The sequence below is a fragment of the Alligator mississippiensis genome, chromosome 1 (assembly GCF_030867095.1).
Source record: "Alligator mississippiensis isolate rAllMis1 chromosome 1, rAllMis1, whole genome shotgun sequence".
In the NCBI taxonomy this organism is placed as follows: domain Eukaryota; kingdom Metazoa; phylum Chordata; order Crocodylia; family Alligatoridae; genus Alligator; species Alligator mississippiensis.
This window is the reverse complement of record NC_081824.1, coordinates 188,188,667-188,477,024: the sequence shown is the minus strand read 5'-3', so window position 1 is coordinate 188,477,024 and position 288,358 is coordinate 188,188,667. Positions and strand designations below refer to the sequence as shown.

Here is a 288,358-nt window from a genome sequence, read left to right as displayed (position 1 = left end):
GGGCAGTGGGGGTACCAGCCCCAAGGGCTGAGTTGCGGGAAGGGGAAAACATAAAGATAGCAGCCACTGCACTGATGACCTGCCACTGTTGCCGCCACTAGCACTGCAGCCCCTGGCACTGCCCCACATGCTTCTATCACCCAGGGCACCTCTACATAGCAGAACCATAATATTGTGGCAATCCCACCTCGTGCCACTCTGGTGAGGTGGTGCCAGTGCCTACCCAACGTCCTCCCCAGAAGAAGAGGCTTAATTATAGAACTGAGCAGAAAAAAGAAAGCGCAACGCACTGGAGCATTTTTACCTTCCAGAAGGGTTGTTTTAAGCCATCTGTCAGTGCAGGGAGATGTCACTGCATCACTCAGCTCACGTTTTCATCTCTTCTCTTCAATAGAGAGGGCTAAATATACATTTAAATAGATAAATAAATATAAAAAAAATAAAAGCTGAAATTCTGACATCATCACATGACTCCAAGAGCTACCCCTCAACATATGCATGGCTACTAGATCTGGAACTGAATGGTAACCTATCACCAAAAGACAGACTCTATACCAGAAGACCATATGGTAGCCTATGCAACATTAATCTTCAAAAAAGATTTGAGAGGAGAATCCAGGGAATTACAAACTGATGAGCCTAAGTTCTTTTGCTGGAAAATTGGTTGAAAACATAATAAAAAAAATAGGGTGTCCATTATATGGATGAACAGGACTCACTGAGGAAGAATCACCAAGACTTTCTGTAAAGGGAGGTCACAAACACCTCACACATTTCCTAGAGTTCTTAGAAGGCATCAATAAGCATATGGACCAGGGTGATCTGGTCGATATAGTGTATCTGGATTTTTTTAACAGATTTTGACAAAGGCTCACACCAAAGGCTCTTAATTAAATTAAGCTGTCATGGCATTAGGGGCATGGACTAAAGTAACTGGTTAAAGAACAGTAAAAAACAGCAGGTGTAAATGATGAGTTCCCACAATGGAAGGAGGTAAGCTGTGGGGTCTTTCAAAGGTCTACACTATTTAACATAGTCATACATGATTTGGAACGGGGGGGGGGAATAGTAAGCTGACCAAGTTTGTGGATGACACCAAATTATTCGAAGTGGTAAAAAACAGACCTGACAGTGAAGAGCTGCAGAAGGATCTTGTAAAATTGAGTGTATGGGGAAAAAATGGCAGATAAAGTTCAGTGTTGATATAGGCAAAGTGATGCACAGGAGAAAAAAATAACTTGAGATAAAGAAACACAATGATGGGCTCTACATTAGCTGTTACTACTCAAGAAAGAAATCTTGGAATTATTGTGGATAGTTTCATAAAACATCAATTCAGAGTTAAGCAGCATTCAACCCCTTCCCCGCCCCCCAAAAAAGCAACCCTAAACAAACAGAATGTTAAGAATCATTAAGAAAGGAATTGAAAACAAAACAGAGTATGCCATTATGCCACTGCATAAGTTCATGGTTCACCCACACCAGCAATACTTTGAGATCCTCTCAAATGTGCTGCAGAGTGTTAGCACTTTTAGGGATGCAAATATGATTCACAAAATAAATGCAGAGATTTAAAATAGGAATCCATAGTATGAAATACATTCTGGACAGTTGTGGTCTTTCTGAGTTCTTTGCAATGGAGAAATTGCTCTACTATTTTTTCACGTAGTCCAAAAGCTGGCATTTTCCAAGGGGTACCTTGAGTTTAACAAAGGGATGCCTTCAATCTAAAGGTTGAAAACCACCGGTCACCCTAAATACTGCAGTTCTGGTCCTCCTATTTCAAGAGGGGTACATGAGAACTAGAAAAGGTACAGAAAGGGCCACAAAGGTGATCTGGAACACAGGGAGGCTTTTTTGCATGAGGCAAAAATAAATGGGCTAAAACTTTTCAGCTTAGAGAAAAGACAACCAAGTGGGGCTATGATACAGGCCTATATATAATTAAAGGTTTGGACAAAGTAAATGTATTTATTTAGCAAATGTAAATCCATGAAGTCCAGCAATAGCAAGTAAATAGGGAAGACATTACTTTCACAAAACTAAAACTAGAAACAAAACAGGGACCTACAATGAAATTATTAGGAAGCAGGTTTAAAAGAAACAAGAGGGAGTTCTTTCTTACACCACATGTAATGAACATGTGGAACTCAGGCGATGAACAGACATCGCATTGTCACAGAAGAAACCATTTTCTCCCAGGACAAAGTGCAGCTGTCCCGATATCCATATCCATTGTCCCAGAACACACACTAAAAAAATTTGCAGGATAAGAAGTGTACACAGTTTGTCCTGGAACACTGCAAAGTGCATCTGAACAGCTATTCTGGGATTGTATTATTGGATCAATGGCAGAAAAGTGGCAGTGCATTCAGCCACTCAGTAAACCTTGATTGAAAGGGCACCACCAATCTCACGTCTTTTCCTTTCCAGACAAACACAGCCACAACTTGTCTAGGGACAAATGCATCGTCTGTTCCTAGCCTCATTGCTACAAGATGTTGTAAAGACTAACAATTTAATCAGGTTCAAAAGGACATTAGACAAAGTCATGCAGGATAGGTAGGTATTTAACATGATAGTGAGGTTGTCATGTTAAATACCTCCAAATTAGGTAATAATAATACCTCCAATAAATCTTGGAAACTGCAAGGGAAGAGAGGTAGGTGACAGGTCAATCTGTAGAGGACATGCATAAATACTCTTGCCATTTGCATCCCATCTCTTCCAGTGTAAGATACAGGTCTGTTTGTTAAGTAGGCCAAGACCCACCAGGACACTACAAGCCCCTCTCAGTGGTCAGAAGGAGGTTTCTAACTGCAAAACAGCTTGGGACAAGTTATGAGAAAAACAGGAACAGGGACTAGGGTTCCCAGGGGGAACACCAGCTAGAGAACATTGACTAGCACCCACCGCCCCTCAAACATATCTAAAGAGCCCAAGATGCTGCCCAGTGAAACCCTGTCTGTAGATGTGCATGGATGAGTGAAAGGAGTAGGAGATACAGGATACTAGACTTGTGGTTTGACCCAGGAAATGGCATTTCTTATATTCTTATGAACTTAATCTCCCAAATAAATCTTGGCAGCAGGTCAGGAATATATCATTCTTTAGTCTGCAGCTTTTCTATTTAAGATGGCTGCTCTCACCCCTTAATTTTTAAGGTTGTCCGCTGAGATATGTTACACCTTTAATACCAAATGACAAGAAGAGCACTCTCTGCAAAAGCTTGCAGTCCTTGAGCCCCTCCACTGGACATACACTTATAACCTCTCTCTACCAGGCTGGCGTACAGTCTAGCTTTCATCCTTTCCAAAAAAATAAAGCTTTCTTCAGCCACAGTTCAAAACAGAAAATTAAGGGATGGCTTAGCCAGAATCAAAAAAAAAAAGAAGAAAGCACAGAGACAGCTCTTTGCAGCTTGCAGCCCTGATATTATAACCTCCTCAGCCTCTGGGGGATCAGGTAACAATGGGGTTTGATCATACTGCAGGAGTTTATTTGAGGGATGTTGACAAGCCTAATTGCTTGGCTGCTAGTGGCAGCTGTAGAGCCTCTGGCTGGCTTGGGACAAAGGTTTTATTAACTCTTCGTTTGCCAGGCATAGCATACAGTTTACTTGCCTCATCAAAATTTAAAAAAATACTACTGAAATAATCTAAGGCATACCGTGAGCTGTGAAAACTCTCTAAAGTGTCCAAATATCTATATGGGAAGACAATAAGGAAAGTACTGTAAAACTGTAGTGATTTTAGATGAATGAGCACCAAACCAAAATTGTTGATGTGACTAAAAGTTGGATTTCCAGGTATTTGATGCATGGTAAAAGTAACATATATATCACTGCCAGCTCATGCTAACAGAGAGCTTTTTACACGTTATTCAAATGGCTAGTCACTTGAAGCAAATGACCAACCCAGACAAAAAACCTACCATGACATATTATTTCTCTAACAAAGACAATGAGTCAATGTCTTTCTGCAGTCTCTCGCCCATTATTTTCTAAGAATCCTTCTCTAAGGATTTTGCTGAATTTCTAACGCAAGCCACTTCAAAGAATAAGCTTAATAAATAGAATAGAGACTACATATCAACAGACAAGTGTTTCTTATCACAATATAAGGCACCAAATATGTTAGCCAGCATTACTTCCACTTACTGTACTAACCAATTAGAAGCAGGTAATTTTGTAAACTTAAGAGCAAATACCTATGCCTATACATTACCTGATTATTAGAGTGTGATTGAAATATTGGCTTTGATTTTTTTTCTATATAATGTATAATAGTGTATGTAGAAAACCACATCTACAAAACTATGTTACAATTTTTGGTTAAGTGGAGACCACCTGATCCAGAATTCACCTAATAATGCCTCAAGAGTTGAAATATTTTTCAACCTCAAGACCTGTTATTCACCAGGGCTGAAGTCCCATCATTTTACTTGCAATCGGGGGCTTATCACCTCTGTAAATCAGGCTCATACTGATTTTTGGTATTAGCCACAATACCTTGCTTTTCTTATCTTAATATCAATGGGAATACATATAATGTTTTACAGTAGACTGTTTTAATCTGTGTATATGTGTGTGCTCTCCCATTTATCAGAGCATTTCAGACAGGTCCTGCAAACTGTTCACTTGAACATGAATTTCAGAATTAGCTCCTCTGTGAGTTTTCTATGGGAAAAGGTGCTTTTTCAGGTCCTTTTCCTGGTGCTATTTCTTAGTGTATTCTTTCTGGGAATGGGACAGTCCACATGATTCAGATGTGCATACCTATGAGATGACTGCCTGAGTTCTGAGAATACTGAAAGCTTCCTTTGAACAACTCATGATTTCTTTGTGCTTATCATTTGGCTTGAATCAGTGAATCACATACAGTGCATCATTTCTGATAGGAATGGCCAGAAGTGCTTGTATATCAATCCACACTGTCTGCTTATTCACAATATATTTCAGCCATGACTCCCACTGGCAAAGACCTTATGATTTTATGTTTTTTCTCCCCAAGGTGATATAATATGTTGACTTCCCTTTTCTTGGTGATGTATAAATTCTTGATATGACAGATTCCTTGTTAGATACTAGCTAGTTGGTAAACTCAAATATCAGTTCTCTCAGTGTGATGACATGGGAAGCTAATTCTACGTTTTGTATTGAAAGAAGCACAAAATACCTTCCTGGTTAAAATAGTCTCCTCTTTCATCAGTCTTATCAGAGAGGAGTAGTTTGTCTGTTTACCAGGTGTCTTGTTGTCTTTTTAAGGTGCAGAGAAGATTGAAATACAAAGCTGATCAGCTCCTGCATGTAGAGAGACAATGTGATTATTGCCTGCATATTCATGAAAATCAGTGTGATTATTTTATTTTCTTCTAGCTCAGTCAAAAAATGTACAATGAAGTAAAAAGGACTTCTTTCACCTCATTCATATCTTCCCATAAACTGGGTTGTCTTTTTTTAATTTGTTTAAATGCAGCTTTCATTTTCAGACTATCCTACAACATGGCTATTACAGAGTGACATTTCTGGTGAGACAGAGACTCTGCTAGTGGTATGGAGGTGATATACAATCATACAATCAACAGGAAACCATACAGTTTCAGCATAGTCCACAGAGAGATTAAGCAAACATCAGATTTGAAATAATAGAAGCTTAATTCCTCCATTGCCACCCCACAGCTGTAAATAAAGGTCCTAAAAGATGAGTTAAGAATATGTATGTTACCTTAAATATATTCAAATAAATTACTTGAATTAGAAATAAGGTGACAGCCATACTCCTGGCCCAAGTGTCTGGCACAAGCTTAGGACATGGGGACTCCAAGGTAATAATCCTGACCCTGACACTAGCTCCATCCTGGACATTCATTTAAACTTTGTGTCAGTTGTCCCATCTGTAAAACACACCTTTGCCTGCCAGGGCATCTCAGAGCACTAATTTGCAAACATTTTTAAGGTGCTATTGAAAGACCTATGGCTGGAGCAGGGCTTCGCTTCTGCTCCCAATAATGCCACTGGCTCACTGTGCAAGGCTGAGCAAGTTACTTGCTTTCTTTGAGCTCTCCATGAAATCCCCATTTGCAGGTATCACCAAGGTGCTAAGCATTATTACTGTGGGAGATACTGGCCATGGGTGCCACATGCCTTCACAGGGAGGAGTCCCCTTTACAACAGCATGTGGTTGGGGGAGAGTTGGTCAAGTGGGAAAGGTAGAGCCAGATGATCTGCAGCTTTGGCCCAAAGCAGATTCTACAGAGAAGCCTGCAGCTTCTGCACAGCTTGTTCCTTCAACAGGCAGGGGTGGATTAATGCATGGGCCCACACGGCCTGGGCCCGGGTGCCCCTGCCAATCAGCAGCCCCCTGGGGCACTCGGGGTAGCATAGGCCAGGTAGGCATCCTGGCCACGGACACCTGGAGTGGGCAGCGTATGCCTCCTCCCCTCCAGCTGGGCCAGGACCTGGGGCAGGCACGCGGCTCTCTGTGGGCCGTGGCAGTTTCCAAGGGCTATCTGATCCCATGGGTGGCCCCACTCCTGCTCCCTGCCATCTGCAGGTGGCTGCCAGCACCAGTGCCACTGGAACAGGACAGGATGGGACAGCCCTACTCTGCTGGGGCAGCAGAGGGGCAGGTGGGCAGTAGGGAGCAGCATGGAGCCCATGCCCACCCCCCAGGCAAGCCCTGGCCCTGACCAGTTCCACGGCACTGGGGGACCACAGCTCCAGCTGCGCGACACCCACCAGGCAGAGGGACCAGGCTGAGCTGGGTCCAGGGCTGGGGCCACCTTCATCTCCGCAGTGTGTGTGCCCCTGGCTCACCCCAGATCATGAATGACACGTGCCTTCAGTGGCTGAGGGGCCACAGCGGTGGTGGGAGTGCAGGGGCAGTAAGCTGGGAGGTCCTGCAGACACCGCTGGCACTGTCGACAGCGAGGGGAGAGGGGGGTGGCGGGTGCCAGCCAGCGGTCCGTGACTACCCACAGACGCCACCAGCAGCGGCAGTGGTGGCCAGCAGCGATAGCTGACTGCCTGCAGACATCACCAGCAGTGTCAGCAGAGCATGAGGCAAGCAGTGACTGCCTGCAAGCACTGCTGACAGTGGTGGCAGTGCCTTTTTGTAGGGGGTGCACCGCCACACTCAGGGGGTGCATGTGCACCCGCATGTACCCCTTACACGTCGCCAGTGCCCCAGATGCATGGAGGAGGTGGGGCAGGCCCAACTGCAGCCCCCTGGTAGGTGCAGAGGGAACCTGCCCTCACCTGGTAGGGGCCTCCAATTTTCTGTTTGCCTAGGGCTCCAATAAATCTTAATCTGCCACCGTCACCACCCACATGTGTCTTCAGCAACCAGCTGGAGTAAACAAGCAAGGGAGTAGATGTGCCCCTGAATTAAGGAGCTTTCCATGGAAACGAAGAACAGCAAGAAAGACTGAAGACAGGTCTGATTTCTGTGCCCCAACCCCCACAATCATTTTTACATTCCCATGCAATGTACTGTCCCACAGAGCTTCATCCCTGAACACGAGACCCTGTGAGAGACAGAGCATTGCTGGGCCTCAGTACATCGGTGCTTCAGTGATCCCCTCACTCTTGATACCAATCTGCTCCCTCGGACTAACTGTGCAGAGACTTGTCTAATTCAGAGACTCTGAACGCTCAGCTGGAGCCCTGCACGTTGCTCTCTCTTTCAGTCTCAGGCCCCACTTAAAGTCTCCACTCAATAAAGCCTTCAGAAATAATTCATGCTATAGCCAGCAGATGTCAGTAAGTGATAATAAAACAGGCTGCACCAGCTGCAAGAGATCCTTGTTACTTGCAGTTGGCCTTGCACCCTCACTTGTGTCAAGGCTGTAATGTCCTCTGTTACGCATTAAAGAAATACCACTAAATCAGGGGTTTATTTCTCTATGAAGTACATCCTAATTTTGCATGTGAAATACATCAAAGCACAGCATTGCTCTTCTCAGTGACTGACAGTGCCTAAACAAGATGTCAAATGCCAGAGGTGCAAAGCATTTCCTCTGTGTGCTGTAGTGCAATGACCAGGTTGTGTCTGCTACCTAGTGCTTCTGTAGCCCTATGTCAGCAGAGCCCTCACTGAAGAAAAAAGGCCTGCTTTTTTTTCTGGTTGTGTGGCTACACCTTCTTCCTGAACAACACAAGTGAAACCAACAGAAGCTATTTTCTGTCAGTGGCAGTGGGGTTTACTGTTAAAGGGTCCCATGGAAGGGCTCATTTTAGGCCAATCATTCAAAAATATAACGGTTATGAACCAGAAGCCCATACCAGCTCAGGTCCTTGTCCTGCCCTGATGCCATGCCTTTCTGTTGACATAGCTGTATCCACACAAGGGGATGATGCATAGTGGTAAATGATTCCCCCTTCCCCTCAATCTTGCCCCAAGGCAGTGCAACTATGCTAGAAAAGTTTTGTAGTATAGACCAATCCTCAGGTTCTGAAGAGAATAGAAAGTGTACAGCTGCTTGGAACCAAATTAAGGATTTGAGACCTATAGCATACTGTATGATAATAAGAGCATGCAAAGGAAAGAAGTGACGTCCTGCCCAGCAGTAGTGTTTGAAGAGGCCGGGAATAAGCAGCATGCCTCCAGGTACACTGAAAAAGTGCACAAAGGCTTGATCTACACTACACAGTTTGGCCAACATAGCTTTGCTGGGTAAAGGTCTAAAAAAATCATACCCTCCCTAATCAACCTCGTTGTGCCAGGGAGCCCCTACTGCCACGCTACCAAGACTGTAGCAATACCAACAGAAGACAGCTTCTAATAGCAGAACATCTATCATTTGGAAAGCTGGTGTCATGAAGCTACTAGAAAAACCCTTCTGCTGCCATCTACTCTCTCTGCTGCCTGAGCTCTGCCAGCAATTTGTGCCCTCCAAGCATGGTTCAGTCTACTGAAGGAAAGAGTGATGTTCATGCCCTACCTCCTCCTATGGGTGCTCAGTAGTGCTAGCAATAATTGCCAGACCTGAGGTCTGATGAGCCTTCTTGATCCTTAGAGCTGTGGCCCCAGTGGTGTCAATGTGATTCTGCTACCTGTTCCTGAAAGGCAGGCAGAGAAACCATCAGCTGGGTGTGACACAGTTAATGAGAGAATATGTGTCTAACCTGCACCTTACCTTCTCCTTCCCTATCGTTCCTTCCTTCACTTCTGTTTCATTACAAATCTACAGAGAGCCTTCTGTGGCATCCAGGCAAGGAGCAGGACAATTAGTTTTTTGTGGGGATGCTCTCCCTGAAAGTAGCCCAGAAATATGATTAGGACTAGTGTTATTAGGAGTCAAAGATGAAATAATAGGGCTTGACCCTGAAGCTCAAACTGAAGCAAAACTTCAACAGTAATCTCTGTGCCTGAGAATACGATTGGTGTTACAAGAATAGCCTCACAAGTCTCTGCATATTTAGGGCATGTCTGCACTGCAATAATGCTGTAACTGCTTTGTTTTGAAGATTTAGGTTAGCTCAGGTATTCATAACAGACTAATTGCAGCAGCGTACAACTCAGTACATGCTAACTCCCCAAGTATTTACCCTACCTCCCAGGCAGGCTTTGGCACCCAAACTGAGCTCTCTGTTGGACTACCAGAACAAAGTTATTAATAGAGAGAAATAGGTAGTTTAAAGTTAGGCAGAAGGCAAAGTAGAAATGCACCGTATGTATTTTATCCAATATGAGCCCTTGTTCATAAAAACACGTGCATATCTGATTCAGTCAGTATATAAAGTGCACCTCTACCCTGCCCTCTGCCTAAAGGTACTAGTAAGCTGTTTAAAGGCAACTTAGGGCCATGTCACATGTTATACTTAGGGCATATTATTGCAATTAAAACATGAGCATTCATGTGTCCAAGCAGTAAAATATGCTTGAAGTGTGATCATATCACAGCAGTTACAACTTGTCACAGGAGGAGTATGTCCAGATCATATTAAGTATGTGTTAAGCTATTGTGGGCCTGCTCCACAGAGTTAATAAGAGTTCAAGACTCCCACATGGTGCTGAGACTGGGACCAACAAGCATCTGATTGTCAGTCCCAGCCCCAAGCACTGCACCAGTGCCAGTTCAAAACTGCCATCTGCAGAGAACCAACTTACCCTGTGAATTCAACCACAGGTAAGGATCCAGTGGCAGGGGCAGCTTGGGTCCTCGTGTCTCCTCTGCCTACCACTAGTGGTAGAGACCCAGCTTGCCTGAACCTGCTGGGCTGCTCCTGGGCTAAGAAGTCCTTGGCATGTGGTGGGGAGGGCATGGGCTCTGGGTATAGGGGTTGCACATCCTCACAGGCAGACATACAAGCTGTGGCTCCTGGTGCCAGGGTCTATGTCAGAGAGAGGAGTAACAGCCAGATCCAGACCTGTCCAGAGCGGGCTGAGATCATAGTAAGCATTACCATGTGACTACTCAGAACATATTCTAACTTTTAATACAGCATAATCAGCTTACTACAATCTAAATAAACCACATATCCTGTGTAACAAAGCCCTTTGGTATCTCTACACTGTACTATAATCCCATCTACATTTCCATGTGCTATATTGCAGCAGTGACTGAAGTGTTGACAGGTTTAGGATTACTTCTAAAACTAGAACTCTGCTGTGTTCAGTATTATTTGTTTCTCTTTGCCAATTATGATCTACAGAGATTATATTTACTAAGAACTGATCTACACTTTCCTTGCACTGCTATGACTTTATCGGTTAGCGAGAGATACTTAGCTGCAGAAGTTAGTCTAAAGTTAGGCAGAAGGCAGGGCACCTGACAAAATAGGTGGTAGCGTGTGTAAACTCATGCTTTTGTGAATAAGTTAGTATATAAAGTGCCCTGCCTTCTGCCTGTATTGGTTTAGAAATCAAGATAGTTAAAATGGTATATTCCCCTCTAGCGTGGATGCAGTTATGCCATTACAGAGCTGCTGAAATCAGGATAGCTAATTTCTGTACATTTCTAAATTGATAAAGTTATACCAAAAACAGCATACAGACCAGTCCTTAGTGTAACTTAGCTACCCCTCTTAGAGCTGGTAAATATGAGTGAAAACTCAGGCAAATGTCCTTCTAATTTTTTTCTGCCTGTCGATTCTTTTTCCAATGTCACTAATAGGGCTGAAGTGAGGCAGGAAAATTTAGTTCCATGTTTCCCCTCCTTGACCACCTCTCCCCCTCCCTGAGGAAACTGAGCCCATGTGAATGTTGACAGGCACATGGAAAATGACTATGCTCTTGCTAGGAATTTTGAATGAAAGCTTCACAACTAAGCTTTGAACTGCCTCGGTGTATGCAGCTCTGCGAGCCTTCAGCAAGGCAGAACAAATTCCAGCGGCCTGAAGCCTGCAGCTGAACTTTAAAGTGAACCTCTGTGTGGAGGCATCCTGGAGGCAAGCAGGTCAACACACACAAAAGATCCAGTGTTTTATTTATTTGATTTAGTCTCCTTTGTAGTCCATTGGAAAAAAAAGTCTACTTATCTCACTAGGGGCCACAGGTAATGTGGTTATTATGATTTATTTTGTTTCCACCCCTTAGTGAAGGATAGCACCTGACTAAAAAGCAATTAAGGATTTTTTTTTTAATGGAAAAAGAGACATTAACATAAACCAACCCTAAAAATCAACTGGACTTGCCAAGCCAATCAGTTATGCTGTCCTCACCCCAGCAGTAGAGACCTACTTTTCTACTCTTTTTAGAACAGTGTAATTAATATCCCTAATTTTAATAAAGCTATTCTGAAATAAAAATAGTGTTAGGTGATGGTGAATCAGCTCCTAAGTCTAACATGGCACTCTTAAAAAAAATCTTATTTTAAAGCACAAAGTCAAGGTTTTCTGTACTTTAGTTCTAACATAGGTTATTAAAATGTAAGTACACTCTAAGTGTTATATAATAGCTAACTGTGTGTGGCGAGGCCCCAGCTAGTCCACAGAAAAAAGAAAGCTTGCTAGTACTACTGCTATTAGAGTTAATCATTTAATTTATGTTGTAGAAGCATGTACTTGTGATACTAGAGCTCCTTGGTTCTATCTGTGCTGATAAACTCTGGGTGTCCTGCAAGCACAATATCTCCCCAAACTCCTCAGTATATAAGTGTGTGCTTTTTGGTAGCAAAGGGCCCTGAGACTTTGACAACACCAAGAAGAGAAAGTAGATATAAACAGTGTGCTTATAGCTGATCCCAGTCCAGAGGCTGTGGAAAGATTATTTTTCATGGCTACTCTCCTACTTACCCTAGGCCCCACCACAGGCTAGCTCTGTTAAAAAGTATGAAAAAGGACCTTGGAATTTGGTCCTAAATATATAAAACTTTAAAACCTAATTTCTTTAAGCTGGGCTTGATTTTTAAGTCTCAGATATCTTCAGAGGTCAAGTCTATTGTCTTTCACATATAGTTACTTCAATGAATTTTGTAAGGAAGCTGGACAGTATTTGGTCCCATGTTTGCAGCTTTTGGCTTCAATCATTTCAAGTTATTCCAGCCTGAAAGTTTTGGTTGGAATACATGCAGAAAATATTTTTCACAATCAAATATGTCAAAAACAGCATTGCTAATGTTATTTAAAATGTTCAAATCAATTCACCTCTAGGTTGACACCAAGAATGGAAAATTTTCCAGCTCAAAAAGGCATCTTTTGTAAGATTTATTAACTACTAAACAGTGAGATGAGACAAAAGTCTTCTATCCAACTTTTATTAGGAGATGGTCAACACTGCATGCTTAGCCCATGAGTTAATGGATTAAGAAAGCCAAAGATGGATGATAGCAAGGATGTTGAAATTCAGCAGTGCAAATTTTAACAAAACTCAGGAAGTTCTGGGAGAAATTAAATAATGTAAAACAATGGATGGAAAGAACAAAGGGAAAAATGGAAACCTGGCCAAAGGTTACAGGTATCATTTACAAATGTCTGAAGTACTAAAAGTGAAAGAAGGTTAATTCAGATGTTCAAATAGTCCAAACAGTAGTTAAGGTTAAGAGGGGTTAGTGTGGTATAAAAGCTTTGGAGTAAAGTATTGGAAAATTACTGAATAAGTTAGGAAATCAGTAAGGAGATTACAAATGAGGTTTTTAAAAAAATGCTTATGTATTTTCTCAAAACCATTTTCACACAGATACCAGAAACACCCTTTGCCCCAAAATCAACTCTCCAAAATGGGGGTGAATGTCTTAAGTAGGGAAGCTGATTTTTCTCAACTGGAATAGAAGCCTGCAAATGCTGTACTCAAATGGCTATCAAGATGGCTGCTGTTTCTCTGTTGCCCAGCCAGCAGAAAGCACAGAGTTCACTCTGATAATTACTAAGGAATTTTGCAGTAGCTATTGGCTGAGCACTGTCCTTCGTGCCTGAAGCAACAACTGAGCTGGCTTAGGGCAAGTGATCTGCTGCATGCAGTCTATGGTATCTTGATGAGGCTAGTGGTAAGGAAGCAGCACTTATTATTTACAGGTGCTTATGTGAAGAACTATTTATAGTAAAGAAGTAACAGTCTTGCTACTCCTGTTGCAAGGATCTGGGACCTAACTCTGTGCTGTCCTGCCACCTCAGGAAGTTCCTGCTGCCTCATCCAGGCTGTCTCCTGGGATGTGACATTTCCTGAGCCCTGTATGTTTCTAGGAGGACTTACCCTGTGTCTCAGTCAGCCAGAAAAATCCTTGTTTCTACATTCTGCCTTCCAAAAACAAGGTGTGTGTCTTCTTTGGGGGCCATGTGAGAAAATGTAACATTAATTAAAGACATCATTAGACTTTGAGTGCCTGTAGGTCTAGTGTGCTGACAAAAAAAGGAGACAAATATGACAAATAAAGCAATCATCCCCAATAGAACCAGGAAGAAAACAATGGTGCAGCTTACCATTCTGATAATTAAATAATTAAATAATGAATTAATCGTTTGTAAATATTTTTACTTTACTGCATGCAATAACTCCTTAAAAGTTTGAAAAAGGATGCATGCATACAAAATCATTGGTTATTGTACAGCTACTGAGGAGTGCTACAATCAGTGGCAATGCATAGGGGTGTATGGGGGTATACATGCACCCCCTGACAGCGCTGGTGCACCCCCTGACAGGCCACGCTTCCCGCTTAGGCGACAGGCAGGGAGGCAGGTGGGAGTGCCAGTGCCCCCCTGCTAGCACCGGCTGGGGAGTGGGAGCACTGGATGAAGCACTGCAGTCACTTCCAGGAGTGGTTGCAGGGGGGGGCACATGCCCCACCCTGACTAAAGCGGCACCAGTCACCCATGGCTACAATGTTGACATATTTATTAGAGTAGTTGCTGGTAGGCTCTGTACTGTTTTTAGTGGCAGATCTGAAGCTTTTTGGAGTCAATGTGAATCTTCCCATTGGTTTCCACGGGCTTCGAATCAGGCTTGTATGGTGCGTCTATGCGGCACAATGCTAGCTTTCATTGAGCTAGCCTAGGTTCCATTAGCCGTGTATAGCTGCATTAGGACAGTGCCCTGCTCAAGCTATCTCTGCTAAAATAGCTATACTCTTTACTGTTTAGAGTTAGCTTGAGTATCTTGTTAATTAGAACAGTGAAAATCTTTACTCACAGACCATCTATATTCAGCCTAAATTTAGGCATCTATTTATAGGACCTAAGTCTGTGTCTGAATCCTCTGCTGAAAAGAGATGGGCTTAAATGAGTGCTTAAATGCTTTGTTGATTTGGGGCCTGGAACACATGACACTCCTCTCAGTGCACTGTAACTATCCACAGTTGAAATGAAAAACTTGTGAATAAGGTAAATTTAGTAACTTGCCCTCTCTAGTTAAAAGGAAATTTAAAAAGCAACCCGAAAGCTTTCCTCTTGATCTCTGTTCTTACCAACAGCATCCTCCATTTCCAGTTTTAATATCATTTCCAGGATCTGTCTCAATAACAATCTCTCTCAATGGATCACCACATCCCCGTGTCACATACAATGTTCCGACAAAGCTGGAAATAACCTCTGCGGCTCAGCAGTTTGGATGGTCCTGCTCCTCTTTCTGCATGGAAGACCTAATGCAGTTAGAACTCTGTTCAAGCGAAAATGTTTCTTAGTTCACTGCTGCTTTTCCTGCAATGCATAGAAATGAGTTTACCTCATATGACACAACTCTGAGTGCAGTTATGTCTTAGTATCATATTGCAGCACATCCATTATTCTCCCTTTGTATTTAATTCTCACTAGCCTCCCTCACTTCAGCTTAATTATCAGGTTTTTTCCCCTAAATCCAAGTAAGACTAAAACATAACCCCAAACCATCAGTTATTTTCTCCTGCTCCAGATGTATCAGATTTCTACTTTTCTTGTTGGTGTGATGTTTGCTGACAAGTGACAGGAAGAACTGTGGCACTGTTCTCTATAGGCAAAACCTATGCATTTTACAGCTATTTAATTCTGCCTTATTATTGTCTGTTCACACAATTTAGATCTTTGACTGCAGCTTTCTTTGTGTTGTCACCTTTCTCTTTTGATGCCTAAATTAATGTTAATGGAAAGTTCTATCAGTTGTTCTCTGAGTCTCATTTTGCCACCGAAAATGTTACAGATCTAGTACGATATATCTCAACTTTTCACACCCATTACCCGAGCAAATACCACAGAACATTTATTTCACCTGGGGAAAACTTTTCTTTCACCTGGACTCTTGTGTGATCCCTACTTCATTTTAGACCCAGCCATTACCTTCAGTCTTTGTATCACAATGAACCTCGGCTCATCCATCTGATAAAGGATGGAGACGATCTCACCTGGAGTCAAAGTGTTATTTTGAATGCTGATCAGCACTTCAATTCAATATGAAGCTTGAAATATTTGATTATTGAAAGGAAAAGGGCCTCATTGCTGGGGCTACCTCCAGAAATGTAAATGCCAATGGGCTTTTCAAGGTGCAGTCTTACATTGCCATATAATATTAAAATTCAACACTTCTTATGCATGCAGGAAAAATAAAGAGTGATGATGAAGGGATATAAAGAGCTTTCCATTAGATTTCCTAGTCATATCTTGTTACTGTGTAATGACCTTTTAGATCTTGCCCTCTAGATCTTGCTTGTTCTCAGATACCATCTTAGCCAACGGTTAGCAACCTTTTCAGATTGTCAGCTGGAATGACCCAGCTCAGGTCAGAGCATGTGCTAGGACCCTTCCAGTGCCACTTCTCCGCTACAAGGCAGCGATCGTAGCCCCTGCTCTTCTCCGCCCCTACCAGCACAGAGAGAATGACTGCTGTTGAAATGTCCTGCTGCCAAATGCTGCTGAAACCCTACATCCCAATGTGGACCATAGAGATGAACTATTTAAAAGAATCTATAGTTCCAAATTACAAAAAGACCTGCTTTTAATGTGGGAGACACTAGTTAGCCAGATAGGTACCCAGAATCTAGTTCTACTACATGGTTGGCTGAAATCTATGGGTTACCTAAAACAATATTATTTTCTTGATTGGGAAATTAAAATTTCACTAAAAAGCTGTCTGATACAAGTTCAGTTATTCAAAAACTGATGGTAATCAAGGCACAAATTAACAGGATATCACTGTTTGTTTGTTTTGCTTTGTTTTTCTCCCCAATACTGACCATACAGTTTATAGAGTGGTCCTTCCAATCATGCCTGTTTTTGCAGATGAAGGGCAACAGCAAGCAAAACCAAGGCTGTCGTGAAAGCTTCTTCTGATTAAAAAGAAGTGGTTAAATCTTTTTGGTGAATCTTAATTAATCTTTCATTGCAACACTAGCCATATAAAAGAACCATACACATTTTTAGAACTTCTTATCTGATTAGCAAGCATGTTTACAATATCTATTTTTATAAAGGACTATATGATTATAATAATTATTGACTATATAACTCTATATATGGGCCCAAATCTGGATACCCTTACTCATTTGTTAGCTGTCATCAGCAATCCCTTGATTTGAGGATGATCTCTACCATGCCTTATTGATGGACCTTGAGGTGACTTAAGAGCCCAGTCTTTGAGCCACAAACCCACCCACAGAAGCTACAGGTCTTTCTGAAGAGGAGGGTAGACTGTAAGCCAGGATTTATCTCCTTTTCCTTCCTCCACTCTCTCCTCTCTGCTCCAAGGGTGAGATGCTTTACCTCAAAATGGACAGCTACATGGTTGAGGTTGCAGTGCCATTGCATTCAGTCAGCAGCCAGCTCTTCCCCAGTCTTGATGTTGACATCCATTTTTTTGAGGTATACCTTCAATGTGTCTTTGTGGCATTTCCTCTTGCCATTGTAAGATCTCAGGCCATTTGTAAACTGGGAATAGAGTGCTTTTGTGAGCTGAAAGTCAGACATCCACGTCCAACAAAGTTGATATTTGAGGATCACTGACTCAATGCTGGAAGCATTGGCTTCAGCAACGATGCTGGCATTTGTGTGGTGATCTTCCCATTTGATGTGGAGAGTTTTCTGGAGGTATTGTTGCTGATACTTTTCCAGGCTCTTAGATCACCCTCATTTCAAATCTGTATAGAACAGTAGGGATAATGACTGCATTGTAGGCCTGGATCTCGGTGTCTTTCTAGTGACTGCAATGAATAAAGATACAAAAAAAAAAAAATTCCCAAAGGAGGCACTTGTACACCAGATCCTGGGCTGGATTGCCTTATCAGTGTTCACTCTCTGGGCTATCAAGGTAGTAAAAGTGCTTGACAACCTCCAGAGTCTTGCCCTTTATGGTAATTTGGGGAGAGGGATCACATTCATGGCCCAGGGCAGACTGATATAATACTTTAGTCTTCTCGATATTGAGAGAGAGGCCCAAACTTTGGTAGGCTTCTCTGAAAAGATCCAGCACAGTCTGGAGGTTTTTTTCCATGTGTACAAGGATGGTGCACACACTTTTATGTTCTTTGGTCTTTGACAGAAAATGTCCCAGATTAAGGAGCCCTCCATCTGTTTGGTATTGAGTGTCAATTCCAGAAGGAAGGTGGTCCTTAATGCGAACCAAGATGACTGTCAAAAAATGGAGAAATTAGTTGGGGTGATAAGACTTCCTTGCTTGACCCCAGTTTGGATGACAAACAGATCTGTCCCTGATCCAGTACAGTCTCCACAATTCATTAGTTATACTCCTGCTGGAAGAAAGGTGTTCTTGTGGTTATGACACAAGATTAAAACACAGGAAGTATGTAACTCATTCTCAGCTTTGCCACAGACTTTCTGTATGATGTTGGGCCTGCCATTTAATTTCTCTGTCCATTATCAATAAATAAGTCCTTTCTATCCTCTCTAGCTAGATAGAATGTATCTGGAGGCAAAATGTCCTTTCCTTTGTGTTTGTACAGCACCTAGCAGGCTGGGGCTCTGATCTCAGTTACAACCTCTGGGTCCTGATATTATACTGGATTTTTGGTAAACAAACATTTTAATAACATTTTATAAGGAAATTTAAAAAATAAAAAGTTATGCTCTGTATGAAAAATGGAAATTTTCACTTTTGCAGTTTCTCTATCAATTTGACAATTTAAAAAAAACAACACCCAGCTCTAACATTATGTAAGTCTGTATAAGGTGCAAATAAGTGCATGGGAGAGACGATCAGGCCCATGGTACTGATACATATCCACATAACACACGATTATCTAAAGAATGTGACTTGAGTAAAATAGAATAAATATAGATTATGGAGCTGTATTTGTGGAGACCACTCTTAGCTCCTAGAGGCTTGGTTAAGGGTCAGATTCCAATATTCTTACCCATTTGAGATGGCATTTTAATATTTGAATAATCCTACTGATTTCAATGAGATAATACAAAACTGAGGTACTCTTCCAATTGAGAAAGACTAATCACAGTCTAACCTTACAAGAAAAGTGCACTACATACCTTGTAGGAACAGACTTCTTGAGAAAAAAATAACTTGTATTTTGATATTAATAAAATTCATTTTTCCCAATAAATGATATTTTCTGTCGTCTGAGAAACAGTATAATTTAAATGCCAAGTACCCTCGGGGGAGGGAAGGAGAATAAGTTCCAGTTTCAGTGCCTAAGTGTCTTTTCCATTAGCTAGGCAAATGAAAAATGCATGAATCAATCAGCAACAAGGACCTTGATCTCAGAATGAGACAATGCTGAGTATTGAGATTTATGGTCTTGCTTCCAGAATTCCATTATTTGGAGGAACAACAACAATAACAATGGGAGATGACATCAGAATAGTGAGTGTTCTTCTTTTTCTTTTCTTTTCCTGTTGATCACAAGATGCTGATTTCTGTGTCACTCACCCGTGTCAAGTGAGTAAATGTTTAGTGCTTTACAACATTACCGCATGTTGGCTCAGTTGGGTCAGGCTGATACTGCCCTCCAGTATTTTGATTCTTTTATACACAAGGCAGTTACCTATTGTTTATTAGCCTTCTGCATTTGGTTCATGTGCAATACTCTCAATAATATCAAATCATTAGAAAAGGTATTGTAGGGAACCACCCTGCATTGGCAGGGAGTAGACTAAAGGTTCATTCTAGCAATTTTTTATTCCCATTTTTCATTTCCATGGACAACTGCAAAACATATAATAGACCTGTGCTCTGCAGATATGAGATTCATTTGGTGTTGTACTTCCTAATCTTAGCCCATATCCTGCAAAATGCTTGTTTTTTTTAATTTTTCCCCCTGCTTCTTATATACACACACATTAATGTATGTGTTTATTTATGTGTGCATGCATGTATATCTGTATACCTATACACATGCACACATGTCCTATCTTGAATTATATCCCTGCTGCAATTGATGTTTCTCAAACAGGGGAGGCAGGAAAGAAAGGTAAAGTACACTTTAAACCACCTTTATGACCTTCTTCTTGATCCAGTGCAGCATGATGAATAATATAGCAATCCTGTGTTTCCCTGCCTCGGGTTTCACCACAGGCGACTCAGCCATAGTCTTTTCCCTCCCAACCTGCTCCCTGCTTCAAAGATCATTGGGTATGGCATAGAGTAAAAACTAGGCATTCCCCCAGTCTGAGAAAATGTTCCGACTGGCTATACTTTTTTATGTTATAGTAGTTTTGCCCCTCTGGAGTGGCTTACAACATGCATCCCATAGCAATGAGAAAAAAATCCTATATTTCACTGTAAAAGTGGAGTCACTATCCAAAAAGGACATTATGCAGGATTTTGCACAAAGGTCCTTAAATAAATCTATACTGGGTGCATCTACACATGATGCAATAAACTCCAAAGCAGTTTGTGCTGGAGTATACTGCTCCCAGATGCAGAGTCTGCAAAGGTGCCCAAGGGACAGCAACACTTTGAGCCGGGGCAGAGCAATCCCAGACTGGCAGCAGGCTCAGGGGGTCAGCCCCTGGCTCTGGGTTGTGGTGTCAGACAACCAAAGGGTCTGGCTGGGGTGCGACAGTGTCAAAACTGCAGAGCCCTGTGGCAAAGCAGTAGGCAGGAGTCCGCCCCCTGCTTCCTGGGCTGACTGGGCACAATTTATGCCCACAGTCACTGGCTACATGTGCATTTAACTGCACTTAATCACTGCATCATAAAATAGTACTGTCCCCGACAGTACTATCCTACAGTGGAGTTAGTTTATTGTGCCTTAGTACTGGTGCATGTATAGACTATGAAGCTGTACTCCAAAGCAAATTAGTCTACTCTGCAGTAAAGCACACATATAGATGCACCTGCTGAGTGTAATAAATTTGATTAGTTACTGTATTTACCTGTATCCAAGATAACTTCAAATTTAAGATGACCCACAATAATTAGACTCTGCATATGAAAAATTTACAATTGTCTTATAATTTTCCATGCATAGAATCTAATTATTGGAGGGCTGTCTTAAATTTGCTCTTCCCTCCCCCTGCCCCACTGCTGCATCAGGGAAAGCAGTGGCAGAAGGACAGGCAGTGGGGAGCAAGTGGTAGGGGGGCAAGCAGCCAGACCTGGGCCCTCTATCTTCCCACCAACTGTCCCACCTACCACCTGCCCCATAGTGTCTACCCCCCCTACTGCCTGTACCCCCTGCTGCCTCCCCCATGTGCCTGTACCCTCTACCACCTGCCTCCCCCCACAGCCTCTGCCTCCCCCCCAGCATCCTCTGTCCCCCTTCCTTCCCCCTGCTGCTTACCATCAATCACAGCTCCAGCCTGGTACATGGAGCACTGGATAGCTGCAGCCCCAGCCCATCCACACAGCAGCGATTGCAGGGTTGGTAGCTCCAGCCCAGGATGCTGGATCTGCTCCACCACCACCAATGCTGACTGGCTGAGCCAGGGTACCATGAGCTACCATGTCCTCTATGCCCCTGTCTGGAATGGAGGCAGATCCATGACTGATGGTAAATAGGATTATGGGTTCAGAGGCAGCAGGAACAAGTGGGGGATCAGGGGCTGCAGGGCAAGCACCAAGTGGCAGACATTGTGGGGAGCAGATTGGGGGGCAGAGGTGGGGGGGGCAGGTAGAGAGGGTGGCAGTTGGATGCTTGAGACTCCAACCCCAACCCTGTGTTGGGGCAGGAACAGAGCAACAGCCACCTGACCCTCCTCCCACCTCCACCTTGTACTCAAATCCAAGAAGAGGAGCCTTTTCCCCTTGTTGAATGGGGGTGGGAGGTACCTCATTTTGGATCTGAGTAAATACAATAGTACAGGAAAAATACATAAAATGAAATGTGTGTGTGTATATGTATATGTATACACACACACACGTATGTACGTGTGTGTGTGTGTACCTAACAGGAAAAAAAATCTCAGAGAGAATGTTTGGTGCTACATTCACTAAAACTATAATTGAAAAATAAAATAGACCCTGACATCTATATTGAAAGAACTGTAATTGTACTTTTATTTTAATAGTTTCAACATTACTCTTTAACCTGTTAATTTCAGCCTAAGAAATTAAAATGAATATTTAATTGTATACATTATTGCATTATTACTTATATAGTCCATGCACAGTGCACAGTACAGTACCTCACTGAGAGAATGCCATTCAGTTCTTAAGTTCTTAGTAAGAATGCCGTATCTCCTGGTAGGCATCTCACTTAACACAGGCCGAATTTCTCCAGAGGATTACATGACCATTTTAGTTTAATAGCCTTTCTACCCTGTGAATATATACAATCTTACATTCTTAGAATTACATTTGAATCTTGGTTCCTAGACATAATTTTATTACATTGGGTTACATTTTTGCAGAACGTATTGCAGAAGACCCACATACAGAATTAAGTGATGCTCTTTACTACTGAGGACCTGATCTGTGAGATGCTCTTTACTGCCTATTAGAATCAGTGAGAGTCTTTCCAATTGATTTCAGGGGTCTTTGGATCAGGTCTCTTAAAGAGCAGCTGTTGCCTCTTGGAAAATTCTGAAAAACATGAACACTAATAACCCATCTTGCCTGAATTGTGTGCAACATATTTTCTGTTTTGTTTCCTTTGTACTAATTATTATTATTTATTGTTATTACTGGGGACACTTGCTTGACAAGAAATCCTTCATGTTTTAAGAGTTCACCTGCTCCTGCTGTTTATAGGGGCAGTTTGCTGAGACCAGCAATACTCTGGCTTTTCAGGTCAGATATTTCAGACAATCCAACCTTCCCCCATCTGGCTACGGCTGCTGTCTTGAATGATGTTGTTTTCAGTAGGGCTTGGCCTGACAGAAGACACTTCAGGGTAAGAGGTCACAGCATTGACTGGTATTTTTTATTTAGTGATTCAAAGTCATTCTTCAGAATCATAGCTTTTAGAACTTTTATAGTTTTTAGAACGTCTTACAATGACAGCCAGACTGAACTACCACATTTGCCATAGTTTGAATATTTTCCATATTTTTAATTTTGATTTTTTTTCCCCTCTTTCTGAAACCAAATGGAAATGAAAAAGTTTTGAAGTTTCCCATGGACCAAAATTACAAACAAGCAATATTTATTTCAGGTCAGTCAAAATGTTTTGCTGAACTAAACTATTTTGTTTTTTTAGTCTTGAAATTTAAAAAATATATATTTTTGAATAATTATTTTAATTAAAAAGTCATTTTCAAATGCAAACTAAAGAAATTCTATTCTAAATATTTTAAATATATATTGTGAGCATGCCAGAAAATGTTTTTCTCCTGCCAAAATAAAATGTCATATTTTTTGAACTGGCGTTTTCCAGTGGAATATCTGTCCGTTCAAAAATTTCCAGCCACCTCTAGGAAACAGCTGAGACTAATAGTCAGAGAATGTCTAAAATATACCCCATTTCCAGGTTGTAACTTCCCCTTCTCTTGCAACAAGCTTTCATCAGGGGTTTCTAATCTGGTCGCAAACCCCATGAAACAAATTCTTAATGTGGCCTACTACTACTAGCCAAACAAAAGTTTAAAAATGTTAGTCATCCATTAAAAATATTAATCACCCAATTTTATTTCTTGAACTGATATCAGTCTTACCAAAGCACAAAACATTTTTCCAGTCAGATGATGATTTGGAGAATGCTATGATAAGGACCTGTTAGTGTCTTTTTTTATATCTGCCAATAGAGATTGTTGATACTTTCTCATAGAGTGCAACAATGGCAGTACTACTTCAGCCACCATGACAGAGATAGGTTTGGAGATTTGAAATTAGACCTCCAAGCTTAGCAATACATAAAACTTTCTTATGTTTTCTTTTAGCTAAGAAGGACATTCCAGGATCATCCGCTTCCCCAGCAAACTTACTGCTGGAGGAAAAGACTGGCAGCTAACATAGTAATGAGCCTGTTTCTATTGAGAGTCACTCATTACTATTAATTTTCTCACTGCATCTGACTGATTCAGGAACTACTTATTGAAATTCTTCTTCTTCTGTCTTTCTGGAATCCAACACTGTTACTGTCAAACCTGCCAACAGGCGCAGCAATGCTACTGTGATAAAATAAGTCCAATTCTATCCCAATCTTGCTTTCCGACGGAAGAGCAGAACTCATTAAATAATTATCAACTGTGACAAGAAAGTAGCTGGCCAAACACTTGCTGCTAATCTAGGCATGACAGCAGGACTATACCTTTCAAAGCAGTAATTAGCTAGATGAACAACAACATAAGTACCAGACAATGACATGGAAAGGACTGTCCCTAAAGGACAGATTCATTATACATAGTTTTAGTGTTTGCGTGACTTATGAATGCTATTTTGCATTATACAATCATGCTCCTCTTTTTCTCCCTCTCTCTTTTTGTTCTCTCTGCACATTGTATGGAAGTGGGTTGAGAGAGTGAGCAACACAAGAATAAGTGACAGCAAATACCATAATACCTTTGTTATTTTCAGGAGCTAAGGACAACTGCTCAGGTCACATAATGGGGCAGTGCCATCATTGATTGTTCCTAATTCATGGGAATATGAACACACTGCTACATACTCAACTATCATGATTATCAATATTGGTGTCTGTAGAGTATATAAATTATGCATATGTAATTTCCTTTATAGAAATGAAAGCGCAGATCCTCAGCTGGTGTAAAATGGCATTGCTCCATTGAAATAAAAGGACCTATGCAGAGTTATGCAAGAGACAATTAAACTAAATTAGTGATCAAGCTCAATATGGAACAGTTGTTATATCAACTGAAAGAAATCACGGTATGGAGAAGTTCACCCCTCATACTAAGTGAAAAAGGGAATATAATGAACTCACCTGGACTCATTTCGGGAGATACGTGCATCCAAACTTGACTTTAATTGAACTGCTTGTACGCTTAAAAGTTAAGCATGTACCTAAGTGTTTGCAGGGTTAAAGCCTTGCTTTATAATGCTAGAATTAATCCAAGTGTTGCAGATTAGTTGGCAGGGAGCAAGTGAGGTGGTCAAAGGTGTGTTTGGTTTATCATATGGAATGGTAATGTATTGCATGATTTGGTGTACCACATATTTGGTGTGGGGATATAGATATACATACACACACATGTACACAGAGCCAAACTTTTTTGGCACGTGGGGGACAGTCATTTCCAACTGAGATTCTGGTCTGCGTTTGTTCCAGGACTGTTGTCTGTTGCCAACGCACTGAAGCGCCTCAGGCTTCAGACTCATTCTTTGTTTGCTTGCCCATTAAAGTTCTTATCCCACACTCCCTTTTGGCAGAAAATTTTGTTATTTCTGCTTTATGCTGGCCTAGGCCCTTCTCCTGCCTCTATTCGTATTAACCTATGGCAGTGACAGCCGGGAGCAAACTGAAGCAGCTGGTTGTAGACTTTACTATCAGACTGTGAAACAGCTTTTGTGCAAAAGGGCCATGCTGAAGAACATCTATTACAGTGAGACTGGGCCATATTTTGGCCACTCCAGATAGGGCATTGGGGAAGAGGGAGGGAGCTTTCATTTGCAGACGTTTAATTGCTGAAAAATGTAGGGGTGTTTGCTGCATCTTTACTGGATGTCAGAAGCAGTGCCTTCCAGGTATTTTTTTGGCACTTGGAGTCATTATCTATCTCTGCGCCAGCATCCAATGGCCCCATGTTGCAAATCAGTCTGAATCTGGTTTCCAAAATTTCTGTTTAAATTAATATTTACCAGTTGGTTATTTTTGGCAGGCTTTTATTGATACCATTAATTTCAGACAAGTGGCCAGATTCTGTCCTCAGTTACAGTTGCATGACATCTGGAGTAGCTCCATTTACATAGGTGTAACCAAGAGCAGATTTATGGCCCTTGTGCCTTTTGTATAATACACCACACATCTGTATTTGTATCCACATGCATGCTACTAACTGAAACTTCAGGAAAATTTACATTACCCTTCTGTGATGCATATAATAGTTCCAGGGTCTTCACTTTCAGCAAATTGGTCACTTTAGAAACCAATATATCTTAAATGTGCAAAACCGGCACTGATAAAAGCAGTCAGAATTAGTCTTCGGTAGCATCAGCCAAAAATTTTACTTTAAGTACTTTGAAATTATTCATTATATAAGGCTTGATTAATCACTTCAGAATCCTTTAGCTATTTCCAAATAAAAAATAATAACATCCTCAACAAGGAAATGGGAATAATATTTTTAAATGAATGGAGAGTGAGGTACTCCTAGCAACTGTGCAGCATATTCTGCTTGGTCTATTGTGTGATATGGGCATGTCATTCAATAGTTGCAAACAGAATCTATGTTGCCTAACTGAAGGCAGCCACTAAATACTTGCTCAAATTATTATTTCAATTATGTCTTTACAAAAGCTACAGAAGTGTAAGATAGTGCCTAGACAGTTGGCACAGCTTAGATTTGTTGCACTTAGCTTATAGTAAGAGTCATATTTTAAGCCGCATTCCTGTTTGTCATCTCAAGGGTGGGAAAGCGCTAACTGAACAAAGTCAGTCACCAAGGCCACCAAGCTAAGTTTACTGTGACATTGATAAATATTCAAGCCAATGTCTTTCAAATGTTATTGTGAATCACCTTTCCCTCCTTCCTTCCCCTGCTTCAGTCATCTTGCTGGCTCAGAATTTTCACCTTTGTCTCAGACCTCAGCTGCCTTCACTTTATTGCATATGATTGCTATTGTCTTTGTCTCTTTTATCCGCTTCGCTGTGTCTCATTTTCCTAAAGTACCTGGCACCCAGTTTTCCATAACATTGTTCCTTTGTTTCAGGAAAACATAATTTCAGGAGGCAGCAGAAATACAGTTCCAGAGGCCACAAGGTGACATCCTCTCTCACCTGATCTTTATTCATATCTGGTTTTAATTGCATTTTTTTCCATTTCTCAAGCACCCTGTAACTCCCTTCCTCCCTGACAGGAAGGCGCATTTTATTTCTCATAAAATTGCTTTCCTACAGATATTCTGTTCTTCAGAAGTTTCAGAGGCCCTTCTGTTACCTGTTGGCTTTCTCATGTGGATTGACCTGTTGGCCTTGCTGTAGTTTATTACTGTTTTGACATTTTTTCTCTTTCCTAAGTTCGGCAGCACTTACACCCTGCTGTCATATCTAATCTTTGCTGTCATTGTCTTCAGCATGAGTCTTCCCAGTGTATGTTTTTAACTGTGTGTGCAGAGTGACTGATCGGTTTCAATGTCTGAGTTGCTACAGTTTTATCAAAATACATTGTTTACAATCTACTGTTAAATCTTTGCTCTTGTTTCACACGTCTTCTTACCTGTTTAATTTAAATAGATGGCACTAACTAAAAATGGAGCCATGCTCATTTCCACCAGGTCAGGAAAGGACATTATCATACAGTTATTGGGAGACACTTTCTTATTTCCCTGATGCATTGAAAATGCTCAGTTCATTAAAATAATACAAAATCTGAGTTACTCATGAAAGTGGCATGTGATTATCTGTGGATGTTTTGTTTCAGAAGGCACAGCACCTATCCTATGTTCCATTTACAAATCAGATGCAATGGCTCATGCAGCTGCATAGTGACATGCCAGTTTGATGTAGGGTGGCATAAACTTCCATGGGAATTTGAAGATTAACAAGACAAATATTTTTTCTTTCTTTTTTTATACACAAAAGACAACTTTCATTTTCTGTAGTCCAAAACCAAAGATCAATTAACCACAAAATTAAAATACCCAAAATAGTATACCTCAGAAAAGGGCAGGCCTTCTGGAATCCTACTACTGAATTTAATACAACGGTAAACTATTTAATTTAATTTAATACATAGTAAACTCTTTCTACAGGCTTTTGACCTATTCTCTAAAACACTTACCTCTGCTATAGAATCATATGCAGTGGTTCAAAAAGGAGGGAAAACTAACTACAGTATATCATTCTGCAGAAGTGCTTAGAGTATATTTTTAGGACGCTTTTCATTTCATTTCAATTATGTAATATAGAACTTTTTTCAGAGATCTATTTTCTGACATTCTTCTCCCACATTCCATTTGTTAAGGAAATATGTGTGGAAACTGAGAATTTGTTCATGCAGACATTAGCTACAAGGTGTATTTCTTGCTACACAGGCTATGTCAGCTGGACTGCTTGATTGTAGTAAGAAATATGCCCAGCAATAAATTATTTTAGGATCGGTCCTTTTATTAGTACACTAATAAGAAAGCAAATGTTAGAAAATGCCCAAGAGAGACCTTAAGCTGGTGTGAATCAGGAACAATTTCACTGAGGCCATCAAAGCTACACTGACATAAAACTGGAGTGAAGGAAAAAGAAAAAATAGCTTTTTGCCTCCTTAAAATAATCTGAAATCTATGAATACTTATGTCAATCTAGAAGTGCAATTCTTTCAGAAAATAATTTTGAAAGCTGTGGGCATAGGTATGCATACCATGCTGCCTTTAAACATTATTCTTTCTAATTGAACATATCAGGCCACATTCCTCCTTGGAATATCTAAAGTCAATAACATTACAAATTTAACTTTATTTTCTCCACTAAATAGGGAAGTCTCTATTAAATATCCTAGGGGGCACAGATGTGTATTATTTTTTGCCTGCCTTTTATAAGTACAGGAAAACTTGTCAACAGTGACCATTGCAAATTGGTTGTTTAATGTTCTAATAAAGGTGAAGAACTGTATTCAGTACATTTGTGGATACATGAGGGTTGACTCCTAAGCAGGGCTCTGGGTTTTCCGTTTGCTGTGGAAAAATGTATATTTTCTCCTTTAATAGAGAAAAACATGGGAAACTTTTTCAGCCTGCATGGGGCTGCTTGGGGCTGTGGGGAGCAGGATGCAGGGACACCACATACATGTGTGTGTGCACCCATGCACTTGGCAGCCAGGCAGGGTGGTGGAAAGCAGCCCCTGCAGCTCCCTCCAGGTAAGTGTATGAGGCTGGAGAGGGGGGCAGCACAGGTGACACATTGGAGGGCAGGTGAGCACAGGTGACACAGCAGGGTGTCATGCCAAGATGACATGGCAGAAGGGCACATGTCCTCCCCTGAGATTTCTGTGCCCACAACAGGGCTCGGAGCTGCAGCTAGCCTGAACCAGTTGCAGGTAGCAGCTACCTCCCAGCTGGCAGGACCTGGTGCAAGAGGGACTGCCATCCCTCCATGGCCACCACGGTGAGGCACCCCCTGCCCACCCAGGGTTAATGGGGGCACAACTCTGTCCTGCTGCTGTGCCTCAACTTGGCGGCCATGGAGGTGCGGTGCCATAGGCAGTGGAAGGCTGTGGCTAACAGGGCTCAGCCCCACCAAATGTAAGGCAGTGGGTAGGACCACGGGGCAGCCTGGCATTAGCAGGATCACTAGCAGCATGGCAGGAAAGTACCAGTCTACTCTAAAGGGGGTGGAGCTTGGGGGGGCAGATTGAGGCCCCCATATTGAGGGAGGAAGTGAGGCTCAGGCAGGGGCAGGGGCTGGGGAGAGTGGGGCCCCAGCCAGGCTGGGTGGTGGGACAATCAGAGCCTGGGTGGCTCGTTCAAGGGTGTGAGTGGGCTCCCGCCACCGTGCGCAACCTGGAAGAGGCCTGGGTGGCATGTGCCCCCCTGGTCCGTGGGACAGAGGTGGTTGCCTCTGTGCACTGCACTTTGTGCACTTCTGAAGCTGCCCTAGGAGCAGCATGATGCTACATACCTGCTAATGCTGGGGTGCGCCGTGCCCCTGCCTGCCTGCTGGCAGGTTGTACATGGCACCACACTGCTGTGGAGGGCAGCAGCAGCCACCTCCATTCCATGCACAGATTGGGAGGACATGTTCCCCCAGGCCTCTGTCAGGGTGCGTGCAGCAGCAGGAACCTGCCCGCCCCCCCTGCACCCCTGATGAGCCTCCCGGGCACCAATGCTCTCACCATCCAACTCGGCTAGGGCCCCCGCCCCAGCCCCTGCCCCTGCCTGTGCCCTGCTCCCTCCCTCACTGTGGGGGCCTCAATCTGCACCCCCACAGCCCTTTCCCCTTCCCCCCAGCCCTTCCCCTACAGACTTACCTGCTGGGTGAGGGGGAGAGGGCAGACCACGCACACATATGCACACGCACTCAGCTCCCCCCACAAATAATTTCTTCTCCCTCTTCCTACGTATGGTGCTCTCTCCTGCACTGGGTCCCATTCTCTGGGCTGTGGAAAAAGCCGCTGACCAGAACTGCTCTGGGCCAGCTGCAGCCTTGCACTCTGTAGCAGGCACAGAAATCTTGGGGGTCACATGCTCCCCCCGCCCCGCATTGCTTGTACCCTCCCCGCCCCCCCACCATGTGTCATCTGTGCACACATACCCATTTCTTTTCTCACACACTGAGGTGTGGGGAGGCTGTGGGTCAGGAGTAAGGGTTATCAGCAGGACCAGAAGCCTGTGTGTTGGGAATGAGGGGCAATGGCATGGGCATGGGCAGGGTCCCAGCATATCAGGGATGCTCAGCATCACAAAGCAGCAGCAATGGGGGAAATGGACAGCTGCAGCTGGACCTGTGTCCTGGTGAGCAAAGGGGGCAGGGGGATCTCTGATTTTCTATGATAAAAAAACCAAAAGCAAAAGCCAAAATATATAGGTATTTAGAATTTTTTATTATAACGATTGAAGCACTGGTAGGCTTCCAATTTGCTTTAAAATTGTAAATATATCAACAAAATACTGTGTTGAGCTGATACCAAAATATATAGTGGTGTTTCATTTTAATTGTGGAAAAACATGGATTTGAGGATTTTTATCAGAGAATTTGGGATTGTTAAACAGAGAAAGCCAGGATCTCTACTCATAAGAAAGAAGATTGCTTAATAAAGTCACACTGTATTTTTTATGTCTCTTATTTCCATTGGGTGTTTGTGACATGCTTTCAAAATGTCAGATTCTCATTTTATTAGTAAATCAGTTGTCCAGTATTAAGCATCTACATATTATTAAATAAAGTGACCTTTATTTCATGTGCTGAATGTGAGTCAGGGTTGAACAAGTTACCACAAGATGAAAGTGGGCAAGAATTGTGTTACCTGTCAGTTGCTTCACATTCACTGTCATCATGCACACTCTTACCCTGTGGCAAGTGAAAGCTAAACCATGGTAGCTTAGCCTTCAGTAAAAGAGGGCAGACAGGGACTAAGCTACACCAGCTTAGCTTTTATTACACAATAAATCCATACCCTCTTAGTCTGTATGGCCATACTCTTCAGTTTCACTATGTTTTAAGGTTTTCCTCCAAAATTGCCTACATGGAATGTAGACCTGCTGCTAAGGAAATAGCTGGATTAGAGTAGGAGTAGTAAAGGGATGACAGGTTTACCATCCAGCCTGTCTCCAGTAGAGACAAGAACTAAGGGCCATCCAGCAGCTGTCTGTGGCTATCTGCCCTCAAAGGGCATGTCCCAGTGAGTGTGCAGGTGCTGGGGTGCATGTTTCCTGCAGGACAAAAAGTGGCACAAATATGTCCCCAGGCATAAATATGTCCCACTATTTGTTCCCGGTCATGCCTCATGTGTACTCCAATACGTGGCAAAGCGACCCAGATGGGGTAGAGGAGGTTTGTGCCAGCACCTATGCTGGCCCCAGCAACCTTACCTGGTGTTCTGGGGGCCTCCCAGGGCAGCAGTGGTGCCAAGCCAGCTCTTCAGTTCCTGGCCAGCAGCCAGCATGCCTCTGGCCAGCCAGGTTCCCTTTCTGGTGGTGCACAATACTGCCACATGCATCACACCGCTTTTTTTAGTGGCATTTTTTTTTTTTGACACTAAGATCTCCCAATGTCAAAAACCCCCACCTCACTGCTAATAAGCTGCAGAGCAAAGGGGTGCATGTGTACGGTGTGCTGTTTGCGTGCCTCAAACTGCTTTGAGGTGCCACAAAATGCATGTGCGTGCTCGTGGAAATGCGCCCAAAGTGCCCAGACTCGTTAACATGAATAAATAAATACATTGTAATGGAACAGGTAGTGAACGTCAGTAAAGGCTCATGTGTAGCGGAATTTCATTCTACAACACTATGGTGAAGTTTGAGTTACCTGCAATGGAAGTGCCTGTATTACTATATTTTCCCTTGCTTTTCATTGGCAGATGGACAGGAGTTCTCTTCTGCTTATCTGACTCCTTTAAATCTACTTTGAACCATGTCAGTTCACAAAGTTTTCTAAGCAGAGTGCCAAAAAGCATAAGCTCTCTTATACTGTACAAGTGGCCCGTCTGATTCATGGGTGTGATGCACATTGGTGAAACCTTATGTAGGAAATTTACCTTACTGATGGCTATGTTGCACCTTACTGTTTAAGGGAAAAAGAGTTAGGTAGTGTGACGGGCTAGTTGTCAGTGACTTAACCCAGGGGTTTTGAAGAGGACTTGGGATTCCCTTTCCTCACCAGTCAGGCCCCAGAGACTCACCCTCCATGTCCCCTGATTGGCCCCTTGGGTCACCTGGAGTGGGACAAAAGGGGCAGCGCAGCTGACTCAGGGGAGACCAGCGAGGGACCATGAGGAAGGAGTTTCAAAGAGCTGGCAAGAGCTGAGCTAGTGGGGTGGGAGCAGTTGCCCCAGAAGAGCCTGAAGGAGTGGGACCTGCAGGCAGCACTGGGGTCCTCAGCAGTGTGGCGTGCGGCTGGCAGGAGAGGCTCCCCACTGGGCTCCAGGATCACCTACGAGAGGCTCCCCTGCTCCAGCAAGGATCTGAGGAGCGACCTGAGAGGTTCCCAGCTCTGCTTCCAGCTCCTCCAATAACAGGCTGGGCAGCTTAATGTGCGGCAGGGGCTCCTGGAAGGTCAAGACCCCTAGCAGCTTGGCACAGTACCAGTACTGGTGGCTGTGGTAGAGTTTCTGCCCACCCTGTGGGAGCTCTAAGTTCAAGTCCCAGCTGGGGTGAGTGAAGTAAAAGGGAGAAATCCTGGTTGCAGTGGAAAGGGGTCATTGTGTTTTCCCTCTTTCTCCCCCTCCAGGTACCTAGGGTCTATATTCCTTGTTATTTGACATTTTGTATTTTATGCCTTTTATATTAAACAACCAGTATTGTTTGTTTTGCTGTTTTTGTTTTATATTTTGTTAACCCTGTGTTTTGTCAACTGGATGAATATGTCTATGATTATAAGCGTCTAACCTTTGTTGAATCCTGCCCCTTCGGGGTGTTGTAGTGTCCCCTATACCCCCTGGTTTATACTGGTTATGTTCCCAGTACTGTTCTCTCATTAAAAGGTATATGGTTACGTCCCCATTGGTGGTCTGGCTCCACCCTATAGGGGGAGGAGAGTCCCTACACCTCCCAAAGCACTTGTGCACCTGCTTTGATCCCTTCAATTGGAGAGGGAGTACCTCTTAAAGTACCTCCTGGGTTACAGTAGCAAAAGCAATATGTTCATTCAATGAAGCTGCAGAGATACCAGGTTTTCTGTAGTTCTGTGTTTAATATCTTATGCTAATTAGTTTCTGTATAACCTTAAAGCTGAGATTAAGGTTAACACACCCTACCCCAAGCTGCAGTCTTGGTAGCTGAAGCAGGAGGGTGGCTAAGACACCAAAGGGTGTCTGAGAAGATATGGGTATTGTGAAATAAAAGGAGGCTGGCAGGGGGCATTCACTGGATCAAGCAGATCTTGTTGAGATGTCCAGCTAACTTGTGAAAGAGAAGCTGGGGAAAGCTGGTGTTGTGGGAATGCCTGTGGGAGACATTGAGGGTATCTGCGGAGGAACTTTTTGAGGGGCAGGAGAAGATAATGGATGACAGGTTGAGGAATTTGAGTATATGAGAAAGGATTGGCCAGGGTAAAGAGCCTAGTACTGGGTTCCCTCAGATTTTTGTTCAAAATCCTGTACTTGCTGCTGTGTCTGTTACTACTACTGACCTGTCTGTCCTCCAGTCTGTTCTTTGCCCTCAGATCCAGGAGAGTGGACAGCAAGACATAGGCTGCTTGGCAGCCTGCTCAGCAGGAGCTACAGGCCACTGCTAGACTAAATAGAATATTTTCTTCTAATGGTTGCTAATAAACTATGTATAGCACCACCAGATTTCCTACCCCACTGTTTGTCATACTTAAGGTGATAAACAGGAAAATGTCCTGAATGGCTCTGAATGTAAACTAAATGCCGCACATTCATAAGGGGATTCCACTGCAATGCACAACTGAAGAAATACTGCAGTATGTGAAAATGTTCAGTTACTCAGACATCTTCATTCTCAGAGGTAGTAACTGACGTAAGCAACTTGATGTCTATATAGTAAAAGCATTAGCTATGATGAGAAAGATATAGATACCAATAAAAGCTAAAGGTAGAATTTCAGTGAAGGCCCTATGATCTATTGTCTTTTTCCTCGTTTATGACCTTGACAGAGGAGAAACTGTATTATCTGAGAACAGGTGGAGGACAGAAGGATCAGATTTCTGTTGTGAGTTACTGGATGTGGCAAGTAGCAGGATTTGTCATATCACCTAAAGACAAATCTTGTTAACTACTGAATATTTACAAGGAGAGTTTCCAGCTGTTGTGGGCTGGAAGGATGTGTCATACACCCTCAGAGAAGTTTGCTGAAACCAAAATATCTTGAAAATGATTTTGTTCAGAGATGAACAAAACATGAGCAGCAAATTATAGCAATCTTCTTTGAGAAGACTGACTCAGTAGTGTTGAATAGCATTTTTCTGGTGGGTTTGAAGCACCAACTGCTTATATTACTAACAAACGTATTTTTGTTAAAGACAAGGGAGAATCCTGAATGACATATTAACCATGACTTACTCATCACAATTTTATGAAAGTGGTCCTAGACAACCATCTTATCAGGTTCCATTTTATCATGTCCCATATCATTAAGCATATAAGACTTTTCATCACTAAATCATAGTCCCCATCTATTCTAGTTCACAAAATTAGTACCATCAGCTAATAGTTGGTGGCCCATGAGGAATGGACTGGATGATACAAATTCTTTTCCCAGTGGACAGGTATCAGTAGTTGGCATAATTTGGCAGCTTTTTTGACAAACAGCCAAGGACTGAGTGGATGGAAGCAGCAGCATCTTCATCATTGTTATTGTTGTTACTTCCTTCTGCCATGCAGGTGTTGGGGAAAATACAATCTCCAAGGAAAATTTAGCTTAGAATCCAGTCTGGTTCAGAATGTTATCATTTTCCTCAGTATTTTAGAGATTTCCATCTATGTAGTTCTACAAAGGTTCCCTGGTTTTTATTCAGTACTCTTTAGATAGCCCTATCATGAGATCACAATGCAACACAAATAATCCACCTATCCCTCATGCTTGTCTTATAGCTTTCCTAATATGTTTGCTTTAATGTAACTTGTGCTAATAGCCTAGTCTTGTTAAGCCATGATTAAACTCTCATTTTCTCTTTTCAGTTACAACGTGCCACATTCTTTTGGTCAGTTTTACTTTAAAAAATTCCATGTATAGGCGACCCTTGCCATTCATGGGGGATACATTCTTGTATCCCCTGTGAATGGAAAAATCTGCGAATAAGGCACTGCATTCATGAATGCAGTGCCCCCAGTGCCTGGGGGTGGGGATGGGGCGTGACTCTAGTGGCGATGGTGGGAGTGTGGTGGCAGCAAGTGTGGAGCTCCCGAGGACCTCCTGTAAGCATATAAAGTGTATTTAAAATGCGGGTTCGGCATTTGCAAATATTTGAAATTGCAAATGCCAAACCTGCGAATAGTGAGGGTTTCCTGTAGTTCCTTTTCCATCCATTTCTTCCCATGTATGTTTTTGTTCTTGTCTGCTTTTTTAATTACTTTCAAATTACTTGATAAAGGTTGTAGCTGTGTTGGTCTAAAACCAAAAGCAGTCAGTGTAGCAGAGGCAATATCTTTTATTAGACCAATTAGATAGTTGCAAAAAAATGTCTTTATTTGCAAGCTTTTGGACTCACGCCCTACTGCAGGCAAAGGAGAATGCAAAGATTGTAAAATTTCTTCAAGGTAGGGTGGTGTAAGTTCTCCTGGCTGGAAAAGCTCGTTTTATGCAAAATAGGCATAGATAAAAGTTGGAGCAGTCTATTTACCTCAAAGGTGTCTGATGGCAAGCAGGATGTTGAATTTCACTTTTTTCTTGTTAAGATGTTTCATATTTCACAGGAGGACTGGTGATGGAAAGGTTCTCTAGGGCAAGGAAGTTCTGTTGTGTTGAAGCTGCTCTGCAAGTCTGGCTCCAAAGGGCTGGAGCAGGGGTGTTGGCTTCCAAGTCTTAGGGTGTCTAATTTTGCTTCCTTCTTGTAAAATTATGAAGGTTTCATTTTAAAATGGTTAATTATGATATCTTCCATGATTCAGGGATAAAGGTTGTAGCATAAGAAGCATAATTCAACATCCTGCCTTGCCATCAGATACCTGCGAGGTAAATAGACTGCTCCAACTTTTATCCAAGCCTAATTTGCATAAAATGAACTTTTCCAGCCAGGAGATTTTCTACCACCCTCCAGCTCTCCTGTGCAATATGAAGTTTCATTTCTACCTGGAGAAATGTTATGATCTTTGCATTCTTCTTTGCCTGAGGAAGGGTGCAATGAGCCTGAAAGCTTGCAAATAAAGACTTTTTTTTGCAACTACCTAGTCCTAGTTGGTCTAATAAAAGATATTGCCTCTACCACACTGACTACTTTTACTTAATAAATATAGTCCTCATTTAGATTTGGCACTGGATTTAAAATCCAGTTTTTTCTGTCTCTCATATGCTTTGTTTATCATTACTGTTCCTGTTCTATGATATCCTCAACTGCTCTCAGTCCTTTCCTTCATCCTTCCTGTCAGAATAAAGTCTGTCCACATATGAGCTCACATTCATTACTTCATACAGCACTGACTTCCTTTAGTCCTCATACTTGCTTGTAGCAGGGCATGAATCTTTGTCTAGCTTACTACTGGAATTGTATGTAGGTTAGTTGCCTTAAATGCAACTTACTCATTGAGTTTTGTTTCAAGACTTTTACTCATCCCCCAAAATACTCTTCAATATTTATTTCACGTCTTTGACACAAATCTTTTCCTTCTGAAGAACAACAAAATACTTACTCAATGTTACTGATGCCTTCTGTTATTCATGACTCAATTCTATCCCCAAATATTATCATAACTATCTAAGCTGATGGCATGTGGCAGTGCAGGTGCAGAATGTGCAGAGCTGTAAATGCTTGAGCTATGCCTTTGCATTCAGAGGTAACCTCACAGGAACATAACTTTCTGAATGAATAGGATGGTTTCCAAAAATATTTTTCTGTTTTTAAAGCACATATTGGGAGTAGCAACATTTAAAAAGATATTGAATCAAACAAAAATAAATGTAAAATACTAATGACTAAATGACTGGTAATTCCTACATGTTCCTAAAATATGCACATTTTTATATCCATTCAAAGCAAGTGTCTTTATTCTTTGCTTCTGTCATTCTTCCTTTGCTGTAAAGTACAAAGTATAGTCAGGCTTTCTATGACTGAATTCTAACACTAAATATCCTGCATATTGGACTAAATCATGTTTCAATATACATGCCTAAATGGCACATACCAAGCTCCATAATTGAAGCTTTTGGCACTAACACACAGTTTGCAATTCAGTTATGGGTGCATAAGTATGCACATAATGATTGGAAAAGCTCAGTAGGACTATACTCTTGCTGTGCAGGTACACAACAACATGTACCAATAAGCTGGGGTAAGTCCCAAAATTTTAACTGGGCAAAAGCACTTGACTAACAGAAGTTAGATCTGAAGCCCTCCCCACACTTTCTGCTCAAGAACCTAGTAGTTAGAACATTCACACAGGAAGTAAGAGACCCTCAGAGAACCTTTATCTCCTACTTCTATAGCAAAGTAATCCAACCACTGGGCCACAGGTTAAGCATGTCTTAAAACCTTCTCTAGCCTTCTTCTTGAAGCTGGCTCCTCAGGCAACCGAGAGAGGAAGATATGTTGAGCTAGGAGGAAATAAGTAAGCAAGTAGGTCTATAGCTGAGTGAGGTGGATGCCATCCTATATTGGAAGAGGCCTTGGCCTTTTATCCCCTGCAGCCAATAAATACTAAATGCAATGGTTAGTGGGTCCACTTCAAGAGTTTCATCCTCTTTTTCCATTTTATTTCCAAAAGGAATGTGCATGACACCTGTAACTGTGTGTAAGTGCCAAAACCTGTAGTCATGCAGCTGCTACTTAAGGTTATAAAACAAAATAGGTTTTAGCCCATTATTTTCATGTTAAGAGATCAGTAATTTTTAATAGCAATTTTTGCAATTTCATAAGTGGAAGGAACTGGTGTTATCAGTTACTGCATAATTTAATAAAATCAGCTTAATAGATCAGTATGTCAGAAGACATTTGGAAAAAACCTGGAAAGCTATCAGATTTCATGGATCATTACAACAAGGCTAGTACATTGAGAATTCTCCATAAATAACTTCTCCTAGTCCAGAGCAGTCTGCATGTCCAACTCTCACCAGCAGAGGTTGATGACATCTGAAAGTGGGCTGGAAAAATGTACACATAAAGGTGTCCTCTGAGCTAACTTAAATCAGGACACATAGAACAGACTACGACAAACTGAAAGAAACCATTCTTGCCCTTCTAACCCTGAAATACCTCCACTGCCTCTCACTCCTACTTCTCAGTATGCTTTTAAAAATATACTTACTATATTTTGTTTTGAGTTATTTTTTAATTTTGTCTTATTTAGTAGCTACTTTAAAAATTCAGTACATTCATTCTGACTAATGTCACAACCCAAGGGTGTGATTTTTTTTTTTTTGTGTGTGTGCTTTGGCACTGCTGAATTATTTTCACGCCGTTTGTAGCTTTCTTTGCAGGGTGCATTTCTTTGTTGCAACACAGAAATGCACGTTGCAAGGAGTTCCCTCCATTTGTATTTAAATTCGTGCCTCACTATTGGTCAGTTCTAAATTGTTCCTATGTGGCGGCTAGCGATTGGCTTGCTAGCCATATAAGAGGCTTGAGTGGTTTCCGCCCAAGTCGGAGAACTTTGAGCACGCTGCAGAGTGCCTCTAAGGAGATTTGACTTGTGGCTAAGCTGATCGATAGACTGATCACCTATCAATTGTTCTCCCCATTGCCGAACGATCCCTCGACGTACCCTTCCCTGCGCGCAAAGTTCCACGGAGCCTCGAAAACTTCATGTGAGTGAATCAGAGTTCTTTCCGAGTCCTTAAACTAGGATTTAAGCGAAGTATTCCTGGAAACGTTCCAGCCTACACCGCGACCATCTTCGGTGTAAGTAAACAATCTTAAACAACCACTAGGCGTCCGTGCCTAATTCTAGCGCGCCACCTGCCTTCCCCGACCCAGCGTGTCCAGGCTGCTGGCCACAGCCCGCGGCGCAAAAAAAGGGCCTCGGATCGTTCCTGGCCCGCACATGGCAACGAGGATGGGATCAGGAGAAGGCATGCTGGAGCTAGAATTAGTTAAGAACTGCCCTTGGCGCAGTGGAAAACGCCAAGTAGAAAATTTCATGGAACTGGAGGCGCATATCGCTTACCACCAGGCGGGCGGAACGGGTGAGAGATTTATCAGCGGACGTCTTTTGGTGAAGGGAAAAGAGGGAGCTTCCAAAGACGGAGCCCAGGGAGAGAGGGAAGTGTATCTACACCCCGCGGCATTCGGGTGTATAATGGGTGATGAGTGGGTCCTGTTCAGGCCCCTCGACACTGTGTCCCACGCCAGAGTCAACCTGGCGGACGAAGTGAACCCGACCCTCACCCGGGAGTGTGCCCGTTGCCTAAGATGTGCTCGGTAGAGTGAAGAACCGGTGCCGATCGACCGGTTCTCCCCCTTCATGGTGGCATCTAGATTAAGGGGTTGCGAGCTTCCATCCGAGCTCCGCGAAGATCTGGAGACGGAGGAACGCGCCGCAGATGAGAGGGTGGCCCCACAATATGACAAGGGGGGAGTGTTAACTGCAACTTTCCGTACTGTAACTGATCTAATGCATAAGAATTTAAGTTTGAAAGCCCAGCTGCGTATGGCCGTTCGAGCGGTCAAAGAAGCGGCTGAGAAAAAGAATCCTGAAACACCAGTCCAAGTTGGCGCCGAGCAAGAGGGAGACCACATGGAAGAACTGGAAGAGAAGGGTGGAGCTTCGGAGGAACCCACGAGAGTTCGGTCAGCAACTCCGCCCATCAACGCAGCATCGTTTCCAGCGACCCCGCCCATTGACGCAGCTCCGTTTCTGACGACCACGCCTTCCTGCCGACGACAGGGAGAATCAAGTGGAGGAGTGCATTCGCCCCTCCTGCCTGAAGCGATAACAGCAGTAACTACCACAGCAGCAGTGACTCCTGCAGCAGCAGTTCAGCCTACAACCACAACTAACCGAGTTGCCACTGCCTACTATGCTCGTACCAGAACTGAACTACAGGATTTATGCAGAGAATCAAGAATCCAACCTGAAGAAACTCTAGCTGTATGGTTGGGACATTTGGTCGTGGAACTTGGATTCGACCTGCTGAACCAGGAAGAAGCAAGCTTCTTAGTCAGACAAGCTTCGTGGAGTAGAGGACATGCCACTGACATCGACACAGTAGCGGTTAACGTTCACTGGCCTATTCCACTGCCAGCGCTTGTTGCAGGACTGATCGGTCAGAAAGCCCACGTATGGCATGACGGACGGCCAGAACATACCGGCACAGAACATCTCATGCTAGCAATCATCGGAGTCTCGTACTGTGCCTGGAACCCCAGAGTATGTGCGCTGGGACTAACGTCACTCCAGCGAATAAGACCATGGCCTCACCGTCATCTACGAGATCCTGGAACCGTTCCAGTAACCGTTCACAGCATAGATAGTTGTCTTGAGGTTTATGGGCAAAAGAACATCGTCATCCTTCGGATTCTGCTCAACCCAATGGTGAACCAACCCGTGAGTAACCTCCTTCGTCGGTTGTCCTGACTGCGTATCCTCATGGAGCCAAGATTATCCGGTGATCAGGAACGTCGACACCCGACCGAAATTCAAGGCACAAAACACCGCGAATCCGATCTTCCATCATTGCCACAGAGAACACCAGAGGAGCGATACATGTTTGGATTTCTCCTACAGCGTTCTGGACTCAATAAGCAGCAGCTTCGGATTTTAGGGGACGCAGGCCAATGGCAACTGGCCTATGAGTTAGGTTTCCATTACCTAGAAGAATTAGACGACGGCTCCTCAATGATTTCATCTAGTTGAGTGTGCAAGAGAGGGTAGTTTAGAGTAGCGAACACTTATATTATATAGAAATGATAGTATAGTTTCATGGAAATTTTGTAAATATGTTGAGATGCGTTAACTTATTTTTTTTTGAGAGTTTTGTTTACAGATCCAGAATTCAGAGTGTGTGGTGAAGAGAAGCCCCAAGAAGGATAACATCATAGAAAGAAGTGAGGGCCTGACGTGCGACTTCGCCATGACGCCCACTGAAGCCCTGATCGTGCAATTTTTTTTTTGTTATTAATCTGATTATGTGTATATGTATTTGTGTTGGTTATTATTTGATTTGATCCCTGGAGGATGAACTTCTTATGTTAGCAAATTTTGTGTTTATTCGTTCTGTTCGACAATTCATGATAAGAACTCTTAATTACTCGAATAACGAGCGTGCAGCATAATTCAGCTATGCCTTCATCAAGGGGGAATGTTACAACCCAAGGGTGTGATTTTTTTTTTTTGTGTGCGCTTTGGCACTGCTGAATTATTTTCCCGCCGTTTGTAGCTTTCTTTGCAGGGTGCATTTCTTCGTTGCAACACGGAAATGCACGTTGCAAGGAGTTCCCGCCATTTGTATTTAAATTCGTGCCTCACTATTGGTCAGTTCTAAATTATTCCTATGTGGCGGCTAGCAATTGGCTTGCTAGCCGTATAAGAGGCTTGAGTGGTTTCCGCCCAAGTCGGAGAACTTTGAGCACGCTGCAGAGTGCCTCTAAGGAGATTTGACTTGTGGCTAAGCTGATCGATAGACTGATCACCTATCAATTGTTCTCCCTGTCGCCGAACGATCCCTCGATGTACCCTTCCCTGCGCGCAAAGTTCCACGGAGCCTCGAAAACTTCGTGTGAGTGAATCAGAGTTCTTTCCGAGTCCTTAAACTAGGATTTAAGCGAAGTATTCCTGGAAACGTTCCAGCCTACACCGCGACCATCTTCAGTGTAAGTAAACAATCTTAAAAAACCATTAAGCGTCCGTGCCTAATTCTAACGCGCCGCCTGCCTTCCCCAACCCAGCGTGTCCAGGCTGCTGGCCACAGCCCGCGGCACAAAAAAAGGTCCTCGGATCGTTCCCGGCCCACACAACTAAAACAAAAGATAAAACAGTATAAGGAACAGAAGGAAATATCTTCCCTAGAACAACACAATGTTAAGAATTTGGTTAAAGCTTGCAGAATGAAGTAAATATAAAGTCACTGCTGGTTTGATCAATAATGAGATCCTTGAAGTATAAATGGGGAATAGTAGGAATAGGGGTGTGATTTTATCATTGTGTGCAGCACTGGTGAATTTCATACTGGAATATTTCACACAGTTCTTGTCCCTATATTATAAAATGGATGTGAAAAATTTGAGGGGGTATGAAAAAGAACCACAACATTATTTGTGAGCTGGCTGGAGTTTTTGCCTTACTGTGGCAAATTTAATAAAATTTAAATTTAATAAAAATTGAGAGGTGCAGTATATAAATACCTTCATGGGCAGAAAATGCCAAATAGTAAAATGCTCTTCAACCAAGTGGAGAGAGAGACACAAGAAGAACCCATGTCTGAATGAGGATATGAGACAAAGTAGAAATTAGGCAGGAACTTTAAACAGTGAGGTTAATAAACCATTGAGAGAAATTACTAAGTGTACTGGTGGATTTTTCATTTAATTATGTCTTCAAACAAGGACTGATGTTTTTCTTGAAGACATGCTTTAAAGATTATTGGGCTCAATTATGGGATATAGTAGAATCCAGATTTTTTCATAGGGCTAAGTTCCTTAGCCTCTTACAAAAATGAGTCATAGAGTCATAGTAATAGAGAAGTAGGCCTGGAAGGGACCTCCAGATGTCATCTAGTCGAACCCCCTGCCTGAGGCAGGATCATCCCTATCCAAACCATCCCATTCAATCCATAATTTAGAATATAAGACTATCCTCAGGCCTGACACAACATAGACCTAACACACTAACCTGCCAAAGGTAAAGCAGGGGAACCACAGCAGCCAATGAATGTCCTGCTTCTATAGAATGCTGTCAAATTATGCTCAAGAGGTCCAGTTAGAGGGCCATGCTTCTTGCAACAGAGAAAAGCAATCCCCGCATGGTCCATACCAATCCAAACATGGGATAAAATTCCTTCCTGACCCCAAATATGGTGATCAGTCCAACTCTTAGCAGAGGGGCAAGACATGCTAGCTAGGAACCTCCAGCTTTGCTCCTAGGATTGATGAATTAGCTGGGGCACAGGGAGCTGTAGCAAAGAGCTGCACAAAATTGGTGATGTTCTCCAGCTGGTTGCTGAAGTTTTTATTTTAAAGGGTACTGCTTCTCTGATTAGCTATGCAGGATTGCCTGTTGAGAAAAGCAAAAAAGAACTCTCCTCATGACGGAAGGGAGAACCCAAGGCCTCATTCTTTTGTGTACCTTTTCATTGCAAAATTGGAGCCTGTGAAGGCTACCGTTTCTTCCCACTGCAAGTGAATAGGCTGTGACTAGGAACAAATACAGCCTTGCTTAGTCTTGGGGTCTGGTCATCTAGGAGTATACAATTTACTTACAAGTAGAAGAATAGATCCTGCATGGGGCAGAAGCCCAGGAGCCTTGGAGTATATCAGTAAACATAAGCACATCTACTACAGAGTGTCTCTGAGAACTGCCAGACACTTCCCCTGTTCATAATCCCTCTGCAAATAACAGGGCAGATATGATGATCCTAGATATCTCATTTGCTATCCTGGTGAATTATCTTGGCATGAGGAACTGCTCATAAGATTTAACATCTTACTCAGATCCACAACCGAGTAAAAGTTGCAGCTAGGCAGGAGAAAATGCAAGGGAAAGCGTGTGACAACTTAATGAGGTTGTGGGTTGGATCAGATCCTCAGCTAGTACATATAGTTGTAACTCCTTTGAAATCAGTGCAGATATACTGAATAACACCAGTTGAGGGTCTGACACATTGTGTTTTTTGTTTGCTTGCATCCTGCAGTGGCTCTATAAGCAAAGGTTAATGCAGATCTGGCAGGGGCAAGCCGGAGTTAACAGAGTGGCAGTTGTGAGGTTGCTGATTCTGATAAAAGCAAATTGTGAACTGCAAGCATCTGAATGCCAAGTGTCACTTTCACACTTAACAGCTGTCCTTGCCTGTTCCTCATAGTCATCTAGTCCTGTCACCAAGACATGTTCCTGAAATTGCACTTTTTGTCTTTGGAAATTTGCGTATAGGCTTTCTATACTAAGATGTGGAAAATACTTGCAAACTTCATTTAGTGGATTCTAATACCTTTATCCACCAGCCAATTAAATCCATACAACAGGAAATACATCTCTATAGCTGTTAGGGGCTCACAGTCCTCTATGCAGTAATAACCTTCAATAGGAAACAAACTTTTAGAGCTGAAATCTATGGAGTGCTTCTATGTGAGTTCTCCTGTGAGTCACTAGGGAGAGGGAAGTACCTTTCAGGGAAGAACTTGAAGATCCTTGGTATGCACAAAATGGGTTTCTTGAGGGCAAGAGACATCCATAAGGAGATTCCTTGCCCCTGCATGGCCAGCAGACCTCTGGCTTTGAACATTCATTAGTACTCTCACAGGAGCCAAGATATCAGGAGTTTCAGCTGCCTCTGGATCCCTTTGGTCCCTAGAAACTGAAATCTATTTTAGTCCTTGTATCTGGGAGGAGAATTTGATATATTTTGGCTGCTCCCCCAGTGTATCTTGCACTATTAAAATCTCTGGAGCTTGCTGAATAAAAAGGTGTATCGGTATATGTAGCATTTTCTCCCCCCTGACTACCTCACCTGTGAATCACAGCTTTGGAATATGTCTATTCTGCAGTGACTGAAGCTCATAAAGACATACCTGGGATAGCCTGAACTAAGTTAGCTTCTACACACACCCATAGCAGTCTAGCCACAGCTGCACAGAGCAGTACATAAGCTAGTTAATTTAAAGACTGCTCCTGTTTGTATACGTAAGCTTGAACTGTGGCAGTGTAGATATAACCCAGAAACTTTAGGTGCACAAGGAAGTTATTGAGAGCATTGTGGCCTTAATTATTTGTACTTTAAAAGCTTTGATCACTTTGAAAGCTGATTAACAATGGTCAGCCACTATTTTTTCTTGTTGTCATGATACGGCCACCCCTGGCATGGCCATGATAGGGCACCATGACCGTGCTGGCTCCACCCTATGGAGGCCTACTAATCTTGCCTGCCACATCTTGCTGATATAAATGATGAATTGGGAGGCTGCCCTTGAGTTGCTGCTCAGTCACAGTCCTGACAGACTCCTATAAATCCTGCGGGTTGCTAGACCCCTTTATTGGGTCCCACACTCAGGAGGTGCCTTCTGATATCCCCAAGCCTTATGGGCTAGATGCAAGACTCCAAAACCACCCCTTTATTATGCCCCATGCCTCACAGATGTTATGTAGATGTTGTCTTCATGCATTGAGGCCTTAGCTTAGTCTGGCCTCAGTAACTGCACCCTCTGGTGCTGGGGTCTGCATACTGTAGTGTGCCCCAATGAGGCCTCCTCCTCCTCCAGTAGCCTCAGTCCGGTCCACTGGTTTAAATAACAACAGAAAGCACAAGCCTCTGGGCTACAACACAACCATAACAGAGGGTCCAGACTCTAGCCCCTTTTAAAAGGCAAACTTCTATCTCAATTTACTGGGCCTCTTCCCCAGTACCTATGAGCTCCTACAGCCCCTTAATCCTACCAGAAGCAGAACAGGCAGTCAAGCAAGTTAGCTTCCTGTACAAGAGCTCCTCCCCTCTTGGCTGCTGCCAGAGAACTAACTCTCTGGTCCCTGCCCTTGGGTTTATGTGTGCCCAGGGCTCTGCCTTCTACCGGTCAGCTGACTGGGTGCAGGTGGGGGCTAATTCCCTCATTTCTGCTGCCACAGTAACCTGCACCTGTGGGGTTTCTGCGCTGCTAGGGCCCTCTGTTTAGGCATTCTGCCCTTAAAGGAGCAGGCACCTTAGTGCCCTGCGACGCTTGTTCTCTGGCTCTTTTTGAGACAGGGAGCCGAGTTCCCTAACCAATTTGACTAAAGGTCAGAGAGATTTTGAAGGGGTTAATAAAATGTGAGCAGGGGGGTCTCAGCATTCATAATTTCTCCCTTTAAGATGCAGTAGCTAAAACGCTAACAATATCTAAATTTGTTGATAATGATGCTTTTTAAAAAGTGACAAGGTTACCAAAGTAGACCTTCGGTAATAAATTCACCTACTATAGAAGGTATATTTAGTTGCCTTTTGTCCTTTCTGTCCTCATAGAATGAAATCCTAGGATCATTTCTTAGACACACGCATCACAGATTTCCTGTTTAGTCTTTTTTTGTGCCTAGGGGTTTGCACAAGGCTTTAGGGCTTAGTAACTGACTCCCTGTTAATTCCAAATGCAGATCCTTAATAATAAGATTCCTTCATATCATATTACATAACAAGCCAGCTTTCAGTGCAGGCTGCTCCAGAGTTCCTAGGGAACTTAGTCTATGCTTCTTACTGTATTTATTCTGAATTCACGAATTAAACTTAACTAAACTAAAAATCTTAATATTATCCTGTAGCTCAGAGTTTTCCAAAGAGCAGTCCCAAGGTTGTGAGTGAAGGTGAACAGCTTTGGTTCTAACTTCTTAATTTTAAGAAATTCAAAGAGTAGTCATAACACTTTGTTCTTTGACTGTCTTAAGCCTATATCATACTTCAGAACCTTTCATGAGCTTTTGCCTTTCATTTCTAAAACACACATAAACTGTAGTTAAATAAAAGAGAGAGAGAACTAGAAGTCTCCAGGGGCATAATCTATCATTTAATGATTTATCACTTTTATCACTCACTCAGGCCTGCAAGGTGTCGAGCACACCACTCAAATGTACTGTGTTTTCTCAACTTCTGTTGTAGGCAATAGCAAATGAGATAACTGCTTTTCTCGTAGGTGGCCAGGACCTCGCAAGACTTGCTATATACGGAGCAATTGCATTAATACTTTTATGGTTAATATATGGCGACTCAACTAAACTGATTAACATGTCTGTGTTTTACAACACACACACAATACATGGAAGCTAGCATTGTCTAGTTTAGTGGTTTTCAACCTTTTTAGACTCCAGGCAGTCCCTGTTCAGCTTGAAAAACAACTTGTTGGACTTAAGGCACCCCTTAGAAAATGCCAACTCTTATTTTAATTCATTTTTTGACTACAAGAAAAATAATAGAGGAATTCTGCAGGTGCAAAGAACTTAGACCACAAGAGGTCAGAATGTTTTTAACAGTATGAATTTCTATCTGAACTCCAACTTTTTCTTTTGAATCATGTCTGCACACCTAGAAGGACGAACATTGCATGGCACCTCACAGCAACCTTGAAAGGATCTCAGGGCACCCCAGGGTTGAGAATCACTGATCTACATCATCCCTGACATGTAACTAATTAATCTGTCATACAGGTTGATTCTCAAAAAAAGTCAGCTTTTAGGCATTCACTAGCCATAAGAATGAGTAAGGCACGAAAATCAATAAATTAAATTGCTGTGAAAAGAATATGTTTTTAGTTTAATGTGTTTAAAGCATGTTATAATATAGGAGAAAGGAAAGTATAAATTTACAGACAAGGATTTACTATGTGGTTCTCATTAATAAATGATAAAGCTAACTTTATTTTCTGAAAACATCCACAGTAAGTTAATAGCTGGGTGAATTTCTCCTTATGATTTTAAATAGGTCTGCAGGCCCATGGTGCATATTATCTTTCTGAATAAATTCATACATTAACTCTTGGCTATTTTATACTATAAACTAGGTTATCCAGAGTGGATGAAAGCCTATTAAGTAAATTATTTTAAATATAAATGTTTATTAGGAAGAAGGGCTAGTGAAATTCAAATTCTGCTTCTTTACCCGCAGCATAAGCAAATTAATATACTTCTTTCATATTGTATTTTTAATGTGTTCAGCGGCTCAGTTCTGCAAAACGCTGAGTGTTGTGATCTTAATTCATTCAAACACTTAAGTGTGTGAGTAGTCCCATTACAAATAGGTACCTGGAATGCTGTGACAATCCCTTTGCAGTAAAGCAGATGTTTGCTATTGATTTCAATGCGGCCCAAGTTTCACCCAGGCTTTGTACAGCCAGGGTCAGAGAACTCAGAACCTTGCAAGACTGAACCTTAAACCAGTCCCAAATGGGAATATGAGACTAATCCTCAAATGCAACATTAGTTCGCTTTTGCCAGAAAGGAAATGCAGTACAGACTAACTGCTGTGCATGGAAGAGTCATCAGGAAGTTGCAGAAAGAGAAGTACTGGATCACACATATTATTGATTTTGATCTTATAGATATTTTAAGGATTGTTTACTAATATGGATGCTTGTGATAACGTGTATTGTGATAACGTGCTTGTGATAACGTGTATCCATCTTTTTGTTTAGGGATTGGATTATTGCAGACAAATGAGGGGAAATCTTGGCCCCACTGAAATCAATGGGAATTTTGCCATTAACTTCAATGAGACTATGATGTCATCTTTGGACTATAAAAAGCTACGTTATGAGTTTTATGAACCAAGTAGTGAACCATTTTTCATGTTACCAAAGTTTATAATTACTTTGGACCATGGAGAATAAATAAAGGGGATTTTAAAAAATGGTATTAGAGGGCTATTCATTTTGGCTGATGTGACCTTGACTTTATAAAGGCTTTTGATATGGTCTCCCACAACATTCTCATAGGCAAGCTAAGGAAGTATGGGTTGGATGAATGGACTGTAAGGTGGACAGAAAACAGATTGTCAGGCTCAGAGAGTAGTAATCAATGGCTCGAAGTCTAGTTGGCAGCTGGTATCAAGTGGAATGACCTGGGGGTTGGTTCTGGGGCAATTTTGTATACACATATATATGAATGTATATGCAAGTGTATGTGTGTATGTACATATGTACACACGTGCTGATGTGTGCATACGTCTTACATTTGAATGCCTATCCTTATACTGACTATATATGGTTGGTCCAATGAGAGAGATCGTCCTGGGCCTTGCCATAGGGTCAAAGGAAAATTGGACAGAAACTAGCTGTGAAATTGTTGCACTGTTTTCACTAGGAGGATAGTAAAGCTCTGGAACAAGATTCCCAGAGAGGATGTGGAGTTTTTTAAGACCTGGGTAGACAAATCCTTAGAGATGATCTAGTTGGGGATGGTGCTGATCTGAGCAGGGGGTTGGACTAGATGAACTCCTAAAGTCCCTTTCAACCCTCATTTTCTATGATTCTATAGCCTCTGTTACATGTTACCATATATTATGAAATTAAGATCAGCCACAAATGCAAAAGAATTATCACACAACTAATTGGTGAATTGCACAATAAATTTAGACTGCCCCAACTGCCAAGTAATTCTCACACCATAAAAATGACTATCCAGCTATCAAAAGAGCTAGCCTGCTATGACGTTAGGGTGTGAAAATGTGTAACAGTCCTAGAGCTGGTGTCTAGCCACCTTTTACTGGAACTGTATAGCAGGTCCCCAACATCTAACTTGGGGGGGGGGGGGGTTAGGGTGTGATTGTTACTCTGCATGCCTGACCACTCTTGATGTATTGCACCACAGACCCACCAGCAGTGACTTGCACCATACATGGGGTGTGTGTGTGTGTGTGGCCACTGACCCACCAATGTTTGTGGAGGGGTCAAGCATGTGTGCGAGGAGCATCTGTGGGTGGCCACTGACCCACCAGTGAGTGCGCGTGTGTGGGTTGTGCATATATATGAGGAGCTCATGTGGGTGGCCACTGACTACCAGTGACTGGCGCCATAAATGTAAGGCAGTGTGTGTGTCTGGTGCCACTGACCCACCTGTGTGTGTGGGTTGTGCATGTATACGTGGAGCCTGCGTGGGTGGCCACTGACCCACCAGTGACTGGTGCCATAAATGCAAGGCTGTGTGGACCCACCAGTGTGTGTGTGGGGGGGGAGTCGTGCATGTGTGTGAGGAGCACGTGTGTGTGGCCACTGCCCCACCAGTGCGTGTACGGGGAGGAGAGTGGTGCATGCGCGGGGCCAGGACCCCGCCCGCACGCCAGCCTGGCCTATCGCCGATCTACCCCGGCGCCCTGGCAGCGGCTGCCTGCCCCGGGGGCGCGGGCTACGTGAGGGCGGTAGCCGAGGGCCGGGGCGGGGCGGGGCGCGGGCGAGCGCTAGGACCCGGCGGCCGTCCCCAGGACCCGCTGCCTGCGCGCGGCGGCGGCGGCGCTGGCGAGTCTCCGGCGGGGCGCGGGGCCGCGGGATGCGCTCGGAGGGCGGCGGCGGCGGCAGCGGCCTGGAGCGCTTCGCCAGCCCGGGCCGGGGCCGGGGGCTGCGGGCGCGGCGGCGCTTCGCGACAGGGGAGCTGCTCTTCGGCTGCCCGGCCTATGCCGCCGTGCTGGCCGTGCAGGAGCGCGGCAACCACTGCGACTGCTGCTTCGCCAGGTAGGAGGCGGCCCGACCCGGCCCGGCCCCGCCGCCAGCCCAGGGGCCGGCCCGGGCGCCCCCGGCGGCAGCACGTGGGCGCGGGAGGGCGGCGCGCCTGGCCCCGCGTCCTCCTCCGGGGTGAGGGGGCAGGTGCCTGCTGGGCGGGAGCACGGCCCGCGGGGGATGAGCCGGCCTCCCGCAGCGGGTGGGCCAGACCCACAAGTGGGTCGCAGGAGCACAGGGCCGGCCAGGGCGGCAAACAGCGTTGGAAAATGGATTCTCCTTCAAAGGAGGGAAATGTGGGAAACCACGGGTGTCCCTTTGCACCCCCCATGTCCTCACACACCCTCCTGCCGTATATACACCCCCTGCCCCACACATCCCGCTTCCCACACACATCCACCCCTGCCCCCCACCCTCACACACTCGGGGGCTGTGGTGGGAGTGAGGGGCACTGGGTTGGGACTGACCATTGATATTTACATACAGGTCCTGGTACATAAAAGGTTGGGGACCTTTGGAGGTCCCTTGCAGCCCCACTGCTCCATGACAGAAGGGAGTGAAGTGCCCCACAGACCTACGGTTCTCAGTGGTGCATGAGGAGCTCCTAGAGAAGCGGTTCATAGAGAGAAGCAGGGCTGGAAGGGACCTCAAGAGATCATCTAGTCCAGCAGGGGATTGACCCACAAGTTGGCTCTCAGGTCCCCAGCTGCTGTTCCATCCCCTCACACAGATGTGCTGCCCAAGTTGCAGGTGTGACTGCAAGCTAGCGCTAAGCCATTAATGTTTGTGCAGCTCAGTAATGTGGAAGGGAGCCCGCAGTCTTGGCCTAAACACTGACTTTTTTTCCCCGAGGATTGCTCTGCCCAGCAGCTGCATTTGTTACCAAACTAGGAGAGCCTGCTTCTGTGCTTCTCAGTCCTGCCATGCCTCTGGATCCTCCCAAGTAGGAGGGAGGAGCCCACATACAGCTTACACCCTGAGATGCATGGACTTGAGTGAGGAGGTTGATTTTTTTTTTTTTTTTTTTCCCCCCCTCTCCCTACCAAGATTTTGGATTGGAATCTATGGTGTCAGAAGCATCCTGACCTGTCACAGGGATTTTGAGTGTGTTGTACTGCAAAGGTTGTTCTGGTGCAGCAATGTTCAGCCTGTGGCCTGGTGCTGCCCATGGATATGTCATGTCTGGCCCACAGGGCTACCCAGGGCCCAGAAATTTGGCAGCAGGGGAGCAGCAGCCATTAATGCACCGCCCTCCTCCCTGCCAAATTCTTAAACCCCAAGCCCCCATGCAGCCATTTGAGGCCAAACCACATCTCCGTCCCCTCCATGGAGCTGAGTTAGGTGCCTTTCCCCAGTGGGGCCATGTTGGGGCTGGCCTGTCTCCCACCCTCTCTGTGTGGCTGGATGGTGCTCACTTGGCTTGTCCCAGGCACTGGATCTGGCCTGCAGACAGACTGGAGAGCACCCATCTGGCCCACTGGGGAAAAAGTTTGAGCACCACTGCTCTGGGGTTTGTTTGTTTGTTTTTTTTCCACTGTAGTAAAAAAAACAAGGGTAAACGAAGAGCTGGCATTTTGCAAGAGCTGCCTCTAGCCTGATGAAGGGGTCTCAAATCTGAAAAGGCTGGGAAACCACTGTTTTAGATTTGAGTGCATCAGAGGTGCATAAGCTTCAGACTCTTAACTATCTCTCTCTCCCTGTTATGTAAGCAACCTGCAGTTTAGGGCTGTGTCTTAAAGGAGTCCTTGAAATGAGTTTTGTGTAGGATGTGGATACCCCTTCCACTCCACTTCCCCTTCATGGTGCCTGGCCACATCCCACTGAGATGCTGAGAATGGTACCAGAAACTGGAGAGTTGTGCTCGCGTGCCTCAGTGCCAGTGCTAATTTGCTGTGCCTCTCAGACCAGCTTAATTCACTGACCCCCTCTTTCCTGCTGAGTTTGGCCAGGTTAGACTTCCCATTCCGGTTAGACTGCTTCCCATGTCAGAGGTCTGTAGTCTGTCCTAGCTCTGTGAGACACCTGGTGTTGTCCTCTGGATTTTGGCACCCAGAAACTGGTCATCTCATGCATTCAGAAGCAAGGCCCCCATATGCTGTGGTAATGAGTGTATATAGAAATAGTTGCCTAGCTAACTTGGCAAATAGTTCAGTTTTGCTCCAGGCATAATTTTAGGGTAGGGCTGGAAGGGACCTCACAAGGCCATCTAGTTCAGTTTTTTGTTTTCTTTCTTCACGTGTCCCAGGAAAAAAAAAACAGCCCTCTCTTCCTCCAGTGAGCTTTTATATTCTCTGGCTCTAGTTCTGCAAGTGCTTAAGTCATACATGTATTTACCTATGTGCTGAATGCATTGGGGCTACTCGTGTGGGTAAAGTTACACACACATAAGCGTCAAATCAAATCCCATGGAGTACATCCATACAAATGTCACTGATGGAGCACTACAAAAAAAATTCAGAATCAGGGCCTCCAAATTCCTTTAGTTTCCCTATATCTTTTCTTTCCAATATGCACTCATCTGAATGTCCTGTGACATTCCCATGAGTTTGTCTTTATTACATTTAAATGAGATCTTCATGTTCTGATTTTTTTGTTTTCCTTCTTTTCCTTTTGCATTTTTATTTAAATGCACAGAGAGATGACGATCCCAACAGAAGCATTGATAAAATAATCCAGTAGATGTAATACAAATGCCTTTGAAGTTGTGAACCTTCTTTACATATCTTTCCTCTTTACACTGTTTTGGAGTTTTTTCCCCCCTTTGTTTTGCTTTATTTGGTTGTGTAGTTTTAGCACTGTTACTAAACTTAAAACTGGTTTTCTTTTTAGTTCTGTATTTTATTAAGTGTCCCAGGAGAAAAACAGACCCTATCCTTTCTTGGAAGTTCTTATACTCTGTGGCCCTGATTCTGCAAGTGCTCAAGTTGTACATAAATTTACCTGTGTGAGTAGTTGCACAGAATTTGTTGGGACTACTCATGTGAATAAAGTTACGCACATGTTAGTGTTAGATTAAGTCCCATGGAGCATATCCAAAACAAGTGTCAATGCTTGATTGATGCCCAGGCAAATGTGTACTAAATGCCAAAATTCAGTCAGTGAACTATATATAAACTTCTACTACTCATAGGTTTTCCCTTGTGATTTACAGTCTTAGTTCCTGTTAAATTTGCAAATGAATTGAGCTAAAAATTATTGTTTTCACCAACATGAGTTAATCCCTGAATTTCACTGTGTCTTTAATGTAACCAGGAGATCCTGGTTATTTTAAAATGTTTCTTTCCCTTGTTGCTACATCAAATATCCATCCAAAAGGAGTTATACATTGGAAATAGTGAAACTAGTATACAAAATGAGGTCAAGTATACAATGCATATACGTTGAAATACATGGAGATATTTAAATAATTTTTATACGTGGAAGAAATTAGTAGCCTTAAGTGTTCCTTAATAGTAGGCATAACATTTTCAGGTGAAAACTTTACATTGTTGGTGTTGATCTTCAAACCCCAATCACTTTAGCATAGATTGATATGGTTGTTGCCAGTGCAACAGGAGGCAGTAAACTTTATGCATTTGGGCTCCTAAATCAGCTGTTGTCTGCTGTCTGGAAAAGAATTACAGGAGACTACTTTATAACCTCATTTATGTGTGCCATCATGTAAGATTCAATGCAGTCTGATCTGTACATGAAGTACAGGACTACAGCAGCTGACCTCAGCATTGACAGAGGTGTATGGTTAAACTCGCATAGCATCAACTTGAGACGTTTTCTATTCCAGTCTGACTCTGCATATGGTAATGTCTGTGGGAATTTTCCCATTACCCTCAGTGGGAGAAGGATTTGGCTTTTGGCCAGTGAGCACTTAGGATCAAATTCTATCACCTTTCCCTAGTTGACTAGAGACTTTGTTCTCTTGGGTTGCACCAGCGAAAACAATAGGAGTACTTGTAGAATAAGGTACTACAATGGGTGCACCTGCATGAGATGTTTACTGCAAAGTAGACTGATCCCAAATTATGGGGTAAAGTTAACATGCTAGAGGGTAGGGAACGAATCCAGGCAGATCTGGACAGGTTGGAAAAGTGGGCAGGTCAGAATAGGATGCAGTTCAACAAAGACAAGTGCAAAGGGAGAAGGAATCACCAGCACACTTACAGGCTGGGGGAGGACCTCAGCAGCACAGCAGTGGAAAGGGATCTTGGAGTCATAGTTGACTCCAAGATGAACATGAGTCATCAGTGTGACAAAGTAATCAGTAAAGCTAACCACATGTCATCATGCATCAGCAGGTGCATGAAGAGCTGGTCCAGGGAGGTGATACTTCCCCTCTATGAGGCATTGGTCAGGCTGCAGTTAGAGTACTGCATCCAGTTTTGGGCCTCATATTTCAAGAGGACAACCTCAAGAGGGTTCAGAGGAGGGCCACTCACAGTCAGGGGCCTGCAGGCAAAGCCCTATGAGAGAGTGAGGGACCTGGATCTCTTCAGCCCGCAAGAGAAGACTGAGAGGTGATCTTGTGGCTGTCTACAGATTCATCGCAGGGAGAGGGGCAGCAAGGAGTAGGACATGCTTTGTTTACCAGGGCACCCCTTGGAGTAACTAGGAACAACAGCCATAAGCTGACAGAGAGCAGATTTAAGTTGGACATCGGGAAGAACTTCTTTATAGTAAGGGTTTCCAGAATCTGGAATGGGCTTCCAAGTGAGATGGTGCTCTTCCCCTACCCTGGGGGTCTTTAAGAGGAGGCTAGACATGCACCTGGCTGGGGTCATCTGACCCCAGTGCTCTTCCCTGCCCAGGGCAGGGCTCGGACTCGATGATCTACTGAGGTCCCTTCTGACCCAAACATCTATGAATCTATAATTAGCTGTGCAGTAAAAGCTGCACGTCTACACTTGCGCCCCATTAGGTTGAAGTAAACTAATTTACTCCAGCAGCTCGCGTGTAGATGCTGCCTTAGCTGGCTGGGGCATGATGGTGCTTCAGTGTGGGGGGCTGCTTGGCCCAGCCAGCCCCCTCTGCAGCATGTTGTTGCAGGGGGAACATCCTTGGGCTGACAGGCTAATCCTGGGGGCCCCCATAGGTACATATACATGTGCAATTAGCACGACAATAAACTCTGGCACAGTTTGCATCAGAGGAAACTGCTCCTGGGCACAGGGTCTGCCTGTGTGCCTGGGACAGCAGCACTTTGAGCTGGGGCAGAGCAGCTCTAGACTGGCAGGGGACAGACACGGAAGTGCTCAGCCCCAGGTTCTGGGTGGCAGTGTCGGGTGGTGGAGGGGCTGGTTGAGGAGTGCTACAGCGCTGTACAGTGCAGTACAGTTGAGGAGTGCTACAGGGTGCTACAGTGCAGGGATAGGTGGCAGGCAGCCCCCACACTTTAGCACCCTCATGCCTCAGCCAGCTCCTGTCATGTGTCTATACATGTGTGGTGGTGCACTTAATAACTCCACCATAAAATAGTACTGTCTGTCCCTGACAGTATTATCTTAGGCAGAGTTAACTTTCTGCGCCCTTATACTAGCATGCATGTAGACAGTGACGCTTAATTGCAGAGCTAATTAGTTAACTCCACAGTAAAGTGTACGTATAGATGTGCTCAGTGTGACTGAGGGTGGCTGCATCTGCTCAAAAGTTCAGGGGAAAAGTACTTGTGACACGTAAAAATATCCCTAAAGGGAAAGAAAAACCAGCCTGAGTGGCAGGGAGGCTAATATTGACTGTGTCTATAGTGGTCAGGCATTTGGATGAAGAATAGAGCTTTTACTGATTTATGGATGAATGGGCTGAGATTGGATGATATGATTATTTCATTTTTGTAAGTCTTATTATCTTCTTGTCTATTATTTCTACCCGTTTTTCTCTTTGTGAATTGCCTATTGCCTCCTCCTCTGTGTTGACTTTTTTTTCCAGTTCTTCCTGCCATGTTTGGATTTTACCCTCTGTTCCCATATGGCCCAATCTGACTGCCCTCAAAGTTAATGGAAAGATTCCTGTTGGTTGCAATATGTTCTAAATCAGACACTATGTAAACTTTCTTTTCTCCTTCAAATACATGATTTTACTTAGACCTTCAGTTTTGTTCTTACTCTTGTGCGTGATCTTTAGTTATGTTCAATTGTATTTGGCTAATTCAGCTTTTCAGGTTTGGAGAGTCTGTCTTCTAACATGGATGTAGGGGTACCAATGTTATATATACCATGGTGTTACTTTAACCTTAGGTAATATCATAATGACAAAGAATTATTCTTCTATTGACAGTTGGTCTACGGGTCAATTATAATGGTATTTTATTCAATTTTCTTTTGCATTTTCTATTCTAACTTCCATTATGATCCAAGATCCTTAGTAGGGAAGCGGGAGGGGGCCTCAGCATGGTTGGATGGGTCATGCTAATAGCAAAGACAACCTAGCAGTGTGATTCAGTTTGGCTGAGGTCAAAATGTCTCTGCTCCCCATAGTTCACCATGACCATACATCAGGAAAATAAGGGGATGAATCTGGAATGAAATTTCTTACATGAAGGGATAAAAAAAGATTCATGGTCAATATTACCTTGGGGCAGAGAAACTTTGTGGAACTTCTGTCATGCAGTCAACAGAATGAAAGTAGGCTGACGTATTTTATAATTATATAATATAAAACCACTCCTGATTTGTTTACTGGCCATTAAACAGAATCTTCACATTAGCTCAGCCCATAGATTCACAGAAGTTTAGGGCTGGAAGGGACCTCATGAGATCATCAGGTCCAGCCCCCCTTGCTCTGGGCAGGAAAGACTGCTGGGGTCAAATAACCCCAGCAAGGTGGGCATCTAGTCTCCTTTTGAAGATCTCCAGGGTAGGTGCCTGCTGGGAGTCCATTTCAGAGTCTGGTCACACAAACCATGAAGAAGTTTTTCTTTTTAAGCACATATATATTCTTAAAAGCCAACAAAACTGTTTCAAGAAATACAAGGCTTTCGGGCCCTAATTTTTAAAGTTACACAAGACCTATGAGGTGTTGTACATATTCATATCCTAGTAAGGACACTTGGCATTATTTTATCCCTTTAAATTTTTTTTAAATCCCATGTAAACTTAAACATAATGTAGTGATCTTCCCTGAAATGAGGTGAAGAATTTTCTAAACGTGTTACAGAATGTATGATAGAGAACATGGGGAAATTCCTGTGCAGTGTGCTGTATCACAGACATTATTTTAGGGCTGATCTGCAATGCAGTGTACTTTGCAGCAGAGTGAGAACTTTCTTACAACACACACTGCTCAGAGTATCTACAGATACAAAAAGGAAAGGAAGGGTTGAGGAAAACTTTCATAATACATTAATCACAGAGCAGATGCTGGACACATGGTAATGGGATTAAGATGCATGGTAACAGGATACTAAGCAAGGTATTTAAATACAAAACCTTTTTAGACAGTAGAGGTTGGGACTAGATGTAGGAGCAGTGGACTTAAAAGAACAGAGAAGCAAAAAAGTAACATAAGTGATCAAATAAATCAGGCAACAGATATTTTTAAAACCAAGAAAAGCAGAGGTCTGGCAGCATAGAATAATGTTTCTAAAAAAGATGCTTTTATGGACTCTTTTCCCCTCACTTAGTAACAGCTGTTAGGGAAATTTGCATTTGAAACTCTAAACAAATAAAAATCTCCTCATTCTGAAGAGGAGGTTCAAGCTGTAGTCACAGTGTTCTGAAGTAAATGCCATTTGATTATGAAAACATGGTGCGTCATGCAGTACTCTTCTAAAATAAGTGCATCATTGCCAGATAGGGCATGTGTGCTATATAGTCTCTGTTTTAGAGCAGTAGTGAATGCTATAATGTCTCTGTTGCATTCACTATTAGAGGGTAGATATAACTTCTGTTTTGTTTTTAAGGAAAGAAGGATTGTCCAAGTGTGGAAGATGTAAACAGGCGTTTTACTGCAATGTGGAATGTCAGGTATGTGTTCTGATACCTCGTGAGGATGGTGGGGATGCAGTTCACTAAAGCAGTAAACTGCACTTATCATTAGTACTTACAGGCTATAATTAGCACAACTGCAGTTGGGAACAGCAGACAGGTCACTTTGATCACCCACAGATGTTGAAAGTAAAGTTGTGCCTTGGACAACTACAGGATTTAATCATAATAAATTGTTAAAAATTAATTGTGCTGAGCCATGTTTCTGTTTGATTAGGGCCACCTTTCAGTCCACTTTCTACCTTAGTAACAGTAACTTCTGCCTTCTTTAAGAGTGTGCAGGTGGTTTAACATTAGTCCAGTGAGGAAGCATACGTCTAGCTGAAAAAATAAATATGGTTTTTGGAATTTATTTGCAAATGTGTTGTGGCTGTTGATAGTAGTCCCTGACTGTTTACAAGCCTACTGTACTCCCCCTCTTAATCATATATTTCCACTAAAGAGCTAGTTAACCACAGTAGGTATGCTCTGATGTTAAAAGCTGCAAAACAAAAATATATGAACATGCTCTAAGGTAGCATATCATGAAAAAAACAGATCATCTAAAACACTGCAGTGCAATTATCCTTCTATTTTTATTTTGTTTTGAAAAGAGAGCTTGTTCTTGCTTAATGAATCTAGCCAAATCCAGTATCTAGCCTTTGCATGCTGTCAACTTGACCTAAAGGAACCGTGCTGATTACACATTGGAAAAATAAACTCCATCCAAGTGCTATCTAAATAACGAAGCAGATGTTCTAACTGTGTGGAGTCCTATAGGGCTAGAGCCATGGTGCTGAACGTTGTTCTTGAAGGACTTTGGTGACCAAACTCTTGGCGCACAAACAAAATTTAAAAGCTAGCAAATCATTCTAGCCCTCCCTTAGGTAGTGATGTGCTGATTATCAGTTTATAGTTTGCCTGAAAATATTCCATGTTCCTGCTAGGTAGGTGGATGCATTGTAATTGTGTCTAGGAACAGGACAGCGGATTTAGAATGGTTGCTGCTTCAGAAAGAGCTTTATGTTAAGGAGCTATATCCTCTTCTAAATGATAATATTGCATTAATGTATTATCATATGTATTATCACTTCAGTATTTTTGCCTCTCTCTTACCTAGATCCAAGCTTCTAGCTTTCCTACTGGTTGTTTGTAATTCTGACCCTCTTGTAAATGAAAGCAAACCAAAACAAAACAAAAAACCCACTAAACGTGAGACCCGATTCCACTGCTGTTAGTGCTTTATTCCATAATTAATACATTGCAGATCACCTACTGTTTTACTGCTCATGTTTTACTTTCTCCAAATTTATTTTCTTTTTGCTGTAATAAAATGTCCTTCCAGAAGGCAAGCTTGACATCTACTTAGGATTTCTGAATATCCCCAAAGTTGCAAGGGACAAGAGTCAGCAGAAGTGTTAGCTGTCTGATTAGCTTTATGTAACACTAATGTGTTTTAGTTATCGAGTTCTTCAGTAATGTTCTCGTGTCTTGACTGTAGTTTGAGCACTGGCATTAGCATGTTCGCTGTTACTGTAGGTGAAATGCACAGGTTTTTTTAGCTCTCTAGCTGGCATAAATTTATCTTCAGGGTTTGGGGCCTTCTCGAATCACAAAGGTGAAATTTACAGACATAGCTGGGATTTAATTCTTCTGGCATTCTTTCAAAGTTACCTTCAAGCATAATGTACTTTAGAAACCAGTCTCAACTGACTGTACGTGCTGCACAGACAATCTACATTGCATCTTCATCCTTGTCTTGTTCAAAGGCACTTTTCAGCAGTACAGAAAATCTTTGTCGAAGCTGAGAAGGACATCTGTGCCTTGATATTGAACTTGTAACACTGGAATATACAGTAAATGTTTCCCTTTCAGCCCCCATGGATGTGAGACTCAGTGCTTTGGTCTTCTTCACACCAAACTGATAACATTCTGGGGCTGTACTTAAGAGTTCTTGTGGCAATGTTTATTTGTCCCCCCCCACCCCTTTTTCTGTTAACTCTATGAATCCATAGTCCTCTGCCCAATTTAATTAAAAACTGCATTTAGAATAATCACCTGGTATGGTTAACTCATTATTTCAGTAACTTTGAATATGCGTCAGTGTGCTGGCTGTTCATCATGTTAAATGTATTCTGTGGGATACACAGTCCATTTCACTTTAACTCATACTTCTTTTTCTAAAAACTGCAGTACCTCAGCTGATTTGAAATTTATTCTCCAAGTGTAAGTTGGAAAAAAAGTGGAAAAAGTTGCAAACAAAATCATTTGTATAAGTTTTTCATAATTATGAATTCAGTGTCTCCTAGAATTGCACTCTGTAATCAAGACTCTGCATCTGGCGATCTATATTCTGTCTTCATATACACCCCTGCAACTCCAGTGTCTTCAGAAATTAAAGGGCATGAGCGTACTTGAAGGCAGTATTTGGAGATATGTAGTAGCCTTGATTGACGGCTCTTAAAGTAGCTTCCAAGCCTTAATAAATTAAGACTTGCAACATGTCTGGCCTGGCAGTTTGTATACGTGCATACTTTGCGATTGGCTTAGGAGATGTGTCCCAGGTTCCCTGAATTAATGCTCACTGGTGTCAAGAAAGTTTTAGTCTATTAGGCAGCTGGCAGCCAGTATAATTTAGAGAAACTAGAAGGCTCGACTGTCTTAAGTTGGGAAATTCTGAGAGACAGGGAGTCAGCCTAGGACTAGGGGATTAGTGAAGTAACCATTTATTATTATTATTATTATTATACCCAAACCCTTTCTGACCTTCCCTGTGCACACAGTGGCTGCAGCTGAGCCTGTAGTCCAAGGTCACCATTTCTTCCTTGGCTCTTTCTTGCAATCCAGACCTTCTTCTGATACAGTTTGTGATCCATACAACTCTGGTTTTACAGCTGATTCATACCACTCTGGTTTATACTTCTGGTTTCACAAAGCACTGGTCTGTTATTACATTAATGAAATTCAGACCATGTGTAGCTGACTTTTAAAATTACCATAATTTTAGTAAAATGTTGTGGGCCCTATGCCTTTTTCCCCCTCAGAAATTAGCTGCTGGACAGCTTTAAAAGAAAATGTTTTATGAGGGTTTCAAGAAGGTTAAAGTGTGGAGATGGTGTACTATAAGCCAGTTAGTAGCATTCCTTTTTCAGCTATTAAACACAGCTATTGTTTATCCTTTAGGGAGAGATATGTTCAGCCAATCATAGTGCAGAGTGCTAGGAACTTCTCCCTCCCTTCAGCATGTGAAATGTGCTCTGGAAATAGAGGACTTGGAGATTCTGTGTGTGTGTGTTCATCTGTTTTATAATGTCTATTTCCACAGCAAGGGAAATTCATGTATTTGGCATCAACCAGTAGGTCTCAAAATCTAACTGTAAACAGGAAATGCTCTTCAAGAAGCTGTGTTTTTTAGTGAGGTCTCCCAGGAATCTGGTGTTGGCAGTGTACCATCTAACACTTTTGCCTATGACTTGGAAGAAAACAAAAGGAATGCTATGAAGGATCCAAGCCAGGGGGGATCCAAACCAAAACTAGTGAGACAAGCTCCTATTAGTAAGGTCTCTTGGAAGGAGCAGTCTGAAAAACAGTTGCCTCTGGAGTGCAATTCAGAGCTCCCATTATTAAAATCTTAAAAAAATAAATATCTGGGTCTAGTCAGGCTAGTTTTTTGGGCACTGAGAAGACTGCATCTCACCATAGTCTACACTGTTTGTAGTCCCTTTCTCTTTGTTTGGCTTTCTCTGCCTGTTTATATAGCCCAGCCCCTAAAGGAATAATAAGCTCTATCAGAAGTGCTTATGAAGGTTACAGATGATGTAAATATTGCAGAGGTGGTAAGTAATGAAGAAGACGGAATGATCTTGATTGTTTGGGAAACTGGGTATAAGCAAACTTTTTGCATTTTAATGTGACCAAATGTGAAGTCATGTGTCCCAGGACAAAGAGTGCGGGCTATACTTATGGGATGGGATTCTGTTGTAGGAAGCAGGAATTCTGAGAGGACTGAGGATCGTGATGAATACTTGGCTAAATCTGAACTTCTGCAACTATGCTGAGGCCAAAAGGGGTAATGTGACCCTTACTTATATAAGTGGGAAGAGCAATGACAAGGTTATGTTACTATCACAATTAAGGGAAGATTTTGATAAATCGGAGCAGGTGAGAAGATAAAACTCATAATAAAATTTGGAAATATGCCATAAAGTGTAAGACTTAAATTGGTTTCTTTAGCGTAACAAAGTAAAGGGTGATCTAAATTATAGTGTACAGATACGTACACGGGAAATGGGCATTTGACAGATAGAAAGCTCTTCAGCCTAGCTAGCACGACAGGTTCAGCAGTTAGAAGTATGACATGTTTGGACTAGAAATAATGTGAAAAATTTTAACAGTGAGGATTGTTAACCATTGGAGCAATTTCCCCAGGACTGTAGAAGATACTTCCATCTCTGGAAATTTTAAAATCAAGATGACATCTTTTAGAATAATTACCTGCCATATAAATAAAAGATTATGGGTAATTCTGAGAACTCGTATGCCCTATGTTAAACAGGAAGTACAACTAGAAATTCAGAGTAGTTTTGCATGGTTTTATACTCTATAAAGCCATTGATGTCAACATTTCTGTTGACTCCAGGGAGGAAATACTTTAGTCCCTGATGTACGGTTTTAGGCAATGCAATTGAACAGCTCAGAAGGAGAAAAATGAACTTTTAAACCATCTTTGTCTCCCCCCTTTATAACTCACCCTCCATATAAGGACTGGGCTTGTCATTCAGTGCAACCTGGAACAACCTCAGGCTGCTCGGAGTGGCACCCAAGTTGTTTGAAAACTGTATCATTAAGAGGTAATCTTGTGGATATGGGTTAAGACAGTTTTCCAGGTGCTCTTAGACCTTTTTCCTATGCACCTAATTTATAGTTTCATGAATAACTTTGTAGTTGCAAAAACTCTGCACATTTGCGTAAAGATGTATTTAACATGAATATAACCTGGTATATTTACATCAAAATTGATTAAATTGAATCATGCTGGGAAAAAAGCATGAGACTTGCAATCCTTGAGTTATTCAGAATTACTATAGTAATAGAACTTACCAGAACCTGTATTTTAGCCTTGCCTTCCATGTAAGAACATGAGGAGGCTGGGGGAGGCTTTAAGGGTAGTAGATTTAGAACAAATAAGAGGAAATGCTTCAGCAGTGTATATGGTCCGTAAAGTCCAGTGGTAAAATTCACTGCTTAAAGCATCCACTTTGACAAGTCCCGTGGCTGTATTTTTAAAAGGGTTAGATAACTGTTCTTAATGGGACAATACCTGGAGTCTTGAGTGGAGAAAAGTTTGCTTTGATTTCATTGGACTTTGAAGTAAAGTAAAAACTACAGGATTTTACCCATGATAATGCTTGACCAAGTGGTCCCTTCAGCTTCTGCAAGTGAAGCAAACTGAAAAGCAGTGGCGAACAGGAGGTGAATGATAGAACGGTAGGGAGCAGGATTTTATTGGAGCATCTGTGCAGTCAGGGCTGTACATGGAAGCAAAAGACACCCAAGAGGTCAGCCTGTGCACTTCTGGAGAGTCTCCTAAATTCTGACAATTCTGGAGGGTAAGCTCCCCCCGACCCAGTGAAAAATCCTGTATTGCATGATCTGCCTGAAACTCTGAATCTGCTTATGAGGTTTCCTTTCCCTTACATGGGAACAGTGTAGAACCAATACTGATTTATTCCCAAGTTATTAAAGACAGCACTTTGTAGGACAGGTATGCCAACTAAGGCTGTGTTAAGGTTTACTAAACTTCATTCCTTCCAGGGAAAAGTTGTCTTAAAAGTATTAGTGTATGGAGATGCTTGTTTCTCTGTCTTTTCTGCCATCAGTTGAATATTCATTCATTGAAGCTGTGCGTAGCTCCAGCAGTATCTCGATCTCATTTCTGCTAACTTGACACCTATTTCCTTTTGCCCTAACTGCCTCAGCCCCTATTTCACTTCTCACTCTTACTAATCTTCATGTCTCATTCCCTGCTACTCTCTATGCCTGGAGTGATCTCCCTTCCCCAGTCTTTCCCTAGTCAAATCCTTAAAAGCCTGCTTTGTCTGTGAACTGTTCAAACATTCATCCGTGTCAGTCAGAAATATCATCCAGTCTGACAGTATGTATACAGAGAAGAGAGTGGCAGAAAACACAAGGGTGTGGCCTTCTAAATGATGCAGTTCTTTGAGTGAGTTATATTGCAGTACCTTTACTCACATTGAATAATAGATTCACTTGTGGGGCTGTTGGAGTATTTGGAACTATTTAACGTGAGTATAGGACCTAATCATTCTCAGTATCAGACTTTATTAGGTCCTCCATTTGCTTTCTCAAACATTGTGTTATGTGTATATCTGTCTTCTGAACTGGATTTCCACTGGGTGAAACCTGTCCTTATATGAATCTTTTACTGTGCTAACAAGGTACATCATTGACTCTTAACTAACAAGAGTAATGTTTACATGCCAATGAATATTTAAGGTCATGTAGAATACCCAAATAATCATCTTTTTGGACTTGTATTACCTATTAATTCCTGAGTACTAGAGTTTTTTGATGATATGCTTCACTGGAGTGCAGTCTTCTGGCAAATAATCAGGTAGTCCCAACAGATGGAGTCACTTTGAAGAACTTGGTTGAGGAGATTATATTTCCACTCTTTGATGTAGAAAACATAAGCCTTAGCAAACTTCCTTTCCAAAAGTGTTGTCACTCAGCCTTAACTGAAGGGAAAAGTACTGTAGGTGTAATGAAAATAGGAAGAAAATATCATTAATGTAGCACTAGGGATTCAGCCAGAACAGTGCTACCTGCTATAATTTAAACCACTTAGAGAAAACGTGGAAAAGAATGCTAAATGCAGTCCTGCTGTGATCGCAGAGAAGGCTTCTGTCAGAATGTTTCCATGCCACGTATTATTCAGTCATCACTACTCTCTGTTCCTGCAATGTTTGGGGCTTTTATCTCATTTTGCACAATTCAGCCATATCTTGTTCCTTTAACCTCCCTACTAGTTCTCATAACTCAGTATGATTCTGCCTGAGGAAAGATTTTAATTAACAATGCTTAAAGAATAAAGGCAGCAAATGCATTTTAAAAAACATTAAGACAGTATCTTGGTTTTGTTTTATTCAGGTACTCTTTTAAGGCAATGCGTGTGAACAGGAGCAGGTATAAAAACTTTGTGGACTGATCCTATGTTCACCGCATATGTAAAACTCTTCCACTGAAGTCAGTGGGAGTTTGGAGTTTTTCAATGATTGAAGGATTGGGTCTGTTCAGTTCTGTATTTCTTCTTGGTTAAGAACACACAAAATAAAGACAGGGTCTGTGAATAGGAAATGGGTATCTTCTTAGGACAAAGTTTGCAGGTAACTATTGCATCTTACTTTAATTCCCATTCAACCTACTCCTCTATATTGTTGTCCTTTTAGAACTTCACATCCTAGCTTGTTTCATGTAGCTTGTCTGTAAAGTTGTTTGTTTTCAAAATGTAAAATTGGACTCTTGACGGCATTGGACTTGATTTTGCAAGTTACTGAATATCTGCACATTTTTAAACCTCCCCACCTTCTCCTTAAGAATGGTGTGAGTTGAAGGTTTTTGTTCCCTCAGAAGGTGAGCCCATGTATGGGGTAATAAAAATGGCCATTTTTTTATTGAGGATTCCTGAAATGTTAAGATGAAGCTATGTCTCTGACCTTTTAATTTTGGTATAGATGTCTTGAATGATAGTGGGCCAGTCTCTCTCCAGGGCACTTGAGTTGCTCTTAATCCTTGTGTGATACTTGACGGTGGTCAGGTTAGGCCTGTGCTATAATTTCATTCAGTGTGGTGTACTGAGCCTACTTTAAAGGCTTGTGACCTTGACTTTTGTATGAGAACGTCAAGCCAGTATTTTTCTTAGAGCTGCCAAAAATTTCTATATTTCCATTTCATTTGCTTTTGTAGTAAGCCTATGGGATTTTTCAATGGTTTTCTTTTTCCCTCACCAACCTTCCTCTAGCTAAGGTGTCTTGCTTGATGGTAGAGCTGATTTGCTCCTTAATCATTAAGAGGATGGTGCATAAATGTAACCTATTGTGTGCATGTATATGGAGGGAGTTAGACATTGTACTTTGATTTATGTTCTGAATATGCAGATAAGGTAGAATTTGCTCTGGTTGGAGAAAGGACCGCACCACTATTAACATGCATCACTTTGTGGAGGCCTTCATTGCTTGGATAGATTCCATTCATAAGGTGATCAAAAAAAGTCACAGATGCCTTAGAACAGCTGTTCATGACTTTGAGGGAAGCACAAAATTGCTGACAATCACATTAAACATTTTACTGTGTGTAAATGAAATATGTAACACAGATTTTTAAAGTTAAAGGATGCCTTTTTTTTCCTCTTTTTTCTGATCGCTAATCGTTCAGTTACTTTATCGGTTAGCTCCACTATTATTTGGTCGTGTATTGGTCTGCTAACTAATAAAATAAAGCTGATAAATTGGGTCAGCAGGGCTGGTCCTGATCTTGCATAACTGTCTTTGTAGTAATGTAAATTCATTGATTTTTAGGAGACTTATGCCTGAGTGTGCCAGTCATATCTGAATTAGGCCCAGTATATGCATTGGAAGGAAATGAACCCGCATATTCATCAAGCAGGGACCTGTTTTCCTCTGAACACTGAGAACCGATGACATTTCTTCAAAGTGTATATTTTTATTTCCACCAAATAAATGAAGATCACCTGACCAAAGCTCATCTCTTGTGAACACATTAAAAACAAATGCAGGATGGCTACACATCCCTTAATAATGACTCAAGCTTTGTTCCAGTTTAGTGAGTGTCATCTTATTTTTTTAAAGGAAACACATTTCACTTGACCTCCAGGTTCTGGCAGGACTTGCTGCGTCCTCTTTTTCAGCCCTTTATCTACAAGTGTTTTTTGTTTTTTTGTTTTTAACCTTTCAGAAAGAAGATTGGCCGATGCACAAGCTGGAATGCTCTGCCATGTGCATTTTTGGGCAGAAGTGGAATCCCTCTGAGACTGTGAGGCTAACGGCAAGGATTCTCGCCAAACAGGTGAGCGGAATGCAAGACTTGGGAGTATTTTTATTTTTTTTTCCCCCAGAGGGAGGAGGCATGGGGAAGGCAGCCAGGAAAATGAAAATTTGACCTATAGTAACTGTCCCTGCAGAGGATGTTTCCTACCATTGTCCTGTGTATAGACAGGTCGCAGTACTGCATGTGAGCAGCTTCAGAAAGGATGACCAAAGCTGCTACAGCAGTGTGAGGGACCATTATGCCTTTTTTCATGAGCTCTGAAGTAGTCTGTTTAGAATCGAGCCATTGCTGAATACAGACAAGAGACTGACCAGGTTTACTAGCAGCTCTCCAAGGATGAGAGGTTTGATTCTCCATTCATTTATGCCAGTGCAAATTGGAGCCCTTAATGGGCACATCCCACAGGCGTGCACGTGCAGTTTCCAGTGCCTCAAAGACATTTGAGGCACTACAAACAGCATGCGGCAATGCCGTTTGAGGCACTGTAAACAGCACCCGCACGTGCACCGGAGATCCCAGTATCAAAATGCCGCTAAAAAAAAAAATAGTGTGGTGTATGTGACAGCAGCTTGTGCTCCTAGAAGCTGGAGCCTGGCTGGCCAGAGCCACGCTCTGGCTGCTAGCCAGGCTCCAAGTGGCCGGCTTGGCATTGCTGCTGGCCCAGGAGGCCCCCAGGACCCCGTGTAAGGCTGCTGGGGCCAGCAGAGGTGCTGGTCCCAGCCTCCCCTACCCGGGTCCCATTCCTGCATGCCAGAGCGCACTACCAGGAGCAGTGGTACAAATATGTGCTGCTGCTATTTGTCCCATGGGAAACGTGTGCTGCTGCATGTGTGTGCTTGTGGGGATGCACCCAATGAAGCCATTGGAATTGTTAGGGCAGAATTAGCATAAGTGATAAAATTAGGCCCAGTGGTTTGTTTGTTAAATTATCAGGCATGCTACTTTTGTTAGCTGTTGGTAAGCACTGACTTCTTCATTGGTAGCCACTTGTATTAGACTAGCACACTTTTTTTACATAAGTTATGCTTCCTCCAGAACTAACTACATAACACCATTTACTGTACAGTATCATATTGATGCAGCATCATCCATTCTATAAGCTCCATATATATTTTGCGGTTCTGATTTTCTTTTCAGTTACAGCTGCCAGATTAATGGAGTTACCCTGTGGTGTAAAATTGAAGTCTGAAAGAGGGTACCCAAGTCAGTGATCTGTAAGGAGAGGAAAAAAAAATTGTAGGAAAATTTCACATGAGCGTAGTTGCTCTAATCTGGCAGACAAGGTTCTTTGGGTGAATCTGATATCTTTTATTAGACCAACTTGAATAATCACAAAAAAAAAAAAAAATTAAGCAAGCTTTCGGGTTCAAAAACCCTTCGTCAGGCTGAGGAAGTTTCAGCAGTTGGTGTGCGCTCTTTCTGGATGGAATGAAAAGCTCTAATCTTGTATTGTTAATTGCATCTGGGATATTCCGTGAAATACAGAATTTGGTGATGGTAAGAAGGGCACAGAAGTGTTTACAGGGAGCAGATGGGGCCTGTACATTTCAAGGTTATTACAGTGTATATCTTTGGAAAAGCTCTAAATTTTATCTGTAAAAATAAATGCTCTTTGAAGCATATTTGTATGATTGAGGTTTGCTTATGTGACAAGGGCAACCTGGATAGTGTATGCAGAGAGAGAGGCTTTTGATGGCCTGTTGGGAAGATAGCCTGCATACTCTCTTTGTGTGTGTGTGTGTGTGTGTGTGTGTGTGTGTGTGTGTGTGTGTGTGTGTGTGTGTGTGTGTGTGCGCAAGTGCACATGCACACGCACAAGTGCATGCATGTGGTAATTAAAGCACAGTTGAGTGGTGATCCACAAACAAAATTAGATGCTTAATGATAAAAAAAAAAGTCATTGGAATAAATTTGTGCTTTTATAGCTTACGGGTGCTGAGGGAGAACCCTCCATGTCATATAAAAGCTAAATATGCAAACCATAGTCCCTGAACCTCAGCTGCTGGGCCACCTGCAAAGCCATATTTAATGGCCAAGATTACAAAGAAGTGGCCTTAGGCCAACAATGGAGCACTGCTTTTGAACTCTGTCAACAGTGAGTTTATTCACTTTCCTCAAAGCGAAGCCTGTCTCCTGCCTGCTTGCTATTGTTAGCAGCTTTCTGGGTGTCTGGAACAAAGCAAATGACATATTTAAAATACTGTTCTGTTTATGTATGTAAATTTGATAGGAGTTCATTTTTTTAACTGCTTAATTTGGCGCACAGAGGATATTTCTTTTTCTTTTTTTAAGGTTAGTCAATTTAATTGGATCATTTTCTTTTAACCGTTGTAAGGCCCATACACTAGGAGTTTTTTGTTTTGGTTTGCAGGCAAAAACTCAGTGTAGGAGTCAGCTGATAAAATCATTGCCAGATTTTAAAAAAGGATTTTCTTGGTTTTTTGGGGGGTTTTTTGTTTGTTTTTTTCTTTGCAATATTTTTTCTATTTTTAGAAAATCCACTCCGAAAGAACACAATCGGAAAAACTCCTCGGTGTCAAAGAGTTTGAATCACGTGAGTAGAGAAGCTTTTCAAGTAGCATGGCCAGGCCTTCATAGAGCATTCAGGAACTGCTGCATTATCCTTCATCAAAACCTTCTTGGAGTAATTCAGTTTTTGGAGGAGGGGATGAAAGAGAACCATATTTCCTAGAGTTTTGATAGCTCTTTGCTTTATTTGTCTCCTGGTAGCTTAGGAAGTAGGGAAGTGAGGTTGAAACTTAAGACAGACTAATTACATAGTGTCCATCCATCTGATGGACACTGGTGACTCCTGTGAATTGTAATGTTGCAGAACTAAAATAGCTGGTCTTGTTACCAGCGGGCATAAAATCAGACAGTACAGTTGCTTGATGGTGACAATGACTAAGGGGCTAATTGCAGAACCCTCTGGACTGCAGTTCAGTATTTGTCACTGCCAGTCAAATCTGACATGTTATCTTTGATTGTGTTGAAATTCCATGTCCTGAATGCTCCACAGTGATCTGAGGAAGGAGAGAAGCCAATAGCTGGCTTTTATCTTGAAGGTTATTGCTTTTCTCCCTTGAGGCAGAGTTAGAAATTGAGCAACTGTTGAGGAAACTAACCAGCCTGGAATAGTCTTCACAGCTCTCTACGGTTGCTCTCTTTCTTGGTACTGGCACTAATGAGAAGAAGCTGACATGCACATGTCAGTCAATGAAGGTGGTCAGGGTATTGTGTGTCTACGGTCCTTTCATCCAGAAAATTTCCCCAATAGTCCATCACTGGGGAGAGAGGTGGCAGTTGTTTAACCAAACCCAGCAGGACTAATAAATAGTTTTAGCAGAGCAGATGAATGAGATGACCACCTCAGTTGGGGAAATGAGGTAGACTGCTGACAACATTTTTTCCTAAGCCATGGTGGCCCATACTTGAAAACATTTCTAAATGCAACTTGTAGGTATTTTAGTTGGGGGGGACAGTTGAGGAGAGTGGGTGGTGGCTGAAGGGTTTCCTCTGTAACAGCCCTTAGGATTAATAAGCTAATGTGCAGCAGTAATGTCCTTGTCCACTACTGGTGTTTAGTCTCTCTCTTTAAAATGGTGTTAGATGTTACTTTCTAATCTGGCAGTTTCCCAGTTTATACATGGCCTTGACAGAAGTGCTTCTCACTGAAATGCAAATGCTTGCAATATTTCCAGCTGTCTGTTCTGTGTGTGACAGGGTGGGGGGAGCAGGAGGTAAGTGTTTCCCATACAAGTACTGACCTGTTCTAACCTGGATTTGGCTGTAGTTAACAAGGAGCCTGTTTCTTGTATTGCAGTAAGTTGTCTTCTTTTTCCACAGACCTTGATAAACTAGACAATGAAAAGAGAGAGCTGATTCAGAATGACATTGCTGCTCTTCATCACTTTTATTCAAAGCACATCGAATACCCTGACAATGCTGCCCTTGTAGTTCTATTTGCACAAGTAAGTTGGCTAGAATAAAATCAGTTTAGGTAGGTGGTACTGTACAAGGACTTAGTTTGTTTCTTTCATGATGACTATCAACAGCAATGGAGACTGTTGCCTTCTTTTTATCCACAGCTTTAGATGACAGTGGCTAAAACTTCCTATGTTACTCTGTTAATCTCTGCCAACGCACAGCTTCTAAATGTGTTAAGTTGGTTATTACCTTCCTTCTGCCAAGGTAGTGAAGAGACAAAACTTCATTTTGCATAACATTTAGAAATCCTAAAATGCTTAATTGCCCCTTCTTTTTCTTACCTGAATTTAACCCATCCAAATTCTCTAAAACTTAGTGTATTTCGTAAACCCAAGAACGATGCCCCTCCACCCCATTTTTTCCCCTCTCTCCTCTACCTCGAAAAATGTGAAAGCTCATGTTAATACAGAATGATGAAATATCGCCCCAGCCTTCAGTAGTTTAAGATGCCAACTCTGGTGCCGATTCCTTTCGTACCTGTACATGCTCTTTACTGGTTCCGAGTTATCACCCTCCTGGGAATAAAGGTCTCTTAAAAGTCAAAAAAAAAAAAAAAAAAAAAAAAAAAAAAGTCTTTCTTTCTTTCTTTCTTTCTTTCTTTCTTTCTTTCTTTCTTTCTTTCTTTCTTTCTTTCTTTCTTTCTTTCTTTCTTTCTTTCTTTCAAGATGGCCGCCGACAGCTGAAGCCCTTCTAAGCTCCTCCAGCTCAGGTGCTTTCAGCTCGTTGCCTCGCACTCCCTGCCCCCCTTTTCCTGTCCCTGGGGACCCCCTCCCTGCCCCTTCCCCCCACTTTCTGAGCCTTTTTCCCCTGGGCTCTGGCAGCCTCGTTTGTCTCTGCCCCTCCCCCACCCGCGCCTGAGTTCTCCCTTTGATTTCTGCTGCCTCCCTCCCCCAGGGCCCCTTCCCTTGGTCCCTGCCATTTGCCCCTGCCTTGGGGCTTGCCCTGAGCCCCTGCGGGGTTGGTCTGCCCCCCCTCAGGCGTTTTCAGCCCCCTCCCAGTCCCCCGTGTCAGTCTGAGGCTTTTTTTTTTTTTGTTGCAGCGCTTCGCAGTTTAACCCTGTCCTGGCGAGAAATGGTGGCTCCTACGCCTGGCAGCTGGCATGAGGATGTCTCTTGGGACCTCCCACTGACTCATGGCCTGAGGGTTCATACCCCTCTCCATGTGGGGCTCGAGGCTTGCATGGAGGCTCTGGCCGCCCTCCTGGGATGGCGTACCATCCGCTACGCGGGGCGCGTGAACACGGTTCCGATGATCTATTTGAGCAAGCCCGCCTTGGTTGACAGGGTGTGTGCGGGGGGCCTGGACATAGCAGGCATCCACTACCCTGTCACGCCCCTAGAGACTCAGGCAGTGAGGGTGGTGATTTCCAACGTCCCACCGCACGTTTCCGATCGGGAGCTGGCCAGGGGACTCGAGGCCTACGGGGTTCCTGCGAGTCCTTTTCGCCGCCTGCCGATGGGAAACAAGAACCCTCAGGGGAAACATGTCCTGTCCTTTCGGAGGCAGGTCTTCATGCTCCTCAAGGAGGGCCCCCAGTCGCTGCCTCGCTCCCTGAGCCTCATGCTCGAGGGGCAGCGGTTTATTATCTATTTATCTGTGGGAGAGACCACGTGCTTCAAGTGCGGGGGCTCCTCCCACCTGGCTGCGCAGTGCCCTCAGGGCAAGGCGGCCGGACCATCGCCACCTGCGGCAGCGCCGAGAGACGGCGCGTCGACCTCTGGGGCACACGGCAGGCCCAGGGAGGCTGGGAGCTCTTCCTCCCGACCTCCTTCCACCCCCATTCCATCTCAGGGGACCGGGGTCTCCAGTGGGAAGCCATCGTCCAGCCGAGGGGCTGGTGCTACTACCATGGCCCCACTGCCCCCTCCCCCGTCTGTGGCGCCCCCTGCCCTCGGTGCGGCAGCCCCACCGGGTGGAGGGGCGGATGCTTCCCCTTGCCCCCTGCCTGCCCCGGCCGAAGTGGCTGGGGTGGCCAGGGACTGCGGCGCTGGAGCCTCATCGGATGATGGGGCTCGGGCATCCTCCCAACCACCCGACAAAGAGAGGGAGATGAGGGGGGCTTCTCAGGACACCCCATCCCTGACAGACCCCTTCTCGGCCAGTGCCGAGGGCCCCCCCACTACAGAGCTGGACCCCGCTCCGGCTGCCACACCACCTGCCCCGTCGGATGTAGCCACCGACGGGGCAGACTTAGCGGGTGGGGGGGGGGCCTTCAGGGGTCCCCCTCCCCTTGCCTGTCCCCCAGCCTCCGGAGTCGGGCGGCAGCAGGGATAGTGGCGAATGTCTCTCTTCCGGTGGCCTGGCCCCGGGGGTGGCGGGAGAGCCTGCTGCCCCTTTGGTCGCGCCCCAGCCTACCGGAGCAGATGGGGAAGTTAGCGAGATGGAGATCCAGCTCTCGGAGTCTCGCAAGAGACGTCGTGAGCGGGATGGCCCCTCCCCCCCAAGAAGACAGAGAATGTCCTCGCGGAGCCGGTCCTTGACTCGGACGACAAGAGGCGGCTGATGTGCCTGGACATCGAGGGGGTCGACGCTGCAGTTGCGGGCGAGCTCCCGCCGGGGGTGCGGCCTCGCCGCTCTTCCGTAGGCAACATCCACCCCAAGCTGGCGGAGCCCCCCTGGGTCCCTCCTGACTATGGGGGACTCCTGTCCTTGCTGAAGCTAACTAAGGGGCAGAAAAATGTAGCGGGGCACATCACCCAGTGGTGTGCGGACCCCAAAGTGTTTGTCAAGGCTGCCAGGGCGGCAGTCAAGCTCATGCAGCAGGATTGGGGCACACGTCAGATGGCCTACCGTCTGGACAAGCTTGCCCAGAGGGTCAGAGTGGAGTGGGGCCTGGGCGGGTCCCTCGACTAGAGTAGGGCATGGTAGGCCTTCCCTGACCTGTCTGTATTGCCTTGCTCTGCTCTTGGGTGCTTGCTCTTCCACCCGCACTCTGCTTTGCTCCTCCTCTCCCACACCCACACCCATGGCAGCCACAACCATTGGCACCTTCAACGTCAACGGCTGTCGAGACGCGGTGAAGCGTGAGGCCGTCCTGGAGCTCCTGCGACAGAAGAGGCTGGCTGTCGCCTTCCTACAAGAGACCCACTCTGACAGGTTCAACCAGGTGGCCTGGCGGGCTGCCTGGCGAGGACAGGTATTCCTGAGCCACGGCACCAACCTCCGCGCGGGGGTCGCGACACTTTTATGGCCGCAGCTGCAGCTTGACGCGGCGGTGCCGCGGGAGGTCGTCCCCGGACGCCTGCTGACCGTCCGCGTCACCCTCGCGCAACACCGTCTGCTGCTCATCAACATCTACGCGCCCTCCGATGGCCAGGAGAGGGTCGCTTTCTTTGAGACCTTGGCTGCCCTCCTGCGCGACGCTAGCGAGGATGATGATCTGCTCCTCCTCGGGGGAGATTTCAATTGCACCACTGCCCCGCGCCTTGACCGCACAGGGCCTGAGCCCCACCTGCCCTCCGCTTGCAAGCTGCCCTGGAGGGGGCAGACCTCGTGGACGTCTGGCGAGCCCTGCATCCCGATGTGCGCCAGTACACCTGGGCCAAGATGAGTGCCGGCGGTCTCACCATGGCTCGCCTCGACCGCCTTTATATCACCAGGCACCACCTGCCACTCCTGCGCAGCAGCCGCATTGCTCCCTCGGGTCTATCAGATCATGGCCTGGCCTTCAGTGAACTGAGCCTGCCGGGGAGAGCCTGTGCACGGGCACCGTATTGGTGTTTGAACGTTAGTCTGCTTCAGGACTCGTATTTCCGGGACTGCTTTGCCCACTTTTGGCGGAGGTGGGAGGCTGCGAGACCGAGCCACTCCTCCTGGAAGCTGTGGTGGGACGTGGGCAAGGTCCAGACCCGAGCCTTCTGCCAGCCGTACACCCAGCTGGCCGCAAACGAGACGCGCCGCCGTATCCGGGAGTTGGAGGAGGACGTGGCGGAGCTCGAGGCTGCTCTGCTGGCCGCTGGCAGTGACGCAGCACTGAGCGAGAGCCTCCGGCTCCGCAGGAAATGCCTGCGCGACTTGGCGGAGAGCGCGGCCCGCGGCGCGAGGATCCGCGCCCGCTGCCAGGAGCTGGTGGAAACTGACACCCCAACCCGCTTCTTTTTCGACCTGGAGCGGCGGAGGGCAGCGAGCAAAGTCTTGGACCATCTCAAGACTCCTGAGGGCCGGGTCATTACAGAGCCGGGCGAAGTCCGCGACCTGTTCGCGGCCGAGCCGTCGTGCCCCGAGGCCACGCGGGAACTCCACGAGGGCCTACCGCGTCTCGATGCCCTGGAGGCCGGCGAGCTGGAGCGGGACTTGTCCCTGGAAGAGCTGGCGGCCGCCACGGCCGGCCTCGCCTCCGGCAAAGCCCCGGGCCTCGACGGGCTGCCTGCCGAGTTCTACAAGATCTTCTGGCCTCCTCGGCCCCAGCCTCCTGCGCGTTTTCCAGGAGAGCCTCGCCGACAAGGTTTTGCCTATCAGCTGCTGCCGAGCGGTGCTGACCCTGCTGCCCAAGAACGGAGACCTGGGCTACATGAAGAACTGGCGGCCGGTCTCCCTGCTGTGCGCGGACTATAAGATTCTGGCCAAAGCGCTGGCCACCCGCCTCTGTGCGGTCATGGCCTCTCTCACCGGGCCCGAGCAGAGCTACTGCGTGCCGGGCAGGACCATACAAGACAACCTGTTCCTGCTGCGGGACCTGCTCACGGCTAGCGAGCTCTTTGGCCTCGACGTCCGCCTCCTCTCTCTCGACCAGGAGAAGGCCTTTGACCGCGTGGGCCACGCTTACCTCTTCCGCACACTGGAGGCCTTTGGCTTTAGGCCCCTCTTCACCGGGGCCCTCCGGGTCTTGTACCGAGACATTTCCAGCCTGCTCAAGGTGAACGGGGTGCTTTGCGCTCCGTTCCCTGCGCGCAGGGGCATTCGCCAGGGCTGTCCGCTGTCGGGCATGCTCTACGCCCTGGCCATCGAGCCGCTGTTACACACGCTGCGCTGCCTCCTGAGTGGGGTGGCTCTGCCATCGGCCACGGGCCCATCCGCTGGCCCTCGTCTCCGGCTGTCGGCCTATGCGGACGACGTCACCGTCTTCCTCGCCACCCAAGAAGACGTGCGGGTTCTGGCAGATTGCCAGCGGGCCTACGAGCGCGCCTCCTCCGCCCGCATCAACTGGGGCAAGAGTGACACTCTGCTGCTTGGCGCATGGACTGGCAGGCCTCCGCCGGACTTGCCGGGGGGCCTCGCCTGGCGCCGCGAGGGCTTCAAGGTCTTGGGCGTTTTCCTGGGGCCGGCGACCTTCATGGCGCGCAACTGGGACAGCCTCGAGGAGGGAGTGGAGGCCCGCCTGCAGCGGTGGCGCTGGCGCCTGCCTGGCCTTTCCTACCGGGGGCGCGTCCTCGTCATCAATAACCTGGCGGCGGCGACCCTGTGGCACCGCTGCGCGGTACTGGACCCTCTGCCGGAGCTACTGGAGAGACTGCAGCGGCTCCTGGTCGATTTCCTGTGGGACGGACGCCACTGGCTCCCACGAGCTGCCCTCTACCTGCCCCCCGGCGAGGGGGGCCAGGGCCTGATCGATCTGGCCAGCAGGGTGGCCGCCTATCGGCTGCAGGCCCTCCAGCGGCTCCTGTACACCGAAGGCCACCTCCTGTGGCGACAGCTGGTGTGCCGATTCCTGTGGCGAGTGGGGGGCCTCGGCTTTGACCGGGAGCTGTTTCAACTGGACCTCACCTTCCTGAACGGGGCGGTCCTTCCCCCGTTCTACCGCAGCATGGTGCGGGTCTGGCGGGCGGCCTTCCATCTCTGTCCCCAGGCCAGGCACCTGCGGTTCCCGCAACTCCTTCGAGAGCCCCTGGTCCACAACCCGGCCCTGCACCGGGTCGTGCTGAGCCTGGCCTCCGCCAGCCTCACGGCAGCTCTCGTCGAGGCGCGCTCCACCCGCCTGGAGCACCTCCTGGACCCCGCTCGGTCGGACTGGCTGTCACCCGAGGCCCTGGCTGCCCGGCTGGCGATGCGCTCCGTCCGCACCGCGGGGCGGCTTCTGCGTGCCGTTAGGGCCGCCCTCCCGACGGAGGCAGCGACCGCCCTGGAAGTCCATCTCCAGACTCGCCGGCCGCTCCCCACTGCGGACGCCGCAGAAGACACCTTCCCACCACTACCTGTCATCCCAGCGGTACCCGGCGAGCTGGCCGAGCGGCCCAACACGCTGCTCAGACTCCCGGTGCCCCCCAGCAGCAATACGGGCTGCCCTTTTGGCACCCTGCCCCGCAAGGGCCTCTACATGTGGGTGGTGCGCATCCGGCACGCCCAGGTGCTGGCCGGCCGGCCGCCCTGACACGGTGTGGCAGCGGCGCCTGGCGCGGCCCGGGACCCCGGCGTGGCGCACGCTGTATAAGGTGCCCATCGCCAAGAAGACCGGCGACCTGCAGTGGCAGCTCGTGCACGGCATCCTGGCCACCGGCACCTTTGTGCGTCACCTGGACCCAGTGGCCTCGGCGGCCTGCCCCTTCTGCCCGGGGGTGCTGGACGAGGACATTTTCCACACGGTCCTCGACTGACCCCGGCTGCAGCCTCTGTTTGCCACCCTGGGCGCACTGGTTCGGGTGCTGGGCCGGGACTTCTCCGAAGACGCCTACGTCCACTCCTTTCCGTACCGGGCGGCCGAGCGGGCCACGGTCAGCCTGGCCAACTTCCTGCTGGGCCAGACCAAGATGGCCCAACACGCTGCTCAGGCTCCCGGTGCCCCCCAGCAGCAATACGGGCTGCCCTTTTGGCACCCTGCCCCGCAAGGGCCTCTACATGTGGGTGGTGCGCACCCGGCACGCCCAGGTGCTCGCCGGCTGCCCTGACACCGTGTGGCGGCGGCGCCTGGTGCGGCCCGGGACCCCGGCGTGGCGCACTCTGTATAAGGCGCCCATCGCCAAGAAGACCGGCGACCTGCAGTGGCGGCTCGTGCACGGCATCCTGGCCACCGGCACCTTTGTGCATCACTTGGACCCAGCAGCCTCGGCGGCCTGCCCCTTCTGCCCGGGGGTGCTGGACGAGGACATTTTCCACGCGTTCCTCGACTGCCCCCGGCTGCAGCCTCTCTTTGCCGCCCTGGGCGCACTGCTTCGGGTACTGGGCCGAGACTTCTCCGAAGACGCCTACGTCCACTCCTTTCCATACCGGGCGGCCGAGCGGGCCACGGTCAGCCTGGCCAACTTCCTGCTGGGCCAGGCCAAGATGGCCACCCTGAAGAGCCGGCGAAACCAGCTCACCGGCACCGGGATGGTCGACGCCCTGCAGCTCTTCCGCCTGCTGGTGCGGGCCCGCCTCTCGCTCGAGTTTGAGCACGCTGTCCTCCGGCGGACGGTGCCCGCCTTTGAGGAGCGCTGGGCCCTCAAGGGGGTGCTGTGCCGAGTCGAGGCGGGACGCCTGATCCTCGTACTGTGATGCCACCGGCTGCTCAAGCCGCAGAGACGCGTCAAGCGGGCCGAGGCCCTGGACTTTTGCTCGTGCGGGTCGACCCCGGAGGCCTCCATGGGTGTCCCCGCTGGCAAAACTGTAAATACTGTAAATAGTCCTAATGCTTGTTGTGTTGTTTTTTTTTTTTGTCTAGAGTGTACGGGCAGGCCTTGCAGGCCATGAGCCCAGGCCTTGTCCATGAGGCCCAGAGCTTCGGGCGTCCTTGTACATGCTCTTTACTGGCTCCGAGTCATCACCCTCCCGGGAATAAAGGTCTCTTAAAAGTCAAAGTCTTTCTTTCTTTCTTTCTTTCTTTTAAGATCTCAATTATTAGTTTATGACTGTGCATTCCCTTCAGGTAGATCACGATCTACTAGCACGAAGGGATGGTCAATGATAGTCTAATTAGAGATTAAACTGCTGTTTTAGAGGTGAATAATAGTCGCCTTCAAAATTTACTATACTGAACATTTCTGTACTGAACACTTCCAGTTGCATCCACTGAGCCATCTACATTCCCATGATATTTATACACCTTTTTCTGTAATGAAAAACAAAATAAAAATCTTGTGTTTTGGAGTTTTTATTTCAGTGAGTGATGTGAAATAGAGAAGCATCCAAACTGAAACTGTTCAGATTCTCGCTTTGCTTCTGAATATTTTTACTAGAGAGTAATCAAAACAGTCAAGGGATATTACTATACTTTGACAGTATTCTACATAAATATAATTATAAGAAATTTAGATTTTTTACTAAAACAGTAGTTTTTCCTTCTCCATCTTATGATCGATCATTCCACATGGTGTTGCTTCTACTGACTGCCAAATATATTGCTTCACCCAGTTTCACAGCGGAGTTTTTCTCCCTGACATTGCCTCTTGGGGTCATTGCTCTCAGCTTAAGGTGAACTTTTAAAAGTGCGTTTCCACTAGAACTTTTAGCTTGAGTTAACTGATTGACATTTAACATGCTTGTCAATAGCCATTATGGGCAGCTACCAAAAGTTTATGGTCTGGAACAAACTCTTTTTCGTTTTAGCTGTAGGGTAAAGTTGTTTTTTTTTTCTAGAAAAAATGTGCAGTGGGGTGACAGGGAGAGTCCAGCCTTGTACTTTCCAAAAGCATGCTAGGTAGTAATTGGTTAAGTCAAATGAACAGCAGTAGTGTAGATGTGATATGTTTCTCCCCAAAGTTTTCCTCGCTAACTTATTCTCTGTTACTGGTGGTAACATCACCTATCCCTACCCCTGTCGTCAAGGCCAGCAACGTGGGATTTGGTCAACTTTGTGTCTCACCCCAATGTGTGTGAGCCTTGGTATTGGATGCAGCGTCCGCAGCACCTCTGAGATACAATTGTTTATATTCTGCAAAGCAGAAATTCTTTTCCTAGCCCTCTTTATCTCCCATTCTCTATTACTACAAACTCCTTTTCTCTAGCAACCCTGTAGTTTTCCTGCCTTTTGTCCACATAGAATTCAGCTATTGAGGTCAGTGCCCTAGCCTATTAACCTGACCACATCACACTCTCATGAAATTCCCCAATTTACTTCTCTGGACTCCTCAGTGTCCATCCTATCACACTCCAATATCTTGTCCTCTCCAGGTGCATTAAGATGAGATGCTTTACTGTGCAGCAGACAAATTTTCTGCTCAGTAAAGTGTCACTGTCTACATAAGCATGGCAATCGGGGCACAGTAGACTAATTTACGGCACTGCTGGATAGTCCCGTCAGATACAGGTGGTATCTAGCAGTGCTGTAAATTACTGCACTCAAACGCACATGTAGATGGCGATGTCAGGATTAGTTTACTCTTGTTCAAAGCCAGAGTATGTTCAGTCGTATTAATTGCACATGTAGACATGCCCTCCTTTGAGAGCCCATATAACTTCTTTCCTTCTCTTCTTACACGCTCTCATCTTTTTATCTTCTGCTCTACCACCCATGTCAGCCTTGAGCTCCACTTCTCATGTACATCTGTGTGCTTTCTTCACACTGACCTCTGCTTATGGAACATCCTCAATCCATGGATAAATTGCTGATCTCTCATCTTTCAAATTTCTCCTTATGATCCAATTTCTTGCAGGCATGATATCAGAAATGGGCAACTGCTCATGGCTGAGTTGAGGGGAGTTTTAAGGAACTGACTAGATACTTATTTACTAATAAAATACTTTGAGATCCATCAGGTTGTTCTCCTAGCCAGCCATTATATTCCCATGCTTTGATTGTCGGTAACCTCATCCCCCTTCCCCTCATGTGTTGTTTTACACTTGTTGCACCTTATTTTTAGATCTGATTAGAAGCTCTTTAGGGAAGAATATGTTTATACAGCACACAACACTGTGCAGCCACCAGCCTGACTCGAGATCCTTTGAAGCTACAATACTATAAATAGTCAGTACTTTTTACAAGCTATTTTACTGTCCTAAAGGTAGTGATTTATGTGTGTTTGGGAGGGGAAAGGTTTTTGTTACTGCAGACTCCTTTAGCATCCCTGCAATTCACATTGTATTTGTAGTACTTAATAAAATCATAGCTCTTAATTCAGTGTTTTGTTTTGTTTTGTTTTTTAATTTGAGGGAAACTTGTGCTTCTTCTAGCATACAGAAACTACATGTAGGCTGGTCAGCAGAGTATAAAACTATGTTTTTAGTACTTCCCACTTTTTTTTTAAACTAGAGTACAGGGAGGAAAAAGAGGAATTCTTTCAAAGAGTTTTGTTTTTAGGAGAAAATCTTCATTATATTTACATGATTGGCTGTGCCTAAATCCATTGTGACACTTGCTTCTGAGATGGTCATTTTTGTTTCATTCCAATATTTCTATAAGAAAGGGAGATTTTGATTTATGACAAGGAGGTGCAGGGTGGTGGGATAACTTTTCATTGACTTTAGTGTGGCTGGCAGCAACAATGCAACTGACCTATTCAATAGGACTGAGATGCATTTTTAGTTGCTGTGAATATATATGAGAAGCACAGTTTGTTTGTTTTTGTTTTTAATTGATAGTATATTTATTGTCACTGAGACGCTCTCGACCTCAGTGCTGAAATTCTCATTTAGCCTAAAATCCAATTGATTTCTATGAATAAAATGAGAATTGGGATTTTGGGAATTTTTTTTTAAAGATTCAATAATGTTTTAACATGTAGTTTGTCTTACTTTTTGACCTATGTCTAGGTATTTTCGTGTTGAAGTGTGAAACCCTTCTTTAACCCCATCCTTTGTCACTTTCCCCCTTTTAATTTCCTCAGTAGCTTCTGCCTCCTTTGCCTGTGAGAAGTTCAAGGTCCTTGTTCACTACTATCATATCTTTATTTGTATTGTGGTTTCAATTAAAAAACACAACCAGTTGCATCCCTGTTAGGCCCTGTCCTCTATACCATATATTCATTCAAGGCTCTGCACAACCATGATCTGGCCCTTGTTCATCTCTGCATTTTCCCTCATGCAGGTAGTGTTGTCTAGTTCCTCTATTTTCAGCATTCCTTTTGCACCAAACTTTGGTCCCATTGGAAATGATAGCAAAATTCCTTGTTAAAACAAAATTCAGTCCCTCCTTTCTTCTGCTGCTTCTCAGGGTCGTGCCTGGCTTCACATTGTATCCTCTCCTTGGAACAGACCTTACCCACTTTCTTCCATGCTCTTAAGCTTCATGTCTTGTGCCTGGCCTTCCAAAGCTGATGTCCTCCATGTTGTGGACTAGAGTAGGACTCTACACAGTTGTACTTGAATGCCAGATTATTGGTCTTTTGTGTAGATTCTACTAAATGAGATTGCAAACTCGTCAGTGTGAGGACTTGGTCCTTTCTGTTTCTCTGAAGTGTCTTTTGACAACAGTGCCTCTGTACATGTGCTGACTATGAAGATAAGAAATTGTAACTATATTATTCAGGTTTGCTCTTCAGTATAGTCATAGGCAGATCCAGGATTTTGTAAAGGGAAGAGCTCCAGAGATGCTCTTGTCCTACTCCAGCCAGGCAAGGGGAGACGGTTTCATCAGCAGCAATGGTGGTAGCGGGAGGATTCACCTGTTCCTCCCTCTGCTTTTGGGCTGGTGGTGAACATCTGGGGGGACTGGGCAGAGAGGGGGAACCTACTTGCTGCTGCTGGTGTCAGCTAAGCCTAGCAGGCCTCGTGCAGCCCAACTGGCATGGGGCAAAAGTGGCTTCTGGCATTCCCTCCTACCCCTGGTCAGGTAGGGACAGTGGTAGTGGTGGGCAGGGGAGAGAGAGAGGGAGATAATGGAAGGGGAGGGGGCATACTTGCTGAGCATGGAGTTGAAGGGGGAATTTTTATCTGCTTCAGGGGCTTAAGTCCCTGTGTGCTGCTTGTGCAGTGAGATCTAAAAGAGGGATGCAGCTGTGATATTGCACCCCTTCTGGATCTGCCCCTGAGTATAGTTACCTCTCCAGGGAGATCTTTTATGTTAATGTGGAGTGTCAAATTAAAGTGGATTGGGCTGGCCAGGGAGCTTTGTTGCTAATGTCTCTCTATTCTTTTAGGTTAACTGTAATGGCTTTACAATCGAAGATGAAGAACTGTCTCACCTGGGGTCAGCAGTATTTCCTGAGTAAGCTGGATTTTACTTTTTATGGAATATGCATATTTATTTTTAAAAATTTCTAGTGCATATTAGGGGATGTTGTACTCAAATTGAATTAAAATGTAAATTAAGATATGTCTTTCTATTAGTATTTTTTCTAATAAAATCCTTAATTTATCTTGCATTTCACTTATCGTGGAGTGTCCTACAACCCACTTTAATAAAACACTCAAGGATATATGTCATGTTTACTTGACTGTAAGGTGAAGATTTTTTTTCTCCCAGTCAGTATGAGGAGGAAAAGCCTCTTGTCTTGTATTTGCATACAAGGAAATCTCATTGAATACCTTGGCTATCATTAAACTGCTGCCAGAAGCTGCATGTGCTCAGAAATGGAAGCCAATTATGAAATTAATTAATTACAGCCAACACTGAACATGCTTGTGAAACACATGGCCCACATTGGGCAAACATACTGATGGGAACCTTTCTTTGTATGTGGCCCTTAAAAAAAATGGGTAGGCGTTCCCTCCCTAGGGAACTGGCACCAGGCCTGGAGGTACTGCAATACCAGGCCAGCACTAGGAGTGCCAGAGTCAGCCCTGACACCCCATCAAATGCTACTACATCAAATGCTACTACATTTGATTTTAGCCAAAAAGACAGATGCTGATGGAAACCTACCACAAAGATAGGTTAGTGCAGCCCATTTGAATAACGTATAGTATCCATTGTGCTCAGTCCTCCTCAGTGCTGACTCTTTTTTTCAACTCATGGTAAACCATTACATTTCAACTTCCGCTTCATGCATACAGCTGAGCAGTGCCTTTCTTTCCCATTTCCATTGACTCCTGTTTCTTCACCAGCCTTAAATGCCTAGCAAATATCATTTAACCTCCATGTAGGTAAGATGCTCTGTTACCCCCTCTCTTGGCCTGTTCTTTGTGCTTAATGTGACTCCTTCCATGAGTTAGAGCTGGACCAGGTGATCCCACACCTCATCTGCATGTAAATTTTTGGAGGATCCCAGGACTCGTGACAACAACATCTGGTTCCAGTTATGAGTTGAGGGGCTAATTGGCACATAGATCCTTTGTGGGGGTATCTGGAGTACATGCATATACTGAGCAGTGCTGGGCTATGGGGTCACCAAGGCTTGAAAGGCTGTTGATTCTGCTGAGGCCCAGCTCACTAAACTGTATGATAAATCATGAGACTTTTGGCTTTCGACTAATATCATGAATAGTTTGTACTATGTATAAGTAGGTACACAAGTGCTGCTTAAAAGTGTGTTTATGGAGTACCTGTGCTAAAACTTGTGGCAGTTTGCAAAAAGGTAAAATGCATCAATTCTGGACGGACTTAGTCTGTGGGTACCTGTAGTAATTTGCCTTTATGCAAATTACTGCAGGTATGCTTATTTAGTGTTTTCAGGCTTGGCCCTCATTTCCATGTGCTCAGGGACAGCAGGATCTGACAGTAAGGGGGGGAAGGGGCTTTAGGGAGAAGTTGGGGGGGCAGAGGGCAAGGAGGCTACTTGTTCCTCTCCCCCCCCCCTTTTGTTTTTATTTCCCCTGCTTTAGCAGTGGGAGCAGGACAAATTCAAAGCAAATCTCTAATAATTAAATTCTGTACTTGGAGAATTATAACAACTGTATACATTTTTAATACATAGAATCTAATTATTGGGGGATTGACTTATGTTCAAGGTCCTCTTATATTCGAGCAAATATGGTAGTTTATGATTTCATAGTGTTGATTTAAAACCTAATGGGTTCATCTGAGTTGCACTATGAGTTTGTTTTGAAGTCATAAAACTCAAGTTGTGAACTAAAATCCAAGATTCATATGAACTAGTAGTTTGCTAACCAGTGGTCTTTGCAGATGACTGATGTAATGGTGCCTACTCTGAGCACCTACAATGGAACAGCTGATGGTATCCCATCTAGATGCAGGTGTAATATTCCCTGGTGTTTAATGTGCGTCTGTGTTCAGGTCCAAAGCTGACGAAAGCCCTCCCCTGTCGGAATAGCTGCATCCACACCAAGGGTGGAGCAAAGTAGGTTTAGAGTGGATATCAGGAAAAAGTTCTTCACTGTTAGAACAAACAGGTCCAGGGAGGTGATTCTCCCTCTGTACATGGCACTGGTCAGGCCACAGCTGGAGTACTGTGTCCAGTTCTGGATGCCATAGTTCAAGTGGGATGCGGACAACCTGGAGAGGGTCCAAAGAAGAGCCACTCATCTGATTGGAGGCCTGCAGGGAAGGCCCTACGAGGAAAGGCTAAGGGACCGTAACCTCTTCAGCCTCTCCAAGAGAAGGCTGAGAAGGGGACCTTGTGGGGGCGTATAAATTCATAAGGGGAGAGCAACACGAAGTAGGTGATGATCTGTTTACCGGGGCACCCCCTGGAACAACAAAGAACAGTGGCCGTAAGCTACTGGAGAGTAGGTTTAGATGGGACATTAGAAAAAAGTTCTTCAAGGTCAGGGTTGCCAGAATCTGGAATGGGCTTCCAAGGGAGGTGGTGCTCTTGAGGGTCTTCAAGAGGAGACTGGACAGGCACCTGGCTGGGATCACATGATCCCAGGTTTGGTGACCCTTTTCTTGCCTGCCAGGGGCAGGGGGTCGGACTAGATGGCCCACTGAGGTCCCTTCTGACCCTAGAATCTATGAAAGAGTGAGGCAGTGGAGTAGACTGCCTAAGGAAGTTGTGGACTTTCCACCACTGGAGATGTTCAGCAAGGTTGGACAGCTACTGGTCAGGGATGACACAGGCATAGCAGAACTGAAGCATAGCTATGGGTATTTCATGCTTCTGGGCTTTGTTGGTTGCCACATGGGGCTGGGAGGAAATCTTGTGCCCTTGACCCCCAACCTTTCTGCTACGTGTCAAGGCTGTGCTTTTATTTTTTTATCTTTTAAACCTTCCGCAAAGGCATTAGGTGTTGGCTGCATAAAAAGTGCAGAGGGTTCCAGAGGTGACATTTTCCCCCCCATGCGTGTTCTCACCTCGCATTCATCCCTGTTCTTCAATCTGTGTGTCCTCACCTGTTGCTCTCTGAACAAGTGATGAGTTCTTGCTCAGCGTTATGCCCCTCAGGTTTTTTTTATAAATCTCTCTACCCTCTCAGATGTTTTAACATGATATATTTTGTTGCTATGCCAGTAGAAAAAATGCACAAACTCTGTCAGCTCTGCAAATAAACTAGAGCTAGTAGTGTTGCTCATGGAAGAGAGCAGACAGCTCTCTAGTGCTGAAGAGGAAAAAAGGTGCCATGAAGCTTCGGGGCCCGATCACCAGTGGTCCTGGTGAATATGGCCCTTGGCAGCAAGCAAGGGCTTTGCAGATTCCACTTGGGTCACTCTCATCCTGTAGCAAAGAAAACTGCTGAGAGCATCTGTTCATTATAAGTCCTATACTGAAGGCAGTGCTGAGCCCTGCTCCCATTACTCCATTGAGGAGCAGAGAAAAAGACCTCCTGAGTATTGTTTCACTATCCTCACCTTCAACACCATCACTTCTGTGTTTAGCTGCTCAGCAAGTCTGTGAATTGTGAATTTTTCTTTGCTCTGACCAGAAGCAATTCTATATTTGCTTTGTGGATAAAGAAAGTATGTTAGATAATGTATGTAATAAAACACACACACTTTGTCATAGCCCAGCGTTAAGGAGGAGGTACTTTTTTCCCAGCAGGTAAGATTTTTCCTTCTTCCACAAGAAGAAACAACTAATTCTTCAGTTTTAAACTTATGGTAAATTTGTAGCGTGCTTTTGTGCTCATTAAAGTTAGTTGGAATATTACCACAGATCTCGCTAGTACAAGCAACTAACTCTTGTTTCCCAAGTTTATCTATGTGGCCTTACAGTAATACTTAAAAATTATACTTACAGGCTTTCCTTCCAAAAAGATCCCCAGACACTTGCCAAACTTAGTATGCTTTACTTCCCACTGGTTGATTTGCCACTTTCTTTAATGCGAACAGGAGCAGTCCTTGTATGCATGTCACTGGATGTGTCTACACGTAACGCTACTTTGCCATAGCAACACAACCTACCGTCAGCGGGCAAACCTCATGATGCCACAGCTATGTTGCTGTAGTGATGCACTCCACCATTTTAGCTTGTTGCTAGGGCAACATAGTGCCTAAAAATAACCGTGTGCAGTACCAGCTGTTACTATACCATCTTTTAGTACTTCCAAAAGTAACAATGGCGCCATAGCAGCATGTTTAGATGTGCCCACTCAATTACAGTTCTGTCTGCATAGCAGGAACTAGCTGAGAATCAGCACGCTGTATAATAAGAGTTGGGAGGTCAGAGGACCAGTTTGTCTGATCCTATTGGTATTGCTCTTGTGTAAATATTAAAATAGCAATTCTGTAGCCTTTGCTGATTTGTTACATTCATATTAAACCCTGGAGTAAAAACATCTGAGATAAGGTGACTTGAACTTTGAAGCTTGTTTGTCTGCTGAAGTGTTGCTTAACTTTTGGTCTGTTTCTTTGAGAAGAAGTAAGTCTGGCTTTTTTTTGTTGTTGTTGCTTTTTACAGTGTTGCACTGATGAATCACAGTTGTTGTCCAAATGTAATTGTAACATATAAAGGGACCTTGGCTGAAGTCAGGGCTGTCCAAGAGATTGAACCTGGGGATGAGGTAAATCCATTTTATATGAGTATTTTATTGCAGTATTGTGCATGTGCCTCTGCATGGCAGGGAATCCAGCTTTTCGTGTTCATTCCATTTAAAGGTGAGTGAAGGTTCTGAAAATGCTCACTTAAATGTTCAGGGTGGGATTGGGTGAGATGTGATCCTGCAAGGCAGCATAATTTTGGGAGAAGAGCAGTGGAATGGAAATGGGGAAACCAGAATTCAATTTCTGATAACAGTTCATCACTTTGATATGGTTCCTTTGTGCCTCAGTTTGCCAGTTTGTAACCTGGGCAGAATAACAACCCCTCAAAGTTGTTTTGAGGCTTAATTTGTTGATTATTTGCCTGTTGCATTGAAGTCTCCAACTGAATTGAATCTGAATATATGCAAGCTATTATTATTTCTATAACTTCCATTATAACAGTACTACAGTAATGTTGTAGAAGTATGCAGAAGGATGCAACATAAAATGGGGGACCAATTTCTGTCTAGAAAGATGATCCACATAATATAGAATACATCCCTGCCAGTTTGGATAAAATACAGCCTTGCATGACCCCAGATCGTTATGACCCCTTTGACTGTAGGTGGGGCCAGACTTCCAGTAAAGGGCTGGATGTATCTTCCTTAACCAGAATAAGGCCTGTTGGGTTACATCCAGGCTGTCTGAGTCTCAGTCAGTGATCTTCACTAGTATGTCTCGACCAGCAAAGAACACTATTATCTCCAGTTTGACTTGGACAGAACTGGGGAAAGGTGGTCACCCATACCTGTGTGAGACAATAATAGGGTTTTATATATTTAAATGATATGTTGTGTGTAGGATTTTACAATTACTTCCCTGTTAATAGCACTTGAATGGTAAAGGCTAACCTGGTTAAACTGAGTTCAGTATTAATTTTGGTTGTGATTACCAAGCATATAAAATGAGATTTCAGCCAGTAAAAGGAAGACAGCTTTTGGGATTAAATGATTTACAGTGGTGGAAGGTTTCTCACCTGAGTAAACGAGTCAGGTGTGTGGCTCCTTGCTGAGTAGGAGATATGGTCATAGGCTGATGTTAAAGGATTAGACAGTGCTGCAACCCAGTTTTGTTACTTCGCATGAGACAGTTAAAAGCTGGTAATTTTGTGTGACATTCTGGATAAACTTCTCTCTCAACTGGGCTTGCTGTCTGAAGTTAAAATTGAACACGTTTCTTGACATGTTACTTGGCTGAACTCTGATTTTTACAGAAAGACTAATAACTTTTGGTAGAAAATTCCCCAAAACAAACTGTTAGCATATTTCATAGTTGTTCTTCTAACATATAAAAAACTTGCTGTGTGCCAACAAGGACTGAGTAGGAATAAATGATTTTCCTTGTGCAGAACAGTCACATGGCCTGTGTCCCCATCTTCTGGTTTATTCTTGCTATTGCATTAGAAAATTGTTAGTTTCCATTGTGTAAAGTCCAGTTCCTATTTCTTGTGTGTTTTGTGCCTGGAGGAAAAATTGAGCATCAGTACAGAATAAAGACAAGCATAAATAGTAAATGAAATTGACTGTGGTGTTCAAAGGCACAGCAAAGAATGGATCAGATTGAGTGCAGCAGTTCAGACTCAATTATAAACAAGAGCATTTTAATTAATTTGTTTCAATGCAGTGGTAGACTGTAAAGTAGTCCACTGTTGGGTAATTGTATGCTTCTTGGGGAGATGCCTTTTAAAAAGATGGAACAGTTTGATTGCAGGAGTTTGTGACAAAAAATACTTTTCTGTACTGTACTCAAAAAAAAAAAATTTAAAAATCATAGCCTTCTTAGGTTAATAGTCATCCTTTCTAGAACTGAAGTACTGGGAGCCAGGTTCTATTCCAACAGTTTGTTGCATAAGTGGACTTAGTTTTAAGTCCATGCTACCCATGTTCCCAAAAATCAGTTCATGGTAAAGTTGAATGGATCTTCCTCCTCCTTGCTGCTTTCTAGTGACCCAGTATTAAGGGTCAGATAATGATGACATGTTATAAAAGTAGATGTATTAGTAGATATTCAGGACTTGAACAGGGTTAAATAGAATCTATTTAAGTCAACTTAAATGCATAATAGGTGGGATAGGCCCCATGTCTCTTCAGGAGAGAAGGGATCTCTTTTTAAAAAGGATTCTTGCCTTAAACCAGGAGTGTCAAACTCACCTTAGTCATCTGGACCAGAGGGGGCTACTTCTGCAGTACAGCAGAGCCCACTGCACTGGACTTGTGTTGCACAGCCCTTGCTTGCCGGCCTGCTGCCACAGGCCATATTCACCAGGACCACTGGTGATCAGGTCCGTATGCTCCATGGCCCACTGAGCCCACAGGCCATATGTTTTGACACTTCTGCCTTAAAACTTAGAAAGTTGCTAGGGAATATTTGGGTGCCCAACTTAAGTCCTGTTTTTTTTTCTTTTTTCCCCAGGAAGTGTTGAGCCCCAAGCCTCTGAAATTAAGGATGCTTTGAGGTATCAGAAGCTGAGCACCAAAATAATTGTAATCATCTAATCTAGCAGGAGCCTGAGATGTCACTCTTAAAACTGTGACATATTTGAAGAGCTTTCTCTTCTATACATTAGATTGTTGCCTACCTTGGATCTCAGTCACATTCATTGTTGGAGGAAATTTTGCTGTTGGTAGAAGGAAGAAGCATTCCTTTGGCTGACTGCATTTCTAAAAGGGCAAAGGTTTGAGGCTGCCAACAGATGCTGAATGTAAGAATTAGTTCAAAGGAAATTGATTAGGTGGCAGGTGATGCAGTAACAGGGATATGGCAAAATGTACAGGCATATGACAGTTTAATCACATTGAGTATTAATTCTATGTAAATGGATAATGTATTTGCATTCATATGTGGTGGGTATATTGTACAAACATATTGATTAATTAGAATGGCTTTCTTCTAGGTTTTTACCAGTTATATTGATCTGTTATACCCCACAGAAGATAGAAATGACCGTTTAAGAGACTCCTATTTCTTTACCTGTGACTGCAGGGAGTGTACTACTAAAGAAAAGGTAATACAACAAAAGTAAAGAAGTACTTTCCTCATAAGCTAGTGGTATACCATAGGCTTGTTTTCTATTGGATAAATTGGAAAGTAGTAGTGTGTTTTATTATAAAAGCTTTTCCATATCATTTCTTGCTACTGTAACTGTGAACTATAATATAATGGAATATCCTGGTAAGTATTTAGTTTAAGGACTTTAAGTAAAGTGCAAAGTAAAAATACAGACTTTTAGACCAAGGCCATTCCATCAGTTCTATCCATTGATGGGAGTTTAAATACAAAAATGGGTTTTATGCCAAATTCAGGATTCTTTCCTTTTTCCCCCAGAGCTGCAAAACTTGCTTGTGTTCATTGGATCATTTAGAGGTGTTCCAGAACGTAACTATAGAAATTCAAGAAGTCCCAGTGCAGTTGATGATACCAGTAAAGTCGCTGAATGATTCATTCTTTTTTTTTTTAATTCTGTTACCCCAGAAGTACCAGGAGGGTTCTGCTGGAGTTTAGGACTTAATCCTAAACCTACGGATGTCTATCCTTTGGCTGCTGACAGATGTTCATTTAAAGGCACAATAAGCTCTGATCCTCAGTCCCAACAGTCATGCCTCCTGCCATGCCACACATACATGGCAAGATGTGCAATATTGGGATTGCGGTCAGATCCAAATTATGCCGTACTTGCCAGTGCAGGGGGAACCTAGGATCATGATCCTGGACCCCCTCTGCATCAGGAAATTGAAAGCTTGTGCCCAACAATCACCTGATGGTCAGCTGACTGTGGAAATTTATTGGGGCTGGTTTGAGCAGTGGTGTGGTCTGTGTGGCCTTCGCTGGGGCCAGCTGAGATGCCAAATTGCTCCTTCTGCCACATGTCCAATTCAAGGCATGATAGAAACCATCCACAATACTCTTATACATTTTGTGGAATAATTTTATGGCTTATTTCTTGTTTTTTGTGCCATTAGTTGCCTGAATGTGTGGCCTGATTACTATTTAAGACACAATTAGCTGGTTAATTGCATCTTAAGTGTAACATCTGCCAAGGGTCTTTGATACTAAAGGTTGCAGCCTGAGGATTATTTGTGCTGAATAGTTATCCCAGCATGTTGACATGGATTATTTTTTCCTGTGTAACAGCATAAAAATTAATGTATTGCATAGCTCTGTTCCACACCTATCTGTCATGGGATATAATGATGAGACAGCCTCCTGTAAAGCAAAGTATTATTTTGTTTACAATAAAAATAGTTTAGGTAAATGCCCATATCTTAAAATGCCCGTGCTTGTTTTACTGTTTGTCAGGCAGTTTCCACATGGGAATCCAGGTAGGTATGAACATTTTATAAGCTGCTCTCCCTCCTATTCATACTCTCCACCTGGAATATTTCTGTCATCTTAACTGAGGAACCATTTCTCCCTCATGCTTTAGATGTTCAGTCCATCTGATCTCCAGTCTCCTGCTTAGCTAAACAACCAACCTCTCTTTTTATTTATTTATTTTGCTTAGGAGATGGGGGGCAGGGGGGCATGCGGCTACACATGTACTTTACTGCCGAGTAGACTAATTAGCTCCGCAGTAAAGCATTGCTGTCTACAAGTGCACCAGTATTAGAGCGCAGTGTGCTAATTAACTCTGCCGTAAAATATTATTGTCAGGGACAGTACTATTTTATGGCAGAGTAATTCACTTTGATCAAACGTGTGTGTAGATGGTGACTGCGGGTGATAATTGTACCCAGTCAGCCCAGGGAGCATGGGGCCAGGCCTGTGCCTGCCACCTAGCACAGCTCTGCACATTTGGTACTCTCCTGCCCCAGCCAGCTTTTTCCCTGCTGACCCCCCTCAGCCTGCTGCCAGCTCAGGCCTGCTCCACCCTGGCTCAAAGTGCTGCTGTCCCAGGCACACATGTAGACACTGCGCCTAGGAGCAGTGTACTCTGGCTCAAAGTACTCCAAAGTTTATCAGTTTGCATTAATTGCACGTGTAGGTGCACCTAGGATATAGGATCCTTGAAGTGAATAGCATCCTTCAGAGCTTGCAATAGCTCCATGAATTTAAACTGAGTTTCCTGAAATATAAACATAGAGTAAAATCTTGGCTTCATCAAAGTCAATGAGTTTTGCCTGTGGATATCACTGGAGCTGGTGTTTCACCTCAACAGTGTACCTGTCATGAAATAACCTGTCATTTTGGCCCTTCAGGTTATCTCCCACTTAGAAAACTGTACACCCTTGCCAGTAGCCAACATGAAACAATTGGCGCATGATGGGAAAAAGTTCTTCAATAAATTGGGGCTTATGCTGCAAACGATCATTTCCAGATTGCGATGGATTAATAAACTGGACTGAAAGCTAACAGTGGCTGGAGCTGAACAGCAGAAAATCAGCCTCTTGCAACTGAACTTGTGAAGATGCCCTTTTTTCTGTAAATCTGAAGGGAAAGTATGGAATATAGAATGGAATCTATTTTCTATTGAGTTAAATTTCTTGATGGACCTAGATTGTCAGGATTTTTAGTTTGGAGATTTAGATAATTAACTTCAATAACAAGTAGTAAAAATTTTGAAAATGTGAAGAATGATTTCAGTGACTGGAGAAGCACCCAAGTACTGTTGTGAAGGGCACTTTACAAATGTGTATTATAACAATTCTGCAAAACTAGGGATTATTGACAGGAGGGAGATTCCAGATCAGTTGATCAAGTAGATGAGGAACCATAGACATGTCCTGTGCTGTCTCATTTGAAAACACTGAGATTGAAGAGTTTGAAATTCTGTGTTCAGCTTTGTGCAGTAGGTGAGACTAGATGATAATTATGGTTTCTTATGGCTTTAAGATCCATGAAATCTCTCTAGTATAACCAAAAGCAGATTTTTCCCTTATGGCTCTAATTTTAAATGATGGGAAAGGTGAATTGAAAGAAGCTTAATGCAGTTTTTTTGTAGTTTTGATAGACTCTTTCAGGTAGGTTGCACTGTGTGCAGTAGATCTTGTGAAACTTCACTTTGTTAGTTTGCAGACTGTAATGCACACAGTGCTAGACAGTCTCTGTCCTTTTTAAAAATCTGTATCTTTATCTAGGCTCGAGACATCTGACACTAGTAATTCATGCTGACAAGTATAAACTGGAGTTCACAACAGGAAACAGCATTACAGGGTAGTAATTTGGGAGCTTCTGGAAGTTCTGTAGAAAGCATCCTAACTTCCAAATGCTGATTCTTTTTACCCCTTAATTTAGGACATCCCATGGCCTTCCTGAGGAGGCAAATGGGCAGTTGCCCATTGATGCAAAGATGTGACCCATCAGGATGTGTCTGTAGTAGGTGAGAAGACCATTACAGAAATACTGACTTCATGGAATGGTTTTCTGTCTCAGGGTGTAGCAGACCCCCAAATCACAAGTGATTCTGGGAAAACCATTCTGCTACATCAACTTATGAAATGCTCCCTGTGTTATTGGTTAGACCAGTGCATATTGGGATTAACGAGGCACTTGTTGTCCAGTACTATCTGAGCATTCAGATAGTAAACTATCAAACTGTCCGAGCTTCTGAGTAATTCTGTCATGAAAGCACTGCCTTTAGCGAGACCTCTTCCTCCACCACAAAACAGGCCTGTTTGTTTCTTCTCAGTGGAATGGGAAGCTGCTAATTGGCTCTGAGCTGAAAATCCTACCCTAGTTGCAATCAACTCATACAACCAATGTTTGTAAAACACCTTGGAATGGCTTTTGCAGGTAGTCATTTTCTAGGAATTTGGAAGCTCAGTGCATTCCAACTAAAGTTTTATGGAAAAATTGGAGGTGTATCATTTACCTGTTATATATTTTTTCCATCTAGAGACATCAGTAATTCCTTCTGGGGGAGCCAGGGTCCCATCCATGCCTTTGAATTCACTGTGATGGTTTTTGAACCCCTATGTATTCATGTACTTTTGTTGCCTTGGATTGCATTTTTAATTTTCTCTGTTTCTTTAAGGATAAAGAAAAACTGGAGATCCGCAAATTGAATGATCCTCCATCAGCAGAAGTTGTACAGGGCATGATCAGATATGCCAGAAACATGATTGAAGAATTCAGGAGGGCCAAACATTATAAATATATCCTTTGCCTTGCCTTGTCTCAATCTTGCTGTTTCTGGCTTGTCTTGTAATTCTTAAATATTTGATGTCAGGGTACTTGTTTGCTTGGAAGCTTCTTGGGGGAGTTTTTATAAGTATTTAGAAACTAGACTTTCTTGTTCTCTTTTTTGTTTCTGTAAGAAATTGAAACTACTTTTCTTTGGCAGGGTTGGGGCAAGAAAGTGTGTGGGCATGTTTATGTGTAAGAAAGAGACTGTCAGGGTATTGTATTGCTGCACTTGGTCTGTATGGATAGTGTTGTACTAAAGGATGATTATTTCTCTTTTAGAGTGGTATAGTTCCTGTCTTGGTTCAGGCACATTGTAACAGACAGAAAGTAAAAGATAGATTCATCACACCCCAGAGCTGGCTGGGTTTTTGGCTAATCTACATTTTAGCACTTTTTAAGCCCTTAGTGGAAAAATAAAGAACTGAGGTGGCACTGAGACCAAACCAAATCTTTAAAATGTGTTGAAGTGGTTAATAAAGTTAATGAGAGCACATTTAAAAGAAGCCAAATATTGGTGGCCTAAAGATAAGGGTCAGTGCAATAGGCAGCAGTGTTTTAGGCCTGTAGCCAAGCCATTGAAGCTAATTAACCACAAAAGTTTCCTTTCTTTGATGCTCATGGTGAGTCTGTCAGTCCTTGTTATAGATCATAATATTTGAACCAGCCTAAGCCCTGGGTGACTTTTTATGCCCATTTACACGAGGTCTGCATTTAGTCCTCTGGTTTCCCTGCCTATATTGCAGCAGTTTGGCCCTTTGGAATACTGTCTGGGCACTTAAAACGGCAGTCCATGGATGCAGAGGGAGCAGGGGCCCACAACTGATGTTAGTGTGTCTTTCTAGCTGACATGTCTTTCCAGTTGACCTCACCTAAATTAGATTTGGGCTGCATAATGTGAAGGGGTAATGACTGAAGATAGAATTTTGATGATAAAAATGTTTATAGGAAGTGGGGAGGGAGTGGGAACAGTGCTGGTGCAACACAGAGGGACAGCAGCATCTCTGTGGAGCAGCAGGTGTGAGCACATTGGAGCCAGTAAAAATAAAGCTGATCCCTGTATGCCTCGTTACATGCTGAGTCTGGCTTAGCAGTGGGCGAGATAAGTACGACCCATAGAAATCTGTTTCCACTGATAATTAAATTGTAAATTCTTCAGGACAGGCATTGTGTCTTTAGATGTGTTGCATGGCACCTAGCAGAGCTATTCCTCAGTTGTGATGGGAGCCTGTGGATGCCCATGTAATAGAAACATGAAGTATAACAAAAAAGATTGTTTGAGCAGATTAACCATCCACCTGAACTGCTTGGTGACCTTGATGCCACTGTGTGACAGGAGCACAGCTCTGGTTCAAGTGTAAGCAGGCTAACAATTACATTAAGGAGGAACTGGTCAGACTATACAAAAGGAGGAGAGAAAAACAGCTAGCTGATAAACCAAAAAGAGTTGTGCTGGGAGGAAAAAGGCTTGTTTAATGTTACTGGATGGAGGCACTCAGGGTTTTTATTTTTTAATTAAGAAAATTACCTTTGGAATGCTTAGCAGGGGTGTGTGTGTGTGTGTGCTGGTGCATATGTGCAATATACGAGCACTTCCAAATGCTGTAAAAACTAACTAATCTTCACAGTGCCTGAAATGCTGCCTTTTTCCTTGCATAAATTGAAGCACAGAGAAGTGAAACTGCAAGTCCTTCACAGAGCCTGGATTGATAAAATCTCTGGAGTTCTTGAGTTTGGATTTTATCCTGCATCCTTTCTGCTTAGTACAGACATTTGCAGTGCCAGTTACTATGAAGAGTAAAGAGTAGGGGTGAAGTCCTGGCTCCACTGAAATCAGTTGGTGTTTTGCAGTTCATGGATGCCAAGATTTTACCCTAATATGGACAGTCACAGCTCCTGAAGTGTGTTCGAGATAGCTGAACTCTCAACACTAAATACTCAGCATTCATCTAGTTTTGAAATGATTACACATTATTTGTTCAGACCTTGTTGCCGTTTGAGTTTTATACTTTAACAGCAAGGTGTCTGTGTAGATCAGGTTTGAGTCCAGTAGCACTACAGCTTTTTGGTTCGTTGGTCGTTTTGGAGGCAGAAGGAAAAAATAACTCTTGCCATTCATTGCAGAGCATTGCCATGAATTGCCATGGATTTTGATGTGGAGAATACTGAAGCATTTGTGGGGCTAAGTGAAACAGGCTACTGAGTTGCACCTCCTTTGGACCAAATAAGCTCTGTAGTTCCCCTTTTCCTAGGGATGAGTAAGAAAGGAGCTGGGGGAATTTATAGACCTATTCCCCCACCAAATATGCCACATTACTGAAGAAGTCTGCATTAAGATCTCCAGTCTGGGTTCTGAAGTGGTGGGGGGGGTAAAGGAAAGGGAGAGAGGGAGTGGGGAAGTCATGCAAAAAAACCCCACACTTTATCTGGAGTCACTGAGACTTGGAACCCCTCAATACCATTTTAGAATAGAGTTGTATCTAGGGCAGCAGTTTTCAGCCTGTGGTGCATGGACCCCTGGGGCGCCACAGACTTTGTCTAAGGGATCTGCAAAAGATGACTATGATCAATCAAAAGTGTGCAAATACCCACACTTACAATTCAAAGGGGTCTGCACCTCCATTCAAAATTTTTTTAGGGGTCTGCAAATGAAAAAAGGTTGAAACCCACTGACCTAGACAATAGCTTCTGTCCATTCTTCACCAGATAAATACAAGGTGAATCTCCTTTACCTGTATAGCAGCAGTATTCAATTAGAGACTATTCATTGTATTTTCCTTGACTTCATGGTACCTCCTAGTGAATTACTGGAGGTTTGTGAGCTTAGCCTGGACAAAATGGGCTCAGTGTTTAAAGACAGTAATGTTTACATGTTGCATATGATGTATCAGGCTATGGGAGTCTGTCTCTACATGCAAGACTGGGAAGGTGCATTGCGCTATGGGCAAAAAATTATCAAACCATACAGGTAATTTTTGAGGCTGCCTTTTTAATTATGCAATGCCTTCATATAAACATGTATTTTAAACATAAGGACAGACATTTACCTGATTGCACAGTGTATAAATGCACCACACATGATGAACTGCTTAGTAGTGAAATGCTGTTACAAATCCTGTTTTAGAACTGCCCATTGAGCCAGATTCTGATCAGTGTAACTGCAATCGGAGCACGGCCCGAGGTATTTAGCAGTAGGGCTGTGTGAAGCTTCAGTTGCTGATTCGATTTGGCAGAGATTTGGCCCTGTTTGGTGGCCGAATCTCCAAATCGAATCAAGAGACCCTTTTTAATTTCTCCGAATTGAATCAGAAGCATCTGACATAGACACAGCTTTATGTGTTTTTTTTTCTACATACCTCAAGGTACCAGGCAGCTCGTGAATACTGTGATGGTGGGGCGGATGGAGTGTTCCATGGCAGCACGTGGTGGGGTCCCCAGCGCGCTTGGCAGCGGACCCATAAGTAGACCAGAAGCATTTTTGGTCCAGTTCTGGGTCTGCCACAGAGTGCGCAGGGGACCCTCCCCCTTCCCCCCTGGCTCAGCAAATGGTGCCTCCTGGGTCTGGGTCCCCCCACAGCTGATCACCAAGCTGGGGAGGTGTGGGTGGGGGGCCCCCCTGTGCTCCTGTGGGTTGCTCCATCCGCCCCAGCATCCTAGTGTTCATGAGCTGGGCCTGGTACCTCAAGTTATGGCTGAATCGCTGATTCTCCAAATCAGCATTGAATCTTCAGATTTGAATTCGGCTGAATCGAATCGGGGCAGTGATCCGAATCATTGAATCGAATTGCTGTCCCCCGATTTGGGCTGAATCCGAATCGAATACAGCCCGTTTTGCACACCCCTATTTAGCAGCACTTGTCTTTCTGAAATTCCTGTCCCAGAATCAGAATGCTACAGGTTGTGTAATTAATATGCATAATATTATTATGAATTTGACTCTTCCAGTTGGTTCACCTTTTTCATTACCACACCAGCTATTGCAAATAGTTAAAATAAGGCTGTTGGAAGGCTGGTTAGCATGGACTGAGCACTAGGGGGAGCTGGTGTAAAATTTAGCTCTTATTGCTGCAACTGAGTGTATCAACACCTAATGTCCTTGGCCTCCACTGCACGAGCTGGGGAAAATGTACTAGCTCAGGTCTCTTGCAGGGGGCAGTGTAGCATACAAAAACAAACACCCAGAAATTATCTTGGAGAGGAAAAGTATGATCTCCTAATCGCTGGTTTCCCCCAGCCCACCCTAGGCTATGCTTATAGTGGAGACCTAGTTTGTTATGCACTAGGTAGATGCTGGGGTCAGATGTGTGAACAGCAGCTGTCTCCCCAGTAAAGTCTCATCTTAAGGCTTGATTCCAGCTAGAAGAGTGGAAGCAAAGCTTTTTCTTTGGAGCTGATGCCAGTGTAAAGTTGGAGATCATCTGTCAGGGAGCAGTGGTACAGAGAACGAGCCAGCACATTTTCTCTGGGGGTGAATACTATTTATCATTCCCATGACTTGCCTAGTTCCCGCTGGCTCACAGCCTAGCATTCCAGGTCAGCTGCTGAACCTTCCTTGTGCTGCAGTTGCAGTCGTGATATACATGATAAATGCTCTGTGAATGCTTCATCTCTCCCAGATGCTGACAAAATCATGCCTTTTGCAATCAGGAGAGTGGCTCGCACTGTAGGTACAGGGTGGCTTAGAGCATTGCTAATGATAAAGAGTCTTGTACCCTTTTAGCTGGCCAGATTAAATCCAGTGACTGCAAGTCACTGCCATCTGACAGTTGCTCAGAGGTCTGTGGTACTTGAAATGAATTCAGTGGCTTCAGTCCAGTTCCCAGTGGACAGATGTCGCCATCACATGAACAATGGGCACTAACCGTTGGCAGATGCAACAGAGAGGGCAAGGAGAATGAGCCAGCTTCTTACTCATTGAGCTGGGTAGGGTTTAAGGGAAAGGCTGTAAAACTGTTTGCAGGATGTGATAAAGTCCAATCTTTCTTTTCCAGCAAACACTATCCATTATACTCTCTCAATGTTGCCTCCATGTGGCTGAAATTAGGGAGGCTCTACATGGCACTAGAAAACAGAACTGCTGGAATGAAGGCTCTAAAAAAGGTACTTCCATCATATTGTGTAATTAGAGTGATTTAACTAAGCCTGACTGCTTAGTGATTTAACTAAGCTAACTGCTTCTTAACAAGAAAATGTAGCATGTATTAGTGCAGCAGCTCTTAATGTTCAGCCTGTTCTTTTAATTTTCTGTGAAACAGTGCAATTTCTACCCTTCTGTTCCAGTGCATTTGTGTAATGCTAGCTCTGTTCACAATGGGCCTTCAGGATACTCTCACTTCATAATCCTGCAGTATGTGGGCATGTCTTGGGCATTTTAATGCAAACCAATAAACTCTGGGGCTTATTGCTTGTGCGCCTGGGACCACAGGATGTTGAGCTAGGTCAGAGCAGCCCCGGCTGGCGAGGGGCCCCAGGGGTCAGCCTGCCAGTCTGGGGCTGCTCCAACTGAGCTCTGTATGCTGTGGAGCAGCTGGCTGGGGTACGAGGGTGCTTCAGTGTAGGTCTAGCTAGCAGGCAGCCCCTGCACTGAAGCACCCTTGGGGCTTAGCCAGCTGAGGCAGTGTCTACATGCGTGCTGCTGCAGAGTAAAAAACTTGCAGCTATTTATAAGTACTATCCTGCTGCAAAGTAAATTATTTTGCTCCAGCCTAATAGGGGCACACATGTAGACACACAGTTTACTATGCAGCGAACTGGTCTACTGCACAGGAAATGTCTTGTGTAGATGGACCCCATTTATAGCATTTTCCTCCCTGGGTCAGTGTTCCTCTTCAGCTTGAGAAGAAACTACAGTCCTACTTCGTTTAGAGGCTGACAAAATGAGATAATCCTTCTTTTTTTGTTGGTTTGGTTTTTTAGTAGCCTTGCCAGGGAAGCACCACACACTTTGTCTGTGGTTTATATCTTGCAAGAGCTGTTAAAAACATGTTTCTGTCAGGTGAATTGGTGGTTATTAGTGGAGTTGAATATTCACTGCTTTAAGCAGCAAGAATGCTGTCAGCATTGGCAAACATAACATTAAAAAATGTTTCCCCATTTTAATTTGATTCCATGCCCCCTTCCCTAACCTGTGGTAGATTTCACAACTTTATTTTTTTCTCCCCCTTTGATGAAAAGAGATACTTTACTTTCTTAAACCTCAGTGACCTAATGTATTGCTTTGGTGTGGGATTCCCTACTTTTGGCATTCTTTTTTTATCATTATTAAGCTTCAATTTAGCATTCCTGCAGCCACTCTGCCATGGTGATGGTGCCACAAGAATCTGCTTAAGTTTGGTTATAAAAACTTTGAAAACATTTTTTTCTCCTTGCTGATAAACCAGGATGAGCCTGGGACTTGTGCCAGCATACAAGTTACAGACAGTTGCATAGGTAAAACTGTTGACACTGTCCATTTCCCAGTACAAATATATTTTTCTAATGACTGTCTTCCAAAAATTGCCTGCATGAACAATTGAACACACTGGCCAGTGTCCCAAATGTGGTATCTTGCGACTTACTGGAAAACCCAACAAGTTGTCTACTTTTATTGCTTTACCCACAACTCAGATGGGTTTTTTTTTACATTTAATCCTCTCAGTATGAGGGGCAATCTGGGGTCAATTCTAGTTGCTGATCAGGTAGAAGCTGAGGTTAAAACTGAGGATCATTGCAGTCCTGATTTACTTAAGGCAGTGGTGATTAAGTATTCAAAGCTAGCTTCTAAGATGCTGCAATACCTTACTTCATGGTGGCTCCTGCACTTGGCAGTTGCCTCTTAAACCTGTCTGTCCCACTTCCACTCACAGTCCTATTCATTCAGCTCCTCCAACCTCCCTTTATTTCTGCCTCATTCCTTGCCCATTTCTGAAGGTTGGTGTTCTTCTGCCCCCTTTCACAGATTCATAGATTGTGAGGGGCTGCCTCTGAGCAGCCTTCATTAAATCTCATTGTAAAGCCCAGGTTTTGTTAGTGTGACAAGTGCTCTCAGGCATTTTGGATGCCATCAGATAGTTGGAACAGCTTGAATTTGTTTTAGATGTTACACTCCTGAGGTTCAGGTTGGCTTTGGATATGATTGAAAAGCACCTAGTCCAGCAGGGCCCTGATCCTGATTAGAGCCTCTGGGCTCAACTGCAATAGGAGCATCTAGGTCATACTGAGACTTGCTTCCTTTTTGATGTATTGTTAGAGGAGCTGATGTGTAGTAGCTTACTGGATATCAGATTCACCCAAAGAACCTTCTCTTACTGGAGTAAGGCATTGTTTAATCCTGCTAGGTTCACTGTAGTTGAAGCCTTCAAGTATGAAAATAGTCTGGAACCCAGTTTTCCTATGTGGAGGGTAAGATGTTGATATTGAGCTGCTATCCATGCTGGTTGGATCCTCTGCCAAAATGTGCCCTCCCTCCCCAACTTGCTTGCAAGCTTCCTGTCCTCCATTTAGCTGTGTAGCACCTGGTCCTTTAGGTGGAATTTTTTTTAAAGGTGTTGTATGAATAAAAACCTTTTATTATATAAAATGATGATAATCAGACTAGTTCTTATTGGGGACAGAAATCCCAAAAGACCTCAGGCTATGCCAAACCCCGGAAGAGATGGCTACTAGCCTACTGTTGTTCGTACAATTGATTCCTGTCACCTTTTTCTTTTCGTAGGCAATTGGTATCATGGAAGTAGCACACGGGAAAGATCATCTATACATTTCAGAGATCAAAAAGGAATTAGAGGACCACTAAGCCTTTGGAATATATGCAATTCTTCAACTTTTACATAGAAGCCTTGTTACAGAAATCTGGAAGCCTTTGGGAGTGCTTTAAAAATTGCTGTAGTGTGAAAGCATTTCTGTAATATAATTGAATGACAAATGTTGTGCACTTTGGGCCTTGCATCTTGCATTCTGAGGCTTACATGAAATGCAATTCCTTACTCTTTACATATATTAATCCTTGATATTTTTTTAAGGTGGCCATTGTTCCATGCAGAGCAGACCTTTGACAGATCATGCACAAAAATGACCAATCTTTTCTCTATAGGTTTTAATGTATTATCAGTGTAAAAAGTTAATTAAATTGGCATACAACTCTTGTGGCCCTACTGCTATGTTTCCTAATTGTTTGTTTGCCAAATTAGTACATCCACTTTTCTGAGCACTTTTTTGTGTCTGAATAAGTGGTTCTTTAAATCTGTCTTTCATAGTCCATTGTTTTCAATACTTTCCTCTGAAACTTACTTCTGTTCATACTGCTTTTATTTTATTTAAGAAACCCACAAGAGTTTGATTTATGTATTTGAGCTGGAGTGTCACTACCTCAGGGAATGCATGTTCCAGGTAACACAGGACATACAGTAGTTTTGTCATTCCTTGGACAGCTGCTGCATAAGAGGTTGTCATTACTGTATTTTACTTGTGGAATCAAGGCTTGTGAAACTTTCCTCGGTAGCTTTTGCAAACTGCTTGCAACAGGAATACAGTCCATGATAGCCAGTTGAGATCTCTTGTTAAAGTTTACAGGAATTACATCCATGTACAGGGACACTGCTCTGATGCGCTGTAATTACAGTAGGTCAGAGCAGACTCGATGAATGAAGTCTGCTGGTGTGTGCTAAGTAGTGGTGTTTCAGCAGCCCCATGCTTCAAAATGGTGGGGGCTTTTTAACCAGAGCTCATCAAACAAGCTTTAGTTAAAGCACCTCTGCTGCCATTTTGAAGTGTGGGATGCTGAATACATGAGACACTGCAGGTGCTTTAATTAGAGCGGCTCTCAGAGCTGCTGTCATGAAAGCCCCTCCTACTCCTCCCACTCCCAGAGCATGTGTAAACATGCCTCTAGTATTAAGGTAGATATAACCTCAAGGGAGCCTGATTTCCTACAGCTGGAGACCATGAGCGTGAACTTTGTCAGGGAAGAAAAGGGGCTATAGCCCTTGAAGAAAGGGCTCAAATACTCTGCTGATGAATCCCATGTTCCCCATGCCATAAAGCAGCCCTTCCCTTTTTTTAGAACTCTCAACTGATTAACTTAGTGGTTAGGGTACATTCCTGACACGTGGGGCACAGGTATGAATGTTGTTTGGGCTGCAGAGGACTTTAGAGAGGGTATCTCAGTTTTTGGGCAAGTGCTCTCATCACTGAGCTATTACAAAAAGGTAGGCAATACGAACCCCTGCTTAAGTCTGAGCCCTGCTCTGTTCCCTAGGGAGTTCAAGGCATTCACCTACCTTTGGGAGTAGATTCTGGATCGTGAACAGATGGAGGTATGTAGCCCTGAGTCAAATGCCTAAGCTTTGGTGTGGAACGACAGGTCAGACTTACCTCTGTGGTTAAGGTCTCTTATTGGCTTCCTACTTAGTGCACAGGGATTTTCTCTTCTGTCATCCTTAAACACTTCAGGCTCTTTGCACAGTGTAAAGAACCTAGGTGCTAAGACTAGAGCCTTAAGATTGCACACTGGAGGCCTAAAATGAAGCACTGAATGGTATCTAAACAGATGCACTATATTTAGCCCAGCTAGGGCCTCAGGATCAGATATAAATCTCATTAGCCTCAGTTACAGAGCTGATGGCTGCAAGTATAAAACCCCAATCATTATATAGGAAGGAAAACAAATGGATGTCCTTGGGAAAAATATTTATTGTATATTGTGAATATGAAGGATAGACAGTCTTTACCAAAAATAGCTTAGTGAGTTGAGACATTCTCACATTTGAAACAGCATATAGGAAACTATTTACATAAAGGCAGTGAAATATGTAAAAAAAAAAAAAAATAAAAAAAAAATTATTGCAGTCAATTAATGCTGAGTAGAACTTTTTATAAAAAGAGAAGAGAAACAGTGCAAAAATACTGTCAAAAGTAATCAGTTTTATACACAAGATAAAACTGACAAGCATAAGCTTATGTACTGATATGAATACATTAGAATATAAAATAGCATGCATAGATTTTTTTTTTTTAAAAAAAAGGCTTTCAATAGTATAAAATGGAGTTGCCATTCATCTCAAATTGAAAAGGGGAGGTGGAAATATAACACCTCTCAACTGTCTACAAAATGTGTACATAGCAGGAGGCTGAAGATTGTTAAATCACTGTCATGGACTAAACTATAATGTACAGCGTTACAGAACAAACAATTGGAAACATCAAAATACTGAAGTAAAATAAAACAATAAAATCCAGTGATGTAAAACTAATTTAACATGTTATTTCATGTAACACAAGTCCCACACAATTATACATGAGCATATTATGGTCATCTGCATGTGTAAACTTTTCCTTTGTAAAATATCTGTAGTATGATACTTTACTAGTAGGGAAAATATTTTTTCCATATGGAGCAACCTCAATGGGGCAATAATCTCACAAATTATGTTTTGGGTACTAGTGGTTTGTTTTGGATAAAAGACTGGATAGCAGCAAGAGAACGGGTAGTTACAGAGAAAAATGGCAATCCTTACGTTCAAATCAATTCCTGCCCACCTGGCTCAAATTAAAAATCCCACTGAGCTGACTAGGATTCTCACTTACATAGGAAGTACCAATTTGGGGCCCTGGATTATTTGCTTGGTGCAAAAATAATTTTAATAGCCTAAAAGTGCAATATCCTTTAAAAAAATGAAACAAAACAGTTGTAGTAGTTCTGTGCCTTTCACCTGGTGCTTCAGTTGCTCAGCACTGTCTCTGATTTTACCGTTAATTTCCCTTTCCAACAATTCTTCTGCCTGTGAAACTGACTCAGTTGGATGTTGGAAAGGCCAAAAGCTTTATATCCTTGGTTTACAGTGAAATACTGACTATCCAACAAACACGTGAAAGGCTGGGAAATTTCAAAACGCTTTTAAATAGAGCATGTTACATTCACTGGACCTCTCTTTTCCTAGATTTTATATAGATTAAGCCTAGCAAAATCTACCTGGATTTAATATAAACAGTACCTACATATTTTATATATAACATATATTATGGCATATATATGCTATATATTTTTATATATAAAAATATAATGTTTGTTTTTGTTTGTGCTCTGTCTGATTACTACTTTACCTTGGAACCAAAACTGAATGGAACTGCCTTAAAACCAGTATTAGAAAATACCTTAGAGACTCCATCTTCTCTTGTGTTTACAAAGAGACTGAGCATTTTTCTCAAACTATGGGCCTGCTTTTCTCATTACATTTATATCTAAGCCTGTAATTCTCAAGCACCTCTTCTTAGATGCAAGGTACTGTTTGGAAAATGCCAGGTCTTAGCTTTCACTCTTTTTTCTAACTACAGAAGAATTGAGCAATTTTTCTATTGCACTGAACTCTGAAAAACCATAACAGGTCACAGTGTTTTTGACACTGTGGATTCCCATTTGAAAGCTCTGGATTTATCTTGTGAAATTGTGTTAGTATTTGCACATCAAGCCATGCTAAGAATGTATGGCACCCTTAAAAGGATTTCAAGGCATCCCAGGGTATTGTGCCACTTGGTTGAGAATTGCTGGACTAAGCTGGACCATAATAGCAAAAGGATCCAATCCAATGGGAACAAATTCTAGGCAAAGCCAAGCACTGAAAGCTCCCGCTGATTTAGTGGAGGCTGTAGATCAGTGCCTCCAGTACAAAGTTGCATCAGATTTAATTTAGCACAGAAACCTCAAGACTACAACTGGTACCAAATTCCTGTTGAACCCTTAGGTGGATGTCGATGTGGATGAGACTCACAATGCATCTTTACTATTAAAGAGTGTGCTTTTAACTCAGATTAACTAACCTAAAGTAAAACAGCGCTGAGCACAAGATAATGTGACGTGCACAGCTGTCCCAAAGCAAAGCCTATATGGAAGCCTGGAACTGAGTTCAAACAGCTAATGTTGTCTGGTCTTCAGTGCTATTTTAACCTCAGTTACGGCTAACTCAGGACAGACAACCCAAGTTAGGAATATACCTTCAAAATTGAAAAAAACCTATATCTGTTAAATGGCAGCATCACATTTAGACAAAAAATGGATGGATGGAATGAAGGATGCTATAGGCCATGGATCTACAAGTCAGGGTTACTAGTCCACACAAAATTCCTCTTGTAAAGTAGCAGGCATTGCTGGAGACAGCATAGGCCAACAGATTTGATGGGAACTAACATAAGTTGGAAGAAACCTAAAACTAAACCTAAACTGAGTCTCCCTTTTCTCACAGTTTTTTTTCTTTTTTTTTTTTTTAATACAGACCAGATGTTAAAACTGGGAAAGAAATGAAAAGGACTGGTTCCTTTAAGTCTCATGCTTTCATTCCTGCTGTGACTAATGGAATTGGATAGAAAATATTTTTTCCTGTTTCTCCCTTAAGGTTAGGGAATGTACTCCAAGGAACTTAGTTCTGATAAAGCTGCAGTATTTCAAAATCAGGAGGAGTATTTTTGCTTCTCTCAGTATAAAACCTTGACATGGCTCCGTTTATAGTTGCAAATGGGGCTAAGAGAGGAAGCTCTAGAGACATATAGCACTCCAGTCACCTAAGATGCTAACTGATCAGGTCAAGATAATTCAGTGAGTCAGACGAGAGGAAAGTTAAAATTACCACGCTTCAATAAAAGGGAGAAAGTGAGTCACCTTAGACTCCATATACAATAGCAGCCATTTTAAGAGTGCACTGAAAGTAGTTGTTTGTTACATGGCCTTTTACTTTGCTCATTAAAAGATGACAATTTAACTATAAGAGACTTTTTATACCATTTTGTAATTTATATTTTTCTTAAGATACCTTTACGTTACGAGAAGCCATTTCACAATAAGTACTTTTTTTCTTCTTCTTGTGGCTATTTGTGCTTTCTTATGAAATAATATAGAACAGATCCAAAATACCCGTATAAATTTCAAACAGGGGAGCTGGATAATAAAAACAATGAGCAAGTTATTTTCCCTGCTGGTTTTCTACCTTTTAAATCCAAATGGAGCAATGGGACTTGACAGCTTCGAGTTCAAACTTATCATCATTAGGAAATTATTCAAAAAGCTATAACTAGATAACTAATTTAATATACTTTGCTTCAAGGTTTACTCCTTGGCCTGTTTCCCAGATATAAAGCATCTCCTTAATTATCATGCAGATGCCACTGGAAAGACTTTAAATGACTATTGCTAATTTAACAAGAGAGATGCTGGCATTGGCAGAAGATATTAGAGGAAGACTTAAGCTGACTAAAGAATCAACTGATTCTTAAAAGGAACATGATCAAGATATTTTAGCTAAATATTTTCCTCTCTCCTAGCCACTCTGGTGGCATGGAGTGAAAGCCTCACTCTAATCAATATTCTTTTCTCACCGTTTTGCCTTCATCCTGCAAAGTCACCAAATGCCAGCTAGGAATGATGAAGACAACCTGTTTATGTAAAACATTCCATCCCAGATTGATAAAGGCATACAGGGACCAACTCTCATCTATGTTAGTGGGACTTAAGCTAAATACCTTTAAGGTTCTGAATTTGAGGGCAAAACAAGTGTAATCAGAGTCAAAAAAGAAAAGCTTCAAGTTTGTTGCCAGAGAACTTAGAAGACTACTTCTGGAAAAGCAGAAGTTACAGGTAACTATAACGAGGCTCAAGGTTCTAGGCTGCTCCTGTTTAATACACTGTAGGCTTCTGGACTAGCATGGATGTTTCCAGGGTAATATGTAAGGGGCATAACTCTAAAGTCACTTGGAGCCACTACATACACAACAGATTGAATTACTCCTGGAATAAGGTAAATGGAAGCTACATGGAGCAAATAAAACAGGCAAGAGCAGCAATGAAGTGTGCCATTTCAGGGGAGAAAACCTAACGTTATAAACTGCCTGTGATTTATATATTGTAGAAGCTCACTGCCAAAAAAAGATATACAGCCAAGAGGATGTTTAGAATTAAAGGTCACTTTTTCTATCCAAATCTGGTGGAAAAATAGACCCACCCAAATGTAATGCCAAGGAGCTATACCAGATCTCAATGATCTTTCATGAATTTCATTGACAAAAAGTATCATGTTTAGCATAAATTCAAGGGAAAAATTGAGATTGAAGATAGGTTGTAAACCTGAATTCTCCCAGGTCTTTGTTTTAAGCAAAGCCTGCTTGGGGCCTGATCTTGCACTATGGTCCGCACTTCAGGAACCCTTATACTCCTGAACCTTCACAGTATGAAATCAAATGTAGAGCTGACAAAAGCAAATGCTGTTCTCCATTTGGCTTATTTTGTCCCTTTATCAAGTAGTTTGATGACACAGAAGCTTTGGTTCTTTTGTTATTTGTTAAGTCCACATTAGCTATACAATTATTCCCCCCACCCAACAAATACAGCTACTACTTGTGGACAGATGTAGAGAGGCACAGTAGAACCAAGATGGTTTATCTCAGAGTGGTTTGCAAGCCACTCAGTTCACAGTTAGTTGCCAAATTAAGGACAACCCACTAACTGTAACAGCAGTACTTCTCCCATCTGCTGAAACACAGCAAAAGGTGAGCTATAGTCCTGCCTGGCTGACTGAAGCAGCAGTGCCCTTTGAAGAAAAGCCACAGCAAACAGCCAGAGCCCCTCAGAATCCTGCACAGCTGTTTGCTGTGACTGCATATGCCCCTGGGTACTTTGTAACTGTGCAGGGGGTTAGTACCCTAACCTTACAGAGAATCTGGGTTCTACTGTAGCCATTTCTCTTCTCCCATTAGGAGATGGAGAAAGTAAGACTTCATCTACCTTTTTTATTCAGATTATAAAGCCTTTAGGGCAGGGACAGTGTTCCCTTTTTGTGCTTGTACCATAGCTGGCACAGTGGGGCTCCTATCCCCACATTAAGGTCTGTAGGTATTACTAGAATACAAATACTCACTACTAATGATACAGGCAAAGAGAATCGCAATACAAGTTGCAGTTCGAGTGGGCAAGTGGCCCATGCAATTCATTATAGGAAAAAAAGATTGAAAGCTAAGAAAATTAGAGCTGTAGTGCCCACGTGGGTGATGCCTGATATGATCATAAACTGCAAGGTGCTGACTGGGAAAAAATCTGAGGGCAGCAACATTCTGTAATTTAAAACCTCCAGGCTCATTATTTGGCAGTGATCAGGAAAGGAAACAAAATGGGGATGTGGTTGAATTCATCACTTCAATACTATAAAAAAAGTATTAGAAACAGACAACCTAAATGATGGTGGCAACGTGTACACAACGGGACGCCCAGACCCTAATGAGTTGCCTTGCTTGAGGAAGGTGAGCAGGATTTGACCGCACTGTATATGCCAACAATAAAAGCTTCAGTCATTAATGAGAACATATTTGTTGCCTTGTATATTCTTAGGGTGCAAGCTGGCTGAAGTGCTTCTCTACTGCTCAATCCAAAGCCCAGTAAGCTTAATGGAAAGACTCTTGTTGACTTCAGGGTGCTTTTTTTTTTGGCTTATGACCGTTTGTCTACCATGGGACCACAGAATGGTGGATGCTAGAGGTCGTGCTGCTTCTTGTCAAGTACTGTATTGCGATATTAATTCTTTCCAAATTCATAAACTGTTGAGTGCCACAGAAGTCTACCTGATTACCCCACTTCTTGCTTTGCAGTTCTTCCAGTCGCCTATTCAGGGATTCATGCTTTGATCTCTCTGCATTCTAGGATTTTATCTGTCATCAAGTCTGACTATTGCAGAGTTTTAATTGACATTTATCAGGTTTTATTTGCATGTAAAAGCCACATATCTGGCTCTTGCTGTGGAAAAAAAACCTATTTCCTGAAGAACTGTTCATTTTATAAGCCATATAACAACACAAAGGCCAACAAACACCCTGAGAGAGGATAACCTACCCTATGGACATTTTACAATGCAGATCAGTCATATTAAATGTGGTTCAAAAAGTCATCATACAGTTTCACAAGTTATTAAGAAATTCACAAGTTATTTCAAGAAAAATAAATTACTGTGTATAAAATAACTCACAGGACTCTCTAGTCAAGAACAAGGACTCCTTGCTTTTGAGGCAACTTGAGCAAGTACACTATATGCATATGCTGCTATAAGACATGCTGCTGAAGGAGTGCCCCTTTCTTGTCAAGAAGGTTCAGTCAGATCCACAACGCTGGAGGTTAAATGAGTCTGGAGTTCTGCAGGAACTGGATGAGCACTTGGTAGACAAACTTGTACTGAGCAATGGTCTGAATCATAAACATCCTCTGCTCCCTCAGTCGTCTCAGCATCACCGGAACATCCACTTTCTGTAAATTAAGGATGAAAAAAGGATACGAGGCAGTATGTTAATTACACCAAATACCACCACTAACCTCACACAACTGAGCAGAAGGAAAAGAACGCCTCATTTATACTGAAATCACACCGTTTGTTTTGGTATTGTTTCCATACTACAGCAAGAAATATGGGTGTTACATAGGAAAGGTTTCTCAGGAAAGAGCGACCTCCTGGATCCTGGAGATTTCTTCCTAGACATTTAATTAAAGTAAATGGCTTTTATCAAGTCACCTGACATGTTATACATACATAAGGATACGGTGCCAAAGTGTAGTCCTTAAATAGTCTAAATTGAAATATCTTGGGTCAGCTTCTCTTTGCCATTCAACAGATCTGTAGGCATTACAGCTATTGGCACACTGTTTCAGTCAGCCCTTTTTCCAGGAGGGATAGACATCACAAGAGACAAATCAAGAATCCTGAAAACATGAGCTTCTGGGCCAAAACTGAAACACTAGCAAATACATCTAGCGTGACAGAATTCTGCAACTTTTGTTCCCTCTCAAGTCACTGGGTTTCCTGCCAATGTCTGCAAGGCTCAGCAACCCGATGCTCAACAGATGTTCTGACCTTCCTTAACTGTCAGAACTAGGACATGAATCAGGGCTTGAAAAACACAAAGGGGTATGCAAGGTGAAGCATTAGCTAAGATATATATTAGGCAATGCCACTTTATTATCAGCATTTAGAGAGCAACAGGAGGACAGAAAGCAACTAGGGTGACTTGTTACAACAGGCAGGTGAGGAGTAATTCAGAAGTCGTTCTGTTACAGCACTCAACTTGCTGAGGCCCAAACGTAGCATGCAAAGCATGACATGTCTCAGAACAAGGGAGGCAAAAGCAGTCAAGCAGCAAATGTAAAACATTGAAGGATTCACTGCTTTTGTGTAAATAACTTTTCATAACCTTAGTTGCATTTTTTTTCCCTGATGTATAAACACTCAATGAAGGGAAGAAGCACCATGCTTGTGTGAAATTCTCAGATAATTGGGGGGGGGAGGAAGAACACCACCATGAGCAATAACCCCAAGGGTGAGGGATATCAGAAAGGTCTGCAGTCAGGGTTTCCAGTAACCCTTTTTTTCAGGCTCCTTTAGAATACAGTTGAGTGTTGTCTCTTACATGCTGGAAGATGAATCAAAAGGAGAACCCATATCATAAGGTCGCACGAGCTAGAATCCAGCAACTTTGCTTGTTGAACTGATTGGAAAAACAGAATTATTCTGAGCATGTCTACACTGACTCTATACAACTCTTCAGACTGGGACTAAAAAGTAAGTCCCACTCATTCTCTTGTCCTACTTGCTCCAAACTCAGAACTACAGCAGTGAGGACAATGGGGATCTCAAAATGAGCAGCAGAGAAGCGTGCCTACACATCCTCACTTGGAATGGTTCCAGTGGAAGGGTTGCACTTATTTTTCAGCAGCCTTAAGGGTGGTATGGAGCCTGGGTAGATATACTTAAGAGTGTCTTTAGCCACTAGTTCTGGTTCCGCCTTTAGTGACTCAAAGGATGCAGTCTTAGGGCACTCGAGTAGTTTCCATGCATTATGGCAGTGATTCTCAACCAGGTGCCATGGCACTGTGGGGTAATTTTGAGATCCTTTCAAGGGTACCTCAACATACTTCACAGTGTTACCACTGAGATGTGCAAACTTGATCCACAAGATAAACCCAGAAATTTCAAATAGAAATCTGTAGTGTTAAAATCAGTCTGACATGCTGTGGTCTTTCTGTATTCTCTACAACAGAAGAACTGCCCTATAATTTTTCTGTAGGCAAAAAACACAGAAAAACTAATTGCTGGCATTTCCCAAGTGGTGCCTCAAGTCTACTGAAGGGTGCCTTGAGTCTGAAAAGGTTGAGAACCACTGTGTTACGGGAACTGGTTCTAGAAAGTAAGCACTGAAAAATTCGAAAGTCATGTCACATACGTTTCTGTGCACTTTTGTAAAATGATCAAGGTTCTTAATGTTAAAGTAAACACAATTATGATCCTAATTTTTTTTTTAATGTAGCTAATTTTAGGCCTTCTTACAAATAAGCCATTATGGAAGCAAGACTACAACATGACAAAAATTCTGCTACAGAAGCAGCAGTTGATAATAGCAGGAGAGGACAGAAATGAAGAAGAGAGTTTAAACCATTTTTAAACCAGTGCAGATGAGAGCTTAAACGTTTTTATTTGGTTTTATGCAGCCAAATCAAAGAATGCCTCAGCAAGGAGTTTGATGGTTAGCAAAGCAATTAAAGCATGCCAACCCAATCATTCAAAACTTGATCTTGCCTGACAAATAATGACAACAAAAATGCAGGCCAGTTTGGACCTGCATAACCAAGTTTTAATTACTATAGTTCAACATTTGATGGAATTTGTTGATTTCTACAAGGCTAGTAAGATCTGGTGACTCTGTCACTGTGTCATGGCTCAGGTTTTGATTAATCTGAGAGCTATTTGTATGGATGTGCATTAGTGTGTCCTGGAAGACTAAACCTATTATGGACACCTAATGTATGAACATCTTAACTTATTAGTATTTAATCTTATAAGGAGGTACAACAGACCTCCCTAATGATCTCAGACTCCTGACTACCCACTTTATTCTATAAAAGGGGAATTCTTTCTATTCAAAATCAACTGCAATGTGTCTGTCAATAAGAGATTACTGGTTTTGTTAACCCCAAAAGCAGAAATCTAAAGGACTACTTTTGTTTCAAGCTCTAGCAGGACTTCTACCAAGATGTTTAACTGCTCTATGCATCAGTTTCCTCATTTGTGAAATGGGGATACAATGGCTCACCTGCCTACAAAGCAAGTTGTGAGGTACTGCTCATCTCATAAGACTGTAAAACACTATCAGAAGTTGCATTATGGAGGATTGAGTTACCAGTAGTTTCATTTCAGACTAAACAGAAATACGCTGGCTTCAAGAACAAATACAGAAGTCAGGTCATGTACAACAGAAATATTTTGTACGTGAAAAAAAAGATGTTCTAGGTGTGACAATCACTACAAACCATCCATCCTGATTCACCTGGAAACATATAGCTCAGCTGATCACAAAAACATAGGATAGAGAGTTGAAATATTCATCTGCTGTAAAACAATGAATGGCTCTGTAGGGCTATCACCCTAAAAGAAAACTCGGCTTAAAAATATTATGAATTCTGGTAACACGTAAAAAGGAGAGTTTAGTTAGGGATACAACAAGGGGGTCTCTCACTTTCATGAGCGCTACACATTAACTCCCAGTGACTGCTGAACTTTCCTTGCTGAACATCCCTGATTTTTATGCTCTCCTTGATGTTCAGAAGTTCAGCATCATGCCAAACCATTCTTCACAGAAGAGGTGAAGCCAGAGGCATTCACAAGGTCACCAGAGGAGCTGCCAAGTGTTACTTAATCTCTCTCTCTCTCTATATATATATATGTCTACAGTTCCACTGGTGTGTGGAAGATGCTAGAGTGACGTGAAGTGCCTTTTGACCCCAATGGCTGCACATTTTCTTTCAGAAGCATTTCCACCCCATGCCTAGCCCAAGAGCAATGAATCAAAGCTCTACTAGGCTCTCCCCCCTACATGGAAGTGTGGAGAAAATAGATTGAGGGGTGGGATGAAATGAGCATAAATAAATTAAAAAGGAACACTTCTAATTTGTGCTAAATTTACTGAGCCAAATTCATTGGTAGGCAAAGTCCATCAGAAGTCAAAAGAATTACATGCAGGGCGATTTAAGCCCTGTATCTCTAAATGATCACCGTATAACCATAGTGTAGTTATTCTGCAATGCCACATAGACACCAATTCATTTCACTTGCTAGCCAACAGCCATGAGCATTTTGAAAGAAATGGGAGAGTGGAGACAGAGGCAGGCACATTACCAGATAAAAAGGAAAGGAAAGTCAGCTGGTAATCATCCCTCCACGCTAACAAGCTCAAATTCTTGAGTGACAAGCAGTGTTTTAACTTTGTGCACGAACAAGGTTGCCTAACTGGTGGGCTGCATATGGCCCACAAAGGGTTAAAACCTGTGCTGCCATGCCTCCTTGCCCCCAACAGCGCCCACTTAGAAGCTGGAGCCTTTCCACAACTAAAGACTCTAAAGATAATACACAAAATAATTTCCACCCCTTCACATAACTGTTGCAGATTCTCTCTCCATTCCAGCAAACAGGCCAAATACACATTTGCTGTGGGGCACAGGTGACACCAAAATGGTATATCTATTTGCAGTCCCTGCAGCATACTTTTGTTGTCATCATTTCTACCAAGAGATTTTAGTCTTCCAGTAATTTCTTTGATGTGGGAAATCCCTAGGTTTCAATAGCTGTTTTTCTCAGCTTGGCATTGTGCACTATATAGGCTGCGTCCCCACGAGCTGGAACGTGCGGTTTGTGGCACTTCAAAGTGTTTTGAGGCACCGCAAAACGCATGTGGCGCTTGCGATTCTGTTCGTCATGCTGCATATTTGCAGCGTAACAACAAAATTAGATACTGGAAAACCCCGCTATCTAAAAAACCCACAGCAGAAAAAAAGCAGGGGGGCACACATGGCAGCAGTATACGTTGCCCAAAACTGGAGCCTGGCTGGCCAGAGCCAGACCGTGGCTGCTGGGGAGGCTCTGCATGCCTGGCTCACCACTGCTGCAGCCCCAGGAGGCCTCCAGGACCCCAGGTAAGGTTGCTGGGGTCAGCCCAGGTGCTGGGCCCAGTCTCCCATACCCCACCTGGGGTAATCTGCCACACACCAAGCACGCGTGTAGGGGCGTGCCCAGGGACAACTAGCAGCAGCACATATATGTGCTACTGCTATTTGACCCCGATGAAACAAATTTCCCGCTTGTGGGGATGCACCCATATTGTTCTTCAGAAACTGGTGTTTTTGCTGTATCTTTCCCCACTGACATATGATATAGCAGAACAAGTAGTTACATCTGAAACTCTGATAACCCTTTGACATAGCTCAGCTTATGTGACAGATCTCATAATACTGGCGAGGGCCATCAATTTTTCTTTGGATATTTTTCCTTTGTGACCCTTCCGCTCCCTTGGTGTCTTTTTTTTTTCAATTGCAGCTGAGCTTTATTTCAAATTAGACCCCAGAGACAGCAGGTCTCAGAGACACCCAAGAAAGAAGCTAGAAATCAATGGAATCAGTCTAAACCCATTAGGAAAACAGTATTGCTTCTCTACCATCTCTGAGGCTGCTCTTCTGCACAGCTCTATCTCCAGACTGATTAATTAAGACACGGGTACAGACATGTTATAATTTGATTCTGCAAACTTCACTTCTGCAGATGTGTCCTATTGTTCACAGGGCTATGCCAAAATAAATATATTAATAAAATAAATAACAGCTAAGACATACGACATAAACCACAAATGGGGGGGAAACAGCTGTGTGCTATGTCTTGCTATACTACTGCAGTGGGAAGACTAGGGATATCTTCCCCTTCTCCCAACTTCAGCCACAGGTGTAGCACAGAATGTGCCACTGGAAAATAAATGTTTACAGAGAGGAAAAGTGTACTTACTTCATTATGTTCCAAGCAGCCAATCATCAGCTCTGTTAGGATAACTACCCCTGTCCTCCCCACACCTGCACTGCAGTGAACCACAATTGGTGGATTACAATTGTTGCTGCTGTCCAACACACTGTTGGTATGGCGACGAACTGACTGTATCTCCTCCAAATAGGCTGTAAGATAAAATGCAAATTATGCTGTAAAAACCTACAAGGCTTCCTATACAAGTTGAAACATTTATGGGGAAGTCAGTTTTCTTTTAAGTGACGATAATTTACAGTGCCTACAAGACACTAATTATTTGGCCACCGTGCAATGAGCAGCACTGAATCCAGCAAGTACCAGCTGGGTGTCAATTACTACTTGGGAGTTTGGTTCTTTAAATTAAATAGTCTTTTAAAAAAAATTAAATTCTCTTTTCCCCCTCCGTAAATCTCCAGGTCCCCAAAGCAGATGATTCTAGATGTTACTTACAGCAATTCCTGCTATTAACAGGCCGGGATCAAAACAACAGCTAAGTCCCCTTGAAACAACTGCTTGTCAGAGCCAGTATCAGATGGGAAGTGAGCATCCATCTGCCTCTTTCTTGCTTCTCTTGTTGAATGATTGAGAACATCAACCAGATCTATGTTTTATTTGGCTTTCAACAAGCATAGGGACTTTTTTTTTGCACACATTCATATGTAGCTTTCTGTAATCATTGCCAAAATGTAGGGATCAAAAACAGTCATCTTGTCTAGCTCTAGCATGCTCAAATATTTTCCCATTAAATTATACCTTTATATACACATATTTATATGTATAGCATACATAGATAAATGCGTAGCCTACCTATAGGCTCAGATGGCTGGCTAAATACACAAGAACTACAGAAGAGGCAAGCAATTATTTCAGGTGGGGAGCTGCTTACTGAGTCAAATTTGGCAAGCCATAGAGGGCCGCATGACAGGCAGCCAGGGGCAGATAAATATTAATTTTCTAAATTTTTTAGGGGCCCCGCGGGCCGAATAGAATGGCCTGGTGGGCCGCATGTGGCCTGCAGGCTGCATTTTGTCCACCCCTGAACTAGTCAGGTTCTTCGTTGAGCCTCTCTCCAGGTTGTTCCAGCAGGAGCTGGATGAACCACACAAACAAAGCCCCTGGGACTGATCTGCCACTACACTGTGCAAACTTGGTGGAAAACTATTGCAATCAGGAAGTTAGAATTTTATGACTACTTTGCACACATGGAAACAAGTTCATTCCATACAAGGCTGTGGTGCAATGTGCCCTCTCTTCAGGGAAAAGGGGACAACTATGTTCTGACTACAAATATTTCGAGAGCTGTGGTGGGGTGTTAAAGGGTGAAGTTACACGTTACATTCAGACCACACAAATCTGTGCAATGTTAAGCAGTATTAAGGTTAGAACATGCTGTTTAATGGTTAATACTATTTCTTCCCTGCACAGTTCTGACTTGCCATTAGAGGGCTGGTAAGCAGGAGGATGGCTAGGAGCCAGGACACCTGAGATTCATCCCTGATTTGGAGGAGAGGGGGACCTGGGAGCAGTGCATCTTGGGATGCTAGAGGACTGCAAATGCTCATTTTATCACTGGGAGCAGACTAAAGTTACTCTAAAATGAGCTGGGTAGCATGAACCCAGAACCAACCCCCTCCTGAAGTGGTTTAATTCGGAGATGCTCAGAGGGCACTTAGCATGAGTTAACAAGCTTGGGTGGCATGCTTGGGTTTTAAGTGCCTTTAGTATGGTCGAAGTGTAATGTGTAACTTCACAAGAGGCACAGCATTAAAACCCCCCTCAAAACTAGATAAGCAATTAGAAGCTTTTAGCAGTAGACAAGGGTGTTGGGACTTCAGGGCATATATGGAATGAAAACTTGATTAATAATTTGTACGATACCTTGGTACAGATGACAATTCTGCTTGAGTAGTAATGCAGTTAATTAAAAGCAGTGTGCAGTACTCAGCATGATCAGAGTAACATAACGTAGAATAATACATAAATAACACACATTACTTACTGGGGCACTGCATTTTAATTACTAATAAAGTAGTAAGGGACAGTATTAGATTAATATGAGTAAATACTGTGGCTGCATTTTCACCAAAATGAGAGAATTCCACCTCTCCCCATACCTTCCCCGCTACACCGATATAACACACCAAGCAGAGGAGGTACTGTGATTACTGCTCCTGACTAACAACTGGGCATATTCGATCATCTTCACTGCCCTATCTCGCCAGCTCTTGTGCTGACCTTTCTCTTATCCTGTTATGTCTGGTGTTGCAGGTTGTCAGCTCTGGAGCAGGGACTGTCATTTTCTATCTCCTTCTGTAATGCCTGCTGCAATGGGAGCCAACCTGGTTGAGATCTCCAGCTGCTACCATAAGTATGCATGTTAAACAACAACAGTAGTTCTGGGGTACCACAGGTTTATAATCCAGAGGAAATAAGATTATTTCTGAAAGATTTTAATTGACTGAAAAATGTGCACATTAAAGTAGGGAATCTTACATAAAAAGCCTTGGACTTCTTCTGGACAACCGTGATCTGGCCAGTCAGTATACTGCAGGTGCCATACTGTCCTCTCTTGTCCAGAAAGAAGATGCTTGACTTTTAGACCTGTAGTAGCATAGCAACCAGAATCTGTGCGGAACTTATTTGTCACCTTGAACTTCCCATAAGTGGCTGAGCTGTGCTTAGAGCCCAGTTTAGGCCAGTAACGATGACTCTTACTTCTTCCTCCCTCCTGAACCACAAATGGAAAAAAAAAAAACACAAAAAAACAAAATGATTACGCTTCTATTGTTACAGTTACAAAATTCTCAAGAACTGAGTCCATAAGGCTACTTGTGCAGGTAAACCAAGTTCTACTTATCCTTGTTCACAACACAAAAACAAGGAGCATCCCATGAAAGTGAATGAAATTAAATTTAAAAAGTCAGCATTTTATAAAAGCGTACATTTACACTGTGGAACTCAGATTATCACTGAGTCCAAGAGTGAAGAAGAACTAGGGATTAAACATTCATAAAAGTTAAACTAGATAAACTAAAATAACGTGAAGCATGTATACACAGACCTCTGGCATAAGCCAACCACTGACTGCAATATATTAGAAGGAATTTCCCCCTAGTGACAGGTTATTCTATAACTGTCTATTAAGAGGATTCTTCTCCAAATATCTGGTAATGGTCAGCATCAGACACAGGACTAGTGAAATCCTGGTCTGATGTGATATGACAATCCTTATGTTCCTATACGGCAGCAGGCCACAAAACTGAATGCAGTGTTTGTTAGCAACCTGTGCCAGTTCTTGTAACATAGCACATACTTCTTGGATTACAACAGAAATAACTGTTTTGCTTGGCAAACAAATAAAAAGATTTTTTAATGGACATTTCTACAGGAACAGCAGCTTCTGGTCTCTTTTCTGCCGATAAGAACAATGGTATGCGGAGTTGGCCTTGGATGGATAGAAAATGTGTGTCATTTTAACCAAGAGCAGTTTGGGTTGTCAAATTCCAGTGGAAATCTCTCTGTTTTGTTTGGCAAATCAAAGTATTCTTCCAACAAAACTGAAGCCTTACTGTTTTTTTCTTTAAAAAAAAAAAAAAATCTTTAATACATGCTGAACCGAATACTAGAGAGCTACAAATTTATTTTTTGCAGCAGTACATTATGTGCAGACAAGTGTTCAGAGAGAATAAAATGAGACAATAAAAGGTCTGCCAGGGGGATCCCAACAACACTGATTATTGGAATGAGTAAGAGTGATTATGGTAGAGTTTCACATTCAGAAATAAATGCTCTCAGCAATTGTACATACCTCTTCAGCTGTGACCATGGCTATAACATTCACCCCCTGTTCCCATACCATCTGCCAGAAGTCATGGCATGTGTGTGGCAAAGGTCCTTGTGTGGCTATGTAGTGCCATTCCTCTCCACCAACAGTAACCTGGGAATCAGAAAAAACATGGATAAGGCCAAACTTTTCTATGGCAGCTGTTAGTACTATTTTTTTTAATGTAAAAGACATTAATAAAACCCTTTATTCCTAAGCTTTCACTGTACTCCACAATTTAGGATAAAATTATTATTATGACTGTTGTAAATCAGTGTAAGATATTAACCCTTCCAGGCTTCCAAGTGCTCTTCTTCTGCCATGCGTTAAAGGGCTTGGGCATTAAACAAAGGACTTCCCCAAGATTCTCCCAAATGACATGTTAAGCAGTTATCCACAGATGCAGCATGGAACAAAGACCAGCAATTTCAGAGAAACCACAATGTCATTTCCTGTTACCGCAGGAAAATCAATATAAAGCAATGCGTAGCCAAGAAAGGAAAATGTATTTTTAAAGATCTGATTCAAAGTCCACTGAAAGCACCAGAAGGACGACTCTAACAAGTCTTGGTCTGAACTGCCCTAGGATTCTAACAGTTTTGATCCTGTCTTAATTTATAATGGAGAACAATTATTTCTAAAATGTCCTACTTTCATGTGGATCTCCTTTAAAGTTGCAGTTATACTCATCATACACCAGTCTGAAATACCTTTTGTTGGCCAGCTATGAAAGACAGAGACAGCATAGCAAGCTTTGTTTTGTTAGTTTACTCTTCTTTTATCAATATGTGTTTTCAGGATGGTGGTTTCAGTTTGCTACTCAGTATATGTGACACAATGAATGTTTTTTTCTAGTGTAAATTATGTAAATCCATACTCAGACCTTTATTCAACACACAATTGACAAAACAGATCTTGTAAAAAGATACTTAGTGTATTACCCTGTAACGGAGTAGGCAATCTAAAATCAAAGTCCTGAAAAAAGACTTACATACCCTACATTGTGTAATAATACCAATGTACTGGTAAGTTATCTTGAAGCATTAAAAATCTTTTATTTTATACATAATTCACAACATTTTAGGTAAACTGTATATTTTAAATATTTTATTAAGAACAAGACCATCTTATAAAAGAACTTGAAAAAAATCTTCATATTCAGATCATTTAAAAATCACTTTAAAAACTGGAAAAATAAAAAAAAGGCATTATTAGTAATACTTGCTAAAACACATTTTAAACAACATTTTAGCAGATAAAAACAAGAATCAGATGAATCAATTACAGCAAGTTTTAACAACTATATATAAAAGCATACAAATGCAGAACCAGATCAAGATGTGCACGCATAAACATACACGCATGCATGCGCCCAGGACTGGAACCTTCTAATTCCAAGCTTTAGCTTGGAGCAACTTTTTATGACAAAGATATAAATCCCAGAGAAAAAGATTTATAATAGAAATGCTGACATAGTCATAAATATCAAGGGGCTGGCGGACAATGCTATAAGCAGCAATCAATAATTCTGACAAGAATAAGTAGGTACCATGTCTGAAGTACAGGGCTTCGTATAAATTTTAGAGAAGTCAGGCAGTTTAGCTTTTACTACTCAAACAGCACTTAATTTGGAATGTTTGCCTTTTACAGCTAAATACTACACATTCACAGCATAGTTGTATAATTAGATTTCTGCTGCACTCAAAGGGTCTTTTCTTCCTTTTCAAATCTAGTTCTTGGTCTGTTTCCTATTCAGTAATATCCAACACTTTCGTTTCAGTACAACAGGTAAAATCTGTGTGCCAAATCCAGGTAACTGCCGAACAGTCCTTGAAATCAACTGGCATTTCAGATGCTCAACATCTCCCTTGATCTGGTTCTACATATATGCATATCTATATACATATATGGTTTTATTATTGGATTAAATCTGAACATAATATGGGACTGATCCAAAGCCTGCCGAAGTCAGTGGGAATCTTTTCTTTTCCTATTCACAGAAGCTTAAGGCTGGAAAGGACCTTGTGAGATCATTGGGTCCAGCCCCCCTGCTCTGGGCAGGAAAGACTGTGGAGGTCAGATAACCCCAGGACATTGTGCATCCAGAGTGATCTTTGGATTAGGGCCCTATGGCACAGCAACAACATGCATTTCTCTTTTAAAAAAAAAAAATCAAATTTAATGATAGCTTTGTCTCTGTGTTCAGACTACAAGCTTAACAACCTGATAGCAGAGGAGCAATTGTAAGCAAGCAGAAAAGTGCTGACAACCCCACAGGGATTGCAGACTTGGTGGTAGGAGTCAGGATCCTCTGGGCATGGATCTTATCAGGAAGATATAGGAGTTTTCTGTCTGCTGACTTCTGGTCCAGCTATCAAGACTCCTGGCACATGATATGAAAGAACCATAAATAGTGTGGAGGGAGAGCCATGCCTGGAATGCTTGCTGCATTCTGATGCCTCGACAGCAGGATCTCAGAAATGGAGTATTGGGCTGCAAACACACACTGTGCTGCTGAGGTAAATCTCACAGATGCGATTTCACCTTCTAAGCAAAAGAACATCTGCTTGGCTTCTGGACCTGCCACTTGGAGTGCAAGAAACAAAAAACTCTGGCAGGAGCCACGGCGATATACCAAAACATTAGTGCATATTTCTGCATGCTCTATAGATCTCCAATGAGAGCGTGTCCAATGCTGACACACAAGATGAAATGTGGACTCTTAAAACTGGCTGGGGAAAATTCTTTTCTGGCTGATACCACCTTACGGGCACAATTTATGCTGTTGGTATTTTTTTTTCCCTCCCATAAAGTAGATGAAAAAAATTGGATTCAGTAATCCATCATTCTAGCAATGGCATATGATGCCAAAAAACAGTATCTGCTACCCACCAGGACTCTGGTTGAAAAGTGATAACCTGCCAGGATCCTAGTTTAGAAAGGTGTTTTTGAATCAACAGAGTTTAATATCGTAAATCATGACTAAAAAGGCCAGCTATTCTCTTTGAACGTAAAGGCTTTTGTTCCTGGAAAGTGTAAATGAACAGAATATCTTGTTATTATAATTTAAATTAATTCACGTTCATTTTGTTTTTAGAATGGGAAAAGCAGGGAGCCCTTTCTTACCGCATGAGCCTCTGGCACAAACAGAGTACCAGTACTTCTCTTAGGACAAAGGGATTTGAAAAATTGTTTATTGGAAGTTGAGAAGATAAAAATGAGTGATGCAAGACAGCTCTCTGCTAATGCTGAGCAGACAGAATGCTACCAAGGGGCACGCAGAGTGAGAATGTATGTACTGTACCTTCAGTGACTCTTCGTGTGGATGGCTCTAGAGCAGGGGTGGGCAAAATGTGGCCCGTGGGCTGGATGTGGCCCACCAGGCCATTCTATCCGGCCTGCGGGACCCCTAAAAAATTTAGAAAACTAATATTTATCTGCCCCTGGCTGCCTTTCATGTGGCCCTCGATGGCTTGCCAAAACGCAGTAAATGGCCCTCTGCCCAAAAGAATTGCCTGCCCCTGCTCTAGAGTAAGTAGAGCAAAGCAAAGCTTTTTGCAAAACACTTCTGTTCGTAACAGCGCAGGCTGAATGACACATGGACCTTTCGAATTTTAGGGACCTGATTTACAACACTTGTTGCCTGCAGCTGCACACGCAGAAAAAAAAGGAGTGCATATGACTACACAAGCAATATCTGCGGATCCACCTGTAGACCTGAAATATCTGTGCGTGCACAAAGTGAATGCAATTTTGCACACATTTTTAATCAGTAGAACTGTAACCCTAATTATTAAACACCGAGTCTTATAAAAGTTTGAAGTAAAAGAATAAAAGTTGGATAAAGGCATTTGGGGCTATATCATTTACATGCTACCAGTGGGTGTGTGCCAGCAAAACCACAGTCCAGGTTACATGAGACAGCACAGAGCTTAGCAACAACAGATGGCCATTCTACCTGGGGATGCAGAACTGGGCCATGTAGTGCCAAAATGGCGTGGCTGGGCATAGGACCACATAAACCAGAGGGTGCACTGTGCAAGTATCTCTCCCATCTCTGGCAGAGTCTCTAAAGGGAAGCCAGGTCTACACTTTTCTCCTGAGATAAACATTTCTTTTGATTCAGTTGCTCTTGCAAGTTCAGAGTGGTAGAAACTGAACTGTGCTTGCCCCTACTTGTTAGTTGCATTTAAAAACAAGTTGAGTACCCTCCTCAACTTAATTAACAAAAGCCATCAGGAGCAAGCTCACACAGCATTGCACGGAAGGTGGTATTTCTGCAAAATTATTTCTAGATTCACCAAAATGTAACAAAGGTAAGAAGTAAATGAGCTCATCAGCGTGACCTCAGTCTGGAAAGTAAAGATGCAATATAGTGATATCATGTCAAAGGTAAAGTAGCATGCCTATTTTTATTAAGACACCTAAGGAAAGGTAAGCAAATCATTTTTTTTAAGTCCTAGAATGTCAGAAAACATTGGCTGTGCACACAATAATCACACACATTTCCTTATGGTATCCTCTATTCCATACAATGCTGGATAAGCTTTTACCTTTATGTGTGAAGCATTGATGTAACCTGTATTATTTTCTTTGGTTGGTACCAGTTCCACTCGGTTCTCCTCATAAGGAACAACCTCTCTGATTCGGTTTCGCTCAGCATTTTCAGGCAAGGCTGCGGTGGTGAAGATCCCATCTGCCTTTTTCTTTGGAATTTGTTCATATTCTGTGAATACCATTCCTTCTTCCAACTTCCTTTTCAAGATTTTGCACTGTGATTTAACAGCACAAAAGGAACCAAATTCAACAAACTTTTTGACAGAAAATTTGTGAAAACATTTGTACTGCTGATTCTCTACAAGGTGGGCACATCCACATATGCCATTAATGTGCAGCAATAAACTCCAGAGCTTACTGCGCCAGAGTTTATTGCTCCTGGGAAGCTCCCAGGCATGCTGTTTACACATATGACTGCACTGCAACACACTGAACCAGCTGGTGAGGGGCCCTGGAGTTCAGCCTGCCAGCCCGGGGCTGCTCTGACTGGGCCTAATGTTCTGTGGAGGGGCTGGCTGGGACACGAGGGTGCTTTAGCACAGGGCTGGCCGGCACGCAGCTTCCGCACTGAAACACCTTTGTGCCCAACCAGTTGGTTCAGCATCTACACATGCACTGCTGAGCACAAAAAAACCCTGCAGCAGGAGTTTATCTAACTCTATCCCAGGTATTTAGAAGTACTACCCTGCTGCGGAGTTGATTAGTTTCCTGTGCCCTAGTAAGGGCGCACACATAGATTACTGGATTACTGTGGAGCTAGTCAGCTTCGCAGTAAACATCTTGTGTAGACGAAACTGCTGAAATGTAAAGAATCTAAAATGCTCTATTGTAGCTCAAATCATATGGTTTAGTATACAATGTTATGCCACTAGAGGATCTACAACTTCATTTAATTCAATTGAGGTAACCAACCAAGAATTTTGTTTCCAGCACATTTTTTTAAATTTAATTTTAATCTTTTTTTAACTTTTCTATCGATTTTGCTGCAAGATAAAGCTAGCTGGATCAAGCCCAGTGTACTGGCATCAGAATCTGGAGCCCAGCGCTGCCCCTCCTGGCCCCATGCAAAAAGATTGATCCCTTGGGGCCCAGCATTGCCCTAACTTGTTCTTGTGCACTGGGATTGGGCCTTGAGGCCTTGCACCAGCCTTTCCTGTCTCCATGTACCAGGATTGGGCCCTGGGGGCTCAGTGCCAAGCGCTCCTGGCCCCGTGCACTGGAATCAGGCCTGGTGCCTGGCATTGTTCCTGTGTGGTGGAACTGGGCCCTGAGGCCCAGCACCATGTCTGCCTGGCTCTGAGTGCTGGGATCAGGTGATTTGTCTGGCATGCAGGGCAGGGCCCAGGGCTCTCTACAGGTCAGGAACTTTGGCAGCAGGGGAGCGTTGCCATCACTCCCTTACTGCCAAATTTCTGGACCTGTGGGCGCCACATGGATTGGATGACATGCCACCATGGTCCAGATTTGGTCCACAGGCCAGATGTTGAGCACTCCTACCCTATTATAATACAGCTTGGCTTACATTTCAAGATACAGCTTAAATTTGTACACATACAACTTCTGTCCACGTGCAAAGCCTCATATACATACAAATAAGGTACAAGCTTTCTCATTTGCATACACACCTGACATTGGGTATAAAGTTCAATGTACAAAACAGGAATATATATGTCAGTGGCAGCAGCTCTTTTAAAAAAAACCTGAGGTAACATGCATATATCCGCATACACCTACACAGAGAACTAAGAGAAAGAGTTCTTTGACTCTTGAGCAGTGATTAAGGACCATCCAAATTCATGCATCAATTCTGGACTTTTTCTTACAACTAACAGTGACTGATGTGGAAAGATCCCTGGCAAAAAAGATAGGCAGAATATTAATTTTAAGGCTTGATTGTGTAAGGCGCTGAGTACTCCCAACTTCCAGTACCATGGGTGTTTAGGTAGTGTAAGAGTGATGTTGTAGTTGTAAGGGTCCAAAACTTATGCAAGGCAAGGATTGTTTAGGGTGGTATCCTTTTTTTGGATCAACTATGTAAGAACATCTTGCATTCGAAGCTTGTCTAACTCTATCCCAACTACATAGCTGGTCCAATAAAAGATACCACCCTAAAAAATCCTTGCCTCTTGCACGGCTGTTCAGAGCATTCAGAACTTTTTGATCTACCAGTGATCAAACACCTTAGTGTTTGTCCTGTCCACTCAAAGACAATGAATGGCTCCTCCACAAAATGTTTTAACATGTGTCGATCTATGAGTAATAGATTCAAGTTTTAAATCCAAATTCAGAAATGTGTACCACTGGAAACAAAAGGAACGAACAATATTTCACAAAACTCAATCTTACCCTCTCGTCCATTGGCACCTTGGCTACTTCATCCTGGCTATCTTCAGGCACTGGAACTCTAGCAACTGAGAGTCCATTCAGCGCTGCCAACAACAGGGGCCTCTTCTGGGCCTCCAGGCCTGCCATCTTCTGCTTCTCTAGATTCTTTTGGCAAGAAAAGACATGTTTTCATCTCTCTGTGATTATTTATAATGCCAGTAAAATGCTGGAACGTTTTTGGGTTTTTTTAATCTTCAAAATCTGCAACTCTCTGGCCAAGGAATGCAGATGATCACCATTAGCATAGTCAATTTAAATACAACTTCTATTCTTCCTATTATTCCTCAAGGGCCTGCTCCTACATGAGTGTAGGATTTTAATTCATGTCAAAGAAAATCTAAAAGTATAATATAGTTTACTTGCCATCAAAGGACTTGCAAAAAGAAATCTCATGCATCTCTCTGTTAATGTGAAGCTCATGGCAGGCCACCACATATTGTGATGCCAAAACTTAGCCAACATACCTGGACCATGCTGGAGCTGGTTTTAAAAGAAAGGATATTAACTTCAAACTCCTGCAGCGGACATCTTGAAAAATACTGGCTGCTTGCTTCTCTGCAGTATTAGTCTTTGCTATGGTGTCTGCTGAATACTTTGAAGGGGATATACTGAGAGTTTAACTACTGTGGGTGATGGCTGTCCAGTGTTTAATGTCTACATTTGACACTAACATGCAAGGCTTCCAAAAAGAAAAGTAATGTCATACAGGTACAGATTTTGCTTTATTTCATTTTCATGTTGAACATTAAAATGAAGCTTGGCAAATGAGGTAAACCTCTAATTTCATTCAGCAGCAACCTCACGTTAGTGGGAGTGGAGACATCAAGGAGGTAGACTGTACTACTTCAGAAGGGTGAAGAGGGGGGAAATATTTTGCTCCATTCCCTCTATTCAATCTTTCTACCTTATTTCAGGGGAAAACCATGCACAAATCAAGTCCAGTTAACAGCTGTATTTGGTTTAGGCTCCCCACTCCCTTCAGAGATACAGTGAATGGCTTGTTTCTGGCAAGCATCAGGTTGTAAACTTTTCCATTGCCATTGAGTTCTACAATAGGACTGCATTACAAGAAAATCATGTTGCTGGTGAAATTGGAAAAGCAGCAAGCCAGGATTTTACTACATTTATAGAAAGCTAAAGATCTCATATTTTTGCCCAGTTTTTTTGTTTTGGTATTATGGCAAATGCTTCATAGAAATTTGATATCTGAAACAAAATGCAATATCACAAAATTAAAATAGTCCACCTTGCGCTTATGGCCTCAGGCATGGAAAACTCGCTCATTTTTAGCTAGCACAATTTTGAGATCTGTAGTGAAAGAGGTTCAAATGTTACGCAACTCCTGATTTAAGCTAAAAACCATTCTGAACATAATTTTAGCTTAGGTAAAGAATATCCCCCTCCTTTCTTCTCTCCTCCACAAAATGTATCAGGAGATAATACATTTAGAGGGTGAACAAAGTTTATCTAATGCTGAACAATTATTCAGAACTGCGGTTTTCAAACTACATTTCTACTTACAAACCTAGTAGCCCAGCAGTTCTCTGCCTTGACAAACACTTCTGAACCATTTAAGCTCTTGTCCTACAATCTCCTCAACGTATTCTGGGACACTCTACACTGAACAGGCCTTATCGCTAGTGTGTGTGTGTGACATTATATTTTGCAACCAGGAGCATCTTTCTTATCACAAAGGCTTAGATCAGGGTTATTGCAACCTCCAAGATAGAGTTTTGGGGCAATGGCAAGATTATGATGGAAAATAAGAACAACATGATTCAGAGTGAGGTGGTTTTCAATACACAAGAGAGTTTCCTTTGAGTTCTGCTAATACAAATGCAGGAATCAGAGACGGCCTATACCTGTTGATGAACAGATACTCTTGGTTTTGCTACCAAAACTTCACATGCAAAAATCATCAGCAACAAAATAGCAACTTTCCAAACAAGTTTGAAAATACCCTTGAAGACAGAGCAGCATTTTATTCTAAACATAGATCTTCAGTAATTTCTCATTCGTTTTGCTGATATTAGGCTTAGTGAGAAATTAGTTAGTCAAAACTGTCTATACATCCCCTGGACCACTTGCTCATTTCATTAATAAAACGAGATTCAGTTTCATCTGTTCTAAGGCTCTGATCCTGAAAAAAGAATTACATACACAAATAACTTTCCTTGACTTGAGTAGGACTATTCACGGTTTGTAAAGTTAAGCGCATATGTAAGCCACTGCAGCATTGGAACCTAAATCTCTTTATATTTTCAAACCTTCCCTGCTGATTATTTAGGTTCAGAGAACAGACATTTTATTTGTCTGTTTAGTAAATTAAAGATTAGTAGACATGTATTTCTAACACGAGCAGAAGAAATACCCTCAATATATAATCTCTGCAAAAATGCATCTCATCTCTGTAATGCAGGGTGCTTAAATTAAGCTGTTGAAAGAAAATAATATGTCACAGCCAGTCAAGGTGTAGCACCGCACTGATATCAGCTTAATCTCTTTAAACACTAGGCGTGCCAGGTATGTGCCATAATTCATTCGCTGACTTGTTTGATGTCACATTTATCTGAAAACTTCTGTGGTGTGCAGCAGAAGGCAGGCACGTACTCTCTGTTGTTTTAGAAAAATGTGAGTTTAACGATTCCAAGACCTATATCGTATGTGTAAAAAAACATAGCATTTCTACCCCTTCAACTTAGTAAAGCTGCTCCTTTAGCATCAAGTTCCTAATTTAGAAAATCAGCTATTCAAGTTTTACTATGACCCACATTTAGTCGCCATAAATTTACACAGCCATGTTAAGTACAGTTGTAGACTAGGTTCATGCCACAATTCTGTAGAAAAAAGTAACATTAAGACATTAACGGTTAAGTCTAACCATTGTGAGTTAGACTCTCCATTATACTACATATCACACACACTTGACTTTATATCCCTTCAAAGCTGGTGTAAAAAGGCTACTGAATCAGAATTCCCCACCTGCATCATTTAAATAAGTTCATGTTCACTATTCTTCAAAATGTCAAAAACTGCTGAATGACTGCACAAACAAGGCTTCATTTTAAAGTTAGTTATTCTTAATTTTAAGTACATCCAATTACCATCAACTTTTTTGTCTGCATGAATCTGCTTTACATTCCTTGTTGTTTGTAGGTCTGACAGGCTTCTGTTATCTAATTTGGTAGGGAAAATAATCCATTATTTAGTTCAAAGCCTCTGCATTAGAGGAAGGTACTTACCCTCATCATCATCTCTCTTTCTATAATGCTGTCCTCAATAGAAAACATTTCAGACACAGGTCTTTCCTTCACTGGTTCTTTCTTGACCCTTTCCTTTACACTTGTGAGGTCGGGTTCTGAGATAGAGGGTCCCAGGGGAGACCCATTTATTGTCATTTGATCAGTCCGAGATACACTAATGGCTTTAGAAGGTCCTGGTCTCATAGCCCTTGCCCTGGCTACTGCTGCAGAAATATTTACTTGGTCTGGTCTAAGGGCTCCATTGCTAACGCTTTTCCTTGGCCCAGGATACTCTGGAGGAGGTTTATTTGGTATTCTAGCCAAGGCAGCTTGCAACTGTTCATGGAGTGCTGCTATCTGAGAGACAGATTCTGCCGCTTCTTCTTCCTCTTCACTTTCACTACTGTGTATCAACATTGTGGCATCTGAGAAGGTTTTTTTATGATGGTAGTGAGGGAGTTGCTGAACCTCGTGTCCCATCTGCACTGACTCTTCTGGCTGCACCTGCTCTCGCAAGGTGTTTCTACGTGGTAGAGGGGCATTCAAAGTCTTTAATGCCATGGCTTCTATTCCACGCACCATATTGCTGATGACCTCCAAACTATGGCGCTTGTTGACAGCTGCAGGATGTTTGACTGCCATGAGGGGCTCACTGACCTCCTGGAGAGACTGATGAACAACTGGCAAACTATCCTCTTGGAATGTCTTCACGGAAAGCTGGACCTTCCGAGTAACCAAATCAGGGCTACTGCCACTGACGTACTTGTGGCGGTGGCTTGCTAGGTCAGGTGTGCTAGTGGCAGGACGTGGACGTGGATATGGAGGTGGAGGCCTGTACAGATGGTTTTTTAACATATGAGCAGTGTTATAACTCTGATTGCTCTGCAGCTGCATGTTTGCCAACTCTGGCGTGCTAACTGTATGGGATATGGCACTGGCTGCTGTCTTATTCTGCACAGTGTTAGGGTTCATTTGGTCAGAGGGGGCAACAGGTTTGTTATAACCAGCCTGGGGTCCATAAGTAACTGTATAGGGATGTCTTTCCCGAATCTCAGGTTGACTGTACACCAGGTCTTCTGATTGGTTGTAAGCATGAGTGTTTCCAATATTGAGGTTCCTCAGAGATTGACTTTGGCTGTCCATGTGAATAACCCCTCTCTTCATCTGCCTCATGACCGTTTCATAGTCTGGAGTTGGCCTGTAGGAAGGCACTATGATTGCACTATGTCTGTGACTGGGAATATAGTCTGGTCTCATGATGTCACTTCCTGGGATGCTGAGATTGGAGGACATTGGAGAAGCCTGAACAAAGTTCTGTGAATGGTTGAGGGAGTTCATGCTGTGGGCACTGCATACACTGCCATTGGGCCCATTACCATTTAAGTAGCTGAAGTCCATTGGACACCTATCCAAGCTGGTCTGAGATCTACAGTAGAATGTTTCTTCATTCCCATGGAAAATGCTGTCTGTGTGCAGAGGAGAAAGAGGCAAGGACAATTTAATAAACAAGGACACAGTCAATGCCATGATCCTCAAAATCTTTCCAATATTAAACTGCCAGAACCGGTACAATCTGACCCAAAGATTAAGAGGAGGTTTTGTTTACAGATGCAAAGAACATTTGGTCTTAGTCCCCAAGTCACAAAAATAGGACCAAAAAAATCCTACAGATCCAAATTCTCCCAGAATTTGGGGAATGATGATATTGAGCCCCATTGCTATAAACTGATGAACCTACTCCTGGATCCAAATTACACCTAAGTTTTGAGTGGAGTTCTAGAAGTAGAGGACAAGGTTGTAGGACACTTCCTACACCACCCACTCATGCTGCAGTTCAGCAGAATTTACATTTGCTCTCTAGAGATACAGCAGTAATCCTCAGGCCAACAGTCTTTCTAAGTCAGTGGGGGCCAACCTTTTTGGCAGGCGTGCCACAAATTAGTCCTACACCCTCACCAAGTGCCTCTCCAGTCCCCTGCCCTGTCCAATTTGCTGCTCTGCTTTCTGCTCCCTGCCCTATCTGCCACTATGCTGCCTGTCCCCTCCCCAAGCTCCTGCAGGCCACATGCAGAGGCTTCCCATGCCATTTGGGGTGTATACGCCTCAAGTTGGCCACCCTTGTTCCATATATTCCCTTTTGTCTCATGGCAAGTCACTGTCCTTTTCTACTCAGGCAGGTGGTGATGGTGAGGTTCCTGTGGGGTGACAGCATGTTACTCAACATCAAAAGTAGTTGCATTGCCTCTGGGATTTTAAGCAAGTCATACTGGGCCAGTGATGCCCCTGGGAAATCAAAATAGCCTAGAAATTGGAACTTTGAGCTGGAGAAATGGAAAGATTAAGCCTAGGTCTGACAAAGAGTTTATAGCAGAGGCAGGAATAAGAGTCAGGTCTTGAGTTACAGTTGAGACAAGCCAATCCTCCTTCCAAAATGTCCACAGAACTCAGAAAAATGGTCTTTTCTAAAAATCTGTTTTAAGATGACTTATTCAACATCACACAAGTAGTCTGTGATTAAAATCAGGACAGGACCCCATTCTTCAAAATCTCAGTTAATTTTTTTCTACAGCCTCTGCTTCATAGGACACTGGGAATGGAAATTACTTCTTGGGGCACTGACTCCAGCCCTCTGCTATTGTTGTAAAGTGTGTAATATAAAGTGTGTAATGTGTAATATAATTTCTTTCCTAAACTTAGCCATCTCCATCTTTAAAAAGTAGTTCTTGACAGTCAGAACATTGAAATTTCATCATGTATTTACTACTGACGATTAAGGCAGACTAGAGCACTTCATTTGTCTCTCTCATGGTATGCAGATAAACATAGTTGGGCAAATTCATTTTAAAGTTTGTGTGGTTAAAAAATGAGTTCTGAGTTAATCTTATTACAAATCTGGGCTCTATCCCCAGCTCTAGTCAAAGTGACCTGATAAAACCTTTCAGTCAATTTTTCTGGCAGAGTGGGAGTGTGGAAGGGAGAGTGTGGAAATAACATTTGCCTCTTCTAAAGCTCCAGCTCGAGGCACTAGTCAATAACAACAATGGAGGCATATGTTAGCAGAAGCATGTTAGTGGAAGATGCGACTTGAACATGATGATCAGTCATAATGACCTAATCAGTACATTTTCTTCAAGGGCACATGATATTTTCTGAGAAGTTACCTCCGTCTCTTGCCCTTCCCTAATTTTCTAAGCCTTAGGCTTCAACTGTAGAATTTCCTTGGATAATATTTCTTAGGTGCAGTGCACAGACACAAACATCTCCAACCTTTTTGGTCCTTGACTGCGGTACCATATTCTATATCATAGCTCAGGGAATCAGAGCACACACATGCTACATTCCTCATAGCTCACTTCCTTCTTATTTATTTTGTATCTGGACATAAAAGTATTAACAAGATTGAAATGTTAAATTCAGGCACCAATGGCTGAGGCATGAGTCATGCATTAGTTCAAATAACTAATGCTAACATATGAATTATGAATTGCTGTTGACTAATGACACTAGCAATTCCTTGGCAAACTTGACAACATTCACCTTATCTCAAAAACCCATCCAAGAATTTGGAGACATTTGAAAGTTCCTCTTTTAAGCCTAACCCTTCTGCAATCTTAACTATGAAGCTGCATTTTTTCTTCTCAAGACTAACTATCATTTGATAGGGATGACATAAGAAATCGAGATCTGATGAGCTTGCACACTCAGCTATAGATTCTTAGAAGGAAACACATAAGCTCTAGATACCTTGTGAATTGTGTGTTTCAGTGTAGTGTTCTCCACATTGGACATGCATAGGAGGCAGTATAAATGGGTGCTGTCTTGGCTGGAATAAAAAGATTTAAAAAAAAAGAAAGAGAAGCATGAATAACCTCAGCAAAATGGAGCTCTGCCACAGTTTTTGCAGATGAAACGCAAAAAGAATTTTTCTACGTTCTTCCACAAAATGGTGCTTTGATCTATGTTAGACAGAGAAAAAAATGACATTTTCAAAAGTACCCAAGTGATTCTGGAGCCCAAAAGTAAAGAAGCCACCAAGGAACCTTGCTCTTATTTAAAGTCAGTGGAACACAGGTTCAATAATGCTCAAGCCTCTTTTGAAAATGGTATGTTGCAAACCTTCTTTTGCAATATTTTATTCAGACTCTTCACCTTCAAAGAGTTTAGTTTAGAACCTAAACCGTGACAAAAGCAGGTAAAGGCACAAAACCACAAAAAGTAGGCAAAGAATGAAGGTAAAGGTAAGAAGGCCACGCCATGGTTTAGGAGACAAGTGAACACGTCCGGAATGAAGAATTTCTGCAGTCAACCCATCAATGAAAAATAATGCAGTGACCATCTGTGATATGGTAGGAATCATTGGCAGTGATTGTCATTACCACAGGTTTGTTGTATTCTGGCACTTTACACAAAAGATAGCACTGTAATCACACCCGCTATTTTCTCTTTTCTTGTGTGACTGGGTTGAAAAGTTTTGAAAGCATGTGGGCACATGTTAAGAGAGGAAAGGTGCCCTTGCTTTGCAAGTAGGCACACGCAACCACATGATGCATCTCTTACATGGTCTGGGTCAAGGAAAGTGAAACACTAAGACTATGGCTTCCAGGGAGAAAGGGACAGAATTTACCTCTGTACACACAGAAAGTATCACAATGTCAGTTTATTACAGGAGAAGGAAGGAGGAGGCTTACAACTCCATTTTCTATGGAAATGGGTGAAATGGAATAGAAGTAAAAGGGACTGTGATTGGTTACATATACTTCCTTGAATGCAGAAAGGAAGGGAAAAGGTAAAGCAAGAACCGAGGCAAAGCGGCCAGACTCAATTACAGTTGAAGATATTTAAAAAAAAAAAAAAAAAAAAAAAGAGAAGAGCGCTCTCTCAGAATAGCATTGCTCTTCTGTGGCTGCTTCTACTAGCAGCCTGAATAGCAGGGCTTAGACTGACAAAAACTGAAGGAACCTAAGCGATTGGAATCAGAGAAATTTAAAATTTCTACCAAAAAGGAGGCACCTTCTGCAAGGAATGTATTGTATTATCAGGAGGTACCAGGAATAAACTGTAACACACACGTTATTATGGAATTCGTCTGCAAGCAGGTAAAGACTTCTGTTATTTGAAAGTCATGCTTTTTTGAGATGTTAGGCAGAGCAATAAACCCCTCAGTAGGAATGAGGCAAGTCCTGGCCTCTTGGATATTTCTCACTCTCTCTCTCTCAAAGATCTGGGTCCATCTGAGTGAGTGTCACTGACAATTCTGCTGGAACACAATGGAAATACACTACAGCCACCCACACGCCAGGTGCTGCTTCATTTCCAGTGGACATCTATTGATTTATTACTACGCTACCGTATGAGACAAAATAGTCATTTGGTGTGACACACAACTGTTGTAAAAGGCATGCAGAAATATTCTGGAGGGCAAGTTACTTCAGAAAGAAAGACTGCTGACAAGAATATTCAACCCCTCCAGAGAGGTAATGGGGCTGGTCTATAGCTTATAACAGTTACTTGTCAGAACATAGTAGCTATAGGAAGAATTTGGAAAGAATAATAGAGGATACAACTTTTAATATCATGGAAATACAAAGATCTAGAAATGCCTTTTTGAAGGAACAGAATAAGTAGTACAGATTCTGCTGAAACACAGTGACAGATATGCTAGGAACAAATTGCAAGTATGCAGTTGCTTAGTCAGCTGATGTTTTTACTTGATGTTTAGAAAACGCCCCATCCCGGTAGCAGTGATATGAGCATATTTATTTAATATCCCACCACAGTACATACCAAGGATGACCTACTCCAGGTGGGCCGCCGTCTGATGGGAGGAGGAGAACTTGATTGTCTGTGGGGAGAAGTGGAGAGAGACGTTTCAGGAACTGAGCTTAGCACAAAGTTTACATTCTGATTCAAGACTGGGTAGGGAAAACAAGAGACTAAGATGTGGTAAAATATCATTCATTACCGATGTAAAAAAAAATGAAATAGACTGAGATCATTCAGATCCTTCTAGAAGTACAAAAATACACATGCTGTCTATTATCCTATTCGGCCAACTTGGAAACAACGGAAAGAAAATAAACTCTGGCTTAAGAATAAAAATCAAATGTGAAAAACATCAAGTGTCTTGAGGGATAAAAACGGAACATATCACACCGGCACAATCTCAAGATGACTGGTGAACAGAAAAACAATCACTAAAAGGCAATGCACACAGATCAGGAAGGAAAGGAGCAGCTAACTGGATACTGCTAGCAGAGCCAGGTACAACGTCAGGAATAGGCAGATGCAGTGGGAATAAAGAAAAGAGAGGGAAAAAGAAAACACAGAAGAAGCAGAAATAGTCGTGCTTACGTTTAGAGAGGAAAGGTGGAATTGCTCCTCTTACAGTTTCTGATCTGGTGAATGATGTTTTGTGCAATTAGAGGAAATGCACACAGAGGAGATACAAACAACAACAGAGTCCTTTTCACACAAAGGTTGGGAAAATTATTCAGTCAGAAAACACATGCAGGAATAGGCTGCTAACCCCAGTGCAGATGCTGGTAACAGAGGAGACTCCTACATGGACAAGACCCATTTACTTGGTAAATAGATTTTGACTCTGTTTATTTCCCTCAGAGGCTCCATTTCCCCTGAGGGCAGAACAATACAAATATTTTTAGAGCGCTGCATGCAATGTCTCTGTCAATATCAGACTCACGGCATTTGAGTACCTAAGGCTCAACATTGAGAGATCAAAAATTAAAATACAAACAAGAAACCCCTATGATCAAAAGAAATTGCTTATGTGGTCTGAAATTAAACAGCCTTTACTGTAACAGGAGCATCCCTTTTGGTGACCCTGGTATACAGTTTCAAAGCAGAAATGTTCTCCTCCTCAGGGTCTGCTCTAGGCCAGTAGTTTTTTGACCTTTTAGCCATCACAGCATGTTTTTTCAGGGGAGAAAACCAGAAGATTCCCTTTGAACTTGCTCTTGCTCTTCGTGACAAAAATAAATCCACAGTACTAGGCTGTGATAGGGCAACATGCATCCTGCTGAGAAATGTATCTTTTGGACATTCATCTCTCCCCCAGATTCAATATTTGCAATCTGATCAGCTGCATGATTTTCTTTGTGGTGCGGGGGAAAGAGAAGAAGGGGAAAGAGACACCGTTAACATATAGAGCTCTCCTCTACCACCCCTCTTGCAGCTCAATAAAGTAAGTTTATAATATTTTACATCAGCCATATACACTTCAATCCTGCCTTCAATTATTTTGGCCTCGTTTTCCAACAGATGGCAATGCCCACTAGAACAGATGGGATGTCCAACTGTGGAAGTGGAGCGGTGATAGGATGGGGGCTTCTTCACAGATTTACAGTTAACTAATCAATGTGTTGGATGTTTTACAGGAATTCTCTCTCCCCGTCTCTGCTACACAGCCCTGCCTATTCTGAAAATGGCTGAAATGCTAAGGCAGCTGACAGACGTAGGAAAAAAAAGAAGCAAAACAGCGCTTTACCAGAAAAGGAAGCGTGTTAGTTGGACGCAGCTCCCCACTGTCTGTACAGATCATGCGCTTCAATGGGGCTTTTTGGTGCTTTTGTCTGAAGCTAATTCAGTCAGCTATTAGATAAAAGTACCAAAAATCCCTGCTGAAGTGTGTGATCTGTACAGACGTTGGGTGAACTGGGCCAAACTAAACTAATGCAATGCCTCTTCTGGACAGGCACTGTGCTTGGTGCAGGGGTGCATTGATCTTAAAGTGCTGGTTTGCTTGGTTTTTTTTCACATCTGTAAGCAGCCTAAATGCACAGCTCTCCACTGTAGCAAGGCAATATTTGCAGCTTATAAACTAGTCTTTATCCCTACGTCTCAACTAATACTTCATGCATTCCTCTCATTTAGGATGAAATTCACCCTTAGGAGTGAGGGCTAACTCAAGACCTTTACATCAGTAAGTACACAAAATAGGACTCAAGTTAGACTTAGTGATGCACAGGCTTCAGACTACACAGGAGTGATTTTTTTTCATATATTTGATTTAAAAAAGAAAGAGGAAGGTATAAACTGGAAAAACTTAAAAGACAGACAAGCCAAAAATCAGAGCACTTTTAATGCAGTGTATCAAAACAGAAAATTGTTTAGCATGAGTACTCACTCTGTGCAGATTTTATTCTGTTTGTAAAACTTATGTCTTGCAGCAAACAGCCGTGAAATATATTTGGCATTTTCAATGTCATCCTTTGAAACACAAGAAAAATTGGAGAAGCCACCTAATTATTCAGTTTGCTACTATTACAACAAAATGGTTTCAGCAATAAAGAAAATGCTTTAAAAATGCAATAGCAAGAATGTCTGATGAGGGATGTTGCACACAAAGTCAGCTGTCAAGAACACATGTATTGCCTTCCAGAGTGAGCCACTGGAGTTACCCAGGCATGCCTACATGCTGAAGGCAGGGTGGATATGTACCTTATAGACTAACTAAATAAGATATATAGAGAGCACATGCTTTTGTGAACTCAAGTTCACTTCATTAGATACTGAGAAAGGATAGCATAGAGCAGTGTATAAAGTGGAGTGAGTGATTTGAGTGAATGATGTCAACATGCTGCTACTTCATTACTAAGTCAGAGTGAAAAAGCAACAATATAAGAGCTATGTTAAGCAATTTACATACTGGCCTGTGCTGGAGGAATGTGGGAGGAGGGGGGACAGAGGGGAGGTTTGCAGGAGAGGAGGGAGCTATGTGGAGACACAGGGTCTCAGAGAGGTGCAGATCAGCATTGCACCACCTCTCCCAGAGCTCTACAGTGTGCAAGCAGACTATTGATGTTTAGAGTGCGGCAGCTCTGCCAGCATGACGTGTGGTGTGGGAACACATCTTATTCACAAGGCAATGCAATGTTCAACTGTGCTTTCCCAACAAAACACAGTTTAGGCAGTCTGGAAGCTATTAGATAGACCTAAAGGTAAAATCTGATTGATGTCACCTTCTGAATATGGGTGAAGTGAATGTGTTAGAGGGTGAGCAGATGAGGCTGAATTTGCATTCACTACTCTCCCAATACAGGTGAGTGAGGAGACAGCCCTCTTCAAACAATGTGATTTCAAGTTCATTCTTTCTGCAGTGGTAAAAAGCTCTCCTACTGATACTATTTCGTCTTTTTCTTACTGTATGAAAGAGCACGTTTTCTTCTTTGTTGATCAACTCCAGAACAATTGTAGACTTGTTATGTGCTATATTCCCAATATCATTCCACCTGCAAGAGAAAAAATGTTGCTGAGTTTGCCAATGCATACATTCAAACATTTCACAGACAGGTTAAGAATATCATAGTTAATGTGCAGTCTTATTTTATGTTGGGAAAGTTCACAAGCTGCTTTGATGAAGAAGCAGTCAGGAAAAAAAATCCAAACCAAACCAAACCAAACCAAGCAATCAGATTCCATGATTAAAGGATAAAAGCCACTCCAGATTTTAGGTACAATATTTCTTCTCAAATAATGGACATTTGAAGGGTTATAGTAAAGGACATTTTTGGAAATATATGAATGCTCAATTCTAAGTTGAATTCCATTTGATCACAATTTAATTATAGTTTGACTACCTAGCTGGAAAGGAAACAGAGTTCTCTCACTTTCTCTCCCTTACCAAAAGTCTTGTTTGCAATTTCCCTAGACTGAAAGAATAGCCAGTCTTCTGCTGAGTCTTACCTGACAGTTTTTAATGCAGTGTTTTTAAGCTATAGATACCAAGTTCACATCTGTCTTTTAATTTTCCAATTTTAACTTTTCCCCTTTAGGTATTCACACTGCCCAAGAAGAAAAATTTGATCTTTTTAAAAACTAGCTGATTGCACCATTTGTGTCTGTAACATGCAATCTGGTGAGATGGAAACGATTTGCTCTTTTGAAAAAATGCACTTGATACATCCTGTCATGACATGCACTGGAATGCTTGCTGCAAACAGAACAAAACAAGGACGCTACAGTTCTCAGAGGACACCTACACCATTCCTCTCCCTCCTCCCACGAAATGTTACACTTCTGGAACTGAAAAGTTGAAGAGATCTTGAGACTCGTACCATTTAAAATAAATATACTTTGATTTTTTCAGGTAACTACACATCAAAAATACAACACAGGACCCCCCGACAGGACCAGGATCAGATTCTTGACAGTGCTAGGAAAAAAAAAGATAAAATAAGCCCTTAAATGGAGGGGAAAGAAATAAGAAAGCACTGAGGTGTAAAGGAGGCTTCAGATGCAATCTATAGTCAGGCTTATTTAAAATATCTGTTTCATTATAAGATCTCTGCAAATTCTCACAAACCAATAGCACTGCTTACAAACAATCTATAATGAGCTAACTATGAAATATTCTGATCTCAGATATCCTTTTTTTTTTTTTTTTAACCATCTAGGCCTGTTCAATGGACAATGTAAAAGGAGTTCACTCCAATCTAGTTCCTGCTAGACAACCTTCAAATATGAACAGTTCAGTTCACACAAATAAAAGGCAGTGGCCAAGATTTTCAAAATTATAAGCTTAAATGAGCCCCCCTTTACTCATATCATTATACTTGAGTAAAATGATCAAATTTTCCTCTGTAATGAGCATCCAGCGGCCCTCCATCAGTCCCAAAATACACTCTGCGATATAAGAAAACCACTTAAGCAAACTTCTACTGCAAAGCAAATGAAAGAGAGCCACTGAAGCCTTAAAAGTATATGGCTTTGTCTCTGTCCATCAAATTTCACAGACAACCCAGGCTATCCTTAAACACATTGACTCTTATGGACAATGAGCCAGTCCTGAAAATTATTATTCACCGAGTACTCCTTATGCACAGAACTAGTTACTTTTGTAAGAGGGGGAAAAATACACCAAAGTATATGAAATGGGATTCATTTTAAAATACAGAAATGTGTTTACCTGTATGTGATTGGCCTTCCAATTCTATTTCTTATGAAAATTCCCATGAAGAAAATACCAAAATGTATGTCATTTCCATGATTATCCTGTATAAAGTCAACATGAACATTCAGTTAAACATAGAAAAGTCATTTCACATGAAGAAGAACCCAATTACGAGGTCAAAATCTATCATACAAACAGCACATAAGAGTTCATAGGTAGTTTTTTGTAGTTTAACCAAAAAAATTAAAAAGCACATACAGCTGTTGTTTCTCACGTATAAGATATTTGAAAAATAATTCAAAATAAGTATCATGAACACAAAACAATATGGCTAAAAGGATTACTGAATGGAACAGAAAAGCATGCCCTAGGACGGCAGTCAGCAACACTGTTTGGTGGCTGGCCAAAATGACCCAGCTTAGGTCCAAGATAAGCTGGCCCTAAGATCTGTCTGCTGCCACCTTCTCCCCCCTGACTATAGTACAGGTAAAGTCACTGTTGCTGAAGCCCCCCAGCTCCGAAGGCCAGATCCAATGGCTCTGTGGGCTGAATTCAGCGTGTGGGCCATAGAGTAACAACCCCTGTTCTATTGGAAACATCTGCTAGTCCATACTATAAGGTTTTGACACATTCACTTGACCTTTGTGCCCAAATTTTCATTTAGCCTTAAGTGGGCCTCCATTTTTAAAGACGGGACAATGTATGCAGCTTAGATGTTCAAGTACCTTATTTGTGGGTGCAATCCACTATTCACAGGTATAAATAACAAAGTACATGGCTTCTCATAATGGGAAAAATAATATATAATGATATTTGCAAATTTGGCTCTCTCTGCCTCAGTGTACTCTTATGTACAATGGAGATGATACTTACCTGTATCACGAGACCATTTGTACAGTGCTTTTCAAATGGAAAACACCATATAACTATCAAGAATTATCTATACAATAGGCAGTGGATCATAATTTATTTAAAAGGATTCTCATATTACAAATTCAGTTCTTTGAAATACAATACAGCATTTCTACTTGTCCAACTTTATACAGTCACTTTGCTAAGGGTATTTTTCTGCATGTAAACAAAGATCTACCCTCCACCTCTGAAAACAGCAGTATTAAAGGAAAAGTGTGTGTGTGTGTGTGTGTGTGTGTGTGTGTGTGTGTGTGTGTGTGTGTGTGTGTGTGTGTGTGTGTGTGTGTGAGAGAAGGGAGGGGGGTTCAGTGAATAGTAAATTTTCTGAATATACGATTCTGGAGAGACCCATGTTATTTGTGAAATCAGGATGAATTTGGCAAACAGTTTCTACCAAATGATAGGAAGAGATATTTTGAAAAAAAGTCTAAATATTTCATTATAACAGTTTCAAAACTAAGTGCTTCATTTAGGAAATGACAATATTTTTCACTCTGACATCTTCTAAATGAAACGTTGACTCTGTTTGGAAGTGACACTTTGATTTAAAAGTAACCTTACATTAAAAAAACCAAACAAGCAAAAAAAAATTCATTTTGCCTTGTACAAGAAGTTTTGGGCTGATCCCCAAAATACACTTTTCCCCCCACTTTTTGACTTTTTTTCCCAGTCACTGAACTGAAAAAACATCCATTGCTCACCAAACTGTAAAAGAAAGTTCCATCTCCCTTTCACCATGCAGAAGCTGCAAAATCTCAGGTTCAGTGCCCTAATGCTAAGACCCTAGTAATATCCTGTAGGTGTTGAGGGACATCCTGGCTGAATACAGACAGTCAAAAAGCCCAAGGCTGAATCATTTCAATCTTCCCAGGTTAGTCTAAACTGCATAGATTGAACTGACAAGCAAGTGAACACACACTTGCTCTTGATTCCAGAAACGCAGCCACATGCCTGCAGTGACCCAGGGCAGAAGACAGGGGGCACTAGAGCACACCTTCCTGCTCAGCTGGAATAAACAGCTTAGGCCAAGGCCAGCTGGCCCAACCTGTGAAGGGGGGTTTAGGTGCAAGGCATCCTGGGATGCTGGGGAACTGTGAGTTAATTTGAATCTGAAGGGGATCCGGGATAGACCAATTTAACCTAAATCAGTTAAGTCTGATACTACATCCATCCAAGTTTATCTTAAACTGGTTTGGCCATTTTGAAATGTGGTTTATGTATACTGTACTGAACTTCTGTTGTGTTACAGATTTGAACTGGTTTTTGATCACTTATACCAGTTTACGTGTAATTTCTGTCCCTAGCCCATGTCAGAAATCCTTGCCCTCTGCCCATTTTCACAATATGTAGATGGGCCTCCCAGAAGACGCAGAGGAGGTCTGGATTTTGCCCTAGCATTCATTGGCATGGTGCCACACATACATTCTATTTCTAACTAGTAAGGGTTAGGTCTCTGGCAAGCAAGCGTCTTGTACATTTTTCAAGTCCTACCCACACACTCACTTCCAATACTGTATAAACCAAGATTCTTCAAATTATACTCAAAGTTTGCTGTGGCTTGGAGGTTTTCTGCTTAGTCACCAAAACAGCTGTAATAAGCAGAGAGATGAGGAAGGGAGTAGAGGGAGGGGATTTTTTTTGTTTTTGTTTTTTTCATGGACAGTGAATCAGCTTTTGCGCTTGTCTCTGAAAGAAAAGTCCCTTGGGTCTCCAGTGCATTTGTTTTTGCCCATAAATTTAATCTGCTAGTTCTTCAGGGTAGGCATGATTTTTTGTGTTGTGTGCAGCACATACTGTCAGTGCTTAACTTTGTAGCAACCAATAACAGTCCAGCAGAACGAAAAACTTTAAGGAAACAATTTGCCACAGCACAGAGTTTTAATGTGAATTAATCCCAAAGCAAAACCTATGATTTCTTTCAGCTGCACAAAGATCTGACATCAGACAACCACATAATTCCTGCCTTCCAGTGCAGAAACTATTAACTTCAATGGATGTAATCACAAGATCCAGAATGCAATCAGGCAGCTTGTTTGTCCTGTCGATTTTGGCTATCTAAAAGGTTCTTTCCTATGTTATGATCAACACTACCTGAACCAAAACAATGCCCTTTTCTTAAGAAGCTTGGTTAAAAGGGGGACTGGTTATCAGGTCACCCCCAAAAATAGAAAGAATAATATTTTGAAATTTTGGAGCGAGGCAAGAGTTTTCTTCAGTTTTTCAGCACTTTAGCCAATCATGGTAACATGTGCTGTTCAATCCTGACCAGCTTTCACTTGGCCACCTGGGTCATTAAGATAAAGAAAACTGATTAAAAATTCAAGTATCGCTGCATAAAGTGGAAAAAAAAAATTCATTAAAAAAGCTGAAAAAGCAATTGTTGGCCAAGTCATTACTCTGCTTCTGGTTTACAGCACCTGGTGCAATCATAAAAATATATATCTAAATATCCTATCTTTGCTAATAAAATCTCACAAGTCTCCTGTGAGGTCAGTAAGTGTTTTTATGCCATTTTACAACTGGGGAAGTAGAGAGAAATGCCAAAGGTCACCTACCCACCGAGTCAATGGCAATGCTGGGATATAATTGGGTTGCTAGAATTTTGATTGCCTTGCACCTGATGTAATAACGTCCCTTGGTGTAAAATGGATGAGAAGTGCTACCTTTTTTATTTAGCACTGTTTCAGATTCGTTTTGAACATGGGTAAGAGAGCAGTGAAGGGGCTGGGCAGTAAACAAATGTAGGATGTTCTAACCCAGGAACACCCGTTCTAACCACTACAAACTATTTCCATTCTGAATCTTCTGGGATACTACAGGGTTCCTTTTTCTCTTGGATCAATACGTGTTATTTTTATTTATGTGAGTTATATACATCTTAGAGAGCTCTTTGTTACCGAAATGGGGGGGGGGAGGAAAGCTATATAAATAACAACACTATACCTTCACAGGGAAACTTTCCAGTCCAAAGCCATCAAGACGTTCCACCTCCTTGATGTACATAAGTTCAGCATCTGCTGCTGGTATGCCACTACAATTAAAACACAGAAATGGCAAAAAATTGTTCAGCATTGCAAGTCAAATTAAGAAGGCAACCAGAAACTGTCAAATCCACAATCCTCTGCAGAAGATACCTCTGAGATGTTGACAAAAACATCTAGTAAAAATCAACAGATCATCACTGGTCAACATGATGATAATGTAGTGTATTATCTATCCTGCCCCTAGTGGGAGGCAGACAGCACAGTCAATCTAGAGAGAAGCAACTGGATAACCAATGTGACAGAGAGGCACTTAAGTATTTAAAAAGTGCAATTCTCAAGCTTTTCAGATTGGGGACCCATCAGTCAATGCCAAAAGTTTTGATGACTCCTTTACATTCACTGTTAAAGTAAGAGCAAAGAAAATGTATATGAGGGGACAGAAAGATTTTCCTCATTCTAGAAAGTAATAATGATTTCCACCATTTCCTTATTTCATGCCTGATGTTTCATGACTCCTCTCTGGGTTGAGGCAACCCTAGTCTAATGTGAGAAAAACATTTCCTCAAGCTGGGTGCACAAGACAATGCACAGTAGACTAATTCTACTGTGCATTAGCAGGTCACAGCAAAAACCGTGCTATTGTGCTAATAATGAGCAGCAGAATTAGTTTATTGCACATGAAGCGTTATGAAAAGAATGTGTGCCATTGCTACCACACAACAGGGCTGTGTGAAACAGCACCATTCTGTTTTGACTTGTGTTTCGATGTTTCAACAGAACAGCATTTCATTTCGAATTTTGTTTCAATTTGAAACTGCTGTTCCATTTCGTTCAGTTGAAACAGTTTTGCTGTTTTGATGTTTCACCCATAGGCTATAACGGGGAAGCTTGAAACAGCCTATAACTTTGTCATTTCTGGCCTGATGTGGATGAAACTTGCAGGAAGGGTAGCCCTTTCTGAGGGCATAAAGCCTGCCAAGATCCAAGGAGATAGGTGCAGGGTGTCAGGGAAACTGCACCTCAAAGTCTTGAAAGCAAAAAACTCATGTCACGGGTATGCGTTAAGCCACAGTGGGGTCAAAACTGCAGGCATGCTAGCCCCTGCTGAGGCCACAAAGCCTGCCAAGTTTCAAGCAAATAGGTGCAGGGGCTTCTGGGTTCTGGGGCCCTGCACCTCTGCCAGGTGTCAAGGAGATAGGTGCAGGGGGAGTCTGGGTTCTGGGGTCCTGCACCCCTAGCTGCTGACAGACAAAAACTCGTGACATGGGTGGGTGACACTGTGCGAGTGTTAAAGTGCACCCTCACTCAGCTGACACCAAGGCAGAAAGCAGGGCAGTTCAAACAATGCTGCCTTTTATGCAGTTTTTCCATCCCTCCCCCAGATCACTGGGATTGGACAGGACCTCAGGGAAGGATGACAGTCACTGGCCAGCTACACAGTCAATAATGAGAGCACTCCTTCCTCCCCACCCCTTCTCTTTACTTTAGTTTCTGTTTCCCTGCAGGCAAGCCCAGCTTGAGTTTTGAAACTTGAAATGTTTCAAAATTTTCAAAATGTTTTGACTTGCTTCGTTTCGTTTTGAGGCTGTTTTGAAGCTCTCCGTTTCATTTTGATTTTGCTGTTTCAAGCTCGAAATGAGTCAAAACAGTGTTGAAACAAAACTGCCAGCAAAATTTCACGCAGCCCTACTACACAATAGTGCCCACTACTGTGCATTTAATTAGTGCCTCATATTAGAGGTACTAAATGTATTGTGCAGTAGTAATGGCACATTAATGCATGTGTAGATAAGCCCACTGTCAGGAATCATGAAAGACTTCTAATAAAAAAAATGAGGAAGGACTATGCCTCACTCTGGGAGAATGGGGAGGATGCTGGAGAAGGCATTCAGTATGCTGAGGATGCCAGAGAAGGTTGCTATTCAGTAACCAGCCACCAGGTCAGGAGTTGATATGACTGACAAATGGGTATAGGTTAGTGGTCCTGAATCTTTGCTGGCCTGTAAGCCATCATACTGAGCATGTAATACACTAAGGGTAACATCATAATTTGCTCTCCTTGTTAACCTCCGTTTTGAGTTTTGCGTTCTGTTACTGTAGGTAGCACTGGAAGGTCTCACAGCAGACATGTCACCTAATAGCCATGGAACACAGGAACAAACTTAAAAGTGTAGATCCTTACATTGATTCCAGATTGATCATACCTATACCTCTGACAGATGTCCAAGGCATCTTTCTTCTGAGCTTTGGTAATACTTAAAGCAACCCACTAAATTGGGATGCTTTATATTTTCAATGAGCTATGAAAGTTAGCTGAAGTTAAGGGCACTTAGAAAAACAAGGCCACAAATACTGGTATTGGTCACTCAAAAATGGAGGCACCAAAATGTAATAGACTTTTGAAATATTGGGACAGATCATCTGCCCAATCTAATGCTGATGCTGGACACAAAAGAGAGAGAAGTGTGTGCATAGGTGTGTGTCTGTGTGTGCATACTCCAGTCACAGGTCTAGGATTCTCCATCTGGTCTCAACTCTAATAACATATTTTCATTCCTCTCTGCCAGGATTTACAGGTAGGAAAGCGTAAGAGTAAGTTATGGGGATGTACAGGGGAGCTCCACCCACTGTGGTGGAATTAGTTTACTAGAAAGCAGGATGCAGTTTGCCCTGTTTATATATACAACCGGGGGAGGGGAGTGGGGGGAGGTGTCCAAAGGGTTTAGCTGCAGATTTCCAAGTTAATATTTCAAGTAATTTCCAGATATAGAAATAGGCATTAGCACACTCAGAAGAGTAGTGCTCTCCACAAAGTACAGCATTTTCACTGACCTCCCAAGGTGACACTACTGTTACCAAGTGTTCAAGCTTGCTTATGCAGAAAGGATATTTGTCTTGGGGCATAGTCTAATTTGCACAGGTATAATTCAGAACCTTTGGATCCTGATAGATCTTTTCTGTAGAAAAGAGACTCAAAGTCAATCTGATAAGCATCCACTGGAACTGCTTTCATTTGCATCATACTGAAATAAACGACAGGTTCTTCCGCTGCATGCATTTTAAATGTATGCAGTGTGCGCTCCAGGGCCACTTACATTTGCAAACTGTGTGAAAGTCAGATTAACCTTTTTGTAACAAACTCAGTAAGAACCTGAGTGAAAACAGCAGAAGACTTTTATGCACCTAGGCTACCTTACCACTGGTGGGTAAGCAGCAAAATAAGGTCTGTACCTTAATGTTTTGGAGCTTACCAATGAGCTCTGTGTTCCTGAGCTACTTTTTGAGTCAGCTCCTCTAGGACTGCTTCATCTTGCGTCCAGTCCTATAAGAATACAAATAGGCAGAAGCTTTAATAAAGAAAATCAGCCAAGAATGAGATGCAAGATACCCATTATGGTGGCATATTTTAAATTTGCACCTTTCTAAGTTTGCGATGATATAGTAAAGACACCTAATATTGATTGCAACGAAAACCTGATTTTTTTTATTACCACCAAAATGTATATAAGGATAGCATACTGCAGCTGTCAGGGAAAATGTGAGGGTTGGGAAATGTTAATGAGATTGTTAACTTAAAATGAATAAGGACTAGAAATATACGCCCTAATATAGAACAGAAAGGACTTTTCTTACTTCTGTGTGTTTTAAATGAAGAGAACCAAAAGCATTGCAGTTCCTTTAATTAGAAGACCATAAAACCCTCTTGTGTTTTCAACACACTGCTAACTAGGTTGTATGTTTTGGAAATTTAGTAGTATGTGTGGTGAAATAACTCTTGAATAAATTGGGGCAAGATAATAAAGAAAACCTGGTCATAAACTCACAGCAAAAAAGGAAGCTGAAAAAGTTACCTAGCAAAACCTCAAAGTGATGATATTTATTTAAAAAAAAAAAAGCCTCAAGGCTGTGTACCTTACATTTGACTATGCTGCCTGTTTCTTGCTCAATAGGGGCCTTGTGATATTTGTTTCTGTCACAGAAAAATGTGAAAGTGGTAGTATGCTAATGAAAAATGGCCTGGTACGTGCCTGTACACAGCTACACACCTGTGGGGTGTTCTGTGTACATAACTTTGTTCTTTTCATTGCTGAAGAAATAGCATTTGACACACTGTAGCTTCCCAACATCAAACACAGTCCAAATGCAGCTGCCCCTCCCCCATTCATCAGCCCACTTCACTAATGAATTTTTTACTAAAGCAATGTTCCTTTTCAAACTTCTGTCAGTGCCTGAAAGTAGCTGAAATCCCCTCACCGCTGTTCTAGGACTATACAGCTCTACAAAAGTTAGCAATGTTTACAGTACTAGTAGAGATATTTACCACTGTGGACACGTCTACATGTGTGCTTTAATGCATAGTAGCCTATTTTAATGCACATAAAAATATCACAAAAACATGCTCTTTTGCTAATGCACATTAAAATAGGTCAATGCACCTTTTTCTAGTACCTCACAATGGAGGTACTAAATCTAACGAGCATTACCAAAAGCACATTCATGAACTTGTAGATGCACCCTGTGTCACCTAAATCTGCTCTGAGAAAGAAAGGATGCACAGATGGTGATAAGACTGGATGATCAGTCTTGGGCAGCAGAAAAATACATCTCTTTGACTTTGAAGAAACTTAGTAATAGCAACAGAAATAGGAGGCAAGATACTACAAACACTGAACAAGTCCCAAAGGAGAAATCAGAGGGCACAAAAGTTCTAAGATACAGATCCCAAGAACATAGGATCCTAAAATTGCCCAGATCATGAAGAAATTTTGCTCAAAATCTAAACCAAAGCCCAGATCCATCTCAAATTTTAATGAAAGAAAAATAATTTCAGCATATTGAATGTGCTCATGAGAAGGGCATTAATTTGAAATGCAGCACATTTGCTAGCCCCAGTCTTCTAACATACTTTACAGACAATGAAAAATCAACACCCCTGATACAGCTAGCCTAAAACTGTAAGCAATTAATGAAAGAAAGCCTAATAAAAACAAAACCTCTGTTAATGATTGCAGTTCCAGTTCTTTAATGGAAGCTGTATATGGTCTGCCTTAGCATACACAGCACATGGTTTCTTACACGCATGTAAAAACCCTTTTTACCTGGTGTGATTTTTACACCCTTTTTACCTAGTCAAATGTAAATGCCTAGGGTTTCCATATCCCTACATATTTAGTTTTAACTTGCACAGAATCTCAAGATCTTTCAAACTGTGGTTCTGAATTCACTGATCCAAGCTTTTAAAGTCACCCATAAACAATTTATTGGCCACCCCTCCCTCCAGCCCACTCCAAGGCAACAATTTGACATTTTTCTGCAGATTCTATCAATGGACGTGAAGCATTTTGTTTAATATTGTGAATGACTGGCTAGTGTCAGAATTATACTGCAATATAGTGGACACTTATTTATTGTAGGTCTAATTCTGAAGCACTGAGTTGGTGTTCCTTCAGGCTTAAGTTCAGTGCATACAATTATGACATGCCTAGTAGGATTAGGCTAAAAGCTTCACACACTGGTCAAATAGCTCTCTCCTGCTGAAACCTGCTCCTAGTGCCTAGGCAGCCTTCAAAACAAGACCAAGTGCCACTGAAAGATCAATATCAGCCACTTGCCCCCATTCCACATGCAACCAAGCCTACATGTTAGGCAACAAAGAAGGACTTGGATGAGTGTCTGAGCAACACTCAACATGCACTTCAGCACAGTGCTCGGGCTCTCCAGACAGTCAAGGGGCAGGCATCTCAGCCATCTCCCTGGCTGGGGCCATGGGATCAAGCACACCTGGACACATAGGCATCTTTCAACCGTGTCCCTGGGCTCACTCCAGAGGCTATATAAACATAGCTTTAGTAACTAGAAATCTGGCTCAAAGGGGGTTAAAGTTATGTTCCGTGTATTCTTTTAGCCAATTAAATAAAAATCTCTTTGGAGGCCATGCTTATTTTAGTCATTAAAAAAAACCAACAAAAAATAACTAAACACCTTTGAGCTATCAACAAGCCTGCATCTGAGACACGGAGAAATTACTCATGTGAGACTAGGAAATAAAAGAAAAAAAATACAACTCACCATAGGAAACAAGATGTATTCTCGGAGGAAGTCATGAGATTCAAACTGATTGTGGTCTCCAAAATCCGCTGGAAAAAACAACACATTTACTGGGTTTTTTTAACACAGTACTTTCCATGGTTATTAAAGCCTCACTCAATCTTACATGCACATGCTTAATTTTAAGTGTGTGAGCTGTCTCGCCTAAGCCACATTTTTTCAGGATCATAGCCGTAAAAGCCAAGTTTTAGCACTGAAACAAATTTTAGAACAGGTTGGTTTTTTTGTTTTTAATCTGCAGGCTCAGGCCAGCACTGTTGTTCATAAAGGTCCAGATGAAGCTGGTCTATGCAGTTATGTCAGGAACAACTTCTCCCTCCCCACCCACCTGGGCCAGTTTCTGTTGCAATACCCAACTGGTGTACAGAGATCACTTCTGACAAATGCCTGCATGAGGCTCTTGCTACTCCACAAAGATCCTGGTGAGATCATCTGGTCATATTCCTCATAGCTCCCTCTGATCTAATGCATGTTCACCCTCCTCCAACATAGTAGAGTTGTTGGATTAACAACCCAAGAGGCCAACTTCTTCTATCTAGTTTTACTACTTGTTACATATTAAATGCCAGTGACTAGCAGAGATTTAGGAAAAAAACACCAACAGGTAGCCTGTAGAACAGGAGTGGGCAAAATCCAGTCCACTAGATAACTGTATCTGGCCCACAGCTGCCCCTGCAGCACTTGGCATGGGCTGAGCTGTGCCTGCTCCCGCCCTGAGCAGCCTGCGCTGCACTCCCACCAGCACCCGCCAATGGCACTGCCCCAGCCCCAGCATCTACTAGCATGGACTTCCCAGTGGGATTGCTCCTGCAGCTGCCCGGGTACTGACTGGCTCTCCCTGCCTCCAGCAGCTCCTCCTCCTCCTGCCCCTACTGCACTGCTCCAGGCTAGGTGGAGTGAAGCTGCAGCGGGTGGGTCCTGCTGCAGCGTGCAGAGCTCTAGCTCCCACCCACCTTCCACTCACTCTGCCCACCCAGTGTGATGAGCAGCCACCTGTGGGTGGTTGCATGGGTGCAAGGCAGCCAGGAGCTGGAGCCCTGGGGCAGGAGGTGCCCAGCTGCAGCTTCCCTTCACCTAAATTGGTGCAGCAAAGGCAGGAGGAGGAAGAGGAGCTACTGGAGGTAAGGGGAGCCAAGCAGTACCTGTGCAGCTGCAGCAGCAGTGAAAGCAGGCCCACTAGGAAGCTGTGCAACCTGGTAGGGGCTGAGGCTGGGGCTGTGCCATCAGTGGGCACACGGTGGGTGCAGATGGGAGAGTGATGTGGGCTGCCCTGGGAGGGCTCAGCCTCATCCAAAGCGCCACGGGGGTGGCCTTGGACCAATGGGGGGTGGGGAAATGGACGTCACCTGTACCTGCAACTGCACTGCCCAGGAGAGCTCTGCTGCACCTGCCCCTTTTTTCCCACTCCATCCCCGCTCCCAGCCAGCACCCAGGACCAAGCATGTGGGCAGCCCTCCTCCGACACGCATGCACACACCCACCCTACACACACCCCCTTCCCCACACACAATATATAAGAATAAGACTTTATTTTGAGACATTATACAATCACCTCTATATACACTACTCAAAAAAAACCTAAAACAGGACAAAAATATTTTTGTAATAAAATTTAAAAATTTGATAGTAGATGGTTAATTTTAGTATATGTTTTTATCTATAATTTGTTAAAATGATATATTCTGAAATATTTTGTGTATGCAGCCCTTGACAGCTCACCAAAACTTAAGTGGCTCTCTCTGAAACTCAGCTGCCTAAGGAACCAATTTCCTAAAATTCTTTAAAAACAAAGCAAACCTCTACTTGTTAACTATACAGCAACTGACATCTAAGGAGTAACTTTCTGAGAGATTTTCATTTCATTTCAGTTGAACCAGATCATATTCGATCTAAAAGATTTTCATGTTATAAAAGCTGGAAATTCCCCTCATAAATTACATTAGGTAAACATTCTTGCAAAGTGTTTAGATAATTTCACATATTACAGGGTGCCAAAAATACTGTTTTGTTTTTACCACAGAGTTATTTTAACCAAACATGTAATTAAAAAAAAAAAAGGGGGGGGGGGATCCTGAGTATATTCTAGGTATTTCTACTGGATTGCATGCATTGGTTGAGAGACAGCATGATAATGTTATGAATAAAGCAACAAAAAACAGAGTATGTTTCTGATGTGGCTGCCTGTCAAGATAACAGATTATGTAGAAAATTTACAGAAAAAAGTGGTTATAATAAATGAGTTACAAAAGGCAGCATCAAGGACAATTACATGGTGAGTGAGGCAATCATAAAGCTAGTGGAAAGGTCCCAAATCGTAAGGCTAACAGAGTCTGGTGTGTGTCCATCACCAAGTTCTCAGATTTATACTTTGGAAAACTTCACAAAGCCACAATGCAAAGTTTAGTGCAAATCTGTCTTTTTCCATTGCACAAACAGATTTCAAAGCAATATTCATTCAGTAGAAATATTAGCATTTACTTTTCCCTTTGTTTTTAAAATCCTCACAAGGACACCATAATGTCTTTTCCACCAATTGTAGCAAAGATTATATCAACATTCTTACAGCACTACTACTGTCAACACATTTAACAGTTTTCATCCTGGGAATTCAAAGTGATTTAAACAGGTGGTAACTAGTATTTCTATAATATAGATAAAAAAATGAGGATCAAAGGGTGCTAATGACCTGGTTTACAAGGTGCTGAGCACTGGCCACTCCCACTGATGTCAGTGGTAATGACAGATAGTCAGCAACTCTGAAGAAAAAAAAAATCAGTCCATAAAAAGCCTGTAAATGGTGTAGAAAAGATAAGCAGAAGTCAGAAATTATACAGAGTTCTCTACAGCCAGTTCCTTGTTCTAACCATTGGACTCAGTAGAAACAGAAGTTGCAAGTTGAGGGACAGAATTACACACCAACTGGTATAAGTGATCAGAAACCAGTTAAAATCTATAACGCAAAAGAAGTCAGTGAACATAAACCACTTTCAAAATGGCTGAAACTGGTTTAAGATAAACCTGGATGGGTGTAGTATCAGAATTTATTGATTTAGGTTAAATCGGTTTAGTGAACTTCTGGTCCCAGATCCCCTCCAGATTCAAGTTAACACAGTCCCCCCAGCATCCCTGGATGCTTTGTGCCTCCCCAGCAACCACTCCCCCTTGCAGGATGGGTGGGCTAGTCTTGGCTCAAGCTGTCTGCTCCAGCTGAGCAGGGAGGCGTGCTCCAGCACCCCCTGGCCTCTGGCATGGGCCACTGCAAGCATTCTGGAATCAATAGTGAATGTCTGTTCACTTGCTTATCTGTTCAGTCTACACAGCTTAAACTAACCTGCAAAGATGGAATCAATTCAGCCTTGGCTTTTTTGACTGTCTGTACTTAGCCCAAGAGTTCAAAAACAAAGCTCTAGAAATTTCCACTCCAAAACCACTGTTCCACAAACCAGCGGAGCCAGAATTCAAAGGCTGTTTAGGGATCAAATTTTCAAAACAGACTTCAAAATGGCACAAGAACCTGTTGCATTGCAAGATCTTTTGTTTCTGAGAGTCATGTAATTGTTGTGAATTAATACTGACCCACAAATCATAGCCACCAACAAGTGCTCATGTATTTCTGATAGGAGGTGCCATATATAGCAAAGGGAGATTTCAGTTAAAGTACAAATTATATCCTACTGTTATTCTGGCTTCAAAGGGAATCACACCAAAAAGAAAATGTGAATATAATATCTGAAGTACTTCAGTATTGTTAAAAAAACCCAACCCCTCCCCCCCTCACTTGGATTGTTGCGTTTGTTTGTAATCTAGCAAAATCCTATGCTAGAGTAAAAAATACCCATCATATGAGAGCTACCATACAACCCATTATCTATACCTGCAGGAACAAGTAATTCACAAAAAAAACCCCAATCTCACTTGTACTAAAATCAGTGGAATGACTAATCAGTTTTAACATGAGTTGGATGTGACCTGATTTCTTGCAAACAGATACTTGAAATTAAAAAGGCAACTTTGTTAGCCTCGCTCAACAGCTAACTCACCTTGCACAGCTAAGCCAGCTAGCCGGATTCCTTGATCTAACGATGAACGTAATCGACCATCAAGAACATCCTTTTTCACTTGCAGGTAATACTGATATCTGTAAAGAAGAGAAACACTGAGACCCAAAGTCTATAATAATTTCTATAGAACAAAGAGATTACTGAAGATAAAAGGGTTTTTCTGTTTGATTTTTTTAATATAAACACGTTGTATCTATAAATAGATCTTTGTGTGTCTGATGTTACAGACTCCACACACATAACCAAAAATTATAGCACTTTAAACACCTAGGGTAGATTAGCTAGTGTGCTGTCCGTGAGGGCCAGTGTTTCAAATGCATGAACAAATAAATCAAACATTTTTTGCATTTATTGGACCACACCCCAAGAATGACATCTGTTGGGATTACTTCCCTTCAATCAATACTGTTGGCATAACCGAGGAAAATGCATTCCCAAATCATAAACAAGTATGGGACAGAATGAAACTATTTTAACTCCTTTTACATGGGTTTTGTATTATTATAAATTAGGCATGTGATATTTTATCACATTTAAACTGTTCAACAGTTAAACTGGTAAAAGCTCATAATTAGAACACAGCTGCATCTGACTTATACCAACCTTCTTGTAAAGAAAAAAAAGGCAACTTCATACTGCATTTCCTGTGTTCACATTAAAGGGATTTTTCTAATTTAATATATTTATTTAAAAGGTACAACTTGTGTCTGCAAACAGTCTTATACCTCCAAACTCCTCAGACTTACTAATATCTAAAGAACTGGAAAGGTACAGGGCTTCTCAGAGCCTTAAGATTGGCATCAGGTTTTTAACTATTCAGGTGCAATTTTTTATTTTAACCAAAATAGTTAACAACTTGTAGAGATCTCCTGAAATCATTATACCAGTATATAAGTGCCTTATACAGACCACTAAAGCTTATTTTCTGTACATACAATTCGTCTAGCAATGATGCAGTTCTGTTAGCATATCTTTTTATGTACAGAACCAAAGCAGATAGATGAAGCCATAATATAATATAACATAAGAAAATACCCATGCACTTGAAACAGCAGGAATAAGTCATTCCAAACTTCATCCTACATTTCTGTATAGTAATCTAATACCATCTTTCACAATCCTCCACAGACAATTCTTATGCCAGCACAAGTGAGATGCAGTAACTTGCCACTAGACAGCACCAAAGTTCTGACCAGGCCTGCATGCTCAGGAATACAGCATGGTAACAAACTATAGCTGGCATTGAGAAAGCATTAAGGCATAAGGCTTGTTTCTATTTTTTAGCATTTGAAGAGTTCCTCTCCAAACCAGTTTTTTTCATGAGCTCAAAAAGGTTGAATTTTGGGAAGAAAGAAAATCTTTATAAATAAATAAAAACAGTCTAGTAGGCCAAAAGTATTTTTTTTTTTACCAGCTAAGAAATTCATGTATTTTCTGCTCAAATAACATGAAAACAAAGTTGTTTCACAAGCTTAGACTTGATATGATCATACGGACTGGAAAAAACTGCAAGATTCCCATTAGCATTAATAGGCTTTGAACAAATTTGACACAGAGGGGGAGTCATTCGCCAGTAACAGCGGTACACTGCCTCTTGGCTTATTGGGTTCTCAATGTGAATTTCACAATTTTTTGGATTGTGTGGTTCAGAATTCAGTGCACTGTGCAACACAGAAAACATGAGGTTGAAAACCAAAAGTACTGGAATCAAATAGAAAGACTGCCAGATTTGAAGACCTGCCTGCAACTGCCATGTGGAAGTAGAAGGGGAACTAATTATCCTTGTAATTTTAAATTCTGTGCAATGTGTATAAATCTGACAGCCCTTATGCAGGTACATGAAATTTTACTTATGAAAGCACCTTTGTAGATTAGTCCCCTGTTCATGTATTGACTGGGTTAGGTTCTATAAGTGCACAAACCATGATGTGATTAAATAGTAGGTAAATGCACTGCATCTCTCTTCTCCTGTATTTCCTTTGTATTACTTAAAAACCACCCCCACCCCCACCACAACAGTCCTATTCACTGCAAAAAGCAAAGAGGTGCTGAAACTAGTTTCCTGCTAGTTTTGGAACCGGGACTTCAGCCCTGATTCCTGTAAAAACCTTAGATAAGCCACACTGCACACATAGGTGGCAGAAGGGGGGGCGCTAACAGGGCTTAGCCCCACAAACACAGGGCAGTGATTGGACTGCAAGGCAGCAGACCGTGGGCTTCCAGCACCTGCAGCAAGGGTGGGGAGGGGGAGGGAGTGGGAGTGGGGCTGGGGCAGGCACTGCACAGCCAGGGCAGGGCAGGGGACAGAGTCACAAGCGGCTTGTCTGGGGGGCACAGCTCCTGCTGCTGTGTGCACCCTGGGAGGCATGGGGGTCATGCACCCCGAGACCTGTGCAAGGCAGGGCAGGCTGCCGCTGTGGGCTAGGGCCAGGCTGCACTTGGGGTGGACGGCGGTGGCACTGGGAAGGGGGCTATGGGTGGGGGGCCGCAGACATATAGAAACAGCAGCAAATACAGGGGGATATTATGATTACTAGATAAAATGCTATGATCCAGGTATTTCTATGCATCTCATGACTTAGGGTACCCCAATTTCTACACTTTGCCCACTTCAAAAGACCTGCTTTTAATCCCACCTTCTGACAGTCCCTTTAGAGGCATTTCAAACTAAACTCATGTGGCCGCCAGTAGAACAAGTCTTAAAAAAAAATCCTGCGTTCAATGTTTAACACTGGCTAAATGGATTTAAAGGGCCTGGTAGGTAAATAGGAAAAACAAATTCAAAATTTGGTATGTTATTTTGGAATGTTTGTTAGTGTTTCCAGTATACAAACACCCATTTTAAAAAATGAGCCCTACCAGGAGCCGTATAAAACTTAGGATCCTATAGTGGATAAAAGGTAAAAGGGAGTGGGGAATAGGTATTTTTAGAAGTCAACTCTAGTTTTACTCCTGGATACAGGGTGGTGATGGTCAACCATGAAGGTTCCAGAGAAAGCATTCTTGACATCACCCTCAATTGTGGTGGTGTAAGGGAAGAAAAAGAATCTCTGCTTTTCAGGAGATTGTGTTGGACCATCAGGCAATCTTCTTATTTCGTATGGCTGCCTTGGAGCAACAATTATAAATCCAGTTTATGGTTAGGTAACCAATCTAATGCTCTTGAGGAAAGGGAATGTATCTTTACAAAGTCACCATCAAATCTGTATAGAGGACAGTGTTGTTATGTGGTCCATAGTTTGATCAAGGTTGCCACAGTGCATCCATCATGTAAGAAACTGAGAAAAGCCCCACTGCTAGTTTAAAAATATACAATTCAGATGGGTAGCAGGGCTGTGTTAAACTCTTTGTCCATTCAGAAAGATCAGAACTTGGCCTATCATTTGTAAGGTACTGCATCTCTCTTCTTCTACATTTCCCTCGTATTATCTTAACCCCCTCCCCCCCACCCAACAGCCCTATTCACTGCAAAAAGCAAAGAGATGCTGAAACATGACTATGAAATAAACAGGGCTTCTTATCTGAAATTAACGCTTGTTATTAAGTCAGTAGTCAAGGGGATGCATTTTTTGGTTTTATCTAAAGATTTTACTCATCCTATGTGAATAAAAGTTTCCAAATATTATCCAGACATATTTCCATTTGAAAAAAAACACTACAGCAAAAGAGATAAATATGTACTTTTAGAGGTCTTCCATTAAAAATTGTTCTGTTTAGTGGAGAAATAAAGAAATTTATTAGAGACGAGTAAGTTTGCACATTGTTACAAACTTACACAAATTAACTGAAGGTAAGGCTTTTGTCCATTCAGTAATGACAAAAGCAGGAAAAAACCAACCAATTAAATTGAAAACTAAGGTTTCATCCTCATATTTCAGCAACATTGCCATTTTGGCAATGTTGATATTTTGATCATACTTTGTGTGTATTTAAAAAAATGGTCTAGTTGGGGAATTTGGAATGAGAACAGTGACAATAGCTCTTGCTCCTAAAGCCATATAAAAGAAGAATAAAATAAATGCTACTGCAGTTTGCCAGCCTGTAGCTAATTCCAAGGGGAATGGGAGTGAACAACAAGTCTGAACAAAGCCATAATTACAAGGATATCATTTCCCACAATTCCATTTAGCAAACACAAAAAACATTAAGAATATATTTCTTTCTATTTCTTCAGCAAGCATGCTCCATGTTTTAAAAAGCAAAGAAGCTGAGAGCTATCAGACAGTTTCTGAATGTCATTAAACTACAGATTTTGATTCTGTAAGTCAGTCAAGATCACAAGAGAGAAATCAGAGAAGTTTAGAAATAAAAGGAAAAAGTGATGATTTAAAACTTCATTCTGAGATCTAGATTTTGTCTCTAATACAGCTGTGTAAATCTGGAGTAACTCCATTTGTCCCCATGACTACATATTGTGTGTAGCACAGCACATATCAGTAATAAACTCTGTTTGTGACATCTCTTCAGCATATTTTGTACTGTAGTACAAGTAATCTGACTTCACTTAATGGGACACCTGATTCGATATTTTTTTTTGGATACATAACTGGTCCCTTCATTTTGAGTTTCATGGAAGTACTTAGCTCCTCAGTTCATCCTTAATATATACACCATTTATACAGATTTCTGTTATCTGGGATGGTAACTTTCTTAAATCTCATAAGATAAGCAAAGTATGTTCTGGAAAATATTTGAAAAAGATCTTCTTGAAGAGTTTAGACGGCAGGATAAGGAGAGAACAAGAGAAGAGTATTGTTTGTAGAACCAATGCACCTAGAATCCCTATTTATGAACCAGAGCCACCTTGTGCTAGGTGGAATACAAATACCAGACATAATGCGGGGAAGGGGAGAAGGTGGGGGAGGGAGACTCTCTGGCCAGAAAGGGGAATGCAAGGAACAATGCTGCTCCCTATTCAATGCCTCCTACTGATCCCTGCTTGGGGGCAAGGGGGAATACAAACTTATTGCTACACAGTACACACATGATAACTGCCAGCTAATATTGAAGACAAATCTTTATCTATATATCTAGATACAGAGATACAGTACACACACACACACAAAAGGAAACGCTATCCTTCCTTTTTCTGGTTTCATGTTTCCTGGCAGATCTGCATTCATTGATTTGCATAAGGGATTTTCCCCAAGAGCATGAAAACATATGAATTAAGGAAAGACAGATTCACAGACTGTGTCGCCACATGCAGGCATGTGCAGTTTGTGGCACCATAAACTGCAAGTGTGGAATGTTAAAACGTTCTCTGCACTGCAAATTTGCAGCACAGGTCCAAAATCTGATACCAGGATTTCCTGGTAGCAAAAAAAAAACCCCTTAGAAAAGAATTGATGCAGAGCACGCGAAAGTAGCGTGCGCTGGAACAAATGTAGGCTTGGTCCTCCAACGAGATGCTCTGGCTGCCAGTCACAGTGTCTCTACTGCTCCATTTGTGTCCTGACTGTGTCAGCACACCAGCAGCAGGGAGGAGCTGAAAAAGGGCAGTTTGCCCAAAGCGGGACAATGTGTCCCGCAACAAAGCACATGTGCAGGGGCGTGCACTTAAGTACAAAGTAGCGACACAAATTTGTGCTGCTCCAAGTGCACGTCCCTGCTTGTCTAGATGTGGCCATAGCAGGTATGTCTACCACCTTGGCATCAAACACTCTTTGTTATTTATTTTCAACTACCCACTACTGAGAGGAAAATAATATGATCAGGGGCAATCAGACTGCTTCCTTTCACTCTCCTGTAGCTGACTAATTTTAAGAAGCTTTAAAAATGAATCACCTTGGACTTATCTGAAAAACAAAATACATATTTTTACTAGTTACTTACAAAATGTGCATTACTTACCTAAGAGGTACATACAATTCCTTTACAATTGTTCCTAATGATGTAATTACTGGCTTGACAAACAGTTTTTCATAACTCATTAGGTACCTTTTTGGAGCCAAGCCTATCTATTAGATAATTACATAACTATGTTGTTTTTCTTTCTCTTTTTATTGGAGGACAGAAGAGAATGGCTCTAATGTTACAAAGATCCAATAAAAATTCTCAAGAAGGAGAAAAGGTGGTTTTGCCCTCATGTAGTTACAGTTCATGATTTTAACTATCAATTATTCAACTCTTTTTCATTTTACTAAAGGCCGTTCGACCAGGAGCGAGCAACTACTTTGGTTGGTGCACCACTTAATGAGCTATTGAGGGCCACACCCACAAAATCTTTCAGAAGGTATCATTTTAACAAATCACAGATAAAAACAAATCATATACTAAAAATCAGCCACCTACTATAATATTTTATTTCAAAATACACTGTTTGTCCTCATTTATGTTTTTTTGAGTAGTGTATATAGAGGTGATTGCATAATAGCTCAAAATAAAATCTTACTCTTGCATAATGGCTGCCTGTGCGCTGGGTCCTGGAAGCCAGGGGTGGGGGGCCAGGAGGTACATTCAGCAGAGCTCCTCCGGGTGGTGCATTCTGCTCCCCCATCTGCCCCACGGCTGCCCCTGCTCGAGGGTGGGGGGGAGGTGACTGCAGCTGGGCAGCTCCTGTCCTAGTGCACAGGGCTCCAGCTCTAACCCCTACCCACCTTCCACCCACTTGGCCACCCACAAGTGGCTGCTCATCATACTGTGTGGGTGTAAGGCATCTTGGAGCTGAAGCCCCACACATTGGGGCAGGAGCCGACTGGCTGCACCTTCCCCCCCTACCCTGAAGTGGCGCAGCAGGGGCAAGAAGAGGAGGAGCCACTGGAGGCAGGAACTAAGCAGTAGCTTTGCTGCTGCAGCTGCAGCAGCAGCAGCAACTCCTCAACTGGGAAGCTGTGCACACTAGCCAGGGCTGAGACTGGGGTGGTGGTGCTGTCAGTGGGCATGGGGCATGTGCAGGTGGAAACATAGCATGAGCTGGTCTGGGAGGGAGCAGGCAGGACTTGGCCCTAGGCAGGTGCTGCGGGGGTGAGGTAGCCATGGGCCAGATGCCATCAATTGGCAGGCCAGATCCAGTTAATGATTAGATCATAAAATGGATTTATCACATTAGGAACCTAGCAAATGCCATACTGCATCAAAACACTAGTCTACCTAGTGCAGGACTGCATCTGAATGTGGGAAATGAGAATCTTATACTGGGCAATTCTAGAACAACGTGCCTATGAGGGAAGTTTCTTTGTAACTGAAGGTAATTTTTTTATATATCAATGTTTCAGCTATGGATGGTTTTGTTATCCATACATATCTTTTTTTTTTTTATCCTGCGAATGTTTTGATATTAATGCTACTTGTCGCAGGCACCATCACATGTTACTTATATTGTGCTGAAGAAATAAAAAGTTTCCCTTTTTCCCCCTTTTAAATTGGTTATCTTTTGTAATTTCAGCCTGCAAAATGAATTAGCCGTGGCCCTGTGTAAGAAGACATCAAAAAAATGGTACTGATAGATAATGAATGTAGTGGGAGACTACCAGCCTCTGGGACAATAATTATGCCTCTCATCATTTCTAATCTGTAGATCTCAAGTACTTTACAGAAGGAGGTTGGTACCATTAACTTTATTTTATAGATGGGAAAACTGAGCCACAGGGCAGTGAAGTTACTTGCCCAAAGCCCCAGAGCAGAATAGTGAGAGCGAGATTAGAACCAAGGTCTCCAGAGTTCCAGTCCAGTACTCCGACTACTAGGTCTTATTCATTTCACATGGGTTGGCCAATGGACAGGAATAACATTCCTTGTAGACCTGAACTGAATTTGAAATGATAATGCAGAAACTGAAGAGCTCAGTCCTCTCAGACATGGCATACATGTTATTAATATCACAACATGATGCATAGGCCCACACATGCTGAAACACATTTTAGAAGCTGTAATTCAATCAGCAAACTTTAAAGACATTTTAAAAAACATTATGTACATTGCTGACACTTTGATTGGTGACACCGCAGCAAGGCCTCATTCTCTGCAAGTGGATAAACTTAATTTATAATGACAAATACCAGAATGAATCTAGCTTGCTCTACTGGAATTCTACTAGCTAATCAACCAGTAGAAGCCTGAGGTTTTTGGATACTACATGAGCACCGTTTATTTGGGATTTGTGGTAGAATATCAAATACAGCAACTGTTTCACCATAGAAGGGTAATATTTTTGGAAAAGTATCATTAGTAGAAGTCTACCACACCCTGCAGCAGACCTTCAAAAAGATCAGCAGTTTTGCCAGAAAAGAAAACATTGAAGGAAAATGAAGAGCTAATACTGAACATAACACATTAATGCCAACTTTTAAATGCAGTTTTAAATAAAAGGCTCCTGCAGCCAGGAATTCCTGAAGCTGAAGTGAAAAGCTAACAGCAGCTGAAAAATGAGATCAAGCAAAACCAGAACCAGAATCACCTACCTGGGTCCTTTCTAGCCCTGGGTGAAGAAGCATACTGAACATTATTGAACTTTTAAAAAATATGAGTGATGGAAGTCTTGTGCCATTTCTTCAGGTCTATCTAGTGATAACACAGGAACACAGTCCTGCTGTATCTATTCACAGGACCAAATAAGGAGAGTTCCTATAACCTATACCAACAAACAAAACTCTTTAGATGCACTTGTAACTTGTCAAAAGGGCTTCTTCCATGGTCAGTGGTAGGGTATGGTCCTCTGAAGGGCCCACTACTTCACAAAGCTCACTGGCAAATATATCAAACTCTTTGTTGTAGTAGATATTCCAGGTGAATTTATGATTATCTGATGAGAGGAGCCATCACTCAGCCCTACCAACACAAGGTTTGGGTGGAAGGGAGACAACAATAGAGCACAGAGATACCATCTTCAGACATAGCTCTGGGCTTTACAATCTAAGTAGGGTGTGAAGAAGATCCAGAGGTGAGCAACAAAGATGATAAAGGGTTTGGATTGCAAGCTGTACAAGGAAAGGTGGAGAGAACTAGGTATGTTTAGTCTGGAGAAAAGTAGATTAATATTTGAAAGAAGAGGGAACACAACTGTTTTCCCTTGCTGAAGAGCAGAGTACACAAAACAAGGGGTTTAAACTGCAGCAGAACAGATTTAGATTAATTCTTAGAGCGAAAAAAATCCTTACTATAGGAACAGTAGGAAAGTAGAACAAGCTGCCCTGGGGAAGTTGTGTAATCTTGCTGGTTAGGGCCAAAGAAGATGCTTTCAAAGACCAGGCTACATAGGCATGGATCTGGGATAGTATTGGAATAGCACTTCCTTCATTCGTTCTTCAGGCTGTACTACATGATTCAATGTTCCTTCCAACCCTATAGTTCTATATTCACATTTCAGCAGGTGCTTTTTGGGGCATAAAGAAAAGATAAATACTGTTAGTGGACCTCCTTTGCTTCACCAGTACCAAGAAATGTTAGCAAAGTGAAATACCAGTTCTGATTCAAGCTCTAAAATGGCCAGTGTTGCCAATACTTTAAAACTTTTGAGGTTAAGCTACAGTATAATCTAGGACCTAAGGGAGCTCCAGTGTGAAAATCTTAGCACAATTAAAAGTCCACTCAAATCAAAGATAGTATTGCATCACTTGTGTTACTTGCAAGCTCCCTTCACTCAACTTATTACTTAGGGCTGTTCAATTTGTAAAGTGGCCAGGGGCCACACACCCCTCAGCCACACACTGCACAGGCCACATGCCCCTCTGCATGGGCCATATGCTCCATGAGCTGAGCACTGTGCCATGTGTCCTCCACCTGCTGTGCCATGTGGCAAGCAGCCACCCCACTGCACCATACCAGTACCCACAAGCTCTGTACACCATGCCATGTTCCTCTGCCCCACTCCTGCCACTGTACTGTGCCAACACACCACATAGAGGTTTCAGGTGCCCCCGCCACAGACACCCTTGGCCCCCCAGACAGTGCTGCACCTGACCCCCAGTAGTAGCAGCCACTGGAGGACTGAGACGAGTGGTACCTGGACCAGGATCCCAGGGGGCACAGGTTAAAGCCTAAGGTGCTGTGGACAGACTGACGGCTGCTAGTTAGACAGCCTGACTTTAATAGTAGTTCTCTCTCTCACACACTCTGTGAAACATGACATCAACATGTCAAATCTATTTGGCTTTTCTTATTCTTAATCAACATCAGATTGCAAACAAAAATGTGCATTCCAATGATGATGAACTTGATTCTGCTCTCAGACAGCTGGAAATCAGGAGAAACTTCACTGAAGGCAAAGGAAGTTAAACTGGTATAAGAGAAGAACCAGGCATTTAGGGGAGAACTGGAAAGTATACGTATTGAGAACGGAGGCTTAGGCCACTCAAAACAAGGTTTGGAACCTTTCATGTGTAAACTGTTGACTCAAATCCAGCCAAACTCATTTGTGCCAAAAGAGCAGTTGCTGTTTGGTGGCCCATGTTGAATGAATGGCTCACAAAATTCCTAATCATCAGGTGCCAAACAACAACATCATATTCAGCATCCTTGCTGGCAGCCTCAGCAGAAAGGCCAAATACTGAGTAAGTCTGGAGACTTAACTCAGCCCAAGAATTGCTCCTTCCCTGTGTTAGAATTGAAGTAGATAGACAAGACAGGTGGGGGGAGGGACGGGGGAATCTTCTGCCATTGCTGCTCACACCGTGCCTTTTCTGTTGATTAACAGAGGACTTGTCTCTAGGCTGTCAGTCCAGCACTTTTCACCAGCATTAAGTTCTTTTGAAAGAAAAGAAACAGATGAAAAAATGCTCTGCAAAGTGTTTTGTTTTCCCTGCCATTTCCTATGGACCACAAGCTGTTACATGTGCATTGGCCTTGTTCAGACATGCAGGCATGATATGAGCCTTCCAAAACACACATTTCTTTCTTGAAAGATTTACCCAGCACATTCCGTCTTTTACTATCCATCATTTTTTCCATATTTAGAGAGAATGAAACCCGAACCACAATAGGTCCAACCTCCAACCTAGAATCTTTAGGTTTTTTTAATGGTGCATTATACTTTTTGGACTCTTCAAGTTCAAATAAACCCACAGATGTGAAGTTAAACCTTAGATAAAAAAGGCCAGTAATAGCACGCTTCTGCAAGAGAGGAAGGCATGCCACAACCTGATCCTAATTTTCTACCCTTGAACTGTTGAATTAATTCAGACAAATTACAGGGAGCTAAAGTACAATTTATAAGCAGGATAAACTCCCTAATAATCATCTTTAAATTTATAAGAGTGAATCCAAAATACAAAAAGACATATTCAGTGAAAAACATTAACTTTCTTTTGAGAATAAAAATTACAGAAATCTTGTTGTCTCATCTTTCAGCCCCTCACAAGAAAGGCTGAGCTGGACTTTTTCATCGATTTTAGTTCATTTGCACCAATGTGACAACAAACACAACAGTATTCAGTTCAGCTAGCACAATTTCCAGAGCATAGAGAGGAACTGAGAAAATAAGAAAATCACATTCAGAGCTAAGGAAGGGGAAAATGTGCATTTTGGCAGGCTTTCAGTACAGATAGCACATTTGTTAAAAGTATGCACATAATATAGAAAATCTAGTATAAGACATTTGGATGTTAATGGTTCATTAGCTATAGACCTCTAAAAGGTACTGAGCTTCTTATCCAGCAAAACACTTGCCCACATGTCTAATTTCCAGTACGACAGCTCTACTGACTTAAATGGACCATTCAAGTGTTTAGAGTTAGGCATATGCCTAAATGCTGTTTTGAACTAGGGCTTTAACTGAAGGCGCCCTTTCTACCCCATTGAACAAGACCTTTTATGGTTATTCTGGACCTTGATGTAAAGGGAAAAAAAGTTTTTAAAACTCATGATCAATTACCTACACTCCTATCATTTCATAGGCCTGAGTGACAAAATATAAAAATGTTAAATAAACAGGAGAATCTTTTATAGGCAAATTATTTCTGAGGTCAGATAATTAACTCTCACTTTTCATCCATGAAATCAAACCAATTTTCACAAGATGTCAGTTTACCCATTTTACAGGTGGGGAAACTGAGGCATAGGAAGGGGAGGGAGCTGCAGAAGATCACACAACAATAGTAGCACCATGAACTGAATCTGGCAGTCTCAAGTCCCAAGCCAGTAACCAAGCCACTAGGATACACTGCCTTCCCTCCAGGTCAAGCAGATAGCAAACTTGATATGAAAAATCTCTTGCAAAACTTCCATCTTGTTTTTTATTAGTAATGAAGAGAGTTCAAAGTAAAAATGGGAAGCTCAGTGGATTATATTTGCGTGGTTTAATTATAGTCTGGTTTACCTTATGTAACTGCAATCCTAAGCATTAGATGTATAAACTAAAAAATGATCCATAGCTGCTCATGCCAGCAAATAATTCACCTGGCAAGGAAAAGTAGCACAAACACCATACAGATGCCTCTTCCGGGCCCAGAGAAAAAAACTCCTGTTAGATGCATGTCCTGACAGACAGATGTCCAAAGCTCAGTCTACTTTTTTGTTAACACTGACTAACTCAGTTCAAAATATGCTGTTGCCTGTCTTAAAAGGTATATGTGACTAATGTAAGAGCCATCTCTACTGTGGGAAAACGGTATACATTGCATGTAGATGCAGGGTGAGTCAACAATTTAAAAATTCTTCTGGTAGCCAGCCAGGTTAATGGTCAAACAGGTTAGAGTATCATGCTGAAAAAAACAGTAGAGCTTACTACAGCAAATGTAATGTTGACCATATTCTGGAAAGTACAGAACTGTGTAGGAGAGATATCTCTTTAATGGGGCAGTACAGACATAGCTTGAAATTGCCTTTCATTTATTCTTTAGGTATAAACAAGCCAACTACAGGCTTTTTAAAGAAGTACTCTGCTCCTAAAGAGCACTACATTCTAAACTGTCAAGGTTCCCCTCCCTTTCTCAGTAGAAAGCTGCATTCACACACTGCTGTTCAACTGGCACAAACACCAATGAACTCATGATAGCATTCACATGTACTCGTGTGTTTAGGTTCACCACCCCAAAACAGTGAGGTTTGTGGTATAAATTCCAACTTTTTTGTGTATTTGGGTATAGGTTTAGTTAAAGGACAGGAGTACATTTATTTGCGCTTGCAAAACGCAGGCTTTGGTGCCTGAAGTAAATGGTAAATTAGCTGAAAAGGTATGTTTAGGTATTTTAGTGCTGAAAATCCTACAAGGCTGCCAAGAGTTAGTCTTTGACTGTCTAAAAGTCATCAGGAAATTCCTTTGCATCAGATTCCAGCCCCACAAAAGTATAAAAGTAATTCATTTTAATGGCTTTCTATCCTGAAGCTGTATAAGAATCTAGGCCATTCACTGCAGGTTCTTTCTTACGCTAACCCACCTTGGAAACTATTAAGGTAATATTGTTTAAAATGAACCATAAGGAAGTCAGAAGCCCAGGACAACTGATCACTATTAAGCATCAGTGTTATGTAACATGTACATTCCTGTGTAAGGATTGTTGGGCACTGAAAGTACATTCCCTTTGGAGTGCTTATTAATAGTTTGCAATTCTGCAAAATTCAATAAAACCCCAATCCTCCTCTGCCCAGAGGTCTTGGAGACCTTCACAGCTCCACAGGTATGGCATAAACTAGTCAACCCTTATTAGCAAACAATGTGCAAATGATGGAAGACAGGCAGATTTTAAACTCTCAGCAAGCATAACTCTATGTTACTGAATGTTGCCCTGATAAAAGGCAGGACTATGCCAGCAGCTATGTGAATCAATGCCTGCCTGCTGGGTGAAGTAGATTTATTTTATGAAATGAATAATTATTCTTTGTAAAACCTTCAAAAACAGCTGAAGATATCAAGTGCAACAGCAGCTGCCAAAGATAAAACAGCAGACCAGTAAACATCTCACTGCACAGGAATTTGCCATCTTCCTACACCGAAATTTCTGCCAAATTCTTGTTGAGATTTTCAACTGCATAAGGGCCTCCACACAAATGCTTCTTTTAAACTCACTCAGAGACCTCAGGATCATGTTGACATCTAACTGTAGTGTTTTTAGTTAGACTCTGCCAGCAGTGTAAAAAACTGAAGATTTTTGGCTCTCTGAAAAAGGCTGCCTCTAGAACTTGTTCCATTTATTGTGTCTTAGCGACAGAGAAAGAAAGAATTTGCTCCACTACCACGCAGTATTAACGATCACATTCAATAGCGTTTTAATGCAGAGAAGCAGCATTATTGCAGTATAAGGCTTTTTCTGATTGAGTGTTGACATACTAAATTTAAAAAAAAAGTGAAAACTCATTAGCCCACGCATTGTAGCATGAGTAGCCACTCTGCAAAACCATCCACAAGTTACTGTGTACTCACTGATGATGCATGTGTTGCTAGGACATCTGCCATCTGCACATTCAGGGATGCAAAATCATTATTTTCCTCCCTCACTCATCTGACAAAGCAGCTTGGTGGAATAAGCTTCTATTTTACTACTCTGGTGGGGGAGAGGGGAATTAAACAGACTGTTCTCATGTATATACCCATTGTACTAAAGTTCTGCCGAACCTACTGGTGGAGAAAAGGGACAGCATCAGATTAGTACAGGTTACCCATTCACTAAAACTCAGTATAACTATGATCAAATCCCTCAGTCAGCCTCAGGGATGAAGGCATAAACAAAACAAGAGTGGATCAGATCAATTTAGTAATAAAGTAATATTTTAGACAAACATTTAACATTTTGTATTTTCATGCAGCATGACAAAATCCTTCCCCTAAAGAAGTTAAGTAAACCCTAATATTAACATAAAAGGCAGGAAGGAACATAAACCAAAGGAAAGATACAGGGTGGTCTCCAGTATGTTGAGGAGAAACTGTCCTTCTTCATTGGGGAATAATTCTGTATTGGTCTTATGTTGTGAAGTAGTTCATTTTAATGAAATGTTTCCCTTCCAATTCATGGACAATGATATTTAATTGAAAAGAGAAGAGAGAAACGAAAAATAAACTTTACAAAGGAAATGGTTTTCCTTCTAACACATCCCCTTCCTGCTACTAGAGCTTTCTAGGCTTGTTTGCATATTTTCATTAAACTATTAAAATGTGAGCTGTTTTTAAGCTAACAAATTAGGTGCTGTACAAGCTCCACATGAGAAACCAACCCAAACCATGTCTTTAGTTTTCACAGCTCAATTTAGATGTTCTGATTTGGTAGGTTTTATTGCAGCCATCATCGAGCTTTCTAGCATTTACAAAGATTAAAGGCTTGATCCTGTATGTTGCTGGGGACCTCTAACAATTACCTATTGCAGTAGGACATACATGGCCTGTGGAATCAGATCAGTGTAATGCAGAGTTAGAACATCAAACTCTGAAAGGTCAATTGATATAGCCCAGGCTTTTAAGATGTTCACTGACTGAGTCCATGGATGGTTTTGGAGTCCCAGACAGGAGCAGTATCCCAAAATGCTTTGGGGCTCACTAAAACCTATGTTTTACAACTTGCTAAACAGTTTTTGTTTCTTTGAAATTTTTTCTGTATTGTCACCTTGCAGAATACAAGGTAGAGAACTGCAAATAAACTTGGTAAGAAATAGACCAGAAGTCATTCCATTGCTTTATTTCAGATGAGAGAGCTATTTACATTTTGTTGCTACTACATGTTGATGCCATTGTCTCACCTCAGGATTCCTCTGCAATAAAGAGAAATGGTGAACAAAAAACTCATGTCTCTAAAACCAATTTCCATAGAATGCTTATACACAAACATTTCTTTTTAGCTGAAGCTAATGACTCTCTACATTGAAGTCACTTTAGGTCACCCTTCTTCATTGAATTAAAAATATTAATTAAATCTGAAAGATTTATGACAGATGAAATGAAACCTTTGATAAATATATCCATTCTCTTTCATATTTTTAGGTGCAAATAAAAGAACTGAGGAAGGTGACAGATACAGAACTCCAAGGAATTAAATCCTCAGTCCATAAGAAAGCCCCATGAGAAGCAGCAATAGTGCCTGTCACTTTACTCGTGTCCCTCAAAGTTCATTTGAAAGCAGGGGGTAATCCAATGTCCATTCTGGTGCCAGATTTGGTGATTTTGTCCATTTGGAAATGGGCTGAAGCCACTAAATTTATTTCAGTTCCAAGAAAATGTTACTCAGAAGTTCTAATTTTTTTTTCACTTTATTAACAAGTAGCAGTTTTTTTACCTTCCCATTCTACCCCAAACCAAAGCTGTGTGTCTTGACAAAATCTCTAAAAGTAAACAGATACCTTATGGCTTGCTGCACTGTCATCTGCAGTGCTATATGACCAGCTAGGTTGCTATAAATCCTTAGGCTATTATTTTTAAAATTCATTATTCATCTAGTTATTCTTCTCCCTCAGACCATCTGCAGCACAAATGAAGTTAGACTTGTAATTTTCCACTTAATTTAAAAAGGGAAAAAAGTTTTAATTTTCATGCATGTTCTGCTATAGAACATCACAAGAAGTTTTAAAATCAACAATTTGGCTTCACTGAAGAAAATGAGACTCAGTCAAGCATAAAATAGAAACAAGGGAACACATTCAAATCACATTATAAAATAAATTTCAAATGGAAGCTTCTTTGAAACAAACAGCAGTGGTTAGGTATTATCAACATTATAACTAAGGAAATTACACACACTTACAAAAGACACTGGAAAATCTAAAGGAGAAAAAACTTAGGGCAATAAAATGTCATGTTAAATTGGAGGAATACAAAAGTTCCTGTACTGGATCATCCAGGACTCTTTCTAACAGAGGTGAAGATCAATTGCTTCCATTCCAGTATTGTCCACCCCAAGGACCCTGGTCCTCCTTGAAAGGTTTTCTGGCATGGATGGATCCTGAAAAACTACTACTTTTCTGAAATGTCAAAGGTGAAACTATCACAGAAAACCATGATTCCAGTGATTAGGCAAGGGATAAATTATACATAAACTGATTTAAGTGATTAGAAACTGGTTTAAATCTGTAACAGAACAGACGTTCAGCGCAAACCTGGTTGAATGCGATATCAAACTTAACTGATTTGGGTCAAACTGGTTTACGCAATGTCTGACCCAGACCCCTTCCTTGGTTTAAGTTAAACCAGGGTCCCACAGCATCCCAGATGCTTTGCAGCCCTGGGCTGGGCTGTCTGCTCCAGAACAGGGCTGGCCCTACTCCTCCGTTCCCTAGCTGGAACTCCGGCAAAGCCGGCAGGCACAGCAGGTCCTGCCTGGCTTCGCCCTCCCCTCTCTCACAGCATGGACTGTAGCCAGCATATGACATTCTAGCTAATGTTGAGAGGTGCCTGGGTAAGGCAGACAGGACAACGGCAGACAGGACGGTGTCCACTTAGGGCTTTTTGGAGCAAATCACGAGGTCAGCTGGTAATGTCCCTTCATTCCTTCCTTGGGAAATAGTTGTTTAAGAAGAGCTTGAACTAACAAGAGAAACTTTTGTTTTGTGGATGGGGTGCTAAATGCTATGTTATCAACTCCCTGCTGGCTCTCTCGCTGGTCAGAAGCAGGAAAAAGGGGGAGCCCCTTCCTAATGAGAGAGTTCTGCCAGCTTGGCCATGTGCCCCCCACCTTAGCTTAGCACTATGGAAGGGAAGGGAAGGCTGCTCTCGCACCCCCCTGGCTTCTAGCCTGAGCCACTGCAGGCATGTGCCTGCATTTCTTCAGTTCAGAGGGGATATCTGTATGGTTACAAACCAGTTCAGCTTAGCCAGTTTAGACTAACCTACAAATATTGGATCAATTTGGGCTCAGGCTTTTTGAACATCTGTCCCTAGCCTTAGGGTTTAAGAAAGTTACTCGCTACTATAAGACACTTAATTAAAAAAGTCACAAGAGTTGACAACACAAATTCCTACAATATTCTTCCCTAAATATTATAGGCAGATAAAATTAGATCATTTTACAATTACTTCTGGGTCTCTGCCCTGGTAAAGGAATAAGAATAGGAATCCATACTGCATGGCATTAGCAACATTCAGCCCCCACAGCAAGAAGACCAGAGCCAGAAGCCACCACAAAGTGGGTATGTTTAGATCAGACCATCCAAGTGACATACTCGTTCAGTGCCTGCCCTGGAAGTCTTCTTTGGCATGCCCAGGGAGGCACGTGGCAGCACTGGCACCTGCCTTCTCCTAGGAGTGAATGCTGCAGCCAAGTAGTATTTCCCAATGGCACAGCAGAGGAACAATGTACTCTCTTCCAGTGTCTAGAGAGGCAGATATGACCCCATGTGTATAAATATCTGATAAAGATACAAAGTTCTAGAATGCAAGGAATTCAAAACCTGACCCTGGGGGAAATGCTGCCATTTACAGATCTACTATTTAAAAAAACCCTCCAAAAACAACAACAGCAAAACCCCACCCAAAATGACTTTTAAAGCATCTCTTCTATCATTATTAAAGTACAAATAAATTCCCACTGGGTAGATGTATGGAAGAACATAAGAACAAGCCTCCTAAAACAAAATGAAGTGCAATTTCCTAACAATTAACATGACAACATAATGTTTTCAAATGTCTGGTCATTGCTGTTGCAACACACACAACCATCAGATTTCTCATCTTCAAAACATAGTAAAGCAGGAAAAATTACTGGTTAAGGAATCCGGGATTTAATGTTTATATTTATGCAACATCTTCAGTAGAACGACTCCCATATCCACCCCCTCCATACTCATGAAAACACACTTTCTGGGCTAAAAGCATAGTATAATGCTTTAGATTAGATCTGAGTGTCAACAGCTTCTTAAAATATCTGGCACGAAAAGCTCAGCTTTCAATAATCGACACACAGAGAACAAGCTCCCCATTCATCCGATGGAGTCAGCAGGGAGAAGCGTTTGCCATCCTCAGCAAATTATTTTATAAACAGAGAATTAATGCTAAATCTTAAGTCTTCCTTGAAGGAGCTCTTATTTTTAAGCCCACAAGAGCATTTCACTATCCATTAAAATAACATTTCCAAGTAATGTAAAAAAATGGGAACAATTATCGTTATTAAAAAAGACAGAATAGAAAACACACACAACCTTTAACAATGTGAAGCTTGCCCTTGCCCCCCCTCCCATTTTTTTTTAAATAAATCAAACCAACAACCTCTTTTTTATAAAAAAGGGGATAAGCTAAAATGAAATGGACAGTGCCTTGCTTACAATTAGGTGTGCAATAAGCCCAAAGTATGTATTTCATGGTGCAGCAACTACCGGTACTTAAAAAGAAAAAAAAAAATCACAGAAGTGCTGAAATAAGAGAAGGATTATCTAATCCAGAATTGCCCAATTTCCTAGCTCCCAGGGGCCATATGACCTGATGGCTGCACCAGGAGGGCTTGAATGTCTTGGCCACACCAGGTATGCCATGTGGATACTGCCCCCTAATCACCACTGCACCGCACATCCATGCACCCATGCAGAGGTGCTATGTGGACATTATCAACCCCCACCAGGATACAGCCCTGGACTCAGCTTTAGCCCCCCCTGCATTGTTACACTGCCTCTGCCCCTTGGTGCAATGGCAGGAAGCAGCAGATGGAGGAGGGAGGAAGGAGCTTAGAAACTCTTGTGGCCAGTTGAGAGCCCATGGGCTGCACATTATCACTCATAAGCCACATGCAGCCCACCAGTTGGACAGCCCTGATCTAATCCAACAGAGGATTCTTCTCTCATATAGGTTTTATTGCTTTGTCCAGTATGATTCAAGCACTGGAATTTCCTTTTTATAGTCAGATGCCACTGAGATATTTATTCTGGCATTCAATCTAACTTTTCCTTTCTTTATTTTATCAAATTTCTGCTAGCTATAGCACTTTAGATCAGCGGTGCTCAACCTCCAGCCTTCAGCTTAGATCTGGTTCCTGTGGTCCAGAAACTTGGTGGTGGCGGAGTGGTGGCAGCATCAATTGCCATTCCCCTGCTGCCAAATTTCCAGATCTGTGAATGGCCCTGAGGACCAGGTAACAAGGCCCTGCATGCTAGATCGCACTGCCACGCAGGGTTGCTCCCATGGCTGAATCTAGGCACGCAGGGTTAGATTGACACTCAGGGTCACTCGGTGGCTGCATCCAATATATGGGGTCATGTCAGCACATGTCCACATCCAGCATGCAGGGCTGCACCCAGGGGCCAACCCACAAACTCATCCAATGCCACTCACCAGCCTCCAGGGTTGAAAGTGTGGGTGCAACTGCTTTAGATCAATCCTTCAGTTAAATCTAGAATACAACAACAGCCAAAAGGGTCAGTTTTCATTTTAACCACTTTTACTGTTATGCTCAGAAAAAGAAATGGTACAACTAGGAACAAAATGATGTAATTAGGAAAAGGGAAATTCCAATCTGGATTCTAGGAAAGTCTTTCACACACTGCAGTCTATTAGGTGGGGGGATACATTTAATTTCTAGCTCTGTTGTTACATGGTAAATCTTATTCTGTTTATTTGCTCCAATATTTATGAACTAGAAATGGCCAATTGTTTAGTGTTACAAACAGAGGGTTTCACAACTGGGGTAAACTAGAACTACTCCACCTTAGTAACAGAGCTCCACTAAGTCATGCTATGTTTGGAGCTAGCCCAATGTCTGATCAAGTAACAAAGACAATAACAGACAAGGTTCCTTGGGTGAATTTGATATCTTTTATTAGACCAACCCAAACGGTTGGAGAATAGTTATTAAGCAAGCTTTCGGGTTCAAAAACCCTTCGTCAGGCTCTATTCTCCAACCATTTGGGTTGGTGTAATAAAAGATATCAAATTCACCCAAGGAACCTTGTCTGCCTATATCCTTAGACCAACACGGCTACAACCTAAACCAAAGACAATAACAGCTTTTAATGTCTGGCAAAAAATATTCAACTGGAACAGACCGAGTTAAAAAACACAAACCAGATTTGACTGAGACAATTATCACTAAAAAAATAAAAATATATACTGCATTTCTTCACATATAACCAACCCCTGAATATAACGCACACCGTTTTTTAAGAGGTACTGTGAACAAAAGATCTTACCTTGGGTAAGTATCTGAGTAGCAGCAGCTAGGGAGTTGAGCTTGCCCCTAAATTTGTTGCCAGCCCCTCATGCCACATGGCCAAGACCAATTCAGTACACTGGGGCTTGGGTTGTACACCAGGTCTAAATCTGTGCAGTGGGTCTGGCACCATGTGGGGTCTGCAGCCATGAAGCAGCCCCAACCTAACACAGAAGGTCCGCACAGTGGTGACATGTAGGGGGGTCCACGGGGGTGCATGTGCACCCCCTGAGAGCATTGGTGCACCCCCTGACAACCAGCACTCCCCAATTAGGCAATGGGCAGGGACAGTAGGCGAAAGTGCCGGTGCTCCCCCTGTGAGTGCCGGTCAGGGAGTGAGGGTGCCAGGAGAAGTGCCACTGGCACTTCTGGGTCAGCATGATTGGCCGGGGGGGACGCCCCCCACCCCTCCAGTCGCTGACTGGCCACTGGGAGAGTACATGCCCACCCTGACTCAGGAGGCACCAGTCACCCATGTGTCTGGGGCTGCACAGCTGGAGGGCATGGCGAGTTCAGGACCACTCACTGGCTCTGGAGCCACATGCTGGGTCTGACCTGGCATGCAGCTCCGGAGCCAACACACACTGGGTCCAACCTAGCAGGGGTCTCCAGAGTCAGCAGGTGGAGTCAGATCCAGCACACCAGGTCTGGGGCCATGTGCTGGGGTGGACACCACATGCTGGCTCCAGCTACAGCCTGATTTGGTGAATGGATGGAGAAGGAGGCTCTCCACAGGTCCAAAAGTTTGGAGGTGGAGGAGAGTGTGGGAGACTATGGCTTCCAGACCCATGGCAATTAATACTGTCACCTCTGTACCCCTTTCCCCTCCTTCCAACCATCACCAAATTTATGGATATGTGAAAAACCCCTTTTATTCATGTGTAATGCACATCCCAAATGTTTCCATCTGGATTTTGGGGGAAAGATGCAAGTTATATATGAGAAAGTATGGTATTAGCTAAGAGGAGTATTCTTTTCCCATACAGCATTGATAAGCTACAGAACTGATATAGAGTCCAGAAGCACCGAGAGCCTGATGCCAACTTCTGACAGGTAAACTGAACAGAATGGATGAGGTCTGCACTGAAGGAGAAATCAAATTGTACCCACTGATTCAAATAAATGACAGCCTGTTTTAAGGGGAAGCTGCTGCATTGCTGAACATTACTGCAAAATGAAAGCTTTGGGGAAAAATTAAAGGCTCTTAAGACAATTAAAGCCATAATCTTAAGTAAGGCTATCTGTGGCATGGGATGGGTGTCTCACACATGAGCAGATAGAGGTAGCTGACCATGTCTGAAGTCAGGCAGAATAGATATGTATCTTATACAGTAACTAAATAAGATCTATAGAGAGCATAAGCTTTTGTGAACTTAAGCTCACTTCATCAGATGTTCTGAAAAGACAAGCACAGAGCAATGTATAAAATGCAGTGAGGGATTTGAAGACAAAAGGTGGGGGAAAAGGAAGGAGAGGAAGGGGGATGGAGGAAAAGAGGCAGCAAAATAAGAATCCATAGGAACAAAGGGGTCACAACAATTTATCCAGGTAATGGGATAAAAATCCACAGCAGCAACATTTATGTTATACCTCATACCTACAGAATGAAGAGCCATACTCAGCCTTAAAAACAATATGGATACTGTATTTACTCAAATAAGATTGAGGCTTTTTCCTCTAATCAGCATGGGGAAAAAGGTCCTCGCCTTATATTTGCATACAAGAAAACCTCATTAAATACACTGTCCATCATTAGACTTCTGCCAAAAGCAGCATGTGCTGACTAATAGAGACTAACTATGACGCTGATTAAATGCAGCCAATGCTGAGCATGCCTATAAAACACATGGCCCATACTGGGCAATCATGCCGATGCGAACCTATCATAAGGATAGGTTAGCACAGCCCATCAGAATAAAATACACGGTAGTGTCCATTAAGCACAAACCCACATAGTGCTGACTCTTACAAGTCATAGTGAGTCACCACAGTGCATGCAATTCAACTTCCTCTTCACTTTTCTCCCATTTCCAAAGATTCCCATTTCTTCACCAGCCTTAAATGTCTGGCAAACGTCACCAAACAGGGTCCCAAACATTTCACCCAGAATCTCTACATCACACCCTGTCTCCAGCTGGTACATATGATTAGTATGGCCCTGTCTTCCATGAGTTGAAGCCAGACTAGGTGGTCCTGCACCTCATCTGCACATAAATTTTTGGAGGATCCCAGGACTCGCGACAAGAACATCTGATCCAATCATGGGGGGGGGGGGGGGGGGGGGGGGGGGCTAATTAGCACACTGATCCGGGGGGGGGGGGGGTAATCTGGAGTACACATGTACACTGAGCAGTGCTGAGCTGTACATTGACCATGGGGTTTGAAATGCTGTTGACTCAGGTGGAGCCCAGCCCAATGAACTATGTGGTAAATCATTAGCCTTTTGGATCTGCACTAATCATGCATGGTTCGTACTATCTAGGAGTAGGTGCCAATGTGCAGCTTAAAAGTGTGTTTATGGAGTCCCTGTGCTAAAATTTGCAGCAGTTTCAAAAAAGGTAACATTCATCAATTCTGGATGAACTAAGGTCTATTGGTATTATATAAAAATTGCTATAGTTATGTTTAATTTCAATGTTATTGTTTTCAAATTTGCTCCTCATTTCCATGTGCACAGGGAAAGCAGGGTCTAACAGTAAGGAGAGGGGGAAGGTGCTGCAGAGAGAAGTTGGGGGAAGCAGAGGGCAAAAGGGCTACTTGACCCCCCAGATTTATTTTCCTCACTGTAACAGTGGGAGGGGGATAAATTCAAAGTAAACTTCCAACAATTAGAATCTGTACCTGGAAAATTATAACAAATCTATAAATTTTCTATATATAAAATCTAATTATTGGGGGCCATCTTATAATCAGGGTCAGTTTATATTTGAGTAAAAATGGCATTATCATGGGGTAAGGCTGATAAGGGGGATGTCCCTGTTGTCACAGACAAAATAACATATATACGGGAAGGTGAGAGAGAAGTTTCTAATACAGTGTTTTAGAACTCCAGACCAAAAACCCCCATGGCATAATACCAGAAGGAACTAGTAAACTCTTAAAGGAGAGGATTGAGCTGAGCCCTTAGACACAGCTGTTTCAGGTTTGAGGACTCCCTATACCTACAAATGAAAGGCACTGCCAAAGGCACACACATGGCCCCCCAGTATGCCAACCTATTTATGTGACAGATCTTGAGGTCCATTTCCTGTGCAGCTGCCTTCTTATCTTTCCAGTATACCTAGGGTACACAGATGATCTCTAGAGGGATGGAATGAGTCTCTAGAAAAAATTAACCAGGACTTTACAACTTCCATCCCTCCATCAAACTAACTCTGGGATACTCCACTCAATAGATTCATTTCCTAGATACTATAGTGAAGGCTTGCAATGGTCACCACATGTATTAGAAACAAAGTGACTGCTACAGTTACCTTCACACCATCAGCCTTCACCCTAAGCATACTATTAAACTTATCACCTAAAGCCAAACTCTGTTACAACCAATTACAATACAATCCCAAAATTGTAACCACTCAAATCAACAATGCCAGACTCAGACCTCACTCTGACCTGCTACAATACCAACCCTGGGGCAAGGAGAACAGAATCTCTCTGGCTGTCACCTTCAGCCTCCAGCTTGAACACCCAAGACATCATTAATGACCTCCAGCCCCTCCTAGAAAAAGATGACCAACTCAAGGTAGCTACGAGGGACAAATCTGTCCAGCCTTACAGCCAGCCCCGCAACCTCAGCATCTCTCAAACAACAGACTAACTTGCATCCTTACTGAGGCAGCAGGATTTGCAATGGACTCAAATGCCCGCTATGGTCTCATTTCAATATAGACCACATCCTCACTGGACCAAATAACAAGGAGTATAAGCATCCAAGGTTCATTCACCTGCAACACTACCAATGCACCATCACTTGGTTACTGTGTCCCTCTGTTGTCTACATCAGTCAGATGAGGCAATCTCTATATGTAAGAAGAATGGACACTGATCTGATATCAGTTGCAGAAAGAAGTGAAGGGAAAACACTTTAACCTCTTTGGACATCCCATTGCTGACCTCAGGATTGCTGCTCTCAGGTAGCAAAATTTTTAAAACCAGTTTGAATAGAAACCTGCAGAACAACAGACTGGATTGTATAAATTATGGTTTAATGGACACTACAGATTATGGGGGGGGTATTGTTTGTTCCCTGCCCCCACCTTCCCCTTCCCCCTCCTTTTTTGTATTAAAATCACGCATTACAACAGGAGTGGGCAAAATATGGCCTGGGGGCCAGATGCAGCCCGCAAGGCCATTCTATCCGGCCTGTGGGGCCCCTAAAATTTTTTGATAAGGCTTCTAGCATTTGAGAACTGGACTGGACTGCAAAAGCTGAAGTTTTAGGTTAGGTACACCAAGGTAAAACTGAACTGACAGTCATGATTACAGTGGGCTTAAGCTAGATTTACATGGATAAGAGAGAGAAGACTCTGCCCATGTTTTAAATCCCTCCTCTTTGCCTGCCATGGTTTCCCTTGTCTTCCACTGTTTATCATATCTCTTACCTCATAAGGTAACAGAAAAGAAAGGAAGGTTTTATGGGGGGTTTTTTTATTTTAACATTTCAATGTGAAACAATTTCATTTACAGAAAAAAAATACAGGAATGTTTTACAAACCATTACTATTTAAAGGTCTTAAGTGTCTTACTGAATCTCTAAATGCCTAATTGTTAAAATTTCAGCAAAATACAAGTGTGGAGTATTTCTTTGCTTCCTGCCTCACTTCATACCAGAGGTGTATACTAATCAGCATTACCACACAGCCTGTCGCATCTCATTACTTCAGGCAAATGCACCATTGGCCATCCTGAACAAATCCTGTGGCACATATCCCATGGTTCTCTCGACATATATTATGACATACTCAAGATCTGTTTTGGCCAACAAAGTCACTATACTGCTCAAACCAATTACTCCAGTTTGAATTCTGAGGCAGACAAAGAGACTCTCAGCCAACCACAAGGTACAGATGCAACTGAGATTAAAAAGCAAAGCAGTTTAATGTACTGTACCACATTAACAGCCAAAATCGTTCCACATCAACGAGCTTGCCACAAAGAGGGTCTGGAATAGGAGGATATGCTATCCAACCTTATCAAGGCAATTAAAAGCACCATTTAAAAACAACAGTGACTAATGCAAAAACTATTAAATGGTACGGATATTTAACATTATAAAACAGTTATCATACTCTGCAGCACTTGATGAGGATGTGCAACACCAGGTTATTTAAAAACAAAACAAAACAGATTAGAAGTAAAGATAAGCTCAAATAGCTGAGAAAGTTAAGAGGAACTTTTTCTTATTGGAAAAAAACCCCACCAGAGATTAATAAAAAACTGGCTTTGCCAGCAATTTTCTGTTTTTTCTCCTGTATGTATTTCTTTTCCACATGTAGTCACAAACCAGATTTTTCCTTTTGCCTTGTTCTCTAGTGAAGTCAAAATCATATGTTCATAACAAGCTGTTCCTATGTAAATGGTAACTGTATAAATTCCTCACTTTGCATGTGAAGCAAAATAAAGTGGGAAGTTAGAAGGGCTGCAAAGAAGAACAAGGCTTTGTTTAAAACAAACAGAAAACTGGCAAAGAAAAGGCAGAGAAAGTGAAACATAAGGAGGAATAAATGTACTGCAAAAGTTGAGAGAGGAAAGCGTGAGGGCCAATATTCCAAAGAGCCTCAAAATACACTCCTGGCAGCCACCAATGCTCATTTTCCACCTGCAAATGTACTGATTCCCATATTCTGCAGGTGCAGCTGTTTGCATCCAAATGTGGCCCCTCAATGTTTTCCTGTATCTACAAGCTGTACAGTAGCTTCCCCAAGGACAATGCAGGGCTGGGCATGAGACGAAATTAAAGGCCACAATCCAGCATGATGCTGAGTGCCTCAAGTAATAGGAACAGCACTCTGATCTGCCTTCAAAGACCATGCACATCTTCCAATGGACAGAAAGCTTTCTGGAAGGAGTGCAGGTCCTCAAACCACATCACTTCAATGAGAATGGAAGGTGCTCAGGATCCTGCAGGATTAGGCCCTAAATCACAGGTCTGCAAGAGACTGAGCACTTTCAACTACCACTTAAAGAGTGAATTAAATCTAGCAATGAGGTAGAGTGGTTCTTATGTCAAGACAGAATTTAAAACACTCCCACAACTTCAAAGGGGGACACAGAAGAATCAGGACTGAAGAGTGTAATGGTTTAAGGACTAAAACCTACTCTTTAAGCTTCTCTTGGAATTGTCCAAAGCAAGCATGGATGGCCTGACAATAGAAAACAGTGTTATGCCCATGTTAGAAGCCACAGCGGTATGGGGGGGCAGGGTCTGTTTGCAGAACAAGAGTACAGTGAAAACAGTTTGCTTGCTTTAGACATTTGTACAAAGGCTTATTTTTTAAGCACAAATGGCTGAAAGGATGTCTCCTCTGAGGAGTTGGTGGTAGCAAATAAAAGGCAGACATATTTCTAATCTATGCAAAATATCTACTCTACAGGGCATCACACGGACCGTTTTATGTCAGATATTATGCAAATCCCAGGTGTTTTAAATATGCCAAAGCAGCCACAGCATCTCCACCTGTGATGGCTGGCAACTCTGAAAACAGCTGGGTGACTGGAAAGTTGCAGATATGCCAATCTCATCTTTCCATTCCAATTGCTTCTACTCAAGCTGCCATCAGGAGTGGAGAGCTTTACTACTTGCTTTATTATCCCCAGATTCTCATAGGATTTCTCAAGTTATGCAAGTCCTAAGGGGGGGGGGGGGGAATCTGCCACTGACTACACCAAAAATGCACTTGTTCTCAAATCTGTTGTGAATTTCTGAACTGGAAGGAAATTTGTTTTTCCTTTTAAATCAAGATGCAGAATTTTCTGCCAGTACAGACATTCTGCTTTTCTACTCTCTCATCTAATGATAATACTACATAACAGCATCCATCATCATTGTACCTGGGCACACACCCAGTACATCTTTCCAAACACAGACCCTGTGTAGACTACAGATTTGTCCCCTCAGTTTTTAGGGTCAAAGGAGGACAAGGTTTCAGATATCTTGATCCTGTGGATTCCAGTCCTTGTAACTGACGGACTATTTTTATGTTAAGGGTACGAATGAATCTGTGTATAACATATCACGCCAGTGTGAATTTCCCCACAGCATTTCAGCAACGTAAGCTGGGATTTTCAAAAGCACTCCATATGAAACTCACTTTGCTCCCTCTTGAAAGATTGTGGTAAAACATTCTTGAATTTGATCAATGATGAGCACTGTGAAAAATTCAGCTTAAAAACATGTATGATTAGATGAAGCATTTAAGTTCTACTGGATACTGTCTCTTCTTAGCACAGGGGCTAACTGTTTCCCACCTTATTCCTCCTTAACTATTACGTAGTTTAAAACAGTTTTCCAATTTCCTCTCTCAAAAGCTAGCATTTTGGAATACCCCTTTGATCTTGACTGTACCTGTTGGGCCTAGAGGTTCAAAATGACAGGCTCCTGATTGGTATGTCTGTTATCAGACTGAGTCAAGCTCATTCTGCTTTTAAAATGAAAACACTGACATTTCCTCTTACTAGTATTTTCACTCTGTATCATGGATAATTAACGTATAAGAGTCCATCTGTCACAAGGGAAAGTGTACAAGAGCACCCCATTGCCAATATGATATCCATCTTCCCCTCTACCAGCAGTGTCCCAAACCCATAAATTATTTCCTTTTTTTTTTTTACACAGTCTTCCCAAAAAGACTTATGGCAACTTACAATAAAAAAACTAAATAAATGAGAAAAACCAGAGAAAATAGTACTACCTTTATAAAGCAGAGACAAGGGTAATTTTGCCAGTTAACCAAATACTTTAAAAACTCTGTATTTGTGGCTTATGTATATTTACTGAAGAGCATTCTAAAAAAGGTGCATTTGTAATTATCTTTTATATTAATTAAAACCAGGATTTCTAGAGCCTGCAGTTTTTGGAAAGCCTGGGCTACGATGAAGCTTAGCTCATACTAAACATGATCAGGCAGCCTCAGGTTTAGACATATTTCCAGGAGAAGTGAATTCTGAAGTTCAGGAGTTCTCCAAAGCACTGACACTGATGTTAGGGTTTTAAACTCTCTTTTTCTTTAACCTCTCTTTTTGGTGGTGTTTTTAATTTTTGTGTACTTTTAAAATTTAAAGAAAGACTGAAGAAGGTATTTAATCAGGAGATGCCAGGAAAAGCAATTACAGTTACCATACTTATTTACATGCAATTTTCCCTGCAAAACGTAGCCATCCAAAATTGGGGTGAACGTCTTAAGTAAGAAAACTGCTTTCCATGCTGAAACGGTGGCAGGAAGCTGTGCTCGCTGTGCTTCCAACTGATAAGCTCTCAGTTTACCAGGCCATGTGTCATACACTGATGATGAGAGCCTTGGAGCCGGGTGGCTCTTGAAGCTCTACCCAGAAGCCCACAACAAGTCACCACAGTCTGAAGAGGGGCATGGCATGGGCAGCCAGGGATTTGCAGAATATTTTGTGCTCAGTCTAAAGGGCCCAGATCAAAATTTAAAGCTAACTTCCTGATTTCCAGGAGAGGGAGGTCCCCACTTTGGGGTACAGGAGCCTCTACCAGAGCAGGGTTTGCACAAAGTCTTCCACTTGTATGCTTCACGTTTTAAGTTTTGACTAGCACAGGAAGCTATACTTTGTCAGAAATTATGAGACTATTTGTCCATCAAAACTTCACTCAACTGTTCCTTGATCCTTCAGATAAAGATGCCTTCTATTATCCACGGTGGTGGTGCTGGCATGAAAAATCCTTCCGAGTCCCCACGATGACCATCCTCTGCCTTTAAATATGGTACATACTGCCCTTATTTACCTTGTTAAATGCCAAGTGCCACAATTATGCAGCTTCTTTGCTACACAAAACCTTAAATCACAGAGTATTCTGCACCAGTCATCTATTACTATCTTGATCTTTTTACAAAAAGAAAGATAAAACAGTTTAAAGGACATGCAATTAAAAACATCCACAGTGACTTGTTTTTGTCTACTATTTCAGGAGGAAAAAAACCCAAGAGCTATTCAAACTAACATTACTGTCAAGTGCAACAGGGGTATAACAAGGCTGCAGAATTAAATTCCTGAAAAATGATTCAAGGCAACATTACCAAATGCTTTATGTACACAGGCAGAGGTATAAGGATCTGTTTTTCTATGAGCAATGCAATTTGCAGCCCAAAAAGACAACAGTATCCAAGGAGCCACTGTTTTCTCCTCCTTACAAGTCAGCAAGGTATAGTCAAACACATTAGGGCACAATGTTTCTGTGTTGCAGACAGTAAATGCACAACTATGGGTACATAAGTGTACAAACATGACTACTGGGAGTCACCATCCACTATCTAGTCAGTGCCTTGGGCAGCGCAGTTCTAGACTGCACCTTAATCAAGGTAGATTATCTGTTTAAGGGCTAGCCCAGAGTTTGATGGGACTACTCCTCAGACCCTAAATAGCTGCTTGCAAAGGAACAAAGTGGCAACGGTATTCCTATTAAAGCATACACTTGCCCATTTCCTCACACTAAGAGCCACCACTTCAGTATTATGAAGAAATCAGTTTTTATGTAGAACCTATTAAATGTAGTATTTTGCTCTTGATCTATTCACTTTATGGGAATCAGCCACAGTTTCTTGAAATGTGTTGTCACTGTAGTGGAAAATGATGCATAAACAGTTATCTTGATTTTAAAAAAGTTTTAATTGTGATTTTTTTCAAAACTGCAAAAATCAGAAAAACAGAAATAAAATATAGATAAAATAGTATTACAGACATTAAGCCATTTTATAAGGTAGAAACCAAAATATAAGCAGATATCATGAGTATAAGGCGTTAGTTTGCATGAAAATAGACCAAAGTGCAAAAAGATCCAATAGCTACTGTACATTCCTTTGTAGAATTGCCTCTTTTAACATGTATTCCCTCTCATTTTTGCTCATATAAGATACATAGTTTATTTATTCAAATGGATAGAATAACTGATGATTTCTCTCACCAATTTTACTTGGGACCAGGAAGGAGGAGAAATAAAGAGATGACCACAGCGCTCAAAATGAATCTTAAAACCCCAAGCTAAACAAAGAAAAAGTTGTTCATCCACAATCACCTATAATACAGATTTATTATCAACAGCATGAACAAAAGGAATCCTCATACCTTGTGGCCTCTTGCTGCAGTCGGGATACACTGGGCACATAGAACATTACCCCGAAGAAAAGCAAAGGCTCATTGGCAAATTTGTCCAGCTGCTTCTTCAGAGGTTTTTCCAGTTCCACCCATCGTGCTTGCTGGCTCTTGCTGAGAAACCAAAGGCCAAAGTAGTGTGTCTAGATAAAGTAAAACAGTGTCAGTATATGGTCTGGGCAAGTTTACCAAGACCACACATACAACTGAAGACAAATGCAACTATGAGCAAATGGCATTGTGTCAATTTTTCCACTCCATATGCAAAGCCAGAGTTAAAAGTTGTTGTTTTCCTTTGCTTCTCGGGACTAACCTGAAGATGTTAATAATGTTGAAATCCAGCTTACAGAGTATCAATGCTCTTCCGAGTGTCTAACCAAGCTTGTACATTAAATGGCTATGCTGAAATTATGGCGTTGACGGAATGTATGCTTCACAAAACAGATATCTGATTTTTTCTTTAAAAAGGATCTGTAGGATTTCAGTTCTTATCTGACATGCTCGTGCATAGGCTTCACGCCCAAATAACAAATACTGCATTTGTACCAAAGACCAGTGAAGCCAAAGAAAGGCTTCTCAATGACTTCACTTGGCTGTGGATCAGCTCCATTGTTGGCAGAGGCAGGGACCCATTTTTGCACAGCTCAAAGAAACTAGAACCAGACAGCTAACAAAAAAACTTGAAACAAAACTTATTTTGTAGAGGGGTCTGAGGAGATGCATCCTCTCCCTCTGCAAAGAATCTGTTTGTGGAATTTTAGAGTAAAAGCAAAATACTCTAGACACTCCCAGACAAGAAAATTGTGAACTGTAAATTAAAACAAAGACTCCAGATCTTATACACATACTCGTTTAAAAACGAGGATATTCGCCATACTTATAAAAGTCCCAATGACTGCAGTGGACAGTGCAGTCATTTATTCACACAGGGTATTCTTCTTGCAGAACAGTAGCAGGACAAAGGCCCAAATCATTAAATAGTAGCAACCACCAGTTAAGGCAGTCCAGCAAAAAGCTATTGAGCTACCGTACTAATAGTTCTAATCCTATTTCTTTCTAGGCATGAAAATTACATGCAACTCTTCACAATAAGCAGTGTCATTTTTGGTTAGGAAAATAACTATGTTGGAATAAGAAATGTATTTTTCAAGTTTTATAGAGAGACTAAAACCCAGCCTTGCCTGGAAAATTGAAATGAACCTTAATTTCTTCCACACTGCCTGATTCTCTGCTCTACTTCAGATGAATTGGCAATCTGCACCAATAGCTGAGAACATTTTTTAAAGATTTTCTCCTCTTGTCAGGAAAAAATAAGAGCGCTGAGACTTCTGCAGACTTCAGAGAGACTTAAAAGTTGAAAACAAGACCTTAATTCCTCCTCCTTTTATTTTGAGGAGGAATTATTCCCCAGCTTTTATTTTGAGAAAAAGACCTCAGGCTTGATTCTGCATAATTCCAGTCAATGGGAATTTTTCATCTGGGCTGAATAAGATCCATCCATAAATAGTATATTGTTAGAGTATCGTTAACATAGAGTATTATGCAACCTAGTTCTTATAAAAATCAGTCTACGTCCTGTAATAATATTCACTTCATACAGAGCATTTCCTCAAACCTGGGGGAAAAGTACATAAAAAAATCATTGCCATGTTAAAAGGCCTTTTTAAAAAAAGTATATTAAAATGGATTGTTTGTAAAACAAATGAGAGTTGCTGAATGGGAATAAACCAGGGGATGAAGAAGAACTAGGTTCAGTTTTAGAACTGACATTTACACCGATGCTCTCCACAGAGGGCAGACAAACTACTGCAATGCCCTGCAAACACCATCTCAAAACAAGAGTTGGTCCTGGAAAGGACTACACCTCTAAAATCATTGCATCTCCAGCAACTAGGTATAACATGCAAAAGCACCTAATGCAGAATTGTAATGCTGCAGAAAATGTGTCTTAGGAGGGCCAGGATATATTAGCCAGGAAGAGCATGGACACACTGGGAGCATCCAGACGAGTGTGCTTCCCCTGGGACAAACAGCAGCAGCACAGTTGTGCCACTGCTACTTGTTGCTGGGGAATGCCCATACATACATGCTTTGGCCCCAAGTGGGGTAGGGGAGGCTGGGACCAGTACCTGGGCCAGCCCCAGCGGTCTTACCTGGGGTCCTGGGGGCCTCCAGTAGCAACCTGGGCATGCAGAGCCTGGCTAGAATCCGGAGTATGGCTCCGGCTGGCCAGGCTCCAGTTTTGGGGAGTGCATGTTGGTGCCACGTGTGCCATTCACTCTGCTTTTTTCTGTCACGGGTTTTTTGACACCGGGCTCTTCCAGTGTCAAAAAAAACCTTCTGCACCTCAAATCAGCAGTGCAGCAAATGCCTAAATGTGCAGCATGTGCAGTTTGTGGTGCCACAGATGGGTCTGCGGCACTGCAAATCACATGTGCGTACACATCTGGACGTGCCCACTGAGTCAATGTTTGCAACCTCAAAAACCAGCTGTGGCAGCATTACTATTTCAATGCTCAAAGCAAGAAGGATCATACTCTAAAGATATAAACCAAAAGTTCAGGTAATCTACACACTGGAGATTCTTTTCTTGGAGTTTATTTACTCCATTTAACTTGACATAGTCAGCACCTTTGTTGAAGACCAGTCTAGACACACCCCAGTTTTATCCTGGAAGCAGAATTCCAGATATACTTCCCCTTTGGAGGTGTGGCTGGAGAGACAGTAAAGGAACATGGAAGATTATAAATTAAGATTTGTTTTTAAAAAATGCAGAGGGAAAAGCTGCAATAAAGCTAATGGTGTTATCTTCCTGAAGATAGAGGGCTTTAAAAAAAATTGAGAAACACTGATCCATGGGATTTAATTACTCAAATCCCAGTGAATTTCCAAGTCACTGAGGATTATGCTCCTAAATTGATTAGACACTTATGACTATTTTCCTCTTCAACTCCTGTTAGTAGTCTCAAGTCATGCCCACATTTGGGAAAATATACTGAATTACATGAAAACGTGAATTTAAAGCCTATGAACACATATTAAACTTTAGGAAACTAAGGCCACCTTCTTTCTGAATAAGTGTCCGCATCAGCATTTAAAGGTATTTTAACTAACATCTTCATTTCCACTGCTACCTCCAGTATTAAGTGATTAAAAAAAAAATCTGTATTTTTGATAAAAGTTGCAATAAACATTTTCATGAAAAATATGGAAAATGGATCCATTTTGAACCCTGTGAAGTGAAAATAACTTGAACGTTCCTTAAAACTAAAAATGCAAAACTTCCACCACCTCAAATTCTCATTGAAAATGTATATTTAAGCAAAAATAAAATGCTATTGTTAAAAGTAAGGCTGTTTGGAACTTGGTTTTTCCTTTCCCTTCAAAACTGTTATTCATATATGGAAGTAAAAGATTTTCCCTGTTTGACAACAATCAATAAGAGTTCTCTCAATATTCTAAAGGAATGGGCAGAAATAACTTGAAAGAATGTGCCTCAAAGTCTAAGCTTACCCCCCTCCCCAAATTAGTTAAAATAAATTCATTGCTATATGGTCATTCCATATGTGCAATTATTTTTGAACAAATGTTCTTTCTTACTAACTCACTGCAATAGCAGATTAGATTAAAATCAGAAGTAGGAGGAGAGTGGAGACTGTAAGAAAAAAGAATGTGTGGGGGGGAGAAAAAACAAGTATAAAGATTTCACTGTCTTATAAGGGAAATCCTTTAATACGTGAACTCTAGAAACTAACTGCAGGACAAGAGTTCAGTCTCAACATGAAATAGCACAGTTCTGAGTGAAAATGCTGTACTGTACTTGAAGGATATTAAAAAATTAACAGTGACCAAACAGTAGGCTTATGTCCAAGTTACCAATGTCAAATATTTTAAAATCATCTAGTAACCGAGATATGGAGTCTAAAATTTAGATTAATTAAAAAACTAGTTAAAATAAGTACTGTAACCAACAGGTTTAAAGCTGAAAAAGTCTTTTTTCCAGTGATAAAAAACAGGTTTGTTACTGTGGAAAATTGCTACAGTAACACAATGGTGGGGGGAAGGGGGCGTATCATCTGACTTGCTTCCAATTTTCCAAGGAAAATGAACCAAGCATTATGTCTGAAGTACCTCATATGCTTCAGTGGATCTGATAGATTGTCTAGTGTATCTCATACAATTAAATAAAGAAACATACCGGTGGAAGTATGTGTGCACAGCCCTCTTCTCCAGAGGAGGGTAGAGTGGACTTTGTGGGGATGAAGAAAAAAAGGGATATAGTATAGGCTTAAACAGAGGATACAAAGCAAGTCACTTGGAATGCAGAGAATTCATTTCTACACCCATCATAGAAATCTGTACCAAGAAGCTAAGATTCAGGTCCCCAGCTTAACACCTCAGTAAATGTTATTTATTTTAGGACACAACCATTTTATAATACCTAAGGACTTAAACAGCAACCATCCCCCACTCTAAGATTACCAGACTCTTACACCAGTATATAATTTACAAATATGGAGACTTGTCTCGCAGAGAACTGGCTATGGGATGTATCAGTCTTTTCCTTTAGGCAACTGACTCAGTCTGCTCAGATAGGGCTGAAATCAACAGTTCATTTCATATAGATGACCAAAAAAGCCATCTGATAGATCATTTCCAAGTGCCGGTACTATTTCCAGTCTACCAACGAACCAAAAGCCCACTGTCACAAGTAGCAGTAACTGAAACAGTGAGCACTCTTACCACAGTGAGACTAGTGATTGAAGCAAACTTCTAGATTGCTTCTAGAAGTGCCAAGGTACATTGGCTGCAAAACAAAGTATAATACTATTATCTATGAACTACATATTTTGTGGCTAAATTGTAAACATTGGTTGCTCACGTTCTCAGGACGATGCATTATGGGTCCCCACAACATGTACAGGTAAAGGTGCAATGGGATCAAATGCATAATCCATACAATTGCACCTCCTGCCATGTCACATGTGCATGGCAGGAGGCCCAACTATGGGATCACACATTAGATCCCATTGCATGGAACACTGCCACCACTGCACACCATGAGATGCACATCTCACAGCTGTGGGGGCGTTCTCCTTGCTGCCCCTGCTGTGAGCCCTGCACCCAAGGAGACTCACAGAGGGGACAGTGTTCTCCTCACTGCAAGCCCTGCAGCTGACTATGGTGCCACCATTGCAAGCCTTGTCAGCTGCAGGGGTGGGAGCCCCACAATTAATGAGGTTTCCTGCCACAGAGGAGCACTTGGCCACACATTCAATTCATGGAGTGCTTAGAACAAGGTACAAAGTTATTACACATTTTTATGGAATAACTTTGTAGCTAATTGCTTGTTTTATCAGGCTATTAATTGGCTGAACGTGTAGTTGGTTTGACTGGAATGATTACTTGGTTAATCACGCCTTAAGTGTAACATGTGGAGGGGGCCTTGAATATATTGGAAGAGCTCTAAAAAGCAAGAGGCTGTAATTTTTTCTCCAATATTTTTCTTAAATTGCCTTGTGTTCTACATAATACCTCATAACATATGTAAGGCTGGTGTTATCAAGCACATTCTGGTTTAAAAGCTGCGTGTTTTTGTTAGATACGAGACACAAATCAGGAAACCTGTGTCAGCTAAGGACAACAAACTAAAAGCAACCTATGGAGTAAGCTATGGTGTGTAAAAAGATAAATTATTCAGTGAAAACAGAAGCTGTATTTACACAAGACCCCTGTAGAAACTTTGCAACAAATAAACGTTGCTATATCCTGTAGTCTAATGGAGATGCCCTCACTCATCTATCAGAGAGAATGGCAGAAATGCCTGGAGGTGGAAACCTAAGGAAGCTCATCAGCTGACAAGCACCAGACTAAGCAACCTCCCTCAAAGTAATCTGATGATCCAAACAGAACACTCAGTGGAACTTCAGCCAGAAGGCCAACTAAAAAATGAACTCAGAGAGAGACAGTCTCAGATCCTTTTGGTATAAAGTACAAAAATTCCCTCTGAAGGAACAGTACTCCAAATCCCATGGCTAGGCATTAGTTCAGTGCTGATTTACAGGGGCAAACAGTACTTTTTACTGTAGCTGCCTATACTTGAAAGGTCTCCCATCTATGCTCACAGTGAATATTATCCTACCTAGTTTGCAAGGCAAGTCCAATATGACCTGCCCAAGACAGCACAGCTGCAGAATACGGCCCAGAGAGGATGAGAGACCTTCCAGGAAAAGCCCAGAGTGCTTCAGTAAAGGGTGCTGGTGATAACGCACAAGCCCATTATCTCAGGCTTCTGAAAGTAGCCTAATGTTGAAATAGTTCCTGTGCTCGCTTCAGTATTAACAAATTCAACTCTTGGCCACTGAAGACAGTGCATTACTATTGAATTGCATACACTTAAGGAAAACAAAGAAGAAAGTGACTACGAAGTACAGCAAACTAATTTTAATCATAAGTTAGTACATATTCACTACTTCTTTTATTGAAAAGAATAAGTCCTACTATACTGAAGTCTTTTTCTAAAGCCTTATAATTTGTGCAAAAGATACAGGTTGATGGCATCTTTTCTGTAGCTTTTCTTTCTTACATTTTCATTTCTAGTACTGTTAATCCTTGACAGTGCTACCATTAAAGCTCTTTTTTATTATAACTGGTAGTTGTCAATGTATCAGGTCTTCTAGCTAAGGCAGTTGCTAGACAGGATTCAAACACATTTTTCAATAGTTTACATGGGTATACATACTTTCTGCTGACCCATGTTTGAACCCTGACTCAGTGCTGCATTCCCTGGAGATCAAATAAAAATATACATAATCCAATAGATACTGTTCTTCAATCGTGTGTGGGATAATGACTGACAGCTCTTCCACAATAATGCACAAAGTCAACTCAAGCCAGCAGAGCTTTGTTTTTTTAACAAAATATTTTCTTTACAAATCATCTCGACTGAAAGGTGCATTTATTCCTGATCCTGAAGATACGGACTACTGCACACCTGGAAATTATACAATAGGAAGACTCGTGCAAATGTGTCAAGAACACAAATACAGTTTATGATATGAAACAGCACAATATTTTTTTTTAAATTACATCACACAATCTTAAAGCAGATTGAAGAAAGGATTATGTATAAATAATGTAGGTAAAGGAAATGTGAGGATAGTGTTTAAGATAAAAAGACAAAGGGAACATTGGGCCTAGATGGTAAAGGGAGAATACACCACAGCTCTTTGGGCTTAAGCCCCCCCCAGAAAAACCATACTCCTCCATCCCCAGTCTACCTGGAAAAGCTCTATCTTGGTTTAGAGATGTTTTGTTAAGGCTGAAAAGTAAAGAACTTTTCTTCTTGCTCCAGAACATAAAACAATAATGGATCAGGTTGGTGACTGCTACTACACTGGGTTGGAGAACCATACCCCATCAATAAAAATATGGCACAAGAAAAAATTAGAATGAGCTGGAAAATTCTTTAATTTTGTCAATATTTCACTTGGAAGAAAACTTGGGAACATTGAAAAAAAATGTCAGTTCCAATATTCTGAAATAACTTCTTGTTTTAAATATTTTAATGATTTTCCCCATTCTTTTCAGATAATTTCAACAGTTATGAAGCTTGTTCCTGTTTGGCAACAAGTCAGATTCTGAAATCTTGAAATCTACCCCCAAATGGAACTGTGTTTTTTTGCATAGCTCTAGCAAAAGACCACCTCCCAAAGGCAGATGGGAATGCAGAGTGCTAGGTCTGCCAGCCCAACATTCCTCTCGGCCTATGCAGCAGAGCTCAATAGGAACCAATGCCTCATACACTCATTCAATTCCTCCTGAGTGGCTGCTCTTGCAGGAGAAACCATGAGTGTACAGATGCTTAGCCGTTCTCTTCCAGAGTAAAAATGGCTGCCCTATGCACTAATGCTATCAGTTGCTAGGCAGACTAGGGGATCATGCTGAGACATGTGCATAGGACCCCTCTGGCTGCATGGTGTCAGCATTGCAAACTCTTCACTCTTCAGGGGCTTAGCATTCGTATGTCTGGACATGAGGCTGTAAGTTTTCCTACCAGGAGAACAAACCTGGAAGAATTCTCAGATTATTTGAATGTGGGTATGTAGCCCAAGAGAAGAAGTACACTCAAGGCTGCCCAGGTGGCTTCTAACCTCCACGCTGGTTCACCAAATCCTCTCCAGCAACAGAACCACACTGATTAAACTGTGACTAGGAACCTTGCATGACAGCTGTGGAAAAGAAGACACTATTTGTTTCTCAAAGCATACAACTCTGAGCTTTACTAAAAAGTACACCATATAAAATGCTACTTTCAAAATGTAAAGGCTAATAACATCTTATGGAAAAAACTGCTCTTTAGCATGCTGCTTTTTGCCTCATTTTCTGCCTATACATGTGTGCACATATCCACAGGATGTGTTCTTCCTTCATTCTCTATTACTACTAAATGGTCTAAATTGGTCTGGAAACAAATTTTGTTTTTAAGAGGGTTTTTTTTTTTTTTTGCTATCGATTAAAATAAGTATTCCTAGCTATTGATATTCTTCCATGTGTGACACCATAATCTCCAGGTACAGAACTTACTGTGACGCCATATGAATTTGTTATATTTTTAAACAATACTTGAGAAACGTGTCAATCCAGAAGCTGTAACAGACCTTCTGCCAGCAGGGGTCGATAGGAAATTCCTTTAAGACATGTGCTTCTTATTGGAAAATCCAGGTTGAGAAACTTATCAAGCAATAAAGATTTAAGGGCCAGATCCTAAATGACCCTGTAGACATGCAAACAGGATTGAGGTGACTAACTTCTGACTAAGTGAAAAAAAGTAATCTTAATTGACCCTACTCAACAATTGCAAAGCTGCTCAGACATCTAGATACAGCAGACACCTCCATTTTTGCCTAAACATCTAGATCCCTAAGCACCTGGGGCTTTGACTCCTGCAAATGCTCAGAACCTACCCAGATCAGCCACCTACATGACTAACTTCTGCCTATACTTGTTGTAATCCACATTGGTTCTGGAAAATAATAAACATCATCTAGTACCTGATTCTTTAGATGAGGACAGAACAGGCTTGTCACTGTTTGCCTGCTGAAAGCTTGCATGCTGCTCAAAAGAAAACAGAGGAGGAAGAACTCATATTTTGCCCAATAGTTTAGTGCCAAGAATACACATCTAGAAAAGGGAAGACCCAGTTTCAAAACCATCTTCAGCCAAAGGAGACTCAAACCACCCTTCCAGTTTTTGGAAGGTGTACCACAGGACAACCAAGACAACGAGATTCATGGATCTAGAAGAGCAAGGAAGAGGAAGGCTGGCAGTAGCCCAATGAGGGGGACACTCCCCTGAAAATGGGTTGGGAACCCCAGCCCCACTTTGCTTGCTATCTTTCTAATCCCATTCCTGTGGGCCAGTTTCAACTGAAAGGATGAAGGAAACCCTCGGGCAGTCTATCACAGAGAGTGGTTAGGGCACTCTCTGCTGATGGGGGGACCTGTGGGTTCAACTCCCTTAGGCTGGAGAGAGCCTAGAGCTCAGATATGTGATGGAGTAAAGTCTCTAACTACTAGGCTAATGGGAAAAAGGTGGGCTCTTCTTTAGGATATTCTGTTTTATATTTAAGTCAGCACTGCTGTGAGTTAATGCCTTTTAGTTTAGACCGGCATCTCCCCCTCTGGACAATTTTGACGAGACACAATAGAAACACCTCCCTGCACATCTGAGTCAGACACCTATCTTCTGAGCAGGAGTTCAGACACACCTCTGGGCCTCGCATTTCCTGTTGGTGAGCTGAAGACACCTTACTGAAAAGTGATTAGGCAATCTGGATCAGCTTTGGGAGGTAACCAAGTCTCTACATCTAATTAGGAACCCTAAGCATCTAACCTTGATTAGGGCTGGCCTGTGGGACAAAGTGCAGAAATATTCATGCATTACAATGTTTAAATAGAATCACTAGTATAATTCAACTAGTAGAATCACTGAAATCAAGAGAAACTCGATGTTACTGAGCTCTAACCAGAAAGACTGTCTTCATGACACCCTTTACACAGCTTTTCTGAAGAGCTCTAGTAAAGTAAACCCTATTTTTTCACATGCCTATAACTTTGGACTGTAACATCCGACAAACAATTGGCTCCCAGAGAGTTGTTGGTCAATTAAACTGATGGAATGATCTTTCTCTACTCATTTCAACCTTAAAAAAACCAAAATATGGAGACAATGTATATCCATGGAAAACACACAACAGATGATCAAAGAAATGAAAACTATTCATACAATTAAAGAATGAAAAAAAAATCCAGCTTATTTCTAGCTTCTCTGAAGGACTGAATCAGAACTATGCAAGAACCAGAGGACTGTGTGATATATTAGCACCGTTTTCTAAGACATCTTTTTACAGTTCTGTCTCTGGTCTTTTAAAAGCAGTCCTTTAAAATAAATGAATAAATAAATAAATAAGAGCAACCCCCTCCCCGCCCAAAAAACAAACAAACAAAAAACAGAGCCACTACCTTCACCACAAGTAGGAGATTAAATATTGAATGTGTGCCCAGATGTGGGAACATCAGTTGTTCAGGCAAAGAATAAAATGATTCATTTTATCTTCTGAAAATAATGTAAAGTTCTTTCGAAAGGTAAATGTGAATCACAGCACAAGCCATAGGTAGCACACTGCCCATATTTTTCATGCAACCAGAATGTGTTTGCCGATGTTCCACGCACTGATAGGATCAGGCCAACTCCAAGAACAACATGATTCTAAATAAACAGATTCCAAATGCTAAATTGCTTGAGCTAAAAATATGTCAAATTACAAGTCAAATTACAAATTCCTGGGTCACCCTTACCTCACGTAATTCCAGCCTCTGTGCCACGATTTCTAGGCACTCCTGACCTGTGCTTTCTACGGAGAGCGTGCACTCTATCACATTGCTGTCCAGCAGACGGATCCGTGCCACAAAATAGTTCTTGCTCAAGACATTATAGCGCCTGGTCCGTCGCAATTTCAGGCCAAAAGGCATGGCTGCTGGGCTGGAAGGCTGCCCCTTCCTGTCACACTATGGGTGTTCTCAGCAAATTTTTCGGTTTGCCTTAACAGTCGCTCCCCAAGTTAGCACTCTCCTCCAGAACTGGAAATATTTGGCCATGCCTGTATCAAGTGCCAAGGAATTCCTGTAAAACATAAGTAGTAACTACAGTTAACAATGTAATATGGGATGGGATGATACCACAGGTCAGTGGAAATGCATAACTGTTAAAGGATTTCAGTTTAGAAAAGGACTTGTATTTGACACACAATAAATTCCAAAACATTTTTTATAGCTCTTCCTTGTCCACCCTGTCAAAACATACAAGTCATTTACAAATATATTCTGGTGTTGAATTTAAAATGGGACTATAATGGCAGTGCCAAACTTTTGAGACTCCAGACAAGCAGCTGCTATACAGGACAGTCATTCATAGGTGCTAACTCTCCCACAATTAAGCCCTACTCAGGAGCCTAAACCTAGCCTCGTTTTAAAGCTTTGGTACCTCAGGGCATCCATTAACACACTATGAGACACAAGTATTCAAAAGGAGCCTGATTTTCATAGGTGCTGAAGTCAGCAGGAGCTGCAGGTGTTCCAACACCACTTGAAAAGTCAGGCGGAAAGTAACATGTATGCATGTGAAAGAGAAATATCTGAAACTTTAGGGAGAAGTCTCCTGTTGAGCAATTCCTGCCATTCTAACTCATTTCAGCTTCAACAAAGTTACATTTCCCACCCTCTGAGCTGGAATATATAACTACGATTGCAGCAGAAAAAGAAGGTAAAGCCAAGTGGGAGGAAGAGATCACATATTCTAGATATGAGGGCTGTTTTCTTTTTTAATTAAAAATATTCTTAATCATATACAACCCTGACAAGTCTTGCCTTTATGGGCTAAAAAGTAAGAGGAAGAAGAAAAAAGAGAGGCAGATTCCCAAAAGCATATAATGAAGCTATTTTTTTCATTTTGAAGACTGAAGTCAGCTGAAGTCAGGTTTAAGATAAACTCAAATAAGACTTGAAAGGCAAAATAAAGAGTTTGCCTGGGTGTAACCAGGCTAGTTTCAAAACTATATATTAAATTAAAAAGTGTTGCTTTCTCATGGAGACAGGACCTACATTTACCAACAAAAAAAAAAAAAAAAAAGGAAAGTCTCAGTAGGAAAGTCTGCTGGATTTTTGTTTCATTTGTGAGATTTTAAAAAGATCAATATTGAAAAACATCAAGCTACCACTTTTTCTTTCTAAAAAGTAGTAATATAAAGCACTGCCTCCATATTATACATTACATTTAACTGAATGCAATGACATTCTAAAGAGGTAACACAGTGGCCATGTGCATTATAAAGCGTAAGCTGCATTCAGCAGTTATTTTCAGTATTTTCTGAGCTTTAGTTGCTATGGTAATTATTAGAAGCAACCCAGCTGACTGCAGTAATAACTATTACATCTGCAAACAACCACCACATACTAGTTAAGTATATTTTTCATAACACCCTTGTTTCTTGGCATTTGCTAGCAGGTTAAAAAAACATTCAGACTGCTCTCATTGTCCAGCTTCATAATTACCAAACCAGCATGCTAAATTTTCCCTGAAGAAAAACGCGAACCTGCAACACACAAAAATTAGAAGTGGAAGAGACTGATATAGACAGTTTAGTAGCTGTAGGTGTATCTTCCATCTCTAATTCCTCTGCTTTCTCTCTCACACACACATATATATATTAAAACATTTAAATGCCTCACAACATCATCATTTCTGAAAACATCAAATATTGGTGAATTATGCTTATAACCATTTTGTGAAGGTGGGAAGCAACATACACAAATGAAGAACTGAGACTAAGGAAGATTAAGTAACTTTTCCAAGACGGTGCCTCCTACAGACTTTGTGAGCTGAGCAATAATTCAATCCAGATCCCATGAGTTCAGTGCCTTAACCCTCTGCTCTGGTGAGCTGTCTGAGAATTACTTTTCCCATCAATGGGCCCAAGACAACAGCTTGAAGTTGAGAAGTAGGAAGAATGGAAGGAAATCACAGACACAGCCCAGACACAGCCCAGGGTGGGTAAATCCATGTCTTATCGAATAGTTTTGTTTGCTCTCTGGTTTTGTAGATTATTTTTTAGTGGGGACATATGGGAAGTTTTAAAGACTCAGTCTTATTTTAGAAACCCCTTATCTTGGATAATTGTTAATTGTACACATTTCCTTGCAACACAAAGGCTACCACTTCAGACTTTAACTCTTACATGACTGTTATAATATATGAAGGTAATATATTATGTTGGTATATAAATAATATGAACTGGCCTTGTGTATATGAGGAAGTTGACTTGAATAATTAGAACTATCTTCAACTGCAGCATGAGGGTATTATGTGCCCAACTTACAAAGGAAGTCAATGTAAACTGGGCACCCAACTATTTTAGATTCCTTTGAACCTATATCTTATAATAATTTGGTTTCTAACACTGTCCTGCCATAGTTTTCTGGGTGTTACTTGCACAACAGTTCATAACAAGGATGCAATAGTATATAAACACATACAATATGCAGCACAAAATCATCCCCATAGTATTAGTTTTGGCTGAAGAAAGCCAGAGAGGAAATTTTATTCATTTAACTTAATGCAAGTGAACACCCAAAACATCTCCTTCTTCTAGGTATTCTAGCCATCAATTAAAAATGCACAGCATAAAGACATTACAAATAAATCTTAAAAAACCTGCTTGCTCACTTACTCTGGAATGACAGAAAAATTTTCCCGAGGAGACTCACTTCTATCCTTATGAAATGATACTCAAGAAGATATATCTTCCATGTTTTGACTGTGCTGGATTAATTGTAGCCATAAAGGTCTTGGACAGGGGTAGGCAACCCTTGGCATGGGCACCCAAGTGTGTCATGCAAAGGCATTTTGTTTGGCACGTGCTCCTTAGGGCAGATGGCAGGAAGGGGTTGGGGCTGCATTGCCAAAACAAGGATTGGACCCCTTGCAGCACCCTTGCCACCTCTCCCTGGCATGCCAACATCTTACAAGTCAAGGTTGCAGGTGTTTTTGGCACTCTGCTCAAAAATATTGCCGATTCTTGGTCTAGGAAGCATGCAAGAGACAAGGATTTTTGTGTATGTTATCTTTTATTGCAGAGGTTCCCAAACTGTGGTATGCATACCCCTGGGATTACACAAGACGTCTCTGAGGGATACACAGGAGAAATTGTGTAATGACAGATTTCATTTTCATTAGAATAATAAATGACATTTAAGAGGTTAAAATATAAACCGTATGCTAGTAGGGGTACATGGGCACCTGGTAAATATGGAAGGTGATACACAGTAAGAAAAAGTGTGGGAACCTCCATCTTATTGGACCAACTGCCCGGCTGAAACAGAATTAGACAAGCTTTCTAATATTTCAGATGCTAAAACTGGTTTAAGTCTATCCCAGTTGTGCCACTGGTCCAATAAAAAACCCACCACACACAAAAATCCTTGCCACTCTCAAAAAATAGGCTTTGAACCAATGTCTGAATGTAGGGCTATTTCAAAGCAAGATGAGAAGTGAATTAATTCCAAAGCTGAATTCCCTACCATCTACTCTCTCAAACGTCAGAATTTCCAGCTGAAGAGCTGCTTCAGATTTCAGGTGTAGAAGTAAGACCCAGGACAACCACCTCTCTCTCAAACTGGATGATCACAAGCCACAGAGCTTTATCAATCAGACTCCGCACACTAATCTCCATCCTTAGGTAGCCAGTATATTATGACAACTGCTGGGTGGTCTTGTGAAACTGGAACTGGCTCAGAAAACAGTTTCCAAATTAATCTGAAGTGACCCATTAGTGGGCAGAATTAAGGTCCAGACACTATAGGTCCCTCCTACAGCTGTAGCTCATGGAATCTGAGAATTCTGGCTTTCATTAAAAAAAAAAAATTAAGTGTCTAACCCTCATCATTTTTATCTGACAACAACCTACAATAATAGCTCTAACAGATGTAAACCAAACTGTACAGCTCTACAGTGCAGTTAAAATTCCCCAAATCTCTGCTTTGAACTTGTATGCAGCACACTGACAAGCATGTAATATATTAACTAGAACAGTATCAATTAAAGTAATTCAGTCGGCACTGTTCTGGTCCTACCAATGGTGACAAATCTTCAGCATTTAAGGGCGGAAAAATGGGACACTTTTTGAATGGCTATGCTAGCACTTTTCATGTTATGTCATTATCGCAGGGGCGGGCAATTATTTTGGGTGGCCACTTTATTATAAAGGGCCACTTACTGAGTTTGGCAAGCCACTGAGGGCCACATAACAGGCAGCCAGGGGCAGATAAATATTAATTTTCTAAATTTTTTAGGGGCCTCGCGGGCCAGATAGAATGGTCTGGCGGGCCGCATCCGGCCCATGGGCCGCATTTTGTCCACCCCTGCATTATCAGGTATGTGGGCACCTAATGCACCTTTCATACAACGCTTACTCTAAATTACTTTCCAAGTAGAAGATAAACTGGAAAAAAATCCAGTTTTACTTCCACCCATGAACTGCCCAGAGAGCTGATGTTGAGCCAGCCAGAACTGTTGTGACAAATCACTGTTATCAAAGGAAAGTGGTACTCTCAGTTCTATACACTCCTCTAGAAGAAACCTCTAGAAGGTTTGCTTTCTGGCTTTCCTCACTGTTTGAAGGTGACATTTCAGGTTTAAATAAAGCTTTCAGACTAAGATGCAACACAGAAGGTCTAGTCAATTCTGGTCCTTAAATGCAATCTGTAAGAGATAGAGACATAGTGCTTTTATTTTCTTGCTGGAGTGTATACTGTGCTTCTATCCCTTCATTAGAACATATTTAAAAGTGCCCAAAATATTTTTTCTTCCTTTTATTTCTTTTTAAATGATAAAAGCAGCAAAACTATGAATGTGTGTCTACCCTTGTTGAAGAACTACGCAGAAAAAAATAAGATTTCATAGATTTCATAAACATTAGGGCTAGAAGGGACCTTGCAAGATCATCAGGTCCAGCCCCCTGCCCAAAGGGCAGACAGTCAGCAGGGGTCAAATGATCCCAGCAAAATAGGCATCCAAGTGTTCCTTAAAGGAATCCAGAGTAAGTGCCTATACCACCTCTGGGGAGAGTTTATTCCAGGCCCTGGGGACTCGGACAGTAAAGAAGTTTTCCCTTATGTCCAGCCTAAAATGGTCTGCCAAGAGTTTGTGATCATTGGACCTTGTCTTCCCTTGTGATGCTCTGGTGAACAGTCGTTCTCCCAGTTCCCAGTGCAGACCCCTTATATACTTAAAAGCTGCCACCAAGTCACCCTGAGTCTACATTTCTCCAGGCTGAAGGGTGCCATTTCTCTGCCTCTCCTCATAATGCCTGCCCTCTTGTCCTCTAATCATTTGCGTGGCTCTCCTCTGGACTCTCTTGAGCTTCTCCACATCCTTTCTGAATTGCGGAGCCCAGAACTGGACACAGTACTCACCAAGGCCAAGTAAAGTGGGAGGATGACTTCCTGGCTCTTGTTTGAGATGCATCAGAAAATGCAGGCCAGAATTTTGTTTGCTTTGCCAGCTGCGGTGTCGCATTGGTGGCTCATGTTCATTTTGTGGTCAATCATGACCCCCAATTCTTTGTTGGATGCAGTGCTAGCTAGCATAGCACTGCTGAGCCTATAAGAATAGTGTGGGTCCTTTCTCCCAAGGTGGAGCACTTTGCATTTCTCGGCATTGAATGCCATCAGGTAAATTGCCATTAGGAAAATTTTCTTGGGCCTCACCTAAAGGAACAGGAGTGGTACCCACCCATTACCCTCAGAGACTTTTTTTTCCGAGAAAGTCTGACTGTTTTGAATTAAACAAAACTCTACAGCATTTTAAAGCTATCTAAAGATAGCTCTTCTTTCTCAATTCATGAATATTTATGTTGTCAACAGGCCTAAAGGTTCTAGTTCAGATTGATGTCCTTTTTTTTATTTTATTTTATTTTTTTTTTTACAGATCCTGTAAACACACATAATTTAAAGATGACCCCAACCCCAAGGTTTCTGTATCTGATGATATAGCTTATGCTGTTCTTCACCTTCAAGAGAACGTTTGCAGAAGCCAGTGAATTCTAGATAGGGATTCTGTTCATACTCCTGAATGATGCATGGAAAAAAGTTCTTATTGCAAGGTATCTCGTACTAATTTTAAACTTAAGTCGTACCTAGAAGTCATTTCATTAAAAACAAGTGGAAAAAAATCGTGAATAAGATACTATTTAATATAAGCTGTGGGAGAGCTGATTTTGTCCTTTGTATTTTTCTAAACCAAATAAATGTTCACATAGTAAACTGTATATATAAACATTGAGAAAACACACAAACACACCCCTGCAATTTTAATAATCTCATAGTTATATAACTACAGGACCAACCTGTTAGTTAAAAAGTTGCCAGAGTGCTACCATTTTTAACCAAGTTAACTTTTACTGACAAACTAAACAAATATCTTTCTTTCTTTCAAACTAAACAACTTTCAGCTAATGTACTTCCACATAAAGAAACCAGTAACAGCAAAAGAAATAAATGTGCACATTTCATTCTGCTTTCAAACAAGCCTTCTCTTTACAGCTCAATAAATGTATCACTGGTGTGAGAGAAAGAAGTGACAACTTAAATTAAAACGTTTGCCATTTAGAACCCATTTCAGATTAGAAAAATAAATAGGAAATTCTTTGTGCTCTTGGCATGCACTTTAAGAAAGTTCTGTTTGTCACAGAAACATGTTTTAATTTGGCAGATTTTATTCAAATAAACACACAAAGAAAGTTCTGGGAATATTCCATGGAAACAGGAAATGGATGGTACTCCAACAGACATGATACAGTGAAGGTTGTGTTAAACCTCACATTTTTGCCCTACGCAAATTGCTGGGGCGGAGGGGGGGGGGGAATCTCTTACAGTTAATCACTACATTTTTTAATGCCCAACAACTTTGCACCCACAAACACCTCTGGGTGAAAAACTGGAGGTGAAACAGTGAATGTAAATGTCTGCCTACCCCTTGACTTCACCTACTACCCCAAGCAGGTACTTAAATTCATCACTGGTATCTACAATTGATCGCCAGCTCAAACCTGAAGTTTCTAAATTAGAGTCTGGAAATCCCTTTTAAAAAGTGTGGGTTTTTTGGGTTGTTTTTTTTTTTTTTTTTAAACTGTGGTATTTTAAAGAACTCTTTAAGAACTAAAAAAATGTAAATGAATAAAGGAGATGGTAATACCTCACAAAATTATCCAGTTTGGACAGGGCTTTGAAGATGGAAGGTGGAATATTAAAAACAATACACACATCCATTTTTTTTTTGCATGTGCAGGCCTAGCCAACATGCAGTGTTCTGACTGCAATTAAAGCTTTCCAGCTCCTTTCAGGACTTAAAGAGGCAGCCACTGTCTGACAGAATACTGTGCTTGAACTTTTATGGCATACAAATTGTTGCATGTTATTTACCATTATCTTCCCTTCCCATTAGAAAAGGAGCAAGTAAAAGACAACATCCTAGTGATGATCTGGAAAACTTTAAGAACCTACAGCTAAATAATAAATATTAAACCAAGAAATGCTGGAGAGAATAACCAACCAATTCACTGCTACCATGGATGTCAAATCTGTTTTGGCATGTTACTTGCTTGGAAAGCCACGTGGATAAAATCATTAGGAGGATAAAGCATGAGCACAGATTTGGCACAATGCAAGACCAAACTTCCTCCCTTTTCCTGGTTCATTCCAAATCCAAAATAAAATTTCTCACAGCTTTTCCTGGACACCTTCCAAATTACAGGCTGCTAATTTCAGGCTCCATGTTCTACTGGAGATGTGATCATTCATCTACCTCCCTATCACACATCCTACTAACTTGCCAAAACACTTCCCACACACGGGCAATCTGGATGCATATTACAGTAAAAACTAAATTACTGAAGAATCCCCTCTGTTGCTATTTGGCTCCTCTATTTGAGATGCAATTATTACCATCCCACTGGAAAAAAAAAAGAGGGGGAAGGATATGTGCTCTTGCAAACATTAGTTTTATGAAAAGAAACATCATAAGATGCTAGCAAGATGTTGGCACTTCTCCAACTGGACAGTAAAAAACAATACTTAGACTAACAACTGTTGTTCATACACATAAGAGATATCAGGTTTCCTTCTAATGTGTCTGGCTTGCAGAGAAATAGCTACCTCTTCACTGGAGAGGGAATTTCTTCTTGGAGTCAAGTGATTCAGCTTTTGTGTGTTTAATGCTGAAGTGTGTGCCTTCTCTCACCATTGAAAACAATGGCTCAAGTCACTAATCACTGAAGAGGTGACATAGATCCACTCTCCTAGATCTCAGGTATCTGTGCAAGGAAAAATAACATGATAATATTTCTATGGGATCGTGTTCTAAAGCAAAGGTCAGCAACCTAAAGCCCCACAAGCCGAATGTGGCTTGTGAAGCAATTTCTTTCAGTCCAGGAGGCAGAGACATCAGTGGCAATTCAGCAGCAAGTCATATGTGCATTAGAACTTCCAGCAGTAATTCAGCAGCTGGGGAAAATTTGCCTTCAGAGCAAGCCACATTAATTTGGCAAGCTGCTCCTAAAAGGTTGCCAGCCCCTGTGCTAGAGAGGATCATTAGCTCTTGCAAACCACCAGGTCCCCACTGAAAATATCATACATGCATCACTCTTCTGTGTCTCTGTTGAAAAATAACTTAAAGCTGGCATACAGTTGTTATAGCTCCTTGAAAGGGTAGAAATAAGTTCCCTTCTTTTTTTTTTTCCCAAAAATGAATTCTAACAAGTTAAAACTTAAAGCAGTGAATGAATGAATCCATATGCTCTATACTTCAGAAATTCTCAATGTGAAAATGAAAACTGGAAACTGGTAAATCTGGTACACACTTCCCGATCAGAGGAAGAGGCAACACACATGGGATAAGAAATATAAAAAATGATTTTGGTGCATGTATGTGCATCTACACACACACACAAATCTGTCACATACGACTACAAAATGCTTCTTCCTTCTTGACCTTAGCACTTTGGCAAAACATTAAAGGCCCCTTCTCCCCACTGTTATACCATTTTAAAATAGTCCAGTAAGGCCCAATTTCTTAGATCTAGCCAAGTCTCACATGTAATATCATGTATAGTGAAAAATAAATATGTTCTTGGAACAACTGCTTGGATAAAACAAAAGAGATATGTCATGGCCTTCTTCACTATGGCACTGGTGCATAGCCACTGTCACATAGCCTCCATCACTTCTCTCTTATCCCCAAAATGTTGCCCTAGTATATATACAATATGGAAGATGGTAAATGGAGCAGCATACAGTGCAACTGCCTCTGTGGTGCACAAGCTGGTGCATGGGCAGGTGTTGTAGTGCAGAAGCAGTACCTTAGATATATCTCTGTTGAGCTCTTCGCATGCAATGTTTCAGTTTCTTCAGGGCCTTGACATAGACCTCTGAGTTTACTGTTACTCCTTTAGGCAAGTCTACAAGAAACAAGCCTGTCCACTCTATAGTTTACTTAGGAAATAAAAATTAGGAGACACTACTTCTGACTGACCCTCATATTCAGGTCAGTCAGCAGCAGAAGCCTCCTTTTAGGATGAAGGGCAGTAAAGCACCCCCTGCTCCCAACACAAGCAGTTGTCTCACCTCCCCTTGAAAAGGCTCTTCTTCAGTGTTGGCCTTAATCTTAACATCAAGACGACTCTCTGGATAGTTTGTCACACATGAACAGCTCTTGCTGTTACAGGTTTCAAATGTTTTAAAATGTACTGTCTTCTGCAAAGAACAAACTGAGTGAGCACTTAGCATCCTGTCTAAAATAATTTTTGGAAGACAGCTTACTTCCTACTTACTACTTTTGCTTTTGACCTTAATTTATGAAATTCAGGAAGAAACCAATTACTACTAAACTGAACCCTGTATTTACCAACAGCCCTTGGAATTTTTCCAGCATTCCATCTACTGCAGAACAACAGCACACCTAACAGAACTATGTAACCCTGGGCTGGGTGTGAGAGGCGAATAACCGATGAAACTTGTTTATGATGTAAAAGCCTGCAGTGTTAAAGAAGAAAAATAAATGTCATGGGAGATAGACAGAGATGACTGATTCTGTAAGCATCCCAACTGGTATTGTCCATGTTGATTAACTATTATTACATGACATTTTCCTGCACAGACTTTACATGGAAGTCTATCCAGGTTAACACACAAACAAGACAGGTAATATTTTTGTAGTTAATGAAGTGTCTTCATGATAGGATACATAGGTGGGATTTGGATAAAGAATGCTAAATGGCTCAAGAGAGTCAATTATATTTGTGGACGAATGATACTTCCCACCTGGGTTGAGAAGGCTCCTAAGGCAAAGGCTGCCATCTTTGTTACTTGTTTGTAAAGCATAAGGCACAATAGGGCCCTGATCCTCAGCTGGAGTTCTTATATATGACTATAAGACACACATGTACACACAATATTCATACTTAAATTTTTTGATAAATGGGAAAAAATCAGTTTACAATTGCATTTCATTTTCATATTTAAAATAGAATTTTACATCAGAGATGTACCACAAAACATTCTTCAAAACAGAGTCCCTTGGCCCCTCAACTCCACTGGATATCAACCGAAGCAGGTGGGTATACTACTACTGCTGCACTCTATGCCTCGTGTTGGGTAACTCGTAAGGGCAGTCTCCTGTGATGGTATACAGTATCAACATTATATAGGCCATGGACAAACATGGTGTTTGAAGTGCTGTAAGTGTCTTTGAAGCTTTACAAGCAACAAGGGTCCAGATGTTCACACCCAAAGTACAGCTTCAAAAATACCCAAAGTGCTTCAAAAATGATTCTCAAAAAAAAAAAAAAAAAAAGCAGCAACTTTTGAAGTGCTTCACTTTGAAACACTTCCTGAAATGTCCACATGCTCCAACAGAATGCAAAGTGGTTCCTTCTAGAATCTATCCTCTGTCACAACCCAAGGGTGTGATTTTTGTTTGTATGCGCTTCAGCACTGCTGAATTATTTCCCGCCACTTGTAGCTTTCTTTGCAGGGTGCATTTCTTAGTTGCAAAAGGAGAAATGCACGCTGCAAGGAGTTCCCGCCATTCATATTCAAATTTGCGTCCCGCTATTGGCCAGTTCTAAATTATACCTACGTGGTGGCTAGCGATTGGCTTGCTAGCCGTATAAGAGGCTTGAGTGGTTTCCGCCCAAGTTGGAGAACTCCACGACTATCAGGAGGAGGAGAACTTCACGTCTCGCGAAGATCTCTAAGCGCTGCAGAGCCTATCGGACCCAGCGTGTATCTCAAGAAGGCTATAGGGGTCTGATCAGCCTCTCGCCTCTCCCCATCGCCGCCTGATCCCTCAACGTACCCTTCCCTGAGCGCAAGTTCCACGGAGCCTAGCAAACTTCATGTGAGTCTATTCAGAGCTCTTTGCTTCGAGTACTTTCTTCGGTTGACACGACGGGCTCGCGGTTTAGAGCTCTCAACCGGATTGGGCTAGAAGGTTCATGGGAAGGAACTCTAGTCCGCCTCTCTTCTTTTCTGTCTGTAACTGCAACTCAAGCAAGTTTTCCTGCCTGCGCCGCGACCATCTTCGGTGTAAGTAAAATAATCTTAAATCAACCACTAAGTGTCTGTGCCTAATTCTAGCGTGCCGCCTGCTTTCTCCAACCCGGTGTGTCCAGGCTGCTGGCCACAGCCCGCCACGCGAAAAAAAAACAAACCCCCGAGGGCCTCGGACCGCTCCCGGCCCGCACATGGCGACGAGGATGGGATCAGGGGAAGGCACGCTGGAGCTAGAATTAGTTAAGAACTGCCCTTGGCGCAGCGGAAAATGCCAAGTAGAAAGCTTTATGGAGCTGGAGGTGCATATCGCTTACCACCAGGCGGGCGGAACGGGTGAGAGATTTATCAGCAGACGCCTTTCACTGAAGGGAGAAGAGGGAGCTTCCGAAGACGGAGCCCCGAGAGAGAGGGAAGTGTATCTGCACCCCGCGGCATTCGGGTGTATAATGAGCAATGAGCAGGTCCTGTTCAGGCCCCTCGACACTGTGTCCCTCACCAGAGTCAACCCGGCTGGCGAAGTAAACCTGACCCTCACCCGGGAGTGTGCCCGTTGCCTAAGATGTGCTCGGTAGAGTGAAGAACCGGTGCCGATCGACCGGTTCGCCCCCTTTATGCTGGCGTCTAGATTAAGGGGTCGCGAGCTTCCATCCGAGCTCCGCGAAGAACTGGAGACAGAGGAACGCGCCGCGGATGAGAGGGCAGCCCCACAATACGACAAGAGGGGAGTACTAACTGCAACTTTTCATACAGTAACTGATCTAATGCAAAAGAATTTAAGTTTGAAAGCCCAGCTGCATATGGCCGTTCGAGCGGTCAAAGAAGCGGCTGTGAAAGAGAATCCTGAAACGCCAGTCCAAGATGGCGCCGAGCAAGAGGGAGACCACATGGAAAAACTGGAAGAGAAGGTTGGAGCTTCGGAGGAACCCGCGAGAGTTTGGTCAGCGACTCTGCCCACCGACGCAGCGTCGTTTCCGGCAACCCCGCCCACCGACGCAGCGTCGCTTTCGGCGACCACACCTTCTTGCCGACGGAGGGGAGAATCGAGCAAAGGAGTGCATCCGCCCCTCCTGCCTGAAGCATAACAGCAGCAATGACTCCCGCAGCAGTAGTTCAGCCTGTAACAACAACTAACCGAGTTGCCACTGCCTACTATGCTCACACCAGAACTGAACTACAGGATTTGTGCAGAGAATCAAGAATCCAACCTGAAGAAACTCTAGCTGTATGGTTGGGACGTTTGGTCGTGGAACTTGGGTCCAACCTGCTGAACCAGGAAGAAGCAAGCTTCTTAGTCAGACAAGCTTCGTGGAGTAGAGGACATGTCACTGACATCGACATAGTAGCGGTTAACGTTCACTGGCCTATTCCACTGCCAGCGCTTGTTGCAGGACTGATCGGGCAGAAAGCCCACGTATGGCATGACGGATGGCCAGAACATACCGGCGCAGAACATCTTATGCTAGCAATCATCGGAGTCTCGTACTGTGCCTGGAACCCCAGAGCATGTGCGCTGGGATTGACATCACTCCAGCGAATAAGACCATGGCCTCACCGTCATCTATGAGACCCTGGAACCGTTCCAGTGACCGTTCACAGCATAAATAGTTGTCTTGAGGTTTATGGGCGAAAGAACATCGTCATCCTCCGGATTCTGCTCAACCCAATGGTGAACCAACCCGTGAGTAACCTCCTTCGTCAGTTGTCATGACTGCGTATCCTCATGGAGCCAAGATTATCCAGTGATCGGGAACGTCGACACCTGACCAAGATTCAAGGCACAAGACATCATGTATCCGATCTTCCATCATTGCCACCAAGAACACCAGAGAAGCGATACATGTTTGGATTTCTCCTACAGCATTCTGGACTCAATAAGTGGCAACTTCGGATTTTAGGGGACGCAGGCCAATGGCAGCTGGCCTATGAGTTAGGTTTTCATTATCTAGAAGAATTAGACGACGGCTCCTCGATGATTTCATCTAGTGAAGTGTGCAAGAGAGGGTAGTTCAAAGTAGCAAACACCTGTATTATATGTTTTAAAATTGATAGTATAGTTCCATGGAAATTTTGTAAATATTTTGAGATACGTTAACTTATTTTTTGAGAGTTTTGTTTACAGATCCGGAATTCAGAGTGCGTGGTGAACAGAAGCCCCAAGAAGGATAACATCATCGAAAGAAGTGGGGACCTGACGCGCGACTTCGCCATGACACCCACTGAAGCCCTGATCGTGCAGTTTTTTGTTATGAATCTGATCATGTGTATATGTATTTGTGTTGGTTATTATTTGATTCGATCCCTAGAGGACGAACTTCTTATGTTAGTGAATTTTGTGTTTATTCGTTTAGTTCAACAACCCGTGGTAAGAGCTCTTAATAACTCGAGTGACGAGCATGCGGTCTAATTCAGCTGTGCCTTCAGCAAGGGGGGATGTCACAACCCAAGGGTGTGATTTTTGTTTGTATGAGCTTCGGCACTGCTGAATTATTTCCCGCCACTCGTAGCTTTCTTTGCAGGGTGCATTTCTTAGTTGCAAAAGGAGAAATGCACGCTGCAAGGAGTTCCCGCCATTCGTATTCAAATTTGTGTCCCACTATTGGCCAGTTCTAAATTATTCCTACGTGGCGGCTAGCGATTGGCTTGCTAGCCGTATAAGAGGCTTGAGCGGTTTCCGCCCAAGTTGGAGAACTCCACGACTATCAGGAGGAGGAGAACTTCACGTCTCGTGAAGATCTCTAAGCGCTGCGGAGTCTATCGGACCCAGCGTGTATCTCAAGAAGGCTATAGGGGTCTGATCAGCCTCTCGCCTCTCCCCATCGCCGCCTGATCCCTCAACGTACCCTTCCCTGAGCGCAAGTTCCACGGAGCCTAGCAAACTTTGTGTGAGTCTATTCAGAGCTCTTTGCTTCAAGTACTTTCTTCAGTTGACACGATGGGCTCGCGGTTTAGAGCTCTCAACCGGATTGGGCTAGAAGGTTCATGGGAAGGAACTCTTGTCCACCTCTCTTCTTTTCTGTCTGTAACTGCAACTCAAGCAAGTTTTCCTGCCTGCACCGTGACCATCTTTGGTGTAAGTAAAATAATCTTAAATCAACCACTAAGCGTCCGTGCCTAATTCTAGCGTGCCGCCTGCTTTCTCCGACCCAGTGTGCCCGGGCTGCTGGCCACAGCCCGCTGCGCGAAACCCCCCCAAGGGCCTTGGACCACTCCCGGCCCGCACATCCTCCAGCATCCCATAGTGCTCCCCCCACCCCAATGGGGCGGGGAGGGAGGACCATCCATCCAAAAAGTGCTGATAGCTGTCCTCAGAACCCTCCAGAGTAGTCCAGAGGCAAAGACTTATGCAGGGATTTCTGTTCTCCAGCTTCCCTGCTTTATGCCTTCATGACATTATGAAGTGCTCTGGAGAGGGGAGGCTGAGGGAGCTACATATCTGCACAGAGCTGAAGTGGTCAGAATTGGATGTGTTCCTAATCAAAGTGGTATTTAGAGTACTTTAAATGTGTATCTGTCCACATGCTTAGCAACCCAAACCATGTGCACTTCCTCATCAGCACTGCCAACACTAGGGACAAGATTGTCCTTTCCAGATTCCTCCTTAATCACCTTAGCATAAGAAAAACAGCAACTGCTTCATACTACTGCCATCTCTTCCTCCCCAGCAGCCTTCTGCAACAAGGTGTTTAAAAAGTATATATACTATCTGCACTTTGCACCACATTCCTCCCACACAAAGCAGCATATATTTTGGGCCAGACTCTGCTCTCACCAATCCCATCATACTTGGCAACTGAACAAACCTATTTTGATATTGGTATAATATTAGTACTCAATCCCTGGTTTCTTATTTTCTAGTAAAAGACTGGAGAGGAAAAGGAAATTTAGTGCACGGACTAGAAAAGTGAAATATTAGCTCGAAATGAGGCAATAGGTATTTAAAAGTTCTCTAAAATATCATTGCAATGTTTGTTTTTTAGTTTTTACCTTTTGCCTACAATCAATGTCATATTCAATTTGCCTACAATCAATGTCATACAGTGTCCTATATTGGATGACAGTATTTTATCATTGGCATCTATCATGTTCATAATACTCATTACCTTAGTATATCACCACTTCATAATCATTAGCATAGTCATCCTCCTTGCACCCCTATGAGATAGGCAAGTGCAATTGACCTATTTTACAGATGTGGAACACAGGTGGAAAGCAGCTAAGCGACCTCTCTGTGTGACGCAAAAAGTTTGTGCAAGAGCCGAAAGTTAAACCTCTGCTTCCCAACTACCAAGGAGACCATTTTTCTTCATTATTATAGGTTTTTTTCAGTTTGAAGTACTGTATTGTGATTCTATTGTGACAAACCTAGCTCTCCTTTGGTTTGAATAGGTTTTCAACTTAATATTAACACGCTTAAGAAGTGATATGCATGAATGATACATAATGTGATACTATTATTAATTATTTTACTTCATTCATTTCAAAATGTCAATGATAAAGCAGCTTTCCCCTCTTGCACATTTAACTTTTTCAACTTCATATCTAAAAAAACCCAAAAAAACTCTATCTTGAATATGTATAATCTGCCTGTTCATGCCAGGAATGCATTCCTAGGGACTCCACCTTTCTTTTAAAGGATTATGCAACTCTGAAGAATACAGGAGTGTTAACCCTTCACAACCTTATTACCTCAGCTAGGATGATGTCAGATCTCAAACTAAGCACAGGCAAAACTGATGACCACTATAACTGACATGTGGATAGACAGCCTCTACAGAACATTTAATGTTTGACTACATGGAGAAACTGACCAGAATAGCTCATTGACTATAGTCTGAAATACTCTGGAATAGTGTCTAGAGACTTTTAATCAGTGGATTTATACTGGAATTATTCCAAATGAAGTGACTTATTTCAGCACAGAGTGTCCACACAGGGAGCTATTCCAGAATAGCTAGCACAGAATAAAGCAATTGGGCAAACGAGCCCTGTAGATACTACAGAATTATAGCTGGCATGTCTCAAGCTAATGCAGTGCTGTGACTACCTGTACTGCTGGGGATGCCGTCTTACAATGAGATGTAATACCCAAATCCTAGCCCCTTAGGTTTATAACATATCCCTTGGTATTTTAGTAAAAAGAGAGGAATGTGTAAGCCCCAAGGGCCTGGCCAAATGATAATCTGAATAATTACATTCTGCCTGATTAAGTCTCAAATCCAATTTTAATTGGATTATGGGTTCTTCATTTCTTGTGCTAAACCTTGCCCACGTTTCACATCCAGGTGGCTATGTTCAATGGCAACCAAGCGTTCTCCCCACATACTATGTATTTCAATTTTTTACATTTGTCAAATATCTTCACAGTCTTCACAAAAACCAGAACTATATTAATAAGAGGTTATTTCCTGCAACTGACAAATAATGGTATGGAAAAACAGGAAAGAAAGCAGCAAAGAAATGGTGTTAAGAGAGACATATCCTTTCAGGTATTTCTGTATGCACTTTCATACAATTTATGATGGAACACACTCAACTGATTCTAAGTGGAGCAGGCAATCAATAGACAGTTGTGAGAAATAGGCATGGAAAGAAGCAAGCATTGACTAAAAGGAATCAATTATGTGAATAATTTTAAATTATTCATTTTGTAAATAAATGTACTTATTGCTACAGGTGTGCTTGCCACTGCTCCTTAGAACGTGTAATCTGAAACAGATGGACTTATAGGCACAAAATCATCAGTATCAGAGAAACTTACTGCAAGTAACTAAAATAAAAGCACAAAAGAAGAAAGGCAAGTCATACAAATATGTATCAGTTGTTGTTACACAGTCCAAAGCTGCAAGTTGGGTGCTTAAAAATCAGACACCCAACTTTATGGCTGCAGCACCTACACGTATAAAGTCCACAGTAGTGCTGAGTACTCAGCCCCTTGGAAAAAAACAAGCCACTCTTAAGATGCCTAACCTTAGCATCAATAAGAATTTTGGTCTTCGCAGCAGCAACCAATTTAAATTATTTAATATAGATTTGGGGTGCAAATTTTGGGCATGCATATGTAAAAATCTTGTCCAGAAATGTGCTAAGTGTGCAGATCAATAAAAGCGCATAGATTAATGAAGGACTATAAGCATTATGAGCAGTAATTCTTCTAAGCCAACCAACAGAAAAGCTGGTAGGAGAAAGAATGAAAATTAGTATAAACTAGTGCCAGCTACCGAGGTATTATGTAATCTCTACTGATGCAATCAAAGTAATTACAAATCATCAGCAAACATTTTCAAGCATTCTCTACACCATTGTGCTTAATGCTGAAAAACATATTGCCACCAAATTCCTTGAAAATTTCAATTGCACATTGTAAGGCTGAAATGTTTTCAAACTATTCTTCACTACATTATAATCCATGTTCCTATCCTGAAGCACAATAATTAGAATTCTTGTGAAAGCAAACTCTGTGTGTGTGAATTTTATACAACCACTAGATATGTCAAAGTCTTTGCATTTGTATCACTGCCCCAGTTTCACACCTCCTTCCAGTTAGGAAAATGGGCATTGTCATTTATTGAACTTTTCATATCTTTTTTTCTCCTCCCTCTCCTCATTACTTTTTCCCCCCATCTCTTGGCCCAGGTTTTCCCCTAGGATTCCGATCCTGGAAAGTCAGGGTTCACAACATTTTGGAGTTAGGGGACACTTTAATGGAGTTTAGTTCTGAGCACAGGCCATTTCCAACTAGAGGTACACTGATACATCAGTCCAATACTGGATCAGCATCAACATAAAGAAAATTGACTATATTGGAAATCGGCCTGAAGTGGCCGATAATTTAGCCAATAAATGCCCGTGCGTGCATGCAGCTGCGGCACAGCATGCAGGCAGCGAGGAGCACAGCCTGGCAGCTTGGAGAGCTGCATGCAGCTGGTAAGTCTATTGTAGGGGAGGAGGGAGGAAAGAGAAAAGAAGAGGGAAGGAGTGTGTGGGAGCAGATCAACACCCCCCCACAGTGAGGGAGTGGGGCTGGGGTAGGCGCTGCCAGGGCAGGGTGGGCGTGGGATGGAGCCATGGCTCATCTGGTGGTGTGTGGAAAAACCGTGCGTGGCTCGTCCAGTGGCTCCCGCAACTCATCCAGGAGGGCACGGGAGTGTGTGGGAGGGAGGACAAGTACCCCTGGATCTGTGTGGGGTGGGCCAGGCTGGGCCGAACAGGCTGTAGCTTTGGGCTGGGGCTGGGACTGGAGCTGTGCTGTACTTGGGGTGGGCAGCAGCAGTGCTGGGAGGGGGCTACGGTGAAATCTGCTGTGGAGGAAGCCGCACCCCCCCCCGGTAGTCCCCTGCCCAGTGCAGCATGGCCCCTGACCCCAGCCCACAGCTGCAGCCTCCCCTGCCCTGCCCTGCCCTGCCCTGCCCTGATATGCGGTCACCCCCCCCCCCCATGCACTCCTGGACAAGCGGCAGGAGCAGATGTGGGACGACCCCCCCGTGCTCCCCGGACAAGCTCCATTCCGTGCCCGCTCCACTCTGGCTGGGCATCACCTACCCCAAACCCAGCCACACTCCCTCCCTCATCATGGGTGGTGTTGATCGCCCCCCCCCTGCCACTTCCCTCCCCCCTCACCATTCACCAAGCGGACTTATCAGCTGTACGCAGCTGTATCGGAAATTGGATTGGTATTGGCCGATATGCATCCTTAAAAATCGGCTATCTTATCGGCCCCAAAAAACTCTCAATGCACCCCTACACTTCCAACCCAAACCTGCACAGTGCTGCTGCCACCACTTCTCCCGGCCGCTGGGCTACCACTGAAGCCCTTCCCACCACCTAAGTCCCCCAGTGCAGCAGGATGGATAAAATGCTGAAATGCAGGCTGGATGCAACCTGGGGGCCTAGGTAAACTTCAGGTTTAACTGATAGATAACCACTCATGCTGCCCCCTTTGCTCAGCTCTCAGCAGGGTCTTCACCATACAGAATCATGAGGAGGAGCCAGCAGCACTATTCATGCATTCTTTAAAAAAACAAAAGAAAACAAAAATTAAAAAAAACCCCACAAATATAGGGGGCACTTAATTTACTAGTACAGATTTCTAAAATACATAAGAAAGGCCACATTTACCTTTAAAGAATACAAAAGTAAAATGACTTGTTCAATAAAGCAAGCTCACAGTATCTTATGGTATTTGCAACTCCAGGAGAGAATGTGATCTGTAACATATATACACTGCAAAACATAAAAGGGGACTAAGCATTTCAGCAATGTAGGAAAAAAAAAAGAAAAACCCGAACAAAGTACAACACATGCTTAACTTGCTAACCAATCCAATATAAACAAATCAGTGCAGGAAAAGACTGCAGATTTTTAGAACTTTTTTTTTTTTTTATGACCAACAGCTTGATTCTGCCCTCAGTGAAATCCATAGCAAAACTCCAACTTGTTACACAAGTTATTCCAACACGTAAAGCAAAATCTATACCCGAATGCCTATAGCTTTACCTATGGCTTTACCTATAGCAAAATCAGTAAAGCTTCAACTTCTTCATAATGCCTAAAGTAACAGTAGCACCTTAATTCAATACAACCACTGGATACTGAAGCTGGATAACTGAGGTACAGGAAAACTGGGAATGGTTACCAAAAGCCAAATTTGAACACAAAAAAGTACTGTAAATACATCAAGTAGTTATTTGGTACAAGCTTGCAACATGAACTTTTGAACCATAGCTGAGGTTTAGCTACTACCCCCCATCTCCACAAAACACAGATTGTATAGAACTCTGAAAAAACCTTTTAAAGACCTATCAAAGAAAGTGTATATTGTGTATGCATGCATGAAGAAAGTGAATCTGTTGCTTTTAACTGAATATAAGCCTTGATGTAAATCATGCAGCCCCAGTTTATGAAGAACTGCATTTGTTTCAATAGCAAAACAGAATAACACCTCCTCTGAATAGAGAGTACTGGTCGGAAATGAGCTAATGGTACAGTTCTTTTTGTATTACAAGATTATTTTCCAGTACCCACTGTGTGGGCTTAAAACACTAGCCTGAAACAGCCAACACAGTTAGAAGCAAGATTTACAGCTGAAATGAGGGGGATCTTTCTTTGAAGTGACTGACTTCTTTGCCTGGTGGCTCAGAATTACAAAACTTCAAAGGGACTGCTCTCTGTGAGCAGCCCTTTACATTTTTCCTTCATCTCTGCTGCATATGAGTTTATTGATAAACAATGTTTGAAAACAATTATGTGGATATCAGTAGGTTTGAACAGCACATAAGAATTTGGATATTATTTAAAACAGGTGTCCATTATTGTAATAATTCTAAACAGAGAGAGTAGTATACTTTTGCCTACCATAGTTGAATAACACACAAACAAGACTAATCCTTCAGAGTTTCAGATTCTTTGACAAAAATACTTTTAAGTCCTTACAAACAGTAACGAATTTAGCTTCACTGTGCCCCTTGTTATCCCCATTTACAGATGAGGAAAACTGTATAAAGTCTAATCACGCATGGTTTCTTAATGCAAAAGTGTTATTCACAAGTCTAATTATAGCATGATCAAAATAACTTGCCCATTCCAATTCAAAAGCTTGTTAATAATTTACTTCCTCTAACATATTATTCAGCTTTAATTATTCTCGAGATAATAGCTTTGAGGTAAAGGCCAGTAAATTTAGATTTTGGAATGCAAACCCTAAGTTATAATTGTATACGTAAAACCACTGAACATAAGTTGGAAAAAATGTATAGAATGTCATAAGGATAAGTAATAAGTCCTTTAATATCTTTATTCTTAGGAGGATTTAACGTGAAGTTTGGCCTTTAAGTAGGATGGTAACCTAAAGCAGCACACCAAATAAAGCTTTCAACTTTGAATCAGATGAAAAATGTCTTCTTGGCTAAGTAGCCCTCGGCAGAAGCACTCTAACTTTCAAGCTTTACTCTAAGCGAGCCCATTTAATGCAGGAGGAAGCAGAACATATTCACCTTCAGGAGGAGGGGCAGGATTCGGAGCATGCTTGCATTGCCTGAGCACAGCAGGTTGCGGGGGTGGGGGGGTGATGGGGTGTCTCTTGCATGACTCCCAGTGTGCCCCACAGATTCCCTGGGCTGCGAACAGGTCCCGAGCAGAGCCAAAAGGCTAAGCCATCCATGACTGGCTGATGGGAACATCACAGCTGCCCACCTAGACCTGATGCAGCTGCAGTTCATCATGGCCATAAGCCATCAGCTGGCCATCCTGCGCATGCATGCTTGGCAGACCCAGGGTGCACGTGTGTGTGCATGCATGTGTGTGTGGTGGTCCTGGCACCATACTGTGGCAGGCTGTCTGAATCTATGAAGCCCTGGCTGGGCAGCTCCTCACCCATGTGGACCCAGAGCCCTCCACAGATGAGGAGGGCCAGAGGGCTTCAAGTGCCCATGCCCTGTTACCAGGCCATGTGTCTCCAGCCCCAGGCTCATCTGGCCCCGTGTCCTAGGCACCGCTGCCCACAAACCCATGTCCATCCCCCTTTATCTCTCCCTACCCAACCCTCCCCAGGGGCACACACCAGCATGCAGGGGAATGTGGCATGAGGAAGAGACATGCATTGTTTTAATCAAATGTTGAAGCTGCCAAACTTTTGGTGCGTTTATAAAACAAGAACTGTACAGTGTTGCCTGCTCCGGAACTTGAAACTTTCATCTCAGTTAACATCGAGAGAGTGGGGAAAGAGAAGGGCTGCACTGGGCAGTTATGACGCTGAAGCGGAAAAGGGATGGATGGGCAGCTGCAGAGGTTCAACTTAACCGACATGAAACCCTGGGGCAGGGGGAATGCCGTGAGCAAAACTGCCACCCCTTGGTTTAATTAAATGTTGCAGCTGCCAAACTTTCCATGTGCATAATAAACAAAACCTGTGGAACATTGCCCACTCCAGAACTTGGAGCCCAGGGGCCTGCCTATCCTTGCAGAGGCTGCACCACTCCCCCACAGCAGGACCCAAGCATGCAGTGGCCTGGCTTGGCGGGCTGGATGGTTGCCTGTCATCCTGGTCTCTTTGGGGCCCTGTGCTTGCACTGGCAACTGCCAACGATTGTGGGTAGCATGGGCTGGTAGGCAGGCTGAATCAGTGCCAGCCCTGGCACTGGGTCTCAGGCAGCATGGTTCCCCTCCCCTTCTACACTGCTGCTCCCTGGAACAGGCCCCGCCAGATGATTTTCTGGCTCCTTGACCACAGGTCTGTGGCTCCCATGTACCACATCTCCTGTCCCAGGGCACCCTTGTCCCTCAGCATCCCCCAATCAATGTGCAGTGTGGAGCACTCCCCCTCGGGTGCCATCCAGGGCCTCCCCGGGCACTGTTGCAAGAAGAAGTCCCTGGAGTGGGGCTCTCCATGCCAGGGGATGGGAAGCAGCCTGCCCCACCTTTCTGGTCCGGAAGGGCAACAGTCTTCCTGTGGGAGGTGATGCTGGTGCCAATCAGGGATGTCATAGTCTTTGATCCTATGCATAAACTCCTTATCCTGGCATTGCAACTCTCTCAGCTCCACAGCGGTGCATGTGACCACCCTCAGAGACCAGTTGGCCATTCACAGACCTCATTCTTGGACCTTAGCAACATTTTCTGGGACTGGGCGCTCACTGAAGTGCTGCAGCACAATGTGTGCAAGCCGTTACCATCCATTTTAACCCTCACATCAGGGGTCCCCTTTGGTCTTCATGTCACCAGCACTCTGCAGGTATCTGGTTGACCACCCTAGATCCAGCATCTCGGGCTCCATGACTGGGCCTCCCATACACAAATGCAGAGTCAGCAGACAAGGGAGATACTGAGGGACCTCTGGTGAGTCCCCTGTCTGGACCCTTTCCCCTGCTTGGAGTTGGCAGCTGCACAGCTCCTCACAACCTGGCACTGACCACAACACAAAATGCCTGCATTTCACCTCCCAGCTGTGAAAACTCAAGAGACCTGGGTTCCACCTCCCTGCAGTGGGAGCCAGGAAGGCTCGGAAACCCAAGTGTCAAGGGCCTGGAGGGATGAGCCTTCTCTGGTTCTCCGGGAGGAGAGGGATGGAGAGACTGGTCCGGGAGGGAAGGTTGCTAGAGAGAATTCCTATTTGCTACTGCACCTTACCTGCAGCAGTACTCATTTGTAGCTTCTCTGTCAAACAGTACCTGGAAGATCACCAGAGAAAATGTGTAGTTTTTGACTGTTGGTTATACCTTGGTTATGGGGCTCAAAAAAAGCTTTCAGTGTATATTGGGGTTTGTTTAAGTTAGGGTTTGCATCAGGTGGATCTGGGTAAACATTCTGGCCTCTCTTATGAAAGCAAAGTGACCTTAAGGGATGGGGCAGCCAACTGTCAATTATCCAGATTTATGGCCCCACTCAGTGTAACACAGACTGATAAGTCCACCACAACAGCAGGGTGTCCCAACACTGGCACCTCTGTTTCATTCCAGGCCAGTGACGTGGAGGCTGGGGTGGGGAGAAGCATTTGCAAGGCATGAGGTCAGTGAGGAGCATCAATAAATCAGTATCATCACCTCTTCCATGTGGACAATCATCGAGCCATGAGCATGCTGAATATTTGAGTAGGCAACCACATCCTTTCCTATTAGCATGCCCCAAGCTACCAAGGAGTCACAGTAAACCATTCCCTCACCTATAAACATCACATTCAGAAGGTCAGCAGTAAAGTCTCTGAACAGGTAGCTAACACCTTTAACCAGCGTAACATGGGGTGCCAACTTCAAAGTGCAGAGAACCACTGCACTTGCAATGGTATACGCCCCATCAAATTTCTGTGCTCCAGTATGGCCCAGAAGTTGTCGCACTAAAAGCTTGATACTGTACTTAAGTATGCTGAGACTCATAACAGGCTGCACAACTTTCACACACACACCGATGTACTCCCTGCACTCTTTGGCATTAGACCAAGTGATACAAGAAGACAAACCCTAACAGCTCCCCTGCTGCCAGGTTTCTTGGCCCGTAGAAACCCCAGCAGGCCAGGTACTGTTGTCTTGTGTGTCATGCTAAATTTAGATAAGGGGTAGGGCTAATAGAAATGAAATGATCATTCAGAGTAATCTGGTCTAAAATCTATTCCTACAGCATTTTATACCTATGCCAAACAAGTGCTCCATTGGCCATGACCTTGACAGAGGTCAAGTTGACCAGGCTGACATCTGGATATTGACAGTTCAAAACAACACTGCACAAGATGAACATCTTGAAGAGCCCCCTGTGTGAATGTAGTTTCCAATAAACAGCACAGCATTTAATCAAAAGCTGCAGCCTTTACAAATGCCTAGGTGGGGCAGATAGAATCTGCACACTGAGTGACAGTACCAGACAGGGGCTCACAGGCCAGAAGGAACAAAAGGTTAGAGTGGGGTTGGAAACAGGGGTTTCACCACTTTGGGTCAAGGACAGCCTGGGAGAAGGGCCAGCCCAGAGCTCAAGCAGACCAAACGAGCTCTGACCAAGGCTAGAGCACCACCCTGGGAGAAGAGGTGACCAGATTGCCACAATGCTCCATGGGATGTCGGTGGAACGTGCCCTACCATAAGTCGTGATAGAATGTGGTACAGATATTCATTACAGTACTGTACTCTAACTTACAATGCTGAAGTCAGATACCACACATCCATTCAGGGTTATCTCAGAGCAGGATCTGCCATTTTTACAGGACTGTGTGTGTCCTGATCATCTTTTCGATTACAGTTGTAGAGTGCTTTCTCCATGCCTACTGTGCAATAAGTGCAACTTCTGCACCTGGCCCTAGTGTACAGTGCACATCTTGGGAAGCACAGCAGATCTACCATTTTTGTATTATTTCCCTTAGTTTTTCATTGTTTTTTAAAGTAATTGCTTGAATGACACACTGCAGAAAACTTCACAGGATAAGAAGGTTAGAACCTCCATCTGAAAATATGATTCACCACCACATTATTCCTATTTTATACCAGCAAGATGATACTCTGGCATACAATGGTAAAATATGTTCACAAGTTTCCTTAACTATATTAATTCAAAACATATTTTAATATTAAAATATTGAGGGGGAAGGGGCAGGGAAAACAAGACAAGCAATTTACTTTTCCATGTTTTGGCCCGTTATTAGTCTTGAATAATTCAAGAAAGTCATTCTTACTTCGTAGTTTTCATATGCAGTAACACTGCAAAATGTGAATTATGAAAACTGCAAAGGAATGTTTAGATCCAAACACCTTTAAAAAAAATAAAATGATAACTTCTCTATTTAATTTTGACAGCATTTATTCCTTATATACACAATGGTAGCATGACAGACTTCTAGACAAGTGGGAGGTCCTGTAAGTGCTACAATTCAACTAAAGAAAAAATATCAAGGCTGTAAGATACAAAGTTGTTATATGTTATACAAAATCTAAATGGTAGACCACTGCTACCAACAATATCATTTTAAGAAGGCCACGTAGGAAGAAAAAAATTGGTCTGGCTCCATTGAGCCCAGTTTCATGTTTTTAGCTTTACATAACTGCTCTCTTAGCAACCAAAAACACCCACTAAGTATCTCTAATATTTAAACTTAAAATCAAGCTAAGCCCAAAGACTAACAAATAAACAGAAAAAGAGCATGGAAAAACCATATGACACTGCCCTTCCTGTAATTCTGTTTTCGGCTAATCAATGAGAAGCAGTTGATTCTTTCAATTAAACATGGATACACAGACTCCTTTGCAAATTATTTTGGATGAGAACAAGAGAATACATTAATGCCTTAAAAAGGCTAAACAATTTAGCACCACAACTGAAGGCTTAGAGGCCTTATATTGGGATTTACTTCCAAAGAGAAAAAAACACACCAAGTTTTGTGATATCTATTTCTGTCATAGACCAACCCAGATTATGCACTATGGTCAGTAGCCAAGATAAATAAGATCAAGTGTTCAGCTCAACACTATATTAGGGAACACAACTTAATTAAGATTACTATCCTAAATATGGCCCCAATATCTTTGAAACTCACATAACTTGAAGAAATGAACCATATATCCAATGACAGTTTTTGGACAGCTAATTATAAACAGCACTGGGCTGTATTAGAAATCATGTATTATACCCACTGATGTGCCACAACACGATGCTAGTGATAAGAGTAAGCAGTCATGACATCACAAAAAGGAGCACACACTTGAGAATACTTTTCTTACAGTAATAGATTCGCAACTTGCTATAGTCATTATCCACAAAGATGAAAGTATAGCAAATAAACCATTTATCTTACATTTATGTTCCAGTAACAGCCACAACGTGCTAGGAAACACTGATTACTCACAAAGTACGGGACATGGCCTACAGAACAGATAAAACTGAATTGCTGTGCTGATCATCTAGTCCTGATTAAAAGGCCACTACTACTCCTATTTACTATAATACAGCTGACATGAATTCTTGCCAAAAGTTAACTTCATTGCCTTTTACAAACAATTTTTTTTAAGAGGCCAAGGTAAATTAATGTGCTCTGGAAATCCAACACCTCTTTCCAGTCAAATTACTTTTAACACTGACCTATAAGGTTACACTAAGAGGTAGTGGGGCAATAGTAACTTTCAAACATAGATCACAAAGATAAGGAATGAGACATTCCCCAAAGAATACAGGCATACTTTAAACCTGCAGCCAACCATGATTTCCAAGTTTGCTCTGGCACAGAAGAGGGAATCTGACTATAGAGTGGAAAGTGGGAAGGTCTGTTAATATCTGGTCGCAGGAATAAAATTTATGGTCAGTGTCAGCATGCAGGGATGGAACTCAATTCAACTTCCCCTCCTCTCCCATCTTCCATGGGTCCTACACCAAAATGACCCCCTGTTGTGGTTCCGCAGTAGTATCCATGTCTGCCATGTGGGAGAGCCCAGTTCGATCCCTGAATGAGCACATAACTACAGCCATTGGGGCACCAAATGTCTGGACTGTCTGGCCTCTGGATTCTGTCTCACTGGCCTAAAACAGGGATGGAAGGCCTGGGCAGCCTCCACCCCTCCACACTCCTGCCTAGGTGTATGTTGAAGGCATGGGTGACCTCTCACACACACACTATGATCCAGAAGGACCAATGGTTGCCCACCTACACCACAATGGGTTCCAAAGGAAAGAAGAGAATGATAAATTGAACTGTCTGCCAGAAGGCATGAGGAAGGGGCAATGCCTCTCCCCAGTGAGGAATGGAAAACCTTTTCAGCTGGATATAAGGAAAAACTTTCACAGTTCATGTGACTAGACACTGGAATAAACTCCCAGCAGGGGTGGTGCAGGCACCTACCCTGGAGATCTTCAAAAGGAGATGGGATGCACAACTTGCTGGGGTTACTTGACCCCAGCAGTCTTTCCTACCCAGAGCAGGGGGGCTTGACCCGATGATCTCACAAAGTCCCTTCCAGCCCTAAACTTCTGTGAATCTGTAAATAACTGGAAAAAGGAGGATTGAATTTTCCTTTGAGCTAAACACCCATCAGAAGCTGATCTTCGAGTGCAGCCCTAGCCAGATAAAAAGTAATATAAAGATGGACTCAGAATATGGCACCTTGAAGTCCAGGTCCTAGCTTGCCATCAACAGCTGCTTGATTTCCTGGGAACTATTCCCCACCCCCCAAGATGGTATTTTGACTAGGCTTCTGGTCCAATGCAGAAGCATAATATGTGGCTACAGCAGGATGAGACTGACAGAGCAGTCCAAATGCAGAGTTCACCCCTGCACTACCTGGGCCAGCAGGAATGTGTCCCTGTATCTCCCCCCTCACCTCCCACGAAGGAATCCTTGTGAAGACTCCATTATCACCCTTTTGCCTGTAAAAGAAGAAACATCTCATTTCTTCCTCAGGCAGCAACCTCCTTTGGCAGATACAATGGATTCTCCAGAGGTCCAATCTGAATCTTAAGAGTATGCATAATATAAAGACAGTTGTTTGTAGTAAAAGGAAGAAAAACCCAGTAAAATCCTTCTAAAGGACAACCTCTAAAAGAGAAACCATGTACTCATATTTTAACAAGGTTTGTGTTGAAAGGCATCATGTATTAGCATGTCAAACTCAGGATATCCTTGGAACAATTATAAAACTATAGTTAACATGCTCTGGAATGTTTACAAACAAGTTTTTAAAAGCCCTATGGCAAATAATATGAAATATGCTTAATTAACTACTCACAGAACTTTTTGGTTTGAAGAGTGGTGAAAACAAAAAGGGCTTGTGGAACATTTTGGCATCCTTATGCGATTTCATAACATGAGTATTAATAACACTTAATGCTGCCTCCCAACTGCTGACCTCCACCTGTTAGAAGTGGGTTACTTAAAAAAAAAAAAAAAAAAAAAAAAAAAAAAAAAAAAAAAGTATACTGAGTTATAAAATCATTGAGAACAGAATGCCAAAAAACCCCACAAACAAACAAACAAACAAACAAACAAACAAAACGAGGCAAGCATTTTTTTTTTTGGTGATAACTTTTACTGTAGCTACTAGGAGGTTCTCGGGAGCATACACCCATTTAATTTTGACCGAGATAAATCTGTCTAGTTGGAAGCGGTCTCATTTTTCTGTGGAAAAGTCCATACTCTTCCAAGTAAAGCTACTTAAACAGCTGTACGCTCTTTTTGTGCAGGCAGAAAGGCACAAATGTAATGCTAGTCCAGAGCCAATGTGACTGCTTTTGCTAAACATTCAAACAGCTGACTTTTAACCAATTAAAAGTCAAAAAGCAGGGTATTTCCTAAGAAATGTAAAAACATTTGCATGTATATAGCTATTTTGTCCAAAGATTTCAAACCATTTTAGCAGCATAAAATACACGCCACAACACTAATGTGACAAGAGGATTTTATCATAATCATTTGCAAACAGGTAAACTGAAGTTTGGAAAAGGTAAGTGACCTCCCCAGAGGAGTCATGGCTGCTGTAGAAAATACTCCAACTGAAAGCCATTGGCTTTTTAACTGGTTTTCTCCCCTTTCTGAGCACATTGTCAGGGTTTCCCTCTTCAAATACCTAGTGGCATCAAAGGCTGAAAATGGAAAAATGGAATTTTCAGGTTGGGTGATGGGGGGAGAATTTAATATAAAAAAGGTAATTTGGTTGTAACATACATCACATTTAGCAAATTAATGCCCAGGAGTCCAGTGTTCAGTGAAGCAACAAATATTTTGAACTCACATAAAGGGAAGCACACTCAACAATTAAGTTCTTGCCCTGCTCTCTCCCTCTTCCCACCTTTTCTATTCAAATCACTCACTCCACTTTATACACTGTTCTATGGTTGTGCTTTCACAGCATCTGATGAACTGAACTTGATATACATATATGAGAGCACAAGCTTTTGTGAACTCATTTAGTCTATAAGGTGTATATTTACCCTGAGCTCTGTCTAACTTCAAACTAACATGGCTAACTCTCTCTCCCTGGTAATCATTACAACATACCAGCAACTTTATAAGCTGCATGTACACACTAGTGAAAAAGCTTAACGTTACAGGTGTTTTGCCTTCTGCCTACTTAACAGAAAATAGCATGGATGGATGTCACAGAAATTCCAGAAAGTGTTTTATGGAGGCTAAATGGACAACTTTAAGGAAACCCTTTGTTGGTGCATGCATTGATGCTCTCTCATACACAATAAAATAGAAAAAAGAAAGAGAGAACTATACACAAGGTGGTAAAAGTAACAATAAAATGCTCTACATTTCCACAGTTTGTCATCAGAGGATCTGAACATACAGATTACTTTTGATTTAAAATAACTGGCAATATGCTTTGTTCAGATTCTTTTCTGAAGGGGAAAATTTCATGTATTAATGAAAGTTCAGTTTAACAGAAGGAGAAGAGGTTTAATTCTTTTTTCCTGATTAGGTACAAGATCACTATTTCACTATCTAAGATTTTCAGATCAGCTAGATGTTACTGAAGATTTAGCTTTGAGGGAAGTCTGATAAAAAAAATATGTTAAATTTTAAACATGGTTTATATTGAAATACCACTGGTTTAAAGAAGGGGATGTTTTAACTTTCATATACATCAATACACAATATACATTACTTTAGTGTTTGTTTTTTATTTGTAGACATTGTTATAGTTTGGAAATAGATTTCACTGCACTTTGGTAAAGACTGTATGCCTCTATAGGCTCTCAGAGATCTTCTCCTATTGACAATTTCCATGATATTTAACATTGTCATTGTTTGCACAGGGAAAAAATTCTAGGGAAGAAAACTACCTTACCTAGAAGGCAGAGAAAGACAGAGAAAGGTAAATAGAGAGACAAAGAGCAGCAGAAGAATGCTAAACCAGGGAAAGGAGAACTGAGCTGCACAAAAAACCACCAAATGGTTTTGTAACCAACATATTCCCTTTAACACCTGATCTCAGCCATCGATTTATCCCATAACAATCCTGAAGGCTAGATAACTTCATGAAGTTCTCCTGGCCCCCCAGCACTGATTTCTCCAAGATGTCTTACTTATCTACCTCAGTTGTAGAGAACTGATACTATGAAACCCAAGTGAATTTCACTAATTCATTTTTACACACAAAGTATTAGGGTCTTCCCTCCCTCAGTCCAAAGGATTCATGATGTTCCAGTAATGGATCCATCCTGTGATTCCCAGACTGTGTTATCCACATTGTGTCATTCTCCAGAATAACACAAACCAAGTAAACACTGTAATCACGTTATTTATCCACTTACAAATTCTTCTAGAGAATAAACTCTCCAAAAATGAAAGCAACAACCGAAAAAGGTTTAAACAGCATATTTGTAAATGCAAACAATGAGTGGCAGCAAAAAAGACCAATGTTCAGAAGACAGCCTTATTTCTGATGCAAGCTGTTTATGAAGCTGTTAATGTTTTAGGAGTTTTCAGTTCTTACTGGCAAAGAAAGCTAACTATGAAACTGTACTACACAAATCTAAGGAATGCCAGATTCCATGTAAGAATTAAATACATGACCAATATGCTTTGAAGCAGAGTACAAAAACAGGTAGACACACAGAAGAGTCTGGGACTTGATTTAAGGCTGAAGTATCAATACTGAACTTCTGGGGATGGAGCTGCTAGCAAAAGAAGACAGATTGAGTGTTTTGTCCAAGATCCAAATCACAGAGTTAGACTAGTGAAAAATCCAGAATTAACCCTTGACAGACCAATTCCAATTTGACAAGCAGAAGAACTAACTCAATTCATAATGAAGGCTACACAGGTGGACTGTGCTCTGACACTGAGGAATTCACAGATCATTTAAAATTCAATGAGAAAAGCACATGGAATTCAAAGCCACAGTCCACAGAAAGCAGCACATGGAGCTGCACATGCTGTGCTTAGTATTGCAAGTCAAGACACTTCATTTGGAAGAAGATGCAAGAACTGAAATAGATTACATCACTTTTCAAGAACTTGCCTGTAATAATTGCACAACATTGAAACAGAGGATGACAACAGCACTATCAGCTCAAAGGAATTCTTCATAGGAAAAATGAATAGTGTTACAGCACATGATTATTGGACTACAAGCCTGAAACCCGATAAAACTTTTACTAACTGTAAGTAGGGCGCACCTGTTCAAGCTAATATGGTACCAGAACCAGCAATATCAGTACTGAAAGAAAAGGCAAAGACAATACAAGGTACATGGGTGAAGAACCCCAGGGTTCACACTGGTGATCTCAACTAAGAGGATTTGCAAATTAAATGTATTGTGTAAATAAATCAGAAAAGGAAGCATCTAATACTACCAGGGGAGGGGGGAAGTGGGGGGGAGGCCCGCAGGGGAGGTGTACCCAGTATTAGGTTAAAAATATTTTAAACTCTTGATCACAGTAGGAGGGGCCAGTGTGGTGTGGCAAGGGACCAAAATCATTGAGGAAAAATTTGAGGAGCTCTTCAGGGGACAGAGAAACTCTCCAGGACACAAAAGAATTGAAAAAGTCCAGTCATCCCCACAATTCATGCCTCTTGGAAAGTTCCTTTTATCTTAAAGGAGAGGCTAAAAAAGTACTTGGATACAGTCATTACTATGTTTACTCGAATAGATGACCCTGATTATAAGACAACTTCCCAATAATTAGATTCTATACACAGAAAATTTATAAATTTGTTATAATTATCCAGGTATAGAATCTAATTATTGGAGGTTTGCCTTGAATTTGTCCTCCTCCCACTGTTACAGCAGGGAAAATAAATTTGAGTGGGTCAGGTAGCCCTTTGCTTTCTGCTTCCCCCCCAACTGTTTCTTCTGGCAGCCACTTCCCCCTCTATTTGCTGTCAGACCCTTCTCACCCTGAGCACATGGAAATGAGAAGCAAATCCAAAACCAATAACCTTGAAATTAAACATAACTGTAGCAATATCTATAACCCATACACTTAATTTATTCAGAATGGATGCATATCACCTTTTTTTTTTTTTAAACTGCTGCAAATTTTAGCACAGATGCTCCATAAACACACTTTTGAGCAGCACTTTAGCACCTACTTATATATAGTACAAATTATGCATGATATTAGCAGTCTAAAACCAAAGGCTTATGATTTACCACATAGATCACTGGGGTGGGCCCCATCAGAGTCAACAGCATTTCAAACCACAGTGAATTTAAGCAATGCTCAGTATGAATGTATACTCCAACCCCCACCCTGACAACTGATCTATGTGCTAATCAGCCCCAACTCATGAACCGGGTGTTCTTGTCACAAGTCCTGGGATGCTTCAAAAATTTATATGCAGATGACATGCAGGACAACCTGATCTGGTTTCACCTCATGGAGGGCAGGGCCACACTAATCATATGCACCAGGTTGACAGAAGGGATGACAGAGGGATCCTGGGTGACCTGTATGCAATGTTGTGACTCACCATGACTTGAAAGAGTCAGCGGTGGGGAGAACTGCACTTAATGGGCACTACCATGTATGGGATACGTTAACCTATTCTTGTGGTAGGGAGGAAGCTGGCTGCCAATGTCAATGTCAGAGGGAAGGGAAAAGGTGGAGAAGAAAGGAAGACAGCATCCCTCTGGATGTGGAGTAGATCAAAGACATGGCACAGGGCAGGGAAGAGGATGCATCAGGCCAAGCAGCTTGCCATTGATCCCTTGTGCTGGAGGCCAGATTCAATCACTTGGGAGGCTGAATCTGGCCTGTGGACCATAGGCTGAGCACCACCAGTCTAAACAGATTCCATTTTGATTGGGAGGTGTGTGTGTGTGGGGGGGGGCGGGAAGGGGGGAGATGGAAGGAGTATAACCCAGACACTTGTGGAGCAGAGCTGTTACCAAAAAGTAAATGTCAATGCACTTAAGACCAAAGCTGCCTTATTAATTCAAAAGTATATAAATAGTTTTACATCTTTATTTACTGAGCCCAGTATTAATGAAAACCTAGCATAGACCCAGAAGGGCCTAGAAAACCTCCTCTCAAGAATACATCAATTTTGGGGTTTTTTAAGCTTAAATTGAATCCAAACTTGGAAGACATTTGGTGGATACAAACATATACTCTACAGCAATGTTTCTCAACCCATGGGTTGTGACCCAAACGTAGGCTGCAAGAATATATGGAAGGGCTGCAAACAAACTTTAAAAATAGATTCTCCTTTAAAAAAGAAAAATGTGTGAGAAACTGTGGCTTTTCCCTTATAAGCTGGCAAAGTTCCAGTCTGTGAAGGGCTGCTTGGGGCCCCCCTACCCCACACACCCACCCTGTGCCCTATATACTGAGGGGATGGGGCCTGGGGGTGGGAGGCAGTGGGTCAGGAGTGAGAGGCACTGGATCAGGACTGACCATCGATGTTTAAAAATGGTTCCTGGTACAAAAGAGGTTAAGTACCACTGCTCTACAGCATCTGACAAGAACTAGATTATTTATACATCAATAGGATTAAAAAAAATTGTTTGGTTTCAGTTGAAACATGGGTTCTCATTGTCAATGGCTTTTTGAGAAGGGATATTACAAAGTAACTAAGGTTTTTTGCAATGAGTGGGCTATGACTTATTTCCAGCCCTTATTGTTAATTTAAGGGGGAGCTACCAATACTAAATGGAATTTTGTGTAAGGCACTGGAATGACGACTCTTAAGACATTACAGAAAACATGAAAAGAGATACATGACGGTCACTTAAGAGCTGATATATTTAAAAGAAGGGCCAAAGATGTATTTTACAGGAGAAGAGCTTGTTATAGATGCTAGAAAACACAGACCCAGACAGGTAAAAGAGCCTATGCTCATGGGAAAATTGGGCTCATTGAGCAAAGTGTATCCATAGACGCTGACTACTACTATTTTTTTTTTTTTTTTAACAAAGGATGCTGTCCAAAACTATTATTCTCATTTCCCTGAGATAGTTTTACTAGAAGACTCTGAAGCTAAACAAGTAAGCATGCATACCAAATTCAATTTCCCTAGACATGGTATACCAGGACACAGTAATGTAACCCTTTCAACTACAGTTTATGGGTCTGAGCAGTCCCCACTGAAGTACAGGTTTAGGTATATTGGTGCTTCTCTTTTATTATCTCCGATTAAATGGCTTGCTGGAAAACTGTCAAAATAACAAAACACTTACTAAAAGTGGTATGGTGTCATACTCTGATCTGACTCTAATACTCATAAGCAACAGAATGGTATCAGTGAAATGAAGGTTTTCACCCCATTTTTTTAAAAAAAACAGAAATCAAGAATGCTTAAACTACTACAAACTAATGTGTCATTAGATCTTGCAGACACTGAAAGACCTGCGGTAGTAAGATGCTGTCTCTCTTATGAGATAACTATGTCAGTTGTGTGTTTGTATACAGTTTTTCATGCAAGGTAAAGCCACTGAATTTTCACTATCGATTCTCTCCATACTATTTTGTGAAGAGAGATTTTTAGGTTATCTCCTACACAAAGGTTGGTTGTCAGAATACTTCCCAACAGACTAGCAAGAGTTTGGCTATGGGCAGCAGCGCAAGCCTTTACGTATAGAAATATATTTAAAAAAAAACAAACCCAAAAAACAGAGCAAAATAGTACAAGTAATTGTCTATTCTGGTTTAAGCCAAGAGTACAGCACAGACTTCCTGAGGCAGAATCCATGTTTCTTTTCATATGCAATTTATACTGCCAAGTTTAAACAGAAAAATATTATATGTATCCATGGACATCTAAATTTAGAAAGACAAACAGTTCTGCTGTAGTTGAAAAAAGATGGTAGGAAAACAGCAGTTATTACAACTCATACAAGAGAAGTTGTTTTGGTATGTACGAGTTGTGACTAGGGCAAAGGGCTAAAGTTTGGCAGGGAAATCCCTACACAGAAAAAAGGATGATTTGGATTTTTCAGTTAAAAAGAATGGAAAATACTATAGACTGATGTACTGGCATGGCAGCAGCTGAAAGATGTATGAAAACAAAATGGATAAAAATGTGCACTGAAGGAAAAAAAATGGTTAGGTAAACATTTTGGCACCAAATTGTTTAAATTGGGATGACCCCCTGACATGGGCATTATATGCCCCTTTTTTCATAAACATTTTTACAGTAGTGTTAAGAATAATCATACTAGTATGTCTCATCAACTTAACTAACTCAGCATGTCTCTCCATTTAGCTTAGTGGTCCTCAAACTTTCACATTCAACACTTTTCAAACTTGAGCAGCACCCCATTTAAAAATAAATTATAATATAGATATTGTAAGTGTTATTAATATGTTAATAATTAATTATACATTGTATTATATTTACTCCACCATGCCTCCTGCAGAGTCAGATCAAAAGGCAGCTGTGGCAGGAATGCATGTACGTGCTGCAGCCCTTTCTGGTGTAACCTGGCAGAGTGTCTCCTGGGAACAGAGGTGCACAGGGCAGATGGAACTATCCCATAGCTGCAGGAAAAAGTTGCACCCATCTGTACTCCATGATGTGAACAGGCATGCCATTTCTGCTGCAGCTCTTCCAAGTTTGACTCTGACCTGCATCCTGAAAAGAGCGTGTGTTCTACTTGGAAGCAGCAGCAGCCTGGAGATAAATGACCGCTCACCAGGTAAAACTGCCCCGTGCACCTCTATTTTCAGGAGGCGCATCAAAGCTGAACCAGGAACGGCTGCAACAGAAACGTACCTCCCTGCTTAATGCAGTGGCTCTCAGTTTGGCTCTAACATACCTCCAGAAAACAGAGGTGGCAGGGGACAATTTAATTCTGCCATACCAGTGGCAGTGCCAGCACTGTGAAACCCCTAGCAGGTTCTCATTCCCCCCAGGTTGAGAACCACTGATTTAAATGCTGCTAAACCCTGCAGGTAGAATGACCCAAAGATTAATGCAGGCATTTTAGCTACCTCTAGCTCTGAAGATGTATTGTTTTAATTCACTGAACTTGGATGATCAGAGGTCCTCAAGTACCAGAGTCTTTGGAGCGTGTTTATCCGTCATAACAAACACCCACATAGTTTTCCCAAGATCGGGCAGTTTAGCAGTAGTTCAGAGCAGAAAGCATCTATGACAAGGAGACAGACTTTGTGAATGGGGCGGGGAGCAGTGGGTATGATATATCTTGCCTTTAGCAAAGCTTCTGACAGTCTCTCATGACAATTTCATTAACAAGTTAAGGAAATACAGTATACACTAGATGAAAGTACTGAAAGGTGGAAACACAACTGGTTGGATCATCATACTGAATGAGTAGTCAATGATTCAACATCTAGTTAGGAGGTGGTATCAAGTGAGATTTCCCAGGGTTTTGTCCTGAGTCTGGTACTGTTCAACTTCTTCATTAATTATTTGGACAGTGGGATAGAGTGCACAATTAGGAAATTAGTGGCATATACCAAATTGGGTGGAGTTGCAGATACCTTGGAAAGTGGGGCTAGGATCCAGAATGACCTGGATAAACTGGAGACATGGTCCAAAAATCAATCAGATGAGATTCAACAAGAATAAGTGTAAAGTCCTACACTTGGGATGGAATATTTACATGCAGTAATACAGACAGGGGAATGAATGGCTAGGCTGCAGCACTACAGAGAAGGACCTGGGGGTTACAGTAGACCATAAGCTGAATATGAGTCAACAGTGTGCTCTTGATGCAAAAAACCAACAGCACACTGAGTTATATCAACAAGAATGTCACTTGCAAATCAAGGGAATCGATTCTTCTGCTTTAATCAGCACTGGTGAGACCTCACTTCAAGTACTATGTTCAGTTCTGGGCCCCACACTCCAAAAATATCATCGAAAATTTGGAAAAAGTCTAACACGTGGCCTCAAGGCTCAGCAGGGGAAATTTAGGTTGGAGATTAGGAGGCACTTTCTTACCATAAGGGTGGACAAGCATTGGAACAGGCTAGCTAAAGGAATTGTGAAATCTCCATCCTTGGAAGTTTTGAAGAGCAGGTTAGACAAGCACTTGGGTGGGATGGTTTAGTAAGGGATAATCCTGCCTTGGGCAGGGTGCTGGACTAGATGACCTTGGGAGGTCACTTGCAGTCCTGCTTTCTTATGATCCTTTTGTACATAAAGAGATATTACTCTGAAACCTTATAAGGCAGGCAGACCTTAGGAAAGACAGTATGCTCTTAATACCTTAGCAGACATTTTGAAGTCTCATCTCATGTTCATAAACAGGAAGACAGAAATTCTTCTGACTGCATGACCATTACTCTCAAGTATACAAGTAGTTAAAACACTGTCTCCTACGCATAGCATGAAGTGTAGTGATGGGAGATACTGGCTAGAAAGCTTACCATAACTAATTGAGGGTCTAGTCATATCTAAACTCTAAAGCAGAGTAGTTTGTGTGTTGGCCATTTGTGATTTCAACCTCTCTGAAAGCTAGTATTCTGAGTTTTTTCATTGACTGTTGACTTTTATAGTACCATTGAATCAGCTGGGATCTCACCTGAAATTTTCCTTCAGCATCAAAAGTAAAATATAATCTACGAAAGGAAAGAAGTTTTGAATAAAAACTCTGGAATGTTTTTGGTTCACATTCCTTCTACCAAAGTCCTATGTATATTTGGGACAGAGTGGATGTTATTCCCTTTTTGGTGAGAGCACTAGCATGTCCAAGGGCATGGAGGAGTCTTCACATAGAATGGTTTCAAAAGAGAAGGGGAAGCTGCTACTTGGGCTGATGCTTGAGAGAGTGCACCAGCTGTTACCCTGTAACTGCTAGGTGTACAAGAGCCTGTAGCAATAAAAGTGAGCAAAAAAAAGTGCTCAATTTTTTGCCACATTTGTATGGCTATTGCCTCCTGCACATATACCTTGTTACACCATAACAGCTACTGCACAGTCTGGAGCAGCAGCTCCCCCTCACTCTCCCTGCTCCAAGCAGCATAAAAGACCTAATGGTAAGGAAACTATTAGTGGTCCTTGATGGAGATATCAAAAGAGGATGACGGTGAACCAAATGATGAACTGCTAATCATTTGCAAGTGGCAGACCAAGTGGTAGGCTGACTTTTGTGACCTGAAAACTTCTTACTTCCCAAAATGAGACAATAATGACACAAGACAGAAACTTTGTAGTGAAAACTCCTCCTCTTAAGGATTCTGGTTAGAGCAACAAAGGGGTTTTCCATGGTGTTACAGAAAATTTCTTGGGATACTTTTTCACTGATTTTGAAAATACATGTACTCTTTCAATCTCCCAGATGTAAAACCATTCTTCACTTCAAAATTTAAGTTTGCATTCAACTATTTTATGTAAGGTTATATGCAAGTATACCCCTTAGGCAACATCTATGCTCAGTAACCCATTGTTACTGCAAAACTAGTTGCCAGGGAATAAATATGAAAGATACCCAAGAGAATTATGCAAAGTAATAGTTTGGTAGACATTCTAAAGGAGGTGATCAGATGAAGATACATTCCTTATGCATATAATATCTACTAGCAAATTGCCTGTCAAGAATGACTGGTGGGGGGGCCTTGAGGGGCTGGAGTCTTGTGTCTGCCCTCCCCCTCATCACTCCACGTCCGGCCTCACTCTACCCCCTTCCCCTGCCACTCCAAGTCTGGCTCCACTCTACCCCCCCACCTCCGCATTCACATCCGCCTCCCCCTCCCTGCCGGCTGTTCTGGGGGGCGGCAGGGATAGACAGTGGCAGGGGGGGGAGGGGGGGTCGGTGCTGCCACCATGATCCCCACCCTTTGCCCTCAGGCAGGGAGACAGGGGGGAAGCCCCGCTGCTTGGGCAGCCAGGGCATGTTTGCCACCGCCAACAACTTCCCCGGCACACGCAACCCACATACAGCAAACTTGAGCGCACGCAACCCATGCACAGCCAATCACCACCTGCCCTCTTGACAGTGCATGCACAGTTGCCCAGAAGTGTTATGGACAGACACACAGACAGACAGACTGAGCCTTTTATTATATTAGAAAGTCTTTTAAGTTGGAAAACTAATGCCAGGTCTAAGGGGGGGACTTCAAGTTAAAAGACTGTATGGTTCCTTCATGAGAGACTAGGGCTCAACACTGGAACAAATCCATTCTTAGTATACAGTTCATCAAAGATTCATTAAACAGAATTAAATACACCTCATAAGCAGGTCAGACAATAGGGTAGTTTCAATTACAAATTTACCCTATAATTCAGCAATACCTTACAACTGTGTTATGCAATTTATATAGCACTGTTGGATTATTTAAAAAAAAACAAACCAAACACCCTAATACTTGGAAATAAAAATTGTCAGCTCATTCTAGGAAGAAAAATTCTGTTTCTGTTCCTCACATGTCAAGTATCAGCAGAAAAAATTATTGGTCTTGAAGCATTACACTAATTCTCTCCTACCTTGCCAAGTCCTTTCGACTTTGAAAAATATATATATATTCTCATTCTGATCTTTCTTGACCCCAACCCTACACTTCAAAAATTCCACATAATTGTAACAGCTCATGAATCTGTCATTGGAAACTATTATATGTCAGGGATTCCAGATCTGAAGCGCTGTTGTTTGATTTCATGCATTTCTCAAAACAGAAACCACAAAAATTCTGTCAAATTAAATGAGAAGACTCTGATTTTAAAAGTCCAATATACCACGACTCTCCATGGGCAGAAATAAATAATGTCTCTAACTGAGCAGCTGATAATGTCAGCTTCCTAAATGACTAAGATATGTATTTCTGAATCCTGTGTTTGCCCACTGTTGGACCAGAGGTGAAGTATATTTAAATCCTTCGATCTAATATTTTTCAGTTGGGCACTAGGCCAGAAATGTATGCAGCAAATCTCATTCTATGGACCTGTACAACTTATTCCCTGCACTTGTTGGAGGTAGTGGAGCAGAAAAGTCAGTGACTGGCGCAGTCCCACTGTATGAGACAGCTATGTTTTCTTAATTAGGTTACAAGAATACAGTCAATTTAGCAATTGGACCAGCTTAACGGCATGAATAAAATGCATTAAATTACTGAACAAGAACTAACTTTAATCTTAATTACTCATTAATGATGATACCAATAAAAACTGCCTGAAGAGCAAAACAAAAGGCTTAGAGAAAACCTGGAATTCTGCACTTTTTCTCTCACAAAAAACCCTGTGACCTCAAGGATGGCTTCAGAGTAGTCAGTGAAAAAAACAAACAAACCCACAGAGGTGAGACTCCTGGTGGTGAGACAGTTCGGGAACGAAGTTCATGGCCCAAACTACTAGTTTTATTCAAGTTGTAAATGTTATCCATATTAAACATCTGACGTTAGTATATACTATTGCATAAATGGTCAGCAGATCAAGAAAATAGCCAACTATTTGCACATTAGCCTTGCAAACTGAGTCTCCTCTCCCTTCTATTAAAATGTGGCTTTTTGTTCTGAATTTCAATGTACTAGAAATTTAACAGTCAGATTCTCCTCCCCTTCTCCAGCCATTCAGGCAGTACAAAGTGGAAGAATGTGGCTCTGAATGGCCCGCTAGGAATTCCCTAACCCATAAATTGTGTAATAAATTATACCAGAAAGCTAGGGCATAGGCACCACAAACTAGTAGATGGGACTTGCTTCCTGGTACCCTACTTTTATGCACACCAAGCAGACTTCAGCACACAACAGATTCTGGACTTCTAGAGCTACTGGTACTGACTAAATACAGATTAAACAAAGACTTCTAAATCCTTGTCAACAGTGGTTGAGAGAGATCAGTGAATAAGAACTATAATTCCAAACCAGAAAGACTCCCGCTTGGACACAGGTAATATACATTTGTTCAACAACTAGAAGTCATGGCGATCTGAAATGTGATGTGATCTCTTCGACAGAGCTCAGTAGTTTAGAAACTAGCACAGGGGCCATATCCTATCAAAAACAGGAAATCAACTCTAGCAATAAATCTAAAGCTCTGGCTCCTGCTATTCCTTATCTTGGATGAGCAGTTGCTAGTGTGCAAAAGACCAGATAGCTTTTTCTTTTTAAAAAACAGAAAAAGATATAGTCAGATCTCTTGGGAAATGACGTTGTCACTAGGTAGCAAGTTAGGGTAAATCAGCCAGTTATACCCTTTGGAAGGTGAGAAGCTAATATAACCTCTTTGTCAATTTTTTTTTTTTTTTTAATCAGAGAAAGCTAGGATCCCTAGGTATTAGGTGTTACTGTCCCAGACCCTCCTGCTTATTCCCATTTGTTCTTACTTGTTTTGGATCCCCTGGCCCTGACCACAACTTTGTCCCAACCCTCAGCCTGATACCCTGAACTTACAGCTTTTGCTACTATAAACCCCTGGCCAAGCATGGTCTGCTCAGACTGACTGCACATACCCTGGTCAACCCTTATAAAAGTACTTCTATCCCAATGGGTTATATGCAGTCCTAGTGCAAGCAGGCTCAGTTCTCTGACTCTGATAGTTACACCAGTACTGAGTAAGGCCACAAATGTCTGACTGTGCCAAATTCAGAGCTCAGTGCTGCCCTTTAATGTCCACCAATGGAAAAGAGGAGAGAAAAAGGCTCTTTCTTATACTTCCACTCACCCCACAAGAGCTCCAAATCTGGGGCCCAACCCTTATGGAAGTATGTGTAGGAAACCACATAAATTGCAACAGTTACTTCTCTACATATGGTATTACCACAGAAAGAACAATGAGGCTGTGTCAGTATAGATTCTTTTATGGTCCACAATACTGCTGTATCTGAGCACATATTAGTTATGAATTTTATACAAAAAGTAGGTGGACTTCTATCCCTACTTTGGTTGACTATCTTCCAGTTGAAAATGCTAGCTAGTAGTTACCCTGTCCTGTCTTCTACCTTTTAAGTAAGAAAAACACCACTTGTTAAACCAAAGAAGCAGTTGTTTATCTAGTGCTGTCAGGTACTTTTCACACTAGTTGACAAGTTGAATTTAAACCAGTAGGTAGTCTTGAAAACAATTTCTTAAAACTATATCATGTCCTTAAAAACCAAACCATGCCAAATGAAAAGCTCAATTTTTAAAACAATTTCCTGTCACAGTTATTTCTATAGTCCAGAACGGGCCATACATAAAAGTTTAAAAAGTGATTGAGGGTCTTCTGGTGGGGGAAAATTGCTATATGCAGGAAAAATCAACAATCTCATCATCATCTCAGGCCACCAAAAATGCCTTTCTACTCAGTTATTAAGAGGTAGAGTTTCAGCCGTGGAATTTCTTCATGCTTGAGGGCAAACCTTTACCAAGATCAACCTATCTGTCATACGTTGTTTTATGTCTGCTTTGTTTTCTTTTTGCTTCTAAAAAGAGAATGAACTTCAGAAATGTTATGGACCACCAGATTTGTTTCATATTTTATCAAAGCTAAACAGTCAAACATTTAATGGAGATTAAGAGATTACAGTCCAGGGGCTTTTATTTTTCTGTGTGAAAAGTTCTCTCTTTCAATCAGTTTAAAAAGTAGAGTTCAAGGTACATTGTTAATTCCTGAGGGGAAGTGATACGTAAACCGCACTAACAAAGAAGCTGGCTTACATGCAGTTGTTTTTATAGCATGGAATCTGTTTCAATCTATATTTGTTTTAAAAAATTAAGTGGTAATTTACTAAAAGCCCTGTGCATTGTGTGTCTATGATACCAGAAACAATGCTCTTATCTTCTTCCAAACACACGAAAAAGTCTATAAACACAGAAGTAGTGCACTGGATTAGTCACTCAGAATTCCACAGCATACCCAGTTCCATAGCTTTCGTAAGCCAAGTGTAAATGTTGTAAGTAATGAGTAATTTTACATGAAGTGCACCACACTCTGGAAATGACTAATTACTAGTGAATCCAGCACAGAAATTAGTTATTTATATCCAAAATATCATTGTCATAAACAGGGTTTCTGTTACAGCTCTGGGAAAGAAGTCTATATTGACAGTAAAGTGGTCAAGCCAAGATTTAAAGTATACACATAGGTGATTATTGAGAGACTCCTAAATTCATATGCAAGTACTTGAATTCTCAACACACCCAAACAGTCAGTTGCAACACTTCTGAAAAGCAGGCCATTTACTTAGGTGCATGACAGACAGTGAAACTGCAACTGGCTCATTACATATTAAAACTTTCTAAGACTTATTAAAAATGTAAACTGTCTAAGATGTGATATCCTACCATCTCTTAAAGATTGGTAAGAAAAAAAACTTTGGGATTGAACAATAATTTTACTCTCTCTGGTTCTCTCTCCACACAAACGTCTCTCTGATTGAAAAGAAACAAGGCCAAAGGTACTCGTACATGTACTCTATAGTCTACTCTCTATAGTCCCACTAATCAGTGCAAGGGGAAGCAAAGTGCAAAATGTATCCCATTGTGAATGACATCATCTTATCCCCCAGTTTTCATAGCATTCAACTGTCTCAATAGAAAGAATAGTTTCATCTTATTAAAAATGTTACATTCATTATTAAAGCAGCAGCTCTCCTGAATTGTTTTAAATTAAAACATAATAAATTCATAGAGTATTCTATTTTACCACATCATTTCATCTCATATGACATAATTCTAGTGCATGAATAGTAAACAAAAATTAAATATCACTCATAACATATTTTTTTTAATTTTGAATTTTTCCCCATCATGGGAAATTCTGTTCAAATCTACACAATCTCCTTAGAAACCAAAATAAAACGTGTCTGTCCAAGTCATCTCATTTTTTTTTTTATTCATATACCACATAGGTGGAAACTACAAATATTTTTAGCTGGTTTTGGATTTGAAAGGGACTGAGACCAAAATCAGAACTCTTCACATTTACTTAGATCAGAAATATGGGTGAAGAGTGAAGATTCATAGCAAGATTCAGCATATTTCAATAGATAGCAAGCACATTGTCAGATATTAATTTTTTATCCATTTCTCCTGGTACTAAAAATATAAAACTTTATCAGCGACTTGGACGTGGGAGTGAAATGTACTCTGTCCAAGTTTGCAGATGACACAAAGCTATGGGGAGAAGTGGACACGCCGGAGGGCAGGGAACAGCTGCAGGCAGACCTGGATAGGCTGGACAAGTGGGCAGAAAACAACAGGATGCAGTTCAACAAGGAGAAATGCAAAGTGCTGCACCTAGGGAGGAAAAATGTCCAGCACACCTACAGCCTAGGGAATGACCTGCTGGGTGGCACAGAGGTGGAAAGGGATCTTGGAGTCCTAGTGGACTCCAAGTTGAACATGAGCCAGCAGTGTGACGAAGCCATCAGAAAAGCCAATGGCACTTTATCGTGCATCAGCAGATGCATGACAAATAGGTCCAGGGAGGTGATACTTCCCCTCTATAGGGCGTTGGTCAGACCGCAGTTGGAGTACTGCGTGCAATTCTGGGCGCCACACTTCAAGAAGGATGCGGATAACCTGGAGAGGGTACAGCGAAGGGCAACTCGTATGGTCAAGGGCCTGCAGACCAAGCCCTACGAGGAGAGACTAGAGAAACTGGACCTTTTCAGCCTCTGCAAGAGAAGGTTGAGAGGCAACCTTGTAGCTGCCTATAAGTTCATCACGGGGGCACAGAAGGGAATTGGTGAGGATTTATTCACCAAGGCGCCCCCGGGGGTTACAAGAAACAATGGCCACAAGCTAGTAGAGAGCAGATTTAGACTGGACATAAGGAAGAACTTCTTCACAGTTCGAGTGGCCAAGGTCTGGAACGGGCTCCCAAGGGAGGTGGTGCTCTCCCCTACCCTGGGGGTCTTCAAGAGGAGGTTAGACAAGTATCTAGCTGGGGTCATCTAGACCCAGCACTCTTTCCTGCTTATGCAGGGGGTCGGACTTGATGATCTATTGAGGTCCCTTCCGACCCTAACATCTATGAATCTATGAATCTATGAAAATGAGATAGAGGAAGTCTTTAGAAAGGAAAAAAGCATACATATAAGTTTAGCTCATTGGTAATAGTGTATAATTGAAGCCTTGATTTTACTTTTTATGACAAATCATTTCCATTTCCATCCCCAAAACTTTGCTGTCTGGACAGACAAAAACATGTAGGCAGAAGTTTAAACCAGGATGCAAGTACAGCTTAATTTTCAAAGGTGCTGAGATGTCAGGGCTAAATGTAAGTTTACAACAGTGACAGTATCTCCCATGACAAAAAAAGGACACTGCGTGCCCCAACCCCACATTTCCAAACACACGTAGCTGTCTCTAAGCTCCAGTCTCAGTTGATGGCACCAGAAAGAAGGACAGAGCCAGGCATGTGGAGAGCTGCAGGATGCCAGAGGACTGGCAATCCCTCATACTCTCTATCTGGAGACCACTGCCACTGCTGAATCTGGTCACAAATGGGACAAAAGTCTTCATTTGACCAAACCACTGGGATGCCATGTACAGATGTTTCAAATGAAACTGTCCCAGTAAAAATAGGATGCACAATGACACTAGTTTAGCAATCTAACTGCAGGCACCCAGGTTTGACTATTTCAGTTCTAAAACTTAGTAAAAGTAGCAAATTGAAGATATTTGCTGGGTCGCAACCCAGATATTTGCAAGGTTCCTCAACAGGTGATCCTATGCTAATGTTTTTTTAAACTAACATATCAGAAGCTATGATATAGTTACACTGTACCTAGGTTTGTAAATGACAGGCATTAAAAATGTATTTAAATTGATTACAACTCACAAAAAGTTAGATACTCCAAACTTAAGATACATTTGGTCTCGGTCAACTGTAGTAATCAGTGAACTACAACTGTCTCTCAGCACATGACTCACCAGACAGTAGCTTTTAAGCATGATGTGTTGCTCAAGTTAACCATCTGGTTAGTGACATTTTCATTCCCCCAAAACACCACTGACAAATGCCTATGGTATGAGAAAATCTAAAAGTATTTACTACATCTTAATCCTCTGACTCAATGGCACAAACACCCTAAGTCTTGTAACAGTCACAAACTGAAGATTTAATGTTTTCCCAGTTATTGAAGTCACTAGAGACTGTGTTGACAAAGAAATTAATTATGGAGAAAACAGAATTTTCTGTATCTTTTGGAAAACCCCCTTTAAGCTGGTTTTCCCCTGGCCAATCTTTCATCCATCAGTCATTGCAAAGCAGGTGCCATTCTCATTTTGCTAGTGCATTCAATAGTGCTAGCTATTTTAAGTTGTTTATTGCACTTATTCGTTCTCAAGTTTAACAAGTTACAAAGAAAAAAGTACTTTGCTGTTATAGCTCATTGCTTTCTGCAGGTGTCAATGCACTTAGCAATCACAGACCATCTGTCCAGCCACCCCCCAATGTTGGAATCTCTTCCAGTACCCCTGCTTGCAACAGAGACTGTTTGACCCGCACCTTGGTCCAGATGGCATTTCTGTGTTGTCCTGCTCTTTCCTTATAAACAGCTGCCACTTCTGCACTCATTTGCCAGCAAAGAGCTTGGATAAATGGCCTTTTCAGGGTGAATTATCAACTCAGCAGTATTGGAAAGGAAATATCCAAAAATGCTTTCAATGTCTGAATGCTCTAACCATCACTGAGAAGAGATGATCTGTACCGGAGAGTTATTTTTACTGCAGGTCCTGATTGAACGCCACATTTTTTCAAAGTGGCCACATAAGTAATTTCCAACCATCAGGCCAAGTCAAAATTCTATAAATTGCTGATGTCAGATCACAAGTTAGCCTACTGTCCAAGAGAAGTGTTGGGAGTTTCTGCAACCAAAAGTGGCTGCGTGACAAAGGGCTGCTCACATTTCAGCATATGGAACACACCATTAAGAGCAGCAGGAGCACTGCAAAAGGAGTGGTTATATGAAATGAAGTAAGGAAAGAAGACCTTGGGCTTAAAGCAAAAAAAGAAAAGAAAGATGAGCTGACAAGTCCTTTATTCCACCTTAACTGGATGCTCACAAGATGGTCTCCCCTTTTCTTTTATTACTGTAAAGGAAAGCTAATTCAAAGTCAGAGGCCCAGAATCTCCTTGTCACTGGCCCTTCTCTGCAAGACTGTTCACAAACATTAGCCAGAGCAAGATGCACAAGCCCTGCACAAAAAGAAAATGACAGCAGCAACTTTCATTATTTAATGGGATATGTAAGTTGTGATCTTCCCAAGGAATTGAGAAAGACTAGCTGCTGAGAGCATACACAAAATAAACTATTATGGTAACTTTGCTAAATAACTTACCTTCCATTTACTTTGGTTCGTAACATAGCAGCATCCTCAGTAAAACACCATAAGGACTAACCAAAATCTGACCCTCTTCTACCATCAACTGTGCCCATTCAACTATCCTGGAACTAGAAAAAAAACACAACTTAGCTATAATATAGCTATAGATGTTTGCACATCCAGGGTCTTCAAGAGGAGGTTAGATGAGTATCTAGCTGGGGTCATCTAGACCCAGCACTCTTTCCTGCCTATGCAGGTGGTCGGACTCGATGATCTATTGAGGTCCCTTCCGACCCTAACATCTATGAATCTATGAATCTATGAAATGATTTGAAGAAAAAATTGCTTTATAGGTCAAATATGATACTAGGAAATGAATTAAGGCTACCCACAAACTCCCATTTCAAATAGAACAGAAATCAATCACCTGTTCAAAATGCACACAAAGTACTGATATTACATAATCATATCACATTCCTGTAAAACAGACAGTTTCATATGGTCATGTTGATTTTCTAACTAGCTATCCTTTTAGCATCTTCACACTGTAGCAAGATTAATACTGGTACATGATGCAGTCTCTATGGTATTCTGAGGTATGTATATGGACAGTTCATCTAATATATCAGAAACCATAAATATTTATTCAGTATGCAGCTGTCGAGACAGCTTCAGAATGAAGTGGGATTAGACAAGCTCAAACTCTGACGATAAAAATTAGGCATGAAGTTGGGTTAAACAAATAATGAAGTTTCAACACCTTTAATACCAAGATCTTGAAGTGCTTTAGAAAAGGTGGGAAGGCATTACTAATTCCACATAGATGGCAAAACTGAGACATTGCCAGGCCAAATGCGTTACTTTGCCTCCCTCCACACATTACACACAAGCCTTGATTAACATGTTAAATCGCCACATAAATGGCAAGGGTGCTACATGTGCACGCAATTTAAGGCATCATACAATGGAAAACAAGCCTGAAAAATGTTCCACAAATACAGAATGGGGTCAGCAACATTTTTGGGCCAAGTGCCAAAAACCCCCACAACCTGGACTTGGAAGATGATGGTGTGCCAAGGCAGACAGCGGGGGAATCGCAAGGGGTCCGATCTTTGTTGTGGCAGTACAGCCCTGACATGCTCCCTGTGGTGCACATGCAGCTGCTGCCAGCAATGAGCCAGGCCAGGGCCCCAGACCCCAATGCAGCCACTTTTAGCCTTGTGGCTGTCTGCTGCAATCAGCTTGGGCTCTGGGCAGGCCTCTGACACCCGCCATGGAGCCCAGGCTGCTCAGAGCAAGCAGCCGCAAGGCTACAAGTGGCTACATCGGGGTCCCAAGCCCTGGTCCAGCTGCATGTGGACCTTGGAAAGCATGGCAGGGAAGGGGCTGGGGTTGCGCTGTTTCAGGCCCCTTCCCTACTGTGCACCTCAAGGCATGCATGCAGCCATTGCTGGCCATGGAGCTGGGCCAGGGCTCTGGACCCTGGTGCTCTGGTTGTAGCTTCCTTGACATATCTGGCTTGGGTTCCAGGCACCTGCTGCCTGCCATGGAGCCCAGACAGGGTTTGTAGCAAGCAGGGCTTGCAGCAAGCAGCCTGGGCTCCATGGCCAGTGGCTGCTGCCTGCAACCCAGGCCGGCTGTAGTGCGCCAAGGAAAACAGCCTTACATGCCATGCTGTGGCACACATGGCAGGGGTTGCCCACCCCGATATGTAGATTTTTACAGCTGCTTTCTATGACACCTTGAATTTACTCTGTAGCTAGGGGTGACAATCAGCTGATTGTTGGTCATGGCAGGAGTCAGGGGAGAGAAGGAAAGGGGGAATGGCAAAGGGCTCTAAACCTCACACTTGTTGGTTTAAAGGCTCCTGCCATGAAGCCCTTTGGTTGCCCCCACCAGGAGCCTCTCACTTCCAACTCCCAATAGCCTGGCCAGAGCTGCCAAGCAAGGGGTTTTGACAATCAGCTGGTTGTCTGATCAGACATCCCTGGTGAACTGGACTCAGGGCTGTCTGGGCAGGGACCAACAGTCAACTGACAGTAAACCCCAGCACTGCACCAGGGTCGCGAGCCAGCCCTGGTATGATCCAGAGGCTAACAATCAGCTGATTGTCAACCCTAGGTGGCACAGGAGCTGGTTCAAGACCCTGGAGAAGTGGGAGGCTGGAACCAACAAGTAGCTGATGGTTAGCCTCAGCCTCATATCTGTGGGCACTGGTCTTGCAACATCCCCCCCCCCCCCCGGTACGTCTACACCTCGTGGTAAACATCTAGCCACTGCAGAAGCTGTCACATGCGTTTCTGGAGATAGCAATGGTGGTCAGCTCATGCAATTTTGCTAAAGAGCTCTTGTTTCCTTCCCCTTTCTGTAGGTGAATGGTGGAAGCCGTTGGCCCAGTGGCCACTTGCTCTGAGGTCAACCTTCTTCCTTCTCTCCATCAGCTCTGCTGAGATGACTACAGCATAACAGCCTGATCTAGTCCCATAGTTCCTGCTCCATTCCTCTCCTTCCTGCAGTAGTTGTATGTGCCATTGTTATTTCATATGACTGGCATAAGGGGCTCAAAGTGCAGCCCCAAGTCCTTTACTTCTCTGTGTTTTTACTATAGCTACAACGGAGAAATATTTTTAAATAGAGAAAATATAAATATAAATAAAATGGAGAAACATTTTAAAAAAGCAACCAGAAAACCAGAAAAACTGTCAGGCAAACTCAGGGGCAAACTAAGTACCTGGAACTTCTTTTGAAAAACTGACTAAATATTGGTTTGTCCCTGAAGTGCTACCTGGTTTAATTTTATTGCAGGGGAAAGAACTGCATTACAAACATGTCAATGACCCTCAGACTAAGACAAGTCCATGGGAAAAAAGAGTGACTTCACTCTAAACCAGAACCCAGAATAGTTGGGGAAGGAGTAAACAGATTCCTCTCATTCCTCTCTTTGTGGTACAAATGAATCATTACTTTATCTAATCTACTTCACCAACCAGTTACATGCATCTCTGCCTGGCATTCATATCAGTGATGTTGAAAAGCTCAGCTACAATGGTAAAAAAACAAACAAACCCCAAAACAACCCCCCCCATAAGACAGGGCTTTAGAAACCTGTACTGGGGTCCAAGGTGCACCTATTGGTATGCCCTTCCTTATCAAGTGTTTGTACAACTATGTCCACATCTGTTTCCACAGATGTGATCTGATGTAGTGAAGCATATGGACTTATATGCTATTGTCTGCTAACAGGAAGAGCTCTGGCAGAAGAGACTGAACATAAATGCTTCTGCAGGCTGTCCCTCTTAACCCATCTTTGGTTGATTCCTATGCTCTTGCTGAAACCAGTAGGCTACTTTGTAAGTGGGCACAGTGCCAGGATAACAGATGGGCAGCAGTGAAGTCGAGCCAAAGAACCAGAATGTGCATCTAATGTGATAATTAGGGGGTGGATTCCACTCCAGAAATACAGGAATGGCAGCCCAGGCTGAGTCTCCATGCTAAAGGATAAAGGAATATGCTCAGACCAACTCAGTCTTTTTTATTTAATTTTCAAAATCAGTTTCTAGCTACAAAGAAAAAATATAAGCCCCCATCATTCATTAAATGCTCCTCAAGGAAAAATGGAAGAAAGGGAAAAGACAAGAAAAGCAATACAGGTAAGCCTTTATTCCAGAACACTTCTCCACAGGGGAGACCTGCAATCCTTGGTCAAAACAGCTCTGTGGCCTGGCTGAAATAATTTATTCATAATAGTGATAAATACAAGGAACTGATTGTGGCAGGGCACTTAATGCACCTGCCACTTTAAAAGGAAAGGCAGCCTGAAAAAACAGCCCGCAGATTGGGAGGGGGGCTAATGAGAGCCTCACCTGATTAGGAGAGGGCTGGGCTTAGAAAAGATATAAGCCCCAGACCTGAGATGAACAGGTAGTAAGATCTTGAAGGCTGCAGCTCCTGAAAGCCAGCAGGGAGAGTACAGTTTGGAGGTTTGGGAAGCAATTAAGGGGTGAAGGAGGTTTCTGGGGACCCAGTATGGGGTCTGGAGCACAGAGAGAGGTTGAGGGATCAGAGAGGGTCCAGGAGCCCAGAGAGAGGGGCTGAGTGTACTGAAAGACCAGAGAGGGGTTGAGTGGGATAAGGTAAACATCAAGCAGTGGTAACACCTGCAAGGCATAGGGCGTGGTACAGGGGCAGATTGGAGCCATGCAATTATTAGCTCTTAAGGCAATGACCACAGGCATTTGGTGGTCATGAAACTAAAGTCAGGATTGGGAAGGTCTTAGGCAGCCGTCTTTAATAAATAACACTATACATCAAGGCATGGCAGGAAAGAAAGGGCTGAAGGAACTTGAGGGGCTTCAAAGCCACCCCTGGAAGGATACCCTGCTACACTGATGGCCACTTTACAAAGTTAAAGCTATTGCTTAATAATAGTAAAGAGGTCAAGAACATTTACAGCAGAGTGGAAATCAGAAAAAAAAAAAAACAAATGTGAAAATGCATCTATATAATTTGAACTGCTGACAAAATCTTCGTTTTGATATGCTGTCTTATGAAAAAGCTGAGTTAATAGAGGGAAGCAAATTCACAGTAAGGATGGGATCAGAATGCTATTCTTTTTCCTAGATAAACATATATGCATATTTATGCCTTAAACTCTATTATTCTACACACCTTTGCAAAAGCAGCATCTTCTCATGGATCCTTCCCCATTAACCATATGCCTTCTCCTTGTTTTCTGCAGATCACAGTCAACATTTGAGAACCCACTGCTTTGATACATTCTCCTGCCTCCCTCCATTTTTCTTGTACAGCATTTCTCAAAGTCTATTATTTTAAGAGTCAGCAATGATGTATTTGCAGCTCTTGAAGCACAGAGATTAAATACTAATGACACTGCCATCAATTTTGGAGTGATTTAAAGTGGTTTGTTTTGTATAAAGAAGAATCCAACTTCTCCTGTAAACCTTATTACAAAGCACTAAGCTTGAACATCTCAGGTGTCTGCGAGACTGCTTTCCCATTCTATCTTCCATTCACAATTCAAGATCTAGCAAAGCACACCTGCTCGAATAGGGAACCTAGCTGTCCAGGACTGGAGGCATTGCAGTTGACATTTTAAAACCAGATCCAAAGAGTTGGCTGCGTAACTTCTATTAAGTTTAAATGAATGGATTGTGTATGGCTAAATACACTGCATCACTTAAAAAAAAAAGACAAGCAAGGTGTTCTCTATAGAAGGACCTTGGCTATAAAACTCGCTCTCTCCAACTGTCAAACCCTTCTGAGTTAATGCAATACGGTGTTTGACATTTCATGGGGCTTTGCTTTAATCAGTATCAAGGCAGGGATGCACAGATGCAAAAACAGGACAGTAAAATCAAGATGATTTCTGAGTTTTCATATACATGCGTGCATGAGCACAGACAGACACACACACACACACACCATTTTAATACGCAGTTCCTTTTTAGCTGTTATATTATGATAGCAACTATTAAAGGGTAAGAGCCAGGATGTAATCAGCATCAAGGCTTTATGTCAGAAGTGCAGTTTGCACAGAATAGGAAAATGCAGATTTGAGCGCACACACTGATGTCAAGCTACAGTCATTTTCTCCTCTCTAGTTTGGAACAGCCATTGACTTCATAATTACAAAAAAAAAAGCACAGATGGATACATACTGCACAAGTAATGACATGGCTTCAACAGGACACTAGAAGATATTTTTCTGATAACATAAATGATGGTAAATATGGTCACCAACATACAAGCAAAGACTGCTGATAATTGCAAAAAAACTATAATCAGAATCGCAGTAATTCCCAATTTATGCATTACATCAGAAAGCAAAAGAATAAAATTTGCATACCTTGTACATACAAGCCACCGGACAAATTCACAAGGAAAGAACTCCATAAAAACTGGCCAAGGGAGAGCCACATTTATAAACTTTAAAATTTGGTCAAAGATCCTCAGAGAAAAAACTACAGATTCTCAACTAAAACCTTTTTCCATTTTAGATTATGGCTGTACTGGAAATCTACCCATCACAAAAACTCATAAATGCTTCTGTAAACCAAAGCCTCAGGAAAATGCCAGCTATTAATGAATTTATAACAAACGTCATAGTTCATTAGATTGCAACAGTTTCTTCCATCTAATGATGTCAAGAGGAGGAATCATGTAGGACCTGCATTAAGGATGAATGCCAAAGGGTGGGAGGGGGAGCTTAATTCAAGGGAAGAGCTGGAGAGCCACAAAACAGCAAAAAGTGATGCAGAAGGATAGCAAGTAGGGCTGTGTGAAGCTTTGGTTGCTGATTCAACTCGGAGATTTGCCCATCCGCTCCACCATCTCAACGTTCAGGAGCCATGCCCGATACCTTGAGGTACGTAGAAAAAACATATAAAGCTGTGTCTGTGGCTGAATCGCTGATTCTCTGAATCAGAATAGAATCTTCAGATTCGGCCAAATCGAATCAGGACAGTTATCCAAATCAGCGAAGCGAATCACTGTCCCCCAAATTGGGCTGAATCCGAATTGAATACTGCCTGCTTTGTACACCCCTAAAAGCAAGCAGGTCAAAATGAAAAATTTAACGACGCATGTATACAAATCTAAGGAGCGTGAAGAACAAACAGGATGAAATGCAAGTCTCAGTCTGTAAAGAAAGCTATAAATTAATTAGTGCAAGTCTTTCAGGGCACATCTACATGTGATTAACATACATGAAAAAACTCCACAGCAGGGTATTTTACAAGATTACCCTGCTGCAAAGTTTATTAGTTTTGTGCGCCCTAAGGGTGCACGTGCAGATGCCAAGATGTTTACTGGGATATAGGTTGCAGACATGTTGGTCTAAGGACATAGGCAGACAAGGTTCTTTGGGTAAATCTGATATCTTTTATTAGACCAACTATTTGACCAGGTCTAATAAAAGATACAGGATTTACCCAAAGGGCCTTGTCTGCAAGACATTTACTGCATAGTTAATTAGTCCACTATGCAGTAAGCATCTTGTGTAGACACACCCACAGAGACTCTGTGGGACAACTCACATGACTAAACATTGAGGAGTATCCTCTGTTTAAGAAGGATAGGTTTTGGAACAAAGGACTGCACTATACGTCAAAAAATATACAAGTTATTCTGGTCTAGGAAAAAGAATATAACAGATCTGAGTGTATTTGTAAGAAGATAAAAGGAGAAAATATAATTGTGATATTATCACGGGAGTCTGTTTCAGGCTGCCATATCAGGAAGAAGGTATTGGGGTAGATAGTATTGATAGGGGATTTTCACTTTCTGGATGTCTGATGGAAGAATGATATAGCCAGCTCAAAATGTCAAGCAAGTTCCAAACTTGCATGAAGGACAACTTTCTGTTCCTGGATTTCAGTAGTGTAACTAGAAGGGAGTTAGTGAGGCACCAGCCCCAGGCACCAACTGAGGGAGTGCAAAACTGCCCCCCACAAAAGTTTCTGCCATAGGAGCCAGACAGAGCACTGCCACGCCACACCAAGCAGTGTATCAGGAGGTTGTGGGGCAAGTGGAACAAGCAGAATGATGCTCCCTGCTGTTTGTGAGCCTTTGCAAAGCAGACACAGCCCTAGGGCCAATATGCATATACGGTGAAGTATAGCGGGAGGGAGTGAATGGGACATCAGGGTCAGCTCCCAGGGAGCCCACAGGGAAACTGCCACCAAGTGAAGCTTAGGCTGCTAAATACAGCGGCAGTAGCAGAAACAGCAGCAGCCTGAGAAGGTAAGCCTTCCTTTCCCCTCACTTATCTCTCCTGCCACAGCTGGCATACGCCCCACCTCAGACACTCAGTGAACTTGCTATACCTCTGCTGGACTTCAAAAGGGCAAATTCCAACTGACTAAAGGAAACAGAAGGCAAAGTGCCATAAGAGAACAGACTGAAGGACAAAGCAACCCAGGAGGGCTGACAGTTTCTAAAAGGCATAGTATAGAAAGCTCACCAAGAGGTTATTCTAATATGATACAAGTACAGAAGAATGGCAAGAGGCCAATACAAGTAACTTCTTGGGTGCCTAAATTTCAAAAGAAAAACATACATAAAATGGAGTGCTGAGCAGGTCACCAAGAAAAATATACCTAAAATGGCAAGAGCTTGAAAGAATAAAACCAGGGAGGCAAAGCGAAAGGGGAAAAAAACATGTTACATCGAGAGGGAAGTTGAGGATAACAAAGGGTTCTATAAATATGTTGGTCAGAAAAGAAAAACTAAAGGAGCTGCGGGGCCACTGCTAAATAGTCAAGGTGAGCTTTTAACAGAAGATGCAAAGGCAGAGCTCCTCAACAGATAATTTGCCTCAGTCTTCACAAAAAAAACAAACACACACTAACACCAAGCTACACCCAGACAGCTAATAAAAAATATACAGGCACAGAAGTGAAACAGCCGAAGTTCATAATAAACAAAAAGCCCATCAGAGAGTTTTGACTGATCTGAACCAACTCAAGGCAGCAGGATGAGCTTCACCCCAGGGTACTGAAAGAACTGGCAGAAGGGACTGTGGAGCCCTTGGCCTTATATTTACCAAGTCAGGGGTGATAGGTAAGGTACCAAAAGACAGGAATATGGCCAACAGAATCCCTCTTTAAAAGGACAAAATGGAAGGGAATTATAGACCACTTAGCCTGAGTTCAATAACCAGGAAGTTACTCATACAAATTCTGAAGAAGTCAGTTTGTAAGCATCTGAAAGAAAAAAGGCTTACCATGAGCAGCCCATAGAGAACAAAATGTGCCAAACAATTATCTCCGTCTCAACCAAGTAAGTAGCTGGGCAGATGAAAGAAATTCAGTGGATATAATGTACTTGGACCTTAGATAAGACTTTGGATAAAGTCCCACGTGGCTTTCTCATAAGCAGGAAAAACATGGGCTATATACAATTACTACAAAGTAGATAGATAAATGGCTCAGTATCCACAAGCAAAGGGCAATTAGAAATGGATCGATGTTGGAATGGCAGAAGGTTTGGAGTGGGGCACCAGAGAGGTCAGTCTTGTGTCTGGTGCTTTTCAACATGTTTATTTTGAATTTCTTCTTGTCAAATAAAGAGATCACATTTATTTGACCTGATCTGTTCATAGTAAATCCATGCCATCTGCTCCTGATCAGCCATTTCTTCTCCAAGGGCTTGCAAATGGACTTCCTTATGCTGTGCTCCAGAAACTTCCTGGGTATCAAGGTGAGGCTAACCAGTCTACAGTTGCCTGGGTGCTCCTTTTTGCCTTTTTTTTTGCTTTAAAGAGGAGCACTATGTTGACCCTTTTCCACTCTTCTGATACCTTGCCCATCTCCCACAACTTTTTAAGTATTCCCAAGGACTCCAAGGTCTCCTCTGCCAGTTCCTTCAGTACCCTGTGATGACCCTGCAAACTTGAATTCATTCAGACCCATAAACAGTTCTCTGACTTTCTTTTGTTATCTCATCCCTCAGCTTATCCCCTTCCTTGCCCAAATAATCTTTGTTAGCTGTCTGATTACAACCTATTTTTTTTAAAGCTGCAAAGTAGTTGTTGAGCAGTGTCACCTTCTTTGCATCTACTGCTACAAGTTCATCCTGGCTATTTATGCAGTGTTTAAGCCCACAACTTCCATGGTCTTTCTTTTCTGGCCAACATACTTACACAACCTCTTCTTATTGTTGTTAACTTGCCTCACCAGATGAAGTTCATTTTTACCTTTACCTTCCTAATTTTGTCTTGCAAGTTCTTGCTATTTCCTGGTACACTCCCTAGGTGACCTGCCTATCTATTTCCTGTATGTTTCTTTTTTGCATTTGAGGCATCCTAGAAGCTCCTAGTACAACCACGCTAAGCTCCTACCACTGAGCTCTTACTGTGCTTCCATCGTGTCAGAAAAACTTCCAATACAGTGCCCTTTAGGGATCCTTGAACCTTCAGTCCATCCTTCCATGAAACCATACCTACTATCTCCTTACGTCAATTGAAATCCACCTTTTTAAATCCAGTGCGTTAATTCTGCTGACCTCATGCTTTTCCCATGTCAGGATCATAAATTCTATCATATCGTGATCATTTCTTCTCAATGTTCCCATCCCCTTCATATCCTCCACCAGTTTTCCCTATTGGTCAGTACAAAACAAAGTAGATTATACCCCAAGTTGTACACTCAGCTTCCTGGAATAGAAAGTTGTTCTCCACGCAAGTTAGGAACTTGCTCAACATTTTGTTTGGGTACATGATTCCTCCAGCAGAAACCTGGAAAACTGAAGTATCCCATCAGTACCATCTCAAAACTTTTGGATAATTTTGTCACCTCCTTGAAGAGAGCATCATCTACTTCTTCCCCACCATTATATTAGTGTTGTATCTTTCACCTTTTATCACCGTTTGTGTCATCAAATACATTCTGATCTGCTACCTTCTTCCTCCTGAACCCTGGAACAAGTATATGTATTTTTGACATACAAGGCAATACCACCGCCTTTTCTCCCAACCCTGACCTTCTTGAAACAGTGTAGCCCACAATGTTGATGTTCCAGTCATAAGAGCTGTTCCACAAAGTCTCTGTGATGCCAATCACATCATGGTTCCTTTCACAGGCTGTAACTTACCAGCTCAGCTTGCTTGGTCCCCAGATTTGTATATATACACACATCAGACATATTTTGCATTCTGAGCTACTCATTTTCCTTTTGTACTACTTGTTACTGTCCTGTGGCTCTCTGGTCCTTTCCCACAGTTGAGCTTCTTCTTCTGGTCCTTTCCTCTCTGGATTGTTTGCTCTGCTGCTGGAGGATTTTTTCTCACCATTATACAACCAGTTCTTGCTCCCCGCCCTTGTCCCCCAACAGTGAAATGAGTCCCCAACAGGACTCCATACCTGACTTCAGTAGGCCTTACCCCTACTCACCCCACCACAAATCCCCAGCCCGTCCAGAGGCCTTATGGGCTGAAGGAAATGGCTCCGCAGGATGGATTTGGACTATAAGATACATATTTGACACTTGTGTCCTAGAGTATCACTCAGAGCAGGTGCAGAAGAGAACACCTGAAGTCCAGAGGAGATGGAAATGAGAAAGGCCCATATTTAGCAGCAGGAGACTGAAGAAAAACTCTCCAACCAGTTATGAAAAATTAAAGGAGCTGGGATAAACACATGGATGGGATAAGATGATTACAAAAGGAGTTCCAGCTCATTCAAAGTATATGATATAGATTCATAGATGGGACCTTGTAGATCATCAAGTCCAACCTCCTGCCCTGGGCAGGAGAGAACACCAGGCTCAAATGACCCCAGCCAGGTAGATGTCAAGCCTCCTCTTAAAGACCCCCAGGGTAGGAGCCATCACCACTTCCCTTGGAAGTTGGTTCCAGATCCTAGCCGCCCTGACTGTGAAGTAGTGCCTTCAGATGTCTAGTCTAAACCTACTCTCTAACAATTTGTGGCCACTATTCCTTGTTACCCCGGGGAGTGCTAGGGGGAACAGCGTCTCTCCCAAACCCTGCTGGTCCCCCTAAGTGAGTTTATAGACAGCCACCAGGTCCCCCTTCGGCCTTCTCTTGCGAAGGCTGAACAGGTTAAGGTCCCGTAGCTGCTCTTCGTAGGGTCTGTCCTGCTGTCCCCAGATCATGAGGGTGGCCCTCCTCTGGACCCTCTCAATGCTGTCCACATCCCCCCTGAAGTGCAGCACCCAGAACTGAACACAGTACTCCAGCTGTGGCCTGACCAGTGCTGAATAGAGGGGGAGGATCACCTCCTTGGCCCTGCCTGAAGTGCATCTGTGGATGTAGGACAAGGTACAGTTAGCCCTACTGGCCGTGACCTTGCATTGTTGGCCCATGCTCATCTTGGAGTCAATAATATGTGGAGTTGTGTTTGCAGTTCCCAGGTTGCTGTGCATAATGGAAGTTGTCTGCTTATTCTATGCTTCTGGGACTTGCAGGGTGTTACATAAGGCCAGGAAGGAAGTTTTTCTTCTTGCAGCACTACTGGTGTTGTGGGGTAGGGGTTCACTTCCTTCAGAGTATTGGATGTTGACCATAGCCAAAGCTGGGGATTTTGAGTGGGGTGTGTGATTAAGTTACTGGCTAAATGGTCTTACTCCTCTGCTCAGAGTCAGACCAATAGACAAATTCAGGATCAGGAAGGATTTTTACCCCACAATAAGACTGGCAAAAACTGTGGGGTTTTTTGCCTTCTTCATTAGCAGGGGCATAGTTCTCTTCCTTGGATTTCCTGAACACATTTTTAATGAACTACTTCCTGCCCTTCCACTGGTGGGACACTGAAGGAGCACTTGTCTCCATGTTTTACATGTGACAAGTTAAGGGGAGTTTTTGATGTTTCAGGCATTACACCTAGTAATGCGTGAGGACCATTCTTGAAATTGTTAGACAGCGTCTAATACACACACACACTTACTTAAGAGCTTTGGATCCTCCCTTAAATAGGGGGCTGAACTAAATGTCTTCCTAAGGCCCCTTCTAGCTCTACTTTTCTTTGATTACATGATCTGCAGTGGCAGCTGTGCCACTTAGCAGCCATAAAAAAGACTGACCACAAGGATCCATCTAGCAAGCAGTACGTGGAAAACTTCAAAATTAAACTTATAACATCATAAAGACATGCAAAAGGCAGCCAGAGCTCTGATCATGCATCGGGAAAGATCTAATCAATGCTGGAAGGATGTAGATTCAGAAATAATTTGGGGCATCCCAAGTCTGAGAATACATTTTGCTTTTTGATTTACCATCTCATTTCCAAGACTATGCTTGTGCTTTGATCTACCAGTTCTGACCACATTTGAAATTTACCCTCTCTCAAAATGACTTTCACAGTTCCATACCTACAGCATTAAAGTGTTTCAACAAGGAAGAAAATTTTCTCAAAGGAACATTTCCATTAGGGGTACACCAATAGAGATTTTGGGGGCCAATACCAAGAGCCAATTTTTAAGGAGGCATTACGGCTGATACCGATCTGATTTCTGATACAACTGCCTGAAGCTGGTAAATCTGGTGTGGTAAACAGGGATGGAGGAGGGAAGGGGCAAGAGGGGGCAGATCAAGGCCCCTACAGCGAAGGAGGGAGTAGGGCTGGGGCAGATGCTGCCCAGCTGGGGTGGGGCGGGTGCAGGATGGAGCCGTGGCTCATGAGGCAGCAAGGGCAGGGAAGACAACACCCACTGCTGTATGTACCCCAGGAGGGGATGGGGGTGGGGGGGATGACATGTGCCCCAGATCTGCACGGGGGCGGGGCTGCAGCTGCAAGCTGAGGCTGCACTGGTATATTCCCAGTGCATGGGGGCTGCACTCAGGTCTACGGGGCTGCACTCAGGACTGCACTCCCAGTTCCCAGGGTGGGCAGAGGGGGTGGTGGGAGGGAGTTATGGGGGGCCTGAGGCCCCTCCCATCGCTGCTGCCTGCCCCAAGAGCAGCCCCCATGCACCAGGAAGAGCCTGGAGCAGCCACAGCCCCAGCCCACAACTGCTGCCCACCCTACGCAGATCCAGGGGCATGTTCCCCACCCCCCCTGCCCCTTCGGGGTGTGCACAGCAGTAGGAGCCGCCCCACCCCATCCGCACACACCCCCAGACGAGCCACAGCTATGTCCCATGCCTGCCCCAGCCCCTCCCTCCCTCACTGTAGGGGTCATTGATCTACCCCCCATGCCCCTTCCCCCCTCCCTGTCCACCACACCAGACTTATCAGCTGCACACAGTTCTCCACGCTGCTGGGCTCTGCTCCTCACTCCCTGTGTGCTGTGCTGCAACTGTGCACATGCATGGGCATTTATCGGTGAAATCAGGCCGATTTCTGATACAATCCATTTTCTTTATATCGGTGCCAATCCGATAATCGGACTGATGTATTGGTGCACCTCTAGTTTCCATTTTCAACAAAACAAAACAAACAACTCAGCTTCCCTTCCCACGTTAGGTACTTGCATGTTCCAAACCTCTCATCTAGATGAAAGCCAGAAATAAACTGTGCACCTCAAGTAACTTAGCAAGTGTTTCAACAAAGTCCTACAACTGAAGTCTGGCCAGCTAAATGTAAGCACCAATCTGTAAAATGCTGAGGACCCTCAACCCTCAGTTTAGTGAACTGAAATTTGAAGTTCCCAAGTGCCAGAGTTCATACAGGGTGTTCATCTGCAGGAAGTACACAGCATGCTGCAGAATCAGATCCTTGCAAGTGAGTTTAGAGTTAAAAAGTATACATGGTACTGCAGTTTACAAAGCTAGGGTAGGAAGCAATGAAACTGAACAGCCTGTTTAGCTCTGCTACTTGCATAAGCCACTGAAGAGCACCAGTCTCAGAAAGGAATATTCTTATGAGTCCCTATAGCAGTGAGTCTCAACCAGGGTACTACAGCACCCAGGGGTGCTCTCAGATCCTTTCACAAGATAAACCCAGAGATTTCAAACAGGAATCCATAATGTTAAAAGCATTCAGATCTGCTGAGATATTTTAGACTTCTCTGCAACAGAAGAATTGTTCTATTATTTTTCTCTAGTCAAAAAACAAGTGGAAACTAATAGCTGCATTTTCTAAGGGTTCCATGAGCCTATCAAAGGGTCCCTTAAGTCAAAAGGTTGACAACCTCTGTCCTACAGTGAGGTTTATCACCACAATGGCAACTGCTATTTAAAATTAAGCCTGAAGCAAATCTGAGGGAGGCAAAAAGATGAAGGTCTATTTGTAAAAGAAAGGGAAGGTGTGGGGGGTGGGAGGGGTGTGCATATGAACACACATAGCAAGGCGGAGGGAGGAATATATTCTAAAATTTCAAATGAAAAACTGAAAGTTGAAAACTGATTTTTAAAAGGTTACCTTGAAACAGTAATAATAAAAGTGAAGCAGGAAGACAATCTGATGACTTTTGTGATACAGGAAATATTGCTTACTCCTCAGACAAATGAGAAAACCCAGGGATTGAAGAACAGTTCTATTTAAAATAATGTAATAATTTGATAGCAATTAAATATGAAAATAAATGTTATCAGTAAAAAAATAATTAACCTTAAAACAAGCTGCTAAGAGTCCAGGCTCTTTTATGCATTCATCTTAGACTAGAACCTATTTTGTGAAAGAAAACTGCAGGAACAGACTATTAGCACAGGGAAGAGTTTTCAGAATTGGGTTCTGTCAGCTAGCTAAACTTCTTGTGGGACAGTTGCAATAAGAAGATGACTAATTATGACATATATCACAACTATCATTCACAACTTGAGTTACTGGAAGTATCAAATAGTAAACAGATCGCCAATTCAATGTCTCACTAAATATTCATTACGTTAGGATGTAATACATGTACTCTATATACTAGAATGTATTATTAACACCACCTTATTTAGCATTTCATATGTCATTAACAACCACTCTCATGTTGACTGTATTTGAAACAAATACAGTTGCCTTCTACACCACAGCAAAGTCAGGAGGGTTTGGGGGGTTTTTTTAATTTCTTTTGTCCCTTAGAGCGTTTCTCAACCCATGGGTCACGACCCAAAAGTGGGTTGCAAGCATATATGCAAGGGTCACGAACAAACTTGAAAAATGGATCAAAACACTTTAAAAATGGATTCTCCTTTAAAGGAGAAAAACATGGGAAACCGTGCCTTTTCGGGATTGCTTCCCCCCCCCCACACACATACCCACTCCTTGCCCCATACACTGAGGGCTAGGGGCTTGGGCCTAGGGGGGCAGCAGGCGAGGAGTGAGGGGCACTGGGTCAGGACTGGCCACTGATGTTTACAAACGGGTCCTGGTACAAAAAAGGTTGAGAACCACTGCCTTAGAGTTTGTCTTTGTAACTTCTCCCTATATGTCAGCCAACACAACTGTGTTTAAAATAGCTCACTCACTAGCTACCACCACATGTTTGGTCATATACTTTGGCTACACTTCCACTAATTTTCACATGCAGTTGTAATTTTTTCCTATTTTTTTTAAACCAGAGATCACAGTTCACAGAAACTTACAAGCTACTGCTACTGGACAAAATTAACTTGTGACTCTGCATCTTTAAACAAGGTGTGCATGTGTCAGTGGTATATGCAATAAAATCCAATATACAGATGTTTTTGTTTTTTTAATTCAGCGTTCCAAGGTCCCTCGCGCACACCCTAAAATATGATCCTTTGTTTAATTATTTCATGAGTTTGTATGTTTCTCCTAGGGATCATAACAGTGGAGATGTTTTATGGGCATGTCTAGACATTTTTCAAAGCAGCATATGTGGCAACAGGCGACATGACACTGCTGTTGCAAACAGTATAACCATCTGCAGTCTGTAATAAAAGGGTTTAAATGTATGGGCTTATGGAAAATCATAAGAAAGAAGGTTTGTGTTGCAAATAGGTATGGTTGTCTTCATAAACAATATGGCACAAACTGCCTGTTAAACACAAAACTTCTTCCAGCCCATGACAGTTATGTTTTTTAAAAGTTAAAGAATAGCTGTCAATAGTGACGAGATTATTTGCTTACATAAGCGCAGCTGAAAGACAAAATGTATCAGAAAATCAAGATAAAGTCTCTTTTTCTGCAACAATCTATAAATATGGAGAATCCTGCACCAGTACAAACCTCCACCAACTTTATTCCATGTAGGCTTAGGGCTCTATCTGCATGGAAGTCAAATAGTATGGATTTTTTTTTGCTAATATCATATTTTCAAAACAAGTCAGAATAACTTCCATGGCAATATTATTATCAGAGCTAGTTGCCTCAGCAAGCTTGGTCCCTATGCACAAGGTGGACCAAACAGGTCCTTTAGACACTGACCTGTGCCTTGTACAATGGTAACTGAAGAGACTATTCACACTACTTGTGCTCTCATGTAAGCAATTCCTGTTCCCCTGGCACTACACCAAATAAGATCAGCAGCTTTATTTGAGAGATTCTAATCCAAATCGCTGCTGTGATACCTTGTGCAACCCCAGGAGCATGAATGCACAGAAGCGACTACAGAAGAGTGTAGAGCAGGGGGCAGGAACCTATGGCCTGTGGTCTGGATCTGGCCCATTAAGCAATTGGATCCAGTTGGGGGGGGGGGGGGGGGAGGCGTGAATCAGCAGCATAAGTGGGCATGGCACAACCCCCTTCTCTGTCCTTCACCATGCTGCTGATCCTTCACAGCACCCCCTCCACAGCCCTCCCTGCTCTCTTCCCTAACTTCTCAACCTCTCAGGAAGTCCTGCTTACCAATGCCACCATATCTGGCTTTTTTCAATTGCTGTTGGGAAGGGGAATCAGCAGTACATGGTAGAGACAGTGGTAGAGCTGGTACCACAAGGTGAATGCAGCCACAGGAGGTTTTGCTGCTGTGGAGGGAAGCAGTGCAGAGGGAGATCCTTGTGGGGGGGGGGGGGGGAGGGGGAAAATCTGTGGCCTGTGGTGCTGGCCAGGTCACAAGCAGCAGTGCACTGCTCTAAAAGGTTGCTGGCCCCGATGCACAGTATACTCAGGCTAAGTTTAAGCTAGCTACTTTGGATATTGGAAGGAGACCAGCCACTACACCAGAGAGCCCACTACAAAACTTATGTGCCCTGACAGTGCCCAGACAGATAAAGACAGTCACTTTATCTATCCCCCCTTGGCTAGACTGCTTTCATTTACACAGACAAGTTACTTCAAACTTAGCTTGGATCTTTTTACTCTGCAGTCATTTCCCTGAGTGCAGGTAAAAATTCCCTACGTGTACAAATACATAGTCTTTTACAGGCAGGCTAAAAGCAGCAAATGAGAGATAGCATACCAATACGCCCCAAGCTCCAAGTATAACCAAAAATATAAAATTATGTTGCAAAAGAAAACCCCTAATGAATAAAAGCACTAAGAAACCTGGCTATCAGAAAGTACACAATAGATACCTCCTAGTAGCTTATTTTTTTGCTATCATAATTGGTTATTCAAGTGTCATTGCTAAATAAAGTTTAAGAAGTGTACATGATGTCAAATTATTAAAACCTTTTCCCAAGGTCGAGAATATTAAAACCTTTTCCTAAGGCTGTCTACAAACTCATTGGGGCGGGTGGGAGGGGAACATTAGGAAATAGGGGATACAACGTTTACCAGGGCGCCCAACAGGGTAACTAGAAACAATGGCCGCAAACTGAAGGACAGCAAATTTAGATTGGACATCAAGAAAAAATTCTTTAATGTGAGCGCTGCCAAAATATAGAATATGCTTCCAAGGGAGGTGGTGCTGTCACCTTCTTTGGGAGGTACTTCAGAGGAGCTTGGACAAACACCTGGCTGGGGTCATCTGACCCCAGCACTCTTTCCTGCCCATGGCAGGGGGTAGGACTCGATGATCTAATAGGTCCCTTCCAACCCTAAAAATCTGTGAATCTATGTGTAATATTAAATTTCCTCCATCTTCTGAGATCTGCATAAAGAATAAATAAAAAAAAAAAAAAAAAAAAAAAGCTTGTGAACAAAAAGTTTCCTAGAAAATCTGTTTTATAATCAACTACTTCCAAGAGGGAGGCTTAGTAGGTTAGGAAAGTTGGAAGTAGTAGGTTAGGAAGGCCACCACTGATTGGCTATGAGGGCTGCCTCCTGCATATGTTGTGTGTGGTGTTTTCTCCCATCTTCTAATTCCCACCGTCACACATGGGAGGTTATTCCAAAGCTCAGCGGATCTCGTTAATAAGATTTTCCTGCTAGAAAATTTAGGTTGCCTCTCTGAAATGTTCAGACTCACTTAATTTGCTTTTTCATCACTAGATCTCTTCCAGCATTTCAGTTTTGAACCTCATTTTGTCATTTCTTTTCCAATACTGTGAACTTCTATGAAGCCTACCTAATAACCCCAGTAGTACCGTATGTCACAGGTTCCAGTAGAAGACCTTAGAATGACTATCCAAAATTCTTTCCCTTCATTTCCAATTTTTTTTTGCATACAGGAAAATTAGTGGTTTAGTATTAAATCCTGTAAAAATGTAAATGAAGACTGTGCAAATGGTCCATTCTTATCTAAGAAAGCTTCCCCATGCTCAAAGCATTCATAACCAACCTCCACAGTAGTGGCAATTTCACTGCTTGTCTTCTCCTTGGCTGGCACCAGAAGAATATCTGAAGTTATCCATAAACAAAGTAATCACTGAGTTTAAATCTTCCCTTTCCCACAACATATTTGTTTCACCCTATGAATGCCCCAGAAAACTTCAGGATATCCTTCACTGTTATGGCTACCTCCTCTGTACTGATGCCTGGGAAGTACCCTATTCTATCTCACAGCAGTGCACCATATGGGAAGATTAAAAGGCACAGCTGCTTCACCTTGTTTATAGCTAGGGACCTACCAAATTTGCAATTATACAGATTTTGTGGATTCTGCAAAATCCAGGCAATGCCTACAAAGTCTGTGAGGGGAAAAATGCCAAGAAAAATAAAATGCTGGGTCTCCACTGGCACTGCAGCAGCCCACTTGGGCAGGGAATGGGAGAAGAGGGGCTCTGCTGGCAAGAAGGCTGCCACCCCTGCTCCTTGGTGCCAACTGGCTATGAGGGCTGCTTGCCGTGTGGCTCCACCTCTTCCACCAATCAGTGGTGAGGAGCAGGACTGCATGACAGGCAGCCCTCGCAGCAAATCAGCAGTGAAGGGCAGGGCCACTGGGGCCCTTGGCCAATCAAAAGTGTGGGGGGCCTGCCACGCTCTGCCTGAGAAATGACTGCCGGACCCCATGTTATGCCCATAAAATCAGTCAGCAGCCACCAGGAATTAGGTAGATCCCTATTTATCACTAGAATTGTTGCACTGCAATATGAACTTTGCTAACTATGAACAGAGAAGCAGCAAAGCATTGTTCCTTGAAGTTAGCTCCAAGTATTTTATTGCATGGAACTGCTTATACTGGCCAGAGTTCAGTCTTCACTTCAAATATTCCATGTAAAAGATTGAAAAAGAGAAATTTCACAGGGATACCCAGAGAACTAATGACAGTTGTCAAGTACACTCAGCATGACCCAGAGGACTGCACCATTTGTTAATCTTCTATTATATCACAAGAGTTGTGTCTGTAAATTAAATGGAGAAATCCTATATTCACATTAACAAAGGTTAACATTACCAATCAAGATTTCAAAGAGACACAAATAGATTAATTACCACATGGCTGACAAGGCAGAAATCCTAGCCAGACATTAGGGGAAACAAATACAAATCACATTTACAACCTCTGTGGATAATTCCACTTGTATTTCAGAGGTAATATCAAGGCATGCATTAGGCAAATCTTAGAGTGTTTTGGAAATGCAGCTCCTTTCTCTCGCTGTCTTCAGCACTACAGCATGACTCACAACTTCGTCACAAAATTATGGAGTCTCTCTATGATAGCAATGGAAATGTATTTTTAGTTGTCACTTGAAGTGACACGAGAGAAAAAAGTAAAAGGAAATAGAGCCAAGCAGTGCATGGTTGGTAAGAAGGAAAAAGAGTAAGAAATGATGAGGTGTTGAGTTGTCCTTGAGAGGAATGGAGCACTCTGGTGTCTTCCTGACCCCAGAGGAAAATCAATGTGGTCAAACTCTTGTAGGAGGCATCTCTTTATAAGATCAGCCCCATGACAGTAAAGATCTCTTCCCACATCCATGTGACAGCAAGTGACTGAATTTCAGATTAGCATGCAATGCAAAAAACGCATTGTTTCTGACCATACATGTTGGTAATCGCCTTCCATTATATCAGGAATTTAAAACAAAAAAACCAACCTTCAGGAAATTAGCCAGCTAATCACAATGTAGAACAGGAACACGGACAACAGTTTGGTTATACAAGGGCAATCCAGCCTACAAATCCAATACAAATGCTAGCTTCTACCTTGCTTGTCTATAGTATTAGTTCCCATACCATTCCATTTTTCCCCTTCACACTGTAAGCTCTTTTGAAACGGGAAATGTGCACTTCTTTATACTAGCACATCACCCAGTACATTTTCACTGATATCACAATATAAAAATAAAGAATAGGAAGGGCCATCTCAACTCACAAGCCCAAATAAAACTCTTACTCTAACAACGTATTTTATTTTATCATATAATAATATTAAATGAGCAAAATTTAGCAAGAGGCTGTACAATATATAATGTCCAGGGTAAATTTGTTACTTTATGTAGCTTTTATGTCCTAAATGTCACAAAGAAACCGAATAAAGCCTATTTTTGAAGTGCAAACATCAGCAATGACAGAACATACTTAATATTCCCCTGCTAAACACTAAATTATCTAGACTATAATCATCTGTAATATTTTAATTATTTGAATTTTATGGCTAACATATGTTATTTCAAGCACAAATAGATGTTGTTGAAAACCCCTGAGCTGCAGACAGGAATTTTAGGTGTCTACAACAAATAAGTAACGAGATAATGATTTCATCACTTCTCTTCTGTGTTTTCAAAATGCCGAAAGCGTGTGCAACCACTACACTGATGGCTCCGGTCACTTGGTAGGAAGGCTGCAAAGCAGTGATCTGGCCATTTCACAGATGCTGAAAAGTAGATTTTAAAGAAAAAAAAAAAGGAGTTCAAAGCAGGAAGTCACAGGAACTACAGTAAGTTAATGGCAAAAGTACGCTTGGGTATGCTTGGGTTGCAGGAGGTCAACGGGTTACCCCTGACAGCTTGAATCTTTACCATTTCTAGGAGGACAGAAAGTCTTTAAACTGCCAAACCCAAAACTGTAGCTCTAATCCAATAGCTAGAAAACTCAATTAAAAATGGTGCCTGCAAACAGAAAGCTTAAGGAAGGCCACGTTAATCACATTCAAGACCCTGGAGATAACTCCTCTTTAATTCCACTGTCCAATGGCCTTGCTAACGTTATTTTATCCATTTTAGCCTTCCAACTAGTTCTCCCATAAAGAATAGTATTAGTTTTTCTCAGAAGTCCTACTCACCTTCACTGAGGTGGGATTTTCAAAGTGTCAGTCTACTTCTATTCCTACTGATGTCAGCAGGGCATTGCCATTTACTATTACCTTCAAGCATGAGCATAATTAAACCAAATCTGTGAAAGCTTCTGAAAATCCCATCCTTGATGTTTCATTATTAGTAAAGTCAAAGCTTGTGGCAATGCATATAAAGAGTGATGAGGAAAGCTTTACCTGTTACAAGTTTCGGTAGTAAGGGATTCCTAGTTTAGGCTGTGAAAGGCTGCTTCGCGTGGGCTGGGAAACTAGCTGCGCTGTGGGAAGCGAATGATCTATTCTAAAGGTAGGGGTGGCCAACTTTTGACATGGGTTCCCAAGTAGCGTGGGCAGCCTCTGTGGGTAGCAAGTGGCAAACTGGGAAGAAGACTGGAAACAGTGGCAGATAGGGCAGGGAGCAGTAAACAGAGCACCACTCAAGCAGGGAACAGAAGACATGGAGCAGAAAGCAGAGCAGTATACAGGATAGGGGAAAGGGATTGGAGTGGCATTCAGTCAGGGTGAGAGCTAATTGTGGCATGTCTGCCAGAAAGTTTGTCTCTACCGGGAGAAGGGAAAGAATACAGTAAACATTAGAAAGCTCAAACATGGCAACGTGGCTGCTAGTAACTGGATTTGAGGCCAGCTGATAATACCTTTGATTCTACTCAGGCCTGTCCAAAAGCCTATTTTAATCACTGTCATCAGAAAAGGGGCTGCAGCCTTTTATCTGCCATTCAGTGCTCACTCCCTCAAAAGTGGGAGTCCTGCGATAAGAGCTAATCTAAGACACCTGAAGAATGTAAACTATTTTCTTGCTAGTGAAAACACACACACAAGCACAAAGGTAGAATGATTACTGTTGACCTCAACTCTCTGGAAAGACTCCTCTCCAGGGCTGGATCCTTCTCCTGTTATGGCCACTGAAGTCAATGTCCTTGGATGAGATCTCAGGTTTGTAAAAGGGAAAGAGAGAGAAACAACACAGTGCAGAGAGAGAGAAGTACGAGTTTTCAGAGACGCTGAGCATTCACGGCTCTCACTGACTAAAACTGGAATTTTAGGTGCATCATAAAGTTGCGGGGGGAGGGGGGGGGAAAAATCAGGCAAAAAGTTACTTCTTCAGTCCTTGTCATATCTGGACCTGCACTGCTTCCTGACATAAATGTCTAGTGTGGAACAGTTCAGCGTGATGGCTTTGCTGGTAAACGACAAAAGGCTTTGCTTTTTAGAATGCATATATGTACAGCACATACTGCATGATGGTGAAGCTCAACAGCCTGCAACATAGGATGGCAAGGCCATTATTTCTGGACACACTACCATCAGGAATAATAATAATTCAATCTGTTTTCTGAAGAGCACCACCTCTGATATTTTTTGCTTTTTCACTAATGTCTACAGAAAAGAGGGTGTTTTGTTTCCTGATATGCAAGCTATTTATAAGCTTATTTTGGAGCATGTATGTGATGTTTAAACCATCCTAGTGTTTTATTAAAAGTTATATGCTGCCTATGTTACCATAAAAAAGCATAATTGTGCTAACAAATTAAGACACTCTCGTCTAGGCATTAGAGTGAACCTATAAATATTGGCATTGCATGAATTATTTTAACTCTGTCTACTGACAGGAAAATGCTTCTTATTTCTGATAGTTTGAATAAATACATACCAAATTCCAGGTCACTGGGAGTGAACTTCCTAATCTATACAATGATACAAAGATTATATGGAATACTGCTTACTGCTAAGTGGGCAAAAAACTGGCAGATGTATAGGATCTGTAAAGCTGTGGGAGTTCAAAAACAGTTTAAGCTACCTTAACACAATTCTGACTCCAGCCAGCCTAAAACTGAAGGGTGCAAGAGTTTCCACATTTTATGTACAGAAGCTCATGATGTAACATTTGCCTTTTGTAGAGGGAGAGATTCTTATGAAACAGATGGCAAGAGCTGGGAACAATTTACTAGCTGTCCCCCTTTGGCTGTAAGGAACATTGCACAGCTTATAAATTTGGCTAGGTAACATACAATTTATAATATGAAAGTTACCAACCAAAAAACCCAGCTTCTGTGTGCCAATATGAACAAGCAGCACTGTTAGCATCATCTTCATCTGCAAAATCCCTCTCTCCTGCAGATTAAGTGCACGCTAAATCAGACAGATGGGCAAATCTTAGCCAATATGAGGCAAGCCCTGTAAAGCACTGAGTGTATGCCTTGAAAAGTCTTTACAGGACAGTGTCTATAATTTTGTAGTCCCGGTTTTTCTAGTGATTATTACTAACCTTTAGCATTGCCTTCATGCCGTCCTTCGCACTTAGGAGGAGCTTCCTGTCAACTTTCACAAAATGACTTGATTGTTGTCCTTCAGGTCCCTCCCTAAAACTCTCCTCAGCTGGATAGTCATAAAACTGAATAACAATTAGGCTGCTGCTGCACTGATACCTTTGCTTATGAGGCTGGCCAGTCTATTTATATCCATCTTTTGTCTCTGTTGCTTCGACCAGACCATTAGCTCTTTGGAGCAAGGATCTTCTTTTTTGTGGTATCTGAACAGTATAATCAGGTTCTGCTCCATGGCAGTGGTCCTTAGGCTCTTCAACAACACAAATGGGCCTGTCTTCAAAAACGAGTACGAGTATGATTTCTTGCAATTTCAAAATGATGTTTCTGACCTGAGCTAATGGAGGGATTTGGTCCTACATATAATGGGGCCTTTTGAGTACCTCAAGAAAGTTCTGAAGCATTTCTTATTCCTTACAGTAAAAAACTGCAATTCTCCCTAATAATATGACAAAAAACTGTCACAAGCTGCCTCCTAAATACTAAATGGTTTCTATTTGTGTTCATACCTGATATAGATTAAAGCAGGATTTTAAATGCAGTAGAGATATTAACATTTTAGATAATCCAAACAGTAAGAGCTCTCTATTGCTATAAATTACAATTTTTTTGTGGGAGGAGAGCCCCCACACTCATAAAGATCTATTGCCTATGTTCAAAGAAGGGCCTTTATATTTCTTACATTCAGAAAATATCAACATCTAGAACAGACGCAGGCCAAATGAATGGTGTGGGGCTGTCTAGGGGCTGGATCAGGCCCCCAGACTCCTTCCCCTTCCCGTCCCCCTCCCTAATGCACCTGATCCGGCAGCCACTCCAGCCGGTCTGGGATTTGTGCTGCATGCGGCGTAGATCCCCAAGTGGCTGGAAAGAGCTGCATGTGCGGTGCAACTCAACCATACCAGCAGCTACTCTGTACGTGGTGGCTGCTGAGGCCAGACTGTGCCACAAGCAGCATTTGCTCTGGGATGTGGGCTGCACACAGCTGGCCCAGGCCCCGTGCTGCATGCAGGCGCTGGGTGCAGCGCAGGTTCTGGAGCAGTCAGGGAGGCCACCACATACAGTACAGGTCCAGCTAGACTGCACCACACACAGAGCCTATTCCAGTTGCTTTGGGATCCACATTGTGTACACAGTATGGGTCCCAGACCAGCTGGAGTGGCCACTGGATCAGGTATACCAGGGAGGGAGAGAGAAAGAGGAAAGGGAGGGGAACCACAGGTCGGATACAGCCCAAGGACCTGTCCCACACCATGGACAAACACTGTGCCCTGTGTAGGTCAGATCAAACCCAGAGGCAACACTGAGTGCCAGATGGCAGGGTTCTGCAGGTCAAATCCCATCTGCACACCGGATGTTTGACACCCTTGATCTAGGATGTTTAATATAAACATTTAAATGTAAACTTTTATCCCAATCCACATCTCCCAGAACTCAGGAATATACAATACAATAATATAATAGATTGTATTATTTTAGTGAGAGGTGCCAATGCTAACAACCATTTCTTTTCTCCTCTTGTCTAACTCTTGTCATAAGCCAGTGGGCCCTTGACAAAACATCACACAATATTGTGTCTAGTAGTACGACAAATAAAAGACCCAAAACATGTTTTCCTTGCCAGCATTAGAAGATATATCAAACTTTTCCATTTCACTTCATATATTTTTTGTTCAAAATCATCGTCTTCATCATAAGTAGCAAACCGGAAGAGAATTCTTATACTGGGTGAGACCAGTGACCAATCTAACCCAACATCCTCTCTCTGATGCTGCTCAACCTCTATGCTTTGGAAGGTGGTAAAGGAACCCCATTTGGGATAATCTGTCCTAGAGGTAATTTGTTTTTAATTCCGCTCATATAGCGGTTGACTAGTATACAACTGAAAAAGCTTTCCACATAAATTATTCCTTTTGTTGTTGTTGTTCTGACAAGCTCATAGCCTTCATGATCTGCAGTGGCAATGCATATCACTGATTAAGTATGCATTGCATACAAGAGTATACACCAGTTTAAAATTTCTTGTCTTTCAGTTTCACTGACTGTATCAGAGGCAGGGATTATAACAAAGGATAAGTAGGTTAACCTGAATTACCACTGCTGCATTTATTTTGTATACCATATTAAACTTCTTATTCCTTCTAAACTAAACAGTTCCAATGTCTCTAACCCATATGCAAGTCTCTCAATTACTCACCTTCTAATTCTTTTTGGAGATAGGATGGCCAGATATGTGAAAAGCATTTCTGGGTAATAATAAGTATTAAATTTAACTATTTTCAGTATTGAAACCTATCATTTATGCAGCCTAGCATTTGGTTTGCTTTACTGTCCACACAAAGGCAGATACAGAGGTCAATGAGAAATGATCACTGGACTTTTTTCTCAGTGTAGTTGTTTTAGAAACAAGTAACACAAAAAGCAGGTCAATTATCCTTTCTACTGTGAGTAGCCTTCTGTAGTATTGACTAAGCCATATAATTTTATATCAGCAGCAGTTTTTTACATCTTGTTGTTTAACCACTTTATTAATAATCACCAACACACACAACATTCTGAAGAACTATTGATATTTTTTCTTGATATAATCTAAAAATCAAAGTTCATATTGCTACTACAAAATTAAACTAAAGCATTCTCACATGCAGTACTCCCCATCTTGACAATCACTTGGCACTATTATCATAAACATAATAGGAAAGTATGTCCTGCTCCTATTTTTCACACAATGAAAAAGAAAGCTGCAGTTTCTAAATTTGGCCTTAATCTTCTCATTAGGAAAGCACCAGAGGGAAAAAAAACACCTTTAAAAAAATTGGGATTAGATTGCACATGCTGGAAATATCACAGGTCTGTATTTTAGATATTCTTGCCAACTCCCTCCAAAGAAATGCCTTTTATTTATATCTGTATTAAGACTACAGTTTCATTACATTCCAGACTATCAAAATATTTTCATCGTTACTTGAAAATATAAAAAATGGCTTAGTAGGCCCACAATGGCAGGAATAAACTGTGGAGGATGAACACGTAGGGTGGGGGGGAAACTGATATTCCTGTCCTTGAGCAATTTCTTTGTGGTTATTTGGAGAAGTAATAAGAGCATCTGAGGTAGGGCAGGAGATGCCACAAAAAAGCCCAATAGTAGGAAGTTCAAACATGCAAATGCAGAAGAAATCTAAAGCCAAAACGGGTTAACCCAAATTCAAGTATGGCAGAGAAACCATTGGGCATACACAGTACCATCATATTTATTTTACCATGCTCTAATATTGTTTATTCACCACCAGTAGCCTAGTTTGTTTGTTTTTTGCAATATTCTCCTATTATTTTTCATTACAAGTTAAAGGCAATTAAGCTAAACAATCTGGATCCTGAAAGCCTTCCTCACTTAAGACTACCCTTGGCTTCAATGAGAATAATTTCAAAAACATCCCTTTTACAAGTACAAAAGAACAATAGCAGATCAAATCACTGCAGCCTATGTTATGATTTTAAACAAAATATATTCCAATTGTATATCTGAAAGAAAATGAATCAACAAAACTACATGAATGTTTCTGATAAGATGCAGGACTATAAAAACCATGGACATTGAGTCATAGTTCCACAATACTCTTAATCGTTCATGTTTTTTGTGCTCTGAAATCACGTATCAAAAGGTCCAGAACACATGTTACTAAGAATCGAATATTTCTTTTACCATATGGATGAAATTTATAGGGAGGAGGGAAAAATGTAGACACAAACTGAATGCATAGTGACTATTTTCTTTTGTGGTTAAAACATAAGATTAGTAATTAGAAGAACATGGTTTCCAGGTATGTTTTTCAATTCGTAAAACTGGGAGAGTGTCATGCAAAACATGAAAAACAAAGACAATGGCTAAAGAAGATGGCACAGAACTACTGAAGTACTGCAGCATTAGTATGCTTGCTTACCAGTAGTAATTAAGCAACTACTTAAAGTAACTGGACATTTATGCAAGTATCTTTTGTGGAGTTGAGTATGTGCTCTCTCTTCTCTCTGTCTCATTCATTTTCCAACCCTGTAGTTGATTTTTTTTTTTAATGTTGGTGTAATTGTATGCATTATAGTTTTTAAATCTACTACTCATTTACTATTTTTAAATAAGCTAGTAAAAAGTTGAAAACTACATTTACAGAAGAAAAACTACAATTTTGAATGATTTTCCCCCTATTTCCGAAGTTAAAAAGAGATTAATCTTTCAAGCTTTTCCAAGCTTCACAGGAATTGTTTTCACCAAAATCAATACCAATGCTGTCTTTTGCTTACCAAATATACAATTTGCAAGAGAATGAAATAAACCTCCAGTTTATTGTTTTGTAAACAAACTGGGTAGCAACAGTGTCAAACAAACAGAAAAGGGTGAATTAATACTAAACTCCAACTAAAGCACCTGCACTTGATTTTTAATGAAAGAAAAGACTAAACAACCAGCTAGATAAAAAGCATCAATGAATGTGGGGGAGATTGAAAAATGGAAATCTTATTGTAAAATCACTACATTTTACAGTATTTCTCAAAGCTCTAATTTTTCCCTCTTGTGGCTTTGTTCTTTCTTGTCTTCCTTTTCTAGTCTCTCCCATCACTATTATTAAAATGTACTAGCCAATTGCCCGTCAAGGATGACGGGGTGGGGTGTGGAGGGAGCGGGCAGGGACAGAGCCCCATGCCCCCCCATCCAGCCCACTCCCCCCTTCCCTCCTGCTGCTTGGGGGCCAGGCCTACTCCCCCCCCCCCCCGCCGCAGTGGCAGGGGGAGGGGAGGAGCGGACCCAGGCCTGATGCAGGGGAGGATTGGACCTGAGGGCGGGGAGAAGCCAGGCCACCACCATGGCAGGGGGGGTAGCAGCAGGGCCAGGCTGCCCTGGCAGCGGTGGGGGGATGAGAGGAGCAGGCTTGGGGCCAACGCTGGGGAGGGGGCTGGGGAAGGAGTGGGCTCAGGCCTGAGGGGGGAGGAGGTCCACTCCTCCCCTCCCCCTGTCGCTGCTGCATTGGGCCCCACCGCTGCGGTGGGCTGGCTTCTTCCCCTGCTTGGGCCCACTCCTCTCCTCCACACCCCCATGTTTGTCAGCCAATCAGAGCACGAATAAAGCATTATGCACAGACAGACAGACAGATTAAGGCTTTTATAATATTAGAATTATGCTGAAAGCACTTCAGTATCTTAATCAGAAAAGGCACTGTTGTGCTAGGCAACTCCCATACCAACTAGAAAAAAAATAATACAGATAATAAGGAATTTACGACCTAAAAAGCAAGGCTATTAAACACTGATAGATACACAAAAAGTAATAGCCACCCCACAGTTACACAACACCACTAAAGTAAAATATTGTAACAGTTCCTCCAATTCCACTTCCCAAACAATTTTTGTCTCCTTCTTATACATAAGGCAGGACAGTATGACAATTTATATACTAACTCGTTCAAAGAAGCATGAGCTTTCATAGGCTGCAGCCTATTCTATCAGATGCTATAGCCTACCAAACTCATACCTCTCTAAACCAGTTAGTCTATATTCTTCTGCCTAACTTCAGACTGATATAGCTAACAACTTCCCTCCAGTATATATACATACTGACTGCAAAATCCAAATATCTTCCAGTCAGCTCATGTATCTCACAAAAATAATACAGACTCCATCTGTAAGCATATACACAAACAAAAATTGGCTCAAAACATCTAAATGTGTTTAGGCATTCTCTACCCAATCCCCTTCATCACTTTTTCCTAGGCTTTCAGGCCACTGTAGCCACAGCGCTTCCTCTATCTGTCTTCGACTTCCTGTGGGTCACCCTCTTTCCCTTTCTCCTGCCACCTGGTGTCAGAGCTGATTTGAATCAGTGCCTCATCACAGTGGAACTTTCTAGCACAAGGCACAGTAAGGCAGGGGAAGTCTCGGCATGGTGAAGAGTCCCGGCGTGGACAGAGATCCCGCCGAGGAAATGCAGATTTGCATAATACGATTGGCCGATGTTAAATTATTCCCACGTGGAGGCTGGCAATTGGCTCGCTAGCCGTATAAAAGGTCAGGGGCGTTTCCGCCCTAGTTGGAGAACTCCGCGATTCCCCCTGGAATGGAACTCCGGCAGCTTGATCACCTGCCAACGACTCCCCGTCGGCGAAGCCTTGCGACGTATCCTCCGTGTTGCATGCCCAAGTTAGACCCGAGCTACCCGGTCTACAAGAGCTCCTCGATTACCGATTAGAGAATAGAATTGTTGCAACTACGATTGTCTGTGCTGTATACGACTCTACAGTGTAAGTAAAGTTACGTCTGTTTTCCAATTGATATGTGTCTCGTTTGTGCCTAATTCCGCTCCGGTGATAGAGAGTACCCATCTACCCGTCAAGGGATCGCAGCCGCAACCCCAGCTAGCGTTCCCGAGGACTCCTGATCCTCCATCCCCCCTCAGCCCCCACATGGCGTCATGAACAGGATCAGCAGGATCGGGATTAGGATCGACAGGATCGGAGTCAGGATTTGGGGAAGATCTAATGGAGCAGGAGCTAGTGAGAAGTTGCCCCTGGCGTAGCGGGAGACGCCACATGGCCAGCTCCGAGGAACTAGGCGCCCACATCGCGTATCACCAGGCGGGCGGAGTGGGTGAAAGGTTTATCAATGGCTACCTTTCACTGAAGGAAAAAGGAGAAGAGGTATCGGAAGTATGGGAGGCACATCTGCACCCCGAGGCGTTCGGGTGTGTGATGGGCAGCGAGAGAGTCCAGTTCGGGCCCCGGGAGAGAGGGCACACCGCACCCCTCACCAGATGGGAATCGGGCGACATGAACCCGGCTCTCAGCCAGGAGTTCACTCGCTGCGTGCAGCTCGCACGGGAGGGTGAAGAGCCGATGACAGCTGACCGGTTTAACCCCCCGATGGCGCTCGGGTTGAGAGGCCATATGAGTGTAGCCCCGAGGGATAAGAGAGAGAGAGTATTGGATGTGTTGCTCCGCGCTGTGACAACTTTGTTGCAGAGGAATGCAGACCTGGAAGCCCGACTGCTCGCGGCCATTTCGGCGGCACGAGAAGCAGCAGAGGAGAGAAGCCCCGAGTTGACACCACTCCAAGATGGCGCCGAGGAAGGAGCGAGCTGCCAGGAACCGGAAGAGAAGAGAGGAGCTTCGGGAGAATCGGCGGGAACCCATCCAGCGACCCCGCCCACCGACACAACATCGCTTCCGGCAGCCCCGCCTCCTTTCCACAGGGAGGGGGCAGTGAGCGGAGAACATCCGCCCCTCTCCACAGATGCAGTGGCAGCTTCGACAGCGGCTACGTGTTCTGCTGCAGCAAGTAGCCGAGTGTGGGAGACAATCCACACCACCCATCACACTAGGACCTGGACTGAGCTATAGGGACTGTGTAAAGAGTTGAAGATTAAGCCCGATGAGACCTTGGCTGTATGGTTAGGACGTCTGGTCATGGAGTTTGGATCCAACCTGCTTGATCTAGAAGAGGTTAGTTTCTTCACTCAACAAGCCTCGTGGAGTGGAGGACATGCCACTGATATAGAGTGGCTAACGTATAACACTCACTGGCCTGTTCCGCTCCCAGCACTCGTTGCGGGTCAAGTGGATCACAAGCCCCACGTCTGGCATGAGGGTCATCCGGCGAGGATCAGTGCAGAGCAGATCCTGCTGGCGGTGATAGGAAGCTCGTACGGTTCCTGGAACCCAGGGAGCACGCGCTGGGACTGACACCGACCCAGCAGCGGAGACCGTGGCCGCATCGCCACCTGCGAAACCCTGGAACTGTTCCAGTAACTTTTGACAGCATAGAGGCTTGTGTTGAGGTGTATGGAGGGAGGAACGATGTGTGTTGGTCCACAGTCCTTCAAGCCCTCCTCAACCCGTTAGCCGGCCAACCAGCCTGCAGCCTGCTGCGACAGCTTCCGCGAGTCCAAGCGCTCATGAAGTCAGACACAGGGACTTCAAATGACCCAGAGCGAGTGTGGCAACCGCCACAGAGGACGAAAGAGGAGAGGATTATGTTTGGTTTCCTGTTGCACCACTCCAGACTCACGAAGCGACAGCTGCGGATCCTGGAAGACGAGGGTCAATGGCAGTTAGCCCATGAGTTGGGTTTCCAGTATCCAAAGGATCTAGATGGCGACTCCGGAGCGTCCTCATTGTGTTAGGCATCATTCGTGATGGTGCATCTGGGGACGTGCAAGAGCTATCCATAGCTGAGTCAAGTTCAAGCACCTGTGTCACGTGCTTGAAGGAGAATGGGGAACCAAGAGAAGAGATCTGATTACCTCTCCAAAGGGATAATGTTATATAAGTTAATTAACAGTGTCTAAGAATTCTTTTTTCTACAGGTTTACTCAAGGTTCGAAATACGTGTTGGAAGCGGATCCAGAGAGAGAAAGAGAGACGCAGAGGTCGTCTGACGTGTGACTCCACCATGACACCTATTGAACTCCTCGTCACTGAACTTTTTGTAACCAATATATTAATGTGTGTGTGTGCTGGTTATTATTTGGTTCGATCCGTAGAGGACGAACTACTGTCGTTGTATACTTTTGTACATAGTCAGTTATCTTTAAAAAGGAGCGATAACTTGGATGGTGTGCACGTGCTTCAAGTCCCAACTGTGTCTTCGGCAAGGGGGCATGTCAGAGCCGATTTGAATCAGTGCCTCGACACAGTGGAACTTTCTAGCACAAGGCACGGTAAGGCAGGGGAAGTCTCGGCATAGTGAAGAGTTCTGGCGTGGATAGAGTTCCCGCCGAGGAAATGCAGGTTTGCATAATACGATTGGCCGATGTTAAATTATTCCCACGTGGCAGCTGGCAATTGGCTCGCTAGCTGTATAAAAGGTTAGGGGCGTTTCCGCCCTAGTTGGAGAACTCCGCGATTCCCCCTGGAATGGAACTTCGGCAGCTTGATCACCTGCCAACGACTCCCCATCGGCGAAGCCTTGTGACGTATCCTCCGTGTTGCATGCCCGAGTTAGACCCGAGCTACCCGGTCTACAAGAGCTCCTCGATTACCGATTAGAGAATAGAATTGTTGCAACTACGATTGCCTGTGCTGTATACGACTCTACAGTGTAAGTAAAGCTACCTCTGTTTTCCAATTGATACGTGTCTCGTTTGTGCCTAATTCCGCTCCGGTGATAGAGAGTACCCATCTACCCGCCACAGGATCGCAGCCGCAACCCCAGCTAGCATTCCCGAGGACTCCTGATCCTCCATCCCCCCTCGGCCCCCACACCTGGAAGCTGGAGTCTTAACTCTTCTAGCCCCTGGTGTTTGCAGTCCTTAATTACTTCTCACCCCAGTCAGATGAAGGGCCTCCTCCTCACCTTTATTTTCCTTCTCATTTTATAACAGTCCTCTTTCACCTTGGGCCTTACTTAAGTCTCCTTCCCAAGCATCCACATTCCTTGAATCATAAAAACTTCCCTTCCCCAGGAGTCCCATAGTGGGCTACTCAATGCTGCCCAAGGTGAGAAGCCACTGTTGATGAAAGAGCACCCCCACCACTATGCTGCATTGTTCAGATACAGTATACCTTCATTTCAAGTTATTCTTATCCATCCCATAGCAAGGGGGAGCACATTGGGATGCTGGTTGGAAGATAGCTCTCAATAGATTACAGCTCTTCATTGATTCAGTGGAAAGGCAAAGCAGCCTCTCTCTTGAACTGGGGAAAGGAGAGCAGTACATGGAGGAAAACAGCTGGGAAGAGAAGGAAAGTGACTTTATTTTTACTGCCTTCATCGTGAACCAACTTTTATCATGGAGGCATAAAAGCTAAATGGAGACACAAGCCCTGAATGCATTCTCAAATAAGCTTTGGATTTCTCTTCTTGACTAACACAAATTCCCATTTAGCCCTGAGCAAGTCATTCCGGCTTTATAGCTTATGGCAGGGCTGCTTGTGGGCTGCATCTGACCTGCAAGGGGTTAATATGCAACCCACATATTCCCAACTTCCACATTGCTCCTGCAAATACCAGGATCTCTGCGGCAGGGCAACATGGTAAAAAATGACCACATGGGGGGCAGGGGGTGTTACTCTCCCATTGCAACTGTGAAAAGGGGCTTGTGCAGCCTGTGCAGCAATGCCAAGCGGGCGTTTGCCTTGCCCACGTGATAAGGAGAACTATGCTGGCTGCACAACGGGAATCCAAGGCACCCATGTGGCAGGACAACCCACCCCATGCAGTCCACACAGCGTGCAGCCTGGCGCCTGTAACCAGTGTAGCGTGCTGCCTTCAGCTGCTTGCAAGTTGGAAAGCCCTGTCTTATTGCTTCCCTGTCTATTAGTTAGGGTAACAATTTATAAAGCACTTTATGGTTCCCAGGTAGGAGGTACCATAAAACTGCAAAGAATGTTTACTTTCCAAAGAAGAAAAGTCTTTTAGAATTTGAAAACCTAAATCAAAGGGGTTCTAGAGTAGTAACTCTGAACTACCTATATAATTTAAAAAAAAATGAAATTCTTAAATAACTAAGAGATTTTAATTCAGGATTTCCTTTATAGCAAATTCTACAGAACCACTGCATATTATCTGTACATCACAGCACCACCCTTGAGGAATGCTCTCTAGAGGACAAGAAGAACAGGATTAAATGAAGACCACAATAGCAATCATACATAACATCTTTGCTTTTGTGCCTGAACCTTGTTCAAATTGAGTTCTGTATGCACAAATATATTCCATACAGACTAATTATTATGGTGCTGACCCTACCAAGAAATAGACATGTTTGATTTTTCACACCAGTAATACCATTGACTTCACTGAGACTGCCCACATGCATGAAGTTAAGCACATAGGTAAGTCCTTGAAGTCTGGGGCCTGTATTTAATTAAGAAAACACACTTAAAACTAAAGACATATTGAACACGTGTATTCTAAAGGCAGTTGTATCCAGTAGCTAGCTAGAGTGTGCATTCAACAAAAAATATTTTACTTTCCAACCAAAGAGAAGAGCCCAACTTAAATTAAAACAAAGTGAACTGTACTTTTACACTGCACAAATTGATGCAAAGCTGTTGAATTCATAACTGAATACTACATTTGTGCTTTCTTGCTAAGTAATCAAATCCAATCTCACAAGGAGGACAAATAATGTGAACAAGGACTTCCAGTGTCTGCAATGGTACCAGACAGCTATGAAAGAATAGGAGTTGATTTTTTAGAAGTGCCTAAGGGACCTTTCTTTGGGTCAAATATTTTCTCCACATGTGGTTTAGCCACTTGTGAATGAGACAATTTGTGCAAAAAGCTTTTTCAGAGAAGGCTGTCCCATATTTAAACAGCAGCAACTGGAGCACAGGGCATCCACTGGTGATTAAGGACCAGCAGAACTGCATCAACTGCCATTAACACCAGCGGCTAATTAAATCCCAGGAACAACACAGTACAGAAGTTGTTACTGCTATTATTATACAAATGCAGGAGAGGCAGATTTTAAGTACTGAATTTTATTTGACTAAACAGGCTGAACAATTCAAATGACTTACGCCAATGCCAAGGGTTCAGTCCTGCAGTCCTTTACCCATGTGGGCCCTCATCCAGCACTTAGAACTTGCAAGACAATCCCTTCTGATGTGCAAAGTCAATGTGGTATTGTATAGGTTCAAGGCCTTCCCTCAAGCAGATGCATTTACAAACTAGGGCCCATGAGCTATTTAAGAGACTAACCTTGGTGTAATGGGGCAGGACAACCTGGCTCAGAAACTCTGGTATTGTGGAACACTAGATTTGAATGTATGCCCCCTCCTGCAAGCAACTCCTATGCAAAAAGCCCATGAAATCAACACAGGTCCGATTGCAGAGTCCCCTAACAAATGAGGGCCCAACTACTATTCTATACAGATAGAAAGCACACCATTGAAACCCCTCATGTTGTAAAAACATCTGATCAATATTCGATAGCAGCTAGAGATCCCTAAACAGAGCAAAAGCAAATGCTGGAGCTTAATATTCTCCAGGTCCTGAATTCTGCCTGAAAGATACAATGTCTAATAGATAGTCAGAAGAGACCAACCTACATAGTGCCCCCCCCCCCCACTATATCCCAGTAAGAGGTGGCTCTTTCCGTCAATCTCCATGAACAGGAGGGGTGGCAGGTGACTTCAACAACTCCCACTTGGGGGAGCCATTATAAGCCACAACCGCTGAAGAACTTCAGTGTAGTATTTTTAATAATATGCTTATTATAGAATAAATAATGAATGTCTATGAGGAAACAATTAAAAAAACCCAAACAAACAGCCACCATCAGGTAAGCACAGCTTCTTCAACTGTGGTTGGTTTTGGGCTCCATACCAGTCTTGAGAACAACCTACAGGCAGCCCACCTTGCTGTGGTCATCTGACCCCAGCAGTCTTTCGTGCCCAAGCACAGGGGGGCTGGACCCAATGATCTTGGAAGGTCTCTTCCAGCACCTAACATCTATGAATCTATGAATATTTCCCTGTTTCTGCCCCCTCCCCAGCCACTATATTATTAGTTACAAGCAACTAAAGAAGAGTGCTTGCAACAGAAGTACCTGATTATTTTGTGCAGCTGCAGCCACACATCCATTGTATGTCATATACCACGCGCCAACATACGTGCACCTCACTCCCACATAGCACTGACCTCGAATGGACTGTAAGAAGGCAACCAACTCAGGACTGAGGGAGTCTGTGCCACCAGAAGTGAGAGCAGATGTCATAAATGCTTACACAGGCTTGGTGGAAGACTGTCTGCCTAACTTGGCCGGCCCCTGTTTGCTGTAGACAAGTGGCCAGTGGGGGACTTCCCTGGTAACTAACAAAGAACAAGGTAAATCATCCAAGGGGGAGAAAGGATGGCCGAAAGCTAAACAGAGTCACACAAAAGTGTCAATAAGCGATCAGAGCTCAGCAGAAAGCATAGCCCATTTCTCTTCCAGCACAGACCATCTGCAGACGCTTCCTCAGCCTGACAAAAGGGTGTTTGTGCCCAACAGCTTGCAAAGAAGAATTTTTCCAACTATTTCAGTTGGTCTTAGAAAAGATATCGGATTTACCCAAACTACCTTGTTAGCCCATTTCCAGCTATTTGCAAGGATGTTGGTGGCTCAAGGGAGGCACGATCAGGAGGTGGGCTGTCTAGATGGGGCCCTACCTACCTAAACCCATGCCAGTTTCTGGGCACTCTAACCTCCCCCCAGCCCTCATACCATAGTTAAAATTTCCCTGATGGGCACACAGGGATGTAGCAGCCACAGACTCCTAGAAAATGAAGGTTGGAAGGGACCTCCTGAGATCATCAGGTCCAGCCCCTGCTGCTCTGGGCAGGAAAGACTGCTGGGGTCAAATACCCCCAGCATGGTGTGCATCCAGTCTCTTTTTGAAGATCTCCAGGGTAGGTGCCTGCACCACCCAACTCCTGCTCAAAGCAGCACCCTCCCCACCTACCTCATCCCAGCCAAGGCTTTGTCTACCCCGGTCTTAAGGATGGAGACTCCTCTACCTCTCCCGGGAGCTTGCTCCAGCCCTTCTGCTGGGAAAGTTTCCCCTTAATAATCTATAGAGGTGTAGGCTGTAGCCGTGTTGGTCTAAGGACACAGGCAGACAAGGCTCTTTGGGTAAATCTGATGTCTTTTGTTAGACCAACTCAAAGAGCTGGAAAATGTTTTCTCGCTCATGGAAGGTGCAGCCCCGGTCCCCATCAGCCGAGGCGGATGCCAGCGCGCTTGCTGCCTTTCCCCGGTGGAAGTGGCCATGGCTCTGGAGGCGCCGGCAAGGAGACTCCCCAGCCACCCCCGGGGAAACGAGCGGCCAGGCGGGTTGAAGAGCCCCGGGGGGCCAAGCCCAGCGCCCCTTACCTGCCTTCACATGCCGCGAGCAGCCAAGCCGAGGCGCCGGGATGTCCGTTTCCCGGGAAGAGGCAGCTGAGGGCAGGTCCGGCTTTGTGCGCTGCGCAGGCTCTCCCGGCCGAGCAGGAGGCGGGGGTTTCCGTCTGGGAGGGGGGCCGGCCGGGGCACCAAGTTGGAAAGCTGCGGCGCTGGCTGCGGGCTGGGGAGGGAGGCCGAGGCGCTGAAAGTTGGCAGAAGTTTGGGGGCGGGAGCGGAGCGCTGTCCCGCCGCAGCAGCGAGCGCGGCGCCCGCGGCCCTGGGCTCGGCGCGGTCCCGCCCTGGAATGCCAGGAATGCGGCGGCGGCCGCGGCTGCACCGGGCTGGGCGGCGGCGGCGGCTTGCGACAGCGGAGGAATGGAGCCCGCCTCGGCCCCGCGGCCCGGGGGGAGGAAGAGGAGGGAACAGGCTCCTGCCAATCCCGGCCCGGGCCTGGGGCCGCGGCGGAGCGGGGCAGGGCGGCGCGGCGCGGCGCGGGGCTTCCCACTGCCAGGGCCGCCCGCTCCGACGCCGCTCCCCCCGCCTCACACACACGCACGCATGTCTGCACACGTGCACGTGTACGCACGCATGCACACACATGTATGTACGCACGTGTACATGTACACACCTGCACACACGCGCGCATGTGTGGACACACATATACCTGTGTCCATATATGTGTGTGTACACACAGGCACACGTGTATGCATGTACACATACATGTATGCGCGCACATGCACATACATAGCTATGGACACATGTATGTGTACACATACATGCACACATACTCACAAACATGCATATACATACACATGGACACATGGACATGTACACACACAGGTACACACATATGTGTGCACACATACACGTGCACAGGGTTTAAATTACACTTTGACTCTGAGGGCAGGGGTTTGCAGAAAAAATTGGGCTGCCCATCACAATACCCTAATAAAATTGGAGCCCCCCTCCCCAGATTATAATTTTCAAATCTTACAGGGAGGCTCTCATTTCTTATGGGGGGGGGGAGGTCAGCCCCCTCCCTCTCCAAGCTCCCCCATAATTTGAACCCTGCATATACACATGCACATATATACAAACACACACACATGCATATATATATATATATATGTATATGTATATACACACACACACATGCACATATATACACATGCACATATATACACAAACACACATATACACATAGGCATACACATACATACACACATATAAACATATATGCACATATATACATACACACATATATAGATGCACACACATATACACAGGCATATACACATGCACATATGTACATGCACATAAATACATACATGAACACACATGCATATATATACACATACACACATCCATAAACATACATATATACATATGCACATAAACATTTTTATTTATACACACACACACATATACAGCCCTTGCCCCCTTTTAACCCCATCCCCTCTGCCCTGGGTTTCCCCACCTCTGGCTGCTTAGGACTGCTCTGCTCTCCGCCCCCATGCTCCACCATGAGCCCCCTCAGACCCACATCCCAGTTTAGCGCCCCAAGCTCCCTGGCTGCTGGCCCCAGTTGGGCCCCAAGGGTTCCAGATGCTGCTGCCCCTGCTTGCATGGTGTCTGCCCAGCCCCTGTCCTGGGGCCAAGGGGAGAGGCAGGGAGGTGCTGGCGCAGGGCAAGTGCCACAGCTGTGCTGGTGGGGCTGGGGTGGGGAGCCTGGGGTGCAGCTGGGCTGGGGCTGCCCCAGAGATGGGGGGGAGATATGAAGGGACCAGCCACATGTGTAAGGTTGGCAGGCTCCCACCTGCTTATTTCCTCTGTTCGTGCCTGAGGGGAGAGCTGTGCATTGACCCAGCTTGGCCACCTCCCTAAGGTCTGAGAGCCAGGCTGCCAAGACAGTCACAGCACAGCTGCTCGGGGCAGAATGGGCTCACAAACCGTGAGAGGAGATAGTGCCTCTAGTAAAATCGGTGGATTTTTACACACACACACACACACACACACACAACTGCTGGGCAGTGTCAGCAGCATTTCTGTTCAGGCAGCACAGAGGAAACGGGGCTGGAAAGGCCCTCCAGAGGTGACCTAGTCCACCCCTTACCTGAGGCAGAATCACCTCAATCCAAATCCAAATTTGATGGCTCATTGTAATCTACCTGATTCCTTCCTAAATACCTTACCCCAGTGGCTGTCAACCCAGGAGTACGCGTACTGCTAGGGGCACTTAAAAGGGTCATAGGAGGTATGCAGAACTGTGCATGCATGCATGCAGCCGCAGCGCAGCGCAGCACATGAACAGCCAGGATGCAGCCTGGTCACATGGACAGCAGCCAGGTCCAGCAGATCCAGCGGGTAAATTTGTTGTGGGGGGAGGGACTGGGGCTGGGGTGGGGGTAGGGGATGCCCAGCTGGGGCAGAGTACAAGCCTGAGCCACATGGGGGGGCGGGTCCTACTACTACGTGCACCTTGGGAAGGTATGGGGGGGTGCCCCCAGATCTGTGCATGGGGAGGGGCAGGTTGGGCCTGGGGCCATGCTGGCCTCTTCCTGGCAGGGGGCTGGGCTAGGCTGTGCTCCGGGTGGGCAGTGGTAGTGTTGGGCAGGAGGTTGGGGGGGCTACAGCCCCCCCCTTTCCAAAGTCCCTGCACTGAGGGAGGTAGTGACATTGGGGCTGAAGCAGGGGCAGGTGCTGCCCAGCCAGAGTGGAGTGTGGGATAGAGCTGCAAGTGGCTCATCTGGGGCATGCAGGGGCTAGCAGCTCCTGCCATTGCATTCACCCCGAGAGGGCATGGGAGGCATGGGCCCCTGGATCTGCACGCAGGGTGTGGTGGGCAGCAGGCCACTGCGGGCTGGGGCTGGGGCAACACTGGGCTGTTCCTGGTGGGGGTGTTGGGCCAGGGTGCACTGGGAGCAGGGGTGGGGTGGGGGGGCTATGGCAAATTTTGGGGTGGCTGCAGCCCCCCCCCATGGCCTCTCTCCCAGCACTGCTGCTGCCCACCCCAAGTGCAGCCTGTCCCAGACCTCTCCCTCCCCCCCAGGAACAGTCCAGTGCAGCATTGGCCCCAGCCCACCCATGCCCTGCATGCAGACCCAGGGCCCCCCGTATGTGCCCAGAAGGGGTACACTTGATTCATAGATTGTAAGGCCAGAAGGGACCTAAGAAGATCATCGGGTCCAGTCCCCTGCAACAAGCAGGAAAGACAACTGGGGTCAGGTGACCCCAGCAAGGTGTCTGGTTAGTCTCCTTTTGAAGATTTCCAGGGGAGGTGATTGCACCACCTCTGGAGGGAGCTTATTCCAGTGTCTGGACACCCTGACTGTGAAGAAGTTTTTCCTAATGTTGAGCCTGAACCAGATCTTTGAGAACTCCTGGTGCTCTGGTGAAGTGCCCAAAGATTGGAAGAAAGCCAATGTGGTGCCTATCTTCAAGAAAGGGAGGAAAGTGGATCCAGCAAACTACAGGCCCATCAGCCTGACCTCTATCCTTGGAAAGGTCTTGGAAAAGATTATCAAGGAGACCATCATTAACAGACTAGCTGATGGCAATATCCTGAGGGATACCCAAACAAGGGTTTGTTGCGGGTAGATCTTGATTGACCAATCTAATTTCCTTCTACGACCAGGTGACCTATCACCTGGACAA

The 288,358-nt window shown here is 42.7% G+C and overlaps 2 protein-coding genes across 3 annotated transcripts; one reads left to right on the top strand and one right to left on the bottom strand.

The window, feature by feature from the left end:
• The first annotated feature begins 50,260 nt into the window (after positions 1–50,260).
• On the top strand, positions 50,261–103,364 carry SMYD2 (SET and MYND domain containing 2). The gene is made up of 12 exons (XM_059717876.1): positions 50,261–50,457; positions 58,334–58,397; positions 67,392–67,502; positions 69,978–70,038; positions 71,331–71,455; positions 83,396–83,463; positions 87,992–88,094; positions 91,007–91,117; positions 95,084–95,204; positions 98,026–98,200; positions 100,224–100,332; positions 102,926–103,364. The coding sequence occupies exons 1-12, from the start codon at positions 50,276–50,278 to the stop codon at positions 103,004–103,006; spliced, it is 1,311 nt and encodes a 436-aa protein (XP_059573859.1). The 5' UTR covers positions 50,261–50,275; the 3' UTR covers positions 103,007–103,364.
• A 1,519-nt stretch (positions 103,365–104,883) lies between these two features.
• PTPN14 (protein tyrosine phosphatase non-receptor type 14) lies at positions 104,884–285,148 on the bottom strand. 2 transcript variants are annotated; one of them, XM_006275628.4, is made up of 19 exons: positions 284,696–285,148; positions 198,222–198,546; positions 187,336–187,505; positions 156,026–156,123; positions 151,947–152,014; positions 149,129–149,199; positions 145,837–145,924; positions 141,997–142,082; positions 140,233–140,320; positions 139,216–139,298; positions 136,857–136,914; positions 134,817–134,895; positions 131,073–132,538; positions 127,792–127,935; positions 125,442–125,660; positions 120,874–121,002; positions 119,559–119,793; positions 117,051–117,214; positions 104,884–111,481 (listed from the first exon to the last, which is right to left on the bottom strand). In XM_006275628.4, exons 2-19 carry the CDS (start codon positions 198,393–198,395, stop codon positions 111,353–111,355), a joined length of 3,549 nt encoding a protein of 1,182 aa, XP_006275690.1. In that variant the 5' UTR covers positions 198,396–198,546; positions 284,696–285,148; the 3' UTR covers positions 104,884–111,352. The 2 variants fall into 2 exon arrangements, with proteins under 2 accessions (XP_006275690.1, XP_059573852.1); XM_059717869.1 differs by lacking the exon at positions 284,696–285,148 and adding an exon at positions 206,631–206,770.
• Positions 285,149–288,358: the final 3,210 nt, after the last annotated feature.

Coding starts and splice junctions, on each gene's coding strand:
- SMYD2 (XM_059717876.1), top strand. CDS start 50,276: ATGCGCTCGGAGGGCGGCGGCGGCGGCAGCGGCCTGGAGCGCTTCGCC. Junction 58,398..67,391: donor ACTGCAATGTGGAATGTCAG/GTATGTGTTCTG, acceptor TTAACCTTTCAG/AAAGAAGATTGGCCGATGCA. Junction 91,118..95,083: donor AGTGTACTACTAAAGAAAAG/GTAATACAACAA, acceptor TGTTTCTTTAAG/GATAAAGAAAAACTGGAGAT.
- PTPN14 (XM_006275628.4), bottom strand. CDS start 198,395: ATGCCTTTTGGCCTGAAATTGCGACGGACCAGGCGCTATAATGTCTTG. Junction 139,299..140,232: donor AAAACGTGCTCTTTCATACA/GTAAGAAAAAGA, acceptor TGTGTTTCAAAG/GATGACATTGAAAATGCCAA. Junction 117,215..119,558: donor AGAAGTCCAAGGCTTTTTAT/GTAAGATTCCCT, acceptor TTTATCTTACAG/CCTATTTGGAGGAGATACAG.